This window comes from Amyelois transitella, chromosome 18 (assembly GCF_032362555.1).
Source record: "Amyelois transitella isolate CPQ chromosome 18, ilAmyTran1.1, whole genome shotgun sequence".
Taxonomy (NCBI): domain Eukaryota; kingdom Metazoa; phylum Arthropoda; class Insecta; order Lepidoptera; family Pyralidae; genus Amyelois; species Amyelois transitella.
In genome coordinates, this window is record NC_083521.1 from 9521704 (window position 1) to 9810061 (window position 288358).

General features: G+C 36.9%; 5 protein-coding genes and 1 pseudogene across 5 annotated transcripts; 2 read left to right on the forward strand and 4 right to left on the reverse strand.

Annotated features, from left to right (window-relative positions):
• Window positions 1-10912: 10912 nt before the first annotated feature.
• On the reverse strand, window positions 10913-13275 carry LOC132902797 (uncharacterized; annotated as a pseudogene).
• Window positions 13276-21370: 8095 nt separating this feature from the next.
• LOC132902798 (uncharacterized) lies at window positions 21371-23590 on the reverse strand. Its single transcript, XM_060949197.1, has one exon. The coding sequence runs from the start codon at window positions 23514-23516 to the stop codon at window positions 22608-22610; it is 909 nt and encodes a 302-aa protein (XP_060805180.1). The 5' UTR covers window positions 23517-23590; the 3' UTR covers window positions 21371-22607.
• Window positions 23591-68599: 45009 nt separating this feature from the next.
• Window positions 68600-206436, forward strand: LOC106136656 (MAM domain-containing glycosylphosphatidylinositol anchor protein 1). The gene is made up of 17 exons (XM_060949175.1): window positions 68600-68668; window positions 178937-179069; window positions 179762-179970; window positions 181325-181435; window positions 184837-185040; window positions 187067-187218; window positions 191034-191175; window positions 192874-193004; window positions 193865-194024; window positions 196124-196280; window positions 197360-197499; window positions 198215-198351; window positions 199295-199460; window positions 201959-202112; window positions 203388-203563; window positions 205128-205285; window positions 206123-206436. Exons 2-17 carry the CDS (start codon window positions 179026-179028, stop codon window positions 206267-206269), a joined length of 2388 nt encoding a protein of 795 aa, XP_060805158.1. The 5' UTR covers window positions 68600-68668; window positions 178937-179025; the 3' UTR covers window positions 206270-206436.
• Window positions 105701-108959, reverse strand: LOC106136655 (protein disulfide-isomerase-like). Its single transcript, XM_060949143.1, is given in 2 exon segments — window positions 105701-106525; window positions 107580-108959. Coding segments are annotated over 2 exon segments (1506 nt in total). The 5' UTR covers window positions 108867-108959; the 3' UTR covers window positions 105701-106306.
• A 29507-nt stretch (window positions 206437-235943) lies between the features above and the next one.
• Window positions 235944-236582, forward strand: LOC132902818 (uncharacterized). The gene has a single exon (XM_060949250.1). It carries the CDS (start codon window positions 235944-235946, stop codon window positions 236580-236582), a length of 639 nt encoding a protein of 212 aa, XP_060805233.1.
• Window positions 236583-243488: 6906 nt separating this feature from the next.
• LOC106136662 (lipase 3) lies at window positions 243489-244938 on the reverse strand. Its single transcript, XM_013337285.2, has one exon. It carries the CDS (start codon window positions 244890-244892, stop codon window positions 243624-243626), a length of 1269 nt encoding a protein of 422 aa, XP_013192739.2. The 5' UTR covers window positions 244893-244938; the 3' UTR covers window positions 243489-243623.
• Between the last annotated feature and the right edge of the window lie 43420 nt (window positions 244939-288358).

Here is a 288358-nt window from a genome sequence, read left to right on the forward strand (position 1 = left end):
GCCTATCCCTTAGTCGCCTTTTACGACATCCGTGGGGAAGAGATGGAGTGGTCCTATTCTTTTTTGTATTGGTGCCGGGAACCACACGGCACATTTTATTATTTTATGCGTTGATATGTCAGTTAATCAATCAAAATTGGAAAGAGTATGTTGAGATGGTTTAGACATGTCGAGAGAATGGATGAGGACAGACTAATGAAAGGACTTTATAAGGCAGAGCTGACTGATAAAGTGGGACAGGGCCGGCCTCGTGGAACTTTCAAGGACCAAATGTCGAATGTCTTGAAAAAGGGAGATGTTAGGAGTACCCGTAATCGCCGAATATGCATGAAAAGAGTAACGAGTGTGGAGGAAGCGGGAGAGGTCTGTGAGGATCGTAGCAAGTGGAAATCCATAGTCTCTACCTACCCCAATGGGACGCAGGCGTGATGGTTTGTATATATGTTTAAATGTTCTCCTAAGTGTAACAAACACTTTCCTAAAAACCGCATCGAAACCGGTTCATAGAAAGGCGAGATATCGCGGACAAACATACATACCTACATACTCGTACAGGTCACTCTGACAACCACCTTTTTTAAAAGCGGTTAAAAAAACATATAATATATAATCCATAGTCTCTGCCTACCCCAATGGAAAACAGGCGTGGTGGTATATACCTATGTATGTATCAATCAGTCAGTGTCATTTTATTATTTACAATATCTTGTTAATTATTTATGCATAGTTGTATGATTTTATTAAGAAGCTCCTCACTTGAAAACCTGTTGTGGTTGATGATTTGTAGAGAGGTGAACATAGTCGTTTATATTATTATTTAGTAGGTATAACGTATTTCGAGTAGCAGAATAATAATTTTAATTTTGGCAAAAGAATATTCAATTGGGCTTAATTCCCAGTTCCACGAAAAACTTTTGTCTTTAACCTAATTTTCAAATTACTTTTACTCGCTTTACTATTTTATCAAGGAGTTAGTAAAAGCTCCTTTTCGTACACAATAATCTTGTGAAACTGCTCGTTCTATCACTTCATCCGTCAATCCTTTAACTCCTTAATCAAATCCGATCTGAACAGTAACAATCCATAATTAAATTCAATTTGGCCCATAAACATCAAACTTAATAAACTACAAACGAACGCCCTTACAAAGTCACATCGCTCTTTTCACAACTTTGTGTGTCGAAGTTGCGCCGCGGGCGGCCGTACAACCTTTGTTCGGCGTCTGATTGCTTTGTTCCCGGGAGATTCGAGATTTGAATTTATCATTAGAGCGCTTCTTGTAGTTCGATGCGGTAAGGCCACTGAAATATTCAGCGGCAAGGGATGAATTCCATTTTTGAATTTGACTACGGTTTAACAAAACAATTCTTATTCCGTAAGCGGTTCGGGTGATTTTATCATAATTGGAATGTTGAGAATTGCCTTATAGTGCAGTGGCCAGTATCAATAATAAATAAATAAATATATACGGGACAAATTACCTACACAGATTGAGTTAGCCTCGAAGTATGTTTGAGACTTGTGTTACGAGATACTAACTCAACGCTACTATATTTTATAATAAATACTGATATAGATAAACATCCAAGACCCAGGCCAATCAGAAAAAGTTCTTGTCTCATCATGCCCTGGTCGGGATTCGAACCCGGGACTTCCGATGTCACAGACAAGCGTACTACCGCTGCGCCACAGAGGCCGTCAATACATGAGAGCATGTAACAAAATAAAGTAAGTTTAAAAAAAGTAATAAAATAAGTACCGAGTAGCGAGTGAGGTCTACCAAACTATTGGTTCTGTATGTGTGTATGTTTGTAACGCGATAATAGAAACTTAAGTCTAATTTTAATGAAAGTTAAAATCTGTTGATGCTTAAGATTGTAAGGCATCAAAATCGGTTAAGTATTTTTTTAGATATTCACAATCATGTGAACATTTTAACTGTTCGCTAGGTCTAAGTTCTCGGCGAACGACTAATACAGTTTAAGTAATGCTACACTGATCGATAAAAAAATTGTACTTATGAGTGAAAGTTTAATTTTAACAAATATTTGCCAAATGCAAATTTATGTATGTCAAACATACATACATGCATACATAAAATCACGCCTCTTTCCCGGAGGGGTAGGCAGAGTTTACATCTTTGCACTTGCCACGATCACTGCATACTTCCTTCGCTACATTAATTTAAACAAACAGTTGTCAAACAGTTTAAACTTTTCCAAATTTTAACTGTCCAATTGCAATTTAACTCCTTTTTTAAACATTTCACACTAAAATCTTACGTTTCAATTAAAATTGTTAATTTCCAATACGAATCAGGTTTGTTACCGATGTTATTCCGCCATTGGAATTTCAAATATGAAGCAAAGACTGAATATAGATTCATCTAATTAGAATATTGGGTATCCAAGATTATAATTTTGTCGATTAAAGGCGTCAAGCTGTTAGCCCACTGCAGGATATGCTATGAAAGTGTCTTCAATGTTAAAGAGATCAGTGTATTTGGTTGTGCTGATTGAAGACAAAATACGCTAGGCATCGAATGATGCAATTGACACATAGATTGGCTATAACTAATAAAGATGTGCTACTATTGTCCCTGGAAAATTCTAGTGCTGTTATGTGAAACGATACAACGAAACAGGTTTACGAGATGACTAACACAACCCCACAATTTGAATCCTTAAAAATTCTGATATGCATACTTATAATACATACATACATATAATCACGTCTATCTCCCTTGCGGGGTATACAGAGCCAACAGTCTTGAGAAGACTGACACGTCCAGCACTATTCGTCACAGGTTGCTAGCCTATCGCCCATAAGAAGAATCCCAAGTTGATAAGCCTATCCATTAGTCGCCTTTTACGATATCCATGGGAAATATATGGAGTGCTCCTTTTATTTTTTCTATTGGTGCCGGGAACCACACGGCACTTATAATACACTTCTTTCTAATAGAGTTCTCCCTCAGGTGATGAGCCTGTACCTGAGAGTATCACTCAATTTCAATTCCATCATCAACCATCAACCGTCCACTTATGGCCTAACTATCTTTTGACTATTGCCTCTATCTACCCCGTAAGAGTAAAGCACGTCATATATGTGTAATAGAAATTGATCATGAATTTACCTACTCTGTGAAAGACATAATGCACTTAGATGGCACCAACATAGCTTTGCGTAGCTATAGCATACACAGCAATGGAACACAGTCTTCATAATTGTTGATTATCTTAAATGACGTTTGAATCGTAATTAGTTTGGGAGAGATATTGTTTGTTGATTAGGATGGGTCGGCCGGCATTGGTTTGTGGCAATCTTGATGTAAATTAAAATGATGGCTGATATTGAAACGTTGAGGTTTTTGTGGAAACAAGTGTATAATTTACTTGGTATTAGACTACCTGCTTCATGCGAACAATTATATTTCTTTTTTAATATTTACCTATACTAATATTATAAAGCTGAAGAGTTTGTTTGTTTGAACGAGTTAATCCCAAAACTACTGGTTGGAATTGAGGAATTATTTTTCTGTTGAATAGATCATTTATCGATAAAGGCTTTAGGCTATATAACATCACGCTGCAACTATACCTATAGGAGCGAAGAAATAATGGAGAATGTGAAAAAAAAACGGGGAAAATTAGGTACCTATTCATCCTGGATGCATTCATTCAATTATGCCTAAAATAACTATTCCACGCGGACGAAGTTTCGGGCACAGCTAGTATAATATAAGGAATATATCTATGATTGGTTTCCTTCCACCCAAAGGTTGACTGGAAAAGATTGCATTAGCGATAAGTCCGCCTTTGTACCATCTCTGTCTCTTTTGTAGGTTTTACTCTTATGGTGCAATAAAGAGTTTTATCTATCTAACTATCTATATCGTGCCGTGTGGTTCCCGGCACCAGTACAAAAAAGAATAGGACCACTCCATCTCATTCCCATGGATGTCGTAAAAGGCGACTAAGGTCTTGACAAGACTGATAGGCCACGCTCAGCTATTTGGCTTAATGATAGAATTGAGATTCAAAAGTGACAGGTTGCTAGCCCATCGCCTACAATAATAATCCCAGGTTCATTTGCAAAGGCCTTAATTGACTATCTGACTAACCCATTCCTGCATTGAGAGTTATATTTTAATTTGTTACGTCGGCCAGTGGTAATGGTCAGTCGGATGACCGCTAGACCACATCCATCTATTTGCCAGTATTATCTTCTCTAAAACTATATGCCCATTATCGCATTGCAGTATTTTGGTTACATAATATTCAAATTGTATTTTGTAATTAATTAAAACATTGAACGCAGTTGTGACGCGATCCGACCACGATCCGATACGACTGAAAGCGATGCAACTAATTTATATTGTCACTAGGATTTCCCTGTAGCTATGTCTGCGTTAAAATTTTTATTGTTTGGTATTATCTCATAAAAATGTTTATCCAATATATCTATCCGTACAAAATGTCATCAAAATAAGTCAAACAGTTTCAATTTTCAAAGCGCAGCAGACCGACTTTTGCATTAATTGTTACTTAACTATTCGTTATATTAGTAGAGATTTAAAATATATTTGGGTTACTCTTTTATCAAAGTTGGTTAAGAATAAATACGAGTTATAACACCGCTTTAGAAGTTCGCAGACATGTCAAAAACAAATTTGAAATATCAGTGTCGTTCCTTTTCACGCAAAGTTCACCAATGACCGATTTAGGAACTGAGACGGTCACAGACATACATTAAGCTAGATACCGTCAGTTGACCTAATTAAGGACACCAGGAGGCATGAGAAAAAGGTTAGATTATATTATCCTGGTGTTCTTTTCATCCTGGCTTTAACCCTCAACAACTCCTCATCTCTTTACAGAAAAGTCCAGGACGCGCATTTTGACCATCTAAAAATTCACCCTGTAGGTACGACTATAAAAAGCTGGTCAAGAAAATCTGCAAAGTTTTCGCGGTAGCTAGGAGGTTGTAATCCCAGTTGCGTTATCATGTCATTGAATACGATTCGATATCTGGTGGCCAGGTCAGGAGGTCAGGTCACGCCAGTGGTCACCGTCCGGGAGTAAGTCAAGTTTTTCAAACGAAGTTACTGCCGCGTACTCTTTCCTATACAAGGGGGAACCCAACTCATATTGAATCATGGTTACACATCCAGTTTTTTGAATAACCGGTTTTCTCACGATATTTTCCCTCCATGTCGGAAGGGCGAAATAAGGAATAAAGTGTCATAGTTGAACCACCTTTTTGGTAGATCTTATAGACATAAATTCATACATCTGTCAACAATCTTTATATTTCGGTAAAGATATGATGTAAAAGTTTCGAAAAGAGGTCCGTTTATATACCAGTTTGCTTTGTGATACCAAAGTTCACTTGCAGGGTCTAGCTAGTCCTATGTCAGTGGAGACGGTCGTTATCAATAGATCAATTAAAAAGTTGTGTAAAGCGATGCCATTACGGGATATCCGATTTCCTAGTTCCTTCACTCGGACTTTTGTTATTTATAATTCGTCTTGTGTTACAAGTTATTGTATCAAAGAAATTATGTATGTTTGTATATCTAAAAATATTTCTTCATCCTCCAGGCTTTAGTCCCGGTTGCATCCTCACCGTGTGGTTCCCGGCACCAATAAAAAAAAAGAATAGGACCACTCCATCTCGTTCCCATGGATGTCATAGAAGTCGAATTCGGTTCTTCTTTTAGGCGATGGGCTACCCGTCAGTATTTGAATCTCAATTCTATCATTAAGCCAAACAGCTGAACGTGGCATATCAGTCTTTTCAAGACTGTTGGATCTGTCTGCCCCGCAAGGGATTTAGACGTCATTATATGTATGCATGTATATATAAAAAAGAGAGGAGTCTATCTCTGTCTGTATGTAAGCACTAATCTCGGATAGTTGTGGGCGGATTTTGTTTCTGTGTGTAATATAAGAAAGAGGGTTTTCCGAGGAAAGTTCGTATCCATAAATACCTACCCTTTCATAACCGGGGCGAGTAGCTAGATAGATATAAACCCAAGGCATAACCTAGTAATTAATATCCGTATACCGCTGTGTTTTATCCAAACACTGCTAGTTAAGGATATAATTAGTTATAGTTCGCAAGATAAACTGTAAGCTCGCCTTTTGCAGACTGGGTTCAAGTTTGTGTTAATAAATGTTTGCATTAGTCAGACGAGCTATTTTAAACGGGCCGTTATGAAACTGTTATTATGTACTTAATTAGTTGCTTTCGAGGTTTTTGTGGCGGTGACTAAAATGTATGATGTTAAATCATACGTGCCGTGCCGTATGGTTTCCGGCACTAATATAAAATAGATCCACTCCCATCACACCACGTAGACACTTAATTTCTTTTTACAAAATATAACATAAATCACTTAACCTATTAAGATGCTGCATGAATGTTAAAATGTAATTGACAGATACTATTTATATTATTTATTATACATCAAAAACACACATACATACATACATCCAAAAAAAAAAAAATTTTTTTCCCCAACTTGATTTTGGTATAAATCATACACATTATATAATTACATATTTACCTTACGGTGAAGACAGAGCCGACAGTCCTAAAAATACTGTAACGCTAAGTTCAGCCGTATGGCTTAGTGATTAAAAAAAAGCAAACAAAACTAACAAAATTAACGTTCACAATTACATTCTCATCCCCCACTGGTTTCAAATCACCAAACAAAAATAGGAATCCCCCCCATAAAACATTCTTCTAAAACAATTTATTTCCCCTCAGATAAGGCGGACAAAGTTGCGTCCTCGTAATGGCAACAATTTAATTTTTCCTATTCCAGACTCGGGTAATGCCTTGTTACAATGTCGTTTACTGCCTCACAAACCACGCAATACAGTGATTAGTGTTTCTTGGTGGCTATTATCGTGAAAGAAATCAATATTGAAGGCTAATTTGCTCACAAATTGATTTATTTTGCGGTATGATTCAGTTTCTTTATATATCCTTTAGAACGAATGTTTAACGTAACGTGCCGTGTGGTTCCCGGCACCAATACAAAAAAAATAGGACCACTCCATCTCTTTCCCATGGATGTCGTAAAAGGCGACTAAGGGATAGGCTTACAAACTTGGGATTCTTTTTTAAGGCGATGGGCTAGCAACCTGTCACTAGTTGAATCTCTATTCTATCGTTAAACCAAACAGCTGAACGTGGCCATTCAGTCTTTTCAAGACAGCTGCCCCTACAGGCTCTGTCTACCCCGCAAGGGATATAGACGTGACCACATGTATATGTATCCCTTAGAACGAACGTTTAGTACTCGATATATATATATATAGATATAAAAAAATATATATTACACATACCTAGAGACATCTTACAGGATATATCGTCACGTCACCATGGTTCCTGGATTGGATGAGTCAGGTTTGTTCACGAATAGTATCATCAACGTTGCATCCTCACCTTTCTAGAGAGGAACCCGGGGTATGCCTTTGACCATGGATCCTGGATTGGGTGAGTCAGGTTTCTACACGAAGCGACTCCCATCTGACTTCCGTAACCTTTGCAGGGGAACTTAACCCGTATTGGATCATATGGTTACACATCCAGTTGCCTGAATGTGCATGTTTCTTCACGTTGTTTTTCCTCACAGTAAGAGCATCGGCTAGTTATCAAACTAATGTACGTAACTTCGAAAACAGACATTGGTACATGGTCGCGGTGGGATTCGAACCGGTGCCTTTATCCGTTTTGACCAGGCACCTTACCTATTCTACCACCGACCCTCACTACGAGTATCATCAGTACTTAACAATTCTATCCTTTTATATTATTCCAAATACTGAGGAACAGTCTTATCGCAAAGTTCAACACAAACAGATACCAACATAACTAGTATACAACTGACTGCTCCAAACTTCGTCTGGGCCAATTACAGTTGGATGTGAAGTCTTCTCTCTATGGACCAACTACTGCTGTTTATAATGTTATATAGACGACCTTATTGAGCTGTCTGTATTTTATTTATAACTGATAGATTGAAATAGTGTGGATATCACGATGAGGATTCATTTGATTGTATGGATGTCCTGGCAAAGGGTCAGGTCAAGAGTACCCGAAACCGCCGAGCTTGCATGAAGAGAGTTATGAATGTGGATGAAGCGAAGGAAGTATGCAGAGATCGTGGCAAGTGGAAAGACGAGTCTCTGATTACCCCTCCAGGAAAAAGGCGTGATTTTATGTATGTATGTATTCATTACCCTACGGTTTATTACAAATACTCCTTCTACCCCGCAAGGGATAAAGATTAATCAATGAGCTACCTAAATTACTTAGCGATTATAAAGTCTTTATATCGGATCCATATCGACGTACCTCAGCTTTCTATAAAATCGAATTCTTCTGTCAAACAGCACTCGATTTCAAACCGCTACAGAATTTCAGAAACTATGATAGTGATGTATTGTTATAGGGTAATATCCGATGTGGTCTGCCGGTCTCGGTCAGACGTGGTCGGGCGGACGGTCCGGCGAACCACTTCCGCGAACAGACGCATTGTTACTTCGAAGTTAATTTCCAGTGTGATTCCTATCTATAGTTTTGGCTGGATTGTTATTGATATTTGTTTATTGGCCACAATTTTTTGTCTAAAGAAATATATATACGGGACAAATTAGGGAGTTAGCCTCGAAGTAAGTTCGAGACTTGTGTTACGAGATACTAATTCAACGATACTATATTCTATAATAATTACTTATATAGATACACATCCAAGATCCAGGTCAATCAGAAAAAGTTCTTTTCTCATCATGCCCTGGCCGGGATTCGAACTCGGGACCTCCGGTGTCACAGATAAGCGTACTACCGCTGCGCCACAGAGGCCGTCAATTAGGCGGTGCTAATTCAAACGACGAAACAAAAGCATCGCGTAGCGAGCGGGTGGTGTTCAAACATTGTGAGACTTTGCGCACTATTTTAATTATCTTTTAAACTAGTGAGTATTTCGTTGATTTTATATATTCGCAAGTTTATCGTGTTCATGATTTACTATATCTTTTAATATGTAACACAATTTACCAGACACCCTGTATATAATTCTTGCTTGAGAATACGAAATCTACATTGCAATCCAAAACCATTATCAAAATCTATTGAACAACAGAGTGGATGGATACCTTATTGTTAACATCCCCCGTTCATTAATGTTTGAAGCCTTTGGATTTGCTAAATAGACAGATCTATAGCCAGGATGAACAATACGGGTATATTTGTATACGTCTGTTGAGAGAGGCATTGATGTAGATTTACTTTGCATTAGCAGTGTAAATGAGAAATGATCTAGGATAATTGTTGATTACGAAATGCGCAAAGCAAATCTTATCTTGTAAGATAAAAATCTTATCTTGTAACATAATGTGAAATTAGTTAGTTAGCAACTATCAGTTTGTTACCGCTTCACCGTTATCTATTGAACTTATAGTTGTTCTTGAAATTTAACGTATATGTAAATAAGAGTCTGGAGAAAGACATAGGGAACTTTGAATTTACGTAAAAATTGTAGTTCTAAAGGTTTTTGGTGGCGTTAAATTCGCGCGTGTAGGTGAAGCTATATTGAATTTTCGGGAAATTGACAAGTTCACAGACAAAGGTAATGTTCTTTTGCTCCCAGTAAACCGAACCTTAAAAACAATTTGAAGATGTCCCCAAGTTTGTATTTCTAGATGATAAATAAATATATACGGGACAAATTAGAAAACATCCAAGACCCAGGCCAATGAGAAAAAGTTCTTTTCTCATCATGCCCTGGCTGGAATTCGAACCCGATGATCTACGAGTAGTAACACATAGCGAGCCTATATTTCATGTTTACACCCAAAACCCTAACTTTTGCGGTGTCCAATATAAATTTGCGTCACACCTGCCGCGTGGGTAAACCCTACGATAAAACTATCTGGTTTTATGGGCCCGTCGGCATTTTATTGTTTCTTCAATAATATGAATAATCCCGCTTCCCGGAGCTGTGATGTGGGGTGAAAATATGACGACTTAGATATGATTCTAACTATGATAAGGTTTTTTTTTCGTCGTTTCGCGCTTTATCTATAAAAGTAATATGTATACAAAGTATGAAGAATATACATATTATCTCATATGTTCAAAGTAAAAGGAAATAGCTAAAGCCATAAGTGGGTGTGTGATACTCTTTTTTCGCTTCATTACTTATGATTTCCAATCTCCACGTTGTTCAGTTTGAAAAAATAACGCCTACCATCGACTTTGTACACTTCTTCTTACTTCCAACTCTCGATTCAACGCTTTTCTCAGTCAGAAACTATTTTTAATTTACTTACTACCCCCGACTGCTCATAAAAATTTAAATCCTCATTCACAGACATCAAAAAACTAATCATTAAATAACCAACAAAGAAATGCAGGTTCAAATAACACGCTGAAGTAATTCCCATTTTTTATTCGCACTATGTGAATTACGCTCCTCGCATGATAAACTGCTCGAGTGCTCTGGGATTCAGCTATGAAATAGTACTGTTTACATGCGACGATAGATCGAGTTAAATGCGAGACGATACGATTTTTTTTAATTTCGTAAGACTATACGGACTTTATACTTAAAGTAATAACTACCTCTATTACTATCTGAGAAGACCTAAACGCACGTACCTTGATCAAATCGGTCAATAAGTGATACCTTGTATCCAATTTTGAAAATAAATCTATTCTGTTCTATTCATATTTTACTAGTGTGTGTGCAAGCTATTTCTTCTACAGCGGTATGGAATGGTAATTGGTTGACTGATTTAAAATTTTCACGTTGCATACCTATTTATAAATGAAACAGATATTAAACGCGTGTGTAACGTACTGTTACGGAGCGGGTCGGAATTTGGTTTTTAAAAAAAAACTATTTAATTAAACTGAAAAAAGAAAGTATATTGAATGATATAGAAATTATAGTGTTTGCCCGGCGGAAGTCCAATCCAAACTAAAGTAATATAATTAAAATATCTGCACTTCGGTTTCCTATTGCATTGACGTCAATGGAATAGGAAACTCAGCAGTTTTATTTTATATTTTTAATCATGTTAATTTCGATATAACAACCCCCCCGTTAAGATCGATCATCACATCTTAAAGTGATGAGAGATAACTTGAAAAGATTGGATTTTCGCTAGAACAAAGTTACATTATTAAAATAAAGAAATTACAAAACTAACAAATCAATAAAAGAAAGTAACTACCCTAAAAAGGACATTCATTAATAAAATTACATTTTATGGTCTTATGATTCATCCAAATATTAATAAACTAGGAATCGTGGCTTCTTGTAAAGTTGTGTATATTCCTCTTGGTAGGAGAAGGCGTCATGCGCACTTCCTCTTCTAAATTTTCAGTAACATCTCTATCTGAGGATTTGAGAGAGTATCTATGAAATGTAGTTTGCGTGGTTTGTGGAGTAGAGTTATTTTTACTATGGCATTGATTAAATATTTGGATGCAACATGGAGACTCCATAGATGTAGATAATCTTTTGCGACATTTATACAAAAGGTATATTAAAATTAAAGTGCTACTAAATAAACTCAGGGATAGATAATGCGTGCCATAAGTTTCAAAGTGAGATGGATTTTCAAGCTTATTAATTTCATCTTCGAAAGAGCTGAGATGGATGCTGGCATGTAGTAAGGAATCAAGATTATCTAAGTTATTAAGCTTAGAATACGGTAATCGTTCTAGTGTTTTATTTAATCTAGATCTTTCACAACAATCATCTTGTAAGATGTTAAAATTAGATATTGTATTAGTTACATTAGTGATGACTGTTTTGCCAACGGCTGTAAACTGTAAGGTTTTATAAAATGCTTTACATGACTTAGGTAGAGTTAAAATGCCAGTTCCAAATAAAATAATATCAGAGTTAACATTTTTATCATCGCAAGTTATGTGGCACTTCCCTGGTTCAGACTGTACAAAAATCCATCGATTAAAAGTTAACTTATGAAATAAATCTATTGACCCATATATTAGTTTCGTTACACATATGTCAGGAAGTTTACTGACCACATCACTCAAAAGAGTCGTCTCACACGTGGGATTCGCAATCACTGAAAACACATTCACTAATATGCACACGTGGCATTTCTCACTAATGACTTTGCACTTGTCGACGTCTCCTATCAGTGAGTAAAACATGCGATCAGCTGTTATTGCTACGTAAGAGCTCGTTGGCTCAACAAGGACGAATGTATCAGGTTTCGACATATCGTAAGCAACAGGTAACGGAATTATTTTATACAATTCATAAGCTCGTGGTAGTACAAGTGGAATCTTAATTACGAATATAATTTTGTTCATGTGATAAAAACATGTTAGTTTGGATATATCTATTAAATTATGTATATTTTGTAAAGTTAAAGGTGTCGGGAGCTCGTAATGGCTAGGAAGACTATTTCTGTGTTTATCTAATTCATTGTACAGCTGATGCGGGCTGAGTACCGTCGGGTGTAAAATGTTTAGCTTTGCAAAAAGGATAGCATTGTTTACATCTTCTATATCGAAGGACAAGGTCGTAATAATGGACTGTAATGAATTTAGTAGTGAGCTTAATTGAGATTTAATTTCTAGTTTATCGTTGTTATTTGATACAGTTTCTAAAATTTTATGGATAGTTTTTAGATTTTTTAATATATGGTTTTCGTTCTCATCTACTTTAGACATGGTATTATTAAAATATGAAATTGTTGACTTTATTACGTGTATATTGTCCTTCATAAGATGAGCGAGACGTTTTTCATCCGTTTGTACATCTTCAATAGCCCGTGAGAATTTAATTGCATCATCTGAATCTAATGTACCAAAAATAGTCTTTAGCAGGGAGCCACCGAAATCCATTAAACCTCTTTTAAAGCGCGTACCGGGATTTCAATCTATTACTAGATATGCTACAGAAGAGAATTTATTTACATTCAAAATATGTTGATTTTTAAGAGCGGATAGTGAATTAATGCAATCTGACTGTATTTTAGAAGAAGTCATTGAATTACAGAATACGTTAAGTTTTTCAAATAAAAACTCTACTTTGTCTAAGTTGGGTTGCACATGGCTTATATCTACGTAAGCTAAAATATTCCAATCACTATTGGTAAACTTAACATCTAAAAGCTTATCAAAATAAAGGCCAGGACTGTTGATTACGGGCGATACGTATTCGCAGGTGATAGTCACCGGCAACATCAACCTGAAATAAACAATATGTATCATTTCGTTATGCTACTTGATACTAAGACGTGACGTCACTAGCTAGTTTGATTTCGTCATAATGATGACGTACGTGTTTACGGTTTATGAGCAGCGTAACCGAATGATTTCCATTAAGTTTTATAATTTTGAATGGACCCTTCCACACTGGAGATAGGGCCTTATTTTGTTTATGATGACAACGGACATATACCATATCACCTGTTTTATAGGATAAAGGTTTTGTATGAGAATCATAGTAATTTTTTGACTTTTCTTTTGAAGATTGTATATTTTGAAGAGCTTTTTGACGACTGTAGTATAAACGGTGATTTAGAGCTCGGATATAATCTGTGTAAGTATTCGTATCGAGTGTGTCTATACTTGAGGGTAAGTATGGTTTATAGCCGAAAAGTAACTCTAGGGGTGAGTAACCTGTAGTACTATGTACATTTGAATTATAAGCTATCATGGCACTGGGGATGTAGAGGTCCCAAGTATGTTGGTTTTCACCAATGTATGACCTGAGATACTCCTTTAGAGTGGAGTGACTCCTTTCGAGGGCTCCACACGTTTGAGGGTGATATGGGGATGCAAAAACATGTTTGATACTAAATAATTTCTCAATTTGTTTAAAGAGGTCGGAGCAAAAGTTAGTACCTTGGTCTGAAATTATTAATTTAGGGATGCCCATATGGGAAATAAATAGAACTAGTAATTTGGCTGTTTCTTCAGCGGAACAGGATTGCATCGGGTATGCTTGAGAATATTTAGTTAAATCGTCTTGTAACGTTAGAAGGAATTTAAATTTATGTTCGTGAGTTTCAGGAAGTGGACCGACTAAATCAAGATATAGTTTTTCATTGGGGCGAGATGCCGAAGAAGTTATGATCATAGGGGCCCTGTTTGTATGTCTTAGGGGTTTATTAATTTGGCAAGAACGGCAATTTTTAACATAATCTTCTATGTCCTGGCGCATACTTTTCCACCAGAACTGAGTTTTAATTCTCTCGAGCATGCGTGATATGCCTGGGTGACCGGCGAGAGGAGAATCATGGTTATCTTTAAGAATGCGCTTGACTTCGTCAGGAGTCGGATATCGGATAGAGTTACGGTAAACATTAACTTTTATGTTTGTATTATGAAATAGGAATGATAAAATATTATAAATTTTATTATAAGATAATTTTGTAAAGGGATCTACGAAATCTGATATAGCGAATTCTTTTTCTTCTAGGTACCAGTATTTAATCATTTCTCTATATTGACGGAGAAGATTAAATATATCTTTATATGTCATCTCATCAAAGTGATTAACCTTAAGGAATAAATGGGTAAACACATGGTTATCATTGGATGTGGAGTAATAAGTATGTAACTCGCGTTCTATGTCACAGATACTCGGTTCACTTGTAGAGGCATTTATGATGTCCTGACAGTAAGGTACGGCTTCGTCTAAATCGATAGATGTTGGGTAAGCTATTAATTTACATTTAGTTTTAAGTAATGACTCATTGTGTTCTTGAATTATTGTGTCGAACTGAACCCCGTGTTGTCTGATTATTTGAAGAAATTGTTCATAAGTTTCTGATATAGATGGAAGGATATTTGAGTCATTTTCGTTATGTGATGGTAACGTAGGGTTACATATGATAGAGTCAGAGTAATTATCGTTATTTAGGACGTTAACCGGGAAACGAGATAGGGCATCAGCATTTGCATTTAATTTACCCTTCTTATAAACGATTTCATAGTCGTATTCTTCTAATTTCAGGCGCCATCGGATGAGCCTGGAGCCAGGGTCTTTGACATTGAAAAGCCATACAAGGGGTTTATGGTCCGTAATTATTTTGAACCTTCGACCGTATAGATAAGGGCGGAATGTTTTCACGCCGAATAAAATGGCTAAGAGCTCCTTTTCTATGGTGGAGTAGTTGCCCTCGGCTTTGTTAAGAGTTCGCGAGGCGTATGATATAGGCTTATCGTTACCGATTTCACCTTGAGATAATACGGCTCCTATCGCATAGTTTGAAGCATCCGTGGTTAATAGGAAAGCTTGATTGAAATTAGGATACTGAAGCAAAGGGGCTGTAGTTAATTTCTCCTTAAGGGTAGTAAAAGCTTGTTCTTGATTGTGAGACCACTGGAAAGTAGCGTCCTTTTTTAAGAGGGAGGTCAGTGGTTTTGTTATTTGTGAGAAATTATTAATGAAGCGGCGATAGTAACCGACTAGCCCTAGAAACGATTTAACATCTTTAGGATTTTTGGGAGTAGGAAATTGAGTTACAGCTTTAACTTTTTCAGGATTCGGACAGACACCTTTGTCTGTTATAATGTGACCAAGATAAGCGACCTCGCGTCGCAAGAACTCACATTTATCGGGCTGTAGTTTTAGGTTGAATTTTCGGAGGCGATCAAAGATTAATTTGATTTTAGATATGTGATCTGTCAAATTATGACTATAGATTATGACGTCATCAAGATAGACGTAGGCATGAAGACCTTGGAGACCAGAAAGAACTGTATTCATCAGTCTTTGGAAGGTAGAAGGGGCGTTCTTTAACCCGAATGGCATTCTAGTGAACTCATAGTGACCAGTGGTACTAGAATTTGTATTAATAGAGAAACCAGTCTTCGGTGCATCTTGGGGACTCATCTTGATCTGATGGAAGCTGCTGGAAAGGTCCAGGGTACTGAAATACTTTGAGTGACCTAGCTGGTCTAAGATGTCGGTGATAAGAGGTAGAGGATAACTCTCCGAGACAGTAACATCGTTGAGGCGACGGTAGTCTATTACTATCCGCCATTTCTTTTTTCCGGAGGCGTCTAACTTTTTGGGAACTACCCAAATTGGAGCACTCCAAGGCGACACAGAGGGACGTATTATGTTCTGATCGAGCATTTTGCGGATTTGAGAGTTTACTTCTTCCTTGTGACACTCGGGGAAGCGGTAAGACTTGACATGAATTGGAGGCGCATCTCCCGAGTCGATAGTGTGTTCTATCGCATTTGTGTGTGACAATGGTTCGCCTTCTAAATGGAAGATGTCAGCATAAATGGAACAGCATTCCAATAAGGACTCTTTTTCTTCAGAGTTGAAATGAGAACAGCGTATGAGATTAAGTACCTTTTGCACTCTTTCAGATTTAGAATAAGAAATGGAATTTACGCACTCGAATGAATCTGTAATAGAATGCTGTTCAAGAGGTGTTAACTGTACTTTATAGTCTTTTATTTTAATATCACGATTTGTAGTATTTAAAACAGTTATGTTGACTCGTTTATTTTGTTTAATAGAAACGAGACAGTTGGCAACATAAACACCTTCACTTATAGAATGATCTAATAATAAACCTTCATTATTTTGATAGTTTTCACGAGAGTAATTAGATACTGCGCATTCGATTACAGCTTCAGAGCGAGCGGGAATTATGTATATTGGTTGAATATAGTTTATATCTAGATTTTGTCCGCATATTTGGATAGAATGTGAAGTATAGTCTATATTAGCTTTAAAATGTTGTAAAAAGTCACTACCGATAATACCATCGTATTCCAGATTAATTTTATCATTAACTAGATGAAATTTATACTCGTTATGTTTATCATTTAAAATAAAATCAATGTAGCAAGTACCCAATGTTTCGGAATACGTGTCTATGTTATTAAATCCTTTTATTTTAACTATTTCTTGAGATAATTCTGGTAATTTAGTTAAGCTTGATCGTTTGATGAGACTTATACTTGCACCTGTATCTATGAGTAGGCGTAGCGGACTGGTGGAGAAAGATGTTTTTATATAAACATGAGGAAGACATATTTTCATTGAAGATGAGGATACCTCATAAACAGGGGTATTAAGGTGATTGTCAACCTTGGATTTAGGAAGTTGTGATATAGAAAACCTCTCAGGAGAGGGTGATTGGTGACTCAACGAAACGGGGGCCCTCAGAGGAGCAGGTTGAGATGTAGCAGAATGCTGACTCAGCGAAACAGAGACCCCTTTTGGAGCATGCTGAGATGAATTTGGTTTATGACTCAGCGAAACAGAGACTCCTTTTGGAGCATGCTGAGATGGATTTGATTTATGACTCAGCGAAACAGAGACTCCTTTTGGAGCATGCTGAGATGGATTTGATTTATGACTCAGCGAAACAGAGACCCCTTTTGGAGCATGCTGAGATGAATTTGGTTTATGACTCAGCGAAACAGAGACTCCTTTTGGAGCATGCTGAGATGAATTTGATTTATGACTCAGCGAAACAGAGACTCCTTTTGGAGCATGCTGAGATGGATTGGAGTTATGACTCAACGAAATAGAAACCCTCTTTGGAGCGTGTTGAGATGCAATATTTAAATTTTGGGACTTACGCGGGAAGGTGCGTGTGCCTAGATTATCCGGATGACGACGGCACGTTTTCGAAATTCGCGCAGTTAGTTTAAAGGGTTATCAGTGTCATCAGTATGGTCATGTTCACATGGTTCTAGGTAAGGTTCGGGTGACGGCGCCGGCGAATCGTATGTAATATGATGCATGTCCGCTGGCTTGTCGCGATTATTAGAATTACTTTGTAAATTACGCCGCTCATTGTTATATTTCCTTTTGCGGCATTGAGAAATATCATGACCCTTATTTTTACAATATTTGCAGAAAAGCTGGTTACTAAATGACCCTGAGTTATTGGATGTTGATGGTTGAGGGTCTGAAGAGTTACGTGGTGGACCCGTGCGTTTATATTTTTCACGACATTCGGATTCGGAATGACCCTGTTTACCACAGATTTTACATTTAGGTCTGTTGGTTTTATACATTAAATTTTGAATTTTCTCTTCTTCAAGAGCGATATTAATTGCATCGTTAAGGGATTTCGGGCTCCTGCATCTAACGTTATTACTGAGCTGGGGATGTAATCCTAGAGAAAAGGTAAATAAAGCCAGATCTTCGGTCATAGCTATGCGACCGGATAAATCCTTTTTTAAGGATTCTGAATTGTAAATTTCCGATTGTAAATCAGTGAGGCTAGTTTCGACACGGAGTGCGAATTGCGCAACAGTTTCATTTGATAATTGCCTGCACGACTGTAGATCTAACAACAGATGGTTGTAATGTTTTCTTTCACCGATGTTTTGTTTAAGAAAACATTTCAATTGGTTAAAATCATCAAAAACCTTGTTAGAACATACAATTTGAGCTTTATTTTTATTTTTATTTTATTTTATTTTCTTTGGAGAACAAACAGTCTTACATAACTAGATAAACAAAGAAATAAACAACAAATGACCATTAACATGTTCTCGCATATGAGTAACTAAGCAGCTTGTCTGAAAGAGAAGGAAAGAAAAATTTAGGGGGAAAAAACTAACATAAAAAAGAGAGAAATCAGAAAAAAAAGAGATATATCACACAAGGAGAACACCTAACTTGCAGAGAGAGAACCATTAAACCATGCCTGAGATAAAGTGTTTTTAAATTTATTGACACTAGAATTGAATAAATCAAGATCTGGGTGGGCAGCTATTTTATTTATCTCAATAGCAGATCTGACAAAGAAAGAGTTATGTCTATATTTACATGCACTATATGGAACATATAGAAATGTGGGCAACCTAACAGTTCTAGTAGGCACTTTCAAATAAATTTTATTTAATAAAGATGGAGTATCTAACTGGCTTTGAGCAATTTTTACTAAAAACATAATATCGGCAGTTTGTCTGCGAATATATAATGGCAGAAAATGGTACCTTGAACACATAGAATTATAGTAAGAATCAAAACACTTTGTTTTAAATTGCAAGTACCTTAAAAATTTTCTTTGGATTGATTCAAGCCTATCAATATATATATTGTACTGAGGATTCCAGACTTGGGAGCAATACTCGAGGGAGCTACGAACCAGGGCACAGTATAGTATTTTTATCAGTTTAACATTAGTGAACTGAGAGCACGACCTTTTAAGAAATCCTAAAGATCTAGAGGCCTTTTTAACTATGTGATCGATATGAATTTCGTATGTTAATTTTGAATCATGTATGATACCTAAGTCCCGAATCTCTTCGACTCTCTTTAGTTCATTGCCTAATAAACAATAATTGTAATGCGTCGGTTTTGTCTTTCTGGTAAATGAAATATAGTAGCATTTATTAATGTTTAAGTCCAATTTATTACTAGAGCAATATTCAGCAAATTTATTTAAATCCTCTTGAAGAAGTAAACAATCCGACACACTAGAAATGTTACTGAAAATTTTCATATCATCCGCATAAAGGAGAACCTGAGAGTTTGAGAAGCAGGAGCGCACATCATTTATGAAAATATTAAAAAGTAAGGGTCCTAATAATGAGCCTTGAGGTACCCCAGAAGGCACCACATTCCAAATAGATAGGGAGCCATTAATAGCTACGGCTTGGGATCGGTTTTCAATATAAGAGCTGAACCACCTAAATAGGTTTCCATGGATTCCGGCTAAGTAAAGTTTTTTTAGCAGGATTCCATGGTCGATACGATCGAATGCCTTGCTAAAATCCGTGAACACAGAGTCCACTTGTCCACCTGATTCCATATTAACTGTAACATAATCAATAAAACTAATAAGATTGGAGTTAGTCGACCTCTTTCTTAGAAAACCATGCTGCTCTTCGATAAATGATGAAGCCAAAGCATTGTACACTTGATCATGTATAATTTTCTCAAAAATTTTTACGAAAATGCATAATTTAGAAATTGGTCTATAATTTTTAATATTACTCTTGCTTCCATTTTTATGTACTGGAGTAATAAATGCTTGCTTCCATATTTTAGGCACAGTCCCTTCAACAATAGACCTTCTAAACAGAATCGATAAAGGATGACATAAACCAGCAGCACAGCCAGCAACAAATTTAGCATCAATCAGGTCAGGCCCTGCACCTTTAGAGATGTCAACAGTTGTTAACGATTTGAGAACAAAATCAGTGTCAATTTCAATATTCGAGATCGAATTAAATCCATGCAAATGACCAGCAGGAACAAAATTTGAAGAATCAGTGGAATTGTCTTGAAAATTAGAATGGAAATATGTAGCAAAAAGATTGGAAATATCATCACTAGTATCAGCTGATTGATCTTCAAGATACATGGTTGAAGGCAAAGAGTTCGAACCATGTCTATTAGATTTTATAAAAGACCAGAATAATTTAGGTTCCTCAATTATAGTATCTTCGCACCGTTTAATATACATATCATAGCATTCTTTTTCCAGTCTTTTCGCCCTCTCTCTCAAAAGATTAAAAGTTTCGCGGTCACTCAAATTTCTATACTTTTTAAACTTAATAAAGTATTTACGCTTTTCTTTAAGTAATTTTTTTAAAGAGGACGTGTACCAGACAGGAAATTTGCCTGAAGAAATTATTTTTCTAGGCACAAATAAATCTCGCAAGCGATATAGGTGATTATAGAAGGCATCCGTAGCATCATCTAAGGAGCAATTATATAACAACAATTTCCAATCGACTTCATTAAGTGAACTCACTATTGCCTCAAAGTCGGCTTTCTCGTACACAAATTTAATTCTAGGATTGCTCTTAAGTACAACATTTGTTAAGAAGGATAATTTGATCTCAAGCGATTTGTGATGTGGGTCCTCAGGAACCAGAGGATCCCCACAGTGTGAGACAACTACGGGCCCATTGGATAGTACATAGTCCAGGATACGATTACAGGAGGAATTTCTAATATAATTAAATTGGTTAAGGTTACATTCTGACAGAGTATCAAAAAATAACAATTGAGAAACCCCAGATACCCCACTAGGACGCAGATAGTTTCCTTCATCACACCATTCCACATTTTTTAAATTAAAATCCCCTAATATTAAAAACGAGTCATTCGGGCAAGTATCAAATATAGACGAAAGCTTTTCTGAAAAATTACTCAACTGCATGTTAAAAGAGTTACCAAGCGCTTCTTTGCAGAGGTATATTGTACAAACATGTAGTTTTATGTTTTCTTTAAGATTGTTATTTTTTAGCGTAATTGTCACCCAAATATCCTCTGCAGATGACCGCCACTCAGGTCGTTCAATGGCTGCGAAGTCCCTATGAACGGCGAGTAATGTTCCGCCGCCATATTTTTCGCCAGTCATTTCGTAATTTCTATCCCGTCTAAATACTACGTACCTATCATCAAACAACTCACTGTCTCCCAAACCCTCAAGCAACCACGTCTCTGTCAGCGAAACAATGTCAAAAGATGTTAATAAAAGATTACGTTTAAATATTTGTGTCTTTGTACGAAGCCCTCGAGTATTTTGGTAAAAAACTTTAATATTAGAATCCACAATTAATAATAATCAACATAAGTCTAAGTAGAAACTTTGTAAAGACTATAGTAGATAATATAATGAACCTCAGTACTAGATACCAGATAAAAATAATATTAATGTCAGCATTGTAACTAATCGATTTATACAGAAATCTGTATAAATAACATGTATTCAATACAAGTCTTCTAATCAATATCGATATTATCAAGAAATTGATAATAATATTACAGTGAACAATTGCAAAATATATAAGGAAATAATGTAAATAAACGAAAAACGACAATCTACTTTTACTTAACGTCACAATCTTACATAAAATAAAAATAGTACCGAATGCGTTAACGATAAAATAAAAATAATCAACTATAGCTATAATATTTATATATAACATAAGTAACTTATGCGAACTATATATAATAATATTATCAGTTCCGACACAAGGTACTGCATATAGCAAATAATTTATGTACGTTATCAGTTTAATACTTAAAATAAACAATGACATCAAAAACCTACAAATAAAAATATTACTGACAGATACTGCACTGGCACTAAGCAAATTATAACAAAGATAAATTAAACTAACGTTTGGCGATAAATGAGGATTTAAAATAGTCTGAGAGAAATATGCAAAATAAATATAACTATTTAGCCGAAAAAAGTGTCCTAGCATCCAGGTAAAACTAAATGCAAATAAGGAATTTAAGCCGAAGAATAAATTGCATAGAACGCAGGCGAGTGAATGGAGAGTTATAAGAAATACCGTAAGCTCAGCGTAAATAATGACATGCGATGTAAACAAACTGCGAAGTGCGCAGTCAAATCTCCAACATACAAATGTGTTTCTTGCAACGCGTGCGCACAGTCGAAGCTGCGGCGCGCACTGCCGTTGCCTACGAGCACTTACCTGCGGAAACAGGTAGCCCGCTCCACCGAGCCGACTCACATAAAAACACAAAGGAAGGAATGCACGCATGGTTCTCAATCTGCTTACAAGTTTATAACAAAATCTAAAAGACTGCAAATTCGGGAGTCTAACGCATTCAAGAAACAAAGTTAAACTATTTTTAAAAGGTCTTTTTCGTTTCTTATAATAAAAACAGGTGACGTGTCGGATTTTCTGGCCATTATTTTTGCATGCTTCACCCAAACATATCTGAAATCCGTCTCTCGAGCCAGTGATCTCGCCTTACTTAACAAGGTCTTATTCTTCTGGGTCAGATGGTCGTTTACGTAGAACGGACCAGTAGCAGAGAAACCCAAACCTGCGAGCGTAAGCTGCTTGCTTTTACGCGCGGACGCCACCAAATCTTCTTTAATATATCTATTATTAAACGATATTATTATAGGTTTCTCAGCATCAGGCACTCGAGTAGGTATCCTCGCAATGTAGCTTATAGATTCCCTTCTTATAGGGAAATTACTCAACTCCCCTATCCTTTCCGCAATCTCATATAGATTTTCTCCCTTCCTTAAGGGTACCCCACGGATCTCGACATTGTTCGCTCGAGCCCACTGATCCCTATCCTCAAGCTCTTGCCGCAGTCTGCATACTTCCTCCTGCAAATCAGGGATCTCTGTCAAAGCCTTTTCAACACTTTTGACGCGAGCATCCAAAGACGCAAAAGCCGAGTGAGCCATTTCAACAGAGGCTTTTAAATCTGACATTTCGGCCTTGATAACGGCAACATCTGCCGTGAGAGACTTCAACGGCTCCAGCTGGAAAGTGATCCGACTCAACTGCTCCTGTATACTGTCCAACTGGGAAGGCATTGGGGATGTTGCGGCAGGCGAAAGTGAAGATCCGGACTTACACCCAGGGCACCGCCAGTTATTTCTTCTTTCACCCAGTCTTCTAAACCCGGTTTCTGTGACGCCGGCACATGCGAAGTCGAACTGGTTCTTACAAACACAGCACACCGGCCCATCTGAGTGCTCCTTATTGCAACTGATACAGGTGAACATCGTAACCGAGGTTTGGGAAGCACTGGGAATTATAATTCTAACAGACAAGCGCGTGCGCTTACTACAGATGCCTCACGGCGAGTGACGGGCTTTACCTTCTAAGCGTGACAGAATGTACTTATTTATTAGGATCTTTTGACTATGCGACGCCAGATCTAGAGCGTTTTGGCAATTCGTGAGAAAAGCATTAAGAGTTTCACGTTCACCCTTGTAAGGGCTGATAAAGTTACATAACACGTTAATAGGAAACTGTTCGCTCAACGCTACTTCCACATTTTTCTTAGGTTCCGTAGACATTATGATTTAATATATTATTTACTATTAGAATATTAAATTATAGAATCCACAAGTACGTAAATTAGATATGATAAAATTATTAGATCCGTACGAAAAACGTAGCAATAACAGGTAATAATATGCTTTACTTACAGGAGTTGGAACAACGGGATATTGACTTGCATTTCTTGGCTTGGCTTGGCTTGATTAACACTTTACAGGATACGGTTAAGAGTACGAACACGTAGACACGTTAGCACGTTGTCGGCAGTAGGGACTTCGGGGGAAGCTGGTCAGGAACAGCGGGAGTTGTGGCGCACCAGCACGGTGCGGCGACCACGCGTTTGCACGTCGCGCAACGCGTTGTGATCAGGAGTGAGGCGATGACAAGAGTCTCCTAGACTCCTTATGGCAGCAGTTTATGAAGAACCCTCTGGATGAGGTAGACGATCGGCAGGCTTACAGAGAGTAAGACTTACTGTCGCGACTCGTCTTCGAGGGATGGTGACGGCTTTGACGAGGTGTAGTTTCACAGAGTTAGGACGAGAACACCCCGGAGATGGATTACGGACAGTTAAATAATATGACGCGGACTTAGAACAACTCACTTTTCAGTCTTTTTTAGTTTTTTAGTTTTTACGCGACCTGTTATGGAATACCAGTGGAATTTTTAAGGCGATATCAACACTGGTATCCCACTTCTGACACCACTGTTACGGAGCGGGTCGGAATTTGGTTTTTAAAAAAAAACTATTTAATTAAACTGAAAAAAGAAAGTATATTGAATGATATAGAAATTATAGTGTTTGCCCGGCGGAAGTCCAATCCAAACTAAAGTAATATAATTAAAATATCTGCACTTCGGTTTCCTATTGCATTGACGTCAATGGAATAGGAAACTCAGCAGTTTTATTTTATATTTTTAATCATGTTAATTTCGATATAACAGTACCTTTATTTTATTCGGACGTTTTGAATCATGTCACAATGATCCGTGGTCACCGATCGTCTGAACCAGCGGGCTTGCTCTTCTACCGCAGAATGTTCTACCGCCAAGTCGTACTTGGCAGTGGAAAAACATTTAAAGCACAGTGTGAAAACAGCCTTAGCAATATATCTCATACTCCCACCGTTCCACGCAACTTAAACGAAAATACGAATCGCAATAAAACTCAACCAACCCCAAATAAGTCAGGCCTTTCCTCCATCATTCAGACTATGACTTATGTAACTGTTACGTATATTATAAACTAGCTGTCGACAGCGACTTCGTTCGCCGTAATACGAAGAAAAGGTGCTGTATTAGTTTTCTTAGAGGGGTGAAGAAACATTTTTTTTTTAATTTAACTGATAATATTATATACATACATACATGTGGTCACGTCTATATCCCTTGTGAGGTAGACAGTAGTAGTGACATTTAGAACGCTCATATCAATTTTTTCGACAATATCTTTCTAGTACACTTACAATTCGGTCATGTGGAGAGGATTAATGAAAACAGGTTGACTAAGCAGATATACATGGAGGGTGTGGAGGGAAAGGTCGGAGTGGGAAGACCTAGACGAACGTATCTTGATCAAATTAAGGACGTCCTGGTAAAGGGTCAGGTCAAAAGTACCCGAAACCGCCGAGCTTGCATGAAGAGAGTTATGAATGTGGATGAAGCGAAGGAAATATGCAGAGATCGTGGCAAGTGGAAAGAGGTAGTCTCTGCTTACCCCTCCGGGAAAGAGGCGTGATTTTATGTATGTATGTACACTTACAATTTTATTATATGTACGGATGAGAAATACCCGATCACGAACTCAGACATCCAAGCAATATAAAAGCAAGATATGTATGTACTGTAATAAATAACGATTTATTGCCGGTTTCAGCAACGTATAAATTGGATAAAGATATTTGAAATTGGTGGGATGCGAGACCGAATTTACGTAACAAGTTAGATTGGAAACTATGCTTTTAGGATTTAGTGGGCACGGGTTGCTGTACCTACATGAACATTGTTTTGTAACGGTATTTTTTGATCAGACAGTTTCAATTGCCGTGTGGTTTCCGGCCCTCTAGATTTGGACCGCTCCATAACCTCGTTCCTATGGATGTCGTAAAAGGCGACTAAAGGATAGGCTTATTTTCGAATTCTTTGTTTAGGCGATGAGCTGGCAACCTGTCACTATTTGAATTTCGATTCCATCATCTGAACTCGGCCTGTCAGTCTTTTCGAGACTGTTGGCTCTGGCTACTCCGCAAGGGAAATAGACGTGACTATATGAATGAATAAATGATTTATGTTTATATATTCTTCTAAATATTAATAGGGAGTTAATTATCAAAATAATATCATCCAAATATAGTTTTAACTATGAATATTAATTAAAAGGTCCATAATTGAAAATCAAAGGTCAGACGAAGGTATCGAGGTTCAATTTTATGAGTGATTAAAACTAACATATTTAAATTTTAATTAATTACTTATTTGATAGAATATTTTTTTTTTCGTACAAACTCATCACAATTTAATTATATTATACAATTAATTAACAACTTCATGGATAGGCTGTTTGGCTTAATGATAGAATTGAGATTCAAATAGTGACAGGTCGCTAATGCATCGCCTAAAAAAGAATTCCAAGTTTGTAAGCCTATCCCTTTGTCGCCTTTTACGACATCCATGGGAAAGACATGGAGTGGTCCTATTCTTTATTGTAATGGTGCCGGGAACCACACGGCACAACTGTTTTATTATATGTATTTATAAATAGTATGTCAACGCGTACGTTCAAAATCAGTTAACTCCATTACCATTTACAAAGTAAGCTGTAAGGCTGGTGCACACTACTAAAAATATGATAGTACAAATCGATACTGCAATAAAGGTGCGGCTTAACTTAGAAATCTGGCCGGTAAAAGCGGACCTAAGTAGATTGCAACGAATAAAAGTAAATCTGATAAAGGTACGTCCACAATAAATACTGTGGCTTACAATAAAGCCGCGTTATAAAGCTTCCCGAGCGGGGATGAACCTTTTGGATTTTGGGAAGTTTACAGTTTGACATGTTAATGTTATTAGATGTAATATTATTGAATTACAAAGTTCTGGGTTCGATTGCAAGTTAAGTCGACATTTATACATAGACGTTATACGATTTTGTTCCTTACGAGATTGACAGAGCCAATAGTCGCAAGACTTGAAGATTACTTTTAGCTGGATGTCTGAGATTTAGAGAAAAAGACAGGTTACTAGCCTATCGCCTTAATGAAGTCTCATTATATATGTTTATCTTTAGTGTAGAACCACTGCAGATATTTCCCATGGATGTCGTATAAGGCGACTAAGGGATATTCTTATAAACTTGGGAGTCCTCTTGTAGGCGATGAGCTAGCAACCTGTCACTATTTGAATCTCAATTTCATCATAAAACCATACAGCTGAACATGACCTTTCAGTCTTTTTAAGATTGTTGGTCCTTTGTACCCCGCAAGGGAAATAGACGTGACTATATGTATATATGTACTTAATGTTTTTTTTATTGCTTCCAGACAGGCTTGCACTAGATAAATGTACTTGTTTCCTTAATCGCTTTCAACAAAATCCACGCGGTCAATATATGGTCATTTTTAAAGTTACACAGGCCAATAAATTTAATCACACTCACTTTTTAAATGAGACATTAACATAACATAGAAATAAAAACAAAACTAATCAATCATTAAATATAATAACAAGTTACCGTTATAAATCACGGAAAATAAATAAATGCCGATATACTTCACACCTTATCGATATCGAATAGAGATTATCGAGTTGATTCGTTTAATCGATGCCGCCATAACGATTATCGATTATCGAGTCGTGACTTGGACCACACACGCACGGAATATAGAGGCGGGTGTAATCTATGGTCCCAAAAATATCTCGTTCAAAGTAATATAGACTGTAAGTTATAGATATTTCTTACTAGAGTTTACGTGTAAATTTGATTATTCTGATTTATGAACTGTTATCTCTGTCTACATACATACATATAGTCACGTCTATATCCCATGCGGGGTACGTAGAGCCAAAACTTTTGAAAAGACAGTGACAGGTTGCTATGCCATCGCCTAAAAGCAGAATCCCAAGTTGATTAGCCTTCGCCTTAGTCACCTTTTACGTCATCCATGGGAAAGAGATGGAGTGGTCCTTTTCTTTTTTCTTTTCTGGGAACCACACGGCACGGCCGTGTATGAACTACTCGTACCTACCATTTCTTGTAACTGTGAAAATTTTTGCGCAATGAATACGCGAAGTTTTGTAGTATAAGGAATGCTTTTATGTACCTATGCTCTCGCTTCAAAACACTTCCAACTTATTACAGTCTTTTTACAACCAGTCCAAGATCTCAACATGCCAACATTGTTTCCGAAACCGCTCTTAAAACCGTCTTCACTCGAAACACATAAATTCCCAACGCACAATATCGTTGCAGTTCTTAAATTCTTTATTACTACCCTCCGTATAATGTTCCGCCAAGTGGCTCTCTTATTTTTTACACCCCTAGCGTTGGTGTCCATTGTTTTTTACGGCACGAGAAATTTTATTTTGCTATGTTGCGAAACGTAAATGTACGTTCAAGGTTTGTAATGATTTTAAATATTTCTAGTTAGGTCTTTTTATTTATATATTTACGTCTTTTTTCCTTGTGGGGTAGACGGAGTCAACATCTTTAAAAGACTGACAGGCCACGTTCAGCTGTATGGCTTTATGATCGAATTGAGATTAAAATTGTGACAGCTAGTGATGTAATTTAAGTCTATTTGGATCTCAATTAAATTGCTGCGAGGCTGCTGGCTCTGTCTACCCGTAAGGGATAAGGGTGTGATTGTATGTATGTTTGAAAATGAGGTCTTTAACTCTAATAGAGTAGATTTCATATACCAACCCTTAAAAACCCAGTTAAAAGAAGACTATGAAAACGTACCCAAAGCTTTTGTTTATTTTAACCACAGCCCGATGTTCTCTGTTTAAAAAATAAATAGACAACGGCCATTTTGTAAAGTTTGACTGAGCAGTCAACAAAATGGAGGAATAAACGAATCTTTATAAATACTTCAATCCATTGGTACGCAGGCTAGGCAGAATCTATACCCATATATTGTCTATATTTTTAATCTGTTCCTTTCTCTTTGATGTTTACTGGTAGTCTTCAGATTTTGGGTTCGTATATCCTGATATATCTTGCTATATTATACATACATATGGTATTCTTCTTTTAGGCGTTGGGCTAGCAACCTGTAACTATTTAAATCTCAATTCAATCATTAAGCTAGACAGCTGAACGTAGCCTATCAGTCTTTTCAAGACTGTTGGTTCTGTCTACCGCGTAAACGATAAAGAGATGATTTTATGTAGGTTTGTATGTAGATTTCATCATTTCATTTGTCAATTCCATCATCAAGCCTAACAGCTGAACGTGGCCTGTCAGTCTTTCAGAATGTTGGCTCTGTCTACCCCGCAAGGGTTATAGACGTGATTATATTACATATGTGAATTTAATATTTTTTTGTGGATTACCGAAGATACACGTGATAAAGCTTTATTTATCCTTATCCGTCGCAAAATAACTTCAACCCACTCCTTCTAAAAAAGGAAAGACTAAAATATCCTCCAGCGTTCAAAGAAGAAAAAAAAACTAATTAAATACTTCGTCACCAACTCATTTCCATTCCCTTGAAGAGACCGTGGGTTTCACTAAGATGAGAAATTTAAAAAAAATGTAGGGTTGCCATAAAATTTTGAAAAAAATAATTTTAAACAGACTTAGGTAAAATTTATTTCGTTTTTATGTATGTATATTATAATGATAATATTTTATTTTTTATTTTATGTAGGTATAAATATATTTATTTAGTTTGACCACACATAAAGTTCTTTGTCAGACCCAATGGTTGACCGGTAGATAAGCATTAAGTCCGCCAATTGTGCTATACATTTGTATTTTTTTGCAATGAAGTTATTATTAATTACTGGAAATGGAATTACTGGAAATTTGTTTCAAACAAGCAAGATAAATAATGTAGATTGGTAACCCTGACAAAATAAGGGCTCTTTGGCAAAATTTTGATAAGCGCCACCCGATTTTTGCGATAATCTCGTAAAGCGCTTTGAAGTTTTGTATATACATAAATACATTTGGTACCAATGGAAAATTGAGGCAAGAAATTAGTTTGTTCTTTTTTTATGAGAAATTTTTCTTGGTATGTTTTTGTTTACAACGACATCGTTTGATGTCGTATAAGAGTAATTTTATATCCAAGCTAGAGTTTCTCATTTCTCGACCATTTTTATTTCTCGGAGCACGAGAATTCCCGACAACTGTTTCCCGGGAATTCTCGGGTTGTCGAGAAATATGGATTTTTTTTAAATGTGTGGGATTTAACAATAAAACTACGCTTTTTACGCAATATTAAACACAACATTAGGTCTACAAACAATTAGGATTAAATAGTCTTTTTCTTTGGAAAAAACAAATAAAATATCTTCTAAAAACAATGTCATCCATTATGGCACCATAACAAAACTTAGTTAGTACCTAACATTACTAAATAATACACAACAGTACTAAATAATTTACTTTAGTCTCTGTCTGTACATACTACAAACTTTTCTTTTCAATTAGGTATAAAAAATAACAATCAGACTAACTTAACAATTACAAGTAAGGTACCTACCTTAATTTAGTCTTTGTATGAATCAACCATTAAATATTTGTTATAAATGGACAGTCTTATCAGTAAACATCAGTCAGAACCTAATTAATAATCCTATTCTAATCATGTCAATACAATAAAAACTTAGATCTTTACATACTAAATAATTTACTTTAGTCTGTGTACCACAAACTTTTTAATTATGTAACATAAAAGGATAATTTTTCAATTAGGTATTAAAATAATCAGACTAGCTTAATAGTGTACCTTAGTTAAGTCCTTGCAATAAATATGCCCACTAACTTGTCTATTTACTAAGGAAATAAGCCTTTAAAAACAAAAGAGCATTTATAGCATCATCTGACAATCGGTTTCGTATTTTTGTCACAAAGTTTCCAGACAAGGAGAAAACCCGTTCGTTTTCTGTCGACGTAGGCTTTGCTGTTATAACAGCTTTATACAAAATTTCAAGATTTGGTGTTCTTTTGCCAGTGGATTCATATAACTGAAACTCTTTTTTAATCAAGCTTTTCGTAAAAACATTTTCAATATTATTCGTAGTGTCTGTGGCTGCCTTTTCAATAGCTTGTTTTAGTTTCAGCTCAAAGGATGTGGCTTGCTCGAGTTGCTCGTTTTCTGATATCTGTATTAGAGTGTTATCTTCATCTTCGTATAAATTAGAGTTGCTAGGAAATAATCTATTGTACAATTCTACTGTAAATCGTATCAAACGGGGAGTGGGGCGGGGGCGCTGTCGGTCGCTTACGCACCGCGCGGTAGAGTCGTGTGCACGTGCAAGCGCGTTATTAAGTTTTTAATTATTATTACTGAATTTCTCGATTTCTCGACTTCTCGACCACTGTTTTCTCGTCTCGAATAAGGCAAAATTTCCCGGGAATTCTCGGTTCGAGAATTCTCGCAGAGAAACCCTAATCCAAGCACATATGGATAGGACCACCACATTTCTTTTCGTAGGTATCGTAAAAAGCGACTAACTGACAGGCTAATAAAATTAGTATTATTGTTTATTTGTAATATATTTACATACACACATACATACATATGGTCACGTCTATATCCCTTGCGGGGTAGACAGAGCCAACAGTCTTGAAAAGACTGAACGGCCACGTTCAGCTATTTGGCTTAATGATAGAATTGAGATTTAAATAGTGACAGGTTGCTAGCCCATCTCCTAGAAAAGAATCCCAAGTTTGTAAGCCTATCCCTTAGTCGCCTTTTACGACATCCATGGGAAAGAGATGGAGTGGTCCTATTCTTTTTTGTATTGGTGCCGGGAACCACACGGCACATATATGTGTAATAAATTAACACAGTAAAAAGAAATATTACATAGTTATAAAAGAAATAAATCACTTGCAATGGCGGACTTGTCCCATGCAGGATCTTCTGTTTATAATGTAGGTAGGCCGGGTTAGCTGTATTCTGTCATCAAGCCATACAGCTGAACGTGGCCTTTCCATCATTGCTAGTCTGTTTGCGGCTCTGTCTACCCCGTAAGGGATAAAAACGAGATTATATGTATTGTATTGTAAATCTATCATCAAGTTAAAAAGCTGAACGTGGCCTATCAGCCTTTTGAATACTGTTGGCTCTGTCTCCCTGCAAGGGATATAGACGTGACTACATGTGCATATGTAAATACCTATAAGTAGTCACTGTCACACAACTGTCCATTTAAAAAAGTAATGGCAGCGTGTGATGTGACCTCTTAAAAAATTCTTATATAATTTATCAGGATATGTACCAAGTATCGTTTAAAAATTTATTTCAGACCTTATGGTTTTATCAAATAATCTTCATACGGCGATGGAAGATTAGTATTTTCAGAACAACGCCATCTAGTGACTTGGACACTACTTAGCCTCTTATATAAAGCGAACATTTTTTTTATTTTATTATATCATTTATTTATTTATTTATATTTATTTATAACATTTGTATCGCGTCGTGTGATTCCCGGCACCTTAGAATAGCACCAATTCATATTTTTTCCATGGATGTAGTAAAGAGCCACTGAGGGATAGGTTAATAAACTTTACAATTAAGCTGGGCTAGCTATTATTTGAATCTAAATTCCATCGTAAGCCGAACAGCTGTTGTTACCTTTCAGTATTTTCAAGACTGTTAGCACTTTCTACCTCATAAGGGATACAGACGTGATTATATGTATGTATGTACATACATAATGGTCACGTCTATATCCCTTGCGGGGTAGACAGAGCTGACAGTCTTGAAAAGACTGAATGGCCACGTTCAGCTATTTGGCTTAATGATAGAATTGAGATTCAAATAGTGACAGGTTGCTAGCCCATCGCCTAAAAGAGGAATCCCAAGTTTATAAGCCTATCCCTTAGTCGCCTTGTACGACATCCATGGGAAAGAGATGGAGTGGTCCTATTTTTTTTGTAATGGTGCCGGGAACCACACGGTATGTATGTATTTACATAAATAGCGAAATATTTGTAAAATTGAAAAAAAAAATCACATTTTTTAAAAACAATACCACGCTTCACATCCGACCAAATAATGGGTTAAACTATCCACCACTTAAAAAAACCCCAGCTCCAACCATGAAATTAAACGTGCTTAACAAATGTAAAAGGTCTATTTTGACGAAAATCAGCGTCACAGCTCATTTAGTTAAAAGCTAGCGAAGTTACGCCAACGGGTTATAATGACCGGAGGAGGTACTATTGACGGGTTAAAACGTTATATGAATTACGTTATAGTTAGACAGTTGCTACTCGTATTACCAACAATCTAGTTGTTGATTTAATTAAAAACCGTGTGGTTCCCGGCACTAATACAAAAAAGAATAGGACCACTACATCTCTTTCCCATGGATGTCGTAAAAGGCGACTAAGGGATAGGCTTCCAAATTTTGGATTCTTTTTTAGGCGATTGGCTAGCAACCTGTCACTATTTGAATCTCAATTCTATCATTAAGACAAATAGCCGAACGTGGCCATTTAGTCTTAAAGACTGTTGGCTCTGTCTACCCCGCATATAGACCTGACCATATGTACGTATATAATTAAAAGCACGTGCTGTGTCTTATAGCTTAAGAAAGGTTCACCAGTAATATGTTTCGTCAAATAGCTATAGAAGTTTTTAGGAATTCATATTTCAGTTTCAGACACAAAGGCGAATTTAACGCCAGAACGTGGCGTTTCAGTCTTGTTGGCTCTGTCTACCCCGCAATGGATATAGACGTAACTATATGTATGTCTGTGGGTAGACCCCACATATGTTTGACCCCACATAAAGTTCTCTGTAGACCCAATGGTTGACTGGTATGCTTCTAGCATCAAGTCCGCTAATTGTGCTATACATTTGTATTTTGTGCAATGAAGTTTAAATAAATAAATAGAAATATATGGTGCCGTGTGGTTCCTGGCACCAATACAAAAAAGAATAGGACCACTCCATCTCTTTCCCATGGATGTCGTAAAAGCCGACCAAAGGGATAGGCTTACAAACTTGGGATTCTTTTTTAGGCAATGGGCTAGCAACCTATCACTATTTGAATCTCAATTCTATCATTAAGCGAAATAGCTGAAAGTGGCCATTCAGTCTTTTCAAGACTGTTGGCTTTGTCTAGCCCACAAGGGAAATAGACGTGACCATATGTATGAATGTAAGAAATATATGTAGGAAGAAGAAGACTAAAGTAAGTTAAGCCATACATACATATACACATATGTTTCCTAAAGGTTCCTGAATTATTCCTACATAAATTCAAGTAATAATGGCTCCAGAACGAAATACCACCCCGGGTCATTCGATTTCACCATATCAGTTACAAAATAAAATTAACACAGAGTTGACACCCCACACGATGCGGCTTGCTTGTTATATTTTTTTACACATACGTGGATTCACGTGTTTATTACGGCACAGCCAATAGTGAGAAGGGTCAAGGAGATTCTTATACTCGTATTGAGACAGGTTGCTAACGATCCACTAAAATCATTTAAGACTTGATCTAATTTTTTTCTTGTGAAATCTCATAGTAAGGTAATTTGGGTTTTAAAAAATTAAAAAAAAAATGGTCAAAAATTTTTACTGGAACTTACATGTCAAATTTCAAGTCTACATAGACCCAATAGCTTATCTGCTGTCAGTCGGTCATGGTTTATAAATATAGATAAATACAAACAAAAAAAAATATCAATTTATTAAATGTGATTCTTACGAACTTAGAATTAAGATAAGAATAACATTTGCGTACTAACAAGTTTATGGATTTGAACTGAAATTAAATTATATTATTATAAAAAAAATAATTCAAATGGAATCAATAAACGATCTGAACAAAAACAAGTTACTCATCTGTCTTCACATTACTTTGTTCAGTATTCGATTCGTATTTTTACCGATTTTTTCTCTTATCTTGTATTCGATTTTTTTTTTATTTTATGACAATGTGAATTGATCGCTAGATTTGGTGTTCACTGAAGATGTTTGTTCCTTTCATATTTTTTTGGGCGGTCGGATACTGTTTTACACTGGTTGGGATTTTCAACTCTTTAAGAATATAATTTACTTTTTTCGTTCGGGTTTTACCGGTAGTAGGTAGGAACAGGAAAAACTTATTATATATTAGATAAAGGCGGATGGATTTGCTGAAAAAGTGTAACTACATCCACATCCACACTTCCACACTAATAATAAAGAGGAAAGATTTGTATTTTTGTATGTTTGGCACAGATATAGAATAGACCTTCAAAAGTGACATAGGCATAAATTTGTTTTGAAATGAATTAGTTTTCAGGTAGAAAAATATGTCCACCCGTGCGAAGCCGGGGCGGGCCGCTAGTATATTATAAAGAGTAAATAACATTTTTGTTAGCTAAGTGAATTGCGCTTAAACAGATTAACAATTACGGGTACTCTTGACCATGAATGAGCTATATTGATACATACACACATACATATTATCACGTCTTTATCCCTTGCGGGGTAGGCAGAGATAACAGTCTTGAAAAGACCGAAATACCATACGTTCAGCTGTATGGCTTTATAATGGAGATTCAAACAGTGACAAGTTGCTAGCCTATCGCCTACAAGAAGAATCCCGAGTTATTTGCCTATCCCTTAGTCGCCTTTTACGATATACATGGAGAAAAGATGGAGTGGTTCCATTCTTTAGTGTCGGGAACCACACGGCACCATAGCTATATTACAAAGCCCCGGCCATAAATACAGTTTGCTATAAAAATTATTATTTCACTTTACAAGTAGATAAGTTCCTTTGATAAAATGTATAAATAGGCAGCTTTATGTAAAATCAGGTAAAATTAGTTCACCCTTTAATGTATAAATAAGATGTTAGGAAAGGTTCAAAGTGGAATTAGATGTGCTTAAATAGAAAGTTTAGATCGATGAAATAATTATACACAGACACACACCTACGCTGATTTACATTTTTTTTAACTAGAATTTATCTAAAAAATATTTTTATGGCTAAACAACATTTGCCGGGACAGCTAGTGTAATATATAATTTAGTCTGGAAAAGGACTTAGGGTACTTTCATCCTATCTCAAATTCAAATTTTTATATATACTATTATGGGACATTTCAACATCACTTAATATTTATCATATCTTGTGGTTTCACAACATTGATTGACGTCAAATGAATAACTTAAAACTAAATTCATTGCCGCTCCCAAACCGTCAGTGCAGAAGAAGCGGTAACAAACTGCACTGCAGCATTTTTACAATAACGTCAGATTCACAGTTATTCAAACTTGGAATAGAAATATGGACGAGATATTACTAATATATGGTAACAACTATAGTTCGCTTAGGGTGTTGCGAAAATCCTGTATTCTTTAGTATATACATACATACATAAAAATCACGCCTCTTTCCCGGAGGGGTAGGCAGAGACTACCTCATTCCACTTGCCACGATCTCTGCATGCTTCCTTCGCTTCATCCACATTCATAACTCTCTTCATGCAAGCTTTCGATTTCGGGTACTTTTGAGGTCAAAAGGAGGTTCAAATTAAGGACGTCCTGGTAAAGAGTCAGGTGACCCTTTACCAGGACGTCCTTAATTTGAACAAGATACGTTCGTCTAGGTCTTCCCACTCCGACCTTTTGTAGGTGGAGCTAAATTGACGTGGGTGGAGCTACGGGCAAAAGTTACTACTAAATAAAGGTTATTTTTTTATTTTCAACATACAAACATACATATGGTCACGTCTATATCCCTTGCGGGGTAGAGCCAACAGTCTTGAAAAGACTGAATGGCCACGTTCAACTATTTGGCCTAATGATAGAATTGAGATTCAAATAGTGACAGGTTGCTAGCCCACCGCCCTAAAAAGAATCCCAAGTTTGTAAGCCTATCCCTTAGTCGCCTTTTACGACATCCATATGAAAGAGATGGAGTGGTCCTATTCTTTTTTTGTATTTGTGCCGGGAACCACACGGCACTTATTTTCAAGACAAATCTTAAATCGTAATGAGCGACACGTTTCATATTCATAGAACCAAGTGTAATCCTTAACTCAAACAAAAGACGGTTTATGTCAAAAAAAAAAAAGAAAAAAAACTTCCCGCGCCAAACAGAAATTCAAGTGGTTGAGGCAACTTCTTTTTTTTTACGAAATGGCCAAAAAACTGGCCAAGTGCGAGTTTGATTTACTTAAGAAATATTTTCATAGAAATAAATTCTTTCCCCGACTGATGTTTCATTCGTTTGTGTCATATGGTTCCCTATGATGTGAATAAAGCTATTGTAAAAAAAAAATCCCCTCCAATCGATATCATCCTTTTTTGAAGTTGGTTAAATTTCCGAAACCTTCTCCTAAGTGTTCCTAAGAAGACCGCATCAAAATCGGTTTAGCGAATGCAAAATAATCGCGAACGCACATACACACATACAAGTTAAACTTATAAGGCGGTTATTAAAAATGGCGGTGACATTACAATATAAGGTTTGCGTTCCCGCCATTTATCTACGGTACCCCAAAAAAGGGGAAATTAAACAATGCCCTCGTATTTCTTCCCGGGAATAAAATTAATAATTCACGGATCGTAATACTTTCTTTATGGAAGGAAAAAATCCTTTTTTGTGTGAAGCGACTTCTTATAGAGTTTATGTTGGTTGTAAAAATATTATTTTACTTGTTACAGAATGCTCGGGTAATCTACGTTCAGAAATGTAAGTAGAATTAGTATGTACGTATGTCTGTTATATTGTGATAATTTTCAGTCTTGAAATGGACACATTATCGTATCGCAGTAAGATTATAACTGTGAGAATAACAAAATTTATGTTTAAAAATGCCTCCTAGCAGGCATTTATGATGGCGGCAGCATTTTCTTTACTATATCTCTCTCATCATCTCACGACGTCCTGGTAAAGGGTCAGGTCAAAAGTACCCGAAACCGCCGAGCTTGCATGAAGAGAGTTATGAATGTGGATGAAGCGAAGGAAGTATGCAGAGATAGTGGCGAGTGGAAAGAGCTAGTCTATGCCTACCCCTCCGGGAAAGAGGCGTGATTTTATGTATGTATGTATATCTCTCTCATCTCTGCGCGTTCCCGGCCGCACCCTCCACAGAAGTGTTTCGGGACCCTGGGTCCACCTTTCGACCTTTCCCTCTCCGGTTAGTCCTGTTTTTGACGTCCTCGGATAGCCGACTAAGGGCTTATAAACTTGGGATTCCTCTTGTAAGCGATGGGCTAGCAACCTGTCACTATTTGAATCTCAATTCCATCATAAAGCCATACAGCTGAACGTGACATTCCAGTCTTTTCAAGACTGTTGGCTCTTTCTTTCCCGCAAGGTATATGGACGTGACTGTATGTATGTAAAACGTTTAGCAAGATGGTCAGGTCGTGGAATTGAGAGAAAGTGACGTATTGCGAGACCATTGCCTGAAATAATAATAAAGACAATTTCACTAGCCTTTCCCTAAAGGGAACAACACTATTCTCCTACATCGCTACATTACTAAAATTAAAAACCATGTTTAACCTAAGCGAGTAATAAATTCCCCAAACCTACCACTATCTCAAAGCGGCCGGTGGCAACAAAACATAACAACGCATCCACTAAATTATTACTACCGGACCGATCTCCAGGGACAGCGCAAAACTCTCAATGTACATCAAACAAACTGTTTTATACATGCCACAACTAATATCGCTAATTAACTGCCCCCGGGCCGAGTATTTTGGCCAGTTTTTGCGGTCCAAATCCCTTTGTCAGGCTGTAATGTACTGTGAGATGGATTAAAACGTATGTAGGTCGTGTAATTGTATGTGGGTATGTTTGTGTTTGGGAATTTTAGCTATATCTATTGATGTAACATTACGATGTTATTTTCCAAATAAAAAATATATGTATGTAACTAGTTCTTTAACTCTTATTACTTTTGAAATTAAGACTCGTGGAGCCTGGTCTTCATACATACATACATATGGTCACGTCTATATACCTTGCGGGGTAGACAGAGCCAACAGTCTTGAAAAGACTGAATGGCCACGTTTAGCTATTTGGCTTGTTGTCGGAATTCAGAGTCTAACTGTCTAAGTCTTATTACACTATTCGTTTTAAGACTAAGACAGTCTCAACATCGAATAGTCTAATAGCGGCATTAGTGCTTTGTGTTTCGATAACCGGTCATGATGAAGAACTACATACATTTATATAATCACGTCTTTATCTCTTACGGGTAGACAGAGCCAACAGTCTTGAATAGACTAGGTCACGTTCAACTGTATGGCTTAATGATAGAGTTGAGATTTTTTAAGGCAGCAACCTGTCACGGTTTGAATCTTAATTCTGTCATGAAGCCGAACAGCTGAACGTGGCCTAACAGACTGTTGACTCTGTCTACCCCGCAAGGGATAAAGACGTGATTATATGTATGTATCTATTTATTTAATGCAACCATTTAATTTCAAATTCTTTGTATACCCAATCAAAACTGAACTGAAGTAAAAAAAAATATCAATTGAAATCACAAAGCAAAAACAAATTGTTTGAAAGGCAGGCTTCAGTATTCATTAGTACTTTTATTTGTTTTTAAAGCCAAGAGCTGACTTCAAAGAAGTTCTTGGGAAACGTTACGATGTTTTGAAATCGTTAACGGGAGTGAAATCCAAATTTCTTTGAACACCATTGTGATGACTGACCAGGGCATCATGGCTTTTGATGAGTAGTTCGTGTCCAGGGTTTTCTTGGATTTTGTTATTACATACATACACATACATACATAAAATCACGCCTCTTTAGGCAGAGACTACCTCTTTCCACTTGCCACGATCTCTGCATACTTCCTTCGCTTCATCCACATTCATAACTCTCTTCATACAAGCTCGGCGGTTTCGGGTACTTTTGACCTGACCCTTTACCAGGACGTCCTTAATTTGATCAAGATACTTGTTATTACTGATTTTATTTCTTTGTCCTTACCTTTTCCCGCTTTCTACGCGTGGTCGGCACAGTATGTTAGTTTTTTCCGATTACTTCTGTCAATTGCCATCTCACTGGTTACTCCCTTTCTACTTATACTATCCTTTACGCCGTCCATCCATCTCTTTTTCGATCTTCCCCTATTTCTTAAACTTTTTACTTCCATATTTAAGGCTCTTTTAGTAACATGACCAGGAATGTCATGTTACTCATCTCTCTCTTCTCTCTTCTCATGATGTGTCCAACCAATTATTACAGATTTATCTACAGTCGTTAAATAAAGATACAAGTTTTTTTTTCCTATCTACTATGGTATATAATAAACGCGGGAATTTACCTCCCCACCTATAAACTTTAGTCCTCCAGACTATTAATTAAGTATATATACGGACGGCCTCTGTGGCGCAGCGGTAGTACGCTTGTCTGTGACACCGGAGGTCCTGGGTTCGAATCCCGTCCAGGGCTTGATGGGAAAATAACTTTTTCTGATTGGCCTGGGTCTTGAATGTTTATCTATATAAGAATTTATTATAAAATACGGTATCGTTGAATTAGTATCTCGTAACACAAGTATCGAACTTACTTCGAGGCTAACTTAATCCGTGTAATTTGTCCCGTACGTATATTTATATATTATATTATATACCTATGCTAAATTACAAGAAAATTGGTCAACCAGACACAATTTGAATCTCCATTATATAATTAAACCAAACAGCTGAACGTGGCCTATAGTATTTTCAAGACTGTTGGCTCTTTCTACCCCGCATCCCTTGCGGGGTAGAAAGAGCCTAAAGACGTCATTACATGTACATATGTATATATGTTGGTTCGGTAGATAACGCGTGAAGAGAGAACAAACAAAGAATCGCATTCATAATTAGCATGAACTGTACTTTTACATTTTATTGAAAAATCCATATTTTTAAAAACATGGATTTTTGCTATAAATGCTATAAATCTAGACTTTTATAACACACATTTAGGAACTGGAATCGAGAACTGTCAGCAATAAATCACATCACTGCCAAACAGCCGGACTGCAGTAGAACTTAAAGTGGAAATGCATTACCCCTAAGTACTAATAATAGAAGTAGAAATGCTACAATAATAATTTTTATTCATAGGGAACTTCTAGCTCTCTCGCTCTCTCTTATGTTTTTTTTTTATAATAGATTGAATTATTTGCCGTGTGGTTCCCGGCACCAATACAAAAGAGAATAGGACCATTCCATCTCTTTCCCATGGATGTCGTAAAAGGCGACTAAGGGATAGGCTTACAATCTTGGGATTATTTTTTAGACGATGAGCTAGCAACCTGTCACTATTTGAATCTCAATTCTATTATTAAGCCAAATAGCTGAACGTGGCCATTCAGTCTTCTCAAGACTGTTGGCTATATCTACCCCGTAAGGGACGAAAGACGTAACTAAAAAGAGGCTGTTGAACAGGCAAATAAACATACGGCCTAAACCAATGGATTGAAGAATGAAATTAGAGAGTGTAGTGATAATAAAAAAAAAATATGTAAAGTGCGTGTACATAAACCAAAAATAACAAATAACACTAATTAATTCAGTTCAGGCTAGATTTGTGATATGAAAAAATTAGATTATTAAATTATTAATACTCACGCTGTATTATTCGTTTTTCGTAGAAATAATTATAATAATTATACATTACTGAATTTAGGGCATTACATTATTTTTATCACTTATTTTATCATTTACACGTTATATCAAGATTAAATTCATTCCAATGCCTTTCACGCAATTATAAATTACTAGCTCTTACCCGCGGCTTTGCTCCCGTTTTCATTGCCTTTATTTTAAGAAACATTATATTTTACTCTGATTTCTTTGATTCACATCATTCCCCTTATTACCAAATATTCATCAAATGTTATAGAAAATAGATCGTTGAGACTGATTTTATACATACATATAGTCACGTCTATATCCCTTGTGGGGTAGACAGAGCCAACAGTCTTGAGAGACCGATAAGCCACGTTCAGCTATTTGGCTTAATAGAGTTGACATTCAAATAGTGACAGGTTGCTAGCCCATCGCCTAAAAGAAGAATCCCAAGTTTATTAACCTATCCCTTAGTCTCCTTTTACGACATTCATGGGAACGAGATGGAGTGGTCCTATTCTTTTATGTATTAGTGTCGGGAACCACACGGCACGGCATTATATAATACTAATTTGAAATAATACAGGTATTAAACGCGTTCACAAAAAAGCGACCTCATTCTGCAATGTCAGATAAAAATTCACCGTAATACGTCCGTTATCCAGAATACGGATCTTGTTAGTGTGTATAATGACGGTAGTTGGCGTGTTATCAACTTGGCGGTAGAAGAACATTCTGCCGTGCAGATGAGGCAGTAGCCCGCTGGTTTTCAGTCGCTCGGTGACCTCAGACGGACGAAGACTAAAAAACGTACCATTACGTTAAATGCGTTCAATAAATAAATAAATATATACGGGACAAATTACACAGATTGAGTTAGCCTCGAAGTAAGTTCGAGACTTGTGTTACGAGATACTAACTCAACGATACTATAAAAACTTATATAGATAAACATCCAAGACCCAGGCCAATCAGAAAAAGTTCTTTTCTCATCATTCCCTGGCCAGGATTCGAACCCGGGACCTCCGGTGTCACAGACAAGCGCACTACCACTGCGCCACAGAGGCCGTCTAATACCTGTATTATTTAAAAACAGATCGCTTACAACCCGAATATTGAATACTCGAAAACGGTAACATTGAACGGGCACCTAACAATAATTGAATATTAATTATAGACATAATAAACCATCGTCAGTGAGAGCTAATATAAACCGGCACGTCTCCCAGCTGAGCGATCAGGACTATTGAATATTGAACAGTTGAATAAATTACCGGTAACACCGATTATTCGGAAAATCGTCGTGTCACACAAATTGGCAATTTACATTTGATATCACTGGGCTATGGAGCCAATGAGTTTGGAGAAATATGAAAATGGATGCAAAAAATAATACTGGATATTATAAATGCGGTGGTGAGTTTGTTACCTCTTCATAGTAAAAGAACTGAACCGGTCTGCATTAACCATACATATGTGGCGAAATCTATACGCCATAAATCACAAAAATAAAAAATAGCATCACGCGACGCTATCAGTCGTAAACAGCGAAAAACCTAAATCGCGCAAGCAAAGATTTCACAGATTGGAGCTATATATACAACCTCCGACACAACATCGTCGGAGCCGCGGTTCCCCAGGCATAACACCTAGCCTGGCAGAAGATCTTCCCTTTGGTGGCGGTCGAGCCGAATCATCGCTCCCGCTGCACATAAATATGGTCACGTCTATATCCCTTGCGGGGTAGACAAAGCCAACAGTCTTGAAAAGACTGATAGGCCACGCTCAGCTATTTGACTTAATAATAGAATTGAGACTGCTTTAAACATTGTATACCTATAGTATTTACTATGTGGTTCCCGGCACTAATAGAAAAAAGAATGGACTAGTCCATCTCTTTTCCATGGATGTCGTAAAAGGCAACTAAGGGATAGGCTTGTAAACTTGCGATTCTTCTTATAGGCGATGGGCTAGCAACCTGTCACTATTTGAATCTCAATTATATCATTAAGCCAAACAGCTGAACGTGGCCAATCAGTCTATTTAAAACTGTTGGCTATGTCTACCCCGCAAGGGATATAGACGTGATTATTATGAGATTAGTGGCAGGTTGCTAGCCTGTCGCCTAAAAGAAGAATCCCAAGTTTATAAGCCTAATGGTGCCGGGAACCACACGGCAAATGTAATTTGTCTCGTATATATTTATAAAAAGTATGATGCAATGCAAAAATTTAAAATCAGTTATTGTGAGAACTCTTAAAATCAAATAAAAATGAAAGCTCAAGTATTTGTTACATAAAAAAATGTTGTTCGGATAAACAGCGGAAGGAGTAATATCTTACTCGTGAGGCTGACCAAACCGGTAATGACATTCGCGTTTTTGTACGTCATTATATCAACTAATATTACATTTGATGTCACATCTCTACAAACAGATTCCCGCGTTCTACTTTTGTGTAATTATTTTTTTTGTTTCTTTGTAAAGACTTGTCACTCTTTAGTTGGTACTTAGAATTGATGAAAAACACAGTAGGTAACATTAATAAAAATTTAAATTTAATTTATTGAAATTTGACGTGAAAAAGTGCTTGCGAACGCCAATTTTCTGAATAAAATTTTGATTGATTTCACTCATTGATATAATTATAATCACGTCTATATCCCTTGGGGGTAGACAGAGCCGCAATCTTGAAAAACTGACCACGTTCAGCTGTTAGGCTTATTGATTGAATGCCGATTTAGGTAGTGATAGGTTGCTAGCCCATCGCCTAAAAGTAGAATGCCAAGTTTATAAGCCTGTTCCTTAGTCGCCCATGGATGGAGTGGTCCTATTTGTGAATGTGTGTGAAGTGAATTCACAAGGGCAACATTAAGGATTATATGTTATTGAAGTCACAAAATTAAAAAATAAATTCATGCGACGCTATCAGACAAAAACAGCGAAAAACCTAAATCGCGCAAGCTAAGATTTCACGGATTGGTGCTATATATACAACCTCCGACACAACATCGTCTGTCGCGCGGTTCTCCAGGCATAACACCTAGCCTAGCGGAAGATCTTCCCTTTGATGGCGGTCGAGCCGAATCATCACTCCCGCTACATTATAATTGATTATACACTATCACATTAGATTTAGTCTGTAATGGTAGATGTAAGAAAGTAAATTAAAAAAAAATATTCGTGCTAGGAACCACACGGCACATTTAAAATGCAATTGGATCAAAATTAAATAAGTATCTATCTGTACAAAGGAAGCGAGCTTTCTTCCTACAAATACCTACTGAACTCTAGAAAGCAATAAATAAACTACCGCCGGCCAAACAAACAAATAAAGCAAACTGCACAGTTAAATATTAATGCATACAGTATCTGCGAACATGACAAAGGGAGTACCCACGCTCATTTTTCTTATTAAATTTTCATGTTACCTTATAAATAACGAAGGAGTTTCTCGGACGCGGGCGGCGCGAGTAATTGCAAATGTCGCGGCGTTATTTTTGTTGGTATTTCCGTTTAAATGAGAGATTTTGAAGAGTTACACCATAGTGAATGGTGATTTTGAATTTGGTGCCGTGTGGTTCCAGGTGCCAAAAGGAAAAGAATAGGACTACTCCTACCATCTCTTTCCCATGGATGCCGTAAAAGGTGACTAAGAGATATAGGTACTAATATACTTGGGATTACAACTTTGAGGTGCTGGGCTAGCAAGCAACTTGTCACTATTCGAATCTCAATTTTATTATTAAGACGGGCAGCTGGGCGTGGCCTTTCAGTATTTTCAAGCCTGTTTTAACAAGATTCTGTCTGCCCCGCAAGGGATATAGACGTGATTATTTGTTATGTGATGAATTACCTATAATACGGGATACACAAATAGAATTTATTAAGATTTCCCACTTCATAATTTAAATGAACTGTTGTTCACCCTTCCTTTAATTTTGTATGCAATTCTCTTATTGTCAGGTTGGCCACCACTTAGGGATAAGCCCTCCTTTGTACTGTACTCCTTTAGTGAACAATAAAACATTTATTTACTTAAACTCTTGTTTCTCTGGCTTCAAAAAATCCAAATTCCAGGAAAGACTGAGCAAATTTGAAACAACGAAAATGAAAAATTAATTTCAAGAGACAAAATGTCTATTGTACCTATACCTGTGTTATCTCGCTCAATGTAAACTCGGTGAATTTTTTATCGGGGCCAGAATTCTCCCAAGCTGGTAAATTAGGGAGAATTTCCAATTTTTCTGATCCAATTCACCGTGAAACGCAAACACAAAATAATTTGTCACCGAATTTTCGGTGAGACCTTTTCTGTGAAATCCGGTCAACTATACAGTTATCTAGGTCGATAAAAATTTTGTGAAGTTTTGAAAAGAAATGTGTACAAAAGTTACCTAGCTTTTTTGACCTAAAAATGTATTTTTAAAAGTTATTGAAATTGGATTTGTTTTTTGTTTTGTTTAGAGTATTCTAGGCATGGGTGAACTAGTGGTAACATACATAAATTACGTATAGTCATGCCTTTATCCCTTGCGAGGTAGACAGAGCTTACTTGTCTAGAGTCTTGAAAAGACTGAAAGGCCTAGTTCAGCAGTATGCCTAAAAACTAAAGTTAAAGTTATGACTTAAATTGTGTATTTTCCAAAGGTTCTCATTTCAGACTATTGTATAAGTTATACCTTAATTTTAGGAAAAACGAGAAATATAAAAGATATTTCTCTCTTATAAAAGATTTTCCATTGTTTATCTTTGTTAAACTCCAACGTTTTATTACATTACCAAAATTCCGAGATCAATTGCCCCTTTTATCTGAAGTCTCAATCTGGTTTCTTTAGAAAGAAAGAGTTAGTTCAAAGTTAGCCTCGACTCACGGTTCAATGGTCAAAGAATTGGAGGTTTCGTGCTTTCAGATTAAATATTTTGATTAAATTTCCATGTTTTTCAAGTTTTATCTATCGTTAGTAATAAGCTTTCGTTTAAATTTAAACAATTTTTGGCTATAGTTATTTAAAAACTTCTAATTAATAGTGCACACACCAAACTGCTCCAATATTTATATCTCCTCTTTAGGAGAGGAGACTAAGAAATAGGCTTTTATACTTGGATTACTCCTTTGAGGCGTTGGGCTAGTAAGCAACATGTCACTATTTGAATCTCAATTCTACGAGTATCATTAAGCTGGGCAGCTTAATGTGGCCTTTCAGTCTCTTTACGACTGCTAGCTCTGTCTACCCCGCAAGGGATAAACACGTGATCATATGTATGTATTTGTATGTATGTCTACCCCGTAAAAAATAAAGACGTGATATCGTCTGTAATATGTTTGAGTCTGTTTTTTGCGTTTCACAACAGAAACCTAGTAAATTAAGGACTATAAAAATTTATATTCAAGGTTCTAAGATCACGATCTTAAAGATTTCCTTCAAAGAGTTCCAGCAAAATTACTGCGAACATAAAAGGTGCAAAGAAGCCTCGTAATATTCAACTAATAGAATATTAATAAAACATCCGTCGGCATCCCGGATCAAATAAAAAGTTAAGACGCCGCGCTGCAAAATAACAATTGATGAAAACCTGTTTCGATAATTAAACGGGGATGTAAAATAAAATACTGTGTTGGTAAAGAAAAACTATAGCTAATAAAAAACTTAAAACATAAAAACAATCTTAACTTATTGCATCTTAAATATCATTGTTATGAAAATTAACAATTTAAAGTTATTACTATTCTGTAAGCGGCCAGTGTGTAAATTACATTTTTAAACAAAACCATTTTGATAAAACGAACGGTGAACGGCAAAGCGTAGCGTCGCTATATTCTGTTACAAAGTATTGTGCAAACGGTATAGTTATGGTTACACATTTTGTGATAACACCTCGGTATCTATTTTATTGGAACATATAGAAAAAGAAACCTGTTTATTTTCAAATTAAAATGTTTATGTTTAGGTACGTTACGCACTGAAGAGTTTGTTTGTTTGTTTGCACGCGTTAATCTCAGGAACTACTGGTTCGAATTAAAAAAATATTTTTGCGTTGAATAGATTCAACGCAAAAATATTTTTTTAATTCATTAGACATATATATATCATATTTAGACCATTTATCGAGGAAAGCTTTAGGCTATATAACATCACGTTGCAACTATAAGAAGCAAATAAATTATGGAAAATGTGAAAAAAGGGGAAAATTTATTCATCCTTGAAAGCTTTAATGATGCCCAAAATAACTATTCCACGCGGACGAAGTTGCGGGCACAGCTAGTCTTTTATAAGGTAGACGGGAGCCATTTTACAAAAGACTTAATGGCCTTGTGCAGCTTGCAATTAAAATTGAGAAATAGCAGTCGCTAAAAAGATAAGTTCCAAGTTTATAACCTTTTCCCTTGATCGACTTTTACAATCTTCACGTGAACAGAAGCAGATGACATCATGTTTTTACCGCATCTACATAGATAAGCGTGAAATATTATTAATCGTACTTTAAAAACAGTTCAACGCGCTAAGTCTTAACTTTTTAATTCCAGTTTGTCTTGTAAAATATAATTTCAGTGGTTGTAAACAAAGTCTCCTGTTTCATCTCTTTTGTTTCGGGATTATGAGCGCCGACAGTAGTCATGTTCCCGGAGGAAGGGCGGGAATTTGCGACGGGAATGTTTGAAGTTCCGCCGTTCAAGGTGAATTGTGTTCTTATGTTCGTGCTTGTGTACTTATATGATGTTTATTAATTTTATATCCTGATTGCAACTTCGTGACTAATGTAACAAATTCCTGCCGTGTGGTTCCCGTTCCACCTTGGGAGTCTTAGGCACCAATACAAAAAAGAATAGGACCACTCCATCTTTATCCCATGGATGTCGTAAAAGATGACTAAGGGATATGCTTACAAACTTAGGATTCTTGTTTAGGCGATGGGCTTGCAACCTGTCACTGTTTGAATCTCGATTCCATCATTGAGCCATACAGCTGAACGTGGCCTTTCAGTTTTATCAATACAGTTGGCTCTGTCTAACCCGTAAGGGATAAAGACGAGATTATGTCTCAAGTTCTCAGTAACTACGCAACTGTAATTTTAGTCATCAAATTGGGATATTCTCATAGTGTTTCAAACTAATTCTTAGGACGTGTCTAATATTTTGATAGGATTTAACTTGTCAAAAGTTTTGTCAGATCGGATTGTGTGGTTGTAATAGCAGATTTGGACTCGTCAGGATTAATTGTGGGTTTAAATAGATGGATTTGTGGTGATCTACCAAGGCCATATAGATATTTATGCATTTATTTAATAGTTAATATTAAAAACACGTGTTGTTTGAATTAAGGAACATCTCGCCTACAAAAATTTGGACTGCGGGAGGAGAGACAACTTTAAAATGGTTGGTATATATGCCCGAACCAATTGGATGAGTAGGCCAAATGTCCACCTAATGAAAACTGTGATGATTTTCTCTGATGGAGAAAGTCCGCCGAGCGAACGGTTTGCCAACAAAGATAATCTGAAGAGTCTTCGTAAAATAAAAACCTTAAACCTTTCTCTGTGGCCGTTATTATAACAAACATACATACATAAACTCACGCCTTTTTCCCGGAGGTGTAAGCAAATATCTTATCTACATCTTTGCACTTGCCACGATCTTTGCATACTAGGCCTTCCCAACTCTTACCTTTCCCTCCACACTCTCCTTGTATATCTGCTTAGCCAACCTGCTTTCATTCATCCTCTCCACATTACCAAACCATCTTTACATATCTTCGTTCACATCACAGCATTCCCTTATCTCGCTGTTCCTTAAATCTATACTAATATTACAAAGCTGAAGAGTTTGTTTGTTTGAATGCGCTAATCTCAGGAACTACTGGTTCGAATTGAAAAATTCTTTTCGTATTGAATAGACCATTTATCAAGGAAGGCTTTAGGCTATATAACATAACGCTGCAATTTTTACAAGCGAAGAAATAATAGAAAATGTGAAAAAAAAATCGGAAAAAATTATTCATCCTTGAGGGCTTCAATGATGCCCAAAATAACTATTCCACACGGACGAAGTCGCGGGCACAGCAAGTTGTAACATAAATAAATTAAACTTGTTTTTCCAACTGAAAAATCGCCTCCATTGAAAATATTCGGGGCGATCCCGCAACAAAGGCGCCTAAAACAAAGGCTCTGCCACTACAATAAAGTACCCGGGCCTGGTTCCTTACCTTTTTATTGTTGCCTAACCTTTTCCCGCTGATCCACTCCGGTTTTAATAACCTTTTTATGTAAATGTAACATAAAATAGGATTTTACAATTCAACGAATACCAATATCTCAAAGGTTTGATACCGTTTGTTTATTGTTCGCTCGGTATTTTTTGGCTTGTGCCCGTTCGTCCTAAGTGATTTGCCCCTTGATAAATTAACGATTAAAAGATATACATAAATATATACATACATAAATCACGCCTCTTTTCCGGAGGCGTAGGCTGAGACCACATCTTTCCACTGGCCACGATTCCTGCACACTTCTGTTGCTTCATCCACATTCATAAATCTCTTCATGCAAGCTCGTCGGTTTCGGACATTAAAGATTCGGGTATTATTTTAAAAGATATAAGGACAAGTTATTCAGATTGAGCTAACCGTATGTAACACAGTTTGGTCGAAACGTGATAACGTGATTCATGATTGATTCTCATTCATTCTCGATTCTACGTCTTTTGTCTGTATCAGGAAAAGGTGTAAGTAGCAACATAAAGCCCCTAATACATAATCTATATCTCAAGCTGGTCTAGAATGAACTTGCGGAGTTTAGGTGGCTGTAGTTTTTTGTTAAAACCTTACTTACCCAGTTTCTAAAGAAAGGTAAGTTACTAAAACTAACGCCAGGAGAATGTTGATTATGATAGATTTTAAAAATGAAATGGGACCCAATTCACATAATTTACGTTCGCGGATTGTAAAGGTAGACTTTAGGTCCCCAAGAAAGGACATAATCTAAAATGTCAACGCTTAAAGAACAATGTTGAATATTTTCATACGAGTAATAATAGGACAGAAAGCTTACATCCATACTAGTTTGACCACTTTCACGTTTTTTTATTTTGAACATAGAAGTGGCATTGGACAATTTGGACATATGATTCTTGTCACGCGGGCGTAATTAATGTTACTGCTCAAATTTTGTCAGAGGGTCAAAACCTTTAGATCAATAGGACGCAAAACAAAATTTTGATACTGGATATAATATCAAACTGTACAATGAAATCTGAGTGCCCATTCAACTTAGACTGTCTTCTGTTATTCGTCGTTATCGAGATTTGTACTTTTGACATTTAAAAAAGTCATTTGAAAGTGAATTATTTATTGCTCCGTTTGTGTTTACGTCTGGACCTCAATTTACAAATGGTTGATTTACATACAGTTGCGATGAGTCCTTTCTTAAGCACTCGCGTAGAAATTTTAAATTCGAAATGTTGAAGTTTTTGCTAATATTATTTTATTGAAGGCATTGCGACTGGAAAGTTTGCGTGTTAAGATTGGTAAATGATATTATCTTTTTAATTTTGCGTACAGCTTGTCATCCTCTGTGGCGCAGCACTTAATACGCTTGTCTGTAACACGGGGGTCCCGGGTTCGAATCCCGGCCAGGGCATAATGAGAAACAAACTTTCTCTAATTGGTCTGGGTCTGGGTTGTTTATCTATATAAGTATTTATTATAAAATATAGGATCGTTGAGTTAGTATCACGTAACACAAGTTTCGAACTTACTTCAAGGTTAACTCAATCTGAGTAATCAGAAAAAAGGACCAATTAGGACACAGGACACCCTTATAATATTGTTCCCATAAAATTTTTGATGATTGAAAGCATGTTTTTGAGTAAAATCGCGAACCGCGAAAATAAGTTAGGAACAAAAATACTTTGACATCAATAGATTGCCGTGTGGGCACCAATAGAAAAAAGAATAGGACCACTCCATCTCTTTCCCATGGCGAATGTCGTAAAAAGCGACTAAGGGATAGGCTTAAAAACTTGGGATTCTTCTTTTAGGCGACGGGCTTGCAACCTGTCTTATTATATGAATCTCATATCTATGTATCAGTTAGCCAAACAGCTTTCAGTATTTTCAAGGCTGCTGGCTCTGTCTACCCCGCAAGGGATATAGACGTGATTATATGTATGTACATATGTCAATAGATTTTTAAAATTTACCATTTTCAGTGAAATCTGTCTGTTCTGTACTTTTAAATTAATCAAAATTAAAAATATTATGTCTCACAGTGAATGTGATAGGTACCATACAAGGTATGCATTTAAAAACGAGTATTAAAATAAATACGTACCTACTTGTCTTGTGCTGACAAGTTTTTTGTCACTACTTAAAAACCTTTTAAGACTTGTCAACATCACTTAACCAAAATCAATAAGAAACATGTTCTTAATCTCCTAAACTTCCGTCCTAACTGTTAGTTTGTTGAAATGATCGTTTAATTAACTAATAGACGTGCTTTGATTGGACCGCTCATTAATTGAGTTTTTATTAATTTCATTTGACAGGTCTATTTGATATTTTCTGGTATTTATGTCAGAAATAGGCTAGTAAAATTTAAAAAAATAAAAATAAAAATTAGCTTAACACTCGCTTGACTTCATTTTTAATACATTCAGCAAAAGGTTTTCCTTTTCAAAAAAGGGTTCCTAGCTGGGAAGAAAATACCTTTGTTATAGGAAAATTAAGATCTAATCTTAGTTATTAGTTTTTGCATACATTACATATTTATTTTACGAGATAAAGAGCGAACGGTCTTGAAAAGAAAGAAAAGAAAGGCCATGTTCAACTTGATGGCAGATAGTAACAAATTGCTTGCTTATAGCCTAAAAGAAAAATACATACATATAGTCACGTCTATATCCCTTGCGGGTTAGACAGAGCCAACAGTCTTGAAAAGACTGATAGGCCACGTTCAGCTATTTGGCTTTATGATAGAATTAAGAATTAAATAGTGACGGGTTGCTAGCCCATCGCCTAAAACAAGAATCCCATGCCTTACCCTTAGTCGCCTTTTACGATATCCTTGGGAAAGAGATGGAGTGATCTATTATTTTTTCCATTGATACCGGGAACCACACGGCACAATTATTGTTACAAATATGTGTCAAGAAATCCCAAAAACAAATTGACTACCATTTAAACACGAAAGTTTATCGTGAACCACGTCAAAACACTTCTCCATTTCCGTGTCCGCGCATAAATCTCAAAAATATGGCCGGTCGTCTCCAATAAAACTCGAGTTTTCTTCCTGTTACATATTTTTCCATCGGCGTAATTGCCTTGGCTCGATACCCCAGTAACTTTCCTTTTAGCAAAGATTAAACTCCAATGTAATAAATGTTACAGTAATTCGCACAGGTTTTAACGCGAACATTGCTTTTTTTTTTTTCAAGGAAAATTATTATAAATTTTGTAGTTTTTTTTTACATACATACCAACACGCCTGTCTCCCATTGGGGTAGGCAGAGACTATGGAATTCCACTTGCTACGATCCTTACAGACCTCTCCCGCTTCCGCCACACTCATTACTCTTTTCATGCATATTCGACGATTACGGGTACTACTAACATCTCCCTTTTTCAAGACATTCCAAATTTGGTCCTTGAAAGTTCCACGAGGCCGGCCCTGTCCCACTTTTACAGTTAGCTCTTTTTGTAAGCGTTAGCGTGTTTTTTTTTAGTATTATAGTCTCTTACTAGTGACTACTGATTGTTGTAACGCATCCTCAATGCTTTTAATCTGCGCTGCGTCTTTGACTATGGATTTTCCTTTTTATTTTGGTTCACTGGAAGAAATCCCGATTGGGATAAGTCCGCCATTGTACATATTCTTTTATATTCAATGACTGTTCTGATTTTGTTATATTTATTTTTATGTGCAATAAAGAGTTTACAAACAAACAAACAAACTAGTAATACTAGTGGTCTTACTAGTAAATACTCTTTCGGAGATTGTAAAAGTCGGGTCATTCCGGTCTGATCCTCAAAAATCTGATACCCAAGTGGATCCGTTTTATTTTATTTTCTATCCCAATCTGATCCCCAGTTCAGTGATGACGTGGGATCAAAATGGAATAGGTAATAATGAAAAGTAATGGCTAGCTATGTTCACTTACTATGTTATATAGATAACCATTACTTTCACTATCTATGAATCATTAGCTATTCTGCTAAATATGTCCTTAAGTAGACAGGCCAGTATTCAATAGTCTTAAACGTCAAATTTAGCTGGCAGACTTATTGATAAAGTGTTAATTCATCTACTTCATCGATACACTCTGGACAGAGTGGTCATGGTTGTCATGTAGTCGTGGAAGTGGAGGGGTCAGATGAGGCACCAATACAAAAAAGAATAGGATCGCTCCATTTCTTTCCCATGGATGTCGTAAAAGGCGGCTAAGGGATAGGCTTACAAACTTGGGATTCTTTTTTAGGCGATGGGTTAGCCACCTGTCACTATTTGCATCTCAATTCTATCATTTATTGAGCCAAATAGCTGAACGTGGCCATTCAGTCTTTTCAAGACTGTTGGCTCTGTCTACCCCTCAAGGGATATAGACGTGACCATATGTATGTATGTTAGGGAATCAATATCTATTATCTTAGAAACAAATATGGATCCCGTAAGATTTGCATTTAAACTACAAAGAAAAGGAGCAAAAGCTAGTATACACTCAACATCTTAAACTAGATGTAATAAATGTATCTCTAAATCAGACCTTATAAAGTCAGGAATCGCCCAGTAAAGACGAAATAATTCGGGACGCAGTAAAAACACAGTAAACCGTCCACATCTTTCGCCTCCTCCATTCACTGTCCAAGCATTAGTGTCCTAAATTTACGCCCCATTTTATGTCCCACTCGAATTTCAATGAAATGGCTCGGAGTATACGGCCGTCTCTTTCATTCGCCATAAACGGATTTTGTCTGTAAATCCTCGGTTTGACTACGGAACGGGCCAGTTTTCTAAACCCTTTTCGGGACGTGTTTTTTGGACTCATATTTTGGTGTTTAAGTTGATATTACGTACTTACAAACAACATGCCTTTACATATTCTCATACAGGACATGGAGAATCATCATTATCATAATTCTAATGGCCTTAGAATTATGATAATGATGATTTAGGTAGGTGAAAGACTAAATGATGAAACTAAGATTTAGTTAGTTGTGGGTTACTAGCCAACCGCCTAAAAGAACTTCCTAAATTGCTAAATCTAACCCAGGTCAAAAGTGTTTGGCTTCAAATGTTTGGTTACAAACTAGATTACATCTTTAAACATAAGTATTTGACAAACATTTGGGATATCAACAACTTTGTAACACGTTTTAAGAAATAAGATATATAATACGAATGGCAACCGTAAACGAAACATTATGGGTTAAATTCTTTTTTATTTATGTACACAAAAGTATATAAAGGAGTGATAAACATAGAAATTGTTCTACAAAAGTGCTACATCAATAGAAATATCTTCCAGTAAACCCGTGAGAATGTACTTCTTACAAAGTAAAAATATAATGCTTTAAAATAATTCAAGTAAGAACACACCGCACTAAATCAAACCCAATCCAATAAAAAAGGTTTTCTTGCAAAGGTTGCAGAAATCAGACAGGAGTTCCTTCTGACTTACTCAATCCAGAATCATGGTCAAATTCACAACCCGCGCTCCTCCAAAGAGGTGAGGATGTAACTAGAAATTACACCAGGAGCACAAAGAAGATGTAATGTTATCATAATCGATCAATTCTATTCCATAAGGAGCATATCAAGACGACATATGAAGTACAAATATTATTTCACAAAAATCAAGTCTCGAACGTACACCAATATTGATTCAGATCTCAAGGTCGGAAGCAATTCTGACGAACTTTTCACTGCCGCATCGGGTGAAAGTATTTGCTGTCAAATATTTGTACTGAACAAGAATTCTATTAACATATCATTATGGCATTGTACACACTTGTAATGGAATCCGGATGGATGTAATACGTCAATTAAGACAGCTTTGAAATCATTTGGGGTCACGATAAAGATACAATTGTGTCGTGTGGTTCCCGGAACTAATACTAAAAAAAATTGGACCACTCCATCCATGGGAAAGAGTCACATGGATGTCGTAAAAGCGACTAAGGGATAGGCTTATCAAGTTGGGTTTCATTTTTTAGGCGATTAGCTAACAATCTGTCACTATTTGAATATCAATTCTATCATTAAGCCAAGATTTAAATAGTGACAGGTTGCTAGCCCATCGCCTAAAAGAAGAATCCCAAGTTTACAGGCCTATCCCTTACTCGCCTTTTACGACACCCATGGAAAAGAGATGGACTGGTCCTATTCTTTTTTCTATTAGTGCCGAGAACCACATAATAAAACCATCCGTACTATAAGTATACAATGTTTAAAGCAGTCTCATTTCTATCACTGCCAAATAGCTGAACGTAGCTTATTAGCCTTTTCAAGACTGTTGGCTATGTCTTTAATTTTTTCTATTGGTGCCGGGACCTACTTTATTTCATAAAAATCGTCATTTCCGAATAATTTAACGCAATTATATTTTAGTACCATAACAGAGATTAATTTTCACCTCAAAAACATTTAGTATCGAATCCAAATATCGGTTCGTTGACAACAGCTTACACTTTCCTAAGATTAAAAAACTTTTTTTCTGGAAGAAAAATATTAATGAAACTTCGTGAAAGCCACCGCCGATGACCGAAAGGAGTTCGTCAAAGTATTTTTCTTTTCACGGATGGGCAATTAAGAAATTCAATTTCTTCTAATTCCTTCGGAGAATTGGCTATGTTAACTTTTTTCAATCTATGTATCTTTACCCATGGATGTCATAAAAGGGATATAGCCTTTAAACTTGGAATTCTTCTTTAAGCGATGGGCTAGCAACCTATCGTCATTTCAGTCTAAATTCTATTATTTAAGCCAAATAACTGAACGTGGCCTATCAGTCTTTTCAAGACTGTTGGCTTTGTCTTCCCCGCAAGTGATATAGACGTGATAATATGAATGTATATATTTCTTTTCTCTCAAATTAAAACTGTTTACAATACCTACCATTTTTTTGTAGCATTACTCGTTTAATCATTAGTAAGAATTTGTTTCAAGAACTTCACGTACAGTAAGGTCTGATCGTATACAATTCTTAGTATTCTCAAACCTTTGTGGTTTCGCTATTCTTAGTTTAATATCTCTTGTTTTTTCCATAATTTGGATGATTCAGCTGGTCTATAATGGTTCGACATCGACTGTTCCAGATTCTATATGTAGGTCAGGCATTAGAGCAATACAACAAAAAAGTTTCATACAAATCCGTTCAGTAGTTTCGGAGATTAGCGTGTACAAAGAAGCATATAAGCAGACAGACATTTTTTACGGTTAGTTAGTTCGGACGGTTAGGTTCTATTTCTTCATCATAATAAATTATTTTTTTTCAGAATATACTCAATGTACAGACAAATTATGTTTACTGTTTTATAATATGTATTGATATTGATGATTGATAAACGAAAAAAAAAGTGTTACATGATGAAACTTAAACTTTCAAAATAAAGAACCTTAAGACGTTTTCATACCTTCAAAAAGTTGACTTCGCGAATTCTGAGTATGTCTGCGGGGCGGATTATTCCGACTTCAAAAGAGACTTTTCGAACAATTGTAATTGCTTGTAATATGTGTACGTTATACGCAATTTCTTCTTGTTTCCAAGTAAGTGGGAGATTGAAATTGCAATTTACTAATGGTGTTTGAAATAAGTTGAAAATTATCATTTCTCTCTTATGTTAGCTTAGAGTTCCAAAAAATTAACATATTTACAAGCCTGTAGGTAGAAAATGGAGCGTCAATAATTTCAGATTTTTCATTTATCTTAACCATAAAATAATATGTTAGTCGTGGGAGATAAGCTTTCAAACTTGGGATTGTTCGTTTTAACAATGGGCTTGCAACCTATCACTAATAGCCAAACAGTCAAACGTGGCTTTGTCAAGATTGTTGGCTCTTTCTACCCCGCGAGAGATAAAGACGTGCCTATATATATGTATGTGTGTGAAAGTTAAACCTTCGAAAGTTCCATTTAATGATTACCACATAATGACATGACAGAAATGATGACGCTTGAATAGACTCAACGTCACATTGCAGCAGAAATTGATGAAAAATCCGTGTCCAAATCATGACAAGGTACGACCAAAAATAAAGATATTAAAACTATAAAACAAATAGAGTACAGATATTTCAGCACAAAAAAACAATGACGCAGAAAAAAATTTAAAAAAAAAAAAACAATTTTTAACAGCAATTGGACCCCAATTTTCAAAATCAGATAAAACTACACAGTTTTACGGGGACAACGTTAAATAAATAGCGTAATCTACCGTCAGCGGGCAAGGTCAGAGCTTTAACAAAGAAAAAAGAATTTTAACGGCCGTAATTCAGACCTCCAGTGAAACCCTTCCCGGTTCTTTTAGTCCAGGGATGGTATAAATCATGCTGTTTCAATTACGGACTATTTACCCATTTCGCGAGCTTTCACTGGATCTTAGACATAAATCATTTTAGCTATCGTATCGATGGCTCTTCTGCCTGTTTTATTTATGAGTTTAGCCGAAAAATTATTGAAATTATGTTTTAGACTAGAACTAAAATGTGACTTTGTGATCGTGTAGCATCAGTTTATCTTAGCTGTAAGCTTCTTGTAAGTCCAGTTTTTTACAAGAAGCGATTTTTGCAATTTTTGCAGTTTATTTAAACCCAACGAGCTTGTATGAAGAGAGTTATGAATGTGGATGAAGCGAAGGAAGTATGCAAAGATCGTGGCAAGTGGAAAGAGGTAGTCTCTGCCTAACCCTCCGGGAAAGAGGCGTGATTTTATGTATGTATGTATTTAAACCCATTACGTATGCTGGTCATACATCCAGTTGTTAACCTGAATGCTTGATTTGATGTTTATCCTCTTCAAAAATGAGACATCAGACAATAAGAAACTGTTCCCCTACAAACAGTAACAGTCAAAATTTTTAATACTTAGGTCCTAAATTCTACCCTTAGGTAATAATAAAACATTGTCTTTTCTTCTGACTGAGCAAACTCTTGAAAATCTAGCAAATCTCATCTAACTAAAGACTACCTTAAGTCGGCTAAAACAATCTATTTAATTAATAATATACCACATAAACTAATCAAAGTACCCGACAAACATGATAATATTAGTAACTATGGAATAACAATCGTGAATAATTAGGATTCAATAATGTATGAGGCCGAGCGTCGGTGGTCAAAACGGTAAGGTGACCCCGGTTAAAATGCGTGATGCGCAGAAAGGCACATGTTCGAATCCCTCCTCGGTCATGTACCAATGACTATTTTCGAAGTCATGTACATTAGTTTGAATACTAACCAATGCTCTTATGGGGAGGAAAACATCATAAGAAAACCTGCACATTCAGGCAACCTTATGTGTCAGAATGACCGATCCAATGCGGGTTAGGTTTCCCTGTAAAGGTTGCGGAGGTCAGATGGGAGTCGCTTCGAGTAATAACCTGACTCACTCAATCCAGGATTCATGGTTAAGAGCTTACCCCGGGCTCCTCTCCAAAGTGGTGAGGATGCAACTAGGACTTTAGCCTGGAGGACGAAGAATCTATGAGGTCGATAGGTTCCTCAGGGTTCTTCAAATGTTTCATGTAGAGAAACAGTACCTACTATGAACGTACTTACATACGTATAATCATACCTTACGGAGTGGTAAATTTAATCTCAATTCAAATTTATGAGTCTTTCAAGACTGCTGGCTTTATCCGCCGCAACGGATATAGACGTGATTATATGATTGAACTGAGTAGACAAATCCAACAATGCATTTCAAGTACACTATGAAAGTACCTATTTTCAAAAATATTTAATATAAAGTGCTAGCAAGGATGTCCATTATCGTTGAGTACCCGTGTAAAAGTATCCCTCAATTCAAAGTTTGAACTAACTATGGCCCAAACCCGGTCTTCTTCTTGTTCCGATTATTTGTTCTGTAGATTTACCTACAGAGCATTATATAAGAAACCTCATTTTTAGACATTGTTAATTTACACAATGGCGCGAATTATACAAAGAAAAAAAAAACCTTTACAATGCTAGTATTTGTAACCTGTCACTGCAATAATAAACAAACTATCAATATATGCCATTGCCGACCGCAGTCACGGCACCAAATTTTTTAATTTCTCCAAAATATTCGAGTAGCAACCGGTCCGAACCGGTTTAAGCTGGTTTGCAGCGGTTTAAACCGGATGCATAATGTTTACATCTGTTTGCATCTAATTTGGTCGCCGTATTTTACTGGATCTAATGAACTGTCTTTACGTTGATTTGATTGTGTATTCCCAATTCCGTTTTCGACGTTGAAAACCGGATTTTGGTTTATTTAGAGATTTTATTGCCTTTAATTGTGGCTAAACTGTTATAAATTCTATTATTTGTCTGTGAGACATGTGTATGGGTTTAGTGAATGGTGGCAACATTTATTGTTGCTTTTTTTATTATTACAAAAAAAGGGAAAAAGAATGTTTATCAAAACTTATTAAAAGTTTTCTTTATGAAGTTGACAAAAAATGTTCTTAATCAATATTATAAACTTAATCAAAATTTACTAATATTCGATATTATATGTCTCTTAATTCGTCGTTCAAGCATAGTTATTAGATAGTTTTTAAAGTTTAAAACCAGTTGAAAATAAATTAACTACATATATCCAATCTGCATTTTCAACATTTCAAAAGCCGTGATCCCATATTTAACGCTGAATTTCTTTGAAAATTTACTTTAAAATATTTTGATTGTCATCTTGTTTACGTGTTTCTGATACCTACTTCAGTTTATACAAACGTCGCTGTTGGGAAGTGGGTCAAACTCACTTCACACGTGTGATCAAAGAGAGCTATTTGCTGATTTTACAAACCCGAATAGATAAATATTATAAAGTATAATATATAAAGTATAGTATAATTTTTTTTTTCTGGTAGCAAAGAAAAAAAAACATGTCTGCCCGTGCAGATAGTAAAATTCATTCAAAGGAACGGTTAACAAACTTGGGATTCTTCCTTCCAACCTGTCGCTATTACTGGGTTGACTAGGTTGACTGGAAGAGATTCCGTCTGTTTTGTGCTGTTTTGTTTAATGGATAAAACTCTAACAGAGTAAAACATTTTACTGCATCAGAGTTTTATCCATTGTTACTATTTGAATCTCAATTCCATCATAAAGCCATTCAGCTGAATGTGGTCTACTAGATACTTAACATCTTACAGAGTTAAGTACAAAGTTACAGCAGAGTAGACATAGCCAATAATTTCGAAAAGAATAAAGGTCACTTTCTGCTGGTTTAATGAAAAATGCGATATTAAGTTTTCTTTGTTTGTTTGTATTGTTCACGCGTTATCTTGTGCACCAATCTTTTTGCTTTTCGTATATACATATAATTAAGAGTCTGGAGTAGGACATAGGTTACTTTTTATCCCAGTAAAAACTATAGTTCCCGTGGGATTTTCGAATCTTATGTTCCGGTTTTCATACATGTTGACCCTCTCTCCTTACAGTTACTTCAGTTAAATAAACAACAAGCTGAGAAACACATGTCTTCATCCAAGGCAGCTGTGTTTTGTTAAACTAATTACCATAACATAGGAGCCCTGTTCCGACTGAAATACGGTGACCAGATTGTCTACAAAGTGAGGATATAATAATGAAATAAGTAAATTTTATATATATAGCATATAATCCCGTCTATATCCCCTACGGGATAGAGAGAGCCAACAGTCATCAGAAGACTGTAACGCTACGCTCAGCTATTTGGCTTAATGATAGAATTGAGATTCAAATAGTGACAGATTGCTAGCCCACCGCCTAAAAGAGGTATCCCAACTATATAAGTTCGCCTTTTACGACATCCATGGGAAAGAGCTCGAGTGGCCCTTTTATTTTTTTATATTTGTGCTATGATGATTATAAACTTGGGATCCCTCATGTAGGTGATGGACTAGCAATCTGTCACTATTTGAATCTTAATTTCAATCTTTATTGAACCGAACAGCTTCAGTCTTTTAAGATTGTTGGCTCTGTCTACCTTGCAAGCGATATGGACGTGATAATGTTTTAAAGAAATGCAAGACACTAATAGATATGACTGAAAGGCCACTCTCTGCTATATGGTATGATGGAATTTAGATTCAAATAGTGACTGGTTGGAAGCCCATAATCAATAGGAAGAATCCAAGTTTATTTAGCATTTCCTTAAGGCGCCTCTTACGACATCCATGAAAGGGATATGGAGTTGTCGTATTCTTAAATGCTGGGAACCACACGGCCCTTAAGAATAGGGCCACTTTAGAATAGAAGAACTGGACACAATATTATATTTTTTTTTGAGGAATTAATTTATCAAAAACTAAACAAATCCCCATCATTCCAAACGTTTGGTAACACGAGTAAATAATGTTGTTGCTACAATGCAAGTGCGGCGCTGAATTAGGAGGTGAGAACTCGACTGTTAGGGAAACATACACACATACATATAATCATATCCCTTGCGGGGTAGACAGAGCCAACAGTCTTGAAAAGACTGATAGGCCACGTTCGGCTGGAAATGCAAATTACATACATACATATGGTCACGTCTATATCCCTTGTGGGGCAGAAAGAGCCATCAGTCTTGAAAAGACTAAATGGCCACGTTCAGCTATTTAGCTTAATGATATAATTGAGATTCCAATAGTGACAGGTCGCTAGCCCATCGCCTAAAAAAGAGTACCAAGTTTGTGAGCCTATCCCTTAGTCGCCTTTTACGACATCCATGGGTAAGAGATGGAGTGGTCCTATTCTTTTTTTGTATTGGTGCCGGGAACCACACGGAAATGCAAATTACTTAAATTATTTTTATACACGATGCGGATGAGCGCGAGTACTTAAAGTAAAAAAAAAACTGGTAATAAAGTTAGAAAAAGATGAGTCTCCAAGTTTCACGGAAGTTAGTTACCTGTAAAACTAGTTTCTGACTTCAGTTAAATATATAAAGTTTGTTAACAAGACTGCGCGTACTACGTCCAATCCCGTTTCATTTGAAAACTTTTTTATTACCTTCCCTTTTATATTAAAGTCTCCTGGTCATCCGACCTGGATTTGTAAGGAAATAAAGCTTATTGTTAAAACGAATTTATACATACATACATACATAACATCACGTCTATATCCCTTACGGGGTAGACAGAGCCAACAGTCTTGAAAAGACTGAAAGGCCACGTTCAGCTATTTGGCTTAATGATAGAATTGAGATTCAAATAGTGACAGGTTGCTAGCCTATCGCCTAAAAAAGAATCCCAAGTTTGTAAGCCTATCCCTTAGTCGCCTTTTACGACATCCATGGGAAAGAGTTGGAGTGGTCCTATTCTTTTTTTCTATTTGTGCTGGGAACCACACGGCTCAACTGATGTACGAATTTATAAGTAAAATAAAATCTCCCCGCCTCTTTCCCGGAGGGGTAGGCAGATACTAATATCTTTCCACTTGCTACATTCTGACTTCATTCGCTTCATACACATTCATACATATGTATGCGTTTCCAGCCATACCGTGTGATTCCCGACACTTTATTAATCCATATATTTCTCACGGATATCATAAAAGGCGACTGAGGACTTATAAACTTGGGATTACTCTTGCTCATCTTTAGTCGCCTTTTACAACATCCATGGGAAAGATGGAGTGGTCCTATTCCAAAGTGCCGAGCGCCACAGGGCGCCCTTTAAGACGACATAAACCTGTCCGCCGTTCTATATTATTTTAAAATTACTATGCCCAAGAGGGTTCATATTGTACCTATTTATAAGCAGTAACTGTAATTCAACTGATGTACGGTCGCGTTCATAATTGCAGTCATAGTTCGCAAAACTTTATAGCTTGCACCGCTGCTATCACTCACACATTCACACAAATAACACAATAAACAACAAGCGGTGAAACATTGGGTAACGCGCCATCAAGAAGAGGGTAGTGTAAAAAGTCGACCGCTAATCAACACAGCGACACGCCACACAGCGGAGATCCATGGTGGAACAGTACGAAAATAATGGCTTCATACCGACCACAATATTTGCGGAACAATTCGACACATCAGTGGTTACTGTTCGTCGAGTTTGCATCGTGAGGGACTACACCACAGACAGCCAGCAAGAAAGCCGTATTTATCCGAAATAAATAAGCAGACGTTTAGAATTTGCTCGGCAGTATTTGGATTTTGACTGGGAAAAAGCGATATTTACGGACGAAAAGTTCGTTTATGTCATCACAACACGGTAGGCTTCATTTATGGCGAAGAAATGCAACTCGGTATGAAGAAAAAAATATTGTGCCAAATATGGAGTCTGGACACATATCTGTAAATATGTGGGGCTGGATGAGTGCTGCTGGACCTGGGGAACAGGTGTGGATAGCAGGACGCGCTACAGCTGCTCATTATGTGCAAGTGCTGCAAGAAACCATGTTACCAACTGTGCGGTGTATTTATCCGATTGATGATATGCCAACAATATCATTTGTGCAAGACAACTGCCCTGTGCATCGAGTCCATATAGTGCGTGAAAGGTTCTGTCAATTTATATTAAAAGTACTAATTACTTGGATAGTATTTTAAGGACAGCTTCAATATCTTTTCTTTATGAAAACGAATAATTAAGCTGTAACCTTAATAACAGGAGATAAGTGGATAATACAATTAGTGTAATATACTAAATATGTATAGCTTTATATACTTAATCATCAATATGTAATTAAACTATAGGTCAACTGTTTCAATAAAATTTACTAATTTTAATTATTGAATGTTTTATTTTGCTCCCTCTTCTTTAATATTTCTTGCTGATTTCCGTGTTTGAAGACACGGGTATCGTAATTCTTAGATATCAGTTAGTTAGTTAGTCAGTCAGTTACTTAGTTCAAATGGCACCTTGAAACATTAAAAATTGTCAGTAAAAAAATAAAAAAAAAATCCTTGAATAACTTCGGAATCCAAGTAACGCTAGTAACTAGGAACAAGCGAGTGTGAGCAAGCGAGATTATCTAATATATCTTAGATCTCACTTGCTCACACAAAGTAATAAAATTGCTACCCAATAACTTTCAAAGGAACCACTACCTATGTTAGGGTTGTGTGCAGACAAACTTTCAACCTTATTGAAATGGCATAAGTCTTGCAGTCGCAGGCTTCCCTCTATAGGCAAATCTTATGCAAATAATGAGAGACGATGATATCTCGATCGACAATTATCGGGGCCCTGTTCGGCCATCGTTGATTACCGTCTCTTTCTGTTTTGTTATTTTATATGTCATAGAATAATAAACTGTTTTCCTTAGTAATCATTGGTATTAAAGACCGTATTCATTTGAAGGAATATTTATTCTTTTTAAATATGCATGTGTGTGTGTATCTAGTGGAACCACAGTGCACGCTATTTTAACCCGTAAGAATTTTAAAACTATGACTGCAGATATGAACGCGATCGTACATACATACATATAATCACGTCTATATCCCTTGCGGGGTAGACAGAGCCAACAGTCTTGAAAATACTGATAGGCCACGTTTAGCTGGGCTTACTGATAGAATTGAGATTCATATAAAGTGATAGGTTGCTAGCCCGTCGCCTTAAAGTAGAATCTCAAGTTTATAAGCCTATCTCTTAGTCGCTTTTTATGACATCCATGGGAAAGAGTTGGAGTGGTCCTATTCTTTTTTTCTATTTGTGCTGGGAACCACACGGCTCAACTGATGTACCTACTTAATGATATGCAATAAAGATTTTGAATTTGAATTCGAAATTAAGTGGCATAAAAATGATTCACAAACCCTCGAGTTTCGCCTGTCGCCGAAAATAAACATTCATCCCGGCACTACACAGCCAATTTCAGGCAAATCGTGACTCCGAAAGCCAGATGTCGGTCGGAATAAAGTGGCCGCCGCCCAACTATTTGTATTCCACGCCGCAGCGTGATCCGGGTGCGTCTGTCACGCTGCGGTCATACGTATCGTAAAATAATGATTTTACACAAGTTTCACCATTCCGAAAAAAAAAAACATAATTTTCAAAGTTTAAAAATAAAAATTGACGTGTGTTTTCTCGGTACCAAGAAAAAAAAAGAATATGACCACTACATTTCGATCCCGTGGATGTCGTATAAGGCGACTAAGGGATAGGTTTGTAAAACATGGGATGGAAGTCTTGTATAAATGTGTGTATAAATTGATCGGTGTTGGAAAAATGTTACGTTTTTTCGAACGGACTGAACGTTTAAATTATTTGTATGATATCTGTACTGCAGTGGCTTAAATGCTAGTCCGACATTCACAGATCCAATAAATTTAAAAAAGGGATGTCAATAAAATCATTTATATATATTTTAACCGATTCCAAAAATTCGAGGCAGTCACACAATTCGATCGTTATAACGTGCGACATAAAATCATTCACCGAGCGTACATATCGTTGTCAAAATGTTGTTTGAAAAATAACATCGTTTCGTTTTTTTTACTTGTCAACTCACTTTGGCACAGATATATAAAAGCCTTCCAGACTTGACGTTGACTTATTTTTTCTTGAACTGACTTGTAAATTTTTGTAGATAAGACTTTGTTCATAATTTGAGTGAATACTTCTGTATTCACTTTATTTTGCGATTGGATATAACGAACAACAGCATGTTACAATCCGAACCTTGAATGGTGCTTTATGATCTTCAAAATTACACCATAATTTTGGAAAATAACATTCATTTAATATTTAAAGTAACTAACTAAGGGATTGGCTTATAAACTTGGGATTCCTCTTTTAGGCGTTGGGCTAGCAACCTGTCACTATTTGAATCTCAATTCTATCATTAAGCCAAACAGTTGTTTTTGTCTATTCTGTCAACTGTTGATGTCTACCCCGTAAGGAATATAAACGTGATTGTATGTAAGTACATATATGTATATGTATTTTAAGTAAAATATAAAGAATCGGTTCAGGTTCAAATACTACATTCTCCGCGAATTAATAACTCTTTTTTTATTGAAGTAGGTACCTTAGTTTGATTGACAACATGATACAATATGGGTTTAGTTCATTTGCAAAGGTTATAACAGTCAAATTGGTTCAGGTATTTTCGTTTAAAACGTTTCAAATATTAAAAAAAAAACAAAATCCTAAATAAACTGAATAAATAATGAATAGTGCTTTATGAAAAATACGTGCATAACTCATTAAAATGGTCTTCCAATGAATATGTATACGGGGATATAGGAAATAAGGTTGGTTTTCCTCTAAACCGTTAAGATAAAAAACAAATTTACCTTGATGGGACTATTACATATAGCTGAACGTGGCCTTTCAGTTTTTCCAGTTGACTCTGTCTTCCCCTCAAGAGTAAAAGATGTGACTATATGTATATATAGGACTAGTAGAGTTAATATGAAGTATGATTTGCATCAGTTGTCGGCCTCTGTGCCGTTTTCCCAAGTTATATTTATTTATCATACTGTCAATACTGTTGATTGGTTATGATATTATTGCATTATATTATACATACATACACTAAGTAAGTGCCGTGTGGTTCCCGGCACCAATAAAAAAAAAGAATAGGACCACTCCATCTCTTTCCCATGGATGTCGAAAAAGGCGACTAAGGGATAGACTTACAAACTTGGGATTCTTTTTAGGGCGATGGGCTAGCAACCTGTCACTATTTGAATCTCAATTTTATCTGTCTACCCCGCAAGGGATATAGACGTGATTAGATTATATGTATGTATGTACATACTCTAAATCACACCTTTTTCCCGGAGGGTTAGGCAGAGACTACATCTTTTCACTGGCCTCGATCTCTGCATACTTCCTTCGCTTCATCCACATTCGCTTCGGCGGTTTCGGGTACTCTTGACCTGACCATACCTTATATACACGGGCGGCGGCGTGAAATTCGCGCTGACCCTTGAATAAGAATGAAGTTTTTGCACCTGAATTCATTAATGTCGGGCTAATATTATTCAGTTTCTGCTTTGCTGTGTTTTATAATACTTTCAGATAGTTGTTGTATCAGCGAGTAACGGAATGAATAATTAAGTTTGTTTATGTTTTTTGAAATCTGAACTTTCATATTAATATTTCATGAAATGAATGTTTTTTTTTTTCATTCATTCACTAATATGATCAAGTTTATTTAAAGCAGTCTTGAAAGACTGATATCCACGTTCGGCTGACAGGTTCATGATAGAATTTAGATTCAAATAGTGACAGGTTGCTAGTACATATCACATTCTTCCTCTCGGCGTTAAGTTGAAGGTTTTGTTTTGAAGCGTTGAAGTTGACGTTATTAAAGAAAATGCTGCCGTGTAGTTTGTTACTGCTTTTTCAGCACTGACGCTTTGGAAGCGGCAGTGAACTTAGTTTTAAGTATTTTATTTGAACGTCAACTAATGTTGTGAAACCAAAAGATATGACAATTATTAAGTGACAAGCACATTTTCCATTATTTCGTCGCTCCTAATAGTTGCAGCGTGATGTTATATAGCCTAAAGCCTACCTCGATAAATGGTCTATACAACACAAAAATAATTTTTAAATTCGAACCAGTAGTTCCTGACATTAGAGCGTTCAAACAAACAAACTCTTCACCTTAATAATATAAGTATAGATGAAGTATTCCATAATTCCAAATAATTTTTTGAATTTGAATTCTAATTCCACGCTGCCCACAAAAACACTGGCAACTATTAAGCATTCTTTTTTTTTTAAATTAAATTAAAATTTCACTAAACCAATTCTCCTTCTTGTCTGCAGGTAATCTCAAAAACAAGTGAAGTGTGTGCAGTGTAGTGAGAGTGAAGTGATGAAGTGAGTGATGATGGGCCGAGCTGTCAGCGGCGGCGCGCCCTGGGTCTGGCTGTCCGTCCTAGCCGCATTGGGGAGGACTACGGCTTATACCGAAACTGACGATTTCCTTAGCGATTTGGATAAGCCAGGTAAGATTTTAATCTACAAAGTTGATATTTTAAACAATACGAGTACCTCTTATCAGTAGGTATCACTTAATTTCTGTAAAATTTTCTCAGTGTCTTAGAATTCTAATAAAGCCTAATTCTATACATAATAAGTATCATACATACATACATATGATCACGTCTATAGTCCTTAAGGGGTAGACAGAGCCAATAGTCTTGTAACGAATGATAGGCCACGTTCAGCTGTTTGGCTTGATGATAGAATTAAGATTCAAATAGTGATAGGTTGCTAGCCCATCGCCTAAAAAGAATTCCAAGTTTGTAAGCGTATCCCTTAGTCGCCTTTTACGACATCCATTGGAAAGACATGGAGTGGTCCTATTCTTTTTTGTAGTGGTGCCGGGAACCACACGGCACAGATAAGATTACAAGGTAAGATTATTATCGTATATAAGTATATATTTTATAAAAAAGAAATTATATTAGGTTTGAGTGCGTTTGACCTCAATCTGCCTGATGGTAAGCAAGATGAGGCCGAAGGTGGTGCCCGCAAGCTCATATTGTGCCTTTACACTCTTGCCTTGAAAATCCCCAAGTTAAAATTTTATATATGATATACATATAAAATGTGCACGGGCCCATAGGGACCCGGTCATTTGGGAGGCGTTCATGGGGCCGAAGCCAACATGAAGAGGCCCTTTGGTACCTTTTGTTCTAAAGTGAGATGGCTGCAGCTGTGGAGATCTGTCCCTTGATGAACCATTGGGATGCACCAACGGACAGCCCTCCATAGCTGCCAAACTATTGCCAGGAAGGGATTTACTTAATTTGGGTCATGCGGATGGGATGCTAATGGATTGGATTTCTGGGCTATGGAGTGAGATACGGACATCTGCCTCGAAAATCTCTCACATAATTTTGATTAGGCAGATGGTGACTCGCTGCTCATTGGCTATACAGCAGCCTGTGGGCACCCTAAATAAGCCACCATGCGGCGGCCAGGGCGCAACACGTTAAAAGCAGCTATAGGATGCCGAGAGGTGCGGCCCCGGTTTCACGAGCACGAGGCATGACCCCGTGCTGGTTTCCCCGCTATTACGCCATTACGTGCAATACACTTCCATCCTGGAGCATAGGATCTGCTCTTGCGACTCCACTCTGGCCGGCCGGCCAAGGCAAGCCAGAGGCGGGGAAAGTGTCACTATGTGTATGTGTGTGTATGGCGCATGTCTGTATGTTCCCCAGGAGGTAGGGTCCGTGGTGTCGCCACTCACCAACGGCTTCGCCACAAGCCGCCCCGCGGAGACTGCCTGCACTGGGAAGGAAACCCTTCCACAGAGGGCGATGGGGTCGTCACGTCCCGACGCCTATATACATATATTATTATTATATTATTTCGAGTCGAAGTAATTCTACTTCCTCCTGGCTTTAGTCTCTGTTGCATCTTCATCACTCTGGAGAGGAGCCCAGGATGCTCTTCTCCAGAGTGATGCCTTTGAATATGAATCCTGGACAGGTTTTTACACGACGCGACTCCCATCTGACCTCCGCAACTATGGATCACGATTACATATCTAGTTGCTTGAATATGCACGTTTTCCCTCACCGTAAGAGCATCGGTTAGCACTAAAACTAATGTACATAACTCAAAAAGAGTCGTTGGTACATGGCCGAGGTAGGATTTGAACCGGTAGGCACCTTCACAAGCATTTTTGCGCATTTTAGCCGGGCACTTTAACCCTTTCAATCACCTTTACTTAATTATTAAATTAACTTTAGTCATTTAATCCTCTTTTTCTACCTAGAGGAAACAGATAGTTGTAATCTACAAAGTTGATATTGTAAACAATACAAACCTACCTATCACTTAATGAGTATTTATTCTGCAAAATTTTCTCAGCAGTCTTAGAATTCTAAGTCTAGTATTAAGACTGAAAACCTAATTAAATTATTCCGTCAGCAATCTTTACTTTCTTAGGTAATTATATCATCATTACCATTTTGCTAAGCCTAGCTATAAAATATAGAAAGGTGAGAAGAGTATTTTATTAAATAATAACAAAAATGAAATAATTTAGTCACTAGAATATTAACTGTAAAATATATGAAGATGAAATTATTTAATATTGGGTCATTGTAAAAGATGCACTCGAAAAATGTGCCCTTAGTCGTCTTTTATGACATCAAAAGTGATAGACTGGTCTTATTCTAAACAGCCGAGAATCATACGAGAAGATGTTACTAAGGCACTTACCACACACACACACACACACATGGTCACGTCTATATTCCTTGCGGGGTAGACAGAGCCAATAGTCTTGAAAAGACTGAATGGCCACGTTCAGCTATTGGCTTAATTATAGAATTGAGATTCAAATAGTGACAGGTTGCTAGCCCATCGCCTAAAAGAGGAATCCCAAGTTTATAAGCCTATCCCTTAGTCGCCTTTTACGACATCCATGGGAAAGAGATGGAGTGGTCCTATTCTTTTTTGTAATGGTGCCGGGAACCACACGGCACTTACCATGATGAAATTAAAAAGTCAATCTGGTTTTCAAACATCGATAAATTAATAACGCATTCAAGCATAACAGCTTATCTTATTGACAACAAAAAATAGATCCAAAAAATCAGTGAGCCCAAAAGAATTTTAATTATATCGACGACCGCACACCTTCCTACGGAATTTTATCGATAGATTTAAATTACTGCACATCACTAGTCCTCCTACGCTGATCGATCATTTAGTAATTGGATGCTTTTTGTTGATGTTGATTTGAATAAAATATATAAATTGAAAGTGAATCAAGATATACATTTTAAACTTTTTTTTTTATATTGAATTTGGAAACATACGTTTTTCACCAGATCAACAAGATCACATCTAAATATTAAGATAAATTGATTACATACACATCATTTTAATCATTTTTTATTGTTATTTATTATTATTATAATAATCACTTATAAATAAGTTTCCTTAAAATAATGACACTTTATGTGTTCTTAGTTTTACGGGTAAAAAATTGAGTAGGTATTAATATAAATTTGAGTTAATATGATATAATTTTTAGCAGAAAAATTAAATACCAAAATGATTTTTCAATAACCGTAATACTCTTTTATTGTGAATCAAAAAATTTAATAATTTATTCGATATTGACATATTTTTTCTTTTTCATATTTTTACACGCTGCTGGTTGAATACATTTAGAAATTATTTTAAAAAAATGCAAATACAATGTGTTCAAGACCAGACAAGAAAGTCCTATAAAAAAAAGAAAATACATTTCAAACAATAATTAACGGAGGACCTCATTAATTATACATTCATGAACTCATTATAAACAAAAGTTAACAAAAGAAAAGATAACTATTTAATTGTAAAATCAGAGCATAAATCACAAGAAACTATGTTGAAGACAACCTTACGATATTTATAATGAGTTATACTATAACTTAAGGTAATATTTAACATAAAGGTGGGCTCACATTTGTAAGTTGAGATGAATTGTTTTTGAATGAAAAATATTTGAAATTGATGTTTATAGAATTTCTTAAGTAATTTTATGTGATTTGTGCGTGTATTCAGACAATAACTTAAACGGTTGTAATTTAGAAACGTAATTAACATGTCATATTGACACTTTAATTTTGTTTAAATGATGTTATTTGTGAGCGTATTATATTAACCTCAATTTTAACTAAACAAAGTTGAAATTAACGTTCGAGTAACCTTTATGCTGCTAAAGTAATCAAATGACATTTTAATAATGAAATACTTCGTCGTTGTTACTAAATAAGCGGTTTGTTATTTTAAAAAAAAATGCCGCTGTCTCTAAATCGCACTTATTATTTTTTTCTATACATACATAAATTTCACGACTATCCTTTACGGGGTTTACAGAGCCAACTCGCAAATATTGAAAGGCCATATTCAGCTGTATTGCTACACGCTACACGACAAGTTGCTAGCTCATCGCCTACAAGAAGAATTCCATGTTTATTTTTTCCTTAGTCGCTTTTTACGACATCCATGGGAAAGGTATTCCTAAAGTCCTTTTTTGAAGTGCCGGGCAAGACACAGAGGGGCTGACGATATACGTTGTAGCGGGAGCGATGATTCATCTCAACCGCCATTAAAGCGAAGATCTTCCGCCAGGCTAGGTGTTATGCCTGGGGAACCGCAGCTCCGGCGATGTTGAGTCGGAGGTTGTATTTATGCTCCAATCCGTGAAATCTTTGAAATCGCGATTTAGATTCTACGCTGCTATTGGTTGAGCGCGTCAATTTCTTCGCGATGATTGACAGTTGTTGTGTGATTTTCTGTTATGGCGTGTGGTGTAGAGATGTCGCCACAACCTTATTTCCAGGCAATTGTGGACACACCTTTATCAGAGCACGTCCTTCGTTCCCGAGGATGGTACGAGTAAAAACGTCGCATACGGCTCTTTATGTCTTTTTGTCACGCGCACCGTACGAGTGAGTACCTTTTTGTTCAATGTGGGTTCTGTATAACGGTAATCCTACTTCCTACTATCCTACTACTATTATAAAGGCGAAAGTTTGTATGGATGTATGGATGTTTGTTACTCTTTCACGCAAAAACTACTGAACCGATTACCATGAAATTTGGTATGTAGGTAGTTGAAGACCCAGAATAACATATAGGCTACTTTTTATCCCAGAGTTCCCGCGGGATTGATAGGGTTTCCATGCGGACGAAGTCGCGGGCGGCCTCTAGTTATTTTAAATGTGAAAGTTTGTGAGTATGTCAGTATGGATGTTTGTTACTCTTTCACGGAAAAACTACTGAACCGATTACTATGAAATTTGGTATGTAGATAGCTGAAGACCCAGAATAACATATAGGCTACTTTTTATCGCGGAGTTCCCGCGGGATCGATTCCACGCGGGCGAAGTCGCGGGCGGCCTCTAGTATACTATAGACGCGAAAGTTTGTTAGGATATGTAGATATGTTTTTACTCTTTCACGAACAATCTACTGGGCAGTTTTTAATAAAATTTGGTACACGAGTAGTAAATATCCTGGAATAACATAATAAGTATCTAATTTTTTACTTCAAAATGCAAGGGGAGCAACTAATATAAACATATGAGTATAAAATCACTTTTCTTTGCTGGACGGGTAGACAGAGACTACATCTTGCCACTTCCTGGTAATCTTCTTTCGCTTTATTAACATTTATAACTAACTCTCTTCAATATTTATGCGAGCGCGCCGGTTTTGGGTACTCTTGACTTGACCTGACCTTTCGCCAAGACGTACCCGATTTGGTATTTACGTTTGTTCAGAACTCCCCCTTCTAACTTTTCCATTAATTTTATTTATTTATGTACACAAAATAATATCCAAGAGCAATACAGTAATTGTAGTACAAACGTGCTACTTATTTTAGTAGAATATTTCTTCCAAAAGACCCATGTGAGGGCCCATCCACTCTAGTTCAATAAAAATGCTTAAAATATTAAAAATATTGTTTTCAATGTATTTTTACATAGAATTGGCCATTTTCGGAGTAAACCTGGCTGGATTAAACGAAATATTTATCAATATTTCATAGTGTAGTCCACTTCGACTTTTCACACTAAAAACTAAAAGTCTCCAACAACGAAATACAAATATTTTTAAACCTGTAAAACAGAACTACATTAAACAGATTACTCGCATCGTAAAAAAAAAGTCGTCAAAATATACCCAAAAAAAAAAACCTCCGATCCCGGCATTAAAAAGCATTAAAAGGTCCCGTCCGAGCCCACAGAACCCTACCGAAATCGTTTCTCTATTTTATTCAAACCATCGATAATAATACGTCAAAGGTTTTAACGTATGGACGAGGAGATAATACGAGTCCATATTACGTCTGTTATTCACAAAACCGACATTTATTTGTAATAAACATGATATTTTGGAGTCGATGCCTGCCTACATGTGGTATTGATTTTAGGGTTCACTCGTGACATTTGTGTGATGACCTTGTTGTTAGATGATTACAATGGAAGTTTTTTTTTATTTCACAAAATAATACCGTTTTATTTCTATACTAGCTGTACCCGCGACTTCGTCCGCGTGGTATAGTTACTTTTGGGCATCATTGAAACCGTCAAGGATGAATAATTTTCCTCGTTTTTTTTTTTCACTATTTCCATTATTTCTTCGCTCCTAATAGTTGCAGCGTGATGTTATATAGCCTAAAACCTTTCTCGACAAATGGTCTATTCAACGCAAAAAAGATTTTTCAATTTGAACCAGTAGTTCCTGAGATTAGCGCGTTCAAACAAACAAACTCTTCAGCTTTATAATATTAGTATAGATTTTAACAACAACTTGGTTACATACATTCTTATGTATGAAGTTAGAGAGTGGCCTTTCAATCATTTCGAGATTGTTTAATTAAATTTTCGTGTTGCATTATACCGTTTATAAATAATACAGATATTAAACGCGCAAGTAACGTAATTTACTTTTTAAGTTACATTTAATTTATTTTATTTTTTAAGTTACAATTAATTTTTTATACGTGTATTATTTATTATTTTTAATTTTGCTTATTCCAAAATGGTAATATGTGGAAATAATTTAGGTTAAAAGTGGTACGAACGATAAGTTTAAATCGTTAAATTAAATATCCATGGAATTACTTTTTTTAGTAGTAGTCAGCATTGAAATCGTAAACATCTTTTTTTAAATTAATATTCCAATCTTAAAAAAATAAACATAATATATACAGAACCCCAATGATTTTTTTGTGATAGATTCATTTTAAAACGCATGTTTGTTTTTGGGAATCGATTTCACAGAGGGATAAATTCTATTAAAATTTAATAAAACAAGCGTGGTGTAGATTAAATATATTTGTTTAACCGGTTGTTTTGTAATCTGTCAAACTAATTCCGTAAAGTATAATAAAAAGCGATATTTAAATCGAATGTTTATGTTAATTGGGTTTTGTAAACTCTGGACTATCGCATAGAATAAGAAGAGATTATAACCTCTTTCATGTAATATATTTTCTACTTACATTTAAAAGTTTTGGACATATTTTACGATAGTTTGATTGTCTTTAAACATATAATGTTGAATCTATTGTAAATGGTTAAGGATTATAGCTGCAAATTTTACACTTTAATACCTACCATGTGTGGTTCCCGGTACCATTACAAAAAAGAATAGGACCACTCCATCTCTTTCCAACGGATGTCGTAAGGGATACGCTTATAAACTTGGGATACCTCTTTTAGGCGATGGGTTAGCAACCTGTCTTGAAAATACTGATAGGCCACACTCAGCTATTTGGCTTAATGATAGATTGGATTTATTTCCTTCTTTCCTATGGATGTCGTAAAAGGCGACTAAGGGATAGGCTTACAAACATGGGATATCTTCTTTTTGGCGACGGGCTAGCAACCTGTCACTATTTGAATCTCAATTCTATTTTAAAGCCAAATAGCTGAACGTGGCCTATCAATCTTTTCAAGACTGTCTACCCCGCAAGAGATATAGACGTGATTATATGTATGTATGTATAAAAAAACAGTCTCCCAAGAAAGAACTTCGACCTTTGCACAAAGAAAAAGGTACCTAGTTCAAACCATACCACTCGTTCACCCACGCAAGCTTTAAAAGATCACTGAAAAGTAATTACTTAATTTATTCGGTCATTCATTCATATAATCACGTCTATAACCCATGCGGGGTAGACAGTGCCAGCAGTCTTGAAAGACTGACAGGCCACGTTCAGCTGATAGGCTTAATGATGGAATTGAGATTCAAATAGTGACAGGTTGCTAGCCTATTGCCTAAAAGAAGAATCCCAAGTTTATGAGAATATCCATTAGTCGTCTTTTACGACATACATGGGAAAGAGATTTAGTAGGTCGTATTCTTTATTTTTTATATTGGTAATGGGAACCACACGGCCAATTAGTAAAGTAGTTTACCCATAAAAAAAAGTGTGCATTCATAATTAATTTCCTTTTTTTAGTGTCCTTATTTTATTCCTAAATTTAGTTCCCTAATTTTAGGGTTTTTTTTTTGTTAGAATTTTTATAGCTTCTACGGTAGTCAGAGTCAATATCTCGATAAAAAACTTGAAAGTCACGTTCAGCGATCAATCTGAATTGAGATTAAGATAGTGCATACATACATACATATAATCACGTCTATATCCCTTGCGGGGTAGACAGAGCCAACAGTCTTGTAAAGACTAACAGGCCACGTTTAGCTGTTTGGCTTTAAGATGGAATTGAGATTCAAATAGTGACAGGTTGCTAGCCCATCGCCTAAAAGAAGAATCCCAAATTTATAAGCCTACCCCTTAGTCGCCTTTTACGACATCCATGGGAAAGAGATGGAGTGGATTAAGATAGTGGCAGGTTGGTAGCCCATCGCCTAAAAGATAAATCCCAAGTTTATAAGCCTTAAAAGATATTTATTCTAATAACTTGTTATGTGAGCTGTGAGATTTAGATGTTTGATGAAACGCCAAAAATTTAAGGTAAATTATTATGCGCCACTTTAAAAATTAGGATATGTTAACAAACAGTCAGGACAATTAAGTGATTCTTAAAGTATCTGCTGGTATTATAGTTTTTGATTCCTTTTTTTTATTTTTTAAGAATATATCTTTTTAAAGAAAATCTCCTTAAAGATTTTAAATCATGTTGTGTATTTGTTTCCTCATTAAAACCAATGTGTATAGGATTACCAATTAAAAATAAAAACAGAAAAGAGGTCAGAATTAAAAAATATATATTGACGAACATTTTTTTTTTTTTTTTGTAAATTTAATTATTTTTATTTTTTTTTTCGGTAGATGTCTTTTTTCATTAAAAATTAAACGAATTATGTAAGTATTTAATTTAAAAAAAAAAACGTAACTAGCATTTAATATTTTTTGACTAACATTCAATTGATTAAAATGTATTTTATTCAAAAAAATTAAATAACTTCTACTAAAAAAGTGAGTCAACAAAAATCAAACCAAATTGAATTCGAATCACATTTTCCAAAAAAAAAAAAAAAAAAATTCGCGCTGAAAATGTACCTCTACGTTTGAATAGAATAATGCGAAGTCTGCTGTTCCCGATCCCAGAATTGGATTGATGTCAAAGAAATGGAACGGTAAATATGGACAAAAAGCGGAGCAGCGGCAGCGGAGGGTTAACGAAGCGAACGAGTTTTTTGAGGGGGCGTTTCGCTGAGTTATCTATAATGTTCCAATAAATACCTATATGGAAACGCCTTTATGTGATGGTGAATGAAGAAAACTATTCACGGAATATGATACTCCGTGAAAAATTTTCTTCATTCAGGCATAAAGTCGTAAAAGGCGACTAAGGGATAGGCTTGCAAACTTGGGATTATTTTTTTTAGGTATTCGAATCTCAATTCTATCATTAAGCCAAATAGCTGAACGTGGCCATTCAGTCTTTTCCAGACTGTTGGCTCTGTCTACCCCGCAAGGGATATAGACGTGACCATATGTATGTATGTATGAATATGATACTACTAGAAGCCGCCCGCGACTTTGTCCGCGTGGAATCATTCTCGCGGGGACTCCGGGATAAAAAGTAGCCTCTATGTTATTCTGGATCTTCAGCTGCATAGTAAATTTCATGGTAATCGGTTCAGTAGTTTTTGCGTGAAAGAGTAACACATCCATACTGGCATCCTGACATACTCACAAACTTTCGCATTTATAATATTAGAAGGATTATTTCAAACTCGCACACATACACTTACAAATCAAAAAAAGTTTAATTTTTATCACGCGAACCGCTTTGATTTGGAATTCCCTCCCCGCATCTCTCTGCCCCGATACAAACAACTTGGAGATTTTCAAGGCAAGAGTGGAATAGGCATTATTTGATCTTGCGTGCACCACCTAAGGCCTTGATTTGCTTACCACCAGGCAGATTGAGGTAAAGCGCACTCATATCTATTATTGTAAAAGTGTCACTCCATATCTATCCCAAGCTTATAGAATAGAATAGATTTATTTTCAAAATTGGATATAAGGTCGTCTTATTGACGTCACATAACTTAAATCTAATTATAACTACTACCGCTTCCAAAACGCATGTGTAGAAGAAGCGGCGGAACAAACTACACTGCAGCATTTTCATCGGACGTCAATTTACAAATATAGATCTCTTAAATCTAAATCGTGGACGAATGCACATTGTCTACATTAAAAAACATGAATGAATGTAGAACTAAAAGTTTTGGATTCCTCTTCTTCAGGGTAGGAAGGAACCTGTTACTTTTTGAATATGAATTCCACCATTAAGCCATACAGCTTAACGTGGCCTTTCAGTCTTATTAAGACTGTTGCTTCTGTCTACCCCGTATGGGGTATAGACGGTATGTATGTATGTATACTAATCCCAATTGAAAAACCTTACGGAAATCAAATGGCGGCTAGGCTTATCTGGTATTGCAATACAATACATACATACATACAGACAACCTTCTATGCCGTGTGGTTCCCGGCCCCAATAGAAAAACGAATAGGACCACTCCATCCCTTTCCCATGGATGTCGTAAAAGACGACTAAGGTATAGGCTTATATCGACTAAGGGATAGGATTCTTCTTGTAGGCGATGGACTAGCGTAGCTAGCTATTTGAATTTCAATTCTATCATAAAGCCAAACAGCTGAACGTGGCGTTCAAGTCTTTAGAAAACTGTTGGCTCTGTTTACCTCGCAAGGGATATAGACGTGATTATATGTATGTATGTAACCGTACTAACTTTTCTTTGTACTTTGCCGTTACGGATGAGATGTAAGAACCAAAATGAAACAATCGGTTTCCCTTATAAATTTCCCCGAGACTTTCAACCTTTTTGAATAGATTTTCTTTCTGAGACCATCGGGTGGCTTCAATGAGTCCGATAAATTTTTACGACCCCCACTTAAGGGTTGAAGTGGGTGGGGGATGAAAGTGAGCCAAATATAGCCGCATCTTCAATGTTGGGGTCCTTTTGTTGACTTTTAAGATGGTGATTGGAATTTTAAACATCGCTTAAATGCGGTATTTGTATAAAATATATTTATTTACATACATACATACATATGGTCGCGTCTATATCCATTGCGGGGTAGACAGAGCCAACAGTCTTGAAAAGACTGAATGGCCACGTTTAACTATTTGGCTTAATGATATAATTGAGATTCAAATAGTGACAGGTTGCTAGCCCATCGCCTAAAAAAGAATCCCAAGTTTGGAAGTCTATCCCTTAGTCGCCTTTTACGACATCCATGGGAAGAGATGGAGTGGTCCTATTCTTTTTTGTATTGGGAACCACACGGCACTATCAATTCCATACTTATTAATTCTTTATTGTAACAATTACAATTTGTAAAGTACCATAGGCGGACTTAATGCTAATAGCAGTATCTAACAGTCTACCTTTCAAATAATAGAATAGACTTATTTTCAAAATTGAATACTAGCTGTCATTGATTGACGTCACATCACTTAAATCTTTATCTACTACAGTTTCCGATGAAGCGACGAAACAAACTACATTACAGCATTTTCACTGGAAGACAAATAATTAATATAGATCTCTTAAGTACAATACAATTAATTGACTTCGTATATAACGACACAAATCATAGACATCGAAAGTGTTAAAATTTTAGAAATGAACCTATCCTATTAAAATTCACATTTCCATCCGCGTTGTGTTTGGAATGATAACTTACTTCCTGCAATTGTATGGCAATAGATAATATATTTGATATTAGAGATGCCATACAAAAGCTTTTGCAATATAATTTGATCATTATAGTATGACATTTTACCGCGACAACGACATTGTATAAAGTTCAGTGAACTTTTGAACGATATAATAAAGTCATTTGACGGCCTCTGTGGCGCAGCGGTAGTACGCTTGTCTGTAACACCGGAGGTCCTGGGTTCGAATCCTGGCCAGGGCATTATGAGAAAAGAACATTTTCAGATTGGCCTGGATCTTGGATGTTTATCTATATAAGTATTTATTATATAATATAGTATCTTTGAGTTAGTATCTCGTAACACAAGTCTCGAACTTACTTCGAGGCTAACTCAATTTGTGTAATTTGTCCTGTATATATTTATTTATTTATTGTCCTCACGGAGTTAGTTCTAATTGCCTCCACATCTTTTTGGAAAGTAGGCTTGGGTTTATTTTCACCACGTACTTGGATTGGGTAAGTCAGGTTATTACACGAAGCGACTCTCTCTTCGCAACCTTGCGGAACTACTAGTTCTTCGTAGTAAAAATATCATTGTCACTCAAATAAAAAGTTTAGAATTTTCTTTAAATCTTCCTCTTGGCTTTAGTCCCGGTTGCATCCTCACCACGCTGGAGGGAAGCCTGGGGTATGCCTTTGTCCATGGATCCTGGATTGGGTGAATCAGGTTTTTATATTTTAAATGTGAAAGTGTGTTTATTTGTGAGTCTTTTAAGTCAATGTATTTTTTGTATTTTAGTACTCAAACTATTAAACATAAAACCAGTTATAACAATGTTGAATCAAAACGGATTGATCCAAGTCAAGTTCGTCTTTCATTCCCTGTACCTTAATACATGTACCTGTTACGGGTACACTTACCTTTACCACTAGTCTAGGGGCAATCTCAACTCATTTCATAAAATAACTATTGTCCAAAGATAACCTTAAAAGTCAGACGAATAGCCTCATAAATATGCAAGCCCGATAATAATACATAAAATGGGACGGAGTTGGTCCACTACCCGCTCATACGCATTGCAAATTTAACCGACTTTCAAAGGATAGTGACAATATACAGGAGTTATGGCGGTAGACCCAAACTTTTGGCCGTGTCATTTCCTGTGATAAACGGCTGTTTCGTAAGTAGGTTCAAATAAAGATTTTATTTAATTTAATATAATATCATGTTCAAAATATTTTGGTGATTTTTTTTACTGAATTATGAAGATTTCCAAAACTGTTTGGTTGGCTATGTTTCCTATTCTCGTAAGGGATAAAGACGAGATTTTATTTAAGCAAATATAAAGAAATTATAATTTAATGGCTGAGACTAGAAAAGAATACTCTGAAAACGGTCTCTGGACACCAAAGCTGAGCCCACTTATTTTCACTACAATTATTTTGTCTTAATTTTTTATGGCATAAGGATTTTTGCGTACAATATTTCTTCTTCAGTTTGTAATCGTAAAACAGGCGTGCCTAATTATCATCCACATTGATTAAGCTTCAAAGGCAACTATGCCGGTTGAGAGTACGCTTGACCTGACCTTTTAAAAATCCACGATTCGATAAAGTATAATAAAATAACAAAACTACGCATTTTCAATAATTACATTTGGAAAATTTTCACATTTTAATATTATTATTCAAATGCATTCGTACATACATCAAAATGACCGTTATGACCCGTTGACATTATTATCATTTTCCAAAATTCAACAAGACTATAAATTTAATTGATTACACTGCATCTGACCTTATTGACCTATACTTAACGCCCACTCAAACGCATAAGATGACTTTTGCTTGTTTTTCTTCGGTATATGTTTTGGAGATAACGCTTATCAGGCACCAGGGCGGACTGCACTTTATATTGGATCACACACGAAGAATAGATTTAAGGTTTGTGCATACTTAAAGCTATACTATATTTTTATCCGACTTCTAACACTAGGTAATAAATATAAGGACAATACAGTCTGTGTGCCGCAGTGGTAGTGCGCTTGATTGTGTCATCGGACGTCCCGTGTTCGAATCCCGGTCAGGTCATGATGAAAAATGAACTTTTTCTGATTTGCCTGGGTCTTGGATAAATATAAATATTTATTATAAAATGTACATATGTTATTAAAGAAAATGTTGTAGTGCAGTTTGTTACCGCTTCGGCAATAAACACAGTTTTAAACTGTAATTTATGACAACCAATGTTGTGAAACTAAACTTTTGAATTTGTACTAATACAAACAGTCAACCATCGTATTAAGCCCAAATGCATAATTCGTTTTCACTTTTATTATATAAAATAGGAGTTTATATTTATTTATGTAATGGCAAAAATTTCAATTCAAGTATAACATTAATTGATGTTTTAATGTTATAATATATTCTTTAATTTTTTCGTTAAAATTCCACTAACAGCAAAAGATAAAAATCGAGCGTTAAAAAGGACGACAGGCGGTGGAACACAATCCTTATCTCGACGCGATAGTGTCGGGCAATCACGATAAGATCTTTATCGCATCACGATGCCCACGATATTTTACAATTATCGTGCAGTAGCCGAGATAACACGCGATAAGAGATGTTATGTTTAATATATTTTTTTTTGAGATGTGTTTGTTAATATTGTTGTTAATATTGTGAAGTTGACGTTGTTGAAGAAAATGCTGCAGTGCAGTTTGTTACCGCTTCTTCTGCACTGACGCCTTGGAAGCGGCAGTAAACTTAGTTTTTAAGTAATTTATTTGACGTCAACCAATGTTGTTAAACCATACGACAATTATTAAGCGATATATAGTATCCTATAATAATGAATAAAAATTTTGAATTTGAATTTGAATTTGAATTTGTATTGACTGATGTCAACGGTTTTATTTTATTTACATACATACTTACATATGGTCACGTCTATGTCTATGGGGTAGACAGAGCCAACAGTCTTGAAAAAACTGATCGGCCACACTCAGCTCAGCATTTGGCTTTATGATAGATTTGAGATTCAAATAGTGACAGGTTGCTAGCCCATCGCCTAAAAAAAGAATCCCAAGCTTGTAAGCCTCAAAATGCCTAGACGCGATCATATGTATGTATGTATGTAACTTATCTCTTTTTTTAATGTCAACTACAAAGCTAATGCCTTATCTGGAAAGCTAAACGTGCTATTCGAATCTTTTGAATATTGACTTTGACTACCCCGTAATGGATAGAGACGTGATAGGTTATGAAAATGCAAATAAATATGGTAAAGTATGATTTTAGATATTAAATTCTGACCATTGTTTAATTACCACTTTACATCATTCTAGTACAATAGTTTTTGAGCTTAACCCCAGACGAACGAACAAACAAACAGACGAAACGATAATATAAAAATGCCATGTCAGTAAAAACTAAGTACGGGACCCTAAAAAAAGCTGCGAGCTTTCGCCTTTTATGCGAAAACTTCCTGCCCTCAAAGCTTTGAAGATTTTATTTTGAACTACGCACTAAATGTGGGCCGAGCTTTCCATCAGACGAGTCAAGTAGGTACAGCCTTTGTAGGCTATAGCCAAAGCTCTGAAGGCCTTCAGTTAAAATGGAGCTTTAGATGCTGATAAATAAAATAACATATATGTATACCATCACGCCTGTTTCCCATTGGGGTAGGCAGAGACTATTAGTCTAGGCTATTTAGTCTCTGCCTAAATAAAGTAAACATACATACATACATATGGTCACGTCTATATCCCTTGCGGGGTAGACAGAGCCAAAAGCCTGAATGGCCACGTACAGCTATTTAGCTAAATGATAGAATTGAGATTCAAATAGTGACAGGTTGCTAACCCACTGCCTAAAAAGAACCCCAAGTTTGTAAGCCCATCCCTTAGTCGCCTTTTACGACATCCATGGGAAAGGAGTTGTCCTATTCTTTTTTGTAGGTATTGGTGGCGGGAACCACATGGCAATATAATAAAATAAATAATAATATATATACAAAAAAACATGTGTCCCCAATAGATAAAAGAATTGGATTACTCCTAAAAACATATACAACTGAATCCGCGGTCAGTAATTTATGGACAATTCTTGACCTACACTGATTTGTGATTTGACCTTGGTTCCGGCAAATCGTTATAAGCATGTCAAACTTATTTGAACACGAGTTCGTATGAAATATTATATTTTAGTACATTACTACAGTCGGCTACAAAAGTAGGTCTAACTGTGGTCTAAAACATACATATATACATACATATAATCACGTCCACATCCCTTACGGGGTAGACTGAGTCAACAGTTTGAAAAGACTGATTGACTACGTTTAGCTGTTTGACTTAATGATAGAAGTGACAGGTTGCTAGCCTTTCGCCTTTATAACGAAAACCAAGTTTATAAGCCTATCCCTTTAGTCGCCTTTTACGACATCCATGTGAACGAGATGGAGTGGTCCTATTGCCGGGAACCACACGGCACAATTTATAATTTTATTCATGTAAGTAGGTGTATCTAAAAAAATAAACCACTTAATCACCCAAACGACATTTGAACTCGACTGTATCTACATACATCTTTTTATCCGTATGTAAATTGTTATTTTTTTTTGCAGTTGCAATATAAATCACCCGCTTTCCATTGCTAGATTTACGATGGCCCGTTTTGGACACACACAGACAGATTTTAAACCACTTTGCAATGCTAATATGTAACAACTTTATTAGCTGCAATGATTTGCCTTTTAAATTCTTTTAGTATATAACTAGAAATCCTAATAATATTATGAATGCGAAAGTTTGCCTGTCAGGATGTCAGTATGGATGTTTGTTACTCTTTCACGCAAAAACCACTGAACCGATTACGATGAAAATTGGTATGTAGGTAGCTGAAGACCTAGATTAACATATAGGCTACTTCTTGTCCCGGAGTTCCCGCGGGATTGATAGGGTTTCCATGCGGACGAAGTCGCGGGCGGCCTCTAGTAGTATATACTTCCTTGTTGTTCTCAGCAATTTAGAATTGAACTACTCCTATCCAATGAATGTCGTGAAAGCCGACTAAAGGCTAATAAATTTGAGGTTTTTCTTGTAGGTAATGGGGTTAACAACCTATCACTATTTGAATGTCAATTCTATCACTAAGTCAAACAGTTGAACGTGGCCTTTCAGTCTTTTGATGACTGTTGGCTCTGTCTACACCGCAAGGGATAAAGACGTGATTATATGTTATGTTATTTTATTTATTATGAAAAATAGTGTCGTTGAGTTAGTATCTTGTAACTCAAGTCTCGAACTTACTTCGAGGCTAACTCAATCTCTCTATATTCTCTCTAATTTGTCCAGTATAAAAATTCCATCATTAAGCAATCCTCTGTCTACTCGGAAAAAAGATGTATATGATGTGTGCATATTTTGTAACCACATCGCTAATTTATTTTTAATATATTTTTTTAATCATAATCGTAACTGACCTCAAATAGAATATGCAAATGACCTTTACTGATTACGAAATGACGTTGACGAATCTCGTACTTAATGACGTTGGCCTGATTCGATGATGCCTCAATTTTAGGAATGACATAATACTCGAAGCAATGTTACTATAATTTGGCAATGATTGTATAGTTTGAGATTATACTTTTGTATGTTAATTTGTTCGTTACCTCTTTACGGGTTATCTATTGAACTAGCTGTGCCCGTGACTTCATCCGCGTGGAATAGTTGTTTCGGGCATCATTGAAGTCCTCAAGGATGTTAAATTTTCACCGTTTTTTCACATATTCCATTATTTCTTTGCTCCTCATAGTTGCAGCGTGATGTTATAATTAGCTTAAAGCCTTCCTCAATAAATGGTCTATTCAACGCTTAAAGAATTTTTCAATTCGAACCAGTACTTCCTGGGATTAGCGCGTTCAAACAAAGAAACTATTCAGCTTTATAATATTCGTATAGATTAATCTTCTTGAAATCTCACGTATATATAATAAAATGACTGGAAAAGGGAATAGGTTTATCTTTCATTCCCGTATGAACTATAGTTCCCGTGGGATTTGCGAAAAACCTGTATTCTCAGAAGGTGGCGCTGAATTGGTAATTTTTGTAAATTGTGCTAAATTCGTTGCTTTTGATAGGTAGTCCATATTAGGTCGTTTTTGTGTAGATAGCGTTAAATTTTTCGTTGAAGGCGCTAAAATCACGCGGGCAAACGCTGTCGCAAAAACTAGTATGATCTAGGCATCAAATTGATGCAATATATATGTTAATTGATGCTCTAAAACTATATTGTATGTAAATTTGTTAGTTACATTAATTTATTTGAATGCAGAGTAGCTAAAAATTAAATCGATTTGATATGACCTTATTATAATAGCTATGTTTAATAATGCTCTAGATTTGGAATTGTCCATAAAGTTAACTCGTAATTATGTGTAATTGAAAATAAATAAAAATAGCTTTCAATGACACCACACTATGAGTAAGATAAACATAAGATAATTGTTACAATATGTTACACAGCTAATAACTTAAAATGTCCAATTTGTAAGTGCCGTGTGGTTCCCGGCAGTGCCGTGTGATTCCCAGCACCAATAGAAAAAAGAATAGGACCACTCCACTCTATATCTTTCCAATGGATGTCGTAAAAGGCGACTAAGGAAAAAAACTTATAAACTTGGGATTCTTCTTTTAGGCGATTGGCTAGCAACCTGTCACTATTTGAATCTCAATTCTATCTTAAAGCCCAAAAGCTGAAAGAAGCAGTCTTTTCAAGACTTTTACTTCTGTCTACCCTGCAAGGGATAGGTATAGACGTGATTCTATGTATGTAAGTTTATTTGATATAGATTTTCCAACTTCTTTTTTGTTTGTTTTGCAAAATCCACCTACACTTATAATCTGTATATTTTTAGTTGCAAACGAAAAAGAATTGCAAGTTCGCAAACACAAACGCTGCAGTTTTGTTATTGGATAACGTTTGCTTCGTGGAATTTTCATGATGCACGTAATTTATTAGTTACTAAAATGCCACGTTTCTTAATAAAATACTAGTTAGAAATAGCAAAAGTGAGCAAGAAAATTAAGTTGGTTATTATTACATATTGACGTTCGACAAAATGCTGCAGTGTAGTTTGTTCCGCCGCTTCTTCGAAGCGGTAGTAGTTATAATTAGATTTAAGTGATGTGACTACAATAAGTGTTACCTTGTGTCCAAATTTGGAAATTAATCTATTCTATTCTATTCTATATTTTATGGTGTAGACAAACTAACTAAGGGATAGGCTTTTATGCTTGGAATTCTTCCTTTGGGCGATGGGCTAGCAACCTGTCACTATTTCACTTTCAATTCTATCATCACGCCAAAAAAACGTGGCCTATCAATATTTTCAAGACTGTTGGATCTGCCTACCCCGCAAGGGATCTAGACGTGACAATATGTATGTATGTACACAAACTAATCAAGATCCGAGGAATTCATACATAGTGAAAAGTTGCTAGCCTATCGTCTGAAAGAAGAATCTCAAGAGTAAAAGCCCTTGCTTGACTCTTACAATTTGCACGGGTAAAGAAGAAGCTGGTACTTTTTCAACCAAACGAAGAAGGTAAATATACAAAAAAAAGGTCAAATTTAAATAGAATTATTAGCGAAGGGTATGTTTGTGTACTTTAGGGTATATAACATTACACTGCAACTATTAGGAGCGAAGAAATAATGGAAAATGTGAAAAAAAAAACAACAATTCCACGCGAACGAAGTCGCGGGCACAGCTAGTACCCATTATCTCTGAAAGTCGTTCGCCGCATATTTGGACCCCGCATCGTCCTCAAAATCTCAAGTGGATCAGAATAACAAACTCTTTGTGACGTAAAGTTTGCATCGTGACGAAGTCATTTGTCCGCTGTTTAATAAAAAATAAAAAAAAAACACTTTTTAAAGCGCTTTTCAACGCAAAGGGTTTGCGCTAAAGTAATCGAGTGTCATTACTTGACTATGAATAAATTACGCGAGTTCTGTGTTGGCTGGCGTTTGGTGCAAGTTGCGAGCGAAATAGCTGAACGTGGCCATTCAGTCTTTTCAAGCCTGTTGGCTCTATCTACCCCGCAAGGGATATAGACGTGGCCATATGTATGTATGCGAGCCAATTGGTGAATCTTTGATTGAATTAACTCCTCTGAATAGTTAATTTAATTTAGTTTGGTTCATTTTAGACAATGGGCTAGCAACCTGTCACAATTTGAATCTCAATTCTATTTTATTTATTTATTTATTTATTTATTTATGTACACAAAGTTATATACAGGAGCACTTATTACAATAATTCTAGTACAAAGGTGCTACTTATTTCACAAGAAATCTCTTCCAGTAGACCCATGAGAGGAAAGATGAATTTTAGAGCGGTATGGCGTGTGCATAAATAACGTTTAACATATTTAACTAAACATACATGCTAGTACTTAAATAAATGACAGTAATAAACTACATAAACATACCAATATATATATAATATATATAAGTCTATTTAGAGAGATAATAGTCTTTAACTCGTCGTTTGAATGAAGAGAGAGTTTGGGAATCGCGAATATCATGCGGTAAGGAATTCCACAGTCGTACAGCATGAGTAGAGAAGGAGAAAGAGTAGAAGGAAGTCTTGTGGGTAGGAATAGTAAGAATGGTGCGCAAATGGGATCTGCAAGGAGAATTAGACGAATGACGGAAAGAGAAACGATCTTTAAGATAGGAAGGAAAGGCGGGATTAAATAAAATATTAAAAAGAAGACAGAGAATGCGAGTATTTCTACGAAAGCGAATGGGAAGCCATTTCAGCTTAGTACGGTAAATGGAAACATGATCGTATTTTCTTAAGCCAAAAATGAAACGGATACAGAGATTTTGTAACCGTTCCAATTTATCCAGTTGCTCCTCTGTGGCATCAAGATAGCACGCATCAGCATAGTCCAGAATAGGAAGAATCAGACTCTGCATGAGAGAGACCCTTGTTTGAAAAGGTAGGAAATATTGAAGGCATCTTAGAGTATGAAAAGAGTAGTAGATCTTACGACTAACCTCCTTAATATGGGCCGACCAGTTAAGGTTTGAATCTATAGTAAGACCAAGGTTCCTTGCAGATTTGGTGCATTCAATTGGAGACCCATTATAGTACAGGCTTGGCAGTATATCAATGTTGATTTGATTGCACATATAATAACTACCAATTATCATAGCCTTAGATTTGACAGGATTAACCAAGAGACCATAACACTTCGCCCATTCAGAAACCCGATCAAGTTCCGCATTCATCTCCGCAATGGCTGTCAAGGAGTCTTTCTCTTTAAAATGACAATATATTTGTAAATCATCAGCGAAAAGATGATAATTGCATGTCAGTAGTTTAGAGACTGATGTTATAAATACCGAAAATAGCAACGGCGAGAGTATACCGCCCTGGGGCACACCAGCACTAAGTTTACACCAATCAGAAACCGACTCACCAACACGGACAAGCTGTGATCGATCGCGAAGATATGAATCAAACCATGATAGGGAAGAGGGAGAGATATTACTTGACCGCAGCACGCCCAACAAAACGTCAAAGTCAATAGAATTAAATGCACTAGTGAAATCCAGTAACACAATCAAAGTGAGTGACTTATTTTCCATTGCCCAACGGATGTCGTCCGTTACATTAATTAGAGCGGTGGTTGTGCTATGTCCAGGTCTGAAACCAGATTGAAATGGGCTAATAAGATTATTTTTATAGAGAAATGAAGAAAACTGGTTGTGTGAAAGATGTTCAAGAACTTTAGAGAGGTATGGTAAAATAGATATAGGACGAAGGTCAGAGAAGGATGAAGGATTAGAAGTTTTTGGCAATGGTATAACATTAGCCCGCTTCCAAGCCAAAGGAAACGTACCCGATGAAAATGAATAATTAAAGATGTGAGTTAGTACTGGTAGTAGTATGGGTAAAAGTAAACTGATCATCTTGGAGCATACTAAGTCGTTTCCCACTGCATCAGAAGAAATATGTTGAATAGCTTTAGTAACGTCATCTTGAAGAACTGCAGAAAACTCAAAGGCAGGATAAGTGGGGGTGGGTATATCTAATAATTTGGAGAGAGTAGCAGATTTAATAGTTGGATCTAAACTTATAGGGGGATGTGAGAAATGTTTATTGAGGTCATTAAGGTTAAAATGAGAGAAAGTAGAAGAAGAGGATTTTCCCACACCAACAGACCTCAAAAATTTCCACGTCTCGGCAGGGCTTCGATTCACAAGCGATTCGTGGAAGTAACGTCTCTTGGCGTCACGACATGAACGACTACACCGGTTGCGAAGCATCTTGTAAAACTGCAAATTACGTTCAGACGGACATCTCTTATATCGCCGTTTTGCTTTATCCCTGCGTGCCATCCACTCCTTAATTTCCAAAGTAAGCCAAGGGGCAGGTTTATGTTTTACTTTGACACGACGCAATGGTGCATGGCTGTCAAATAATGTGAGAATCATGGTGTTGAGAATTTCAATTTTATTGTTTCTATCATTGAGCCGAACAGTTGAACGTGGACTATCAATTATACGGGGTATACCAATAGTCTTGTAAAGACAAGACTATTGGTATACCCCGCAAGGGATATAGACGTGACCGTATGTATGTATGTATGTACTCCTCTTATTGGACATAGATTTCGTAGATTACGTTATGTGATGTCATTGTGTAATGACTTTGTTATGAAATAAATCCTTTTTCTTCCCATGGTTGCCATAAAATGTGAGTAAGGAAATAAGCACTTTAGTGCGATGATTAAACTACACTAGGATACACTGTTATCAGGGTTAAGGAGATAAGACAGTAGTTGCTTCGAATTTTGGATTGCCTTGTATCTTATAGGCGCTGGGCTGGCATCCTGTCACTTTTTGAATAATAATTCCATCATTAAAGGATATTTAAGTGAACGTAGCCTTTCAGTTGTCTCAAGACCATTGGCTCTGTCTTCACCGCAAGGCACATAGACGTGATTATATGTGATGTGATGTGTGAATGATGATGGATTCGTGTTTGTCTAAATTATTCGACTTATACAATACTTTGTTATAGTGAACATTAAATCATACCTAATTATCAAAAGCAAGACTTGAGGTCTAACCTCTTCAAGACATATCGTCCCCTTACTGCAAAAACCAATTAAAGTCACTTTTTGTCAAAACTGAGTTAAGTGCACCTTCATAATCTCCTTTTTAAGCTCTATACGCTGGTAAAACCCGTTTTTTGATATGACGCTTCATTCCTGATTTAGCTTTTCGCTAAGATATCTTACAATGTAATTTTGAAAATAATGTACAGTAAAACAGTAATGTGTAGTGGTTAAATAAAATGTTTAAATAAAATTTACAGAAAAGATCAGTAATCGTATTTTCAATGGTTTTGGCATGTTAAATTTTGACAAAAAAAAATTATTCAATTACTGCAAAAATATACTTAACAATACTAGCAAGCTTTTAGCAGTTACTTGTTAGATAAAATTCTCTATGTTACCTACTTACGAAATATTTAATAATCTGTTAGTCCTTTTTACTGATTCATATTTCCCTCGTAAATAAATATTATCTACAAGAAAAATATAATAAAGTAGTTTTGTTGGTTTTACTTGTAAGCTGTAAACTTTGATTTCATTCAGCTCGTCAGCAAAAACCGTGTAAGTCGCGTTTCAACCGTCGCTCTTACTGTGCGTCTGCGTTGAATTTCGTTAAATTTGCTGTTTTGTTTGCGTTAAACCTTGTATGTGGAGAAAGTAATAATACGAAAAAAGCGGGTAAGTAAAATCATTATGTAATTAATTTTAGGTTAGATTTTTGTAGAAATGATTTTGTTACCTACTTAGTTGAAATTGGAAACTGAATGTATTATTATGATCTATATTTTGATTATATTACACCTAACTATAGCACAATATTATAATACGCATGTACTTTGCTGATGATTTCTGACGATAAATAATTTTTCATCTACTAAGATAAATACCTACTTACGTGCGACCTGGGGTGGCGGGAAGGCTTATTTTGTTTGTTTAATCATACTAATATTATAAAGCTGAAGAGATTGTTTCTTTGTTTGTTTGTTTGAACGCGCTAACCTCAGGAACTACCTAATCCTATTACGGTGCACACATTTGCACAGCTAGTTAACAATATTTAACAACAGTTTTTATATCTACTAACATAAGAATGTGCATGTGATGATGATCATTTATTTTTAGGTGACTATAATAATACCTACCCAGTCAGTGTTAATGCGAAAGAATCTAGCCCATCGGAGTTGACCGTAAGTGCTCGTATAAGTGCTTATTGCAAAAAATTACATATCTAGCTACCATTTGATATATGTTACTATGCTATTTATTTGCTAATTAAAGATATTTAAATGAATGTTTATAGTTGTTAGGTTTTGAAAGTGAATTTAAATGTGTACATCATTTTTAGGGTTCCGTACCCAAAGGGTAAAACGGGACCGTATTACTAAGCCTCCGGTGTCCGTCTGTCTGTCTATCCATCTGGGGTGACAGGAGAGATGATGCATCATCTCCCCTGTCACCCCCTTTCTACTTTACCTCTCCTTTTAGGCTTTCGAAGACTCCTAGTCTTTCCATATCTAAATCGGTTCATTCAATTTATGTATTGAATAGAATATTTGCAAGTTCTGAAAGTATTCTGGAAATCCGTAAGGTTAGCCCTAAGATAAACTAGAACCAGAGAGCTGACCAGGATCAGAAGCCAGGATGGTAGCGTTGTGAGAGGAGAAGAATGTGTGTTAAGATATGGAAGGAGTATTTTGAAAGTTTATTTGAAAAAAATGAAGGAAATATTAAAAATTTATGTTATAGCGAAGAAAAAGAGAATGAGATGGAAGGCGAAATTGAAATGTTCGAAATTGTGAAAGCATTTAAGAGCCGTGTGGTTCCCGGCACCAATAGAAAAAAGAATAGGACCACTCCATCTCTTTCCCATGGATGTCGTAAAAGGCGACTAAGGGATAGGCTTACAAACTTGGGATTCTTTTTTAGGCGACAGGCTAGCAACCTGTCACTATTTGAATCTCAATTCTATCATTAAGCCAAATAGCTGAACGTGGCCTTTCAGTCTTTTCAAGACTGTTGGCTCTGTCTACCCCGTAAGGGATATAGACGTGATGATATGTATGTATGTATGTATGTTTAAGAGTATGAAAGCTGGTAAGGCTGCTGGGTATGATAATGTCGGTCGAGATGCTAAAAAATTGTCCTGCGACAAGGCGTATTAGCTAGTCAGTTGTACTGCCTTTTCAATTTGTGTTGGAGAAGCGGCCGAGGACCTATTTATGGATAGTTGTTTGATAGATTTGAATGAGTCTGAAAGTGGATTAAGGATGAAAGAGTTACTCGTCAAATGTCTGCTCTATGCCGACGATCAGGTTATACTGGCGTCATCAGCGGAAAAGTTACAGGAGATGGTAAACTGTATGCATGAAGCTTTGAAAGAGAAAAGAATGAAAGTAACGTAAGTAAAACTAAAACACTGTTTTTTTGAAATGGAGAAAGAAATGACAGCATGTAATATTTTGATTGGAGGAGAAAAAGTTGAGCAAGTGAAAGAGTTTGTATATCTAGGATCAAAGTTTACATCAGATGGAAAGTGTGATAGTGATATTGAAAGGAGAGTGAACGCGGGGAACATGGTGAATGGAGCTTTGCATGCCTTTATGAGCAGTCAGAAACTATCCAAAAAGGCTCGACTGGCTGTGCACAAGGGCGTGTTGGTCCCGACATTGATGTATGGGAGTGAAAGTTGGGTATGGCAAAAGAAGCACGAAAGCAGAATAAATGCAGTGGAAATGAGAGCGTTAAGATGTATGATCGGTGTGAAATTGAGTGACCGGATAAGGAACAGCGTGATAAGTGAATGTTGTGATATGAAGATGAGAGATGTAGTTACAGGAATAGAAAAGGGTATGTTAAGATGGTTTGGTCATGTGGAGAGGATGAATGAAAGCAGGTTGACTAAGCAGATATACAAGGAGAGTGTGGAGGGTAAGGTCGGAGTGGGAAGACCTAGACGAACGTATCTTGATCAAATTAAGGACGTCCTGGTAAAGGTTCAGGTCAAGAGTACCCGAAACCGCCGAGCTTGCATGAAGAGAGTTATGAATGTGGATGAAGCGAAGGAAGTGTGCAGAGATCGTGGCAAGTGGAAAGGGATAGTCTCTGCTTACCCCTCCGGGAAAGAGGCGTGATTTTATGTATGTATGCATGTATGTATTTGCAAGTTAGAAGAGAACAACTACTTATGCACATTTTATATTTCAGATGATAACAGTAGAGGATCTACAAACTTAAACGAATCAGCCACTAAAACTGCAGACTTTTTGTATGACGTTTTTTATTTGATTTTGGTTATGTTAAATTAATAAAGTATTTTTATTTTAACAACATTGATGATGATGATTGTACTATTTGGTATTGTTTTTATACATAATAAAGTATTAAGGCCGTCCAAATTGTGTTTTAAACTTATTTTTAACATTTTAGTGAGTTATGGGATATTTTAATATTAAATTAAAAGCAACTAACTCAATATTAAGTAATATTTAGGGCACTTAAGTAGTTAAGTTAAAAAAATTTTACAGTAAAAACCATTTATTTGCTTTTATTGTACTAATTACCTTTAAAGCTTAATAAATAAGTATTAAAAATACATGAACAGATTCTTGAAAGGTTACAATCTTAATAGTGATTTGACAGTGCAAACCTTTAAACGTCAATTTCTCAAAACTTAATTTCATGCACTTAGTTGGTTTTTGCAGTAAGGGGACGATATTTTTTAAACATTTATATAGAATTCAGAGTAATTATTAGTATGTAGATTCAGACTCATTTAACTATGATCTGTCCATTCAATATTTTGTCCCTTGCTATCTTAACTTCTTTTAAAAAAATAAATAAGTCTCTTTTAACTTGCACCACAAACCAAGCAAGTCTTGACGCCGAAAGTGAGTGAAAACCGTGATTATGTCATTTATGTTCCGCCTCGCTAAAAATGTTCCACGATTTTTCTTTTATGCATGAGCAGGAAGATGAAAGGTCGCCCACCTGATTAAAATTGAGTTTGACCGTCTTCCACGGGAAACTTACCGTGAATTCAAGTTATTAAAGAGCATAATTTAATTCAGGATCATTTTTTTCATTTTCAAACATTATAACTATTAATTACTGAATGATTATTTACTTCTTCTTTTTGATGATTAAATAAAAAAAAATTTACGTTTTGGGAATGTATATCTGCCATTTAGGGTCTAATATATTTTTATCAAAGTCTCTTAATTTTTTTTTCAATAACCTTAACCGAGAGAACCTCTTACTGATAGGAACATCGTACCGAGGCAGCATACTTAAAAACGCCAGCCATTTTTTGCTTTATACTGAGGCATAGTTAAATGAGTTGAGTCTGATTTAACTAAAAACCACAAAAAAAAAAATATATTTGTACCGTGTGGTACCCAGCACCAATATAAAAATAATAGAACCACTCCATCTCTTTCCCATGGATGTCGTAAAAGGTAACTAGGTGATAGGCTTATAAACTTACTGTTCTTCTTTTAGGCGATCGCAACCTTTCACTATTTTAACATAAATTCTATCATTAAGCCTAACAGTCTTTCAAGACTGCTGGGTCTGTCTATCCCGCAAGGGATATAGATGTGATTATATGGAAATATTTTTAGCAAAAGCTTTATGGTCCCGCGGAAAGACAATCTCATTCCACTTAGAGTTCAATAAGAATAATTTCGAACATTTCTCAAAGGCGTCATCGCTTTGAAGTTGTATTGAAATTTGATCATTTCACTTCACGCTTGTCTCTTATCGCTTGCGCTCGAGTCTGTATAGTCAGAGCGGGCTCTGAGTGAAATTTGTTATTAAATTCCACTCGGAGCAATGGTGAAATTTTATGTGGAGTGAGTTGATGTATTAAGACTTCCTCGACACCTTTGAATTTTATGCTCGCCTTTTTAGGATTCTTTCGTTCGATGCGCAGCGTGTACACGCTGACGATTTTAAGAAGACTTGTAATAGTTCATAACATATATACATGTTTATCTGATAATTACTTACCCACTTAATTTATCTGCTTAACACAAAAGTTGACTTCTAGACAGTAAAGAGATTGCGTGCTCTCTTTCTGAAATGCCGGAATGCCTTTCCGAAATCTGAAACAAAAATATTATCTATAGGTACTGATATTATGAAGCTGAAGAGTTTGTTTATTTGTTTAAACGCGCTTATCTCAGGAACTACTGGTACGAATTGAAAAATTCTTTTTGTGTTCAATAGATCATTCATCGAGGAAGGCTTAAGGCTATATAACATCACGCTGCAACTATAAGGAGCAAAGAAATAATGGAAAATGTGAAAAAAAAAAACGGGGAAAATTATTCATCCTTGAGGGCTTCAATGATGCCCAAAATGACTATTCCGAGAAGGATATTAATTATATTATCTATAATAATTAAGCGGAGGAAGTATGCAGAGATCGTGGCAAGTGGAAAGAGCCAGTCTCTGCCTACCTCTCCGGGAAAGAAACGTGATTTTATGTATGTATGTCTATACCACGCGGACGAATTTGCGGGCACAGTTAGTTTTAAATACGGGTGATAGCCAATATTTTGTAACTTGCACCACACATTCAGAGTTCCGGGGCGAGAGCGCGCGAATTACGTTATCATAACCCATTTGGGTTCGGCCACGCTAAAATTGTGAGCGGCCGAGGCGCAAAATTTACTCTGCAAGGTGCCGGTTTGGTCCGAATTATAATCTAATGTAAGGGTTAACACGCCGCATTACCCTAACTGGGTTTGGCGAATTTTTTAAAGTAGGTAATTTTTTTTGTGAATTAGCGCAGTAACTGTGTTTGGAGGATTTTTTTTACATGAAACTAGATAGTAATATATATATTATATATGAATATATAATATCAGACCTGTCAGTGAGTGGTTCCCGACATTTATTAAATAGGACCACTCCATCTCATTTCCGTGGATGTCGTAATTGGCGACTAAGGGATAGGCTTATTAATTCATCTTTTAGGCGATGTGCTAGCAACCTGTCAGTATTTGAATCTAAATTCTGTCATTAAGCCAAACAGCTGAACGTAGCCTATCAGCCTTTTCAAGACTGTGGGCTCTGTCTATTCCGCAAGGGATATAGACGTGATTATATGTATATATGTATTTATGTCAGTGAGTGATTTGACTATTGTGCACTACTGTCAAAACATAAATCGAATTGTTTTATTAATATGCCTTCGAAGAGAAAGAATGTAAAGAGCTTTAGTAAAACGACATTAGCATTTTACTAAGAACCATAAACAATAGATAGTATATTACTTTGCACCGCAGCTAACCTAAATCATAATTTACAACAACAAAAATATTCTAAAATACCATCATTACTGAGAACAAAAGCAATTGTCAAAGAGAAAAAGCGGAAAAACCGCGTCATTTCCATGCGAGATCGAGGCGCAGACGCCATTTCCTAAGAATAAAAGGCCAAGTTGCCTCAGAAATGGATGTGAAATATTGTTATAAGCGATTCAGAGATACAGCGAGAAGTGGCAGAATGAGTGACAACGCAGCAGCGGTATTCTTTACAACATACATATATACATATTTGCCGTGTGGTTCCCGGAACCATTACAAAAAAGAATAGGACCACTCCATCTCTTTCCCACGGATGTCGTAAAAGGCGACTAAGGGATAGGCTTATAAACTTGGGATTCCTCTTTTAGACGATGGGCTAGCAACCTGTCACTATTTGAATCTCAATTCTATCACAAAGCCAAACAGCTGAGCGTGGCCTATCAGTATTTTCAAGACTGGTGGCCCTGTCTACCCCGCTAGGGATATAGACGTGATCATATGTATGTATACATATATATAATAATTCGAACCAGTAGTTCCTGAGATTAGCGCGTTCAAATAAACAAAGAAGCTCTTCAGCATTATAATATTAGTATAGATTTGACCCTTATAGTTGCAGCGTGATGTTATATAGCCTGAAGCCTTCCTCGATAAATGGACTATTCAACGCAAAAAGAATTTTTCAATTCGTAGCAGTAGTTCGTGAGATTAGCGCGTTCAAACAAACAAACTCTTTAGCTTTATAATATTAGTTAAGATAACCTCCTTATCCCTAACATGGTAGACAGAGACAGGGTTAATATACTGTCACTATTTGAAATATTATGATACTACTAGAGGCCGCCCGCGACTTCGTCCGCGTGGAATCATTCCCGCGGGAACTCCAGGATAAAAAGTAGCCTATATGTTATTTTGGGTCTTCAGCTACCTACACAACAAATTTAATCGTTATCGGTTTGGCAGTTTTTGCGTGAAAGAGTAACGAACATCCATACTGACATCCTGACATACTAACAAACTTTAGCATTTATAATGTTAGTTAGATAGACCTCCAACTTGGATGCAACGGAAGATCTATGAATAAATTCTTTTTACTTTTACTTTAAGTGACTATATGCGCATGAAATATATTTTTTTTCAACAAAAAGAGTTATTAAATATTGTTTACCTTTAATACACTACCTAAAGACATGGACTTAATTTTTATGAAAATTTTGTAAAAAAGAACAGTGTAAAATTAAAATGAAATCGGCCTCACCTTAAAAGCGGGGTGTATTTAATTTTTATAACACCACAAGGTGCTCATTAAAATTACATTTTCCGGCTAAACGTGAATATTTGATTACCTTGGAACACTGTTAATTTTCAAACAGTATAACGTCTCTTATTTTTTTTTAATTGTGTAAGAAATTTTTGCCTCTTTTTTATGACTACCTACTCTTTATTACTTGGATACGATCATTTCAGATTTTCAAGTCTTCAGAAGTAATTCCTCTACGGATAAGTCTGCTTTTATCTTATCCTACTTATATTATAAATGCGAAAGTTTGTGAGTATGTCAGGATGTCAGAGTCAACATTAATAACATCGCGTCGGTATCGTTCTGTCCCGCAGGGGTACACAAAGCCTTTTTATTTCTATTTACAGAGTATTCTAGTACAAAGTAGGTTGACTAAGCAGATATACAAGGAAAGTGTGGAGGGAAAGGTCGGAGTGGGAAGACAACGTATCTTGATCAAGGGTCAGGTCAAAAGTACCCGAAACCGCTGAGCTTGCATGAAGAGAGTTATGAATGTGGATAAAGCGAAGGAAGTATGCAGAGATCGTGGCAAGTGGAAAGAGGTAGTCTCTGTCTACCCCTCCGGGAAAGAGTGATTTTATGTTATGTTACAGAGTATTTTTATTATTCTTTTTATACATTCTCGACTTAAGTAGTAGGTAGACTTAAAAAAAAAATAATTGATCTACCTCATACTCTTCTTCTTCATCCTGGCTTTTATTCCCGGTTGCATCCTCACCTCTCTGGAGAGGAGCCCGGGGTATGCTTTTGACCATGGATCATAGAGTGAGTCAGGTTTAAACACGTAGCGACTTCCATCTGACCTCCGCAACCTTTGCAGGTAAACCTAACCTATATTGGATCCATGGTTACACATCCAGTTGCCTGAATGTGCAGGTTCCCTCACTATGTTTTCCCTCACCATAAAACCATCGGTTGGTATTTAAACTAATATACATAACTTTGAAAACAGTCATTGGTACATGGCCGAGGTTGGATTCGAACCTATAGGTACCGTCTGCGCATCACGCATTTTAAGCGGGCACATTACCGATTCAACCACCAACGCTCTCCTCTATCTCATACTATTCATACCTATATTCTTTGACCATCTTACATATATATAATCACGTCTATATCCCTTGCGGGGTAGACAGAGCCAACAGTCTTGTAAAGACCGATAGGCCACGTTCAGCGATTTGGCTTTCAGATAGAATTAAGATTCAAATAGTCACAGGTTGCTAGCCCATCGCCTGAAAAGAATCCCAAGTTTGCAAACCTATCTCTTAGTCTCCTTTTACGACATCCATGGGAAAGAGATGAAGTGGTCCTATTATTTTTTTGTATTGGTGCCGGGAACCACACGACACACGACGTTCCTATACTTACACTACTATATTATACTACTTCTAAATTCTCGAATGATGAGCAAAAACTCCTCTGTCGAGGAACGCTAAACATACAATTGTGTTCGTTGACAAAGTTGTGTTAAAACTTTTTGCGCACATCACACAGTCGTCAGTTTACGAGTTACCGTCTTAACTGTAATAAAATATTTACAGTTTTGGTGGGAAATGTATAGAAGGTATTTCAATTTTATGCTTGTTGTCTTGATAAATACATATAGTTATGTCTGTATCCGTTGCGGGGTAGACAGAGACAACAGTCTTGAAAAAAACTGTAAGGTCACGTTCAGCTGTCTTTATGATGGAATTGAGATTCAAATAGTAATCATCACTACAATAGTAATCCCAACTTTATAAACCTATCCCTTAGTCACCTTGTGCGACATCCACGGGATATGTATGAGTGGTTCTATTCTAAAGTGCCAATTAATTTAAATTTAGAAGCTGTGTCTAGATAATGCCGTGTCATTATCTAGACACAGCTTCTAAATTTAAATCTGATGAAATGAAACAGATATCTACTTCTTCCTGCGTTAGTCTCTGTTACATCCTCACTTCTCTGGAGGAACCCAGGGTACGAGTTTGGCTTTGTTCGTGGACTGGGTGGGTCAGGTTTTTAGACGAAGCGACTCCTATTTGACCTTCGCAACCTTTGCAGAGGCACCTAACCCATAAGTCATGGTTACACATCCAATTGCCTGAATGTGCAGGTTTCCTCATGATGTTTTACTCAGAATGTAAAACTTAAATCAAAGAGTACATTTTGTTACTGTGATCTCCTTTTAAGAAAATTCCTTGTTAGAAAATTTAAAAAAGACTACTGGCTCTGTCCACCCAGCAATGGGTTTAAACGTAATTATATGAATGAATGAAAAAAAAGCGTTTGTTTTTTTGTCTGAATGTGCAGGTTTCCTCAGGATGTTTTCTTAGAATGTAAAGATTTTTAATTAAAAAGACATTTTTTACTGTGATCTCTTTTAAAGAAAATTTCTTGTTAGAAAATTTAAAAAAGACTACTGGCTCTGTCTTCCCAGCAATGGATTCAGACGTAATAATATGAATGAAAGAATGAATGAAAAAAAAGCGTTTGTTTTTTTTTTGTTCTGAATAATCTCAAACACAAAAGTTATTTAGTATTTCTATTATCTCTTTGGACTACTGCTAGTGTTTTCATACACTCCTTTTTGAGTCAGGGGTTAAAAACGCTCATCCGTATTGTTGGCGCAACTCTGACTGAGTCAGGTTCTGTGTTATGAATAAATTAGAAAAGTTTGCCCTTGTGCGTGGGCCATAGAGTCGGCGATAATGTAGAACGATATTCTGTGAGTCTATAATTAGTTGTGTAAGTGGAGTACGTATCTTGATCAAATTAAGGACGTCCTGGTAAAGGGTCAGGTCAAAAGTACCCGAAACCGCCGAGCTTGTATGAAGAGAGTTATGAATGTGGATGAAGCGAAGGAAGTATGCAGAGATCGTGGCAAGTGGAAAGAGGTTGTCTCTGCCTACCCCTCTGGGAAAGAGGTGTGATTTTATGTATGTATGTATGTATGTGGAGTACACGCCTGTCACCCTTTACATCAAGTCTCCTATCTCGGGTCTGCTGGAAGAGATTTCTTTTGAAATAAGCAGAACATTTGTAATTTTGTTTCTTGTGTTAATCAGTCTAGATGTTTTCTGTGTACATAAATTAGTAAATAAATAAACGATCGCAGCTAGTATTTTGACATTATTGAAGAAAATGCTGCAGTGCAGTTTGTTACCGCTTCCTCTGCACTGACGCATTAGAAACGGCAGTAAGCTTGGTTGTAAGTAATTTATTCGACGTCAACCAATGTTGTGAAACCAAAAGATATTTATTAATTGATGTTTAAATGTCCAATAAAATGATGAATTTGAATTTGATGGGAAAGTAACTTGGTTTGTCTGTCTGTTTCAAGGGTTTTTGGTCTGCATAGCGCTGGTGAAAGGGAAATAAATGCGTTTTATCAAAACTTAAAATGGTTTAAAAGAAAACCCAGACCAGTAGATCTAATAATGAAATTTAATATGTCTAAGTCTGTTGTTCTGAAATTAATTTATTTTGTCATTACTGTATGATTCCTACTTACTGCTTATATAAATGACAATGTAACAATACACAAACAAAAGTCTCAAAAAGACTGGAAGGATTACGTTCAATATATTAAATAAAAAACAAAAAAAAAACAGATACCAAAAAAAATAAACGCACATTTCATGGCCACAGCTTCCTCGTAACCAAGCCTCGCGAGGTTACAATGTCTCCGATATAGCCGTAATGGTTATATCGCTCAATGTACTAACTTTACCGTTTGACTGTACTTTTATGGAGCGGACGTTTTCGCCCAAATTTGAAATTGGAACAACTTTGACGTACAGTCAAAAGGAGTTCGTGTTCGCGTTAATAGTCGCTTGTTTGTGAAATTTTGAAAATGGAACTTGGGCGGAACTCGATTTGTGACGTGAAGGATTGCTTTTTTGTCGATTTGTATTCCTTTCTTTTATGTAGCGTTTTAAATTTGAATTTCGATTCGAAAGGAATTATTCAAAGTTATGACGTGTACTTGAATTTAGCATTTTGCTAGGTACCTACATAAAATTAAGTAGTAGTTTAGTACACTGACTAAAGCATGACTATTAAATGTGCCGTGTGGTTCCCGGCACCAATAAATAAAAATAGGACCACTCCTTCTCATGGTTGTCGTGAAAGGCGACTAAGGGACTTATAAACTTGAGATTCTTCTTTTAGGCGATGGGCTAGTAGATAACCTGTCACAATCTCAGTTCTTTCATCAAGCCAAAAAGCTGAACGTGGCTTTTGAGTCTTGCAAAGACTGTTGGCTCTAAGTGTGACTATAAGTATGTATGTATAAAATGTGTTAACTGTAAACTAAAAGGCAGCGAGCATAGACGAAGTTAAAAGCTACTATATATTATTTTTTAAAGATTTTGTTGAATTCGGTCTTAAATTTTTACAACAAAACAATCTTCAAACTCGAATTAATATAATTCATTGAACAACAATACGAACGGCCGCTTGGAAATTTACAATCTGTAAAACAACAATGGATTTTGTCAAACGCAAATAACTAGCTAAAGAGTTTAATTGCCCAAAATCAATTCACCGAAGCAATAATTGTATCGTTCCTAACAATAAATCTGAGAGTGTTTAGAATTAAAACAATGGACCTTCGGATTTGTAGAATCGAGAATCGACCCCTATTGTCGAAGTTTCGCACGGTCGACTATTGTCGAATACTTTGAGAATCTTCGCTCCCGACTATTGTTTCTGTAAGCGAGTAGCTTTTGGTAGGGTTGAAATGATGTAGGATTTTTTTTAAGTCTTTAAATTTATACAGCACAAATTACGGAGATTGAGTAAGCCACGAAGTAAGTCCGAGACTTGTGTTACGAGATACTAAATTAACAATAGTAGGTATATTTTATAATACGAGAATAAATGGTAAATACTACTATACTCGTATTTATGAGTATACGATTATAGTAAATACTACTAAAATCGTATAATCGTAAATACTTATATAGATAAACATATGAGACCCAGGCCAATCAGAAAAGTTATTTTCTCATCATGCCCTGGCCGGGATTCGAACCCGGGGCCTCCAGTGACACAAACAAGCGTACTACCAATAAAGATTTGAAATAAAAAACAAAATTATATTATTTCTTTTTTAGATATCCCATACTACCAAAATAACAGTACATGTGTAAGTGTTACCTACGCCTACAAACGGCTAGACCGATTCTGATGAAATTTTAAATAAATTCTATTACAATATCACATACATACCTACATACAATCACGTCTTTATACCTTTACAGGGTAGGTAGAGCCAACAATCTTGAGAAATTATAGTCTCAAGTACAAACTGGAAATTTTAAAAAAAGATTGTATTTTTGTTAAAGATTCAGAAATGTCTTTTCTTTAAAAGAGGCAACGCCCATAGATTGAATCTGGTACCTACAGATTTGAAGTCATCCTAATCATGTTTCGGGTTCAGGATAAACTGAGCTCCATATTTGCATCCCGTTGCAAGACGCAATCAGCGCAAGATTAAATTGAGATTGCGCGATAACGTAGCTTAGTAATGCACCCTGGTTTCACATGCATTAGCTACGACAAATAAATAGAAAAATAAATAAAAATACTGCCTTGTGGTTCCCGGCACCAATACTAAAAAGAAAAGGACCACTCCATCTCTTTCCCATGGATGTCGTAAAAGGCGACTAAGGGATAGGCTTGCAAACTTGGGATTTTTTAGGCGATAAGCTAGTAACCTGTCACTATTTTAATCTCAATTCTATCATTAAGCCAAACAGCTGAACGTGGCTTTTCAGTCTCTCCAAGACTGTTGGCTCTGTCTACCCTGCGAGGGATATAAACTTGACTATATGTATTATGTAAACATATAAAGTAAATAAAAGGTATGATAATGACATCCATGGATGTCAGTATAATACCTACATACAAAGTAAAGGGTGTAATTCAAAACTGATTAAACTTAAAATGAACTAAGAATGAGAATTATATCGATGTAGATTCCAAATGAATCTTTTAGAGCCGTGCAACTGAACGTGTCTATGTACATACATATAATCACGTCTATATCCCTGACGGGGTAGACAGAGTCAACAATTTTGAAAAGACTGATTGGCCACGTTCAGCGTCCTTTACGATATCTGTGGGAAAGAGATGGAGAAGTCTATTTTTTTTTCTATTCGTCTCGGGAACCACACGGCACTTTTTGCTACCAAGTGTTTTATTTGAAATATCCAGTCACAACACAAGTGATTTACACGTACAAAAACGATGTCTAAATGAACCATGTCACACGGAAATAACATTCCCTTTTAATAAATATATATAATGCAGTAATAATCCCCAACTCGCCTAAGCGGATATGCTGAAACTCATTAAAATCGGAGACGGGTTTGTGATCCGTTTACAACGCACGACACGATCACGAAACGATTTATTTGAAAAAGCGAAATGAAATGAAAAAGTCGTCTGGGACTTTTTTTTGGGTTACGTATATACATACCTTCATATAATCACGTCTATATCCATTGCGGGGTACACAGAGCCAACAGTCTTAAGAAACACTGATATTCCTTGTTTAGCTGCTCGGCTTACTGACAGAATTGAGATTCATATAAAGTGACAAGTTATTTATCAATTTCTGCATCCACAATAGATACACAACGCAGGTTTGGCAATTCAATCAATATTTACACATTGACATTTATAAAAAAATATGGACTGAGATAAATTTTCATACAAATCAGTTACAGTTTTTAACACATTGAAATAAATTCTTAAAATTCTACGAAATTTAAATAAAAATATATCAATGACACCGCATTGGTTTAGTCTTAAATAGAATCTGTTTGTGATGAAAATATAATATTCACTTTTATTTAATTAACTTACAACAACATTGTTCGATGTAACACAACTTGTACTAAGGAATGTAAGGATATCCCATTATGATACAGAAATTATAAATACATTGTACACAAACTAAGTAATGCTGTTGTCCGTCCGTCAAATAAATTATGCGTTTACCGAATAAATAAATTGACGAGAAATGATGAAAAAAGACAGAGTATTAACTTGAAAATCAAAGACTTAACATAGTTGGTACAACCTCAACGTTTTAGAAATAACAGTCTAGCGAATGAAATGCAAACATTATAGTGTAGATTAAGTATAAAAGTAAATTATAATCTATACAGGCCTATGCTATGGAAGTGTCATAAGGGTTGATGAGCTTATAACTCGTCCCTCGCTGGGGCCTCCTCCTCCTCTTCGAATTCGCTCACGCTAGGTGTGGCCTCGGCGGCTTCTCCGTCAGTCTCCACGAACTTGGTGAGGCCGGCCAGCGTCCTCTCACCCTTGTACTCGCGCACCTGATTGTCCTTAGTGTACAGTTTGATGGTGGGGAACGACGTGATCTTGGTGTGCTCGAGTTCGTTGACCGTGGCGTCCATCTTATTTATTTATTTATTTATTTAAACTTCATGCACGTAAAATGTACAACAGGTGGACTTAATGCCACAAGGCATTCTCTGCCAGTCGAACCTTTGGACCAAACTGAGATGGAAGTACGGGTAGTGCGATAACGGTAAAAAAAAAATTATATAAATATAAATAATAATAGGTTACTTAATACACTTGCATATAATATAATACAAACATAAGTATGACTATATATATATATATACTCCATATAAAATAAACATACATATACTACATACATTGGATGATTGTGTAAAGTTTAAGGAAATCTACTGGTCAAAAAGAAGATCATGGACTTGCTCCCTGAATGCAAATCTATTAGGCGCCTTCCGAATAGATTCAGGAAGAGAATTCCATAATCTAATGGCTTGCACTTGGAATGAATTCGACATGAATCCCAGGCGGTGAGCAGGAGTGGCCAGAAGAAGGTTTTCAGAAGAGCGAAGAGATCGAGCGTGGGTAGCGCTTAAAAGTGGGAACTTCGATTTAAGATAATCTGGAGCACAAGGGTCGTTGAGAATTGTATACAGCATGGATAGGATTCTAGCTTTGCGACGAAGAGGAATAGGCAGCCAACCAAGCTGAGAACGAAAGGAGGAGACATGGTCATATTTTCGTAAACCAAATATGAAACGAATGCAATTGTTGGCTAGTCTATCCAGCTTTAAGACAAGTTGCTGGTTCAAGTCACAGTAACATACATCTGCATAGTCAATTAAAGATAGGATAAGAGATTGACAGAGTAATTTTTTGGTGTTCTGAGGGAGGAAATTTTTAAATCTGTAAAGAGAACGAAGCGTACCAGTTACTTTGCGACTTACTTCAGTAACTTGATTTACCCAGCTGAAAGTGGGGTCAATATGCAACCCAAGATCTTTGACGCTAGGGCAGAAAGGAATATTATTATGACCAAATTTAATAGGAGACACAGTTTCACAATTTAACTTGCTAAGTTGCCCAGAACTACCCACAATGATAGCCTGACACTTTTTCGGGTTCACAAAGATACCAAACTCTTTCGACCACTCAGCAATGTGATCAGATCTTGGCGATGATGACGTCATCGTCCTTCTCGAAATGCTCGCCCAGCTTGTCGTAGATGGGCGCGAGCTGTTTGCAGTGGCCGCACCAAGGTGCGTAGAACTCGACCAGCACCTTCTTGCCCTCGTCGAAGACCACTTCATCAAAGTTGGTGGCGACGAGCACTTTCACAGGCTTGGCGTTCCAGTCCGAAGGCAGGTCTTCGCTCAACAGGTGCTGTTTCAGGGTGCCGGCGAAGAAGGATTGCACGAACTCCTCGATGCTGTTGGCTGTGAGCTCGTCGGTGGGAGGCTTGTACTTGGCCATGTCTTGTTCCAGGGCGATGAGACGCGCTGATGGCACTTCGTCCTTCTTCATGCCGAAGAATTCCAGGATCCTCTGGTGGTCATCTTCGTCGGTGTCGATAGCCACAGTCATGATCCTGTCGCGGTAGGCCTTGGCAACGGGCTTCAGGTCTTCCAGGTACTTGTCGAAATCACCATTTTTCTTGGACAGGAACAGAAGGAGGTGGTATTTGATCTGTCCTCCGAAGATCTTGGAAGCGGTCTCGTGGGAGAACTCCACAATGGTGGGCATGCTGTTGACAAACACCCATGATTTGAACAGGTCCTCGTCGAACTTTTCCGCTTCGTACTTGACACGGGGCTCTTCGAAGTTCTTAAATAGAACAACATCTTCGTTTTCAGCCTCCAACTCCTTCACCAGTTTCTCATCTTGGACAATGGCAAAGATTTGGTCATCAACAATAGCAGCAATTCCAAGGAAAGCTTTAGCCTTAGCCGCTTCCTTGTCAGTGAAGAAACCAAAGACAATGACTGGGTTGGCAGCAATAAGCTCCTTGGCTTGCTCAGCAGATGTGACCTCAATGGCGGGCGGACCAGTCTTCTTCTTCAACCAGGCAACAATGTCATCAGCTTGCCGACCACCTGAATAGTCAACAGGACTGCCATTTCTGAAGAATTTGAGCGTTGGGTAGCCCCTAACTCCATAGTTCTCAGCGAGATCTTGCTCTTGCGTGGCGTCCACCTTAGCCAACTTGATCGGAGATTCTTCCTCCGCCAGTTTTGTTGCAGCCTTGGCGTATTCCGGCGCTAGAGACTTGCAATGGCCGCACCATGGTGCATAGAATTCCACCAAGATGAAATCTGTTGTAGAAACAATACTGTCGAAGTTGCTTTTCGTGAGAACTAATACATTGTCTTCTGTTTGAACCTCGTCTCCGAGCGCAACACCTATGAAGGCTATGGCTAGTGAAAATAGTATTACACGCATTTTGGATTGATTATTATAATATCCTGCACTAGCCTACTCGGAAGACGACACACAATAAAATGCCGAAATTGCTGCTTCATTCGCTTCGTGAGCGATTTTTTTTTGTTGCTAGACCGTCGCCTAAAAGAAGAATCCCAAGTTTATAAGCCTATTCCTTAGTCGACATCCATGGGAAAGAGATGCAGTGTTCCTATTCTTTTATGTTTTGGTGCCGGAAACCACACACCATGGTGCAGTGCAGTTTGTTGTTTGTTGGATATGCCAAAATTTCCGACAATTTAACGAGGATTTTTTCATTTCTATTCTAGTCTGTAAAATAACTTACGGAAGGAAATTTCCGCTTCACAACATTATCGTGACATGTAAATGAAATTAAAACGAATACGTATAGACCTTGCACCTTTCAATAATCTCTTTTTGTTTTATTTAATTTTAATTAAAACAGTTCACGGCAAATACGTGAAGGTTTAAATTTACATCTCTTTAGGAGAATAAACTTAATTTTGTTTAAATTTTGATTAACTTTGTTTCGTTCACTTTATAATAAAGTAATTTGCAGTATTATTATGTGCTCTTTATTAATAAAGTGAAATTTTTAAACAAATCTGGTCTAACGGTTGGAGGCATTAAAAATAAGTATATAAATAAATATATACGGGACAAATTACACAGAGTTAACTTCAATATAAGTTTTACGAGACTTGTGTTAAGATATACTCTACGCCAGTTAGAAAAAGGTCGTTACTCATCATGTGATTCAACAGTACTTACATACTGTTGTTAGCCCATCGCTTAAATAAAGAATCCCAAGTTCATAAGCCTATTACTTAGTCGCCTTTAACGAAATACATGGGAAAAAGATGGACTGGTCTCTTTATTTCGTATTGTTGCCGGTAACCACGCAGCAGATATGACTAAAAATTATTTTTCGGAAACTTTAAAGAATTTAGTGCCGTGTGGTTCCCGGCACCAATACAAAAAAGAATAGGACCACTCCATCTCTTTCCCATGGATGTCGTAAAAGCCGACTAAGGGGTAGGCTTATAAACTTGGGATTCTTCTTTTAGGCGATGGGCTGGCAACCTGTCACTATTTGAATCTCAATCCTATCTTAAAGCCAAAAGGCTGAACGTGGCCCATCAGTCTTTGTAAGACTGTAGGCCCTGTCTACCCCGCAAGGGATATAGATGTGATTAGGTATATGTATGTATGTTTAAAGAATTTATATTGCCATACAGAAGAGTGAAAACGTAGTACGAGCAGCTCTTCATATAGGTATAGAGACTGTAATGGTTCACTTAATAATTTACGTTACTGCAATTTCCAAGTATAATTTGGTTGGTTTGCAATTTACATTCCTATTCCGGTCATATTAACATGAAATGAGGAATGAGCAGAATAATATCTATTGAATTTAATTGTTCGTATCTCTGTTTTTAACCCCTGACAAAATTGACGGGATGTTGTAATTTTCACTTAGGAAAGTAAAACATAAAATCATCATCTCTGTATAACCCTTAAAGGATAAAGATGTGTTATGTATGTATGTCGATGTCCCGGAAAAATATCGCATAACTTGAATATTACATGCAGTTATCAGTGGGCCATGAAGAACATAATATCCCCATGGGAGTTTATATTCACAGCGTTTATTAAGCCATCGATCATTGCTATTAAAAGTTAATAGCTTGCAGGCTTCGCAAATGGGTTTCGGTGATATTTTCCAAGTAATTTTTTTTTTGTGAAATATGCTTGTATTGAAAAATCTGACAGAGAGATGAGAGTGGGAGAGCGGTGGAGAGAATCAGACATCTCTCATATGTCTATCCTCTTGTCACACTCCTGGAATGGAATCTCTTTGGAAAGGAGCCCAGGGTCAGCCCATGACCACCCATTGTAGTGGGTTAGTGACTGGAAGTCAGGTTTCATTCCATCCAAGTCGCGAAAACTTTCGCCGTTTCGCTTTTTATTATGACGACTAACAGGGACAGCGATAGTTTTTCGAGCGATAAAAACCACGTCGCGCGGTCATGGTGACACAAATAGTTGCCTGTATATGCAAATTTTAAAACTAATTGAAAAAAAAAATATTCAAATTTTTTGAACTTCACTCAATATTATTAATGTTTTCAACTTAGAATTTGAGTATGTGGTGTTTACCTTAAATGGTTTGCACATTTAGCAATTAAATTAACATATGTATTAGATTGTATATCATGTATCAATGTAGCAAATAATGGTAGACCAAATAAATAAAATAATAAAAATAAAATAAATTTTCTCAATTTTCGCAGGTAGGTATTGTAAAAAAATCTGTTAGTAATAAAACTAATGGTCGTCTAGCTAATATACTAAATGTAACGAATAGAGTCGTTAACCCCAATAGGATACGAATCTGTCAATTAAAATTTTTAGTTTATACCACTTTACCACACGAGTACCTACGAGTCAATACACAAAATCATTCAATCCGTAATTTCTACCTAGACTTAGCAACAGTTGAAGAAAATACTAGTAAATTACCTATCCTAACAATCTTAAAACAAAACGCCCTTTTTTCACAACCGTTTGATAAGCTCCAGTTCATGGGAAAAAAAAGGACAAGCAGAATTACGAAAACAGTGATAATGTTTGTAGGATTTATAAAAAAAAAAAACTCGCATCGAGCCAAAAATGGCCGGTCCGGGGAATTTACGAGAGATCGCCCCGCATCGGACGCGGATAAAGTATCCGCATGGACACTCGCGAACAGAAGTGTTAACGAACATTTCTCGGCAAGCGAGCAAAGCGAGCGAACTTTCTCATTCGAGACGCAGCTTGTATTAAAATTAATTTTTTTTATTCATTATTATAGGATACGTGACATCACTTAATAATTGTTTGTTTGTTTGTAATATCTTTATTGCATAGAAATTTACACAGTAACAAGAAAATAGTACATAGTTATAAAAGAAACAAATCACTTGCAATGGCGCGCTTATCCCATAAAGGGATCTCTTCCAGTCAACCGGCAAACAATAAAGGAACTAGATAATTCAGTAAAAAGCGGCATTGTCATATCTTTTGGTTTCACAACATTGGTTGACGTCTAATAAATTACTTAAAACTAAGTTTACTGCCGCTTCCAAAGCGTCAGTGCAGAAGAAGCGGTAACAAACTGCACTGCAGCATTTTCTTCAACTACGTCAACTATCCAAACTTAGAAATGTAATGTATTGTATGTATTTCGGTGACATAATAACTCTAGGATTCATGAATTGATTTAATTAATATAAGTGACGTTTGAAAAAAACTTAAAAACAATTTCAAAAAATATTTTTAAAACCAAATTTGTACACCAAAGTAATATAATGGAACGTTATGAGACGTTTACTTTAGTTGTGAAGGACTTGTTAAATTTCATAGAATACAGAAACCTATTTTAGCCAACCAAAATTTATGCATGCCCTCCTCCTCGGAATTTCAAATGCATTGTAAGCAAAACTGATTTCGGCTCTAGAACTTGTTTATTTTACTTTACTATGTAATTGAGATGGTACGAGAATAAGAAAGGCTATTATTGTTTAGGACATTATGACGTCATACTGCGTACATACTACGTCTGAAATGATTAGGAGAGCTTCTAGTCGCTCTGCGTTCAAACATGCTGTGAATGGGTTCTTTCTTTGGTAGATCAATAATGGGTTATCCTAACTTGATATTTTATGTATGTGTATGTATTTACAATGTATATTATGTATTTATGCATGTATTTTTCAGCATGCATGTGCACTTTATCGCACCACCAACTAAAAGTTTTTTCTGTTTGGTCAGCTAGTTGACGGGTAAAGAATGCCAAACGGCATTAAGTCCGCCTTTTGTACAATAATGTTTTAATAAATAAATAAATAGTATAGGACTAATGTAAAAGTAAATAGTATAATTTATTTCACCGTCTATATAATGAATATAATATAGACGGTGATATAATTTATATGCCCTTATATAATGCTTGTATTAATAAAACTAAATGCGCGATTACATAGTCATTTTTTGATATTGATAAAAAATTGAAAAAGCACAATAATTAAGGTTTTACTCTTTACTAGTTTTAATACAAAATGTTGTACATTCGCAAATTCCTAAATTGTAAAGCAGTTTCATGTTAATCAGAACTTAATTCCGCATTAATGACTAACAATTAAACACGAGGATATCACTGCAAATTTTATCCAATAATTGCAATTTTGAATTCAAAATTAGATAAGTATTTATTTATTTTAAATTACACTTTCATTTCTGTGACCGAGTGTACCGGCTAAATCCTACTGGTATTTTTATTTTAACTCATCTAGTAGCTGAGGGCGTGCCTCATACGTTATCCAGAAACGTATATAAATTGAAAACATTTTAACGTTATACAGTTCACGGATAGCTACGTAAATAACGGGTGTATTCGCGTTACGAATGCTCAATTAAGCGAGATGCTTTGCAGTCGGTTGGCTTTTGAATATTGATATTTAATGTTCGTACGCTTGACTTAAAAAGTACTATTTATTGCTCTTATAATGTATTATGAATGTCGTAAAAGGCGACTAAGGGATAGGGTTATAAACTTGGGATTTTCATTGTAAGCGATGGGCTAGCAACCTGTCACTGTTTGAATCTCAATTTTATCATTAAGCCAAACAGCTGAACGTGGCCTATCAGTCTTTTCAAGACTGTTGGCTCTGTCTGCTCCGCAAGGGATATAGACGTGATTATATGTATTTTTGATATATTTTTCATTTTAAAAGCTATAGTTTAAGAAAAGATACATATTAATCAATCTTTTACACGAAAGCTTCGAATTGGATGAAAGTTTACCTTCTTCTTCTTCCTGGATATAGACCCGGTTCCTCATGGAGTGGCATCCTCGGAGTGGCATCCTCGCCACTCTGGAGAGGAGCCCCAGGGTATGCCCTTGACCGTGGGTTGAGTCAGATTTTTACACAAAGCGACTCCCATCTGACCTCCGCAGCCTTAGCACAGGAACCTTACCCGTGTAACCATTGGATCATGGTTACACATCCAGTTGTCTGAATGTGTAGGTTTCCTCACGAAACTTTACCATTAAACATTGGGATCCCGTTCATTCGACAAATTTTTTTTTGTCCTATTTTAGTTTTTGCATAACGAGTTACGCATACTATTTTTTGTCATAATAGTTTTTTGGCATACTATTTCAAAAGGCATACCTAAATATAGTGTAATTTTATGCTAATAGATAGAGAACCTTAAACATTACTTTGTCCTGTTCACTTTCAAATTTATCCGTTTTATTTATGTTCTTAATACCCAAGTAACAGACACCATTTTTAATATAGGTAGGATATCAGGTTCCCTTAAAAGCAATACATCTAGGCGATAGCACTTACCGTCAGGTGTTCAGAATACGCAGTTATTTTTTGTAGCTAGGTAGTTTCCTGTGGGTAATTTTCGACACCCCCCACGCGAACGAAAAGCGGTGAAGATGATCGATGACGCAACAAAACAGGTATTGTGGGACAAAGCATAAGCGATAGCGGGCATTGCTTTTGATAAAAACGATTATGTAGTCTCGAAAAAAAAATTCTAAATTCAAACTGGGAGAATTATCATTGTGCTGTAAACGCTATATGTTTGCGTGTTGATTTGTACAATTTTGGGGAAGAGTGAAGAATCTGCGATAGCAATGGTGTCTTTGTATATTATTAATTAATAAATTAATAAACTTAAATGGTGCCGTTATAAGGTCCTCAAGTGACGATAAATGCCGTACTATCATGTGTGTGTGAGCTTAAACTAGCTTAAGCACGTGTCTTTTTCACAGCATTCACAGACAATGACAGTGGAAGTAGTGTCTCGACTGGACTCCAGATAAAAGATCATTTTATAGATAACTATCTTTTTCCCGAAGCTTAGCCCACGCGAGGTTAGCGCCATCTACAAAATAGCGACGAATGAAATGCCACTTATAAAAACAACGAATTTCGTGCCACTCACAAATAAAAACAGGTTTTTCGCAAAATCCCACGGGAATTATAGTTTTTACCGGGATGAAAGGTACCATTTGTCATAATCAAAACTTAATATGGTATACGTGATATTTCAAGAAGATTTATTCAGTAGATAATCCGTAATAGGAGGAAACAAACAAACATATAAACTCACTTTCGCATTTATCATATTAGTTGGAATTTAATATTTAAATCACTTTATTAGGTCATTGAATCACTGTAATGTAAAAATTGGATTTCACGTCAAAAATCTTATAACTTGGGCCACACTCCAAAGGCTGTCACGCGATGTTTACACCAAAATGTCGTGTTGAATATTGAATTTTGAGTTTGCTCGTGTTAAGTAAAGTTGTAGAACCGCGCTCAAACATTACTTATCTACTGTGTACCGGGTCTAGCTTGGAATTTTTTTATTTGTACTAATTACTACTATTTTTGTAATGGGAACATTTGAAGGGGTAGACCAAGATGAATGTTGTTTCATCGAATCGGGCAGGTCAGATCTAGAGTTACGAATGAGTTTGCCAGAAAACGTTGACGAATATGAATGAAGCATGCAGTGAAAAGGGAAATTAAATAATTAAGGCGTCAGTTAGTTCTTTAGTTTAGACTGTGGGCTCTGTCTACCCCACATGGCATGTATACGTGGCTATATGTATGTTTGTAAGGCATCCACTGGATAGCTGTCAAAGTATGTAGAACATAAAATGGACTTTTGGTTTCCAAGAAAAAGCTAAATGCCGATTTCAAGAGGTCAAGGTAGAGATATTTTTGGAATCATGCTTAGCAGTAAATTAAGTTAAGTACTCTTGTGCTTTGATGGACAATTTCCATCATCAAGCTATACAGCTGAGCGTGGCCTTTCGTTTTTTCGAGACTCTGGGCTCTGTCTACCCCACATGGGATGTAGATGTGTCTATATGTATGTTTTTAAGGCGTCAGTGGACAGCAGTCGTAGTATTTAGAACATAAAATCGACCTTTGGGTTCCAGGAAAAAGCTGATTAAATGCCGATTTCAAAAGGGTCAAGTTAGAGATATGTTTGGAATCATGCTTAGCATTTAATTTCTTGCGGTTTGAGTGATGGTGACGAAATGAGGAACACACTAGTGACGGATTTACCAGCAGGCTGAAGCCTAGACAAATTCAGACATAATTTTTTTTTGTTTTATAGAAATAAAAAATACCTAATTAAATATAACATTATACTGTCTACACCACATATCAGTTATTTTATCCTTCAGCTATTTTTTCCACGCTATTTTCACTGGCTTGAGACAAAAGAGAGTAATTTGGGATTTACGATACCCGCATCCGTATCGGAAAATGTACATATATTTGTATACGTGTAATAATGTTTACCTTTTTCCAATATTTAGGGTAAATATATAACAACTACCGCATACATTGACCCAGATAGAAAAGATATCGCGTAGTTATCACTAACACTACATTTTACAAAGTTTTACCTGTATATCTAGTCTGTATCAGTGCCGTGTGGTTCCCGGCACCAATAAAAATAAAGAATAGGACAGCTCCATCTCGTTCCGCGACTAAGGGATAGGCTTATAAACTTGAGATCTTTCTTTTAGGCGATGGGCTAGCAACCTATCAGTATTTGAATCTCAATTCTATCATTACCTTAACGTCGCCATTCAGTCTATTCAAGACTGTTGACTCTGTCTACCCCACAAGGTATAGAGATGTGATTAAATGTATGTATGTATGTACTGTCGCTTAAAAAAAGAATGCCAAGTTTATTTGCCTATCCCTTAGTCGGTCATTATGACATCCATGGGAAAGAGATGTTTTCTATTGATGCCGGAAACCACACGTCATGCCATTTGCATTATGTGTGTTGTTTCTGAAACGTAATCCAGCCAAAAAACATTATTTTCATCCATTTTTTTTTAATATTTAAACTTATAAATGACACACCATGACTTACTCACATACCCTACGTACAAGTCACCAAGTCGTATAGACTGTAAATGTGCCTTCATCTCTTACACACACGCATACATTTTTTACCCCTTCAAAACCGTAGCAACTTGGAGTTGCCATAAAAATAATGGGCGGCCGTATACCTTACCCAACATTACCACTTTGGATCCCTTAACAAAGAGGTAATGCGATGTTTTGACGCAGGCTCGTTAACTTTATATAAACATATTATTTTTACTAGCTGTGCCCGCGGCTTCGTCCGCGTGGAATTATTTTGGGCATCATTGAAGCCCTCAAGGATAAATAATTTTCCCCGTTTTTTTTTTCATACTTTTCATTGTTTCTTCGCTGTAAATAGTTGCAGCGTGATGTTATATAGGCTTAAGCCTTCTCGGTAAATGGTCTATTCAACACAAAAAGAATTATCAAACTTGTATCAACAACATCAAATGTTGTTGATACAAGTTTGGATAATTTGATTTAAGATTACAATATATAACAATTGTGCAAAAAAAAAAATTGTTTTTTTGCCGTCTAGTTCCCGGCATTCATTTAGTGGAGCCTTAGAGCGTGCTGGTCAGGTAGGGAATAAAAATCATGGTGTATGCCAGATGTTTCCCTTGCCGAGCAGATGGTAAAAGCTTATCAAGGGAAAGGCTAATGAACTTGGGATTTTCTATTAAATTTCAATTTCAATGCCTACATTGTGCCATACAGCTGAACATGGCCTTTCAGTCTTTACAAGAATGTTAGCTCTGTCTACCCCGTAACTTATCGTGACCTGACCTTTCATCAGAACGGATAAAGAGAGATTTTTTTAAACTTGCTATTAATCTTTATAACATTACACCTCATAATTAGCGTAAAAAAAAGCAAAGAGAAGTAAATTAAAAAAATCGCACTGTAATTGTGACGGAAATTCATTCACATTAAGAAGTCGTTTCAAAACTCGACCTTATTACTTGCATTTTAAAGACTAATATGGCTTGAAAAATGAACCCGCCAGCCAGCTGTTTCACCCTTTGCCGAAACAAATAAAAGAGTCCACATTACGTAGTGACCTTTGTAAATTCCACGGCGGCTAATAAAAGGGAGTTGGGAGTAAATAACGCGGGTAACATACGGTCTTCACACTTCAGAAGCATTTTTTTATTATATTCATTAACTAGCTATACCTGCGACTTCGTCCGCGTGGAATAGTTATTTTGGTCATCATTGAAGCCCTCAAGGTTGAATAATGTACCTCTTTTTTTTCACATTTTCCATTATTTCTTCGCTCCTAATAGTTGCAGCGTGATGTTATACAGCCTAAAGCCTTCTTCGATAAATGGTCTATTCAACACAAAAAGAATTTTTCAATTCGAACCATTAGTTCCTGAGATTAGCGCGTTCAAACAAGCAAACAAACAAACTCATCAGCTTTATAATATTAGTATAGATGAGGGCTTCAATGGTGCCCGTAATAACTATTCCACGCGGACGAACTCGCGGGCACAGTCATGTAAAATGTATGTCGTTCTCAGCTCGCGTGGGTAGAGACCCAATTGTCGGCGTTCCACTGCCGTGTCACAGCCGTGTACAACCTCGCTCAGAAATTAATAACACAGTGTGTGCCACACTCCTGTAATCACGCCACTTTTGCCGGCGACTGCCCTTTTTCAGTTTAATTAGATTTCGGGGGCGATTTAATTCGATTTTTAAGTTTCAGTAAGTTTTTCACACATACATACGTGTATACATATTGTAACGTCTTTATCCCTTGCGGGGTAGACAGACAGTCTTGAAAAGACTGATGGGCCACGTTCAGCTTTTGGGCTTGATGATAGAATTGAGATTTAAATAGTGACAGGTTGTTAACCCATCGCCTAAAATAGGAGTCCCAAATTTATAACCCTATCCCTTAGTCGCCTTTTACGATATCCGACATGGGCTTTTTGAATCTCTATTCCATCATGAAACCGTACAGCTGAACGTTGCCTATCAGTCTTTTCGGAAATGTTGGCTCTGTCTACCCTGTATAAAGACGTGACGTAGAAAAATGAGAGTACCTTAGCCTACATCGCAAGAAGACAATGGAAGTACTAAACGAGTTTCTTCAAACTGAAACACTTTTGACCGAAACCGATTAATTAGATGGTAAAAGTCGATGAATGGCACTCGGAAATTAGATTGGGTTATTACGAAATGCATTTATGCCAAATTCCGGATTATCAGGCGTTCATTGGAATTCATAATTAGCGGTGTTAATAGGTTTATGCGCTACGGAAAGTCCATTATAACAATTTCGACATTGCGTTTTACATACATACGTATAATCACGTCTATTTCCGTTACGGGGTAGACAGAGGCAAACAGTCTTGTAGAGACTGATAGGACACGTTCAGTTATTTGGCTTTAAGATAGAATTGAGATTCAAATAGTGACAGGTTGCTAGCCCATCGCCTAAAAAAAGAATCCCAAGTTTATAAGCCTACCACTTAGTCGCCTTTTACGACATCCATGGAAGAGAGATGGAGTGGTCCTATTCTTTTTTCTATTGGTGCCGGGAACCATACCTTTATAATATCAATAAATATAATAAGGCTGTAAATATTGAGTGTCTTCGTATTTTTCCAAAGAAGTGATAGCGGGCGATAAAGAGTGACAAAAACACTCGCTCTCTTTGCCATGGATGTCGTAAAACGTGACTAAGGGATAGGCTTACAAACTTGGGATTCTTTTTTAGGCGTTGGGCTAGCAACCTGTCACTATTTGAATCTCAATTTTAGCATTACATATGTCAAATAGCTGTACTTGGCGGATTAGTCTTTTTAAGACTGTCATCTCTGTCTACCCCACAAGGAATATCGACGTGACCATATGTATTTATGAAGGACTTCAAACCTCCTGCGACATCTTTCAAAAATAGAATCAGTATTACTTTAGTGCCTGGAACCACAAGGTACACCTACATTAGAAAAACTATAATATGTAACTAACTTTAGCAAAAAAGGCGTAAGAACCATCATATTTCTTCTTAATATTCCTCTGTTTCGCTTAATTATTACGTTTCCAAGTAACAATGAGAGACCTTAGTATTCTTTTGCTGTATGGAAACATAAAAACCGGTCAAGTGCGTGTCTGGCCACGCGCATTGTAGGGTTCCGTTGTTACGAATGCCAACTTCGATTTCACGGTCACATATATTTTTGTGCAGTAATTTATCTTATATAATTCAGTAGTAATGTTTTATATTCAGTGCAATAATATATATTCCTCCTGGCTATAGTCCCAGTTGCATCCTCACCTCTCTGGAGAGGAGCCTGGCGTAAGCCTTGACCATGGATTCTAGATTGGGTGAGTCAGGTAAGGTATTCAATAAACAATACAGTTTTTTATTTAAAAAAGTTATATACTTTATTGAATACCTTGTGCGTTGTGCGTTTGTTTGTGAAAAAAAATATGCATACATACATACATATGGTCACGTCTATATACCTTGCGGGGTAGACAGAGTCAACAGGCTTGAAAAGACTGAATGGCCACGTTCAGCTATTTGGCTTAATGATAGAATTGAGATTCAAATAGTGAAAGGTTGCTCGCCCATCGCCTAAAAAAGAATCCCAAGTTTGTAAGCCTATCCCTTAGTAGCCTTTTACGACATACATGGGAAAGAGATGGAGTGGTCCTATTCTTTTTTGGTTTAATGATAGAATTGAGAGTCTAATAGTGACAGTTTGCTAGCCCATCGCCCATAGAAAAATCACTAACAAAATAAACTTTAAGGGTTCCTCATTCACTAAGCAACCCTAAAAATGAACTTATATTTTCTTGTGGCACTGTGAAAGTTAGCGCGGGGTCTGCGTGGTACAAAGTTCTTTTGTTTTCAAAGTTCAGTAAACATTTTGTAGCTTTTTTTTTCTGTCTGCCTGAATGAACAGTTTATTAAAAGTAGTTATTATATCTTTTGTTATATGACAATGTATAATAATGTATAACTGAAAAGAAAAGAAAAGGATGATTGAAAAGAAAACTTTTTTTCACACATACATACAATCACGTCTACATGACATCTACGGGGTAGACAGAGCCAACGGCCTCACAAAAACTGAATGGCCACGCTCAGATGCACGGCTTAATGATGGAATTGAGATTCAAACCCCGACAGGTTGCCAGCCCATCGCCCAATAAAAGAATCCCAAGTTTATAAGCCTATACCTAAGTCGACTTTTACGACATCCGTATGAAAGATATAAAGTTATTCTATTTTAAAGTGTCGTAAACCTCACAGCACGTATTAACGAATTACTTACAGTAAATAATATAATTGAATTTAAGCATAGTACTAACATACAAAGTGAGATACGAAAATACTTATGATATACCACAGTCCCCTTAGCATGGACGCGCGACGCCGTTAACATCGCGCGATATATTATAGCTTAGACAGCAATAGTTTTTCGCGCGATAAAAACGGCGACGCGCGTGTCATGGCATGGAGGCACAGGTGACATCTGTAAAATTAATGACAGGTGAACTGAATGTGTATTCTTGTTTATATAAGTATATATATTTATATATATATGGTCACGTCTATATCCCTTGCGGGGTAGACAGAGCCAATAGTCTTGAAAAGACTGAACGGCCTCGTTCAGCTATTTGGCTTAATGATAGAATTGAGATTCAAATAGTGACAGGTTGCTAGCCCATCGCCTAAAAAGGAATCCCAAGTTTGTAAGCCTATCCCTTAGTCGCCTTTTATGACATCCATGGGAAAATATTAAATCTCATAAATATATAAATCTGAACAATGTATTCTCCCGTCCACATTCTATTCTAAGTATAATTTAATATTGTGAAGTTGACGTTGTTGAAGAAAATGCTGCAGTGCAGTTTGTTACCGCTTCTTCTGCACTGACGCCTTGGAAGCGGCAGTAAACTTAGTTTTTAAGTAATTTATTTGACGTCAACCAATGTTGTTAAACCATACGACAATTATTAAGCGATATATAGTATCCTATAATAATGAATAAAAATTTTGAATTTTGAATTTTTTTTGAATTTTGAAAGAGATGGAGTGGTTCTATTCTTTTTTGTATTGGTGCCGGGAACCACACGGTTGCTTCTTGTTGCTATAAGTCAAAATTAAACATCTGTTGAAATGCTAGTAAAGATGTTTAAACTTAACTGGTACAGTTAACTAAAACAGCTGAAACAAGTTACTTTGGTGGTCTTATTTGTATGTTATAATCGCCTTTGTGTGGTCTACTAACTAGAAGGTAGTGGGTTCGGATTCCAGTGGTAAATAAACTTTGTGAAGTCGCTTCCAATTCGGATTTATCAGATTGAATGCTTCTAACATTTGATTTTCAACAGAATATGTAGTTGACTTTTCATAGTTTAAATGATCACGACTCTCTCCCGAATGGTTAACAGAGACGTATTTTGCACAAGCTATCCATACTTCTTTTGCCTCATTCAAATTCATCAATCTTTAGCCGATTTAAGGTAACTTTCTTCAGACCCTCACATCAATTGACAAGCAAACTTCTAAAAGCATACATACATACATAAAATCACGCCTTTTTCCCGGAGGGTTAGGCAGAGACTACATCTTTCCACTTGCCACGATCTCTGCATACTTCCTTCGCTTCATACATACTTACATAAAATCATGTCTATATCCCTTGCGGGGTAGACAGAGCCAACAGCCATTAAGGTACTCTTAGGCCACGTTCAGCAGTTTGGCTTACTGATCTTCTTCCACATTCATAACTCTCTTCATGCAAGCTCGGCGGTTATGTCCTTAATTTGATACGCATAAAGATTGAAATCAATTTGTTCTTCCTACCTTTGGAAACTGACACAAAACCTTGGTACCAGTAAATGAAAACCAACCAATGAATCCATTTACCATTTCACTAGCAGCACAATACGCGCCCAACAATTCAAGTATATTAACTAAAATTGCTAACATCATTTTCCGGGGCATAAATAAATTAACTCGAAACAATTACTCCCCTCAACGGCTCTTTATGGCTCCCATGCAAATTTTAGCTGATGTCATCCCAATTGCACCGTGGCGGTCTATACGCTACAAGCCACAGAAATCCTACTCCTACTACTATTATAAAGGCGAAAGTTTGTATGGATGTATGGATGTTTGTTACTCTTTCACGCAAAAACTACTGAACCGATTACCATGAAATTTGGTATGTAGGTAGCTGAAGACCCAGAATAACACATAGGCTACTTTTTATCCCAGAGTTCCCGCGGGATTGATAGGGTTTCCATGCGGACGAAGTCGCGGGCGGCCTCTAGTAAAAAATAAAATCACGCGACGCTATCAATCAAAAACAGCGAAAAACCTAAATCGCGCAAGCAAAGATTTTACGGATTGGAGCATATACCTATACCTACACTCCCGCTACAATACCATACGTTACCTTGATCAAATCGAGGATATCCTGGTAAAAGGTCAGGTCCAATGCCCTAAGGATGAAGCGAATGATGAGTGGAGGGATCGTGGCAAGTGGAAAGATGTAGTCTCTGCCTCCCTCCAGGCAAGAGGCGTTATTTTTTCATTATCTACCTTTCGTTAGATCTTGTTATAAAGTCCTGCATATCCTCTCCATGGATGTCGTAATAGGCAACGAAGGGATAGGCTTGTAGTCATGGAATTCTTTTTTAGGCGATGGGCTAACAATCGGTCACTATTTGAATCTCAATTCCGTCATACAGCCGAACGTGGCCTTTCAGTATTTTCAAGACTGTTACCTCTGTCTACCCAGTAAGGGATATAGACGTGACTATATGTACGTATGTATAATAATGAAATACAAAAACATGATTTAAATTAGCTTTGCTCGTGATATAAACGCTCGTGATGTAAAACTGAATTGAAGCTGAAAATCAGAAGTCTCTGCCTACCCCTCCTATAAATAGGTGTGATCTATGTATGAATTGATATCTTCCTGAGTCGAATCGCAAGTACCAACAGGAACCTACCATATTTAACATGGCTGAAATACGGTATAATGGGGTAGGTCGGCCATTATATGCATAATCTTAGACACTGAACACCACTTATGATAAGATTCTACGTGGTTTGAATTAAGTACGCATATTTGTCAAACTATGTTAGCTATCCTGTACTATGTTATCCTATTACTATATTAACCGTGCGGTTCTCGGCACCAGTACAAAAAAAAATAATAGGACCACTCCATCTTTTTCCCATGGATGTCGTAAAAGGTGACTAAGGGATAGGCTTACAAACATGGGATTCTTTTTTTTTGGCGATGGGCTAGCAACCTGTCACTATTTGAATCTCAATTCTATCATTAAGCCAAATAGCTGAAAGTGGCCTTTCAGTCTTTTCAAAACTGTTGGCTCTGTCTACCCCACAAGGGATATAGACGTGACCATATGTATGTATGTATGTTAGCTATCAGCTTTTGACTCTGTGGTCTAATGAGTTAGGTAATTCCTGATGACCGGGAATTTTCGGTTTGAATTATAGAATTGCCGTGTGGTTCCAGGCATTGATAGATAAAAGAATAGGACCGCTCAATCTTGCCCGTGGATGGTCGTTTCGATTTTTTTTTTTGGCCAAATAGATGAGGCTTTATCAGTTTCAAAAATTCTTATCAATATCTGATCTGACAATCAAGGCGTAAAGAAAAAATCCTTATTTAAAAAAAATTCTATCATTAAGCCAAAGAGCTGAAGGTGGCCATTCAGTCTTTTCAAGACTGTTAGCTCTGTCTACCCCGCAAGGGATATAGATGTGACCATGTGTATGTATGTATGTTTAAAAAAAATCCTAAAAGTCGCATTACATGACGTACTACGTAACTCCATCAGATCAAATCCAACATAAATACGTTAACACGCGAGAGTGTTTGTTCGTATGTGGTGCTCTTACTCCGAAAACTTTATACGAGTTAGTGGAATTAAGTCGGCTAGGGCTTCGTTGTACACTAACTTTTGCCAGTTGTGTGTTTGTTAGTTTCATAACTAGTTCGAGATCAGATAGTTGGATTGTTTGGACGGATTCCCGACCGTTTATAGAATTCACTTGTATAATGAGTTTTACAACAATTTAAGACAGTTTCTTACCTTTTTTTGTACCTAGTATTTTCGCCCATATTCAAGATTTTCGTTAGCATCTATATCGTAACAGTGGATGTCGTAAAAGGCGACTAAAGAATAGGCTTAATAACTTGGCCGATGGGCTACTAGAGGCTACAAGATCCAGTCTCTCCAAGACTGTTGGGACTGTCTACCTCGCAAGAGATATACACGTGAGTATATGTAGTCGTATGTGCGGAGAAGCAAAGAGGGGTCATGACTTTGACCTGCATGGTCCAATGTTCATCTATTTCCCTCATAACTTCTAAAATAGTCATCATTTACTCTGTAAACATACATACATACATATAATCACGTCCATATCCCTTGCGGGGTAGACAGAGCCAACAGTCTTAAAAAGACTGATAGGTCACGTTGAGCTGTTTGGCTTAATGATAGAATTGAGATTCAAATAGTGACAGGTTGCTAGCCAATCGCCTAGGATCAATCAATCGCGCAGGAAGTATGCAGAGATCGTGGCAAGTGGAAAGAGGTAGTCTCTGCCTACCTCTTCGGGAAAGAGGCGTGATTTTATGTATGTATGTATGTATAAAAATTCGAAGCACGTTCAGGAGTACCTATAACGTTTATACCTGTCGGAGTGACCTACGGTGTACCATAAATTAGCCCGAGAAGTGATGTATTTATTCCGTAGAGAGAGTTTACCTGTGCGCCCTTGATAAATCTGTCCTTTACCTATGTCGTAACTGTCGGTTCGTTTTATAGAATTCACTTGTGTTATTCATTCAACGGGCTCTGTGGCGCAGCGGTGGTGGTACGCTTGTCTGTGACACCGGAGGTCCCGGGTACGAATCCCGGCCAGGGCATGATAAGAAAATAACTTTTTCTGATTGGCCTAGTTAGTATCTCGTTACACAATTGTCGATCTTACTTCGAGGCTAACTCAATCTATGTAATTTGTCCCGTATATATTTATTTATTTATAATGTGTTTTAATGCGCTATGTGGTTCCAGGCACCAATACAAAAAAGAATAGGACCACTCCATCTCTTTCCCATGGATATCCTGAAAGGCGACTGAGGGATGTGCTAATAAACTTGGGATTCCTCTTGTAGGCGATGGGCAAGCAACCTGGCACTATTTAAATCTCAATTCCAACTTGAAGCCATACAGGTGAACCAGGACTTTCAGTCTTTTCGAGTCTATTGGCTCTGTCTACCTCGCAAGGGATATAGATGCAACTATATGTATATGTAGATCGAATACCCGAAACCGACGAGCTTGCATGAAGAGAGTTATGAATGTGGATGAAGCGAAGGAAATGTGCAGAGATCGTGGCAAGTGGAAAGAGGTAGTCTCTGCCTACCCCTCCGGGAAAGAGGCGTGATTTTATGTATGTATGTAGATCTAAATCTAGTTTTCTGTAGGAACAGTAGATCGTGTTATCAGCCAGGCCAGAGAACGTAAGTAGAACAATTTTAGTTTAAGACTTACATTTCACTATTATACGGACAAAACACGAAGCGTTCACGTGCGTATTATGGGAAACTTAGTCTAGAAATATGGCCGTGGAATGATGGTGCAAGTTATGAGATAACGGAATGATCTGCTAGACTGATAGTTGGCTAGTTGGCAAATTCAAATTAACTCCTTAATTTCTGCATGCATATAGTCACGTCAGAATCCCTTGCGGGGTAGACAGAGCCCAAAGTCTTAAAAAGACCGAAAGACCACGTGCAGCTGTATGGTTTTATGATAGAATTGAGATTCGAATAGTGACAGGTTGCTAGTCCATCGCCTACCTGAAGAATCTTCAGTTTATCAAGCCTTTCCCTAAGTCCTTAGTGGAGTGGTTCTATTTAGAACTGTCGGGAATCACACGACACTTAATTTGTAAGCCGAAATGGAGAGTTTGTGAAGTTAGGCCTCATCAAGTTAGAACGCGGTTTTCTCAATTCCCGTTTGGTTCTGGGTTATTAATGGTTAAGGGGTAGGCTTATAAACTTGGGATTCTTCCTTAAGCCGATGGGCTAGCAACCTGTCACTATTTGAATCTCAATTCTATCATAAAACCATACAGCTGCACGTGGTCTTTCGGTCTTTTTAAGACTTTGGGCTCTGTCTACCCCGCAAGGGATTCTGACGTGACTATATGCATCCAGAAATTAAGGAGTTAATTTGAATTTGCCAACTATCAGTCTAGCTAGTCTATCTTACAGCTAAATAGCTGAACGTGGCCCATCAGTCTTTTCAAGACTGTTGGCTCTGTCTACCCCGCCAGGGATATAGACGTGATTATATGTATGTATGTATGTAAGTTAGAACGCATAGATTAAAATTAGTGTAGACCTCATAGTTTTAAAGCGCGTAGGATACATCAAAGCTAGGCTTTAAAAATGAAATCATTCAGATGATCAGGAAATGAGAATGAGTTGAAACAAATCCCTATTTTTTTTATAGTAACATTGTCTTAGGACCAGCCTCCATAGCACGGCACGCGGGGCGCCGTTTTTATCGCGCGACAAATTATAGCGTCCCCATTTCACGTCATTATACAAAGTTATAGTTTTTCTCGCGATAGAAACGGCGAGATTCAAATAGTGACAGGTTGCTAACCCATCGCCTAAACAAGAATCCCAATTTTGTAAGCCTATCCCTTAGTCGCGTTTTACGACATCCATGGGAAAGAGATGGAGTGGTCCTATTCTTTTTTTGTATTGGTGCCGGGGACCACACGGTACTTCTTCAAAAACTATATTGAAATCTGAATAAGTTGATAACTTGGACCACAAAAGACTAAACAATGGACACAAACATAGAGGGAATTCGCAGAAGCACGACAATACGAAGCACATGTATATCCTTAATAGTTGGTGCTTAGTGTTGAATCTGTGCTTTTCATGTCGCAGTTTAGAGCTTTGGTAGCTTTTTAGTGCTTTTGTTGAATATGTATACAAATTAAGGACGTCCTGGTAAAGGGTCAGGTCAAAAGTACCCGAAACCGCCGAGCTTGCATGAGGAGAGTTATGAATGTGGATGAAGCGAAGGAAGTATGCAGAGATCGTGGCAAGTGGAAAGAGGTAGTCTCTGCCTACCTCTCCGGGAAAGAGGCGTGATTTTATGTTATGTTTTTATGTATACAAGAGGGTAATGGAAATTGCTGGACGAGAACTATATACATACATACATATGGTCACGTCTATATCCCTTGCGGGGTAGACAGAGCCAATAGTCTTGAAAAAAAAACTGAATGGCCACGTTCAGCTATTTGGCTTAATGATAGAATTTAGATACAAGTACTGGCAGGTTGCTAGCCCATCGCCTAAAAAAGAATCCCAAGTTTGTAAGCCTATCCCTTAGTCGCCTTTTACGACATCCATGGGAAAGAGATGGTGTGGTCCTATTCTTTTTTTGTATTAGTGCCGGGAACCACACGGCACTATATGACTGTAATATAAATTTTTCATGGTGTCATGGGATCAAACCTGGGATAATGTGAAGACCATTTGTTTCGTCGGTCATAAACTCGAGCTTTGAAATCCTTTAGAAAAATGTTGAGATATGTATCCAAGTGCTGTGTGGTTTCTGGGACTTTAGGAAAGAATCACTCCATATCTTTCCCATAGATATCGTAAAAGTCGACTACGGGATATGGTATTGGACTTTGGATTTATCTTAAAGGCGATGGGCTAGCAACGTGTCACTCTTGAGTCTGAACTCCATTATAAAGCTGAACGTGGCCTTTCAGTCTTTTGCTAGATAGTTAACTCTGTCTACCCCACAAGAGATATAATTTTGTGGAATTAAAAGTAAGGATTTAAATAATAGCACAAAACAAAACTTCTCCCACAGTTATGTATATACCTTTGTATCTATTTTACCAACAATATATTACGTCTTTATTTTTTACTTGGAAGACAAAACAAACAGTCTCGAAAAGACTGAAAGGATGACTTCGTAATGGATTTCAGATCACACACGCGCGTCTAAAAACTGTATGATGAATGCCTTACTTAAGTACTATTTCGCGTGGTTTTTCCATAACATTTTACAAAAAAAAAAGATAACATTTTTACACACGTCAACTATTAAAATCATATTTCAACCGTTATCTCATAAATAAATGGGGTAGGCAGAATTCCCACAGAGCCATCGCCGACCCATTACACGTATCGGTGGTTGAAAAATAATTCTTTATATCTATGGCGCCGGGGTAAGGTCCGATGTAATTGAATACAAATGTTTTAGATACCTACATGTTTTTTCACCTTATTTGTGAAATTAAAACATTTGCTTTAATTTATACTAATATTATAAATGTGAAAGTATATTGTTTGTCCGTCTTTCAGTTTTTGCTAATAATACTTACATGCATACATATCATCACGTCTATATCTCTTGCGGGGTATGCAGAGGCAACAGTCTTGAACAGACTGACAGGCCACGTTCAGCTGTTTGGCTCAATGATAGAACTGAGATTCAGGTTGCTAGCTTATCGCCTAAAACAAGAATCGCAAGTTTGTAAGCCTATCCCTTAATCGCCTTTTACGACATCCATCGGAAAGAGATGGAGTGGTCCTACTTCTTTTTTGTATTGGTGCCGGGAACCACACTGCACGTATCGTTTTTTGCTAATAGTTCCACTTTTGTTGCCAATAAAAAGTACCCTATGTCCTTTGCGGTACTCTACACTATATCTATGGTAAATTTCATGAAGATCGGTTCAGTGGTTTTGACGTGAAAGACAAACAAACATTACTTCTCTTAAAAATATTAGTATAATATTGGATTATAAGTTTTTTATTAAATAATATTATTCCTTGGTACCGATTGCCGTATATATTTAGTAACTCGATTAGGTCGTATCTTAAATATCTTTTTTTTTTGTTACAGGTAAGCAATGATCGTGTTTGGGCGTTCATCACAGTGGGTAAAATAATAGAATGAAAGGTTGGACGTTTATTATGGGAGTATGGGTTCGAAATATTGATGTATGTATGTGTTGGTTTGATTATGGAAACCGTGTGGTTTTTAAGTGTAGAGAACTTATATATATCTTTTTGTGGATTTAGTTATAGGTGACTTGATGAAACAGCTGAGCCATCAAAACAGTATCTTTTTTAATATTCGGCTATTTTGACTATAAAAATAGATTTAAAAAAATACATATAGTATTTTATAGATCAGATTTTTTACATTCAGATTTACATATATGCCGTCGAATACCTATGCATGAAAAGAGTAGTGAGTGTTGAGGAAGCGGGAGAGGTCTGTGTGTAAGGATAGTAGCAAGTGGAAATCTATAGCCTCTGCCTACCCCGATGGGACAGGCATGATTGTATGTATGTATGTAAGATAAATGAAAGACAAAAATGTTTCCCATGAATCAATACATCGTCCAAATAAACGGAACTCTCGTTAGACGTTTTACTACTTCTCCTCCATTCCGAGACCTTCTGTTGAAATAAATCATACTTAAATTTTATTATCACTCAAATTTCCTGGCTACAGAGGAGTATTATAATGTTATGGGAGTTTCGACTCGTACATTATCTTTACGGCTTTGGTTTGAATGTAAGTCATAAGCTACAGCGGAAATGATGTGACGACCAGTAAAGGAATTATTTTCTTTGTAAAGGAATTAATTAATTTTATTTACTTAACGCGTTTTTTAATTATCATTATGATTCTCTGGCGTTAGTTTAAATACCTACTTCACTACCTCTAAGTTTTCGCACGAAGCGACTCCTATCCGCGTCCTTGTAAGGTAACCTTTTTTTTTGTTTTTAATTCAATCATGATTTTTAATAGCCAGTTGCTTTAATGGGTTATTGTTCGAATCCCGGCCAGGGCATGATGAGAAAAGAACTTTTTCTGATTGGCCTGGGTCTTGGATGATCTATATAAGTATTTATTATTAAATATAGTATCGTTGAGTTAGTATCTCGTAACACAAGTCTCGAACTTGCTTCGAGGCTACTTATCTCAATGTGAGTAATTTGTCCAAAAAAAAAATAAAAAATAAAAGTGCAGCTAATCTTAGGAGCTTAGGATGATTTCGTTTCTCGTAAAAGCATCAGCTAGTTGTAAAACTAATGTACTAACTGAATAAAATAATAGTCTAACTGGTCTCACTCTACCACACAAATTTAATTATCTGACTTTTGTTTTTTGTTGAAACTTGTCTTTTGTGGCAAGTGGAAAGATGTAGTCTCTGCCTACCTCTCCGGGAAAGAGGCGAGATTTAATGTATGTATGTTTTTTTGTTGTAATGATTAACGATTAACACGAAATTTGTTTAATTGTTACATTTTAAGCCAATCATCATGTTCTCTTAATCATACCAAATTAAGAATATTTATACCTATATCAAAATCGCATTTTCTCATAACTTGAACTAAACGCCACTCGTCATAAAGGGTGTGAGTGAAAAAGACATCAGGACGGGGTTCGGCTTAGGTGTGAAGTGTGATTGCTCGTTCATCATCAGTTTATGATCAGCTGATTTATATCACTATTATCATTCTAACATGGGTTTACGTTTGAATAAAAACCATCTGGTTATGATCGTGTGTGAGTTAAAGTAATTTCAATAAAATTAATAAATATCGTGTGGTTCCCGGCACCAATAAAAAAGAAGAATAGGACGACACGTTCTTTTTCTCATGGATGTCGTAAAAGGCGACTAAGGGACAGGCTTTTAAATATCTGATTCTTATAGGCGATGGGCTTGCAACCTGTCACTATTTGAATCTCAATTCTATCATCAAGCCGAAAAGCTAACTGTGGCCTATCAGTCTCTTCACTGTTGGCTCTGTCTACCCCGCAAGGGATGTAGATGATATTGTATGAATATTTGTATTAATTTCAAAAAATCTTCCGTCGCATTTCCGTCTTATGGGTTAAGAGCACAATCATGTAAACTCTAAAATAGGTTGCACAGTCCTCAGCTCAGACTCATGAAGTCTGAATGCCCAATACGCCTCCCAAAATGGTCTGAATTTCTAGACTACGTCAGTTGTCTGATGCCGACAACACAGGATTTACAACCATTGTAAATTACAGGCTATGCATCGACCATCCGCAATTAAACTTGTAATTGTTCCGACGTTACATTGTTAGAAGAACCAGAATCTAGATACCTGGCCGGAAATCGATTGTAATACTAGCTGTTCTTGAGGATATAAATAAAAAGTTAATAACTCGAAAAAAGGAAAAGGTCGGAGTGGGAAGACCTAGACGAACGTATCTTCATGAAATTAAGGACGTCCTGGTAAAGGGTCTGGTCAAGAGTACCCGAAACCGCCGAGCTTGCATGAAGAGGGTTATGAATGTGGATGAAGCGAAGAAAGTATGCAGAGATCGTGACAAGTGGAAAGAGGTAGTTTCTGCCTACCCCTCCGGGAAAGAGGCGTGATTTTATGTATGTATGTATGTTACATAGGATTTCATTCCCTCCATTTTTACCCCTAAAAAAATGAAACGTCATATGATAACCCGCACATTCAGACAACTGGACGTGGACGTCGAGAAGAATGAGATAGAAACTGATTTTCACAAATATAATACTAAAAAGTAAGCAATGAATACAAGAATAAACTCTTGGTAATTTGCTGAGAAACGGTTTACGGAGGAGTCGACGCAAGTTTTCATAACTCATTTAAGAGTACTGCCTTTTTATTGTCGGAACGAGTGGGCGGGATGAGAACTCAGACGCTACTATCTTGCATATTGCAATCGCAACTCAAAGCTCATAAAATTCATTATAAAACCCTTGCGGGGTAGATAGAGCCTACAATATTGAAAAGACTTTAGGCCACGTTCAGATTTTTGGTTTAATGATGGAATTGAGATTCATATAGTGACAGCTAGCCCTTTCGCCTTAAAGAGGAATCCCAAATTCATAAGCCTATCCATTAGTCGCCTTTAACGACATCCACGGGAACGAGATGGAGTGAGTGGAACCACACGGCGACAATAAAAAAGTTGACATTTTCAAGGACAACTTAATCCAGCTTTAATCATATTTGTCGCCTTAGGCGAATGTGCATAATCCATGTTAGTTCCTTTCACTACACAAGAGATGAGGTGTTTTTACTTTCATTAGCCAGAAACCTGACCAGTCTGACCTCCTTAACCTTTGCAGGGGAACGTTACTCATATTGGTTTGGATTTGTTACATTATCAAACGATTTTTTATCACCGCAAGAGCGTTGGTTAACAAAATGGGCATCTATATTTACGCTATATGAACTAGAATAGAAGCAGCAAACTAACACTAGCCAAGAGTTTAAAGCCTAAATACTTAATTCAGAAATAGGGCATAATACATTGAATGCTGACTGCGCATTTTATTTGCTCACGAACGGCATGCGATGTTCCCGGAACGCGCAGTGTAAAGCTTATTTCTTTCTTTTTTAAATAAGCACTTATTGTTTGCAATATGAATGTGGTGAATGAACGATTCTTGAGAATACTTGGTAGTTATGCGTTATGAAATCGCATTTGTTATAACTATACAAACAGTAGCTGTGCCCGCGACTTCGTCCGCGTAAAATAGTTATTTTGGGCATCATTAAAGCCCTCAAGGATGAATAATTTTCCCCGATTTTTAGTTTAGTTGCAGCGTGCCTAAAGCCTTCCTCGATAAATGGTCTGTTCAACACAAAAAGAATTTTTCGATTCGAACCAGTAGTTCCTGAAACTCTTCAGCTTTATAATATTAGTATACATATAACTTCGTCTATATCCCTTGCAGGATAGACGGAGTCAACTGTATTTTATAAGACTGAAAGGCCACGTTCAGCGGTATTTTCATCGTAATCGGCTCAGTAGTTTTTGCGTGAAAGAGTAACAAACATTCATACTGCCATCCTGACATACTCACAAACTTTCGCATTTATAATATTAGTAGGATTAAGAGTCTTAATAAGGCCATAGGTTACTTTACAATCCAGCCACTAAACAAAAGTTAACGTGGGATTTGAGAAAGAACTTTATTCTTTGGTAGGTGGAGTTAAATTCGCGTGTCTAAGTGACGCGGGCGAAGCTGAGGGTAAAAGTTAGTCTGTTTCTGATTTTAACACGTTTTGTTTTTTTTTTTTTACAAAACGAATGAACAAAAGCTTTTAATTTTATCGACATTCTTCAAAAGGAATTTTGTAATGGATCTGTTGACAGAGCGCAGTGTTTTTTTTTTTTTAAGAAAAGAATATTGGATTGTCACTTTTTTTTAGAATCAATTGAATACAAATTGATTTTCTTTGTGTGTAAAATCTTTGATGCAATTACTTGCTGTTAGATAGGATAGAATACTAATTTGTTTCATTGTTTGTAATGAAATGAAATATTTACTTGACTAGGCTTTCATTTTAGCTATAAATACAGTATTATACTAATGGTTGTTAATCTATTACAATCATATAATGTCTTATAGATCACTTTCATACAAATAACATAACATGTATAATCTCGTCTATATACCCTGCGGGGCAGACAGAGTCAACATTCTTGAAAAGACTGATAAGCCACGTTCAGCTTTTTAGCTTGATAATAGAATTGAGATTCAAATAGTCATTAAGCCTAACAGCTTAACGTGGCCTATCAGTCTTTTCAAGACCGTTGGCTCTGTCTACCCCATAAGTGATATAGACATGATTATATATGTGTATGTATGTATGCTAGCCCATCGCCTTAAAGAAGAATCACAAGTTTATAAGTCTACATATATCTTAGTCGCCTTTTAAATCATCTATGGGTAAGCGAATGAGTCTTATCCTTTTTCTATTGGTAATGAAAGTTTAAAAAAAAATAAACTGTTTGTTTTGTTTTCAATGTTTTGCAAATCGCCGTTCAAAAACGGCTATTACTCATCGTTTGTAATGTAAAACAAACAAGAAAGAGTGTTTGTTACAACAAGATAATGACTTCTGTAAACCGAATAAAAAAGTCATATCTCACAATTATCAACTTTGCCAAAACACGACGATGTTCGGAGTTCGAATTTGTTTGGTTCAATTTTTCTTTTTTCTTTTTAAAAAAGGTTTCGTTCCCTTTTTTTTTCTTTATGTCCTTTGAATGAATAATTATATTTTGATAGCATTGACTGATTGACCACGCTCAGCTTTTTGGCTTGATGATAGAATTCAAATAGCGACAGGTTGCTAGTCCATTATCTTAAAGAAGAATCCCTAGTTTATAAGCCTATCCCTTAGTCGCCTTGTATGATGTACGACGTCCATGGGAAAGAGAAAGATTGGTACTATTCTTTTTTTTAATTGGTGCCGGGAACCACACGGCACTATTGGTTCAGATCATGACAAAAATAGAAGTCCTCCGATGCATATGCTAACCATCTGCCAATGTATCAATTTAACGACCCCAAAAACTAGTGAATGCACAGAAATAGCGTACAAACAAACCGCTAGATTAGTCTTTATCTCTGATATCCCCGTTTCGTGCTAACTATATATAAATAAATACGTGCGACCGTTTGTCTTTCTAAGCTCACTGGCTTATAGGATTACGAGTATTTGTATCTGTTTTTATGCTTAATGCTTCGTGGAACTAAGATTTCGTATGGTTGTGATGTGTAATGAATCGGTGATGATACATCAATTCGTTATTTTTTTTCTAGCGTACTTTACTTAAAATAATGACGTGAAATATCTTCGATCGATAATGATCGATTCGAGTAGGCATATTAAATCAATAAATTTTATTCTAATAAAGGAAAAAAAATCAATTTTAAAAAACTTGTCTTCGTGGGGCTGTTTGTTGTGTAATATATTTTTTGTACATACGAAAAAAACAAAGTACAGTAAATTGATGAGACATAATAGGTATACAAAGGCGGACTTATCCCATATAGGGATCTCTTCCAGTCAACCATCGAATAATTACGAGGAGAGTAACTTGAATAAGGTTTTTGCACACAAAAAAAATTGAAGATTCTTCATTTTTGCTGCTATAACCCATTGTTTATTTGAGGTCAGTGTATTGAATTCAGTTACTTTAAATTTATCTTACCTATAACTTTTTCAATACTGCTATTACTTGTTTCATTCCTTAATATTCCTACACTCGAGTATTCCTTCTCGATTATAAATCAAAGATTGTTATCATTTCCAACTTCGTAAACCTTTGATTCCTTAAGATAATTTTAAAAACTGAAAACAAATAGTTATAACTCATTTAAGCGTCGAAAAAACCTCAAAAGTTCTCGAGAAAGCTTCGTTGTATAAATAGACACATTCCCATCCCTACAGATGCTGTGAACAATAAACAGATCCTAACAGGATACGGCTGAACAGCTGTTGCCATTGACGCCATTTTTTGTTTACCTTTTTTGTATCTAAATTTTTTGTTCAACCTTTTTTGTTACTTCATTTTTTTCCCCAACCTTTTTTTGTTACTTTGAGTGGGTGTGACATTATTTAAACGTTTACGGCGTGTCGCGTGCCATATAATTTGCTTAATTATTTCTTAAGTTTAAAAATGAATGCGATGGTATAAGACAGGAATAGATGGAATCTGTATCTTGATCTTAAATTGTCGCATGATTTATTATCAATTTTTAAAAAGGTAGACTAGCAGCGAATACACCGAGAATGTAATGAACAATGATTATAATAGAACGGAAATTTAGAATATGACTTCTCTATCTCTTTCCCATGGAGTTGGTAAGGCGACAAAAATTCAATTATTATGGGACACTTCAACATCACTTAATAATTGTCATATGTATTGGTTTCACAACATTGATTGACGTCAAATCAATTTCTTAAAACTAAGTTAACTGCCGCTTCCAAAACGTCAGTGCAGAAGAAGTGGTGGCAAACTGCAATGCAACATTTTCTTCTTATCGACCAAGGGAATACTGCACATTCATCTAGTGCAACCTTCCCAGCTAGTCTGGTAGTGAAGAAAAGATTGTAAAAGTCAATTAAGGGAAATACTAATAATCTTGACATCCTTCTTTTGAACCATGACCTTGCAAGCTAATTTTTGAATCTCAATTCCAAAAAGTCCGTGCAGCTGAACGTGGCCTTTCAGCCTTTTTTGTCACTGTTGACTCTTTCTACCCCGTAAGGGATAAATTCATAAAAACATATATGATTGCATGTACATATGTAGCTAACATTGTATTATAATATTTACCTAAATTAATCCGTGTGGTTCCCGGCACCAATACAAAAAATAATAGGACCACTCCATCTCTTTCCCATGGATGTCGTAAAAGGCGACTAAGGGATAGGCTTATAAACTTGGGATTCTTTTTAGGCGATGGGCTATAGCAACCTATAACTATTTCAATCTCAATTCTCTCATTATGCCAAATAGCTGAGCGTGGCCATTCAGTCTTTTCAAGATTGTTGGCTCTGTCTACCCCGCAAGGGATATAGACGTGACCATATGTATGTATGTAGGTATGTATTGATCCCGCTTAAAACATTTTCAACGTTGCGCAACCAAAATATCGTTTGTCAATAAATTACTTAGTCTAGTCAGCCATGCAACAGGTATTTAATCCGATTACTAAGAATATGCATGATAATGCGAGGTAATTGTTAGTGTCATGTTTGTAAACTATAAATAGTTATAATAATGAGTGTTAAGAATAAGTTATCATATCGTAAATTTAACTAACTTTTTGGTTTTTGTAACTGTGAATTACAATTATTTATTTCATAGTGGCCGCCCGCGACTTCTTCCGCGTGGAATTATTCCCGCGGGGACTCCGGGATAAAAAGCCCTTATGTTATTCTGGGTGTCAGCTACCTACATACCAAATTTCATCGTAATCGGTTCAGTAGTTTTTGCGTGAAAGAGTAACAAACATCCATACTGACATCTTGACATACTCACAAACTTTAGCATTTATAATAAGTATTAGTCGGATTTTGGAAGATCAACAACCGTTTACAAAAAATAGCGAGTAGGGTATATGTAACAAATGGTCAATTACAGGTCCTCAATGAAATACAAAACAATAATACAATAAAAAATGATTATTAGTCTCTAAACAAACATACATACATATAACCACGTCTATATCCCTTGCGGGGTAGACAGAGCCAACAGTCTCGAAAGGACTGATTGGCCACGTTCAGCTGTTTGGCTTAGTGATAGAATTGAGATTCAAATAGTGACGGGTTGCTAGCCGATCGCCTTAAACATGAATCCCCTAGGCTATCCCCTAGTCGCATTTCACAAAATCCATGGGAAAGAGATGGAGTGGTTCTTTAGTGCCGGGAACCACACGAGATTTATTAATGAAATCCAAAAAAATGTACATGGATATATAGATACATAGATAAAACTCTTTATTGCACCATAAGAGTAAAACATGCAAAGCAACATAAAACAGATAGAGATGGTGCAAAGGCGGACTTATCGCTAATGCAATCTCTTCCAGTCAACCTTTGGGTGGAAGGAAACCAAACAGGAGATTGGCGTTGGCGCAGACCAAGATACTTACCTACATACAAAAGTAACAATCAAAAAACCTTACAAAAATACGCTCGATAACCAAATGAAATGAACGTAGGCGGGGAATTTCTATACAAAATAGTAATTTCTCAAATCAATTTGTGTGATAGATGAGTCGGCCGTTCTGTCAGAGATGTAAGATAGTGATACCACCTACCGTGTTAGTAACTTGGTAGTTATTTGTATCCTATAAAAATCGTGCCGTGTGGTTCCGGGCACTAATAAAAAAAGAATAGGACCACTCCTTCGCACTTCCCCATGGATGTCGTAAAAGGCAACTAAGGGATGGGCTTATAAAAACTTGGGATTTACAACTTTTAGGCGATGTGTTAGCAACATTACACTATTTGAATCTTAATTCTATTATTAGACCGAGTAGCTGAGCGTGGCCATTCAGTCTTTTCGAGACTATTGGCTCTGTCTACCCCGTAAGGGATATGGACGTGACTATATGTATGTAGAGAATCCCAAGTTTGTAAGCTTATCGTTTAGTCGCCTTTTACGACATCCATGGGAAAGAGATGCTCTGTTTACCCCGTCGGGGATATAGACGTGATTATTAACATGCTTCGAGGCTTACTCGATCTTTGTAATTTGTCCCGTACCTATATATTTATTTATTTATCATAGATACCCATCAGTTGCCTGAATGTGCAGGATTTTTCACAATGTGAGATTAATGTAGGTACTCTAGTTTAACAAACATAGGTATATACATAATGTGTATACATACATATGTATATGTGCCGTGTGGTTCCCGGCACCAATACAAAAAAGAATAGCACCACTCCATCTCTTTCCCATGGATGTCGTAAAAGGCGACTAAGGGATAGGCTTATAAAATAGCGATCCTTTTTTTAGGCGATGGGCTAGCAACCTGTCACTATTTGGATCTCAATTCCATCATTAAGCCGAGCAGCTGAACGTGGCCATTCAGTCTTTTCGAGACTATTGGCTCTGTCTTCCCCGTAAGGGATATGGACTTGACTATATGTATGTAGAGAATCCCAAGTTTGTGAGCTTATCATTTAGTCGCCTTTTACGACATCCATGGGAAAGAGATGGTCCTATTCTTTTTTGTATTGGTTCTCTAGTTTAAACTAGGTTTACTTGGTAACGAGGCTTTTATGATCGCGGCAGGATTACAACCTGTGAATCACGCTCATTTAACCGCTCGACCACCGACGTTCAAATGTGTGATTAATGATGAATTTAATTTATCATCCGCGATGAAGTAACATACATTCCTATCATATTTCTTATAAAAACCACTGGGTCACGTTTAAAGGTTCTATCTTTGGTGTCGTAAATCAATATCAGATGTTCGACTTCGGATTATTTTTTTTTTCTCATAAAAATATAATTTATGGCTATATAATTGTGCCGGTTTTGTTAATGAGAATGTAACTGGTTGTGTTAACTTTATTTATGTATGGAGAATTTGAAAATTATAAAATCTAAGTTAATTATTATACAAGGCAAAAAGAAAAGATGTAAAAAATATTATTATTATTAGTGTTTTTTTCAATAGATAGAGTGATTCAATAGGAAGGTTTATATGTATAATTACATCCATTGAATAGTGGAGAAAGAAGATTATTTTTGAGGTTTCTAATGTGATGTCGTTAATTAGCAGAAAAAAATATGATTCTTTCTGCTTGCATTGCAAACGCAGGCTGAACCCTACGAGATTTATCAAAATAATGTACTAATTATTTGTACACATTGAAAAGGTCTACAGAAAACTCCGCGATGGTATATGTCTATCTCTCATGTAATATCCCACAATAACATGTTTTGTCATTTAGGTACTTTTTACGACAAATAATGGCAAATTTTGAAGCGATTTTAACCAATACAGCATAAATCCTTATCCAATTAAATAGCTTAAATACATTGCTGATTTAATATAGATCTATATGGCCCTCACAGCACAAGATTTAAATGTATATTTTCGAAGATATTACCGATTTCAAATTACAGGAAGTAGCGCTTGCGGCGGTACTGGCCGACTTCTGTAGTGTATTAAGTATCAGCATTGCACCCGTGCGAAGACGGGGCGGGTCGCTAGTTAACAATAAACAATAAAAAATGTATAGAAAATGACGCCGCGGGCATAAACTAACACGTTGTAACGTAACGTTATAAGTTACGTAGGTACTAGGTACTTACCCACTTAAGGCGAGATTTTGACAAATGGCCGCCGGACAGCTAAAAACTAATGATCTTGGCCAAGACTCGCGGCGTGGGCGAACTGGGGTCAGGCGCTCTGATAGATTGATAAAAAAAGAAACCTCTAATTGTTTTGTACTAGATAAGTTTTCACGGTTTTTAGTTCAAAATTTTTATTCATTATTATAGGATAGGTACTTCATATCGCTTAATAATTGTCAAAACATAACGTATGGTTTAACAACATTGGTTGACGTCAAATAAATTACTTAAAACTATGTTTACTGCCGCTTCTAAGGCGTCAGTGCAGCAGAAGCGGTAACAAACTGCACTGCAGCATTTTCTTCAACAACGTCAACTACACAATTATCCAAACTTAGAATAGAATGTGGACCATACCAGCTCTTATCCGCTAACTTCGCCCGCGTGAATTAATATCGCCATCAACAAAAATCGACGAATTTAGAATACAGGATTTTTGCAAATCCCACGGGAGTTATAGTTTTTACCGGGATGAAAGGTAACCTATGGCCTTCTTTCTTCTTCTTTCTCTTCGGAGTTCCTTACAGACCTACGTGATATTTCAAGAAGATTAGTTTAGTAGATAACCCGTGCAGGTGGACCCAGGGATGTCGTAAAAAGCGACTAAGGGATATGCTTACAAACCTGGGATTCTTTTTTAAGCGATGGGCTAGCAACCTGTCGCTATTTAAATCTCAACTCTATCATTAAGCCAAATACCTGAACGTGGCCATTCAGTCTTTTCAAGACTGTTGGCTCTGTCTACCCCGCAAGGGATATAGACGTGACCATATGTATGTATGTACTGTTTTAAGTGTAGATTTAGCCAAAGCCTTTGTAATAGTTCGAATGTAGTTTATGTAACCCTACGTTTAATATTAAACCGGATAATAGATTTTAATACACAAGTTTAATTTCTATCAGATTTATTCTATCATACTTATAGGCTTATAAACTTGGGACTCTTCTTGTAGGCGATGGGCTAGCAACCTGTCACTATTTGAATCTCAATTCTATCATTAAGCCGAGCAGATGAACGTGGCCTATCAGTATTTTCAAGACTGTGGGCTCTGTCAACCCCGCAAGGGATATAGACATCATTATATTAATGTATGTAGGTATGTATGACGATAATGTCATGAAGAAAGACATTCGAAGCACTGGTTTCTAGTGCTTTTGTCTTTTAGATGAAACTGAAAGTGATGAAGTATTTCGATTCCACTCCGTCAAAACCTATACCAGGTGTTATTTATCTTCAGCGATTTATAACTATAAAGCAAAAACTGTTCCGAAGATAAGACACCATCAACCTTTGTTCCAAACTCATTACTTAACTTTTATTCCCAAGATCGCCTCGTAAAGGCCAACCGTCGCCGAAGTTCGGACAGTGGAGACACCTGCCGCCGAGTTTAAGAACGTTTTACAAGATTTTGAATCACTTTAAAAGTTTTCCGCGTTTGATTTTTTTTTAAACTCTGATTTTTGTGGCCAGTGTTTTTGTTTTTCTTTTTTTTTTGTAAACAATTAGAGGCTTTATTTTTTTTTTGTTTCTAATGTTACTTTTAATTTATGCCAGTGCGTGGTGACGAATTTTTTGTGACGTTTTGTGTAATATATACACACACATACCTTGTCCTCGGAGACAAAGGGAGACTACATCTTGCCTCATCCCACGATTCCTGAAGACTTCTTTTAATATTTACATGCGAGCTCGACAATTAAAGGTACTCTTGATCATTCCTTTTATATTAAATATTTTGAAATATACCTTTTAAAATAAATCTTTAGTTTTGTCGGCCAAAACTAAATATTTGTGAAAAGAGTAAATTTTTATTAAGTAATTAAAATTGGGACAGGCTGGGAGAGGGCAGCATAAAGATGAAGCTAGCTGTTCGCCAAAAACTAATACCACAAAATTGAAATTCGAAATTCAAAATCTGTACGAACTTCGAACGATTCGGTTCGACGGCTCCCGCACAAAATAGGCCGGATTTGGCGGGGCCGTTTACAAACAACGCTAAAAAGTCTACAACACGCAAAAAAAGAACAGATGTATTCCGAATTCAAACAATGTCACTGGCCGAATCCAAAATGGCTGTGTGTTTTAGAAGTAAATATGATTGCATTGTTAAACGTGGAAACGTTCTATTTTTGAAAAATACTTTTTTTGTGTGCTATATAATAGAGAAATGATCAAATAAATATGGTAAAAATAACTGTGCATTTTGTGTCACGCGCATTCTTAACCGGACACTATACCGATTCGACCACCGACGCTCAGCTTATTATACGACGACCATTATTATTACATACATATAGTCACGTCTATATCCCTTACGGGGTAGACAGAGCCAACAGTCTTGAAAACACTGATAGGCCACGATCAGGCTTTTTGGCTTGATGATAGAATTGCGATTCAAATAGTGACAGGTTGCTAGCCCATCGCCTGAAAGAAGAATCCCAAGATTATAAGTCTTTCCCTTAGTGGCCTTTTACGACATCCATGTGAAACAGAAGGAGTGGTCCTATTCTTTTTTATTGTTGGTGCCGGAAACCACACGGCACTACTATAATTATTATAGGCACAATATCGCATTTTCATTGTTTAATATGTGTATTTTTCCGATTCATGTAGACGACGCCTTACCCTGGTACTTACAATTTAGTCACCACATACCATTGAACGTATGAAACTTTGTGCCGATGTAAAGTTGTCCTAAGTAGAGATGCCACGAATATTCGGCAATTATTCGGTATTCGGCCTATTCGGCCACTTTTTATGCTATTCGGTATTCGGCCGAATAATAGGTACTATTCGGCCGAATACCGAATACCAAATCATGTAAAAAAGACACGTATATTACTCAAAATTATGTATCTATTTCCAAATTAAAATACTTTAGTAATTAAAATTGACCAGTGGTAAGTTATCTATACATATAATAATCTGTAGAAGGGTCAATTCTGTGCATTGAAAATATTCAAAAAATAAATAGCAGAGGATGTTACTGGATCGATACCAAACCCAAATAAGTGATTAAAAAAAATTTTGTCTATCTATCTGTCTGTCTGTATGTTCAGGCATCACGTGAAAACTAACGGTTCGATTTCGATGAAACTTGGTATAATTATACCTTATTATCCTGGGCGTAAAATGGGATACATTTTATCCTTGATAAATACGTATAACCTTTCACTATACACGCTACTTCCAGGTGAAGAAAGATAAACTTTAGCAAACTTCGAAAGGTTTGGGAATTGTTTTTCGTTTGCGAACCACCACTTGTAAGGGTCGGCCTACCGATCTAAGCGAACTGTTTTCAAATAAAAATCCAACTGGTTTGCCACAGCACTCTTCTCCACGTTCACCTCATCATTAGCATTTCGCATATTATCTGTTGCGACTTCCTCAAAGCAGTTCCAGAAACTGTCATGTATTTCAATAGTCCGATCATTTTCTATCGTATCTTTTTTAAAAAAAAGTTTGTAAGTAGGTATATCTAGGATCAAAGTTTACATCAGATGGCAAGTGTAATATGATATTTAAAAGAGAGTGAACGCGGGGAACATGGTGAATGGAGCTTTGCATGCCTTTATGAGCAGTCAGAAACTATTCAAAAAGGCTCGACTGGCTGTGCATAAGGGCGTGTTGGTCCCGACATTAATGTATGGGAGTGAAATTTGGGTATGGCAAAAGAAGCACGAAAGCAGAATAAATGCAGTGGAAAGATTTTAGGGATGTATTTTGTGCCGAATATTCGTCGGCCGAATATTCGGCGCTTCGGCCGACCGCGTTGCCGAATATTCGGTATTCGGCCAATTCACTATTCGTGGCAACTCTAGTCCTAAGTTCTCGGAGTATATTCCCTGTTGCATCCTTAGTAATAACACTAGAATCTAGAGTCTACAATCGGCCATAATATAATTTGATAACGTTACTAGCTTTATGAAGCTTGCATGAAGAGAGTTATGAATGTGGATGAAGCGAAGGAAATGTGCAGAGATCGTGGCAAGTGGAAAGAGGTAGTCTCTGCCTACCCCTCCGGGAAAGAGGCGTGATTTTATGTAGGTATGTATGTATGTACGTACTGGCTTTATAGTCTCACTTTTGCACCGAACCTAGGTTAGGTTTAAAATAATCTTTAAAGAGATAGTAATCTGTAAATATCCTATAATTGCCGTGTGGTTCCCGGCACTAGTACAAAAAAAGAATAGGCACACTTCATCTCTTTCCCATGGCGTTAAAGGCGACTAAGGGGTAGGCTTACAAACTCGGGACCTAAATGAAGTATCCAAAGTTTAAAAGCCAATCCCTTAGTGGCCTTTTACGAAATCCATGCGAAAGAGAAGGAGTGTTCCTATTCTTCACACAAACTACATTGCCGTGTGGTTCCCGGCACCAATACTAAAAATAATAGGACCACTCCATCTCTTTCCCATGGATGTCGTAAAAGGCGACTAAGCGATAGGCTTGCAAACTTCAGATTATTTTTTTAGGCGATGAGCTAGCAACCTGTCAATATTTGAATCTGAATTCTATCATTTAGCCAAATAGCTGAACGTGGCCTATCAGTCTTTTTAAGACTGTTGGCTTTGGCTAACCCGCAAGGGATATAGACATGTATGTATGTATGTTTGTAACTAAATTCCATCAAGTAACAAGTGCAAATAAAACGGCTATTCACTAGTATCATTTCAATGCACTGTGAGTACGACTGAACAGCGGCTAGTCGGTATAAAAGGAACGGCGGCCTTTGTAGCTTTTTTTTTTCGTTTCCACCCTTTGTTACCGGCTTTCGAAGTACTAAATAAATAAAGTAGAAGTCAGATCATTAGTTGGGTAATTCAGAATAAGGTTTTCTTTAATTTGAGACAAGAATCAAATGTGAAGAAGTCTGTGTGTTCTCGGCATTAATATAAAAAGGAACGGGACTCCTCCATCTCGTTTCCATGGATGTCGTAAAAGGCGATTAAGGGATAGGCTTATAAATTTGGGATTCTTCTTTGAGGCGTTGGGCTAGCAACCTGTCACTATTTGAATCATTAAGCCTAACAGCTAAACGTGCTCTATTAGTCTTTCAAAACTGCTGTATGCATGTAGACGTGACTAATGTAAATAAACAATAAAGCCTACTTTCACATTCATAACTAATATGATAAATGCGAAAGTAAGTTTATTTGTTTGTTTGTTGTATCTTCACGCGTTTGCTTCTAAATCAATTTACTTGAAATTTTGTATATTTATAAATATGAGTCTGAAGAAGGACAATGGTTATTTTTATCCTGGTAAAAACTATAATTCCCGTGGAATTTGCGATAAACCTGCATTATTTTGTAGGTGGCGTAAATTCACGCGAGTAGGTGGCGCTAAATTTGCGCGAGCGAAGCTGGCGTAAAAGCTAGAAAGAGATGTTTTGTATCATACCTACATTATACATTAAATCACGTCTTTATCCCTTGCGGCGTAGACAGAGCCAACAGTCTTGAAAATACTCATATTACGTCTTTATCCCTTGCTGGGTAGACGGAGCCAACAGTCTTGAAAATACTCATAGGCCACGTTCAGCTGTTTGGGTTTGTTTGTTTCAATATTTTGTATCAACACGATATTTTCAGATAATGAAGCCAAGGGCATATAGAACCAAGGCTACAACCTACAGATGAAGTCTAATTATCACACTCCCAAATATACATAGTTTATAATCAGAGAATCCATTATTTTCGATAAGTGCCAGTCATTCCTTATTTGGATCAGTTCTAATGGATATCTTTAAGAGTGTGTTATTTGCCGTGTGGTTCCCGGCACAAATAAAAAAAGAGTAGGACCACTCCATCTCGTCCCCATGGATGTCGTAAAAGGCGATTAAGGGCTTATAAACTTGGGATTCTTCTATTAGGCGATGGGCTAGCTACCTGCCACTATTTGAATCTCAATTCCATCGTAAAGCCAAACAGCTGAACTTGGCCTATCAGTTTTTTCAAGACTGTTGGCTGTGTCTACCCCGCAAGGGATATAGACGTGATTATATGTACGTATGTATCTTTAAGAGAAGGTTACGAGTAATAATACATACATACATATATAAAATCAAGCCCCCCCACTCCTCTAAAGGTAATACAGGGGACCAGCATTTTCAATGAACTTTTACTGCGAACGAAGTCGCGGGCAAAAGTTATTTTTTTAGTAATAATTATTTTTTCATAAATACATATTTATGACAGCGAAAAATAGAGCAGAAAGCTCGTTCTTTAAGACGTTGGCGTGTGCTAATTAGCTTTTTCTTGCGAAGCTTCGAGCTTTCTACGAAATTGGGTTGTTTTTAATATAATTACACTGAATAGTTCATGACTTAAAGGAAATGTAAAATTAGATATTGTTGTTTTCAAAGAAATATGCTTTAAGTAACTACTTAACTATAACATTAGTATACTTGTATTACTATAATTTAGCGGCCTCTGAGGCGCAGCGATAGTACGCTTGTCTGTGACACCGGAGGTCCCGGGTTCGAATCCCGGCCAGGGCATGATGAGAAACGAACTTTCTCTGATTGACTTGGGTCTTGGATGTTTATCTATATAAGTATTTATTATAAGATATAATATCGTTGAGTTAGTATCTCGTAACACAAGTCTCGAACTTACTTTGAGGCTAACTCAATCTGTGTAATTTGTCTCGTATATATTTATTTATTTAATATTGATTCAAAAGAAATTTTATTTACATATTGGTCTGGAAAAATCATACTTCTTGTGGCGTCATTACTAATGTCACACACCAAATGTAAATCATAAGAAGCGAAAGAAAATAGCGAAGAATATGACGCGCTCAGCCAATAGCAGCGAAGATTCTGAATCGCGCAAACAAAGGTTTCACGGATCTTATTTTTTTGTGGCGATCGAGATTGAATCATCGCTCCCGCTACACTCCCAAGTTTACAAGCCTATCCTGTAGTCGCCTATTACGACATACATGGTAAAGATATAAAATGGTCCTATTCTTTTTTTTTCTTGGTGCCGGGAACCACACGGCACAAAGAAATATAATAAATAAATATATACGGGACAGATAACACATATTGAGTTAGCCTCTAAGTAAGTTTTAGACTTGTGTTACGAGATAGGTACTAACTAAACGATACTAAGTATATCTATAGATACTAATATTATAAAGCTGAAGAGTTTGTTTGTTTGTTTAAACGCGCTAATCTCAGGAACTACTGGTTCGAATTGAAAAATTATTTTTGTTTTGAATAGACCATTTATCGAGGAAGGCTTAAGGCTATATAACGTTACGCTGCAACTATTCGGAGCGAAGAAATAATGGAAAATGTGAAAAAAAAACAGGGCAAATGATTCACCATTGAGGGCTTCAATGATGCCCAAAATAACTATTCCACGCGGACGGAGTCGCGGGCACAGCTAGTTTTATTTTATAGATACTTATTTATAGATTAACATAAGACCTAAGTTATTTCTCATCTTGCCAGCATCCGAATACGGAATCTTTAGTCATAATAGACGCACTTATGTTTCATTACCTGCCAATAATTTTCGACATTGATGAATTGAGCGTATTATGTGTAGGTGCTATGGCGAAATTACATCCAATAGTTGTTGTAGAAAATTGTAGTAATCTGCTAAGTACAGGTCAGCCCGTAATAGTCTTGCCAACAAGTTTTATAGGTTCAATTTATTATACCTCGTTTCCTTGAACACATGTGAAATCTTACAAAAATATAAAATAGTTTGTAAAGAATAAGTATAAAACAAGTGCCGTGTGGTTCGCGGCACTATTAGAAAATTGATTAGGACCACTCCATCTCTTTCTCATGGATGTCGTAAAGCGACTAAGGGATATGCTTATAAATTTGAGACTTTTCGTTTAGATGATGGGCTAGCAACCTGTCACTATTTGAATCTCAATTCTACCAATAAGCCAAACAGCCGAACGCGGCCTGTCAGTCGGTTCAGGACTGTTGGCTGTGTCTACCCCGCAAGTGACATAGCCGTGACTATGCACTTTTGTACACACATACTGTATGTATGTAAAATGATGTAAAAAAGTGCATGCGCAGGCCTATTTTCTGAATAAAAATATTGATTTCAAAACATTATTATTTCTGAAAATTTACTTTGTAAGACTCAGAAAATCAAGATTTTTATTCATTTGAATGTAGACACCACTTTAATGTACTGTTCTATAAAATTAAAAAAGGTAAATTAGTACATTTGTATGTCCGTTTGTATATCTGTAATTCTATCAACCAATTTCTTTGATACCACAAATAGTAATATCCAGTTAAAACGCTTTAATTTTCGGTCATAGCTTCAAAATAAAATGTTATTCCACTGTTATTTCTCTCACTTATTTTTGGGTAAATATACTGAACATTTACATGTCGACCTGAATCCGTTAGCAAAAATGTCTGGCTATCTAGAATTCTTCGCGTTCAGAATTCTGCGTCAAAAATTTCGTACATTTGTATGAATATTCAACGCAACTATTATGTTAGGTGAGAATGTGACCTTTACAGAATAACGCGTGAGGGGAGCAATGCGTATACTAATAAGAAAATAACATTTCTAACTAAATTTCACCGTATGGCATTTTAGAAACGATGGATGGCGTAAAAGGCGACTTAGGCAACTTGCATATAGTCACGTCTATTTCCCTCGCGGGGTAGACGAGTCAATAGGAGAAACCCAAGTTTATTAGCCATTGCCTTAGTCGGCTCTTAAATGGATGGGCTAGCAACCTGCTGTTATGCCTGCCTGCAGTTCCATCATTTAGGAATGCAGTCAGCTGCAATATCGACTGACCGTATCCTTTCAGTTTCTTGATTATTTTTGGCTCTTTCTACCCCAAGGGATATAGACGTGACTTTATGTATGTATATAAGTAAATATATTATATAATTTTTCCAAAAATTTTTTTTTGCCGGAATGCACACGGTACCATTACAAAATTAAGTTCGCATATTGAAAGATTTTTAAACCCAATTTATTTTTTAATATGAAATCAGCTCGGCTTGCTCAAATTAAGCTATCTAATTAAAACAAGTGGAGACCGAGGGCTGACACCTGATATTAGGAGAGCTCCTAGTCGCTCTGCGTTCAAACATGCTGTGAAGGGGTTCTTTCTTCGGCAGATTAATGATGGGTCATCCTAATTATATATCCTATGTATATATATGTAATTATAGTGTATATTATGTATGTATATCTTGTATGTATTTACGCATTTTTTTTTTGTAATGTATGTATTTTGTCAGTATGCATGTGCACTTTATCGCACCACCAACCAAAAGTTTTTTTCTGTTAGGTCAGCTGGTTGACTGGTAGAGAATGCCAAACGGCATTAAGTCCGCCTTTTGTACATTTTTGTTTTTTGTGCAATAAAGTTTAAATAAATAAATAAATATCGCGGCAGACCATCGCAGCGCTGGGCGGACGAGATCCGACGGCACAGTGGCCAAGACTGGATAAGCAGGGCACATGATCGCCAAGTTTGAAAGAAGGGGGAAGACGGCTACATCCAAGACAGGATCCTCAGAAGGCCACCATGATGATGATGAACTAAAACAAGTAGATTTCCACAACATAACGTTCTTCAAATTCAATAGCAAACATCGGAAATCTATTAGAATCATATTTGCCGACAAAATCTTCGCGAACGACAAAAGGCGGAACTTTAATATACTTTATAGAGGTCCGGAAGAATTTTATTTGTTCGAAATGAAATTTTTAAGCGACCAAGAAAGTCGGGAATCTGAAACTCTTGCAAGAGTAAATTTCCAAGATCACTAGTATAAGATTCACAAGGGAATTAGAGAGAGCGAGCGAAAATTTTGCGGTCACACACGGTTTAAAAGAATTCACAATATTTGTGCAAACAATACATACATATGGTCACGTCTATATCCGTTGCGGGGTAGACAGAGCCAGCAGTCTTAGAACGCTGACAGGCCACGTTCAGCTGTTAGTTAGGCTGAAAGATAGAATTGAGATTCAAATAGTGACAGGTTGCTAGCCCATCGCCTAAAAGAAGAATCCCAAGTTTATAAGTCTAAATATCCCTTAGTCGCCTTTTACAACATCCATAAGAAAGAGATGGAGTGTTCCAACAATATTTTTGACTTAAAAATATTTTGGGAGAGAGAAAGTGATGCGGTAGATAGATTGTTTATCCATGCCAATAATAAAGAGTTAATAAGATTAAATTTTTGTATGTTTGTAACGGCTAAACTCACAAACTATTGGACTGATTTTTACGTAATTTGGCACAGATATAGAATAAACCTTTGGAAATGAAATTTTTTTCAGATATAACGTAGCTTAGAACTATTCATTGAAATTTGTTAGAGGTTTTTTGTTGCAAAGATGAAACATATCAGTTTTTGAGATACCACTCCATAAAATTTCATTCAGTTGTTTGCGATTTGCACCACAAATGAACTACAATAGAAGTACCTTCATAAAATCATACATAAATCTTTTATAATTTCTCTTCAGCAAACCTAACCTTAGTTCGTAAATCTTTACAGCAGTATGTCTCGTAGTTAATATGAACCTCTTCTTTGACTTCCAAAGACTGATTCTGCTAACGCGGTCTGTAATCAAAAAAACCGCGTCGTTATAAAGCAGATTACCCATGATTTACAAATTGATATGTCTAAGTCTTAAGAGCGTCGCTGGTCAGATGAGTAAGATGCCCGGTTAAAATCCGTGTACCACAAAAAGGCACAGGTTCGAATCCCACCCCGGCCATGTACCAATGACTGTTTTCGAAGTTATGTACATTAATTTGAATACTAACCGATGCTCTTACGGTGAGGGAAAACATCGTGAGGAAACCTGCATTTTCAGGCAACTGTATGTGTGATGATCCGATACGGTTTAAGTGTCCCTGCAAAGGTTACGTAGGTCAGACGGATGTCGCTTCGTGTAAAAAACTGACTCACCCAATCCAGGATCCATAGTCAACGGCTTACCCCGGGCTCCTCTCCAGAGTGGTGAGGATGCAACCGGAACTAAATCCAGGAGACATATATTAGTTAAGTTATCGTAATTTGTGTGGTACCCGGCACCAAAACAAAAAAGAATAGGACCACTCCATCTCTTTCCCATGGATTTCATAAAAGGCGACTAAGGAATAGGCTTACAAACTTGAGATTGAGCAATCTGTCTCTATTCGAATCTCAATTCTATCATTAAGCCAAATAGCTGAACGTGGCCTATTAGTCTTCTCAAGACTGTTAGCTCTGTCTACCCCACAAGAATATAGACGTGATTATATTATGTATGTGTGTTATTTATTATTTTGTATATTAAAATAAAAATAAAAAATAATATAAAAAATAGTTTTAAATAAACTGATATATATTACGACTATGTCCAAGATACTCACCAGCGGGTATTTGACAATTCTCATTAACTTTTGTGTGCCACGTCCAAGGAATTTCCTCTCTTTAGCCAGCTTCTAATCAGACGGCAGCGGCCCCGTCTGCTAGACTCTCGTTATATGCGACCAAGGAGCTGAGAACCTTATAGAGTTTGGTTTTATATAGGTATATAATTTAATAATGTAATTACGAAAATAATTTTTTCAATACTACTCTGTCAAGAAAGTATCGGGAATGGATTATTTATTTATGGTTCCAAATTCAAATTTTTGTTTTTTTTTGTTGTTGTTACATTGGCACAACTGTTTTCCATTTTGGCGCGGAGTTTGAGTTGCATCTGTTGTTTACATTAAATACAGTGCTATTTTTAGTTATATCATATCTAGTGGGTATTGCTTATTTCACAATGGATAAAAACATCGAACAAAGAGTTTGTCTTAAATTTTGCATTGCCAATGGAATATCGTGTTCGGAGTCACTGAAAATGTTACAGAAGGCTTACGGTGAATCGACTTTATCAAAAACTCGTGCTTATGAGTGGTACAAAGCGTTCAAAAGCGGTCGAGATGTGATGGAAGATTTGCCTCGCTCTGGTAGGCCATCAACGTCTGCAACTGAAGTTAACATCGCAAAAGTGAAGGAAATAGTGACTGAAAATCCTCATTCAACTTTGAGAGAGATAGCCACCGAACTTTCTGTATCTCACGAGTCGATCCGTACCATTTTAACTAATAATTTGGGTATGAAACATGTTGCCGCTCGGCTAGTCCCAAAAGACCTGAATTTTTTTCAAAAACTCAATCGCATGAGAGTCGCTGAGGACATGCTAGAACGAGTCAATTCCGACCCAACATTCATGAAACGCATTGTTACTGGTGACGAGACGTGGGTTTACGAGTTTGACATGCAAACTAGTCAACAAGCTTCGGAGTGGCGCCTTCCAACTGAACCGAAACCGAAAAAACCACGCCAAAGTCGTTCAAAAGTCAAAGTCATGTTGACTGTTTTCTTTGACTATCGCGGTGTTGTGCACTCGGAATTCTTGCCGGAAGGTCAAACGGTAAATAAGGAATATTATTTAAGTGTTATGCGGCGTTTAAGAGAGCAAATCTGACGAAAAAGGCCAGATTTGTGGAAAGAAAATTCGCACAAGGCCATCATTGTGAACGAATTTTTAACCAAACACTCAACAAATACCATCGAGCAACCACCATATTCACCAGATATGGCTCCAGCCGACTTTTTTCTTTTTCCTAAACTCAAATTACCACTTCGTGGCACCCGTTTTCAATCGGTAGAAGACATAAAAGAGAATTCGCGGCGAGAACTGACCTCAATTCCGGAAACAGCGTTTAAAAAATGTTTTGATGATTGGATTATTCGTTGGCGTAAGTGTATCGTTTCGAAAGGAGCATATTTTGAAGGTGATAAAATAAATTTGGATGAATAACAAACAGTTTGTGTATTATTGATCTTTTCCTGCTACTTTCTTGACAGAGTAGTAGGTACATTTTAAACTTTCGCGTTGCGTCTTACTATTTTTTTAATATAACTATTATTATTAAACGTTAAACGTTAATTCGAAACGTTAATAACGTTTTGAATCGAATCGAGTGGTTTTCGAGCGACGTGGTCGTTACGTTCGCGTTTAATATTAATAATTATTTTAATTATTATTTTTTAATAAATATAACAAGTTGTTTCGCCAAACTGTTTTTTTAAGCACAATTTACAACAAACACAAAATATAGAGAGATAAGTCCGTTATTGTGCTTGCAATATATACACAAACATTTCTCAAAGCTATCATAAAAGAACACAGCTGAACGTGGCCATTCAGTCTTTTCAAGACTGTTGGCTCTGTCTACTCCGCAAGGGATGAAAACGTAACTAAAATAAATCATTTTGATTCTTAACTCCTTGTTGTATGAGAGCCCGCAGGGTACGGCTAACATGATTGGTACTATAGGTGATTCAGAATCGATTTGTTCAATTGCTGGTTTTGCACTACGCCATGAGGAACTCTTAACATATTTCATAAATTTTATGTGATGGTTCTGATAAAATTACGAGTAGGTTTGCACCTTAAATAGACGTATTATATTTCGTTACCCGGTAAAGAGTAGATTAAACTAGTAAAGGTGGCTTATCTATACTAATATTATAAAGCTGAAGAGTTTGTTTGTTTGAACGCGCTAATCTCAGGAAATACTGGTTCGAATTAAAAAAATATTTTTGTGTTGAATAAAGTATATATCGAGAAAGGCTTTAGGCTATATAACATCGCGCTGCAACTATTACGACCGAACAAATAATGGAAAAAGTCGGGGAAAATTATTCATCCTTGAGGGCTTCAATGATGGCACAGCTAGTGTCTTATATTAATGATTTGGACATCATTGAAGCCCTCAAGGATGGATGTCCCTTTTATGACATTCATTGGAACAATATGGAGTGGTCTCTTTAAAAAAAAAGAATAGGACCAAATTCAATTTTTTTTTTAAATTAAATTTGGTCCTATTCTTTTTTTTATTGGTGCCAAGAACTACACGGTACTATTCAAAAGAAATTTATTTGAAACATGTAGGTACTTATACGAAAGATGTATAAGATCAAAAGTATTTTGATTATTGTTGATAAGTAACCGTTTTTTTTTTCATTCCAACTCATTACGGGCAAGTTGTATGATCTGCAAGCGTGCAATCAAAAATCTTTACATAATACATACATATAGTCACGTCGGATCCCTTGCGGGGTAGACAGAACCAACAGTCTTAAAAAGACTGAATGGCCACGTTCAGCTATTTGGCTTAATGATAGAATTGAGATTCAAATAGTGACAGGTTGCTAGCCCATCGCCTTAAAGAAAAAACCCAAGTTTTTAAGCCTATCCCTTAGTCGCCTTTTACGACATCCATGGGAAAGAGATGGAGTGGTCCTATTCATTTTTGTATTGGTGACGGGAACCTTGATTGATTTCTCGCTTGATAGATTAGTGTTAATGTTAATTCGTTATCCGACAATTAACAGACAGACGATTAGTGGTTCATGTTTTATATTCTGTTTGATTCTCAGACAGGTTCTTTGAAGTGTTGAGGTGAGATAAAGTGAGTGATAATAAACACGTGTAGCCGTGTGGTTCCCGGCACCAATAAAAAAAAGAATAGGACCACTCCATCTCGTTCCCTTGGATGTCGTAAGAGGCGACTAAGGTATAGGCTTATAAGCTTAGGATTCATATTTTAGGCGATGGGCTAGCAACCTGTCACTATTTGAATGTCAATTCTATCATCGAGCCAAAAAGCTGAACGGACCTGTCAGTCTTTTCAAGACTGTTGGCTCTGTCTACCCTGCAAGGGATATAGACGTGATTATATGAATGAGTCATCAGATTCCACTTTTGATTTGATACATTCCCTTTTCATTTTCTGTTTTTCTTTTTCTTATGGTGCAAGAAAGATCTATCTATCTATCCTTTTCAGAGCATGTAACACTTGACGATTTATCTAGTAAAAGTTTAGGCGAAACATCCGTGCCGCTTGTTATTTGAGCAGACAAGAGTGGATCCCGACACATGTTTACCCAGGTTGCACCTGTGACGGTGAAATTGTGAGTCGCGACGTCCTTTACTATGGAAACTCACTAGATTCTAGATTCCACTTTGTTTAATTTGGAATCTGGAACAGCTGATGTCGAATTATAACAACTCAGCTTAACTATAAGAAATATCGATATAAACGTCTTTAAAAAAAGTTGTTCAGCCTGATCAGCATTTTCTGTTGACGTATAAAAGTCGAAGATCTGGAACACCTGATGCAGAACATTTATAGACCAGCTAAATCATCCGAATTATGGAAAAGACGTCGAAACAAAAGTTATTCAACCTGATGAGCATTTTCTATTGGCGAAAAAAAATATAAGATTTGAATCATGTGATGCGGAAGCCAAAGCGATCTGTAATATGTACGGAAATTTGAGTAAATTTAATGACCTTAACCTTTGTATTCCCAATAATACGCAAACTGAGTTGTGGGCAACAACTAGTTTGAATATAAATTCCATAATGAAACCATTAAAATAGTCTAAGATACATACAAACATACATAAAATCACGCCTCTTTCCCGGAGGGGTAGGCAGAGACTATCACTTTCCACTTGCCACGATCTCTGCATATTTCCTTCGCTTCATCCACATTCATAACTCTCTATATGTAAGCTCGGCGGTTTCGGGTACTTTTGACCTGACCCTTTATAGTCTAAGATATGAGCAAGAAACAATGGGGATCAAGTGTCCCCAATCTCCCAGCTGAACGTGGCCCATTAGTCTTTTCGAGACTATTGGCTCTCTATCCCGCAAGGTATATAGACTATATGTATGTATTTCTCAATCATCACGATATAACTGTTCAGGATGTTTTACTCAGGGTATGAGCATCGGTTGGCAATCAATACCAATCACTAGGATAATAAGTAAAGATTACTTCGAACTTGATCAAAGAGAGATAACTACAATCACGATCTTTAGTCGCGTTCGGTCATAATTAGGTGTTTCGATTCGAGTTCAGTTCGAGAACCGATCGTAAGCGATGTTTGCGTCACTCAGTTTTTGAATAGCCCGTCTGCTTTTTGATTCCCAAATAAGATACGGTTTCAAATCTCATGTCTCGGTGTATTGAATGCTGTTTTTGTAAATCTACCCCCGGGACGTCAGTGAAACGGGACGTCCGGGACTCTCTGAACGATTTTCTTCGGGCAAACACTCGTGAAACAGGAGGCATCCGTGTGACGGATTTATTTTCATATTTCTGCAGGTAAAGGTTGACATTTTCTTTGAGTGAATGTTTGAGCGCTCGATTTAAAGTGAGATTTTTCTGTGTGTGTTGAATGTTTTAAAATAGTTTACCAAGTTAGTTTATTTAAGTATATAAGTTTTTTAAGTGTTACATTAAAAGCGTAAATTGTTATTTTACGCGATAAACAACGTTTTTGTCGGAAATGTGTTGTACCAGATTAAGTCATATTGTTAATTTTTTAAGAACGGCTGTTGTTGTTTCTAATAAATAAATCAATTAGGTTATGTGTATTATTTTTATTTATTTTCGTGTCTGTTTCTTGAATCTTATTACCAGCTTAAAAAAATACTTTTAAAATTATGCCTGACGTTTGCCAAACTGATTTTTACATTCATACATACGTTCATATAATCACGTATATTTCACACACACACAGAGCCAACAGTCTTGAGAAGACTGATAGGCCACGTTCATCTGTTTGGCTTAAGCCAAACTGCGCTATTTGAATAACTGAGATTCAAATAGCGACAGCTTGCTAGCCCATTACATTTCCTTAGTCGCCTTTTACGAATCTATCCAAGCTTGGATCATGGTGTTTGCAATGTAAGTTTTCCAATTAATATTATGTTAATGATTTTGTGTTATTTAAGTGTTTTGCGTCTCTCTCTTTCACCATATCCACAAGTGAGAGATCCAATTCTAAAGCCAAATTCACAATAGCCAAACGCATTACATTGTCAAATTGTACCTACGTCACGTCGTATGCTGTGCTCTGTGTTGACTGCCTGGACCGCTATCAATCCATTTAATCTACAAATTGGACATAACTCCTGTTCAGAACAGGTGTACAACGACTAATACCCTTCTGAAATACTGGAACGGGCTAATGGAATGCTGACATATAGCCTATCAGGCGAATCTTGTGATATAGACAGCTAGGTCTAGGGAGAATTCACTCAGTTTAGTTTAATAAGTAATTATTTTTGTTTCAAAAGATACATACATACATATAATTTCGTATATATCCCTTGCGGGGTAGACAGAGCCAGTTTAGTTTAATAAGTAATTATTTTTGTTTCAAAAGATACATACATACATATAATTACAGCTATATGCGGGGTAGACAGAGCCAACAGTCTTGGAAAGACTAATAGGCCACGTTACGCCGTTTGGCTTACTGATAGAATTGAGATTCATATAAAGTGACAGCTCGCCGCCTTAAAGAAGAATCCCAAGTTTATCAGCCTATCCGTTAGTAGTTTTTACGACATCCATGGGAATGAGATGGAGTGGTCCTATTCTTTCTTCTATTGGTGCCGGGAACCGCACGGCAGTTATAAGTAACTAGATAAAAACAGAACAAATAAAAAAATACTTATAGTGATACAACGAATATGTTTATATCACCATTCACAACATTGAGTCTGTATTTTATACAAATATCATTTGGTTTATTATTAGACAAAGTATATATGTATATAACATTCTCGAAAAACAAATGTTTAACTTAAATACATAACCTAAATAAACTGTAACATGAACGAGTATTATATTTGCTAAAACTTTTGTTTGTTTTTATTTCATCTATGAATACGAATTCGGTATGTTTTTATTAAGGTGAAATTCAGATATAATTTTGTACCAAAGGATTACGTATAGGCGCTGTCTCTCTGAAGATCATCAAAGGTTTCCTCTTTAAATCCTGAATTTCTTATTATTCCGCTGTTTTGCTCAATATATCTATACTAATATTATAAAGCTGAAGAGTTTGTTTGTTTGAACGCGCTAATGTCAGGAACTACTACTAACTACTAGTTCGAATTGAAAATATATTTTTGCGTTAAATAGACCATTTATCGAGGAAGGCTTTAGGCTATATAACATCACGCTGCAACTACAAGGAGCAAAGAAATAATGGAATATGTGAATAAAACGGTGAAAATTATATATCCTTGAGGGCTTCAATGATGCCCAAAATATCAATTCCACGCGGACGGAGTCGCGGGCACAGCTAGTATAGTATATAGATATCGCCAATTGAGTATTGGTTGTCGAATCGGTAAGGTGCCTAAAATGCGTGATTCGCAGAAAGACACAGGTTCAAATCCCACCTCGGCCATGTACCTATGATATTTTTCGGTTATGTACATTAGTTTGAATACTACATCGTAAGAAAACCAGCACATTCAGGAAAATGGATGTGTAATCTTAATTGATCCAATACGGGTTAGGTTTACCTGGAACGGTTGCGGAGGTCAGATGGGAGTCGCTTCGTGTAAAAACCTGACTCACCCAATCCAGGGTCCATGGTCAAAGACATACCCCGGGCTCCTCTCCAGAGTGGTGAGGATGCAACCGGTACTGAAACCCAGGAGGAAGAATAAGATAGATATGGCAAATACTTGGTCCTTCGATTTCTTAATCGATCAAATCAATTTCATAGTCTAAGACCTGAGTGTCATCTTATTTTCGTAATCAATTTGCTTTCAAATCCCAAGATACTGCTTCGTGAGGCAAAAAGATGTATAGATTATAACAACAATTTTTCTTGTGTAAAGCTGGAGGTAACAAAAACTAAAAATCATTCGAAACTCTCTAAACGAAGTGCAGACTTCGATTTTATCTTCAGTTTTGACGTTAAGCTAGAATTTCTTGAATCTAAGCCAAGATGGCCGCCGAAGCAGACTGCTCGCGCGAGTGTTGAATGCAGAATTTTTAAAACTGTTCGCAATATTGCAAGCGACGTAGTTTTCGAAACAAAGTGTAAATAAGGTGACGAGACTTCGGCAACTTGTTCTTGATAATGTTTCTAAAGTTTAAAGGTCGGCAACCTTAGCTGAGATGTTGATAAATATTGTTTTTTTGAAAATATTGTACCTTAGTTATTGATTTTTCTATGACGCTTTTATTTCGGAGATGATATTGTTAAGAGTCCTTTTGGTTTGACCACTAATAATGCCTCTGAGGTCTAAGCCTCTCAGGTTTAAGCCTCTGAGGTCTAAGCCTCTGAGGTTTAAGCCTCTCAGGTTTAAGCCTCTGAGGTTTAAGCATCTGAGATTAAAGCCTCTGAGGTTTAAGCCTCTGAGGTTTAAGCCTCTCAGGTTTAAGCCTCTGAGGTCTAAGCCTCTCAGGTTTAAACCTCTTAGGTTTAAGCCTCTGAGGTTTAAGCCTCTGAGGTTAAAGCCTCTCAGGTTAGAGCCTTTCAGGTTTAAGCCTCTGAGGATTAAGCCTCTGAGGTTAAAGCCTCTGAGGTTAAAGCCTCTCAGGTTAGAGCCTTTCAGGTTTAAGCCTCACAGGTTTACGCCTTGAGGTTTAAGCCTCTCAGGTTAGAGCCTTTCAGGTTTAAGCCTCTGAGGTTAAAGCCTCTGAGGTTAAAGCCTCTGAGGTTTAAGTCTCTGAGATTAAAACCTCTGAGGTTTAAGCCTCTCAGGTTTAAGCCTCTGAGATTTAAACCTCCATAAAACGTAAGTAAAGAAAAAGAAATCAGTTTTTTCCTATTACTAGATGAACATACGGTAGGTATCAACAAAAGACCTGACTCTCTTAAATTTCCCACGGCCTCCAATCCGAGAACAAGTAACGTGACATGAATTATTTTACTATAAACATCTCAAACTCATTTAAACAAACGTGCATTCAATTGAATATCATCATAAATAATGCCTGAACTGTATGGAGCCCATCGGGGGGGGCAGTCTCCGATGGCTGTGGGCTGAATTTCACAATAGGTGCTTTGAAAAATGACATTTTTATTGGAAACGCAGACGGTCAGGTCAAAATATTGAGGTTTTATGATCAGCAATGGGTTGTGAAGTGAAATTTATGATGTATTGATATGAATTGTTAGCGTTTATTGGATGAATCGGCTTGAAATGTTTATGAAGATTGTGTTCAAGTGTGTAGTTAATTTATTATACTGTCTTGTTTGTTTATTTTAATTTGATAAATAATAAATTGGTTTGTGGAATTATACGGTAGCATTTTAAAGTCATCAGTCTTGAAAGACTTCAGGCCACGTGCTTGTAAGTCTTTCTAGACTGTTGGCTCAGCTGTTTTAATTATTGATAGAATTGAAACCCAAATAGTGACAGGTTGCTAGCCCATCGCCTAAAAGAAGAATCCCAAGTTTATAAGCCTATCCCTTGGTCGCCTTTTACGACATCCATGGGAAGGAGATGGAGTGGTCCTAATATATTTTCATTGGTGCCGGGAACCACACGGCATTTTTTGACATATGCGGTAAAATGAATTAGTTGTACATACATACATAGTTGGTTTGGTTTTGAACCATTGAAAAATTACAAAGGAGTCATCTTACGAATATTGGATTGACTCATAAAAATCTTAGTAGCTTTCATTTGTTAAATTCGCAGATATAAATTGGGAGATCCTGCTCTAGTCCATTATTAAATTTGGTATAATGAATACAATAATTCTCTTATCAATTAAGGCATTTATTCATTCATTCATATAGTCACATCTATATCCCTTGCGGGGTAGACAGAGCCAACAGTGTTAAAAGACTTACAGGCCAAGTTTAGCTGTAAGGCTTATTGATAGAATTGAGATTGAAATAGAGACAGGTCGCCTAAATGAAAAATGCCAAGTTTATAAGCTTATCCCTTAGTCGCTTTTACTATCTAGTCTACTAAGTCGACATCCATGAGAAAGAAATGGATTGGTCCCATTCTTTTTTACATCGATGCCGGGAACCACACGGCAATCAATCAATCAAGACGAGGACACAAAAAGACTGAATGAACAAAGTCGCACAAAATCTTTTAAGTGCAAATTAAGAAAAAATTACGCAGATTCTAAGTGAAAATGACAGCTAACGCTTGCAAAACATTCAAACTGTCAAAAATGTTTTTAAACAACCGGAGAATATTTCTCGGCAACAAATTGTGAACACCAAGCTCTCGAAAGTAGGGGTTAATTAAGATACCCGATACCCCTTGACATAACAGAAATTAATTGTACACAGAAATTTATATGGAGCTATTCTTCTTAGTAAGTGACAGGCATTAGTCTTGCGCGGACGCAACGTATAAGAGTTGGCGGCAGCGTTAATGTCGAAGTATGTGAAAAAGCGTGTCTTGGCATTTCCTTAAGCCTTTTTTATTCCTAGGATAAGCTAACAAATTATCTAACTTTGCTATGTCTTCCCTGTAAGTAATATATACATACATATAATCACGTCTGTATCCCTTACGGGGTAGGCAGAACCAGCAGTCTTGAAAGACTGAAAGATCCCGTTCAGCTGTATGTCTAAATAAGAGAATTAAGATTCAAATAGTGACAGATTGCAAGCCCATCGCCTAAAAGAAGAATCCTAGGTTTAAAAGCCTATCCCTTAATCGCCTTTTACGAAAACCATGAATAAGAAATGGGGTGTTCTTTTTCTTATTGGTGCCGGGAACCATACGGCGCTGTTTCATATATAGACATGTATGTATGTATGTTCATTTTGCTAAATTTTATTTAAGAACAACTTTAATTACTCTCTTATCACTTATACAACATCCTAAGATATTGGATGCCAAAATCGTCTGTCAGCGTTACGATAAAGACAGGAGAATAATGGCGGATGAAACTAGGAAAGTCTGCCTGATATATTGCAAGGCAAGGCAAGAGTAGGCTATTTGACACGATAAATTTAGAATCCGAGGCTCTGTCCACCTCGTGATGAGAGACGACGGTGATAAATTTGTGAACTCATGAGTAGTTATGAAGGTTACCATAAGACCCAGAAAAAAATTAGAAGATTAGAGCCATTTTGCTACGTGCAAAACGTGTAGGTTCGTAACCAGTTACGGTAGAAGCATTAAAACTACTCGACCCATTTTGATGAAATTTGTCACATTTATCGTTATCCGTGGTTTCGGATTCTGTTCCTATAAAAAGCTATACCTACATCTGAACGCGGTCTTTCAATCTACTCATGACTGTTGGCTCTGTCAACCCCGCAAGGGATATAAAAGTGACTATATGTATGTGTGAAAGAAGTTGAATATTTATTTAGATACATTTCTTAGTTCAGAATCATCAGTAACTTTCCACATAGATTTCTCTGATTCCGCATTTTTTTAACATCAATCAAAAAGTATAATAAAATAGGTGCTTCCTTTTTCAAGTTTGACTTACACACTGCAGCTGAACGTGGCCTATCAGTTTTTCCAAGGGAGTTTTGGCTCTGTCTACCCCGCAAGAGATATAGACGTGATCGTATGTATGTATGTGTGTAACAAAAGCTTTTTCCATTCAAAATCGTCAACAAGATGAAGTTTGCTTACTGTAAAGTCGGGAATATAATACATATAGTTGGGAATAATTCCCGGGAACCGAGCTGGCAGTGAGAAATGTCTCGGGTCTCTGCACTCGGGACTGCGAGTGTAGTTCAAGCAAAACATTTGTTTGCGAACAAGTTTATAAAGCCGACTATTCAATTTTCTGTCTTTATAATGTAGGTACAGTAAAAAATTTCTTCTCACGCGTATAGATAGACCATCCTAATTTGATATTTTATATATGTACACACATACATACATACATATAATCATGTCTATATCCCTTGCGAGGTAGACAGAGCCAACAGTCTTGTAAAGACTAATAGGCCACGTTCAGCTGGTTGGCTTTAAAATGGAATTGAGATTCAAATAGTGACAGGTTGCTAGCCCATCGTCTAAAAGAAGAATCTCAAGTTTATAAGCCTACCCCTTAGTCACCTTTTACGACATCCATGGGAAAGAGATGGAGTGGTCCTATTCTTTTTTCTATTGGTGCTGGGAACCGTACGGCAAATATATGTATTTATATTTATAACGTATTTTGTATATATTTTATGTATCTTGTACATATGTTTTTGTGTATTTTGTTTGTAATGTATGTATTTTGCAGTAGGTATGCATAATTAATGCTTAAAGCTTTTTTAATTGATCTTCTGGTAGACTGGTAGAGAATGCCAAACGGCATTAAGTCCGCCTTTTGCAGTTCAGCTGCATTGAGATTCAAACAGTGACAGGTTGCTTGACCATCGTCTAAAAGAAGAATCCCAATATTATACGCCTATCCCTTAATCGCCTTTTACGACATCCATGGCAAAGAGATGGAGTGGTCCTATTCTTTTTTCTAACGGCGCCGGGAATCACACGGCACTTTACCAATAACTTTTTTAAATAACACAGATTGAGTTAACCTCGAAGTGAGTTCGAGACTTGTGTTACGAGATACTAACTCAAATATACTATATTTTACAATAAATACTTATACAGATAAACATCCAAGACCCAGGCCAATCAGAAAAAGTTCTTTTCTCATCACGCCCTGGCCGAGATTCGAACCCGGGACCTCCGGTGTCACAGACAAGTGTACTACCGCTGCGCCACAGAGGCCGTCAGTTATCATATTAATCACGGCTACCAGCGGAACGACATCCCACGTAATTATTCCATATAATCGTGCGCCGTGAAGCCCGTGGCCCTATTAAGCCATTCCCTATAAACCGTAGCGAAATCCTCATTACAAATTAAATTGTAGTTCCTGGAGCCACGCTAAATACAACGTAATCGTATTAAATTGATACCGAATCGTATCGATGTATTAGACGAAATTAGTGATGGGAGCGAGTTAACGATTTATTTGAAAAGAGAATTTTGTGAGCTCAGCAAAACGTTGTGCCGTGTGATTTCCGGCCCTTTAGATTGGAACTACACAATATCTTTTTTCAAATTCAAATTCGAAAATTCAAAATTTTTATTGATTATTATAGGATACTACATATCGATTAATAATTTTCATATCTTTTGGTTTCACAACATTAGTTATCTGATTACCCATCTCCGCAACCTTTGCAGGTAAACCTAACCCGTATTGGATCCATGGTTACACATCAAGTTGCCTTAATGTGGAGGTTTCCTCACTGTAAGGGCATCGATTAGTATTCAAAATTAATGTACATAACTTTGAGAAGAGTTGACTTTGCTTGGTACATGGTCGAGGTGGAATTTGACCGTGTACCTTAACGGCATCTTACCGGCATTTTACCGGCATCTTGCCGATTCGACCAACGACGCTCTTCAACGATGATATGTATGTATGGTTACTCTCAATGAAAGATCATCTGTTATTGTTTCATTCACTGTTGTATTTAACCAAAGGATCCTCCTATTATCGAATTGAAAATTGAACTTAAGACATCCTACGCTTAATACTATGTTCTAAAATTAAATTCGTTGACTTTTTAGTTAGAAGTTGTAGTTAGAAGTTGTATTTTGGTGTAATACGTAGTGGTTTTAATATTCTCATTATTCTTCCTTAGTGCCGTGCGGTTCCCGGCACCATTACAAAAAAAGAATAGGACCACTCCATCTCTTTCCCATGGATTTCGTAAAACGCGACTAAGGGATAGGCTTACAAACTTGGGATTCTTTTTAGGCGATGGGCCAGCAACCTGTCACTATTTGAATCTCAATTCTATCATTAACTGAACGTGGCCATTCAGTGTTTTCAAGACTGTTGGCTCTGTCTACCCCGCAAGGGATATAGACGTGACCATATGTATGTATTATTCTTCCTTATTATGTCATTGTAAAGTTTTAACGCACTCGCCGCTCTATCGATAAGCATTTCCCATCCCTATTTCATATCGCAATGAAGTAACAAGCGTGTAATTGATCAGCGAAGCATTATAATGCGGGCTATAAGCACGCTCAGTGATTTACTGGCTCCGCTCATTGTCTTGGATACACGGTCAGGTTCCTAAGTCCTGTCTATAATTGTCACATGTTCTTTGAGTCGATGTTAATGCGATTTATGTGTAAAAGGGCAATTGAGTTACGTTATCACCATCTTAATTGATTATCCGTGTGCCGTGTGGTTCCCGGCACCATTACAAAAAAGAATAAGACCATTCCATCTCTTTTTCATGGATGTCGTAAAAGTCGACTAAGGGATTGGCTTATAAACTTGGGATTCTCTTTTTAGGCGATGGGCTAGCAACCTGTCACTATTTGAACCTCAATTCTATCATTAAGCCAAACAGCTGAACATAGCCTATAAGTCTTTTCAACATTGTTGGTTCTGTCTACCCCACAAGGGATGTAGACGTGACCATATTTATGTATGTATGTATGTAGTTAACCTTCTACAATTAGCGATTTTTCTTCAAAATAATTATCATTGTAATGCATTACAAATGCATCAACTAATACAGCTCAGACTAGCTTTTCGCGTCGAAGTTCTTAAGCCCTCTTGAAGAGCATAATCTTCATCGCAAACTATGGTAAGTCCCATTTAGAGGGCGCACAATAACCTTTTGAAACTCTGTGACAATGAGGGATTCCCCCTCCTTGTCTTCATAAAGCCTTCATTATTCCATTACATCTCAGATGTTCAGTACATTCATGTTGAATGCATGATTCTTTTGAAAGCTGTTGAAGGATTTGTCCAATTGTGTTACTGTATTCAGAAAGCTTGTCTGATTTTTGAGTTTCATACATACATACATATCATCACGTCTTTAACCCTTGCGGGATAGACAGAGCCATAAGTTCCGCATTTTTTATATGCTTGACATAAAATTTGAAATATATTTCAATTTTCTAATAATGTTTTTCTTTTATTGCAGGTAAAAATGTCAAAAGAATATGTCAACTATAAGTAAGAAAAGGTAACAGAAAAAAATATTTGTAAGGGATCGATGATTCGCCACTACCATAGGAGGTACAATCACCAAAATATTTCTTATAAACTTGTCATCGTCCTTATGTATTTAGACGACGGGATGACAACCTGTCATTTATATGAACATACATAAATTTACACATTTTAACCGGAGGGGTAGGCAGATACTATATCTTTCCACTTTATTTTATGTATGGAATGTAGGCTTGTTGTAATGAAAATTGTTGTAACGAAAATCGTTGTAACGGAAATTGTTGTTACGAAAATTGTTGTAATGGAAATCGTTACAACGAAAATTGTTATAACAAAAAGTGTTATAACGAAAATTGTTATAATAAAAGTTGTTGTAAGAAAAGAACTGAATGCACGTGAACAGAAATCATTTCGGAACACCTGAACAGATTCCAAGGCATCACATTGCTAAAGGACAGTTTACATTCGCCAAAATGCAATTCCTATTCAGCAAGATTTCATGCATACGTATTTTCTTGTGTGTGTATGCAAGAATTTTCTCTGGAGAATTCCATTGTTACGATTCGTTCGTTTCAGAATCTTGGTGTTTTTGTACAGAATATTATCTTGTATTTTTTTCACGTCTTATCTCGTGCGGGGTAGACAGAGCCAACAGTCTTGGAAATACTTATGATACATACATATCATCACGTTTTATATCCCGATCGGGGTAGACAGAGCCAACAGTCATCAAAAGAGGCCACGTTCAGCTGCTTGACTTATCCATGTGCAAGAATTTTTGATAAAACTTTATGCACTTAAAATGTACAACTGGTGGTCTTAATACCACAAGGCATTCTCTGTCAGTCGAATTGGTTTAGTAGTCCTATTCTAAAGTGCCGGAAACCACACGGCATAATCAGTTTCCAAAAGATATAATATCTTCAGTTGCCAATAGATAAAGTAGACCGCTATATCTATACTACTATATCGTCGAGTACTAGCTATATCTAAGGTCACATTCTTCACCAAGATTATGACATCAACTCGATCGTGTAATGGATGGGTTCAATCATTCACTTGACACATAGCGATCAGAGCCCATTGTTGACGGATATGATGACTCCCACGCCATCTTGCATTGTCCTGACCTTCAGATTGTGTGTATAAATTATTATGATCACTTTATTATGGTCGTAGTTGGAACGGTGTGGTAGGGATGATAAACAGATTGCAAACTGTAACATACATATAGTCACGTCTTAATCCCTTGCGGGGTAGAAAGCTGCATCTGCAGCTGTTCAGTTGCATGGCCCATTGATGGAATTTATTTTTTTTTGACAAATTACACAGATTGAGTTAGCCTCGAAGTAAGTTCGAGACTTGTGTTATGAGATACTAACTCAACGATACTATATTTTATAATAAATACTTATGTAAATAAACATCCAAGACCCAGGCCAATAAGAAAAATGCCCTGACCGGGATTCGAACCCGGGACTTCCGGTGTCACAGACAAGCGTACTACCGCTGCGCCACAGAGGCCGTCAAATTAAGACTCAAGTACCTACCCCGTCGCCTACCAGAAGAATCCCAAGTTTATAAATTCCTTTAAGGAACTACTCCGTCTGTTTCCCATGGATTTCGTAAAAGCAGACTAAGGGAATATAAACAATACGATAATTTTGAAAAATGTCGGCCTGATTACCCCCGTGGTCATGTTCTGTGTGGTTCCCGGCACCAATACAAAAAAGAATAGGACCGCTTCATCCATTCCCATTGATGTCGTAAAAGGCGACTAAGGAATGGGCTTATAAACTTGAGATTCTTTTTTAGGCGATGGGCTAGCAACCTGTCACTATTTGAATCTCAATTCTATCATTAAGCCAAATAGCTGAGCGTGGCCTATCAGTCTTTTCAAGACTGTTGGCTCTGTCTACCCCACAAGGGATATAGATGTGACCATATGTATGTACATACATACATAATACATAAAATCACGCCTCTTTCCCGGAGGGGTAGGCAGAGACTACCTCTTTCCACTTGCAAATATATAAATAAATACATACATACATAATATCACGTCTCTATCCCTTACGGGATAGACAGAGCCAACTTGAGAAGACTAAGAGGCTACCTTCAGCTGTTCGGCTTAAAGTGGAGTTGAGATTCAAACAGTGACGACAGGTTGCTAACCCATCGGCTAAAAGAGAAACATACATACATACATAAAATCACGCCTCTTTTCCGGAGGGGTAGGCAGAGACTAAGTGTTTCCACTTGCCACGATCTCTGCATATTTCCTTCGCTTCATCCACATTCATAACTCTCTTCATGCAAGCTCGGCGGTTTCGGGTACTTTTGACCTGACCCTTTACCAGGACGTCCTTAATTTGATCCAGATACGTTCGACTATGTCTTCCCACTCCAACCTTTCCCTCCACACTCTCCTTGTATATCTGCTTAGTCAACCTTTTTTCATTCATCCTCATATGTATGTATGTTATAAACGTATGTATGTACAACTAATTAGTCTTATTGTTGCCGACAGCCGCGTCTTACGTAAAACAAGATGGATTATTTAATTCATTACTGTTTGTTGCTAGTCCTACACCGGCCGTTTGGGAAATCGATCATGACTCCCACTTCATAAGTTATGTAAAGAAACCTACGCTGTTATAGTAGAGACGCGGTCCAAGTTATGTTCTTTTAGCGATAATAAATATTCAGTGTTTTGGTAAGCTTTGAGATGTCTATTTTAATTAGGAAACATGTCATATATGTAGTCACGTATACATACATATATACATATGGTCACGTCTATATCCTTTGCGGGGTAGACAGAGCGAACAGTCTTGAAAAGACTGAATGGCCAGCTATTTGGCTTAATGATAGAATTGAGATTCAAATAGTGACAGGTTGCTAGCCCATCGCCTAAAAAGAATCTCAAGTTTGTAAGCCTATCTTTTAGTCGTCTTTTACGATATCCATGGGAAAGAGATGGAGTGGTCCTATTCTTTTTTGTATTTGTGCCGGGAACGACAGTCACGTATACGAGTATAAAATTCTCAACATGTATACCTACATGTAATCACGTCTATAATCCTTGCGATGTAGACAGAGCCGACAGTCTCGCAAAATCTGAAAGGCCACTTTTAGCTGTATGGCTTATAATTTCAATCCCATCGCCTACAAGACGAACCCCAAGTTTATTAGCTCTTCCCTTAGTCTCCTTTGACTACATCTATGGGAAGATATAATATGCCAGGAATCACACCACATTAGAAAACAAACAATATGATGTTCTTAGTTTTCCGCACCAGTTTATTATTTAAAAGCTTGATTTTAAAATGAGAAATAACGGAAAAAATAAACCTTTTTTTACTACTATGAATTTTCAAACGGCTCTTAGGCTATGTTCAGAAAAAGTCGCCAACCATTGTTTTTATTTTGACAGTTCACGCTATACGTCTCTATACATACATACATACATAAAATCACGCCTCTTTCCCGGAGGGGTAGGCAGAGACTACCTCTTTCCACTTGCCACGATCTCTGCATACTTCTTTCGCTTCGTCCACATTCATAACTCTCTTCATACAAGCTCGGCGGTTTCGGGTACTTTTGACCTGACCCTTTACCAGGACGTCCTTAATTTGATCAAGATACGTTCGTCTAGGTCTTCCCACTCCGACCTTTCCCTCCACACTCTCCTTGTATATCTGCTTAGTCAACCTGCTTTCATTCATCCTCTCCACATGACCGAACCATCTTAACATACCCTTTTCTATTCCTGTAACTACATCTTCTTTCACATCACAACATTCCCTTATCACGCTGTTCCTTATCCTGTCACTCAATTTCACACCCATCATACTCCTTAACGCTCTCATTTCCACTGCATTTATTCTGCTTTCATGCTTCTTTTGCCATACCCAACTTTCACTCCCATACATTAATGTCGGGACCAACACGCCCCTGTGCACAGCCAGTCGAGCCTTTTTGGATAGTTTCTGACTGCTCATAAAGGCATGCAAAGCTCCATTCACCATGTTCCCCGCGTTCACTCTCCTTTCAATATCACTATCATACGTCTCTATCAGTTCCAAAAAATCGATACTTAAACTATATATAATGATCAATTAATTTTCAACCTTTTAATACAAACAGATAAAATTCCCTTTCCTTTGTCAGATAAGTCGGCCGCCGGCGCTAAATCTTTAGAGAGTTATTTCAGATTTTATCTCTCATGACTTGTACCACAAACTATGCGTAAATTTTGTAACAACTATAATTACTGTTCGGCACAGTGGGTATTGTGTCCATAAGATTGACTCAGCCAAGGTTACTCCTCAAATTGACTTGGTAGATTGCGGACTAGCATTGACTAGATTTGACACTCATGATGTGAGAAGGCTTTGAAGTCATCCATCGATTACGTTACTTCATCCGATTTAATCATTACGATTAAATCAGATTTGTTACTTTTATTTATTAAGATTATTAAAGTAATCTTCTCTTATTGATTTTCTTCTTTATAAATAGAAAACTTAATTATACCTAATAATCTCAAATTAAAACTACTTATAAAAAAGAAAGAAAAAGAGATGATTACAAACTAAAATTTAATTAACAAATTGTACAGTCCCTGCGCAGCATCAACCTGCAGAAGTGTGCCCAGAAGGCTGGCAACATTACCATTTTAAATGGCAATGCTGATTCTCTGAGCCGGATAATTTCCAACCCTCCGGTCACGATAAGCAGATTGGCAGACAAGCCCCATGGATTTATTACAAGATATTGGTGCCGTGTGGTTCCCGGCACCAATCAAAAACAAAATAGGGCTTTATCTCTTACCAATGGATGCCGTAAAAGGCGACTGTGCTGAAGTGCTATAAACTTGGGGTTCTTATTTTAGGCAAAAGGCTGACATCCTATCACTATTTGAATCTGATTTCAATCAAACCTGGGACCTCCGGTGTCACAGACAGGCGTACTACCGCTGCGCCACAGAGGCCGAGTTAATAAAAACTGTGTGGATTGATTAAACTGTTAGGGCTTTTAAAAAATGGGATTTTTATAAATAAAGCAAATATCAGACGGACAAAAACGTATAAACGAATCTAGTGAAATGACCCGAATATAAATCTAGCATTTACCCCTAAGTGAAATGACCTTATAACCGTTCTAAAAGCCAATAGGTATTATAAATAAGCCGTTTTCTGCGTTTGTCGCGACACGATTATTTCTGTAAAGGGTCTATGTAACTCAAACGAAAAATTGCTATTTAAAGCGTTCTCGGATTGTTTGAAGTGTACAGTTAACAGCACATCAAGTTACCCCACATGCCACACTGTGACGTCATCTTCTTCCTGCTGGCTTTAGTTCCTGTTGGATGCTTACCACTCTGGAGAGGAATCCGGGCCGCCCGGGGTTAATCGCCGATTTTCTATTTTAGAAAAGGGTATATAACCATCTTAGGTTTGGTCATGTGGAGAGGATGAATGAAAGCAGGTTGACTAAGCAGATATACAAGGAGAGTGTGGAGGGAAAGGTCGGAGTGGGAAGACCTAGACGAACGTATCTTGATCAAATTAAGGACGTCCTGGTAAAGGGTCAGGTCAAGAGTACCCGAAACCACTGAGCTTGCATGAAGAGAGTTATGAATGTGGATGAAGCGAAGGAAGTATGCAGAGATCGTGGCAAGTGGAAAAAGGTAGTCTCTGCCTACCCCTCCGGGAAAGAGGCTTGATTTTATGTATGTATGTATGTTAAAATTGATACACAATACACTGTGATATAAATACTTAGATTAGCTAAATGAAATGGTCCAATCGTAAAATATAATTAACTATATTAACTTGAACAGAAATCAAACCCCAAACCCATAGTTCCTTCGTACGTACCTTCGAATGGTTATAATAATGATGTCATCATCGACAGGAAATACGAAATGATTAGAGCATGACTACACCCGGATCTGAGTCTGAGTTAGGTCATTTTGTCGGTTTGTCTCAATGATTTGAGATGATGTTTTTTTTTTATTTTGTTTTTTATTAGTTCTGGGTAGATGTTAAACGCGAATTTACCGTTCTATGTATGAATGGGTTATGATGAGTTAAGTGTATAAGTAAAGGTTTTTTTTCTCATACATATATATGATCACGTCTGTTGTCTCTGTCTACCCCGCGAGGGAAATAAACGTGTATGTATGTATGTATGAAAAAAAACCAAAATAACAACAAAATAAATGGCCCTCGAATGCCGTTAATCCGTTCGGAAATACCGCGCAGGATTATTGAAATTTTTGGCTCAAATGATTTATTATTATGGATCTTAATTACCGTTTTTCGGTATTGTTACAACGCCGGGTACATTGGCAATGAATTTATGAAGTTTTAAAATAAAGCAGCGCTGTATTACAGTATTTGGGACATTGGGATAATGTGTAATACTTTAAATTATTTAGTGGCTTTTGTTCGTGTTTTTACTCATTTAAATTATGAAATATACTCATTTATTCGTGTAGTCACGTCTATATCCCTTGCGGGGTAGACTGAGCCAGTCTTGAAAGACTGATAGGCCACGTTCAGTTAGGCTTAATGATAGAATTGAGATTCAAATACTGGCAGGTTGCTAGCCCGTCGCCAATAAGAGGAATCCTAAGTTTATAAGCCTGTCCTTTGGTTTTTAATTTTTATGCAAAGTAGCTTTGCTCGGTGTCCTATAATTTAATTCGTTAATCATAATCATTTATTCCTCGTAACAATGTTGGTCTTAGTAAAGTAAGTTCACTGCGACGTTGTTCAAATTGTTACATACCGTAGGTACTTTGTAGGCCGTAATCAGTTTCATAAAAAATTTGATAAATCCAATTCAAACTCTCATTAAAGTAATTGGATTGTTCTTAGATTTCTATTTTATATTTTAGAAAAAGTGAACTTAGTCAATTCGAAGGTAAAATTGTAAAGAATGGTGTGGAAGATTTTTTACGTCGCTATTCACATTGCGTTAGTTTAATCACCTTATCGAATAGGAGTGCTGTGTGGTTCCCGGCATCAATATAAAAAAGAATAGGGCCACTCCATCTCTTTCCCATGGATGTCGTAAAAGGCGACTAAGGGATAGGCTTACAAACTAGAGATTAGGCGATGGGCTAGCAACTTGTCACTATTTGAATCTCAATTCTATCATTAAGCTAAATAGCTGAACGTGGCTATTCAGTCTTTTCAAGTCTGAATGGCCACGTTCTCTTGTTCTGTTGTTGGCTCTGTCTACCCCGCAAGTGATATAGACGTGACCGTGTGTATGTATGTATCGAATAGGAGCCCGGGGTCCGCTTTTGACACGATCCTGGAGTGAGTAAGCCAGGTCAAAACCCGAAGTGTTACAACATGAAGCAATTCAGGTAATCTTCCCCCTTAAATATATATTTTTTGTCCTCATTAGAGTTAGCTAACAATTAAACACACTGCCTTAAACCGACTCCACATCCCTTAGTCGCCCTTTACGACTGGTAACTTAATAAATTATTACCCAAAAAAAAACTCATTTAAAACTTGTAGTTATTACGATTTATTTCTGATTTACAAAAAATAAACTTGTGTAGTACACTTAAAACCGATAAAGCTCGGATAAGCTTATCAGAGCGTACGTCAAGCATGTAGTCCCGAAATAAAAAAGCGGAATCGCGTGTGTTAGCCATTGTTGTAAACGGTTGGTTCCTTTTGGGGCTGTACGTTTAGTTCCTACAATAATACTACTTTTGATTTGCTCCATTACATATATACAAATAATCACGTCTATATCACTTGCGGGGTAGAGCCAACGGTCTTAGACTAAAATGCCACGCTCAGCTTAATGATAGAATTTACATACATACACATCATCACGTCTATTTCCCTTTTGGGGTAGACAGAGCCAACAGTTTAGAAAAAAATGAAAGGCCACGTTCAGCTGTTTGAATTAATGATAGAATTGAGATTGAAATAGTGACAGGTTGCTAGCTCATCGCCTAAAAATTCATCTTCGAGGGCTTCAATGATGCCCAAAATAACTTTTCCACACAAAGTCGCGGGCACAGCTTGTTGATATTATATCTACCTAAATAAAAATTGTGCGCGTGGTCCCAACAAGACTTCACTTTATGAGGTGGAATTATAAAGCGGGGCGATAAGAGGGCAAAGGCGATAAATCAGAACGCACCCTATGTCGAATTATATCGGAATAACGAAAATATCGGTGCTTGGCAATTTTCTACACCGGTCATTTTCTTCTGTGCCAGTCTAATAGCGAATAACTTTTGTTAAAAAGAACCGCCTTCAATCGTTATCATACTATTTTGAAGTGGGTTAAAAAAAAAGTCTAATTCCTCCTCCTAAGTGTAACAAACACTTCCCTGAAAACCACATCGAAATCGGTTCAGCGAAACTTGAGATAATCGCGGTCAAACGAACATACAGATAAAACTGAGAGACACCTTTTATTTTTAAAGCCTGTTAAAATAGTAGTGTTATACTAACTGCTAACTCTTCACGTGCCATTTTTTTAATATATACGGGACATTACACTGATTGAGTTAGCCTCGAAGTAAGTGCGAGACTTGTGTTACGAGATACTAACTCAACTATACTTTATTTTATAATAAATACTTTTATAGATAATAATAATTTAATAGTACTTCATCTTCGACTTCTTGACCTTCTTCTCCTTGTTCTGCATCTACTTATTCTTCTTTATCATCATCATCTTCCTTCTTCCTTGTCTAATCCCTATTTGGAGTCGCCCCTCCTCTTAATCCGGTGCCAAGACAGTAGATATTGGGATGTCCTTAATCTCCACATTTATCCGTACCAAATCTATTGCTACGGTCATCCACCACGTGGCCAGCGGTCGCCAAGTTGGTTTAAAAAGTAATCATAATAAGTTTATAAAAGCTACTGTATGACCTTTGACATTTACCAACATTAATGACAAGTTATATGATACAATTCAAACAAAGAACGATATCATTAAAAAATAAAATATCTGAATTGGCCACAGATAAAATATTCTGCCAATAATGAGCGACGGAAATTGGTAAACATTAAGCTGTTATGCCTGGACCGTTTTTCAATACAAACTTATTATTTTTTCACGTATTTTTTTTCTTAATAAACCTTTTTTATCATGACCAATGACCGGTTTTCCAATCCGGGATTACACGAAGGCAACTTTAATTATAAGAAAGATATACTATTTAAAGATAAAATTTACATTAAAAATGAAGATACAATTATTGCCCTAAACACCATTTATATTTGTCGCGTTTTATTAACGTCGCAGATAAGTGAAATGACAGAAAATTGATGTGAGTAAAAACAAACTTTATTTGAACTAGTTTTATAAGTTAAGAGAGGTCTTAGGTTTAGCTATAGACACAAGATCTAGCTAGTAACCACTAGAGGATAGCGAGCTTCTGAACTTGGCGAATGCTGGTAGTCCAAAAGTCCAAATTCCAAAGACCTGGGGCGCATGCGCACGTTTTAAGCCTCCCGAACTGCGAAGAGGGGGCCAGAAAGACCGAAGCGGCACGTCACATATTATACTATATTAGGAAGTTATCTAGAGCCTAAACTAAGTCAAACCAGTACCTACATCAGGACTCCAGGTCACAAAGTGCATACAGCTGAACGTGGCTTTTCAAGATCGTTGACTCTGTCTACCCCACAAGGGATACAGACGTTACTATATGTACCTATGTGTTTAAGAAGACACAAAACAATGCGTCGGTGCGCTTGCCAAACCTGATATGTGCATTTTTTCGATTTTTATTTTTTTCGCTGGATAGCTCTGATTGTCACTGGCATATCGATTGCAAAGACTGTCATGTGAAAATTCTAACTGGAACACAAAATGCCAAATCTTATATTTTATGGCTGTTATGAAAGAGTGCACAGTATAGGTATATCCTCTTAAATGAACTAGTTATAACCGCAAATTTGTAAGCGAGTCGCGCACAGGGGACTGACGGCTCAAATGTATTTGCCCTGACACTCTTGATTTAGGTAATTATTGGATCTTTTTCCGATGGTGCTTTTTTGATTCTATATTGACACGACCTACATAATGACGGAAATACTCAATGGGAGTAACAAATAGCGCCGGAGGTCGAATCGGAAAGGTTAAAATGCGTGATGCGCAGAAAAGCGCAGGTTTCGAATCCCACCTCGGTCATTTACCAATGACTATTTTCGAAGTTATGTCGATTAGTTTGAATACTTACCGTTGCTATTACTGTAAGAGAAAACGTCTTGAGTAATCCTGCACATTCAGGCAACTGGATGTGTAACCACGACCCTATACGGGTTTTGTTCCCGTGCAAAGTTTGCGGAGGTCAGACAGGAGTAGCTTCGTGTAAAAACCTAACTCATCCAATCCAGAATCCATGGTCAAGGGCTTACCCCGGGCTCCTCTCCAGAGTGGTGAGGATGCAACCGGGATTAAAGCCAGGAGGAAGAAGAATAACAAAGATTCTATACACTAATATATTGCACATATTATTACAAATGTGCCGTGTGGTTCCCGGCACCAATTCCAAAAATATTAGGACCACACCATCCCTTTCCCATGGATGTCGTAAAAAGCAACTAAGGGATAGGCTTACAAACTTGGGATTCTTTTTTAGGCGATGGGCTAGCAACCTGTCACTATTTGAATCTATCTTTAAGCCATATAGCTGAACGTGGCCATTCAGTCTTTTCAAGATTGGTGGCTCTGTGTACCCCGCAAGGGATAAAGACATGAAATATATATCGTGTATTATAATGAATGCCGTACAAATTACCGAATGTAGGTCAACACAGCCCCACTCGAAATATTCCTTGAAAGCTCAAAAGCTCCGGTGTCCCGACGCAAATGACCGCAAAATCAATATTTGTTCTTTTGTCCAATTAAACGACGAGTTTGAAGCTTTAAGCACTTCGACTTGACATGCTTCGGCTATTTATAGTGGGAAAAGAGGAAATGATTGCGTATTTAACATATAATTTTATGCCGTATTTACAAGAAATTTTGAGTGCAATATTGTTTGGAACAAAGTTATTTTGAACTACATACATACATATGGTCACGTCCATATCCCTTCCGGGGGAGACAGAGCCAACAGTCTTGAAAAGACTGAATGGCCACATTCAGCTATTTGGCTTAATGATAGAATTGAGATTCAAATAGTGACAGGTTGCTAGCCCATCGCCTAAAAAAGAATCCCAAGGTTGTAAGCCTATCCCTTAGTCGCCTTTTACGACATCCATGGGAAAGAGATGGAGTGGCCCTATTCTTTTTTGTATTGGTGCCGGAAACCACACGGCACTATATTATTTTGAACTATTTTGATTTATTTGAGCCTAGACGAACGTATCTTGATCAAATTAAGGACGTTCTGGCAAAGGGTCTGGACAAGAGTACCCGAAACCGCCAAGCTTGCATAAGCAGAGTTATGAATGTGGATGAAGCGAAGGAAGTATGCAGAGATCGTGGCAAGTGGAAAGATGTAGACTCCGCCTACCCCTCCGGGAAGGAGGCGTGATTTTATGTATGTATGTATATGTGTGTGTGTGTGTATGTATGTTATTTTGAACTAGATTTTATCCGCAGATCCGTCCGTATTAAACTATAATTCCTTCCTTTTCCCGCGTCTATAGTTTTCAGATCATGAACGGTATTCAGAATTAACGCCGGGACATAAAAGAAAAGACGCTATTTCTTTTACTACCCCTCAAACTAGTAAAACGTAGAGCAATATAAGCATACTAATATTACTGTTAGTTCAAAACCTGCCGTGTGGTTCCCGGCACATTAGAATAGAACCACTTCCTCTCTTTCCCATGGATATCGTAAGAGGCGACTAAAGGATAGGCTAATTATTTTCTTTTTAGGCGATAATTATCTGTCACTGTTTGAAACTCAATTCCACTGTCAAGTCATACAGCTGTACGTGGTCTTTCAATCTTTGTAATGCTGTTGGCTCTGTCTACCCCGTGTGGAATAAAGCCGTGATTATATGTACGTATGTTCTTAACCTCATTATGTCAAACGTATTTCATTTTAGCAAAATGGTTACATAATTACAGAAAATTAGTACTGCACAGAGTAATTAGTGTAAAAATCGCGCAAGAAAACTGACTTAGCGTGTAATGGCCGTGTTGTGGTTTTACCTTAATGAGAAGGTAACATCGTTTCTGCATTTATAAAAGAAAAAACATGACTCATTACTTTTATTTCCTAAAAAACATACATACATACATAAACATCCAAGATCCAGGCCAATCGGAGAAAGAACGTTTCTCGCCCTGGCCGGTGTTCGAACCCGGGACCTCCGGTGGCACAGACAAGCGCACTACAGCTGCGCCACAGAGGCCGTTAACTATACGTTACCTTTTGAAGACTATTGGCTCTATACATCTTGTGAAGGTTGAAGAAGAGATGGAGTCGTATATAAATGAACCTTAACAAGCCATCCCAATAATAATATATTTTCCTTACAGTACCAACTTCGGACGTGCAAGGAGTTCTGGGCAAGAAGGCGTCCCTTCCCTGCGATATCCAGCCCTTGAATGCGGAGGATGACGTCGTCATGGTGCTGTGGTTCAAAGACCTGGACGGAGAGCCGTTGTATAGGTGAGATGTGAACGTGGATAATTAGACGTCTTTAAAGTAGACTCGTGAAAACCTGACTCACCCAATTCAGGATTCATGGTCGAGGGGATACCCCGGGCTCTTCCCCAGAGAGCTGAGGATGCAATTGGGACTCAAGAAAGGAGGAAGAGAGTATATTCGTGATTAATTATATTTCCATGAAATATTGCGCAGAAAATGCACAAGTGCAAATCCCATCTTGGCCATAAACCAACGCTATTTTCGAAGTTATGTGCATTAGTTTGAATACTAATTGGTACTTTACGGTGAGGGAAAACATCGTGAGGAACCTGCACATTCAGGCAACTGGATGTGTTACCACGACCGATACAATAAGGGTTAGGTTCTCCTGCAACGGTTGTGGAGGTCAGGTGGGAGTCGCTTCTTGTAAAAACGTGTCTCATCCAATCTAGTATTCATGATCGAAGAGTCAGGGTGTGAATAAACGTGAATAATTAGACGTCTTTAGAGAAGACTCGTGAAAACCTGACTCACACAATCCAGGATTCATGGTCGAAGGCATACCCCGGGCTCTTCTCCAGAAAGAAGATGCAACCGGGACTAAAAGCCAGGAGAAAGAAGAAAAAAAAGACGTCTGTCGTTACAACATTCCAATCTTAAAAAAATATTATGAAATAACACCGGAATGTTTTACTTAAACTTTACCTCCACAGCTACGACATCAGAGGCCGCTCCATGGCTCAGCCGAAGCTCTGGTCTTCCCCCCTGGTCTTCGGGAACCGCGCCTTCTTCCGCGGCGGCGCGAACCCCGCTGTCCTCATGATAGACAACGTGGCTGCCGTTGACGCCGGCGTCTACAGATGCAGGGTCGATTTTAAGAATTCCCCAACTAGGAATTTGAAAGTTAATTTTACTGTTATAAGTAAGTATGTTACATATGTATCAGATTTAGTTTGACGTAGAACAAAAATTTAATTTAAATTATAATTTCCACCTGGTTCCCGGCTCTTTCGAATAGAACCACTCCATGGATGTCGTAAGAGGTGACTAAGAAAAGGTAAATAAATTTGAGATTCTTCTTATTAGCGATAGGCTAGCAACCTGTCACTATTTGAAACTCAATTTCATCATTGTGTTATACAGCTGAACATGGCCTTGCAGGCTTTTCAAGATTGCTGACACTGTCTACTCCGCAAGGGAATTAGACGTGACTGTACGGATGTATCATTAGGCGGACAAGTTCATCAGTAGTTTAAGAACGATTATGGTTCTTAAATTAATAAGCGTCATGCATACATAAAGCTCAATTACAAATTCTACCCCAGTGATACAACAATGAAAAAAACATCGTCTCTGGTTACCCCTTCGGGAATGAGGCATAATTTTATGTACCTATGTATATATACAGCAATGACTCTTTCCTGAGTTGTGTAAATTATCTTAAGTTCCAATGTTACCTGATGAACAATGACCGAAAAAGGACACTATAATAAAGACAATAGTCTTGCTATAAAATTGAAACGATACATTGAGAAGTAAATAAAATAGACATAATCAAGTCACCATTTATATGCGGTCATGTTTTCATGCCCCTCACTGTACACAACAAAAATATATCATACGAATAATCTATTTCCATGAACACGAAAATATGGTGAACTTCCGGCCCATTGTTCTACATTTCCTTGCATGCTATCTACATATATATATAAATATATGTATATAGTTATGTTTGTCCGTGTGTTACGCGCAATGGTGGCGTTCACTAATTAGTACTATTACGGCGATAATAACGTATGTTTGTTACGGATTCCGGTGTTTATAGTTGTGTTTATTTCTTAAGGAAGTTCGGATCAAATGACTGAAATATTGTCTCAATACTTATATAGGTATGAAACGAAATTGTGACGTTTAGGTTAAACGTAGGTAAGAATGATGAGAGATAGTTTAAACATTCATTGAATAACTACAACTTTTCTTAGGACTTTTCTTAGTGAGCGTTGAAGTAGACCAAAGGCGAAGAACAGGGAGGCGCGCTCAGTCGTCGACGTCACAAAATGAATGGAAGACGCTCCACTTAGCCTATTTACGAGATAGGAAATAAGAAGATGTTATTAAAGATGTTCTACATCTCAAAAAAGCGTGCGTAATGCCAGGTGAATTATGTTTGACGATTTTGAGTCGGATGACCCAACCCGTAGAAACTTGGCTTGCGCGATTTAGCGACCTTTATTATGCTATGATATTATATGCTTTAAAACTATGTTTTTTTACAGTTCCACCTAGCCGGCCGACGATATATGACTCGGACCGAAGGGACAGGACGAAACTGGTGGAGCCCTACAATGAGGGCTCCAATGTCATGCTTAGCTGCGAAGTAGAAGGAGGTAAGTAAATAAATAAATAAATATATACGGGACAACTTACACAGATTGAGTAAGCTTCGAAGTAAGTATTACGAGATACTAACTCAACGATATTATATTTTACTAGAGGCCGCCCGCGACTTCGTCCGCATGGAAACCCTATCAATCCCGCGGGAACTCTGGGATAAAAAGTAGCCTATGTGTTATTCTGGGTCTTCAGCTACCTACATACCAAATTTCATGGTAATCGGTTCAGTAGTTTTTGCGTGAAAGAGTAACAAACATCCATACGTCCATACAAACTTTCGCCTTTATAATAGTAGTAGGAAGGATAGGATAATAAACACTTATACATATAGATAAACATCCAATACCCAAGCCAATCAGAAAAGTAGTCATGTATAATTGAAATGATGTGTCTTGTATGTTGGATTCTATGTAGGCGACCGGTTAGCGACCTGTCACTATTTTAATAAATAAATAATTAATATAAATAGATATACCTATACGGGACAAATTACACTGATTGAGTTAGCCTCGAAGTAAGTTCGAGACTTGTCTTACGAGATACTAACTCAACGATACTATATTTTATAATAAATACTTATATAGATAAACATCCAAGACCCAGGCCAATCAGAGTTATACCAAGATAAGGCTTATTTTAAGTTTGGAATTCTTCTTTAAGGCTTCTATTTCGAAAAACAATTGATTTAATACCCCTACATCTATATGATGGTTACTGAAAATACGGTTAACGTTTTTCACCATGTTTAAAGACGTTCATTCACTCGCCAATCCGTCATGATGACAGGTCATCAAGATACACAAAAGATGAATTGTATTTAACAACATGATTACAATCATAACTGATATTTCGATCAGCTAGTTTTATTTTGCCGTGTGGTTCACGGCACCGTTAAAATATATAAGGATAGGACAACTCCTTGTATATCTGCTTAGTCAACCTGCTTTCACTCATCCTCTCCACATGACCAAACCATCTTAACATACCCTTTAATTAAGGACGTCCTGGTAAAGGGTCAGGTCAAGAGTACCCGAAACCGCCGAGCTTGCATGAAAAGAGTTATGAATGTGGATGAAGCGAAGAAAGTATGCAGAGATCGTGGCAAGTGGAAAGATGTAGTCTCTGCCTACCCCTCCGGGAAAGAGGCGTGATTTTATGTATGTATGTATAGGACAACTCAATCTCTTTCCAATGGATGTCGTAAAAGGCGACTTAGGGAAAAGCTTATAAACTTGGGATTCTTCTTTTAGGCGGTAGGCTAGCAACCTGTCACTATTTTTGTCTCAAATCTACTCGTATCAATAAGACTAACAGCTGAACGTGGCCTGTTAATCTTTCAAGATTGCTGGCTCTGTCTACCTCGCAAGGGATATAGACGTATTTTAAATAAATTGAGTATTCACGTCAGCAAGAACAATCTTCTATATTCGCAAACTGTAAAAATCCTTTATATTCTTACCATTCAGACAAGTAAAGTTGGAAAGTCCTTAGCTTATAGAAAATCCTAATGGAAACTCTTCTTATCCCACTACAAATTTACAACTTATGAAATACTCCACTAAAGTAATATTACTGTCATTCGATTCGGAATCCGACCATTGAACGTTCCACGAATATCGAATAGAATCGATTGAACGGAATCGTGCAATCGACACGTATAAAATCGATTGTGTTATCGTCCCGATCATAATCGAGTTGAATTGTCGAGTTCCTATCATTAAACACCTACGTTGTTTTTTGTTGATAGAAATTACGGTCGGTGTTGATTAAAAAGTTTGTATCTGAATTTTTTTAACGTTTAGTTGGGTCAATTAAGTAATTATATGTGAAGGGAGGTAAAGTGACAGGAATATATTCCAAGTGATCTCAAAAATTTTCTTTTTTTTTTTTTGCAAGTGGCCAGTTGCTACCTTTGTTAACGAAATGGAAGAATTTTAACCAATATTTATTTTAACACCCATTTGCACTTGATGGCTTAGTCAGGATTTACCGATAAGCACTTTCTCTTTTATATTTTCGATCCTATGTTAAAATGATTTTGAAATAAACATAAAGACGACGAACCCTCCTTTTATTATTAAAACCTAAATATCTAAGAAATTGCTTGGCATTTCTTCATTGACTATATAACATAGTATAGTCAAAACCGCCGAGCTTGCATGAAGAGAGTTATGAATGTGGATGAAGCGAAGGAAGTATGCAGAGATCGTGGCAAGTGGAAAGATGTAGTCTCTTCCTACACCTCCGGGAAAAAGGCGTGATTTTATGTAAGTATGTATGTATGTACAATTGAATAAAGTATTGGGTATCTTTTTGATATAGTTTTGTTTCGGCATTAATTATACCTGTGGTACCAGTAAGCATATGATGTCTTAATGTGAATCCATTATTATAGTCGTCAAAAGATAATGGATAGACAACATGAATGTTTTACGTTTCTATAAGTGACATTTTATTCTCATTGGATTTTAACTGAATACATATACCTATATATATATATATATATATATATATATATAGATATATGTATGTATGTATATATGTATATATATATATATATATATATATATATATATATACCACGATAGGCCACGTTCAGATGTATGGCTTAATGATATATATATATATATATATATATATATATATATATATATATATATATAGGTATATGTAGAGAGATTCATTATATATCTATATATATATATATATATATATATATATATATATCATTAAGCCATACATCTGAACGTGGCCTATCGTGGTATATATATATATATATATATATATATACATACATATAGGCCACGTTCAGATGTATGGCTTAATGATAGAATTGATAAATTGTGTGAATGGGACTCTTGGAGCGGGAAGACCTAGACGAACGTACAAAAGGTATGGTCAAGAGTACGAGTAAGATTACGTATTTATTACTTACGGGGCAGACAAAGCCAACTTGTGAAAAGAAAGGCCACGTGCCGCCTGTATGGTACATACATACATACATACATATTGTCACGTCTATATCCCTTGCGGGGTAGACAGAGCCAACAGTCTTGAAAAGACTAAATAGCCACGTTCAGCTATTTGGCTTTATGATAGAATTGAGATTCAAATAGTGACAGGTTGCTAGCCCATCGCCTAAAAAAAAAAGAATCCCAATTGTGTAAGCCTATCCCTTAGTCGCCTTTTACGACATCCATGGGAAAGATATGGAGTGGTCCTATTCTTTTTTCATTGGTGCCGGGAACCACACGGCAACAGTATGGTAAATGATGGAATTGAGATCCAGATAGTGACAGTTCCTAAGCCCAATGCCTAATAGAAGTTTCCAAGCGTATAAACCTTTTCTTTTAATTATTTTAACAATGAATATCTATAAAATCTTATTCCACAGGGAAACCACGGCCACGTGTGACGTGGTACCTCGAGAATGTCGTCATAGACGACTCGTACGAGCAACGGCCTGACGGCGTGACGGTCAACACGCTGACCTTCCCGAATGTTGGCCGCCAACACTTGAACGCCAGACTCGTCTGCCAAGCGTCCAACACTAACTTAGCGCCGCCTGAAACCAAAGTTTTGATACTTGATATTAATTGTGAGTATGTTTATGTAATTTTTTTTTATGGTTCATTTGAAAGATACAGACATAGTGGATAGAAACATGAAAAAATATATATCGACATCGACACGTCTAGATGTTAGGTACTTTCTGATGAAAATTACATTCGGTAAGTACAATAATATGGCCGGGAACGGGTTTTGACAGGAGAACAACATAACATCAACTTCTCCAAAGGGCCTCTACGTGTTGGATTTATATCCCCACGCAAGCCTCTTAAAAATCCGGGGTATATAGACCCGTGAAATCCAAGAGGAGAAACAAATAATAAAAGTAAGGACTTTTTTTTTTATTACTGTTCATTGCCTTAGTCTCTGTCGTTAGAGGCCAGACGGCGTGTCGGTCAACACCCCGACCTTCCCAAATGTTGGCCGCCAACACTTGAAAGCCAGGCTCTTACTAACTAACTACTAACTAACTTAGCACCGCCTAAAACCATACTTGATATTAATAGTGACTTTATTTTATTTAACGAATTCCAAAGAAAAGGAATAGCTGTGTGGTGACACAAAAGTTTTGGTCGCACAAAAAGAGAGATGAAGTTTTATGTCTGGGGAATCCCGGCTCCAACGATGTTGAAACCGAGGTGGTATTTATATTTCAATCCGTAGAAACTTTGATTTCGCATTTTTATAATATATTGTGTCGCCATATTTGTAGAGGAAATTAAGTTTAGTCTTATCTAAGTATAATTTAAAAATTCATTGCTTCACTCTTTCTTTAATCATTTTGAAACAAAATTAGAAATATTCATGTAACGTAAGTAGTATGTAAATGTTAAGATTGGTATATAATATTTTGGGTTGCTTTTGTTACTCTAAAGAGAATAATAAATATTCTTTGTTATCAACTTTTCGTTACCCAAATCTAGTTTTTTAATGTCATCAATATGCCACTGAAAGTTTTAAAAGCCTTTGCGATAGGAACTATCGACTGTAACTTTGTGTTTGATAAATTATTGAGTGGGCTATCCTTTGAATTATTTAGTCTGGAGTATTATGAAATTACAGTTTCAAGATGGGCGTACTTATTCGACAGTTTTCGATATTAATTTCAAAAGTTGTACACTTTGTACAGAGAAGATTTGTACTCGGAGATTATAGTTTTGAAATATGGAATTCTATAGTACCTATTCACTATTAATTTTCTTCATTCGTGAATAATCTTATTAGTAGCATGATAAATAATTAATCCAATCCAACCAATAGATAATTTTGTTTCGTTTTATTCTGCCCCAGGTTTTTTTTGTGTTGCGTTGCGACGCATTAGTTGTATACTTGTCTCTGAACTTAAGGTCCCAGGTGCCATTCCTGGTTAGATCACGAGGGAAAAGGGAAGAACCTTAATTTATTGGCCAATTGGCTTTGCCAAATTTCAAATATCTAGGTTCAGGCAGTTTGGATTCGGTCGTCTATAATATAGCCCGTATATATTTATGTGCATTAAAAAGGTAGAGTGGGAGAGTTTAGATGAACTTACATACATACATACATAAAATCACGCCTCTTTCCCGGAGGGGTAGGCAGAGACTACCTCTTTCCACTTGCCACGATCTCTGCATACTCCTTCGCTTCATCTCTCTTCATGCAAGCTCGGCGGTTTCGGGTACTTTTGCTGAGGTAACTTTGAATAAATTGGTAATATTCCGTGAGGCCAGGTCAAAAGTACTCTTTAAAATAAAAAAAATCTTTATTTGCTTTTGTTTAACCTGACGACTGAACAGCCGAGCTTGCATGAAGAGAATTATGAATGTGGATGAAGTGTAAAAGGTATGCAGGGCTGGCGGCAATAGGAAAGATGTAGTCTTTGCTTACCCCTCCGGCAAAAAAGATGAACGGTTAGATCCATCATGGAAACCATCACTGCTCATGATTCACTGTTTATTTACAAAATAAACAATTATTACTAAATATTACATAGGTACTCGATGACTTAATTTTGCCACGCGTATCGAACATCGGTGGGTAATTATGTGAAACTAAAATTATGTCTTTTGTTCCAGTAAAACCAATAACAGTGACGATACTGACCAAAGAGAAGCAGGTGTCTGCTGACAAGAGGTACGAGATCGAATGCAAGACCACAGGGTCCAGACCCGAGGCCTACGTGACCTGGTGGAAAAACAATAGGCAGTTAAAGAGGATGGCCAAGAATGTAAGAGATGATACACCAGTCGATGTTTTTTTAGTTCTAAGTATGTGTTCATCAGAAATATTTAACCCAAAATTGGTTTGGAGTGTTCTGATCAATGTTTTTTTTCATCTGTAAAACTAATTGTTTACTTGGCATTCTTCTTGTAGGTGATGGAGTACCAACCTGTCACTATTTGAGTCTTAATTCGATCATGAAGCTATAAAGCTGAACGTCGCCTTTCATTCTTTTCAAAACTGTTGGCTCTGTCTACCGCAAGGTATATAGACGTGACTAAATTATATATGTATGTTAAAATCAGTTGTCAGATTGTGACGTCATGCCGCTGCGGTCACCCTTCCTCAGCAAGTTAAATACAATACATTACATATGGTCACGTCTATATCCCTTGTGGGGTAGACAGAGCCAACAGTCTTGAAAAGACTGAATGTCCACGTTCAGCTATTTGGCTTAATTTAAATTCAAATAGTGACAGGTTGCTAGCCCATCGCCTAAAAAAAGAATCCCAAGTTTGTAAGCCTATCCCTTAGTCGCATTTTACGACATCCATGGGAAAGAGATGGAGTGGTCCTATTCTTTTTTGTACTGGTGCCGGGAACCACACGGCAAGTTGCTGGATCTCGTGTCCTATTAGCTTAACCCACGCTCTCTTAAATATTGTTACACTGAACAAATAAATATGTTCGGGATACTATATTTTATAATAAATACTTTTATAGATAAACATCCAACTAGTCCTCTAATAAAGGTTGTAGTTATTCTATGGATCTTTATATTATCTCTCATCTCTCTTACATGCGACATTTTACCTAAACTTTAAAAGATTTTTATACAAACAGAATATAACATGACAAATGTACACTTAATAAAGTTTTTTAATAAAAGCGTTTTCACTTTAGTCTCTCTAATAGTGTCTTCTTTGAAAATTTAGTTCTTTTCTTCAAATAACATCCTCAAACAATTCACGGCTTTATGAGTCTTTTGTCATATTTCTTCCTGCGGACAAAACTTCTTTCATTCCGCGAAGGCCCATTGTGTTTTAATTATTAGATTCGTCCAGTGTTTTTACTTACATTATGTTTGGTCATTGTTTTTAGAGTATGACTTTTTAAATATCTTAACTAATATTTTAAATGCAAAAGTAAGTTTGTTTGTTTGTTATCACTTCACGCGTTATCTACTGGACTAGTTGCAATTTCGCGTATACAAAATTTTAAAAAAAGAATAGAACCTCTCTTTCCCATGGATGTCATAAAAGGCGACTAACGGATAGGCTTACTTACTTGGGATTCTTCTTTTAGGCGATGGGCTAGCAACTTGTCACTATTTGAAGCTCAATTCTATCGTTTAGCCAAACAGCTGAACGTGGCCTTTCAGTCTTTTGATGACTGTTGGCTCTGTCCAACCCATAAAGGATATTGACGTGATTATATGTCAAAATTAAGAGTCTGGAGAAGTAACATACAGATAATCGTTCTCGGTAAAAACAATAGTTAACGTGGGATTAGCTAATAACCTGTAAGTATTCTTAAAATTCGTGGTAAATTCGCCCGGCCGAATCTGCGGGCGAAAGGCATTTTAAGACATGTTACAACATTTATTAAGAAAAGACATTATAAGTTGGATGTAAACAATTAAGAACAAAATTCTATAATCAACAGCTTTCATTATTCAGAATGTTAGACATTGATTTGATCTTTATAGTAAACACAATGAATTGAAGTGAATTAAGTTACGAATCGAAGTAAGGGAACATAAAAAACAAAGTATAATCAGAATATTATCATAATTTTTATTGGTTTGATCACATACATATAATCACGTTTGTATCTATTTTGGGGTAAACAGAGCCATCAGTCCCGAAAAGACACGGTTAACTGTTTGGCTTAAAGATATAATTGAAATTCAAATAGTGACGTGTTGTTAGCCCATTGCCTAAAACAAATCCCCAGTTTATAAGGCAATCCCTTAGTCGCATTTAACGACATCCATAGGAAATAGATGGAGTGGTGTTATTCTTTTTTCTATTGGTGCCGGGAACCACACGGCATTATATTGCTGCGCTCATCATCACGAAAACCTATCCCTTTTTTATCACGTAAAACGAAACAGCCATAATTTTTCGCACAATAAAAAACGGCGTTGATCATGCGATGCAGGGGGCGGGAATCGAATCTAGAACCTTATTTACAGTCGCAAGAACATTGCCACTACGCCACTAGGTATAAATAACAGCTGCCGTCTGTCCCTCTCACCCCAATCTCCCCTGTTTTTTTTTAAATGCCAAGTGGCTATTGTCATTGTGAAGATGGCTACATTGATTGATGACGGAGTGATGACAGTCGTTTTTTCCTTTAATTATGGCGGGAGGGTTTTTTTGTTAATAATATTAAATGCGCGGGCCAGATGGCACACGCTTTTGGTAATTATTCTTTCTGTAAAAGCGTCAGCAGCCGTGTGGTAAGGGTATCTCATGAATAACCGAAAGGTACACAAGTTCAAAATCTAGTACGGTCATGTAAGTACAGTCGTGGCCATGTGCCGTGTGGTTCCCGACACCAATAGAAAACAGAAAGGACCACTCCATCTCTTTTTATGGATATTGTAAAGGGCGACTAAGGGATAGGCTTATAAACTTGGGAGTCTTCTATAAGGCGACGGGCTAGCAATCTGTCAATATTTGAATCTCGATTCAATCATGAAGTCTAACAGCTGAACGTGACCAGACTTTTCGAAACTGTTGACTCTATCTACCCCGCAGAGATATAGACGTGATTATTTATGTATGTATGTATATACAGTCAACAAAATAAATGACTTTACAGAACCGATAATTTAATAATATTTTTCTCAAATTCCATTGTTGTAACATTACTGCGCTCGCGACTCCCGATTTCATGTCTAACTTTGTGTGCTAATTATCGTTCCAAGTGTAAATCCTCTCTTTATGGATCTTTAGACCACGAGTAACCAACACGGCCTATTACTAATCTCAGAACTCATTTGGGGTGTACGTCGATATATCAATAAATTCAATCTATATCCCTTGCGGGGTAGACATAGTCTTGAAAAGACTGAACGGCCACGTTCAGCTGTATAGCTTAATGATGGAATTGAGATTCAAATAGTTAATTGCTAGCCCATCGCCTACAAGAAGATTCACAAGTCCCTTAGTCGCCTTTTACAACATCCATGGGATAGAGATAGAGAGCTCCTATTCTTTTTTCCATTGGTCCCGGGAACCACACGGCACAACGTCGGTGAATAGTTTAAATTCAAATGGATTATTCTAACTAAAATACAAACGACTGATAAAATGGCCAATGATTCAGTTTATTTATTGCAGTGTCTCATGAATATACGATACTTTCGACGTGATAATGGTTTGAATTTAGTTTCAAAACGAAACTAAATAAATGCCCTTACATGTCAATTTTTTTAACCCCCTTAAAAAAAAAACAGTCTTGAAAAGGCTGATAGGTCAGGTTCAGCTTTTTGGCTTAATACAAAGGAAATAAAATAAACCACTTTTATTTAAACTCTGCCATGTTCCCGGCACTAATATAAAATAAAGAATAGGACCACTCCATCTCTTTCCTAGGCTAACAAACTTGGGATTCTTTTTTAGGCGATGGGCTAGCATCCTGTCACTATTTGAATCTCAATTTTATCATTAAGCCAAACAGCTGAACTTGTCCTATCAGTCTTTTCAATACTGTTGTCTCTGTCTACCCCACAAGGGAGATATATATAGCACCAACATTCAATTGTTTCTTGCATTATCTACCAGTCAATCAATCAATCAACATTGTCCACAGTTCTCGGAAAACAACGAGACACTAAGCGTGCTAAGCTTAGTGCCAAGCTTGGAGGACGACGGCAAGTTTCTGACGTGTAGAGCAGAAAACAAACACATAGCCGACTCCGCGATCGAGGATAAGTGGCGGCTCAATGTGCATTGTAAGTTTCTTTTTATAACATACATACATATGTGGGCCTGCTGGAAGAAATTTCTCTAGAAATAAGTAGTGCCCTTGTACTGAATTTCTCTTTATTTTAAGTTTTTTTTTTGCTTACTTTTCTTGTTGTACATAAATATATAAATAAATGGTCACGTCTATAGCCCTTGCGGGGTAGACAGAGCCAACAGTCTTGAAAAAACTGAATGGCCACGTTCAGCAATTTGGCTTAATGATAGAATTGAGATTCAAATAGTGACAGGTTGCTAGCCCATCGCCTATGCGACTATGAGATAGGCTAATTCACTTGGGAATCCTCATTTAGGTGATGAACTAGCAACCTGTCACTATTTGAATCTCAATTCTATCATTAAGCCAAACAGCTGAACGTGGCATTTCAGTCTTTTGATGATTGTTGGCTCTGTCTACCTACTAGGGATATACTTACTTCTGTCAAGTAAATATTACTAGGAATTTTCATTTAAGTACATCCGCCTTAAAGTCTGTTTCTAAAACCACAGTTTCATTACCTACATATATTGTTGGTAATTACTAGGAAACTACCAACCATTTCCTTAAATATGTACCAAAAGCAATAACAGAGAAGTAAAATGAACTACATTAACTTCCTACATAATTTCCATTCAATTACATAAAACAATTTGGTCTAAAATTATTATCTAGTGACGTGAAAAGTATCTGTTTTGAAACACTTATATTGAGACTTTTTGAAATTTAGAGTTCAAAACTAAAAAATAAACCATTAATTGGTGCGAAACGAGACTCCAACTTAAACATTTACCAGTAATTTTCAAAGTATAACGTTTTGTAAACTTCGGTTTTGTTTTTAGAGTAGGCTTTGTCATCACTATTTTTATACATATGTAAGTACAAGTCACGTCTATATCCCTTGTGACTAGACATAGCCAACAGTCTTGAAAAATCTAAAAGGCCACGTTCAGTTCTTCTTTAAAAACATATGTAAAACAAACAGCTCTTCTTATAAAACAAAAAATTATAAAATAAAGACTCAGACTCTAAATTTCTGAGACAAAACTATTATTGGACTCCACACAACACTATCAGAAACCTACACGACCACACGCCCAATCAAATGTAATAATTTTAAACTTGATGTACCATAGTCGATATTAATTATTTTAAGTCTCTGATTCAAAGATTACTTTAATTGTAACAAATTATTTTGATGTTACCGTAATCGTTTGTTTGATGTTCCGTCCGTTATCAGGAAAGTCATTTCTAGTTAAAAAAAAATGTTAAGAATGGACAAACCTAATGACTAATGAATGATGGGGTATGAATAATAGATGTTGGCCGATTATCAGACCTACAATATGCTCACAAAATTTTATGAGAATCTGTCAAGCCGTTTCGGAAGAGTACGGAAAGAACATAGTGACACGAGAATTTTATATATAAGATAAGATAAAACACACACACTTCAATTCTATCATTAAGCCAAACAGCTGAACGTGGCTTATCAGTCTTTTCTAGACTGTTTGCTCTGCCTACCCTGCAAGGGATATAGACGTGATTATATGTATGTATATATCTTAAAATTAATACCTCCTTCCTTATAGTCAAAACAAAATGTCAAAATGTAAAAATATACCTACAGTGCTTGATTTACTACACTATCTTTCGCCTCCTTAAAATAATATCATAATTTTGTCTTCAGATGTTCCAGTAGTGGACCTCAGAATGGGTTCCAAGCTGAACCCAGATGAAATCAAGGAGGGGGACGACGTTTACTTCGAATGTACAGTTAAGGCCAATCCAAAAACCCACAGACTCGCCTGGTTTCATGGGGTAAGTCATAATTTTGTCATTAAACAACTTGTTATAATAAATATAAATATATACCTACGCGACAAATTACACAGATCGAGTTAGCCTCGAAGTAAGTTCGAGACTTGTGTTCCGAGATACTAACTCAACGATACTATATTTTATAATAAATACTTATATAGATAAACATCCAAGACCCAGACCAATCAGAGAAAGTTCGTTTCTCATCATGCCCTGACCGGGATTCGAACCCAGGACCTCGGGTGTTGCAGACAAGCGTACTACCGCTGCGCCACAGAGGCCGTTATGTAATGATCAGTATCCGTGTGGTTTCCCCCACTTCTCTCCCGTTTATATCTTTATTTCTCTATAGATAAGAACAAGATGCGCCTCTTGACTGTCATGATTAAGTCCGGTTTTTATACGAAGCGATGTCCGTCTGACCTCCGCAATATTAAGCAGGGGTACCAAATTTGATTGATGATTGTTGAAACCAATTATGATAGGATAATTCCCTTGGTCACCTGAATTCAGCCTTGTCTATGATGTGTATAAGCATCAAAGCCGTGTGGTTCCCGGCACCAATACTAAAGAGAATAGAACCACTCCATCTCTTTCCCATGGATGTCGTAAAAGGCGACTAAGGGATTGGCTTATAAACATATGACTCGTTTTTAGGCGATAAGCTAGTAACCTGTCGCAATTTGAATCTCAATTCTAACATTAAGCCAAATAGCTGAACGTGGCCATTCAGTTATTTCAAGACTGTTGGCTCTGTCTACCCCGTAAGGGATGTAGACGTGACCATATGTATGCAAAAGCATGAAATGTTGCCATTACCTCTTAACCAGGAGAACTAATCTTCTGTCCTCTCTGGCCAGAACAACGAGATCTACCACAACGAAGCAGCTGGCATCATCCTCAGTGCCCAAAGCCTGGTACTCCAGAGCGTGACGAGGAACGCCGCGGGAGACTACACGTGCATGGCTGCCAACAGTGAGGGGAAAGGCACCAGCAATCCTGTCTCATTGCTCGTTAGATGTAAGTATATTGGTCAATGTTTCTGGGGCCTTGCGTGGATAAATACTTCGTCCGCGTGGAATAGTTATTTTGGGCATCATTGAAGAACTCAAAGATGAATAATATTCCCCGTTTTTTTTTTTCACATTTTCCATTCTTTCTTCGCTCCTAATAGTTGCAGCGTGATGTTATATGGCCTTAAATCTTCCTCGATAAATGGTCTATTCAACACAAAAAGAAAGTAGTGTAAAAAGGCGGCTTTATCGTATTATGCAATTACTTTCGGGCAACCGGAAGAACACCATTATTAAAAGTGAGACAAGACAAAAAATCTTACGGCTATGCGTTTGACCCTATTCTGTATGGTGGCAAGCAAGATGGGATATGAGGTGGTACATATTATAATTGGTACATTAATACGTGCATAAAGCCTCTCGGAAATATCCAGGTTTTAAGTATCGGGAACCAGAGATGCAGAAAAGTTTACAAAGAAAGCTGAAATCATAGTAAAGTAAAAAGAATTTATTCATAAAACACCATAACAAAAAGACAAAAAAGGAAACATAGTATTCGTTTGAATTTTATTATTCCGATTTCCGTGGTTAAAATTTGTATTTTTTTACCCAAATAAACAGTTTTTTATGTCATAACTCACAAGACGACATAAGGTAACATTAAAAATAACCAGAAACTTTAACGAAAATTTCCATATTTTTGCGGCAATCCTTAAAGTTTCGTGTAAACGGGTGTCAGGATTTCAAGACCCGTGTCGTCGGGTAACATTATATAACAAAGGAAATGTCCGCTTTCCACGAATAATATTCTACAGTTTGAGAACATTTGGGATTTTAAAAATGGCGTATATTTTACCGGGTGACGTAGATGTTGGTATATTTCAGACAGTTCTGTGATTGAACAGTTTAAAGACGTAACGGTTAAATGTCATGCCATTTCTATTAAGTACTATTCACTTTAATTCTTAGTATGTATAATTTTCTCAGATAATTACAAATAAGTAATAAAATTAGATGTTGTAAATAAGGTAAGGTCAATGTAAAATTTAAAAAAGTAAATGTAAAATCTAACAGATTCGTACCCATCCGTTTAATCTCATAACAATTTGATGTCAGGTTTTTACGGTTAAAGAAATATTTATTCTCATAAAACAATCTGCAATAATTCACTTACAATGTGAACTTAAAATATATTACGTTAGGTAACATTAACATTCAGTGGACGCATACAAATACATAGTTAAACAATAAAATATGTATTTGCTCTGTGCTGGCTGCGCGCGCGGAACTATAACTCTGTTCGCCGAATGAAACAAGCACCGAGATTCGGCGCTTCAATGTGATTGGTTGCAGATAAGACTCTTAGGGCGCATTCACAATCTGAATCAAAATTAGTCTGTCGTTGCTCTCGTACCGTCTAGACGTCTCAGCGTAACTCCTGTATTCTGCATTGTGACTTTCTATACCTTTGACCTGGCTTGTTTTTAGGACATTGTTTTGTGCTCATTGTGTAACTAATTTTATTTTATAAGATATATAGATAATCATCAATTATATTTATATATAATATAAATTATTTCATTTCAGAAAATCCCCATACATCAGTTATTTTTAGTGTATATACAAACCCTTATTCGAGGTTTTTGCCCGTCATTTTAAGAAAGTAATTTGAAGGATTTCGAAAATTTCGCAACATACTAATAATACTGTGTACATATCATTTCTCACCAATGCGTTCGCAATATAAACGAGCCCTAATATTTTTTACAGGGCGCAAGCGCCTCTGGGTGGAGCTATATAGTTTTCTGTCCTTGTCTGTTTGTATACAAATGCCAGACAGAGAAAGTGCTTTGCTTGGTTCATTCGATGAATAGAGTTATAGTTAGGATCTTCGTTTCGATTTTCTTTTTAGCTACATGTGCACAGTGCCGTGTGGTTCCCGGCACTATTACAGTGCCGTGTGGTTCCCGGCATCATTACAAAAAAGAATAGGACCACTCCATCTCTTTCCCACGGATGTCGTAAAAGGCGGCACTGGCGGGAACCACACGGCACATTCTTTTCTACTTTTTTTAATCAACATTTAATTCAATTTTTTCATTTTAGACGCACCAGTCTGTGCCGAGAGGCGGGACGGCGAGCTTTTCGGAGCTTTGAAGCACGAGACTGTGTCGCTGCACTGCTCTGTGGACGCCAACCCAGCTCTGGTGTCCTTCCATTGGACGTTCAATAACTCCGGTGAACAGACCGAAATACCACCAAAGTAAGACACATACAAACATATAGTCCAGTCTTTATCCCTTACAGGGTAGGATATCTCGTCTCCAGCAGTCTCGGAAAGAGTGAAAGGCCTTTTGATGGAATTGAGATTCGAATAGTGACAGGTTGTTAGCTCATCTTCTTCTTTTGTCCTGGCTTTAGTCTCAGTTGCATCCTCACCTCTCTGGAGAGGAGCCTGTGGTATGCCTTTGGCCATCGATCCTGAATTGGATGAGTCAGGTTTTTACACGAAGCGACTCCCATCTGACCTCCGCAACCTTTGCAGGTAAACCTAACCCGTATTGGATCGATCATGGTACCAAACGTCCAGTTGCCTGATTGTGCAGGTTTCCTCACCATATTTTCCCTCACCGTAAGAGCATCGGTTAGTATTCAAACTAATGTACATAACTTCGAAAATAGTCATTGATATCTACATGACCGAGGTGGGATTGGAACTTGTGCCTTTCTGCGCATCACGCATTTTAACCAGGCATCTTACCAATCAAATCAGAGACGTTCTTGCAAAAGGTTAGGTCAAGAGTACCCGAAACCGACGAGCTTGCATGAAGAGAGTTATGAATGTTGATGAAGCGAAAGAAGTGTGCAGGGATCGTGGCAAGTGGAAAGATGTAGTCTCTGCCTACCCCTCCGGGAAAGAGGCGTGATTTATGTATGTTCCTTACCGATTCGACCACCAACGCTCCTTTGAATGTTGATGACATATTGAATTGATGGGATCCATATCTCCTATTATTCTCCTACATACATACATACGGTCACGTCTTTATCGCTTGCGGGGTAGACAGAGTCAACAGTCTTGAAAAGACTGAATGGCCACGTTCAGCTATTTGGCTGAACGATAGAATTGAGATTCAACTAGTGCTAGCCCATCGCCTAAAAAATAATCCCAAGTTTGTAAGCCTATCCCTTAGTCGCCTTTTACGAGATCCATGGGAAAGAGATGGAGTGGTCCTATTCTTTTTTGTATTGGTGCCGGGAACCACACGGGACTCTACGATTATTCTCCTTTAGCATATACTTTCTGACAAATATTTTAACTGCTTATTCCTTCGTGTCCAGGTACTACAGCAGCCACGGTCACACCTCAACCCTGAACTATACTCCGACTACTGACATGGAGTACGGAACCCTCGCGTGCTATGGAGAAAACTCAGTAGGTCAGCAGAAGGTGCCCTGCGTTTTCCAATTGGTTGCTGCTGGTAAGAATTTAATCGTATATTTTACCAAACTAATTTATTTGTTTAAAACGTAAAATATCTTCAATATCGGCATGATAAAAACTAATGTAATAACTAAAGGCAGAAGGTCCTTTAAGTAGAGACTAAATAGATTAACCGACTTGGTATTACATGGATCTCACAACTTTTTACGATAGAAAGACTGAGCTGCGAGACTTGGGTTTTTTTACAGGATATTTTTGATGGCATCTTTATCTTTCTTTATTCTATTAATTTGTACTGTTTTTCGCTTTTAATTAACTGATCTCTAAATCTGTCTTCATTCTATTGATTTTTACATTCGTCTGTCAGTTGTCATTCATTAGACGGCCTCTGTGGCAGTATGCTTGTGTGTGGACACTGCACGTCCCGGGTTCGAATCCCGGCCAGGGCATGATGAGAAACGATTTTTACCTAATTGGCCTGGGTCTTGGATGTTTAGCTTTTTATCATAAAATATAGTATCACTGAGTTAGTATCTCGTAACACGAGTCTCGAACTTACTTCAAGGCTAGCTCAATCTGTGTAATTTGTCCCGTAGATATTTATTTATTTTTGAGTTATCAACTTTAGAGTTTTGGCCAAAAGATTTTTACGACAAAATACCTTTCTTTGTTTATTATTTTATTGTTACATTTACAATTTGTTAAGTACAATAGGCGGACTTATAATAATATATAAAATATATTCTGTTCAGGGAGACCATTCCACCTCCAAAACTGCACCGTGGCTAACCAGAGCATTGACTCCTTGTACGTGGAGTGCGTGGAGAACTTCGACGGTGGTCTACCACAGACATTCCTCATGGAGCTATTGGAACTGCCTTCTCTCATCGTGAGTAAACTTAGTAATTTGATATTCCTAAAAGCAATTGGTGAACGTTACTCATACATACATACATTTCTATGCAATAAAGATATTACAAACAAACATACATATAGTCACGTCTTTATTCCTTGCGGGGTAGACAGAGCCAACAGTTTTGAAAACTGAAAAGCCATGTTCAGCTGTTTACCATTACTCAATTTGAGATAAATCACCCGAACATATTTATTCTATGTAGCCCTTTCTTGATTATCGTTCTGACTACTTTAACTAACTAACCAGCACAGATTAGGCTAACAGTCAATACATCTGCCCATTGAAACTCAGTAATAGGACATTTCGATTCTTTAAGTATATCATCGTTCGTGCCGTGTGGTTCCCGGCACCAACATAAAAAAGAATAGGATCATTCCATCTCTTTCCCATGGATATATTATAAGGGATAGGCTTATATACTTGGGATTCTTCTATTAGGCGATGGACTAGCGACCTGTCACTATTTGAATTTCAATTCTATCATTAAGCCTATCAGCTGAACGTGGCCTATCAATCTATCAAGACTGCTGGCTTTGTCTATCCCGCAAGGGTTATAGACGTGTTTATTTGAATGAATGAATGAAAGACGTCATTCTCCTGGCGTTTGTTCTTATTACATTTTTCCTACATTTTCGATCTAAGTCATCAAGGTTATTACATGAAGCGACCCCCGTCTGACCTCCATTGGAACCAATGGAAATTCTTCTACACATGCGCTCTGGAAGCGGTAGTAGTTATAATTAGATTTAAGTTATGTGACGTCAATAAGTGATACCTTGTATCCAATTTTGAAAATAAATCTATTCTATTCTAATGCCAATTTGGACCACGATCGCTGCGTGGTAAATTTCAAGTCAAATTTTAAACATATAGTGATTGTCATATTTTTCTTTAAAAATGTTTATTTCTCCTACAGGTCCGTTACAACGTATCAACAAATCGGACCCCACCATACTTCGAGATCAAGGGTCTGCCTCCAGGTGTGAGGTACAGGATCGACTTGTACGCTGTCAACGCCAAGGGAAGGAGTGACGTGTCCACCATAGAAACTGTCACGCTGAAAGGACAGGCCAAGTTTACTGGTAAGCCAAAAAAATTTGAACTCCCATACTGGTTTGGTGTGGAAGAGCTTCGATGGTCGAATCGCTAAGGTGCCCGGTTAAAATGCGTAATGCGCAGAAAGGCACAAGTTCAAATCCTACCTCGGCCATTAACCAATGACTATTTTCAAAATTATGTACAAATTTTTATTAGTCTTACAACAAACACAACAACAGTAACCTTAAGTACAAGTACAAATTTTTAGTATTTTAATTAGTTTTAATACTAACCGATGCTCCTTCGGTGAGGGAAAATATCTTGAGGAAACCTGCACATTCAGATAACTAGATGTGTAACCATGGATCCAATATGCGTTAGGTTCACCTGCAAAGGTTGAGGAGGTCAGACGGGAGTATGGTTCCCGGCACCAATAGAAAAAAGAATAGGACCACTCCAGCTCTTTCCCGTGGCTGTCGTAAAAGGCGAATAAGAGATAGGCTTACAAACTTGGGATTCCTTTTTAGGCGATGAGCTAGCAACCTGTCACTATTTGAATCTCAATTCTTTCATTAAGCCAAATAGCTGAACGTGGCCATTCAGTCTTTTCAAGACAGTTGGCTCTGTCTACCCCGCAAGGGATATAGACGTGACCATATGTATGTATGTATACACTATGTAAATGTTCTTGGTGTCACGTAGTTCATGACACTGTGTCACCTTATATCTTGGATCAGATATAACCGAGCCTTTCGAAACGATATTATCAGCCAATAATTTCAAACCGTGACACAAAGTGTGAGCAATAATAGTTATCTGATGTAACAAAGCCTTATCCGATTTTAAAATGCGCATTAAAGTAACTAATATTGCAATATTTATGGATGCAAATAACATAAATGGCTAAAGCATAGTAAGAACTTTCTGAATGTAGTAATTTTTTAATGTATACTTTGTACATACATACATATGGCCACGTCTATTCCCTTGTGGGGTAGACAGAGCCAACAGTCTGAAAAGATTGAATGGCCACGTCCAGCTATTTGGCTTAATGATAGAATTGAGATTCAAATAGTGACATAGGTTGCTAGCCCATCGCCTAGAAAAGAATCCCAAGTTTGTAAGCCTATCCCTTAGTCGCCGTTTACGACATCCATGGGAAAGAGATGGAGTGGTCCTATTCTTTTTTGTATTGGTGCCGGGAACCACACGGCCCAATATGTATGAACGCGCGTTTATTTTGTGAGTGCAATTACGAGTTACTGTATAATTTAAACTTTATTACAAATATTTTAAGCCAAAAAAATTGCCGATCACTCAAAATTCGTAACTCCATTTCTCGCCATTCCTAAACACAGGAATCAGTTGGAAAATGAAGTCATTCGCGTGACTCAGACGGTTATTACAGAACGTTTTCGTAATAAGCAACCCAGGAGGTATGTTGGGTAGATTGTACGTAATTGAGTATGGTTCTGATTTGAAACGATTTAGTTTGCTGTTATTTAGTGTTAGATCAGAGTTCCCCAAACTTTTCTGTGTCATAGACCCCTTGCCAATTTTTTTACGTATTGGGTAGACCCCCGTACTTACCTGATATTGATTTCCTGTATCCTATTACTTACACAATTTTATAAACATATACGTATAATATTTTATTTACTTCAAAGGTACTTTTATGAAAAAACTTTGGAAATCTAACCTCACAGACTCACTTTTAGGCGATGGGCTAGCAACCTATCACTATTTGAATCTCAATTCTATCTTCAAGACTGTTGGCCCTGTTTACCCCGCAACTGACATAGACGTGATTATATGTATATACCTATGTAAAAAAAATAATTTAATAAAAAAGAGAGTGTTGACTATGAGAAAAAAAACGTTATTTCATTGACAAACATCTACTTGGAAACGTGCAAATGAGATTATTCAAATTTTCATAATCGGCAAAACAAAAGCTGATCGCGTGCGCCCGTTTGTAACAAGGGTTTTATACAATTTAACGTTTTTATGCAGTTATTGCCCCGTAATCGGATAACGGTTATTGCGTCTGCTATTGATGCTATTAAAAAAAGCTTTATGTTAAAAATTTAACTGTTGAAGTGTTATGATGTTATATTTTTTTTTGTGGCCTAAGATGTTATAAGTAGTGTTTTTTTTTATATAACGTAACAGCTACAATGTCGCATAAGATTGACAATTCAGCTGGCGGTGTTCTTAACAAAATGTTCATCCTATAAAATGACCATACATACATATAATCACGTCTATATCCCTTGCGGGGTAGACAGCGCCAACAGTCTTGAAAAGACTAATAGACCACGTTCAGCTATTTGGCTTTAAGATAGAATTGAGATTCAAATAGTAACAGGTTGCTAGCCCATCGCCCAAAAAAAGAATCCCAAGTTCGTAAGCCTATCCCTTAGTCGCTTTTTACGACATCCATGGGAAAGAGATGGGGTAGTAGATACCTACTATTCTTTTTTGTATTGGTGCCGGGAACCGCACGGCATGTGTGTTTATTTTGAACAATTTCTTCCACCAGGAGAAAGCAGCACCCTGGGTATATCTCCGGTGTTGGCGTCTATAGCAGCCATGTCAGCTTTATTAGCAGCGGCCGTATGCGGTGTTTTGGCGGTACTGTACAAAAGACATACATCCAGTCACAGGAATTTGCCAGCGAAGCACGCTCCTCTAAGGTTAGTCTTCAATTTGCTGGATAGAGTAAAAGAGATCTTAAAAAGAGTGTGTTAGTCACGGTGGTCGAATTGGTATGGTTCAAATCTTACTTTGGCCATGTACCAATGACTAGTTTCAAAGTTATGTACCTACATTGATTTGAATACTAACCGATCATCTTACGGTGAGGGAAAACAGCATGTATTGTGCTGTTTTGTATGTTTTACTCTTATGGTGCAATAAAGTTTTATCTATCTATAAATAAATAATAAATAAATATATACGGGACAAATTACACTGATTGTGTTAGCCTCGAAGTAAGTTCGAGAATTGTGTTACGAGATACTAACTCAACGATACAATACTCGTATTTTATAATAAATATTTATACAGATAAACATTGAAGACCCAGACAAATCAGAAAAAGTTCTTTCCTCATCATGCCCTGGCCGGGATTCGAACCTGGGTCGTTCGGTGTCACAGACAAGCGTACTACCGCTGCGCCACAGAGGCTGTCAATCTACTTATCAAGTACCTACCCAAAATCCCAGAGTAAAAGAAATACACAGAAAGCGAACCTTTGTCAATACATACATATGGTCACGTCTATATCCCTTGCGGGGTAGACAGAGCCAACAGTCTTGAAAAGACTAAATAGCCACGTTCAGCTATTTGGTTTAATGATAGAATTGAGATTCAAATAGTGACAGGTTGCTAGCCCATCGCCTCAAAAAAGAATCCCAAGTTTGTAAGCCTATACCTTAGTATAGCCTTTTACGATATCCATGGGAAAGACATGAAGTGGTCCTATTCTTTTTTGTATCGGTGCCGGGAACCACACGGCACCTTTGTCAAAAACGATACTAATAAATCATGGACATAACATCCATTGATATTCCCGGGAACGGGTTTTGGCAGGAGAACAACATAACATCAACTTCTCCAAAGGGCCTCTGCGTGTTGAATTTATATCCCCACGCAAGCCTCTCAAAAATCCGGGGTGTATAGACCCGTGAAATCTAAAAGGAGATACTAATAATAATGTCACTCTTAACAGTGAGGCAGTATACGTAGAACGAGCTGGTCACTGCTTCCAGTGAAACAAGAGGTGGAGTCCAGAGCCGGCAGTGCTGAGCCAAGAGACAGGATGGGAGCCCGGGGCCTATCCCTTAGTCGCCTTTTACGATATCCATGGGAAAGACATGAAGTGGTCCTATTCTTCTATGTATTGGTGCCGGGAACCACACGATAACCTTTACCAATAACAATACTAATAATAATGTCATTGTTACCAGTGAGGCAGTATATGTAGAACGAGCTGGCCACTGCCCCACTCCAGTGAAACAAGAGGTGGAGTCCAGAGCCGGCAGTGCTGAGCCCAGGGACAGGATGGGAGCCCGGGGTGCGTTACTGCATGCCCAGGACCCTAGGGAAGACGATGCGGATCCGGACATTATACCTTGTTTGTATGGTGAGTTATGAGTTCATGTATAACTACGGTCGGTATATCCCTTGCGAGGTAGACAGAGCTTGCAGTCTTGAATGGCTGACAGGCCACGTTCAGCTTTATGGCAGAATTGAGATTCAAATAGTGACAGGTTGCTAGCCCATCGTCTATAAGGAGAATCGCAAGTTTGTAACCCTATTCCTTCGCCTTTTAAGATATCCATGGGAAAGAGATGGAGTGGTCCTATTATTTTTGTATTGGTGCCGGGAACCACACGGCACAGGCAGACTTCATTATATTTATAAATAGTTTAACACAACGCGAAAGTTTAAAATCAGTTAAATTGTCGATTTCTAATTTTAATAGACCTACTAGTTGTCCCGGCTAACATTGTTTTGCCATATAAATAATTTTCAAGTAATTTCTAGTTAAAAAAAAAATGTTAACGGTGGACAACCCTTACCACTAAGGGGTATGAAAAATAGATGTTGGCCGATTCTCTGACCTACTCAATATGCTCACAAAATTTCATGAGAATCGGTGAAGCCGTTTCGGAGGAGTACGGGAACGAAAATTGCGACAGGAGAATACATACATATGGTCACGTCTATATCCCTTGCGGGGTAGACAGAGCCGACAGTCTTGAAAAGACTGAATGGCCACGTTCAGCTATTTGGCTCAATGATAGAATTGAGATTCAACTAGTGACAGGTTGCTAGCCCATCGCCCAAAAAAAGAATCCCAACTTCGCCAGCCCATCCCTTAGTCGCCCTCTACGACATCCACGGGAAAGAGATGGAGTGGTCTTATTCTTTTTTGTATTGGTGCCGGGAACCACACGGCACAGGAGAATTTAATGTATGTATATATATATGTATAGATGAAACTTATTTATACACAATGAGATTCATAATGAGATTTGGCGTCTTAGTGTGACAGGACCTATCTCAGTACCAAGTGGACGTCACTTTTCACATATTCCGCTTTTCTATAAGCGTTAACGACGACAGTTTTTATGTATCAGGAATATGCTAATGAGTGACAAAAGCATATCCGACAGGAGATGTCGTGTGGTTCCTGTTAAATAGTACTTCATATATTTTCAATGGATGTTGATTAATGTTTCTATGCTTATCTGGTTGCTAAAGGCGTGTCGTGAAAGGTGACGAAAGTAATTTCTAGGTAAAAAAAAATGTTAAGGGTGGACAACCCTTATCACTAAGAGTAATGAAAAATAGATGTTGGCCGATTCTCAGACCTACTCAATATGCTCACAAAATTTCATGAGAATCGGTCAAGCCGTTGCGGAGGTGTACTTACGGGAACGAACATTGTGTCACGAGAATTTTATATGTAGCGGGAGCGATGATTCGGCTCGACCGCCACCAAAGGGAAGATCTTCCGCCAGGCTAAGTGTTATGCCTGGGGAACCGCGGCTCCGACGATGTTGAGTCGAAGGTTGTATATTTAACTCCAATCTGTGAAATCTTGGCTTGCGCGATTTAGGTCGCGTGATTCTATTTTTTACTTTTATGACTTGTGGCGTATAGATTTCGCCACATATATATTTTATTTTTTCTTCCACCAGAACGAAGACCGGTCTCCAATGGCTACATGAGCTTACAGCGGCCGCCGTCCACGACAAAAATGACGAAGTCAAGCGGTGATGACGTCCGCTCAGAGCCGGATGGGGGCTCCTACTATAATGATTATAGGAAGAAGGAATATAAAATACCTTTAACTAGTGTGAGTATTATATGATTTCAAATCAAATCAAATCATCTTTATTGTGGTACACATGTTTTACATACATAGATCTTAAATATATAATAATAAATGTTTCAATGTGTCCTATTCTTAACAGATCGTACAATATAGGTATAGCTGTTATTGTGGATCTAATTCATAAATTAATATTAGAAATTAAAATTATAATAAGTTTTTCAAATAATCCATAATAATAGCATTAAGATTCATTAAGTATTAAATTAAATTAGTCAACATTTAAGTGAAGTTTATAAAATAAAAAATAATAATAAAAAATTGGTCAAAGAAAATTATTCATATTAAAAAAAAAAATTTTATCTGTCAAAAATTCTTCTATACTACCTATAATAACATTTGTCAATCAGGATTTAGTAGATTACGAACCAGAAGACTAGTATCTATTACAGACAATCTCCTTAAATTTTATTATAGTTCTAAGTATAGCAGTCTTGTAAGCTATTTTGACTGTCTCTGTGGCACTGAAGTAGGATGCTTGTCTGTGACACTGTAGGTCCCGGGTTCGAATCCCGGCCAGGGCATGATGAAAAACGAACATTCTCTGTTTGGTCTGGGTCTTGGATATTTATCAAAATATATATTTATTATAAAATATCATAATAATATAGTATCATTGGGTTAGTATCTCGTAACACAAGTCTAGAGCTCACTTCGAGGGTAACTTAATATATGTAATCTGTCCCGTAAATATATATTTATTTATTATTTTTGTTATATATTTCTTCACATCTTACTACATCAATTTCTCTACTCATTCATCTTTCTATTTATTTATCTATCTATTTTTTTTTGTTTCAGTCATACCATAGTTTAGGTCGCGCCAACAAAGGTGTTAATGCGTGCAGTCCAAGCTCTGCGACAGGAGTGACGTCATCGCTGACCGCGCATAGACTACGGCCAGAGGTCGTTACCACTTCCCATAGAGTTCAAGAGTCCTGTATATAAACCCTCCGATGTATATATACCCTAAGTATTGACTGTGTTCCTTTAATAGTGTTAACATTTGTAAATTCGTCTTAATGTATGTGATACGCTCGGGTTACGTACTTACGTCCAATGCTCTGGTAGTGTGATCATGACATTAGATTTTGTAAATGGAATTGTTTAATTTTCTTTTTTCAAGTAAGCAGAATTTACTTTCTTATTTTTTTTTTTTTTTTTTGAGAAATTGTTATCTGCATAATCCTTATGTCAAAGCAAACAAACTTAATACAAGTAATAACTGTAGGCAACCTTCTTTATATACGCCATAGCAACGGTTGCCATGATTTTGTTTAGTTAGAGGAATGTCAAAATAATTTCTATTGTCAAATTTTTATATTTTGTGTTCAATAATATAGTAATTTTAAAGTAATTATTTCTCTCCTCTTTTCTCCTTCTATCTTCTGTAGGAATAACTAACTTTGTGACTACACTTCCTACAATAACATTTTTATGGCAAATATGTATATCATGGCTATATCTCTTGCAGGGTGACAAAGCAAAGGGTCAAAAACCACGTTTTAAAAATCTTGTCTTTCATTGACATTTCCAAGATACTAATATAAATCCAATGTCATGATTATTCCAAATAATAAGGCCTATATTGGTTTGAATAACGGTTTTTCTAATAATGCCACAGAAATTTAAAAATTAACATATTCAGATTTCTGTGAAATTGCAGAGAAATATTTGGTTACAATTGCAAGTGTAAATATTATGTTATAATTGTAATTCAACAATAAAACAAAGTTATTTATATCAGTTCTGAATGATTGAAGCTTTAATTTTATAATTTAATTATATTTTAAGTGCAATTTGATGTAAAGTAAAACAATGGAATACAATCTCATTTCCAAAATTTACAAATTAATTAATTTAAAATGTCTACGTCCCTCAGATAAAATAAAAATATAAGTAACAATTGTAATGACCAAAAAAATCTGAATATTATATTATGGGACAAATAAATATGGCATAATTTACTTGAAACACCATTCTAATTCAAATTCAATTTTTTATGGGACATTTGAATCATCACTTAACATTGGTTGACGTCAAATAAATTCCTTAAAACTAAGTTTACTGCCGCTACCAAGGCGTCAGTGCAAAAGAAGCGTTAACAAACTGCATTGCAGCATTTTCTTCTTCATTTTCTTCGTTACAGCATACCTACATATAAACAAATTAAAAGAGATGAATGGAGGACGCTCCTCTTAACTCCACCAACAAGAGTTAGCTCTTTAAGAAGTAGATAAAACCTTTAAAGTTACTGATAGTCTTGTTTCCAATCAGAAGTAGCACACATTCACCAATACTTACTTCTAATAGACTAACATTAATTCGGTTTGGTAATGAGATGATATTGTTAAATATATTCAACACATTCGTCGACATAAACCTGCCCGCTGTTACATATTATTTTATAATTGCGATGCCCAACAGGGTTCATATTGTACCTATTTATAAGCAGAATTGTAATTTAACTGATGTACTTTATGATATGCAATAAAGAATTTGAAATTGAAATTGAGCTACATACTTTGAACAAACTATTTTACACTTGTGCGTTAAATGTATCATGAACTCGTGAAAAGTAACAAAAGCATTTGTTACAATAATGCAGTCGGGAGTATATTTTAGGAGTATGAAGAACAAATGTTGGACATCAATCTTTGATTGATACTAGGAACTAGAAGAAAGGAATGGGATCGCTTTTGTGTTTCGTGTGTGGCCGTGAAAATGGCGGGTATTTTTATACATATGTGCATACATATAATCACGTATATATATCCCTTGCCGGTTAGACAGAGCCAGCAGTCTGCAAAAGACTGATAGGCCACGTTCAGCCTTTTGGCTAAATGATTGCCCATGGCCTACGAAAAGAATTCCGAGTTTATTATTTAATTATTAGTTTAGTCTATCCCTTAGTCGCCGTTTACGACATCCATGGGAAAGAGGTAGAGTGGTCCTATTCTTTAGTACAGGGAACCGTTATAAAAGGTTAAAGGTTATTTTTTTAAATTACGCCTATACTACAACGGTTGTAGTACACCTCTTAAAGTATTCGGCAAATAATTCTTATATAGCAAAATATAATCTTGACAGTCTCCATTTCAAAAACCTACAAAGGAAAAAGAAAAAAAAAACTGGTTATCTGTTCAGTAATGTTAACACGCCATTTTCGTGGCCCGCTTCCGACATCGCGGCCACACGCGAAGTGTCGTTAACTCGAACGACAGCATTTATCTACAGTTAGAGCGGAGATAGCGACGGATTGTTGTCTATCGTTGGTAAAGGCTATGACACATTGGGTGTTCAAATATTTGGGAATTCTTAATAGAAAAATTGATTTTTGTTATAAAATTAAAACCTTGAAATTTTATTACAGAAACAGTTTTAGAATATATATATATATATACATAATAGAATATATATATATATATATATATATATATATATATATATATATATATATATATATATATATACATATATATTTATATAAAGATTCTGCCGTCGGTTCCCGGCATCAAAAGAACAAAAATATATAGGACTACTCCATCTCTTTCCCCTGGTTGTCCTAAAAGGCGACTAAGGAATAGGCTTATAAAGTCACCTGTCACTTTATATGAATCTCATTTCTATTAGTAACCAAACAGCTGAACGTGGCCTATATAGACGTGATTAAAAATGCGTTTTCTATACTGATTTGCTTGCGCGTAATTTGTTCCGTCGCTTGCGTGCGTACACATGCGTCTTGGAAGCGGTAGTAGTTATAATTAGATTTAAGTGATGTGACGTCAATAAGTGATACCTTATATCCAATTTTGAAAATAAATCTATTCTATTTTATTCTTGACAATAGCATTGTTTAACAGAACTTGGTCCTTTTAATCTCTTTAAAATAGAGAATAATAACGGTATTTCTGAGTTTGTAGTAGGAAAAAAAAATAATAAAACAAAAACTGATAATTTTATCTTGACTTATGTTAAACTAGAAAAATATATAAAATTATGCTTAGTGTGACATGGCCCTTACGTGTAATGTATGTTATTCTTTGACAATTTAACACCTAAATTGGTCATTACAGTCATTCAAGTCAGGTAATAGTGTAAACGACACCTTAACATAACACTAAATTTTTGAGAATATTTAAAAGCTTTTGTTATCCACAATACTGTGTTTATTGTTTAAAATTTGGAATGAAGTATTTAAATTTATTTGTAGCTATTGTTATAAAACTTATTTTTTTTATATAAATATTTATAAGATACCTACTTGGTCTAATTTTTTTTTTATTAAAAATTTATTCGACATAGCTATCAAAATTTATAATGTATTAAAAAACAAATTGGATATTTTATGGACTAAATCCGGTGTAATTATACAAATAGAAAATTCTGTTTTATGTCTTCTAATTAACTGAAGGAATCGCTCAAATTATTTGAATTGTAAAATAGTTCGTACTTATAATGTCGACGTCAAAGACTAAATAAAGATTAAATATACTAAATTAACAAAAAAAAAAATTACAAGAAATTGTATGTATCTGACTAATTTATTTTAATAATATGTATGTTATTAACTATGAAAACAGAAATATCACACCGTAATGTTTTAATTTTTATTTTGTCGCAAACTTTACGATTTATTATGTTGTCTGAAATATACTTAGTTAAATCTTAATCTAAAATAAGTATTTTTTTTTTCATACATGCATACATTCATACGTTGTACGATATTCATGGGAACGATATGGAGTGGACCTATTCTAAAGTCCCATTTAAAATGTCAATTCCATCTTTTAGCCATACAATTGAACATGACTTTTCATTCTTTTCATAATTGTTGGCTCTGTTTATCCCGCAAGATGTGTGTTTACATACATACATACATATGATCACGTCTATATCCCTTGTGGGGTAGATAGAGCCAACAGTCTTGAAAAGACTGAAGAGCCACGTTCAGTTGAGGTATGGCATTATGATCGAATTTAGATTCAAATAGCGACAGGTTGCTAGCTTATCGCCTATAAGAGGAATCAGATTTATAAACCTTTCCCTTAATCACCATTTACGATATCCATGTGAAAGATATGGAGTGGTTCCGTTCTAAAGTGTCGGAAACCACACGGCAACTATTTTTATTCAATTCATACAATCAACTCTAACGGTACATATATACAATTTTCGCTAATTAGTGTTAAATTTTAATGATAATTTAATAACCAATTTATTGCTCATTAAAGCCGAACCTCCCAAAGCCAAAAACGTTGTCAAAACGACCACAACAAAGAGCGTCAAATTTATTCATAACCAAAATAATATATTAATTAATTAATACATATATTTATATTTTATTCATACCATCATTTCAGTGGAAAATAAGTGGTCGTAATAATGGAGTGACATGGAAATCTGTTTTATCAGCTCAATCGCTTGGACATCATTAATTTTGCATTTTCCAATTCTCACACACATTTGATTGTCAGCCTGCTTACATATGGTATCCAATTTCGCATTTAAATGTGCATACACGGATGAAATTGTTAGTTGTCATTATCCAATTTGAAGGTAATTGATTGATGTTATCAAATACATTAATCTCATTTCGGTGTGTAATAAAATTTTAAATGATAAATTGTTTATTTTAAACTTTATTTGTTTAGGATTATATGTTATTTGCGATATATTACACTGAAACTCATGTATTTAAAGTTTTGTTTTATCAGTATTTGTGTTTATAAATTTAATTAATAAATATTGATGTTCATGAATTAACAATTAATTCAAATTAACATTATGAGATTGATCATTTTTTTTATTCTGATATGATAGTAAAAAAATGTAACTGACATTTTATTAATAACAATGAATACTTGGATGATTTTTAGGTGTATTAATAATTACTAAAACATTTCAGCATGTAAATGAAAGTGATATGAAGAAGTTTTTTACAATTTTATTTTACACTAGCTGTGCCCGCGACTTCGTCCGCGTGGAATAGTTTTTTTGGGCATCATTGAAGCCCTCAAGGATAAATAATTTTTGCCGTTTTTTTTTTACATTTTCCATTATTTCTTCGCTCCTAATAGTTGCAGCGATAAATGGTCTATACAACACAAAAATAATTTTTCAATTCGAACCAGTAGTTCCTGCGATTAGCGCGTTCAAACAGGTTTTGAAATCAAAGTATTATTTGGGGATTTTAAACTATCAACTCAATTCTTTATGTCATTTAGTCTTTGATGTCAGTTTGTATGTATGTAAATTGTATATATGAATTCTATGTATCGAAATTAAAAAAAAATCTAGTCTAATTTAGGTCTAACGGTGCTAAGTACTGTATATTAAAACTAGTTTACTGTCAATTGCCGGCGACCCCATACTAAGTATGGGACTTAACTATTGTTAATAATGTTTCTTGTAAATGTTTCCTAATACAATGTCAAGCGTTTATGAAACTATTTTGTTTTATTGATCTCCCTTTTGTTAAATTTATTATCATCATTATCTATAACTCAATGTTGGGTTATTTATATCGATCCTTGTGATTTAAATGGTAAAACTGAACACTATCTAAATATTAGTTTCCAACGAAATTTCAAATTTCATTCATTCATTCATTATTACGTCTATATCCTATGCGGGGTAGACAGAGCCAGCAGTCTTGAAAAGTCATATAGGTCTTGTTTAGCCATTAGGCTTAATGATAGAATTGGGATTCAAATAGTAACAGTTCGCTAGCCCATTGCCTAAAAGGAGAATCCCAAATTTATAAGCCAATCCCTTAGTCGCCTTTTACGACATCACCGAGAACCACACGGCAAATAAATGTACATATCTATGAAACAGTACAGTCTGAACGAAAAACAAACGAAGAACACGATGCTTTGTTTATCCCCCTTGTAATTGGAAGTAACGAACTCATCGCGGCGACACTGCCTAATTGATTTACACCGGACCCGGTTCGGATACGGCATTGTAATTGTATATACGGCACGGACTTCTAAGGAAGCTAGATGAAATAGAAAAAGTTTTTTTTTAATACTATAAGTATTTACTTGATATAGCCAAATGACGAAAATACATTGTTGATGGATTACAGAACAAATAAATAATTGTATTGTTTATTGTTATTCGTATCTATTTTTTTCTAAAATGTCTCACCACAACTGCACACTATAAAAAAATTTAATTAAAAAAATTATACTATATACGAGTAACTAAAAAAAGGGACAATTTAAATACACATTTATGAATAAGCTAAATAAACAAAAATATTATTGTGAGTGTAATATTATATTTTTATTTACCTTACGTAACAAATAAAACGGATAAATTGACACAAGAACACAAAATGCAAAGGTTGTTTGTTTTTTTGCGCACAAAAAAAAATTAAATCCATTTCTAAAATATTATATTATGTCTACGAACTGATCCAACAAATTTAATTTTGTAGGTGGCAAATTTTGTAATTTACCCGCATTCACGGTATCCGGTGTCGAATGAAAAATTGATGAGAGGACGCTTATGTTACCAATCTTCTAGAATTTGATGGAAGGTTTTGTTACGGTTATTTTAGAACCCGGTCCAAATTAATACAAATCCAATTACATTTCTAAATTAAAAAAATAATTTTATACATTCAAATTTGTATAAAATTATTTTTTTAATTTAGAAAGAACTTGAATTAATCATTTACAATCATATTTTTAATAAACATTAATATTAGTTGTTAAATAAGAATATTTCATTCATTTATTACACTAATCACGTGAATGACTTACATAATTAATTCATATTTTTATACATTTAATTGTCATAAGTTTATGTCAAGTTTAATTGTAATGGCTTGTTTTTGTAAGTGGTTTTGCTCGCGTATTTTTATCGCAAACTTTAGCTTTTTTTTCATAAAAAAATTAAGTCGCTCTATGTTCTTTTCAGTATTTATTACAATGTATGTGCTTAATTTAAAAAATATTGGTATATAAGGCGTGAAAAGTTTATATACACACAGATTTAAAATATCCATTTGCATTTTCTAATATTAGTTGAAATTCCTATAACAGATATCCATGAAATAAAACCCCGCCTACAAAACAACGATAGATCATTTGGATACATTAGTGTTGCCATAACATTTTATTCCAAAATTTCTAATAAACCATTCTGATTAACGTTCTGGCATAACAAATAAGTATCCATTGTAAAACAAAATATCAAAACACGAAACGGAAAAGACGATTACATTTCAATCTGAAATTTAAATAAATCGAATCGAATTTATGTTGCCGACTGTACTTATATTAACAAAAACAATTTCGTATTAAGGAAGCATTATTACGTGGTACATAAAGTTGAATTTGGAGTGATTCGTGGTTGTTCGCAACTTTGTTACTTACATCAATTGTGTGGTTTTAAGATTAGTGTTTTAGACTCTAGTAAATTGATTATAAAGTTGAAATTAAGTTGGTGTACTTGAAGTTATGTGGACGATATCTGTCGTATATTTTGGATGCACAGAATTTTACAATGCCCCCCGCTGTCCCGATGGCCAGTATGTGTGTTTTTATGACGAGCGGGATTTACTATGATTTTTATATATCTCAACTTTAGTGCCGTCGTTAAAATTGATAAAAAAACGTACGTCTTTATTTTAATTTAACAGGGTGTCGTAAAGTTTATCGTTAAAATTGGTATGCGGTAAGTAAACATGCTGTAACTCATTAGCGTCGGTTATTAAATAGAAGTCACATTTTTATACATACATACATATAGTCACGTCTATATCCCTAGCGGGGTTGACAGAGCCAATAGGCTCAAAAAGATTGAAAGGTCACGTTTAGCTGCCTGGTGATGGAACTGAGATTCAAATCCATCATTACGCCAGGCAGCTGAGCGTGGCCTGTTGGGTCTTTCAACCCCGCAAGGGACATAGACGTGATTATATGTATGTTAAAAATATCTATAAAGACGCCTTGGAATATTCAAAAACAATACAAAAGTAATTAGCCACCATTTGAGCGGGTCACATTACAAGTTAATTGGTCTTTAATGAAATTTCTTGCTTCCTAGTTAATTAACTAAATGAAAAGTTATTATCGGTACATGCATTGTTTCACAATTAACATTTCATATTTCTGAATTCTATTTTTACTATTTGCCGTGTGGTTCTTCTCTTTCCCATGGATGTCGTAAAAGGCGACTAAGGGATAGGCTTGCAAACTTGAGATAATTTTTTTAGGCCATCGCCTCGCCAAAGCTAGCAGGCTAGCAACCTGTCACTATTTGAATCTCAATTCTATCATTTAGCCAAATAGCTGAACGTGGCCTATCAGTCTTTAAGACTGTTGGCTCTGTCTAACCCGCAAGGGATATAGACGTGATTATATGTATGTATTTTTACAAGCTAGGCATGTTAATAGCGGAGTGTCGGTGTCTGATAAATGCCTGATTCAAAGGAGACACACGTTCAAATTGTCGACTATCCTACATCTATTAAATGACTATTCATTCATACATACATGTAATCACGTCTATATCATTTACGGGGGAGACAGAGCCAACAGTATTGGAAAGACTGAATATGTATAAGAATGCCAACGACCATATTACCAGATGATAAGAGAAACGATAACAACGCTGTTAGCACTAAGAAGAAGCCTTGATGAAAGAAAGGTTTGAAGACGTGTTATAATACATACATACATATGGTCACATCTATATCTCTTGCGGGGTAGACGGAGCCAACAGTCTTGAAAAGACTAATAGGCCACGTTCAGCTGTTTGGCTTTATAATAGAATTGAGATTCAAATAGTGACAGATTGCTAGGCAATCGCCTAAAAATAGTGACAGGTTGCTAGCCCATCGCCGAATCCCAAGTCTGTAAGCCTATCCCTTAGTCGCCTTTTACGACATCCATGGGAATGAGACGGAGTTGTCATATTCTTTCTTTTTTATTGGTGCCGAGAACCACACGGCTCAATATGTATGTATGTGATTATAATATGTATGTATATATACAAATATAAACTTTCTGAACGCGCGTTTATTTTGTGAGTACAATTACGAGCGAGATGACTTGCATCATTTGGAGGCGTCAAGATACGTGTATCATCAATATTATGACACTTTTGTGGTGTTGGGTTGCAAGGATACGAGATAATTAACATACATACATACATACATATAGTCACAGCTATGCAGGGTAGACAGAGCCAACAGTCTTGAAAAGACTGATGGGCCACGTTCAGCTGTTTGGCTCAATAATGGAATTGAGATTTTAACACAATCGACATATTCCGACAGGCACCAATTTAAAAAATAATAGGATCAGACCATCTCATTTCCCATGAATGTCGTAAGAAGCGACTAAGGGGTAGGCTTATAAACTTGGGATAGTTATTTTAGGCGATGGGCTAGCAACCTGTCACTATATGAATCTCAATTCTATCATAAAGTCAAACAGCTGAACGTGGCCTTTCAGTCTCTTCAAGACTGTTGGCTCTGTCTACCCTGCAAGGGATATAAACGTGACTATATGTATTATGTTAACATTTAATGGATTTATTTTTAGCCTTAATCTTTAAGTGTAATTTTTTACATAGTCATGTCCAATTGATAGTAAAAAAATCTTGTAATAAATAAACGTTATCAACTTCTTCGCTTTTTGGTTTCGAAAACTCTCTAATCACTACTACAATGACTAAACTTATGTTAAATCATCAATTAACCTTAACTTAATAATAGAAACGTCATGTTATGAGGAATTAATCAAAGCGTTAGTGTTTAGTGTGAGCGGTCTCGTCAAAAAGGCATGTAGGGCCATGAAATGAAAGTTTTGTTGCGCTTACATATACATATACATACATACATATAATCACGTCTTTATCCCTGGCGGTGTAGACAGCGCCATCAGTGTTATAAAGACTAATAGGCCACGTTTAGCTGTTTGGCTTAGTGATAGAATATTAAAAATTTAAATTGTTAAATAAAAGTTGATGGGTGCTGAGGGAAATTTGTGAGTTAAATGATATATTTAGTAATTTTGTGTAATATGGAATCTGAAATAGGAAACTTATCTTTTTATTCTTCTTTGTCGTTACCTTTTCCCATTTTCTTTTTTATTATTCAATTACTTTTGCCTGCCTGAATGTGCAGGTTTCCTCACGATGTTTTCCCTCACCGTAAGAGTATCCGTCAGTATTCAAACTAATGCACATAACTTTGAAAATATTCATATTAATATTTACCTAATTCTTGGCCTTTTTTTCTCTTAAATCTCAAATTTAGTGGCCCAACTTAAGATGACGATGTAATTTATATGTCCGGCATCTGTTAAGTGCTCAATATATTAAAAATAAGTTAGTTCGACACAAATTAATGAGTGTTCCCCTATATAATTAACGCCAACTCGAAATTACGGACAAATTATCGTAATTTTTGTTTAATGAATGGGCGGTCATATTGGTGTTACATACAGTCATTAAATAAGTTTAACATCGTGGTTTGGAAAGGAAACAAATCCATGCTAATGTTTGGAGGGTCGTGTGGTTCCCAGCACTTAAGAATATAAACGTACCGTGTGGCTACCGGCACTTATACAAAAAAGAATAGGACCACTCCATCTCTTTCTCATGGATGTCGTAAAAGGCGACTAAGGGATAGGCTTACAAACTTGGGATTCTTTTTTAGGCGATGGGCTAGCAACCTGTCACTAAATGAATCTCAATTCTATCATTTAGCCAAATAGCTGAACGTGGCCATTCAGTCTTTTCAAGACTGTTGGCTCTGTCTACCCCGCAAGGGATATAAACGTGACCATATGTATGTATGTATGTAAGAATATAACCACTCTATTATCTTCTGATGGATATCGTAAAAAAGGCTAATAAACTTGGGATTCTTCTTGTAGGCCATGGGCTAGCAACCTTCCATCATTAAGTTATACAGCTTGTTTATATATATATATATATATAACAACATATACAAAAAAAAGGAGATAAGTATATATATATATATATACTTATCTCCGTATGTCCGTGATGCCTACCCCTACCCCCGGAAGATCAGCGTTGGCTGTGTAGCATATTGTTTACAGCCAGCATTATGCTGAGGGGGTGCCCTTTCGGGAGCACCATACTACATGTCTATTTTTGTACATATACATACATACATATATACATATATATAGTCACATCTATATCCCTTGCGGGGTAGGCAGACCCAACAGTCTCGAATAGACTGAATGGCCACGTTCAGCTATTTGGATTAATGATAGAATTGAGATTCAAATAGTGATAGGTTGCTAGCCCATCGCCTAAAAAAGAATCCCAAGTTTATAAGCCTATCCCTAAGTCATAAGTTTTGTACATATTCTTGTTTATTTTTTGTCTTTTTGTTATGCTGTTTTACGAATAGATTCTTTTTGATGACAGCCTCTGTGGCGCAGCGGTAATACGCTTGTCTGTCACATCGGAGGTCCCGAGTTCGAATCCCGGTCAGGGCTTGATGAGAAACGAGCTTTCTCTGTTTGGTCTGGGTCTTGGATATTTATCTAAGTATTATATATTATAAAATATAGTATCATTAAGTTAGTATCTCGTAACACAAGTCTCGAACTTACTTCGAGGCTAACTCAATCTGTGTAATTTGTCCCATATATATTAATTTATTATTTATTTATTTATTTTACTTTACTATATATCAGTGAAGCAGTGTCTTTTTACGGATAAAAACAGATTTAATCATGTCATAATGAAATTTTATACAAATTTGAATTGAAAACTGCTCAATTACAAACGTGTCATGTTAATTTTTCAGTTAACAGCCGCATCTCGCTTTTATGAAGTTAGCAGACTATTAAAAAAGCAATTCTCCGCGTTGTCATGTTGAAAACATCCCTTTGTAACGATGACATTTGGTGCAAATAAAAATATATAGCGGATTAAACGAGATTGTAAAATTTGTTTATTTATTTTTTGTGAGTTTAAAGATCCGAATACAATCGTTTTATGGCGTTTTACAGCGGCCTCTATGGCGCAGCGGTAGTGCGCTTGTCTGTGTCACCGGAGGTCCCGGGTTCGAATCCCGGCCAGGCCATGATGAGAAACGAACTTTCTCTGATTGGCCTGGGCCTTGGATGTTTATCTATATAAGTAACACAAGTCTCGAACTTACTTCGAGGCTAACTCAATCTGTGTAATTTGTCTCGTATATATATATATATTTATATTTAATGGTATTTTTAAGAGTGTGGAGGAATCGGGAGAGGTCTGTAAGGATCGTGGAAAGTGGAAATCCATAGTCTCTGCCTGCCCCAATGGGAAATGGGCGTGATGGTATGTATGTATTGTCAAATACCATCTCTTGATCAAATTTGGGACGTCCTGGTAAAGGGTCAGGTCAAGAGTACCCGAAACCGCCGAGCTTGCATGAAGAGAGTTATGAATGTGGATGAAGCGAAGGAAGTGTGCAGGGATCGTTGCAAGTGGAAATCTATAGTCTCTGCCTGCCCCAATGAGAAATGAGCGTGATGGTATGTATGTATGTATATGATGATCGTATTGTCAAATGTTATGTACGAGTATGTAATACTAACTTTTTCCCGCAACTCCTTCCGCGTTAAAGTAACAATTTTAGAATGGCTGACTGACTAAGAACACACAGCCCGAACGACTGAGGTTTGAAACTTTTAATTTGGAATGTAGGTTCTTCTTCATATGGTATAAGTGTGCATCAAGAGTATTACACGAAATTCCCGCGGGAACGGGAATTAACAGAACTCTTTCTTTATACTAGCGGTGCTGTGTGGTTCCAGGCGCCAATATAAAAAAATAGGACAACTTCATCTCTTTCCCATGGATATCGTAAAAGGGAACTAAGGGATAGGCTTATAAACTTGGAATGTTACTTTCAGGCGATAGGCTAGCAACATGTCACTATTTGAATCTCAATTCTATAATTAAGCCTAACAGCTGAACGTGGCCTATCAGTCTTTCAAGACTGCTTGCTCTGTCTACCCCGCAAGCGATATGAACGTGATAATATGAATGAATCAATGAATACGAGTGGAGCCGCAAATATATTTTAATTGATAAATTTATTTTTAGTATAATCTTATAACCGCTTCAACTCCCAATTTAGACACCATTACAAAATAAACTTCATACGTGCGTTTGTAACGCATTTGTTTATTTACAACACTTTTTTATAGTTCGCTAACACAACGCTAATTACGACCATGTGGAAACATTAAGAACATAAAATGAATGTTACCAGATACAAAAAATATTCAGGATTCCGTTTATTTTTAATCTTTAAAAGGATTTGATTAATATATAAATGTAGGTGTGAAAACAAACAGTTTTAGAAATTTAATGATGGATGTTTTATTTATACATTCAAATTGAAAACTTTTCTTTATTATTAGCTGTCCGGGCAAACGTTGTTTTGCCATATAAATAATTTTTAAGAAATTACTAGTTAAAAAAAATATTAAGGGTGGACAACCCTTATCACTAAGGGGTATGAAAAATTGATGTTGGCCGATTCTCAGACCTACTCAATATGCACACAAAATTTCATGAGATTCGGTCGTTCCGGAGGAATACGGGAACGAACATTGTGACACGAGAATTTTATATATAAGATTATGGGACAATTCAATATCACTTAATATTGTCATATCTTTTGGTTTCACAACATTGGTTGACGTCAAATAAATGACTTTGAACTAAGTTTACTGCCGCTTCCAAAGCGTCAGTGCAGTAGAAGCGGTAACAAACTGCACTGCAGCATTTTCTTCAACAACGGCAACTTTACAATTATCCAAACTTAGGAAAGAAATGTGAACGAGAGAATACATATTGGTCCGTTAGTATAAGAATACTAACGGACCGTAAAAGATTACGACATCTGTGCATCTTCATCCTTTTAGAAGTGTATAGATAACTTCGTTATGAGTCCGATATCGGAATTGAGATTCAGAAATAGTGACAGGTTAACCCATTGCCTAGAAAATATATTCAAGCCTTCCCCTTGACCCTATGACTGACTTTTATGTTTTAGTACCGTGTGGTTCCCGGCACCAAACCAAAAAATAATACGACCACTCCATCTCTTTCCCATGGATGTCGTAAAAGGCGACTAAGGATTAGACTTAGGATTACAAACTTGGGATTTTTCTAAGCGATTGCCTAGCAACCTGTAACTATTTTAATCTCAATTAAGCCAAATAGCTGAACGTGGCCGATCAGTCTTTTCAAGTCTGTTGGCTCTGTCTACCCCACAAGGGATATAGACGTGACCATATGACTTGTATTTTTTTATTGGCATAAGTTGAAAGTAAAAAGCTTTGGCTTCTTTTGGAAAAGAATCTTTTCCAATATGCAGAAAATGAAGCATATAGTATTTAAACAAGACCTTAAAATTTTCACTGTAGAACATTTTAATTATGAATTATATGTTTGCTTAATTCAAAAGCGCAGAAACAGTAGTTTTAATTTGATAAAGTTGTTGTGAGTTTTCGTCAAAAGTATTCGATTAAATACCACAGTTTTGGTTATTATACTTTTATGACGAGGAATTAAGATACACGTCTTCACTCCGTGCGGCTAAGACAAAGCCTTAAATAGACTGAAGCCCCAGACGTTTAGCTGAAGGAGCTGTATGGCTTAATGATGGAATCGTGATTCAAATTGCTAACCCTATCGCCATAGAAATTCGAATAATTTCAAAATTATTTCTGCAAAGAATAAGAAAAACTGGTTAAGAATTGATTCGAGAACACCTTGACGTTTAACAGGGTGTAACAAAAGGAAGATGTCACGGTTCCCACGGGAGCAAAACCCCGGGTCATGGCTAGTAAATTGTAGTTGAAACAGCGGGGCAGCCTAATGAGGTGTCAATTACTGGACGATAGCCACCCGCCTCATCCGGGGCAGAGTGCGTGTACGCAGAGCGGGCAGCGAAATTATAGCATTGTTTTTTTATGTAACACTATCCATCATTTTCTTACAGCTGACATTTATTTATTTATTTGGAAGACCAACAACCGTTTACAAAAAATAGCGCCACATATGTAAAACAAATGGTCAATTATAGGTCCTCACAGATACAAAACACTAATACAATAAAAAAAAGTAACATAAATCTCTAAACAATCAACAATAAAAAATTATAAGTTAACGTCTAGTTACTAAATTTAAAAGAACTTAATTCTATCAACAGTTGAATATATATATATTATTGTGATATCATCTCCGGTCAGCCATCAACCACATCGCTTGGAAAGAAGAATTGTATAAGAGTCCGTCTCAATTATCAAAATAAATAAAATCAAATTATATTTATTTCTTTAACTAAATGGTACATAATTTCACTGTGGTTTTGGCCTCCTATTAAGTGAAATACACCTGTATCAGGAGGTCTGTATCAGGATTATCAGTGGAAGTTCTCGCTATCTCAAATATTCAATCCAATTCATATTTTGATAACTATTAAAATCTATTAGGCGATGGGCTAGCAACCTGTCACTAGTTGAATCTCAATTCTATCGTTAAGCCGAATAGCTGAACGTGGCCATTCAGTCTTTTCAAGACTGTTGGCTCTGTCTACCCCGCAAGGGATATAGACGTGACCATATGTATGTATGTATGTATGTATTAAAATCTATTTGTATAGTAACCTGCCTTGTGGTCCTCGGCGCCAATAAAAAAATAATAGGAGCACTCCTCCTCTCATTCCTGTGGATGTGGTAAAAGGCGACTGAGTGATAGGCTTATGAACCTGAGATTCTTCTTTCAGGCGATGGGCAAGCAACCTGTCACTATTTGAATCTCAATTCTAACATTAAGCCAAACAGCTGAACGTTGCCAATCAGCCTTTTTAAGACTGTTGGCTCTGTGTACCCCGCATGGGATATAGACGTGAATATATTTATGTAAGTATGTAGAATGTAGGGTAAGTAACAGCGAACCTCGTGACAGTATTTTTCTTATACATTCACAGCTATACCGCTTGTCCAATTTCAATGATATTTTCAGAAAAAGTCAAGTAGATTTATGATGTAAAAATAAGGGACAGTTTTAGGGAGATACACCAGGAGATTAGTAGTCAGCGAGCCACAAAGAAAAATAAGAGAATATATGAAAATTTAATATAATCGTTGCGGCCGTTCTGCCTCCACGGACAGACATACTCTCTGACTTGACATTAAGACGAATATATATATAAACTGACTGACAGATTAGGAAAAAGAGGACAATCGATCGGGCTGGGAAGACTACGACAGCCAAGACACGCCTTGAACTGAAATCTGAAATTCTGGTGATTTTATTGTGACTGACCCACCAGACCCTCGACCCATTCAATAACTTACGACCGAACTTCCTTTATTTCAACATACGTACATATAGTCACGTCACGGGGTAGACAGAGCCAACAGTCTTAAAAAGACTAATAGGCTACGCACAGCTGTGTGGCTTTATTTCAAAAGACTAAAAAAAAATCGCAAATTGTAAATTAGATTTTGTCGTTTCAAAAACATCGTACAGCGAGATCTGCCCGACATTGATCTGCGCCAATCCAATCGATAAAACAGTCGGCACTCTCAATAATGCAGGGGAAATGTTTAAAAAGCGCCTCGAGACTCGACAGGGCTCTCGGAGACTGCTCCACTTTCGTTTAACGAGTGCCCTGTGTTGAGATAAGAGCAAGAAAATGTTCAATGCTGTGTTTTTATTTAGTTTAGACTAAGGGAAAGTTATACATACATACATATATTCACGTCTATGACTGTAAGGAGAAGACAGAGCTAACAGTCTCGAAAAGACTGGAAGGCCTGTCTGGCATCATGATGGAATTGAGATTTAAATAGCGACAGGTTGCTAGCCAATCGCCTACAACAGTAATGCCAAGTTATAAATCTACCCCTTAGTCGCTTTTTACGGCATCCATGGGACAGATATGGAGTGGTTTTATTCTAAAGTGCCGGAAACCATACGGCACTGAAGTAAGTTTATCGAGTGTCCTGTCTTAAGAGCGGAAAAATGTGCAATGCTATGTTTTTATTTAGTTAAGACTATAGGAAAGTTATTTTAAGAAATAAACCTTAGATTCTGTGTAATCTAGTACGTACTCTAGTATAAGCATATATACATATTATCTCATCTATTTCACATGCGGAGTAAACAGAGCCAACAGTCTTGAAAAGACTAAAAGGCCAAGTTCGGCTGTTCAGCTAAAGATGGAATTGAGATTAATATTTATAACAAGCATTAAAGTTGAATTTAGTTGTGTACTCGCGAAGATCTGTTTGCTAATAAAAATTTACGGCAATAAATTGAAAAAAACAATTTAAAATTCAGGTTATCACACATCCATGACACCGCTGAAACAATGCCAATAAGCCCAGATTTCATTGTATCGTTTTATTTTTTAGTGGAACTTTTTAAATAAGCTCGTAACATTGATATAATATTCTGTAGATAAGGCAGAAAGAATTCAACGTAAATATTTCGTTAATATCGTAAAATCTATTGAGTAAAAGCACTCAATCCATTAAAAAGAAATGATTAATTTTTGAGTAGTTATTTAAACTGCATAATAGTTACCCTGCAAAACAAGGGAATAGAAAGACAACCTTTACGTGCCGTGTGGGAGACAATAAGACAATCTTTACGTGCCGAGTGGGAGACAATAAGACAATCTTTACGTGCCGTGTGGGAGACAATAAGACAATATGTATTTATTTATTTATTTAAACATAAAATACAAATGTATAGCACAATTGGCGGACTTAACGCTAGAAGCATTATCTACCAACCAACCATTGGGTCTTATCATGTCATCCCGGTTGCAAATGTAAGGCTTCTACTTCGGGAAAGGCGCCACACAGATTATGCACTGAAATGCCTCGGTTTTGTTTCAAAACCGCTGACGTATCTAGCGCCATGAACATCAATGTACATGGTTCGACTAAAAAAGTATGAAATTTTAGTTCCTGGAACTATTGTAATTGCAAAGTTGTATGTGTCTGTCAGATGCACGTGCAGTTATGTTATTTTCTGTTTCTGTAAATGTCTTGCATATGCAGTGTGGTTCCCGGCACCTATAGAAAAACGGTATAGGGCCACTCCATCTCTTCCCTATGGATGTCGTTAAAGGTGACCAAGGGAAAGGCTCATAAACTTGGCATTCTTTTTTAAGGCGACGTAGCTAGCAACCTGTCATTATTTCAATCTTAATTCTATCACTAAGCCAAACAGCTGAACGAGGCCTATCAGTATTTTCAAGACTGTTGGCTCTGTCTACCCCACAATGGACATAGACGTGATAATATATATGTCTCACATTCATTCGTGGGCAAGATAATCCTACATCCTACTACTATTATAAAGGCGAAAGTTTGTATGGATGTATGGATGTTTGTTACTCTTTCACGCAAAAACTACTGAACCGATTACCATGAAATTTGGTATGTAGGTAGCTGAAGACCCAGAATAACACATAGGCTACTTTTTATCCCAGAGTTCCCGCGGGATTGATAGGGTTTCCATGCGGACGAAGTCGCGGGCGGCCTCTAGTATATTATAAATGCGAATGTTTGTGAGTATGTCAGGATGTCAGTATGGATGTTTGTTACTCTTTCACGCAAAAACTACTGAACCGATTACGATGAAATTTGGTATGTAGGTAGCTGAAGACCCAGAATAACATATAGGCTGCTTTTTATCCCGGAGTTCCTGCGGGATTGATAGGGTTTCCATGCGGACGTAGTCGCGGGCGGCCTCTAGTTATAAATAAAATTAATCCCACCTCCAGTACATTCGTATTGATTTTTACCGTTTAGTGAGGTCAAATATTTACGACAAAATAAACAGTAGCAAATTCCTCTAGAGAAAACTGTACACGTTGTAAATTTCCAACAAACTAAAAAAGATTTATTGTAAAATCATAAATTACTAGGCCACACTAGCGAACGATGTGACCATAGACATCGGAATAATGTAAGGCTATAGAAGTGGCAAATACTGATGAATTTTACAATTAAATGTTATCTCGTGTGGTGGTACCAATGGTTTTGATATTATAAAATGTTGAATGAATTAAAATTTATTCAACAACCAAACATACAACAAAATGTACATAACTTTATGAGAAGATTAGTTCCTAAAATAAGCCTCCAAGATACGCTGTAGTATAGGTGACTAGAGGGAGGTGCCCTTGATATTGTTGTTGCTTGTATTGTACTCATTTTTCTTATGCTGTCATTGTTCATTCATTCATATAGTCACGTCTTTATCCCTTACGGGGTAGACAGAGCCAACAGTTTTTTAGAAACTGATAGGCTACGTTCAGCTGAACGTAGCCTATCCCAGCCAGCTAAACAGCTGTTTAGCTCTGATATAATTGAGATGCAAACAGTGATAGGTTGCTATCATTGTATTATTTAAATTCTATTTTTACTTATACATTTATTTACTACACACATAAAAAATAAGAGATAACTATACAATGATTTTGAATGCCGTGTTCCCGACACCAATAACGAACCCGGACGCTTAATCCACACAGAAGGTATCAAACAGAGTAGGCAACAATTCTATATTAACTTTCACCTATAGTGTGGAATAGACTCTATTCAACTGTATAACTAAATGATGGAATTGATATTCAAATAGTGACAGGTTGCTAGTCCATTGCGTAAAAGTAGAATGCCAAGTTTTTTCTTAAGAATTAAAGTTAATTCTGAAATATATTTTATAGCTTTACAACTGCATTGAAGACTGTCAACAATGCAAGATTGAAAATCATTCCTATAGTTTCAAGTACAATAGCCATTTCTATTGTCTTATATTATTCTGAATTGTATGGTTGTGTCTGAATTTATTGCATTTCTTAACAAGACGGTCTGTTTTACTATGGGAACTATAATTAATGATGGACACACGGCTTGAACTAGCTTCTCTTTGGTGATTTGCTCTCATGGGAATATACAAATCTTCTTCATCCTGGCTTTAGTCCCGGTTACTTTCTGTGGAGGAGATTCTCTCATTACTCTGGAGGAGAACGGGGTATGTCTTTGTCCACGGAACCAAAATGGGGTGAATAAAGTTTTTTGTCCAGGAGCGACTATCATCTGACCTCCGCAACCTTTGCAGGTTAACCCAACCCGTGTTGGATCGACCATGGTTACACATCCAGTTGCCTGAATGTGCAAAGTTCTCATTTTAAAAGCATCTAAGTATTAGTATTCAAACTAATTTGCATAACTTTGAAATAAGTCACTGATTCGTGGCCAAGATGGGATTCGAACCTGTGCCTTTCTGCGCATCACTTAATTTAACAGGGCACCACACCGATTGAACCATAGACGCTCATGTCACTCACTATGGTAATATATTACATACATACATACATACAAATGGTCAGAGTCAGCCTTGAAAAGACTGACAGGCCACGCTCAGCTTGTTGGCTTGATGATAGAATTGAGATTCAAATAGTGACAGGTTGCTAGCCCATCGCCTAAAGAAGAATCCCAAGTTTGTAAGCCTATCCCTTAGTCGCCTTTTACGACATCCATGGGAAAGAGATGAAGTGTAATATATCATGAATTAAAAATTCTGTTACTGACTCGAAAATATCCTTTCTGAACTATTGACTACGGACACATACCTAATATGAATACGATACTGAATTTATCAATTAAAATGTATATAAATATAAAATAAATATGTACGGGACAAATTACACTGATTGAGTTGGCCTCGAAGTAACTTCGAAACTTGTGTTACGAGATACTAACTCAACGATACTAAATTTATAATAAATACTTATATAGATAAACATCCAAGATCCAGGCCAATCAGAGAAAGTTCTTTTCTCATCATGCCCTGACCGGGATTCGAACCCGGGACCTCCGGTGTCACAGACAAGCGCACTACCGCTGCGCCACAGAGGCCTTCAAAAGATACTCGTATGTATTATGTCCAACCCCAAACACCGAACAGCCTCTAAAGGCCTTCCTTTCGCTGTCAAAACCATTTCACGATGCCCGCATAAATGGGTGACGAGTGAGTATATGTCCGTCGTGTCAATAAAGTCTGACGCAGTACAAATACCAAAAATGGGTTTGTAGAATTTAGCACAAAGTTAACACAAGTACTACTATCAACTAAATTTTTAGTACTTACTGTGTGATTTTGGAGGATAATTCTGTATTAATTATTCACGGCAGTGTGGTCCCCGGTACCAATAGTAAAAAGAATAGACCACTCCATCTATTTCCCCGTCGATGTCGTAAAAGGCGACTAAGGGATAGGCTTATAAACTTGGGATTCTTCCTTTAGGCGACAGGCTAGCAACCTGGCACTATTTGAATCTCAATTCTATCATTAAGCCAATGAACGTGGCCTATCAGTCGCTTTAAGACTGTAGGCTCTGTCTACCCCGCAAGGAATATAGACGTGATTATATATATGTATGTAATTCTGTATTAACGCGATGAAACCATAGTGTTTAAGCTAGTAAAGAATTATAGAGCGAAATGAAACACTTGAATTTGTAATAAGACATGTGATACGTTGGACGACTGAATTTAGTCAATTATAATACGCAACATTGTAGTTTAATTTGAACCTAAATCAATTCAGTACACTCTGTACATAAATCCATTTTAAATTGGCAATCAATAAAAAATATAAAAATATTTTTTTTATTTATTATTAAAATCTCATATAAATAAATTAATCTGAATAATATAATTATTCTCTCGTCCACATTTCTATTCTAAGTTTGGATAGTTATGAAGTTGACTTTGTTGAAAAAAATGCTGCAGTGCAGTTTGTTACCGCTTCTTCTGCACTGACGCCTTGGAAGTGGCAGTAAACTTAATTTTAAGTAATTTATTTGACGTCAACCAATGTTTGATGAAACCAAAAGATTTGACAATTATAAAGCGATATGAAGTATCATAAAATAAGAAATAAAAATTTGGAATTTTTTAAAAACACGCTTCAATAAGAAAGTGCCTTTACAGCCTTGCCTAGTACAATAGGCACAAAAAAAAGAATTCTCACCGAAAAATCCGGAAAGCATAAAAAGTTCGTGAATAAAAAAAAAACAAATTAAATCAATGCCCCCAGATCAAAGCGGCCTCAAAGTTTGCGGAACTCGCAAAATGGCCACGCATCCGATACAATCCTCTTTTCACAATAAAAACTTTAAAATGGCCTGTAAAATACAGTCATAAAAACAAGGGGATGTTTTTACGGCCTTATTGCAGAGTGCTGTGGCGTCTTTTTTTGAGAAACGACTGAAACATAATAATAATCATCTGAGTAAGCTCTTGCGAGTGCCGTGTGGTTCCCGGCACCAATACATAAAAGAATAGGACCACTCCATCTCTTTCAAAAAGTTGAGGTTGTAACCGGGACTGAAGCCAGGAGGAAGAAGAAGTTACAGAGGTCAGGTGGGAGTCGCTTCGTGTAATAACCTGACTTACCCATCAAGGGTCTATGGTCAAAGCCACATCCTGGGCGTCTCTTCACATAAGTAAGGATTCATACATACATACATCAAATCACGCCTCGTTATACGTAATCGTATCATTTATGTAAGGATTCAACCGGGACAGAAGCCAGGAGGAAGAAAAAGAAGTCTGCCATAACTGGATCTAACAGCATTTCTTGCAAACTAAACCGCCGAGCTTGCATGAAGAGAGTTATGAATGTGGATGAAGCGAAGGAAGTATGCAGAGATCGTGGCAAGTGGATAGATATAGTCTTTGCCTACCCCTCCGGGAAAGAGGCGTGGTTTTATGTATGTATGTAAACTTTAAGGTTAATATACCGGCCCTTTCAATATTAGTAGCCCTTAACTTTTAATACCAGGAATTGAACATAAAGAACACCTGCATACGCCGTTTCGGTTCCTTTTAAATCCAGCTGTTTTGAACTCTTTACGAGGTAACTTTGACGGTTCATGAAGTAACTTCAGATATTGGAGTAGATATTTTTAAAGTTGTCTTATATTGTTTATAAATATTGGTAGTATAAAGATTTTAAGCATTGTCCTACATCCTACTATCCTACTAATATTATAAATGTGAAAGTTTGAGTATAGATGTCAGTATGGATGTTTGTTACTCTTTCACGCAAAAACTAATGAACCGATTACGATGAAATTTGGTATGTAGGTAGCTGAAGACAGAATAACATATACGCTTTTTATCCCGGAGTTCCCGCGAGATTGATTCCACACGGACGAAGTCGCGGGTGGTCTCTAGTATATACATATAGTCACGTCTACATTTCTTGTGGGGTAGACAGAGCCAGCCTTGAAAAGACTGACAGGCCACGCTCAGCTTTTTGGCTTGATGATAGAATTGAGATTCAAATAATGATAGGTTGCTAGCCCGTCGCCTAAAAGAGTAATTCCAATTTTTTTTAGCTTAGGCGTCTTTTACGACATGCATGGGAAAGAGAAGAAATGGTCCTATTCTTATTTTTATTAGTGCCGGGAACTACACGGCATTGTCCACATAAAAAAATCTCCCATGTTATTATAAGTAGTCCACACTAATAATAAAGAGGAAAGATTTGTATTTTTGTATGTTTTGTGTGGAATAAACTCAAAAACTACTGGTCCGATTTTGATAAAATTTGGCACAGATATAGAATAGACCTTCAAAAGTGACATAGGCATAAATTTGTTTTAAATTAAATTTATTTCAAAGCATAAAACACAAAAATATGTCCACCCGTGCGAAGCCGGGGCGGGCCGCTATAAGTTATATGCCGAAGTTTTGCAAAATTCAAATCATTTTTAACTCATGTATTACATAAGATAATTATGCTTTTCATCGGTAACCGCTTTCTTGTTAATTTTAAACTTCTATTTTTTAAAGGAGTTTATGTCTGTGTCAGTTTTTATGAAAAATTGTCGGGAAGTTTTTTAGCTTACCGATATGGAAATAATGACAATAATACAATTTGTTTGTTCTTTTTAATATTATTTATGAATATAATCTGTCTCTAATAATTCTTTTCGCCTATACTTTGAGGTCGCAGAATAGGGTTCTGCATGATACTATATACTTATTCAAACTCTATGATAAATAGGTAATGTTATGCATATAACATTACCTTTTTTATAATACGCTATGATAAAAAAGGTAATGTTATATGCATAACATTACCTATTTATCATAGAGTTTGAATAAGTATCTTAAATCTTTTCTAAAATAGGGACATATAAGGATCAATGTGATCGGCAAAAATCAATGAAAAAGAACATGTAAAGTAAAAATCTCCAAGATTGATGAAAGTTTTATAGATAGTCTCTGCCTATCACCATGAAAGTCCGTCTCGGTAAAGGCAGAGTCGATTCTTAAAAAGGCGGAAATACCACATTAACTGTAAAGCTTAATGATGAAATTAAGCTAGCTCATCGCCTTATTATGCTTGGGTATGTTAATTGTATTTGTAAGTATACATACATACATAAAATCTCGCCTCTTTCCCGGAGGTGTAGGCAGAGACTACACCTTTCCACTTGCCACGATCTCTGCATACTTCCTTCGCTTCATCCACATTCATAACTCTCTTCATGCAAGCTCGGCGGTTTCGGGTACTCTTGACCTGACCCTTTGCCAGGACTTGCTTAATTAAATAATTAATCCGTAAGTATATCTATTTCAAAATCAATAAAAGACCGATAAAGTCTCAAATTAATGCTGCAAATTGTAAAAAAATTATTGTCATGTCAAATGATCGTACATTTTTTTTTTACTTATATATTTTTTATCAAACATCACAATTTTTCATTGAATCGAATTGTGGGTCACAATTCAAAGCAATTCAATTGTTCTGTAGATGTATCAAACGTTGTGTGAGGTTGTTAGTACGTACCGATAGCAGAAAAAGAATTATTTATCTTTATTATTATTAAAAGAAAAAGAATAAAATCACTCCATTTCTTGCTCAAGTATGTCGTAAGAGGTGACTGACGGATAGGCTTATAAACTTGGGATTCCTCTTATAGGGCGGTTTCGGGTACTCTTGACCTGACCCTTTGCCAGGACGTCCTTAATTTGATCAAGATACGTTAATTGTTACAATAAAGAATAATTTAATACTTCCATAATAGAGAACGTGTATGAATAACATATTCACACACTATGTGCCGTGTGGTTTTCGGCACTTAAGAATAGAACCACTCCATATCTTGCCCACGGATAGCAAAAGGTGACTAAGGTATAGGCTTATAAATTAGGGATTCCTCTTATAGTCTTTTGATATTATCGAGTGTTACTTATGTCTAGGATAAAGACGTGATAATTTTATTTGAATCATCCAATTTATAAAACAATTTAAAATTAATTATATAATTTTGCTAACGCTACACAAAAACCGTATGATAACCTACTCGAAATTGAATGAGAGATGCAAGTTTGCTGGTGTCATGAGGACATCGGTCATTGAATATTTATGTTTGTCAGGGACCCACGCGTGGGCGTGACCCATAACATTCACATACGCAATGCCATTATCAGAGTTATCACGTAGGTGTGAAGGAATCCATCAATTTGGTCTGTAATATATGTTGCAGGAAAATGAAGTTACCAGAGATTTCGCGAAATCCCTAAGGATATCACGAAATCACAGCATAAACGGACACCTCCGAGCAAAAATCGTCCGATGTATCTCTCTCCCTCTCTCTACCCATGGATACAAATGGGAGCGGAAGGAAGCCGCCGTGGAAGCGGCCGCCGCGTCACGAATATGAGCGAGGGCAGCTCATGCTTCTGGCAACAAAGCGATAGGCGATGGCACCGTGTGGTTTTAGTGGGTTCAAGCTCCACATATTTTTTTTGTAAGAAGATGTATTAAATAGGAATATTCACCATCTTCCGTGATTTCGTGGTATACCTAGGGATTTCGTGAAATCTCTGATATCCTCATTTCTCTGCGACATATATATTACTAGCTGTCTCGGCAAACGTTGTTTTGCCATATAAATATTTTTAAGTAATTTGAAGTTAAAAATAAATGTAAAGGGTGGACAACCCTTATCACTAAGGGGTTCATCGTGAGAATCTGTAAAACCGGTTCAGACCACGCCCACTTTTGAATATGTTTTACGAAATACCAAAAGAATCACTTCCTAATTCTAATTCAAATGAAATAAACCATGATAAATTATTTACATGAGGTAATTCGGCGTGCTCGGCATTAGTATGAAACGATTTGTTAAATGCTACGGATGTAAAACATTTAAAGTACAGAAATAGAATAAGAGCTAATATTATAAATGCGAATGTAAGTTTTTTTTTTTTGATTCAAAAGTACCCGAAACCGCCGAGCTTGCATGAAGAGAGTTATGAATGTGGATGAAGTGAAAGAAGTATGCAGATATCGTGGCAAGTGAAACGATGTAGGGACACTCCATTGGTGTAGCCTCTGTATCCTGGAAAAAGGCGTGATTTTATGTATTTATTTTGTTTGTTTGTTACCTCTTCAAGAGTTAATATCTACTGAATAAATCTTCTTGAAGTATCACGTATATGTAATTAAGAGTGCGATAAAGAAAACCATTGTTCTCGTAGTCATTGAGAAAAAACCTGTATTCTTGAAAAGATCATTAGATCCTTACATACATAGTTATTGTACCTTTCTAAAGATGTATTCAATATATTTTTAGGAAAAACCAAACTTATGGAACAAAATGTTGAAAAAAAAAAATATAGGGAAACCATATGTACCATACATGACCATACTCGTATTGTTCGTCTTTATTTCTGTAGGCTTTATATTTTGTTGTATCCGGAACGATTTGTCTGACCGCTAATGGAATTAGATTTCATTGATTGGATACCGCCATTTGTTTACTTTGATTTTTTATTGTATTGTAATAAATAGTACATATATACATACATTTAGCCACGTCTATTTCCCTTGCGAGGTAGACACAGCTAATTATCTCAAAAATACTGAAATGCCAGGTTTCTAGATCATCGCCTAAAAGGAGAATCCCAAGTTTATAAGCCTATCCTTAAGTCACTTTTTACGAAATCCTTGGGAACGAGACGGAGTGGTCCTATTCAGCTGCTGAATGATGGAATTGAGATTCAAATAGTGACAGCTTGCTGGCCCATCGCCTGAAAGTGAAACCCAAGTTTATAAACCTATCCCTTAATCGCCTTTTACGACACCCGTGCGAAAGAGATGGATATAGTCCTATACTTTATGTATCGGTGCCGGGAACCACACGGCACTAAGATTATTATAGATAAATAAATAAAGTTGCGCAGTGTGAACCGATCCTAAACAAATCCGAAAATTGTCATTTCGCATGCCCACCTGGATCAGGAGTAACTGAGAAAGTAATCAATCAAATGTTACCGTGTCAATAAGTTTGTGTCGGCCCCGTAGTATGACGTGGATTAATGTTGTTGCTGATTCATTTTACAGCTAAACTTTTTTTGATAAAACACCTAAAATAAATAAGTAGATGTTTTTGTACATACATACATACGTATAATCACGTCTTTATCCCTTGCGGGGTAGACAGAGACAACAGCCTTGAAGAGACTGATAGGCCACGTTCAGCTGTATAGAATTGAGATTCATATAAAGTGACAGGATGCTAGACCTAAACAGTTTATAAGTCTATTCCTTAGTCGTCTTTTACGGCATCTATGGGAAAAAAATAGAGCTATTCTTTTTTCTATTGGTGCCGGCAACCACACGGCATATACATATACATACATATATTAAAGCTTAATTTATTTCATACAAATTTTTTGTTTAATTTAATTTCCTGAAACAGTTCAGAAATGAAGAATGACAAGATAAGAGCATAATCATACCAACCTTTGATGTTCCGAGTCTCTGACATCCGCCATAGAAGTCGTTCTATGCTTATTTACAAGTGAGGGCTAACTCATAGAACGGACAATAAATATTCAATTTGATAAAAAGTAAAATGTATTAACGAGTTTGGTGTTTTGTAAAATGTTTTTATATCTAAATTCAATTAATTATTTTGAATTTAGGAGACTCCAAAATATAGAAAGATATAAAATAATTTATATCTCTACAAAATATTCTATTCAGTTAGGACACCATTAAATAAAAATGGTACACTCCTCATCTCTTTCCCATGTATGTCGTAAAAGGACGAATAAGGGATAGGCTTATACAGGTATACCGCTGCGCCACAGAGGCCGTGAAATCATACAGTTCAAAGTGGCCTTTCAGTCTTTTCAAGAATGTTGCCTCTGTCTACCCCGCAATGGATATAGACGTGATAATATAAATTTATATGCTTCACAAGAAAACGCATCCACAATTACTATTATGTAAGACACGCCTCATAATAAGCCTTCTCTAAAACAATATAACTCAATGTGTTTAATAACGTTCTTTTGTATCGCCTGCGCAGATTACCAAACTTCTTTATAAAGGGGAATTTATTAACATCCGACTGAAATTCAAGGATTTTCCGTGACGAGGGTCCAAGAATGGAACCCACCAGTGTAATTGAATGTGGTACGTTTATGGTACATTAATAATACGAATATAATTTTATTCCACGCACACAGATGTCGGGTAATGGCCGCGGAACGGGTTTCAATAGATATTAATATGAAACGTTATCATTCGGTACATACGGTTACCGAATTGTGAAGAGGTCGGCGCGTAATGGCGGATGATCGTGGGTTTCCAAGGGTTCTGCATTTATACTAATATTATAAAGCTGAAGAGTTTGTTTGTTTGTTTGTTTGAACGCGCTTATCTCAGGAACTGATGGTTCGATTTGAAAAATTCTTTTTGCGTTGAATTGAAGGCTGTATAACATCATGCTGCAACTATTAAAGGCAAAGAAATAATGGAAAATGTGAAAAAAAAACGGGGAATTTTATTACAAACAGCTAAACGTGGCCTATCAGTGTTTCAAGACTTTTGTCTCTGTCTATGATATAAAATGGGTTATTCGAGATATATCTTTTTAATTTTCATAGACCTGATATAATTCAAATAAAAGTATGGATAAAAATAATGTAGCTTTTTGAAATGGCGTTGTTCATTTTCTAGTAAGTACATTACATTATAAAAGTTAATGAAGAACTCAGTGACGAGGGATAGCGATTTCGTTTTTTTTATCTGTATTGCCATATTTCTGATTTTATGACGAAAAAAAATGGATTGACGTGATCCGAGAGACATTAGAGACATACATACATATGGTCACGTCTATGTCCCTTGCGCGGTAGATAGAGCCAACAGTCTTGAAAAGACTGATAGGCCACGTTCAGCTATTTGGCTTAATGATAGAATTGAGATTCAAATAGTGACATGTTGCTAGCCCATCGCCTAAAAATGAATCCCAAGTTTGTAGGCCTATCCGTTAGTGGCCTTTTACGACATCCATGGGAAAGAAATGGAGTGGTCCTATTCTTTTTTGTATTGGTGCCGAGAACCACACGGCTTATTATCTGTTATATCTGAGACCATGGGCTTAAAACCAGCATTCTCACAATGGAAGTAACATCCTCACCTCTCTGGAGAGGATTCTTAGGTTCGTGCGCCTTTGACCAAGATTCTGGATAGGTTAAGTCAGGTCTTTATGAGAAACCTCCTGGCGTCCAAATTGAAGGAGGTCCTGGATCCTCAGGTAGCAGAGGTATCCAGGCCTCTAAAGAGTGTGGATGTGCGCGTGCTGGAGCTGTGCGACTCCGCCACACCAGCCTTGGTATGTAGCGCAATCGCTCGTGCGGGTCAATGCCCCGAATCGGAAATCCGAGTCGGGGACATTCGGGAGGACCGCTCGGGCGTTCGCACGGCCTGGGTAAGGTGTCCCATCGCGGCGGCCAAACGGCTGACCGCCAACGGCACCAGACTCCTAGTCGGATGGGTTTCGGCGCAGGTAAAACTGCTGCCGGCTAGGCCCATGCAGTGCTTCCGCTGCCTAGAGACGGGTCATGTCTCGCAGCGGTGCACTGCCGAGTCCGACAGGAGCCTGCTGTGCTACAGGTGCGGCGAGCCGGGTCACAAGGCCGCGGCGTGCAACGCCGCCCCCAAGTGCATCTTGTGCGCGGGGGCAGGCAAGCCGACGGGGCACCGCGTGGGGAGCAAGGCGTGCTCCAGCACGCGCCAAAATAAAAAAAGGAGAGGTGGGAAGCGGGGTGCGTCCGCGGCTACGGCCCAGACGCAGCCTGCTCGTGCGGCTCAGAGCGCCGAGGCGATGGAAACGGGGGCCTCTTAATAATTATGGCCCTCAAAGTTCTCCAGGCGAATATAAACCACTGCACCAGTGCACAGGACCTGTTGTGTCAGAGCATGGCGCAGTGGTTGATAGACGTGGCGGTGGTCTCTGAGCCGTACTTCGTCCCGCCCCGGGATAACTGGGTGCGGGACGAAGACAGTGCGGTGGCGATCGTGTCTTCGGCGAGCTCTTCGCCTCCTACATGTGTCGTGCGAGGTCATGGAATGGTCTCGGCTCGTCTGGGTGACTTGGTTGTGGTTGGAGTTTATTTCTCGCCCAACCGTCCGCTCAACGAGTTCGAGTCATTCCTGACCCAGGTCGAGGCGCTGGTCCTGAGGAGTCACCCTCTCCCCGTGCTGGTTGCTGGAGATCTCAATGCCAAATCAACGGCATGGGGATCCCCCACAACAGATGCGCGGGGTGCACTTATCGAGGAGTGGCTCATCACTAACGGGCTAGCGGTAGTGAATCGGGGGACGGCACCCACGTGCGTGCGATGGAACGGTAGCTCGCGACCGGACGTTACGTTCGCGAGCCCAGACCTAGCGCGCCGTGTCGAGGGCTGGAGCGTGTTGGAGGACGTGGAGACGCTCTCTGATCACCGTTACATACGGTTTGATCTCTCCGCGTCCTCGGTCGCTCCGAGCGGCCCAAGCCGAACTCCGAACGAGGCTGGCCCGAGGTGGCAGCTGAAGCGCCTCGACAAGGAGTTTCTCCGCGAGGCGGCCATTGTAAAAGGTTGGTCCCGTGCGCCGGCGAATGTGGTGGTAGAGGACGAGACCGAGTGGTTCCGGGGCGCGTTAGCAGAAATCTGCGACGCCTCGATGCCCCGGGCCAGTACTCGTCCTCCCAGAAGGTGGGTGTACTGGTGGTCGCCCGAGCTCTCGCGTCTGCGAGAAGCCTGTTTCAGGGCTAGACGCCAGTACGCCCGATACCGGAGGAGAAGGCGCAGGGACGAGTCCGAAGAGGCCGCCTTGTGCGCGACACTAGTGGAGGCGAAGAGATCGCTGAGGACCGCGATAGCGTCTGCCAAGGAGGCAGCACGCGAGGAGCTGCTGGGTACCTTGGACCGCGATCCTTGGGGGCGCCCGTATCGGCTGGTCCGGAATAAGCTCCGGCCGTATGCGGCCCCCCTGACGCGGACCTTGGATCCGCAGTTCCTCGGTGAGGTGGTGGCCGCTCTGTTCCCGCAGGGAGCGGCCTTTCAGCCCCCCAGTATGGCACCGCCACTGGCGGAAAGAAGCGAGGGCGTGGAGGCGATCCCGGAGGTGACCCGGGATGAGTTTGCTGCAGCCGTTACACGGCTGCGTGCGAAGAACGTCGCCCCGGGTCCTGATGGAGTTCCGGGTCGTGCCCTCGTCCTCGCTCTGGACGTTCTGGGGGAACGGCTGAGGGGGCTGTTCACAGCCTGTTTCGAGCAGGGAAGGTTTCCCGCGGCGTGGAAAGTGGGCCGACTAGTCCTACTGCAGAAGGAGGGACGTCCGGCGGATTCTCCGACCGGGTTCCGTCCCCTCGTCGTGCTCGATGAGGCCGGCAAATTGCTGGAAAGGGTCATTGCTGACCGCCTCGTCGAGCACCTGGAGAGAGTCGGACCGGACCTGGCGGATCGCCAATACGGGTTCCGCCGGAGGCGGTCGACGATTCACGCCGTGCTGAGGGTGAAGTCCTTGGCGCAGGATGCGGTTGCCCAGGGTGAGGTGGTCGTGGCGGTGTCTTTGGACATCGCCAACGCCTTTAACTCCCTCCCCTGGTCTTGCATTGTGGAGGCACTCCGATACCATGGGGTGCCGACCTACCTGCGTCGGGTCATCCAGGACTACCTCTCAGAGAGATGGATAATCTTCCCTGACCGAAACGGTTGGACGAAGAGTTCAATGACGCGCGGTGTTCCACAGGGTTCTGTCTTAGGACCGCTCCTGTGGAACATCGGTTACGATTGGGTGCTGCGGACGGTCACTCTGCCCTGGGTGGAGGTCGTCTGCTACGCGGACGACACACTCGTGACCGCCCGCGGCGCCACATATAGGGAGGCGTCATTGCTCGCCACTGCGGGAGTCGCTGAAGTGGTGCGCCGGATCCGTCGACTGGGTCTGGAGGTGGCTCTCCACAAATCCGAGGCGCTGTGCTTCCATGGCCCTCGGAGGAAGCCGCCTGCAGACGCCAGTCTGACGGTTGGAGGTGTTTCAATTGCCATCAAGCAATCGATGCGCTACCTGGGCATCGTTCTTGATGGCAGATGGAACTTCGGCGCCCACTTCGCGGAATTAGCGCCGCGCGTGACGACGGCGGCCGGAGCGCTGACTCGGCTCATGCCGAATCTGGGAGGTCCAGAAGCGTCCTGCAGGCGCTTGTACATGGGGGTCGTGCGATCGATAGCCCTTTACGGGGCCCCCGTATGGGCGGATGCGCTCTCTCGCCAAAACCTCGCTTCCCTGCGGAGGCCACAGAGGCTGATGGCGACGAGAGCCGCAAGGGGATATCGCACGATCTCCTTTGAGGCAGCGTCTGTGCTGGCCGGTTCCATTCCCTGGGACCTAGAGGCGAAAACCCTCGCGTCGCTGTTCTTCTGGCGCGAGGAGGCCGTGGCCCAGGGTCACCGGTTGGCACCGAGGGAGATCGCAGGACGCCGCAATGAGCTGTGTCAGCGCTCCATTGAAGAGTGGTCCCAAAGGCTGGAGCAGCCGACTGCTGGGCGTAGAACCGTCGAGGCGGTCCGTCCGGTGTTGGGACAGTGGTTGGCGAGGCAGCACGGTAGCCTGACTTACCGTCTGACCCAGATGCTCTCCGGACATGGTTGTTTCGGAGGGTATCTGTGTCTGATCGGTCGGGAGCCGTCTGCTGTCTGCCACCACTGTGACGGATGTGCTGACGAGGACGCCCAGCACACCTTGGAGGTTTGCCCAGCCTGGGACCAAGACCGCGCGGAGCTTCGCGCGGTCGTGGGGGACGACCTTTCTCTGCCGGCTGTCGTGAGACAGATGGTCGACAGCGAGAGGTCGTGGACAGCAGTGCAGACCTTTGCGGAGAGCGTCATGCTCCGCAAAGAGGCGGCGGAAAGGGTGAGAGAGGACACGTCCGACCTCCCCATACGCCGCCGGCGCACTGGGCGCAGGAGGCGGGCATACGCCCTGCACCTGCTGCCCCCACAATAAGGGCCGGTCGGGCGGCGGAAACGGGATTCCGCTGCCTGGCGAAACGGCCCTGGGTCGAAGGCGCGCTTGTGCCAGGCGCGCCCTCCCCTAGCGGGTAGAATTGAAGGCCGACGGGTCACCCCGCTGGCCGCTCCGTGGAGAGCGGCCGAGCCGAGGCCGCCGTGGAAGCGGCCGCCGCGTCAGGAGTATGAGCGAGGGCAGCTCACACTCCTGGCAACGAAGCGGTAGGCGATGGCACCGTGTGGTTTTAGTGGGTTCAAGCCCCACATAACCCGTCCGACTTCCCGTAGCCGGCCGGGTAGACGAAGGTCTTTCCACACGTTAAAAAAAAAAAAAAAAAAAAAAAAAAAAAAAAAAAGGTCTTTATGAGAAGCTCCCGACTGGCCGCAACCTTTGTAATGGAACTTAACCCGTAATGGGTCACGTAAACGTTCCCTTGCGGGGTAGACAGAGCCAAAAGTCTTCAAAAACTGATAGGTCACGTTCAGCTCTTTGGCTTGATGATATAATTGAGATTCAAATAGTGACAGGTTGCTAGCCCATCGCCTAAATGAAGAATCCCTATTTTATAAGCCTATCTCTTAGTCCCCTTTTACGACATCCATTAGAAAGACAAGGAGTGGTCCTATTCTTGTTTTTTATTGATGCCGGGAACCACACGGGATACATGCGTTTCGTGCATACGCCAATCTCTTAGTCACCTTTTATGATACTTATTGGAAAGGGATTATTCCTATTCTAAAGCGCGGGGAACCACACGACTCCAAAGCTTAAGAAGGTTGCTTCTTCTTCTTCCTCCTGGCTTTAATCCCGGTCACATCCTGGAGAGGAGTAAGGAGTGCGCCTTTATGACCATGATCATCTTTCTGGACCTATTATACAAATTCCAATTTTTTTTTCATTATGTTGGTAAATTACAAACCTCACTTAATAATTATATCCTTTGGTCTCAAAACATTGGTTGACGTATGACGAATAAATTACTTAAAACTAAATTTACCCACCGCTTCCAAAGCGTCAGTGCAGAAAAGCGGTAGCAAACTGCACTGCAGCATATTCTACAATAACGTCAACTTCACAACTATCCAAACTTAGAATAGAAACGTGGACGAGAGAATATCTATACGTGGCCTATCAGTGTTCAAGACTGTTGGCTCTGTGTACCCCGCAAGGGATATAGACGTAATTATATGTATGTACGAGAGAATACATTGTTTACACCAATCAAGTTTTGAAAGGCTAACGATCGCTACCTCCCGCCACTATGCTCTCAGCCTAATCGTGCACGCATAGCGTCAATTTGTATAGTCTGTGCGTGCAATACCAGTAATTGTTAGTATTAATTCGGAACCATGTTGTGGCGGACTCACGCGATATGTTTCAGCGACCGTTTTTGTTGACCGTATACGAGGTACCTTTGGTCTAATTGGACAGCCACCAAAAAAATCTATACGAATCCAATAAACCAGAACGGTATTTGGGATTTTGGTACAACAAGGCAATAAGGTTGAGTGCCGTTTAATTTCTTGCACTTAAGAAAACATCTACTCTATATTTTTATCATGGATGTCGTGAAATGCGATTAAATGTAGGCTAATAAACTTTAGATTCCTCTTGTAGGCGATGGGCTACCAACCTGTCACTATTTGAATCTCAATTCCATCATAAAGCTAAACAGCTGAACGTGGCCCATCAGTCTTTTCAAAACTGTTGGCTCTGCCTACCCCGCAAGTTATATAGACGTGACTATATGTATGTATGGTATAGAATTGTAAGCACATGTCAGTAAATCTGTATAGTAAACTTATATATCTGTTTTTTTTTTGTATATAGATTGATAGAATGATGAATGGTAATAAGCTGGGTTGGTACGGACACATCATGAGAACAGAGGAAGGTCATGTTACTAAAAGAGCCTTAAATATTGAAGTGAAAGGTTTAAGAAATAGTGTAAATGATGGTATGAGGAGAAAGGGAGTGACCAGTGAGATGTTAATGGACAGAAGTACCTTATTGGAAAAAACATAATAACATACTGTGCCGACCCGCGTAGAAAGCGGGAAAAGGTAACGACAAAGAAGAAGATTGAACTAGCTGTGCCCGCGACTTCCTCCGTTTGGAAAAGTTATTTTGGGCATCATTGAGGCCTCAAGGCCCTCAAGGATGAATAATTTTCCCCGTTTTTTTTCACATTTTCCATTATTTCTTCGCTCCTAATAGTGGCAGCGTGATGTAACATAGCCTAAAGCTTTCCTCGATAAATGTTTTATTTAACACAAAAATAATTTTTCAATTTGAACCAGTAGTTCCTGAGATTAGCGCGTTCAAACAAACAAACTCTTCAGCTTTATAATATTAGTAAAGATATGCATTACATTCAACATCCCTAGCCAATAAAATAACTTAGTCAGCATAAAAGCTCAAGTTGCTTACAAATGAATGCATAAGTTCCTGGGTGCATAACTTATTTGGCTCAATGCCATTATTTCCAATTGGCTTGCTAATAAAGAGTCTTTCTATAAACGTAGTTATTATATACTATTAGCTTTGGTGCCGTGTGGTTCTCGGCCCCAATAGAAAAAGAATAGGACCTCTCCATCTCTTCCCCACGGATGTCGTAAAAGGCGACTAAGGGATTGGTTTATAAACATGGGATTCTTCTTTTTGGCCATGGGCTAGCGACCTGTCACTATTTGAATCTTAATTCTATCATTAAGCCAAATAGCTGAAGTGGCCATTTAGTCCTTTCAAGACTGTTGGCTCTGTCTACCCCGCGAGGTATATAGACGTGATTGTATGTATGAATGAATGATATAATAATAGTCAGGACCTGATCAAGATAACACACGTGTAAGATAAGAAATAAGTGAGACATAATATATATATTATTGTTTTACAACCAAGATTACAAAATACTTGTTTACGTAATATTTATGGACGTTTAATTAATATAACAATAATTTATGGATTACTTTAAAAATTGTGCTATAAAGTAAAGTCAACACTTAAATTGCTAAGAGGAGGGAGGGAGGCGAGGAAAACAACAAACATTAGTAGTACAATTGTTTATTCATATTAATCAATAAAATTAAGATAATTATCTATATTATGTACCTATATTTTTATTATTTTTACACAAACAGTTAATTAAATTATGAGAAACATCCGAACTATATATTATAAATGCAGAGTAAGTTTGTTTATTCTGTGTGGTTTCCGGCACCAATAGAAAAACATACATATGGTCACGTCTATATCCCTTGCGGGGTAGACAGAGCCAACAGTCCTGAAAAGTCTGAATGGCCACGTTCAGCTATTTGGCTTAATGATAGAATTGAGATTCAAATAGTGACAGGTTGCTAGCCTGTCGCCTAAAGGAAGAATCCCAAGTTTGAAAGCCTATCCCTAAGTCGCCTTTTACGACATCCATGGGAAAGAGATGGAGTGGTCCTATTCTTTTTTGTACTGGTGCTGGCAACCACACGGCACTGCAATAGAAAAAGGATATCGTAAAAGGCGACTAAGGGATATGCTTATATACTTGAGATTCCTCTTTAAGGCGACGACGCGCTGACAAACTGTCACTATATGAATATCAATTCTATCATTAAGCCAAACAGCTGAACGTAGTCTTCGTTACGTACTAAAAATAGGTCTAACCAGAGGCATGATCAGGGTTTAATGAAATCAATATCCTATAATTATTAAACATAACCTATTTGTATCAGTAACGATTACGGGCGGGGGTAGAATTTTTATGTTTTTATTATCTAACAAATTGTACATTTCATTCGATTGTTTTCAATTTTGATAAAATTAATTTAGCTTCGTAATCAAAATGCCTTCTTACCGAGATAGCGGTGAATGAAATTTTTATCACCAACTAATTTTAATTAATTTTCAAAATCGAACTCAGCTTATCATAGACTAAAGTTTTGATATCTTTGGAATACAAAAAGTCCATATGGTTGAATGATTTCCACGGAACAACGAACAATTCTTTAAAATTAGGCAGCTTGTCTATCAAAATTTCCACATCTGTTATGTTTGAAAACCAGTCATTTTGTCCATGCAATATATATACAGGGGCATCTATATTACTGACGTCGTAATCAGAAGGTTTAGATGAACCATATTTTGCCAAATTGAGAACTATTCCATAGTCATACGGTCTGAAATAACCCGAAGTGATAATTTGTGCATAATGGAGAAGTTGTTTTAAAGAACACCCAGCTGGGAAATGTTGAAATATCGTTGCTATAACTTCGAAATTGATTTGACTATTATCAAAGCCACAGAACAGAGAAATTATTGTGTTGCAAACTACAGCGGCTGATTCTGGAGTACCACACGCGGCTGTTGTTATAACATTCATAATTTCGTTTCTTGGCAAGAACTCGTGTATGTTGAGTAAGGTTGCTAGTGGTGCGATAGGAGAAATAAGTTTCACTATAGGACTCCTAACGTGACTCGACCAAGCGACAGCTGACAGTGCAATCATTTTTTTGATTTTTCCATTATACTCTGACAACTCCGAACACATGACAAAGAACGATGTTGTACCTTGCGAATGACCAATAAATTGTAATTGTGTTCTTCCTGTTACTTCGAGCACATAGTCTATCATCGCTGGTAAATCGTACCGGCCGATTTCGTCCCAGCTGAATTCCCAGAATTCGTCGCTTTCTGGAGACAAATGTTCATGATGACGACTGTGGACATTGCCTCTTGCGTTACCCATCCACACGTCGTATCCATCATTGGCAAGTAAAAAGGCAAGTCCTCGCTCTTTTTGTGGTGTAACCCAGTCATCTGAACTCAATAACAATCCGTGCATCAAAAATATGGGCTCTCCTTTACCTGGGATTCTATGAACACCAAGAATATATCCATCTTTTGTTGTCACGTTATGTTTTTCAGCTTCATAACCGTTGTTTTCAATAATTTCTATTATATCCGCATGAAGATCGGAAATATTTTCTACGGCTGTCTCTAAGCCGTTACTTAGATCTTTATATGATGGTAAATCATTGTTAATTATCATCAAAGCATCTGAAACTAAGGATGATACGGAATTATTACTATCTCCACATAATATTGTATTACTTAAATAAACCACTACTAAAATTAATTTTGTCACAATTGTATTGTGGGACATTTTGAAGTGAAATGAAATTAAGAATACTCTTGACTATCTATTACAGTTGTTTTTCACGTTATAAAGATAACATATGTTTAAATAAATTGTGTTTTGATAAGTACCATACTTGTTAAATTAGTTTCATTATTTTTCCACGTTTTTTCACGTCGTATACAGGATGATTTTTGATTCATTAGCGTTCTCTTAATATAAGGCTACAGCAATAATTTTGGGTTATTCAAACCTATCATTACGATAACTAAACATCATGATTTCTACATAATGGAAAAACTATAATACGTCACGCACTTATTAAAAGTGAAGCAAATAGAGGAAGAATATTAATTAAAACACCTGTCTATACATATTTTTTATTATTTAATGAAGACTATTTTCTCATACACACAGTGACGTTTGTGTGTTATGCAACTTTACTTGGATCATGTTTGCACTTCCATTTGACTGGATATGCAGACAATATTTTTCTTATTATATAGTGAATTGTTTTTTGGATTGGATTCAAAGTCAACCTGTTTATATGAAAACTCAATCATATAATACTAAAAAAATGTTAAATTTTTAACTGAAATAAATTAATGAAATATTTAAACAGAGCGAAATAAAAATGGATTGGCAATTTTTGAACTTGCCGGTATGAATTTATCCTTAAAGCGTATATTTCGGTCAGGTCAAGAGTACTTTAAACGGACGATCTTGTACAAAAGATTAATGGAATTGGATAAAGCAGATGAAATTTGTTGAGCGGGATCTTGGGAAATTAAATGTATTCTCCACATTCTTCTATTTAATTTAAATTCTAAATTTGGATTATTGTAAAGTTGACGTTATTGAAGAAAATTCTGCCGTTTAGTTTGTTACCGCTTCTTCTGCACTGACGCTTTGTAAGCGGCACTAAACTTAGAGTTAAGTAATTTATTCGAAGTCAACCAATGTTGTGAAACCAAGAGATATTTCAATTATTAATGTTCGTGATGTCACATAATAATGAATAAAAATTCCGAATATGAACATTCTGAATTGAATACTGAATTGTAAGATGTAGTCTCTGCCAACCACTTCAAGAAAAAGGCATGATGTACATACATCAATACAATGTATATTATGTAATTTTACATAACGATTGGAAATAGTGCCGTGTGATTCCCGGCAGAGCCGTGTGGTTCCCGGCACCAATACAATAAAGAATAGGACCACTCCATCTCTTTCCCATGGGTGTCGTAAAAGGCGACTAAGGAATAGGCTTACAAACTTGGGATTCTTTTTTAGGCGACGGGCTAGCAACCTGTCACTATTTGAATCTCAATTCTATCATTAAGCCAAATAGCTGAACGTGGCCATTCAGTCAAGACTGTTAGCTTTGTCTACCCCGCAAGGGATATGACGTGACCATATGTATGTATGGTTGTATTAGAAATAGTGTAAATGTATTGTTGTATAAATAATTATATTCTTAAGATAACGACAAAACCGGTGGCAATTAGTTAGTCATAAAGTAACAAAAGACAATAACATAAAATTTTAACAAATTTTCTCTAAAATTCTATCCAATCAATTCGATTTATTACGCTACGTAACCTCTAGAAGATATTAACGCACACTTAATCATTACTATTTTAGGGATCTTTAACAAATAATAAATATATACGGGACAAATTACACAGATTGAGTTAGCCTCGAAGTAAGTTCGAAACTTGTGTTACGAAATACCAACTCAACGATACTATATTTTTTAATAAATACTGATATAGATATACGTCCAAGACCCAGGTCAATCAGAGAAAGTTCGTTTCTCATCATGCCCTGGCTGGGATTCAAACCCGAGACCTCCGGTGTCACAGACAAGCGCACTACCGATGCGCCTCAGAGGCCGTCAAAAAAGATTAAAAAAAAATATAAACAATCTTATCAATTGGCATGGAAATGAAAATTCGACTTAACATATCCAGGATCACGCGCGCCCAACGATTCCCTCCAGAAAGGTGGGGAAGTAACCGGAACTAAACCAAGAAGATCTAGAAACCAGGTATACTAAATGTACTGAACCAATTACATGAAACCTACGCATTTCAAAATTATAGTCAAACTAGCTGTGCCCGCTACTGCGTCCGCGTGGAATAGTTATTTTGGGCATCATTGAAGCCCTCAAAGATGATTAATAATCCCCGTTTTTTTCACATATTCCATTATTCCTTTGCTCCTTATAGTTGCAACGTGATGTTTTAGTCTAAAGCCTTCCTCGATAAATGGTCTATTCAACACAAAAATATTTTTTTTAAATCGAACCAGTACTTCCTGAGATTAGCGCGTTCTAACAAACAAACAAACTCTTCAGCTTTATAATATTAGTATAGATTATTGCGATGTAATTAATATCAGTTGTATAAATAGTTTCCATTCTATTTTAACATTGTTTTATAAGTTATACATAAACCGTAGAAAAGGTGTGACAAATAAAGGTATAATTATGTTACTGACGTACTTACTTCCGTTTTTTTATTTGTAGGTATCTAAATAAGTCCTTTTTCCTCCTGTCTTAAGTCCTGGTTGCATCCTCACCACTCTGGAGAGGAGCCTGGGGTATGCCTTTGACCATGGACCCTGGATTGGGTGAGTCAGGTTTGTACACGAAGCGACTCCCGTCTGACCTCCGCAACCTTTGCAGGGGAATCTAACATTGGATCTATCATGGTTACACATTCGGTTGCCTGAATGTGCAGGTTTCCTCTAGATGTTTTCCCTCACTGTAAGAGCATCGGCTAGTATTCAAACTAATGTACATAACTTCGAAAATAGTCTGTGGTACATGGCCGAAGTGGGATTCGAACCTGTGTCTTTATACGCATTTTAACCGGGCACCTTACCGACTCGACCATCGCTCTAACCTAAAAGTTTCTACAAAGTTGCCTTGAGTTAATTATATTTTTTTATCCCCGACGGAAAAAAAAGGTGTTAGCTTGACGTATCTGTCTGTCTGTGTGTCTATGATTTTATATCTCATAAAGGGATGAACGATTGCGATTTTCTTACTTTTTAAAGGGAACTTAAATTTGTGTCGGGGGTTTAATGTAATTTTTCATTTCATAGTTGTAAATATCCTATTTTACATACAGTTCCTGTATTTCATTCATTCGATGTGTGTGTGTATTTATGACTCTTTAACGCAAAAATTACTGAACGGCGACCTACGCCGCCGCAGGCGTATTAATTAGTATATACATACATATGGTCACGTCTATATCCCTTGCGGGGTAGACAGAGCCAACAGTCTTGAAAAGACTGATAGGCCACGTTCAGCTGTTTGGCTTAATGATAGAATTGAGATTCAAATAGTGACAGGTTGTTAGCCCATCGCCTAAAAGAAGAAGCCTGATATTAAGGGTGAAAAAAATCACGGGCAACAGCTAGTAGTTATATATAATTCCGAATTCTATGAAGACACAGTAATTTAGATAGCAGTTCTCAGGTCTTAAGCGTCTCACGCGACTTTCACGAAATTGCTTAACAGGCAGAATAATTATATTGCACGGCTTGTTAAACGCAATATGCTGCTAAACTGACTATGTTACTGACTTAATTAAAATTTAATACGAGCTTTAAATAGAGTGGTATCTGAATAGAGTTGCTGCGCTTATATTTACATACACATAGTCACGTTTACATCCCATGCGGTGTAGACAGAGCGAACAGACTTGAAAAGACTGAATGGCCACGTTCAACTATATGGCTTAATGATGGAATTGAGATTCAAATAGTGACAGGTTGCTAACCCAACGCCTGAAAAAGAATCCCAAGTTTGAAAGCCTATCCCTTAGTCGCCTTTTACGACATCCATGGGAAAGACATGGAGTGGTCCTATCCTTTTTTGTATTGGTGCCGGGAACCACACATCACTGAGAGTTGCTGCCCATATATACATACATATAGTCACGTTAAAATCCCTTGCGGTGTAGGTAGAGACAACAGTCTCGAAAACACTGAAAGTTGACATTAAGTTTGAAATAAATGTGAAAAGGATGATTTTACAGAATTATTCAAACATACAAAGAAAACCCACGTTCAGCTGTATGGCTTCATGATGGAATTGAGATTCAAATAGGATGCTAGCTTACAACGCTTACAAGGGGAATCTCAATATGAGCGTATCCCTTAGTCGCCATTTACGACATACATGGTAAAGATACGCCCACTACATTTTTTTTAACTGCCGTAAACCAAATGCTTTAGAAATACGTTGACAATAAGAATGGCCAACAAATCTGCATCGGATTCCTCCGTTCCGAACCAAATTAAACCAGATCGCTCCGGTTTGCACCGGTTTAATCCAGTTTGTTTTGCTTGTTACAGTTGAAATGATCCGGATTTTTGAACGCCGCCGCTGATTGGCGGACGCGTTCGTCGAATTAATTAATTTGCGGTTTCGCTTTTCAATTTGTCAAATGATAATTTTAATAAGCCATAGTTTCAATGTTTCTCGTTACGTTATTATTTATTATGGCAAACCGTAACTATTTGATAATATTTTTGCATGTACATATGTACTTACGGTGCGGTTTGTTTTAATTATAACGCTTTTTGTTTAACCGCTTAATTTTGCAGTGGAATTTTCAATACAAATTCAAATTTAAAAAAAATATTTGTTACTACTAAGGGATACATCAATCATATTGCTTAATAATTGTCATATCTTTTGGTTTCACAGTGCAGTGCAGAAGAAGCGGTAACAAACTACACTACAGCATTTTCTTCAACAACGTCAACTTCACAACTTTCCAAACTTAATAGAAACACTAGGGTACTTTGTTCAAATATTATTTTATAGATTGGTCAACCTGCCAGAATCAAATCAATCATACCATTAATGAAAATTTAAACATACATATAATCACGGCTTTATCCCTTACGGGGTAGACAGAGCCAACAGTCTTGAAAAGACTGAAATATATAATGTAATATAATATAAGTAATATTACATACAGGATGTTTCGTGTTCGACATTCGTTCGTAATGTCACAAATTAGTGAAGCCCCGTTCGCGTAAATATTTAAAGAAACGTCATTATTCAAGTTTTACAATAAGTACACAAAAAAAAATTATTCCTGCTGTCAACAAGATCCAATTATTTTAAAAAAAACATACTACAGACATGTCAAATCGAAATAAAAGTTTGCCATGATCCCGAGAACTACTCGATTCTTACATTTCCAGTTCATTCTGTGACCAGCGCCCGTACCACGACACGCGCGACGCCGTTTACATCGCGCGACAAACTATCGCCGTCCCGTTTCAAGTCACAATGAGAAACGAAACAGCGGGAGTTTTCCGCGCGACAAAAACGGCTTCGCGCGTGTCACGGTACACGGGATTCAATACAAACTTTTAATGAGCATTTGCTCTGTGAACATAACTGTTATTCGGTAAGTTTGTGATTTCGTACGAAGGTATTTTGAGTTAAGATGAAGATGTAATATACGTACGTAGTTGTAAAAAATATTTTTATTTCAAATTCAGATAATAGGTGTTGTGTTAAAAATATTGAAAAGTTAAATTTGAAGACATCTCGTTCCCATGGTTGTCGTAAAAAGCGAGTAAAAGATAGGCTTATTCGCTTGGGATTCTTTTAGAAGATAGGCTAGCAACCTGTCGCTATTTGAATCTTAATTCTATCACTAAGCCAAACAGCTGAACGCTATCAGTCTTTTCAAGATTGTTGGCTTTGTCTACCCCGCAAAGGATAAAGACGTGATTATATGTATGATACCAGGTTTTTACACGAAGCGACACCCATCTGACCTCACACCCTTTGCAGGTAAACCTTACCCGTATTGGATCGATCATGGTTACACATCCAGTTGTTTTCCCTCGCCGTAAAAGCATCGGTTAGTATTCAAACTAATGTACATAACTTGGAAAATAGTTATCAATACATGGCCGAGGTGGGATTCGAACCTGTGCCTCTATGCGCATCAAGCATTTTAACCGGGCACCTTAACTATTCGACCACCACATAATAAATAAATTATAAATATATACGGGACAAATTACACTGATTGAGTTAGCCTCGAAGTAAGTTCGACACTTGTGTTACGAGATACTAACTCAACGATACTATATTTTATAACAAATACTTATATAGATAAACATCCAAGACCCAGGCCAATCAGAAAAAGTTCTTTTCTCATCGTGCCCTGGCCGGGATTCGAATCTGGGACCTCCGGTGTCACAGAGAAGCGCACTACCGCTGCGCCACAGAGGCCGTTAAGGTATACATCAGTAAAGTGCCACTTACTGTGTTATACCGCCCTTAATTGCTATCGCCGCATTGAATTCCACTGGGGATGGTAGGCACGCGACCACTGTTACCACGTTTTATGTCCACACAGAGATTTTTCTCCGAGCGAGCGAAGCGGGTTAGCTCAATCTCTTTCCCGTGGATGACGTAAAAGGCGACTAAGGGATAGGCTTATGAACTTGGGATGTTCCTTTTAGGGGATGGTATAGCAACCTGTCAGTATTTTAATCTCAATTCTATCGTCAAGCCAAAAAGCTGAACGTGGCCATTCAGTCTTTTCGGGACTATTGGCTCTGTGTACCCCGTAAGGGATATAGACGTGATAATATGTATGTATCTAAATAAGTCCTTCCTCCTGGCTTAAGTCCGGCCAGGGCATAATGAGAAAAGAACTTTGGCGTGGGTCTTGGATGTTTATCTATCTAAGTATTTATTATAAAAGATAATAACTTGAGTTAGTATCTCGTTACACAAGTCTCGAACTTACTTTGAGCCTTACTCTATCAGTGTAATCAGTCCCCTATATATAATTTATATTTATTTATAGAATTGAGATTGATAAAGTGACAGGTTGCTAGCCAATCGTATAAAATAAGAATCTCAAGTTTAAAAGCCTATCCCTTAGTCGCCTTTTACGACATACATGGAAAATGTACCTTGAGTTAGTTATCTCGTTATAAGTCTCAAACTAACTCTGAGGCTAACTCAATCTGTGTAAATTATCCCATATGTGTTTTTCATTTTGGTCACACCACACGCATATCACGGAGTGCCCATTAAATTTAGTTAAGCACTGTATAAAAATATGCCTTTTTGTAAATGTCATGACACTTAGTTTGGCGTTGGTGATACAAATTCACTTAGGAATTAAATGAAGTGTCGTGTGGTTCCCGGCACCAATACAAAAAAGAATAGGACCACTCCATCTCTTTCCCATGGATGTCGTAAAAGGTGACTAAGGGATAGGCTTATTAAATTGCGATCCTTTTTTTAGGCGATGGGCTAGCAACCTGTCACTATTTGGATCTCAATTCCATCATTTAGTCGAGCAACTGAACGTGGCCATTCAGTCTTTTCGGGACTATTGGCTCTGTCTACCCTATATGTATGTATGTATTAAATGAATTAATTTATATTATTCATAAACTACGCTTTTGCCCAGCGATTTGTTTCCATTCAAATTTTGTAGAAAATAAGTCTTTACAACGGTTGACTGTTAGAAAATGCTATGCGGATTAAATGCTATTTAATCCGCCTATTGTAATTTACAAACTGTAAATGTGTGGTTCTTGGCACCAATTAAAAATTATAGGACCACTTCATCTTTTTCCCATGGATGTCATAAAAGGCGACTAAGGGATAGGCTTAAAAACTTGGGTTTCTTCTTTAAGGCAATGGGCTAGCAACCTGTCACTATTTTTAGACTCTGTCTACCCCGCAAGGTATATAAATGTGATCATATGTATGTGTGTATTAATGTAAAAAAAAAAAAAAAACAACTTACTCTTCTGTGTCTATTGGATAACCCTGACAATTTTTAATTTTAATGATTGATGTGAATGATTCGATTTGTATCGAGTATCATATAGTACATCAGTTAAATAACAGTTACTGCTTATAAGTAGACTAGCTCTGCCCGCGACTTCTTCCGCGTGGAAAAGTTATTTTCTCCGTTTTTTTCACATTTTCCATTATTTCTGCGCTCCTAAAAGTTGCAATGTGATGTTATATAGCCTAAAGCCTTCCTCGATAAATGATCTATTTAACATAAAAAGAATTTTTCAATTCGAACCAGTAGTTCCTGAGATTAGCGCGTTCAAACAAACAAGCAAACAAACTCTTCAGCTTTATAATATCATTATGGATACATTATTAACCCTCTTGGGCATCGCAATTTTAAAATAATATGGAACAGCTTCTGACCTCTGCAATTTTGACCATAGGCAGAACCCCGGGCTCCGAAATGTGAGGTCACGACCGGGACAAAATTCTACAGGGTCACAGGACATTTGATTAGATTATGAAAGGATAATACAATTTTACATCGAGAATCCTATCTTATCCCGTGACGATGAAAATTGAAAATTCCATAAAATTAAACTCCAAAAATAAATCGGTGATACCATTCTGTCATTACTTTTTAATCTTCATAATTTCAGAGTGAAATTACTTTTCGCGCTACATAAAGGATACCATTTTTCATCCTATTTTAATCCGGTTAGTGTTAGGAACAGACCATTAAGAAAATTAGTAAACTTTTTGGCAAAAAAAACAAATTAAAGTTTTTTGTTGTAATGTGAAATTGTCTTTATTAACGTTAGCTGACACAGTAGCATGACACGCGCTACGCCGTTTTTATCGCGCGACAAACTATCGATGTTTCGCAGGTGTGCCGTGTGGTTCCTGACACCAATAGAAAAAAACAATAGGACCACTTCATCTCTCTCCCATGTCGTAAAAGGCGACTAACGGGTAGGCTTATAAACTTGGGATTCTTCTTTTAGGCGATGGGCTAGCAACGTGTCACTATTTGAATGTTAATCCTATCTTAAAGCCAAATAGCTGAACGTGGCCTATCAGTCTTTACAAGTCTGTAGGCTCTGTCTACCCCGCAAGGAATATAGACGTGATTATATGTATGTATGTATGCTTCATAATTATTGGGGGTACCCTAGGCTCCGTTTCCGAGAGGCGTGAGGTAGCAAATGGGATTAAAAGCTAAGATGATGATTTTGCAATAACCTACCTATCGCACTTCGATGCATTTTACAGCATCTAGTAAAAGCGACGACGATATATTATTTCCGTTCACAAAAAAAAATTCTCAGCTGCATCGCTAAATGATTCAAATAGGTTGGTAGAGCATTGCCCACAAGAGGAATCCCAAGTGTATTAGCCTTTTCCTTAGTCGCCTTTCACATCCATGGGAATTGCATGAAGTGGTTCTATTCTAAAGTGTCGGTAACCGTACGGCAATATTGTTTTATACCTATTATTTGCGTTAAAACATTAATATTAGCAGTTAAAACAACCCGATTACAATTTCCCTAACTGAGACCCTAAAATTCAACCTGAAAATTTAAAAGCGCCGTAAATAACCAGCTAAATGCTGAGGATGTAAGTTGAGAGTAAAAAAAAGAGAATTACAACTAAAACGAAACTGGACTACTATGAAAGTGTTCGAGTCGGTTTGGGATAATGAAAAAAGTTGCTCAAATGATCACCCCGCCTTCCGCCCAACTAGGGCGCGTATTTACTAACTACTTTTGAGTTTCGTATGATTTTGATTGGTTGCTCTGGGTGGATGTAGGGTTAAGAACGATCAAATTAGGGTTTATTTTATGATTTAAAATTAAATGCACACCATCAAAGGCATAATATACTCCTACAGACGAATCTTAAGGGGGTTATCTTAGACAAAAATATGAAGTGAAAAGTAACATAAGTTTAATCTATTAATTTCTTAAGCATAATACAGATGTTGTATGAGTTAGATTATTTTTAATTTTACTTGTCATTTGTTATTTAGATATGACCCTTTTTATCATGCTATTATCATACATTAATAAAACCCCTCTTCGATCTACCTAATTTTTTATTACATATCTAACCTAATTAATTATATTCCTACTAAATGCATTTTGTAAATACGCGACTCACCATCCCCATTCTCAATTCTTTACAACTTTGTGAGATAATTACTTCCTAGATGTAAAACTGTGTCTTTATGCCCCAGACAGTTTTTCTACCCCGTAATAAGGCCGAAACTGAAAACTACTGGACCTCGTTAAGATAATGTTCTGTTGTTTTAAGGTTATGCTTAAAGTTTTTAAGCACTCCACTGTTAATGTTAATTGTGAATTTCTTAATTACAGGAATCGAAATAATATCTTGATTTCGAGTTCAGAAGTTGTCGAGTGAAAATATTCGTCTGTATAGTTCTTGATAGAGAAGAATATGAAACTTTCCTAAGCGTTATGTAGGAGAAAAAAAATTATTTGCTATTTTGTAAAAGTAGACTGGTAGAGAATGCTATAAATTATCATTAATTTTACCTTTTGTATATTTATAAGCTCAATAAAGTGTTGAATAAATAAATGAAGAGCAAAAGAATTAAAACCTGCACATTTAGCCAACTGGATGTGTAACCATGGATCAAATACGGGTAAAGTTTTCCTGCAAAGTTTATAAAGGTCAGATGTGTATAAAAGCCAGGCTCACTGAATCCTGGATCCATGATCAAAGGCATACAGGGCTTCTCTCCAGAGAGAGAGAGACTAAAGCCGGGAGGAAGAAGATCCGTAGTTTGCACCCACGACATCGAGACCATGATTAGGTAAGTCAGGTTTTTACACAAAGCGACTCACATCTGACCTCCGCAACCTTTGCAGGTTAACCTTACCCGTATTGGATCCATGGTTACCTACACTTGTAACCATGGATCCAATACGGAATCCAATAATGGACGTACATCCAGTTGCCTGAATGTGCAGGTGCAGATTCACGATGTAATCTCTTCACCGTAAGAGCATCGTAGATGCAAACTAGCATTATTTAATATTACATACATATGGTCACGTCTATATCCCTTGCGGGGTAGACAGAGCCAACAGCCTTGAAAAGACTAAATGGTTCAGCTATTTGGCTTAATGATAGAATTGTGATTCAAATAGTGACAGGTTCCTAGCCCATCGCCTAAAAAAGTATCCCAAGTTTGTAAGCCTATCCCTTAGTCGCCTTTTACGACATCCATGGAAAAGAGATGGAGCGGTCTTATTCTTTTTTGTATTGGTGCCGGGAACGACACGGCACATTATTTATTATTATTATTTAATTTTAAAAAGACAATATACCTAAATACAATTCAAACCATTCATCAAATGAAGGAGCGTAACGAGGCCTACGAGCCGACCTCACGACCCCCATTAGTTAGCCGTAATTTGATTCTAATCGTAACACGTATTTTGCATATTTGTATTTCTGTTCTACATGTTTTGAGAGTTCCGATTCAAATGGCACTTAGGTATTCTAAGCTCTATTCTGGTACAAATTAGAATGGGATAATCGATTTATAAATAAATCAGAGCGGTGGTGGTCGAATCGATAATGGTCGTATTAAACACGTGCGTGATGCATAACGAATGAAAGCAGGTTGACTAAGCAGATATGCAAAGAGAGTATTGACGGCCTCTGTGGCTCAGCGGTAGTACGCTTGTCTGTGACACCGGAGGTCCCGGGTTCGAATCCCGGCCAGGGCATGATGAGAAAAGAACTTTTTCTGATTGGCCTGGGTCTTGGATGTTTATCTATATAAGTATTTATTATAAAATATAGTATCGTTGAGTTAGTATCTCGTAACACAAGTCTCGAACTTACTTCGAGGCTAACTCAATCAGTGTAATTTGTCCCGTATATATTTATTTATATTTATTTATATTTATTTAGAGTGTGGAGGGAAAGGTCGGAGTGGGAAGACCTAGACGAAGGTATCTTGATCAAATTAAAGACGTCCTGGCAAAGGGTCAGGTCAAGAGTACCCGAAACCGCCGAGCTTGCTTGAAGAGAGTTATGAATGTGGATGAAGCGAAGGAAGTGTGCAGAGATAGCAAGTGGAAAGATGTAGTCTTTGCGTACCCCTCCGGGAAAAATGCGTGATTTTATGTATGTATGTGATGCGCATAGAGGCTGAATGGTTTAATTCCTTCCTTGGCCATGTAACAATTACTCTTTTCTGAGTTCTGTACTGAGTATGATTCTCTAACGGTAAAAGGAAATCTGCACGTGCAAGCAATTGGATGCGATACCATGATCGATCCAATACGGGTTAGGTTCACTTGCTAAGGTTACGGAGGTCAGACGGGAGTCGCTTCGTTTACACAATCCAAGATTATGGTCAAAGGAGCATCCGGGATCCAGGATAGGTAAAATAAATGATTACTTCATATACATTTTGGAGAAAGGTTAAGAATGTAACTAGGTAATATTGAAAAGGCCTAGACGAACATACCTTAATCAAATTGAGGACGGTCTGGTAAAAGGTCAATCAAGATAACTCAAAATAAATGAGTATTCCCTATTCCTCAGAATAGTGACATGTGATTTCCAGAACTGAAATAGAAATATGACTATTTAATATCTTTTCTATGAATGTCGTAAAAGGCAACAACTAAGGGACATGATATTCATGTAGTGCAGCGTTAAACGAAATTATATAGTTGTACATTATCCCGAATTCTATGCTTTAGTTCCTATTTGCCCCGCGATGGATCAGGACGTGATAGGTATATGTATTTTCTCTTTATTGTTTCATTGTGCCAAAAATATCTTTTTGTGAAAGAAAATCAAGCAATTCGGCACCGGCGCCGGGCCGGTCCGGTTAATCGGCCGGAAAATCGACGACAGCTATTGGACGGGCCCGAATTAAGTTGATTGTTTGGTATCCCCTATATTTAAGGCAATATTTGATTTTTAATCTTTCATCAATAGATAACCTAGTGCCGTGTGGTTCCCGGCACCAGTGCAAAAAAAGAATAGGATCACTCCATCTATTTCATATGGATGTCGTAAAAGGCGACTAAGGGATAGGCTTACAAACTTGGCATTCTTTTTTTAGGCGATGGGCTAGCAACCTGTCGCTATTTGTATCTCAATTTTATCATTAAGCGAAATAGCTGAGCGTGGCCTATCAGTCTTTTCAAGACTGTTGGCTCTGTCTTCCCGACAAGAGATATAGACGTGACCATATGTATGTATGTATGGAATTAAGATTAATATAGTGACAGTTTGCTAGCCCATAGCCTACAAAAAAAGTCTATTTATTTGCCTTTCCATTAGTCACCTTTCACGACGGCGAAAGATATGCAGTGTCAATATTCCAAAGTGCCCGGAACCACACGGCACTGTTCTATTATAAAAATAACAGACACACAGACAAGCACAACTTAAACATGCCATTTATCGCGTTGGCCGCTAAAAATAACTCCAGCTAAGTATGAACTAAATAAAAGGAGATTAACTAAATAAAAAGAGTTTGTAACGAGCCGTTAGCCTTTTTGCAATCCGACACCTTTTTGCTTACAAGTATGGTAATCATGCTTGTTATCTTGTTAGCTGGAGTAATGGTGGGGTTTATTGACGTGAATAGCCATCTTTTTTAAAAATATTAACTGTTTAAGAGTTAAAAGGCGTTTCTTATTTTCGCACGCAGTTCTACGATTGGATATGATACATACATACATACATATCATCACGTCTATATCCCTTGCGGGCTTGACAGAGACAACAGTCTTGAAAAGACTGATAGGTCACGTTTAGCTATTTGGATTTAAGATAGAATTGAGATTCAAATAGTGACAGGTTGCTAGCCCATCGCCTAAGAGAAGAATCCCAAGTTTATATAGGCCTATCTCTTAGTCGCCTTTTTGACATTCATGAGAAAGAGATGGAGTGTTCCTATTCTTTTTTCTATAGGTGCCGGAAACCACACGGCAATGGATGAAATAATGGAATAAAAACGCCTACGTTAACGTACGTTGGCAAAAGTGGTCTATTCTAAAGAAAATTCAGGAAAAAGAGTACCCTAAATTTAAGAGCTTGCATTAAGAGACATAAACATGTTAATGAAGTATAATAATTATTCAAAGATTATGATGTAGTTTTTGTCTGCCAGTATAAAAAAGTTTATCCTAGACTTGGTTCTCGAAATCCACATGTAAGAATTACCTACTTAATTTTAAAAATACAATGTTCCTACCAACGAATTGAGAATTTTGGATTTTAAAATTTCCTAATACAAAAAGAAGAACAAAGTATATACCAGTGAAAAGAAAATTCCAAATTAAATTATACAAGATATATCAGGGATATATCTTATCTTATATTATATATCCGTATATAGGCACCAGAAAGGATAGTTCTTTCTTCTGACATTTTGCTTGGTTACAGAGAGGTCAACATAGCTCTCTGGAGAGAATCCAGGGTTGAACCTTTAAACATGATCCTGGATTTTCAAATTCACGTCAGACTAATCATTTTTCTAAAATACAAAGCACAATTGCTAATAACTGGCATGTATTGTGCAAACAATACACATTCCCGTTGTGAAACCCATTCGGCCCCGCTCATTTCTCCCGGTTGGCCCCTATACGCCATTCCGTATATAATTATAAGGCACAAGAAAGGATGCCCTAATGCAGCGGCTTATCGTTTCTTTTGTGAGTTTCACTTAACAGTAACTAAGTAGAGGCACGCGAGAGACCGCTTGTGATGTGATGCCCGATTTACACGAGGCAATAGATTCATTGCCGATTGTTTTTTTTTTTTTTCAGTGAGTTTGCCGTGTGGTTCCCGGCACGAATACAAAAAAAGAATAGGACCACTCCATCTCTTTCAAATGGATGTTGTAGAGGGCGACTAAGGGATAGCTTATAATTTGAAACTTTTTTTTTAGGCGATTGGCTAGTGACCTGTCTCTATTTGAATGTCAATTCTATCATTAAGCCAAATCGCTGAACGTGGCCATTCAATCTTTTCAAGACTGTTGGCTCTGTCCGCCCCACCAGGGATATAGACGTGACTATGTGTGTGTGTGTGTGCTTTTTTTTTGGAAGAAAAATATTGGATTAGGCATTTGTCTTCCATCTTTTTTGTGTTTTTGTTTTGCTGATTTGTATCATAAAAATGTTTTTATTTTACAAAAATCGTCTTTGTATGGAAGGTCTAGAATAACTTAGCTTGATAAAGTTGCATGAAAATTTTTTATTATAGTTAAAGTAAGGGAAAAATTCAGATATTGTAGTAAGAAGAATGATAGGTCTCTGTCCTGTTTCTCTAAAATGAGGTGTTATCATCTTACGTAATAGTATGGTCAGTTTGACCTATTTGTATGTATGTATGTATCAATTCTATCATAAAGACAAACAGCTGAACGAGACAAGACTTTTGACTCTGTCTACCCCGAAAGGGATATAGATGTGACTATATGAATGAATAAATGACGTATGTGTGTCCGCGATTATCTCGCGTTTCGCTGAACCGTTTTCGATGCGGTTTTCACAATTTGGTGTTTATTACGATTTGGTGAAGATTTAAGAAATTAAATTGAATTAAAAACAGGAGGATGATTCTCTTTTTACAAAATTAGATTTCTTAGATAATTATTTAAAGAAGCCAAATTAAATAACTCTCTCAAGGTATTCTTTGGTAGCGACACAAAATCGCTCACTCTACACCGACCATTAGAGGCACTGACGCGGGTCGCCGACGGTTTCGCGGTGCTAAGTAAACTTCCGCCGAAGCCTCCTTCCGCCGGATGTGGATTCTCCCATTTGCCGGCCGGAGCACATCCGCAATTATTCCTATCGTTTTGTCTCATTTTCGTGCGGTATTTCGGTGTGAGAGATCCCTTAATTGCTTTTTGCATTTTGGTTTTACGGCGAAAATTTTTGTTGAAGATTATATATAACGATTAAGAATAAAAAAAGGAAAATTACTGTAGAATTTATGTATAATAAAAAATCTCTCCATTCGAAACATACTTATCTCATTGTGGGAAGAAGTGCTGTATGGTTCCCGGCACATACAACAGAAAAAGAACACACAGAACAATAGAAAAAGAATAGGACCACTACATTTCTTTCCCATGGATGTCGTAAAAGGCGAATAAGGGCTTATAAACTTGGTATTCTTATTTAAGGCGACGGGCTCGCAACCTGTTTCTTTATATGAATGTCAGTTCAATCAGTAAGCCAAACAGCTGAACGTGGCCTATCATTTTTTTAAAGACTGTTGGCTCTGTCTACCCCGCAAGGGATATAGATGTTATTATATATACGTATGTATGTATGTACATTTCTTTTTTATGCCGTATTACGATTTCTCTATTAGACAACTTATTGGAAACTAGCTATAAATAACTTAAAACGAAGGCAATTCAATAATAATCTTCAACATCAATAAGGCTACGTTTGACCTGCCGTTCACTGTACAGTAAGTAGGTACGTGAGCCGGCGCTGCGGTCGTGAGCAATCGGCTTAATTCGAGTCGGCCGTCCAATAGCTGTCGTCGATTTTCTACTCGATTTGCCGAACGACGGCTGCGCCGAGTGAGAACCGATTCGATTCTATCTTTAGGATTTATAAAATACATAACCTTATATGTTACATACATACATATGTTCACGTCTATATCCCCTGCGGGGTAGACAGAGCCAACAGTCATGAAAGGACTGAATGGCCACGTTCAGCTATTTGGCTTAATGATAGAATTGAGATTCAAATAGTGACAGGCTGCTAGCCCATCGCCTAAAAAATAATCGCAAGTTTGTAAGCCTATCCTATAGTCGCCTTTTACGACATCCATGGGAAAGAGATGGACTGGTCCTATTCTTTTTTGTAGGTATTGGTGCCGGGAACCACACGGCACCTTATATGTTTAAGCAAATAAATACATACATCAAATCACTCCTTTTTCCCGGAGGGGAAGGCGGAGACTACATCATTCCACTTGCCACGATCTCTGCGTTATGAAGCGAAGGAAGTACCTATTACTTCCTTCGCTTCATAACTCTCTTCATGCAAGCTCGGCGGTTTCGAGTACACTTGACCTGACCCGTTGCCAGGAAGCATTTAAGCATTTATTGCCAGAATTAAGCAAATATACAAGAATAATATAAATGACACCGTTAGGTCAGGTCTGCAGCATCTTCTGTTTTAAATGTCAACTAATAAGGGTGCCGTGTGGTTCCTGATACATAAGAATAGGAGGACTAAGGGATAGGCAAATGAAGTTGCGATTCCTCTTTTAGGCGCCGGGCAAGCAACCTGTCACTATTTGAGTCTCAATTCTCAGCTGCTGAGCCTTTCAGTCTTTTCGGGACTCTGCCAACAGGAATAAAGACGTGATTTTATTTACATATGTTTGTAATAGAGAATAATTAATTAATCCACATCGTTCTTAAAATTAGACACTTAAAAATTTAAAAGCATTCCTTGAATCTGATCAATTATTTCTAAGTTCGCTTCGCGTAAATACGAGTAGGTATGAAAAAACGTTTATGAAAAATGCAAAGTTGCTTTGCAATGCTCGGAGAATTTGAGCAGAAAATACAAGGTTAATTTTATTTTTAGCACCGACGAGGTTCTTTGAAATAAAATTAAAATACGATGGACAATTATTTCGAAACTTAATTTAGTCTAACCGATTAGAAAATTAATTTATTCATTTACTTTCTAACATCTACCATTGCAGACTAAATCTAATGTGATAGTGTATAATCAATGCCATCAAAAACAACCTGTAAAAAAACCCAAGTCTCGCAGCTCAGTCTTTCTACCGTAAAAAGTTGTGAGATCCATGTAATACCAAGTCGGTAAATCTATTTAGTCTTTACTTAAAGGACCTCCTGTCTTAAGTTACGACATTTGTTATTGTAATGCGAATATTAACAATATTTTACGTTTTAAACAACATACATACAAACATATGGTCACGTTTACATCCCTTGCGGGGTAGACAGTGCCAACAGTCTTTAAAAGACTGAATGGCCACGTTCAGCTATTTGGCTTAATGATAGAATTGTGGTTCAGATAGTGACAGGTTGCTAGCCCATCGCCGAAAAGAGAATGCCATGTTTGTAAGCCTATCTCTTAGTCGCCTTTTACGACATCCCTGGGAAAGAGATGGAGTGGTCCTATTCTTTTTTGTATTGGTGCTGGGAACCACACGGCACGTTTTATAGATATGTAAAAACCTGTCTCAGGAGGATCCATGGTCAAAGGCATACCCCGGGCTCTTTTCCTAGGTTTACCATGGTAAGCTTGCCTATATAATTAAGTACAATTGCGATCATAACTTACTTCAAGAAAAGCAGAGAAGTCGAAAGGCATAGGGGTGCATAAAATGATGCTCCCAATGAAAGGAACGCGGATAAATCGAAGATACGATGAATTTTTATGTTGCTTTTATGATATACGGGAGTTTGGGTCGCTCTCTTTGTAAGGTAATAACGGTGGAGTCTGATGTGCGTTCGTGGAGTTGTAGAATTCATATTTATTTACTAGCTGTGCCCGCGACTTCATCCGCGTGGAAAAGTTATTTTGGGCATCATTGAAACCCTCAAGGATGAATAATTTTCCCCGTTTTTGTTTCACATTTTCCATTATTTCTTCGCTCCAAAAAGTTACAGCGTGGTGTTTATAGTGCCTAAAGCCTTCCTCGATAAATGGTCTACTCAACACAAAAAGAATTTTTCAATTCGAACCAGAAGTTCCTGAGATTAGCGCGTTCAAACAAACAAACTAAAGCCTAAGCCAAGCCTAAAAGAGGAATCCCAAGTTTATAAGCCTATATCCGCTAGTAGTAAAACGAAGTGTTAACTTGAATGGTAAAATTGAGTATTTTAAATGTTTTTTTTTTTGCATGAATAAGAAATTGATGCGCGTGACACGCTTTTACACAAAAATACAAGTTCCGTGTGGTTCCCGGCACCAATACAAAAAGAATAGGACCACTCCATTTCTTTCTTTTTTCATGGATGTCGTAAATGGCGACTAAGGGATAGGCTTACAAACCTGGGATTCTTATTTAGGCGATTGTTTAGCAACCTGTCAGTATTTGAATCTCAAATCTATCATTAAGCCAAATAGCTGAACGTGGCCATTCAGTATTTTCAAGACTTGGCTCTGTCTACCCCGCAAGGGATATAGACGTGACCATATTTATGTATGTATGTAAAAAATAATTACTTCACAATGTTATAACGATCGCGTGTACACTTCTCAATTAATTTCTGCAATTCTACTTCAATCACTCGAATGGCGTGAAGCACTGAATGGTACGGATCAATTTTACACCACACTGTCGATTTGCATACATAATCTCACGTCTGAAAAGGTTACAGAGTGGACAGAGCCATACCCTGGTACAGATGGGTAGTAAACATGATATCGTTAGGTCAAGCTATACATACATACATACATATAATCACATCTACATCCCTTGCGGGGTAGACAGAGCCAACAGTCTTGAAAATACTGATAGGCCACGTTTAGCTTTCTCAGAATTAGGTCAAGCTATCTCAGAATTTGTTTTCCTTGTGAGTTTAGATAAGATTTCTTAAGTGTTGAGAACTAGTGTGTTAACTTAATACTGTTTTGCACCGAAAAAAGTGACGCTATATTTGAGGATGGATTGGAGTTAATCAAAAACGTCATGAGACACAAAAAGTGGACTAAGGTAGCGAAGAAGATACAATATCTATAACATTTTTTTTTAAATTATTTTTTATTTGTCCATCCACCGACCGCTCCAGGTAAGAATACTGGGTGATGTAGGTATATTTTAAGACTTAAGTTAGGATGAAATAGTTAAAAATCGTTATTAAAAATACATCAACTTATAACTCCTTAAACCATCGACAATATTGTCCACTTAAAAGAGTTTTACGGTTAGCAAAGAAAATGAAACTAGTCATTACCTCAATATTGACTTTTAATGACCCCACGTTTTACGGCTAAAGTTACATGATCCGGAACTTATTTCATGCCCTTGTTCAGAAGTAGTTTGCGAGTGATTACTTCGTTTGATATCTTATGCCGTGTAAGGGTAGAGAGCTAGTGTTTTTTTTATTCTGTGACGTTTTACGTCCACTCATTGAATTGCACGTGAATATAATTTAATAAAATATCTATACTAATATTATAAAGCTGAAGAGTTTGTTTGTTTGAACGCGCTAATCTCAGGAACTAATGATTCGAATTGATAAATTGTTTTTATGTTGAATAGACCATTTATCGAGGAAGGCTTTAGGCTGTATAATATCACGCTACAACTATTAGGAGCGAAGAAATAACTATTTCACGCGGACGAAGTCGCGGGCACGGCTAGTTTGAAATAAAAGGTACGGTTAATATAGTAGTAAAGTAGTAAGTATAGTTAATAAAGATAATATTGTACATTGTTTTGTTAACGATAAAAGATTAAAGATAAAACGACACCAAAAAACAAACAGAGACTGTTTAAAAACATCAAAACATTGTAATTCAACAGAATCTTAGACGGGCAAACTTCGCTCGTGAAATATTTACCCTTTAGAAACTTAAGTGATACAATTTTAATTCAAGTTATAACCAGATAGAACTGGTTTTATCTGGAGGTCCGGCGGACCAATCAGAGAAGTTTGCGGTGCCCACTCAAAGGAAACCGACAATCAAAAGAAAATTAGCGTGAACTACGTTCTTACAATTTGAAATGGAAAAATTTCGTCTACGGAACCAATTTGCCACTCAGGGGACACACTAGGGTTAATTAAAAGTAAGTCAAACTGGAACCCTTGTGCCTCTGGGATATTTCATTAATTATCTACCTCTGATTAGATAGTGTTTTTTTTTTCACGTACATACATATAGTCAAGTCTATATCTCATGCGGGATAGACAGAGCCAATAGTCTTGAAAAGATTGAAGGGCGACGTACAGCTGTTTCTGACATCATATTTGATCAACTTATTCAAAAGTAATGAACAAATTACAAATTCATTGGCTTCCGTTGTATTTTATTGTTATTTCGAAATCTTACTACATTTTCTAATAAGTAAATCACCCGAACACAGATGTTGGTCACCTTTTTGGTCAAACAAACGCCTGTAAAATTTTACTCTCAAAACGAAAATACATACATACATATCGTCACGTCTATATCCATTGTGGGGTAGACAGAGCCAACAGTCTTGAAAAGACTGATCGGCCACGTTCAGCTATTTGGCTTTATAATTGAATTGAGATCTAAATAGTGACAGGTTGCTAGCCCATCGCCTAAAAAAGGAATCCCAAGTTTGTAAGCCTATCCCTTAGTCGCCTTTTACGACATCCATGGGAAAGAGGTGGAGTGATCCTATTCTTTTTTGTATTGGTGCCGGGAACCACACGGCACTATATACCTCAATGAATCGCGTCCAAAAATGCACTCCATCATCACGACCGAATTAAATCAACTCGTTATTGCAATCATCCTTTCAAAAAAAACGAGTGAAAAAGCCAACGGCACAAAGTGTAAAAACGCCGTGGGGTGCTATTATACCGGTATCTGAGTACCGGTAATTTCGTATAAACCGCTTAACACATTCATCAGACACGTGAAATATTTTTACGCGATATTAACTCGAGCGCGGACTTATTATAATACATAACACCAAATTTTGTTCAATCGATTTTAGTGATGGGAAAATTGTAGGTGAAATTTTGAGAGAGAGTTATTTGTATGTCTTAAACATACATGTTGTCACGTCTTTATCTCTTGTGGGGTAGACAGTGCCAGCAGTCTGAAAGGCCACGTTCAGCTGTATGGCTTTATCATCTAATTGAGATTCAAATATTGACAGTAGTATTCTTTAAATTTTATTATTCTTTATATTTAAAAATGTTGTTGAAGAATAAGATTTGTAATAAAATGTATTTAGGTGGATATGAAATACAGTCATTCTTTTTTGTATTGGTGCCGGGAACCACACGGCACACAAAAAGAATAAGACCACTCCATCTTTTTCCCACAGATGTCGTGAAAGGCGACTAGGGATAGGCTTACAAACTCGGGATTCTTTTTTTTAGGCGATGGGCTAGCAACCTGTCACTATTTGAATCTCAATTCTATCACTAAGACAAATAGCTGAACGTGGCCTATCAGTCTTTTCGAGACTGTTGGCTCTGTCTACCCCACAAGCGATATAGACGCGACGGTATGTATGTATGTAAATCTGTATTTACTCACGTCATGTCTATTAATCTGTATTTATTAGACAGGACGATATGTATGTATGTATGTATGTATGTATGTATGTATCTCTCCCCGTTCACTCTCCCCGCTGTTCCCGTCACTGATGTCAGGATAATCCCCTGTAAACATACGGGATATTTCCGCGTAATTACATTTTGTAATTTCTGCCAAACATCCATGGGGAATATTAAGAGGTGAGAGGAGTATTGTGCCAAGCAAGCTATGTTGCCGATTATATAATTTGTATAGTATATCCATCCAAATTTAATGTTTTTTCTAACGGCCTCTGTGGCGCAGCGGTAGTACGCTTGTCTGTGACACCGGAGGTCCCGGGTTCGAATCCCGGTCAGGGCATGATGAGAAAAGAACTTTTTCTGATGTACTTGGATGTTTATATATATATAAGTATTTTCATAAAAAATTATATCGTTGAGTAAGTATCTCGTAACACAAGTCTCGAACTTACTTCGAGGCTAACTCAATTTGTATAATTTGTCCCGTTTAGAAACATACATAAAATTGATAATAAATATGTGATATGTATGTTTCTAAAGACAGTTTTATGAACTTTAAAAGATTAGGTTATGTCAATGGAATCTTTAAGTTTGTGGGGCATCTAAATCGGTAAGTCGTTTTTGAGATACTCAAAATTTTAAGTGTAAACTAGAACTCAGGTCGCGGTGAATAACCAATATTAAAAATTTTAGCTCTCTAACTATCACGGTTTATGAGATACAGCCTGATGACAGTCAGACGGACAGACAGCGAAAGCTTAGTATTAGGGTCTCGTTTTTAACTTTTACATACGAAACCCTAAAAACTAACGCATCCATAGTTTTTCCGGCTTTCATGCTAATAAAAACAAATATAGTACAAAGCTTCTGTCTTTTTCCAAGGGTGTGCCCCGGAAACCCCCCTCCAGACAAACTTCCGGTACGAGCGCCGACCGGAAACCGGATCTTGTCCGCCATGAGGAAGAACTGTGCAAAGAATATCGACTATGTTCGTGGTAAAAATAAGGCATGAGTATTAGATTATGTGTCTAGGATTTACTATTTTCTACTACAAAGTCTAAAATCCTATATTATAGAAAAATAAAGTTTAATATTTAAAAATTATTCTATCATCAAGCCGAACGTGGCCTTTCATTCTTTTTAAGACTGTTGGCTCTGTCTACCTCGCTAGGGATATAGACGCGACTATATTTATGTAAGTATGTTATACAAAAAAAAAACTGGCTTTTCAATTACATTATCAGTTAAGATTTTTAGAGTTTGAAAAAAGAAATACATTCAGTCAGAAAAGTATCGGGAATGGATTATTTATTTATGGTTCCAAATTCAAATTTTTGTTTTTTTTGTTGTTGTTAGATTGGCACAACTGTTTTCCATTTTGGCGCGGAGTTTGAGTTGCATCTGTTGTTTACATTAAATACAGTGCTATTTTTAGTTATATCATATCTAGTGTGTATTGCTAATTTCATAATGGATAAAAACATCGAACAAAGAGTTTGTCTTAAATTTTGCATTGCCAATGGAATATCGTGTTCGGAGTCACTGAAAATGTTACAGAAGGCTTACGGTGAATCGACTTTATCAAAAACTCGTGCTTATGAGTGGTACAAAGCGTTCAAAAGCGGTCGAGATGTGATGGAAGATTTGTCTCGCTCTGGTAGGCCATCAACGTCTGCAACTGAAGTTAACATCGCAAAAGTGAAGGAAATAGTGACTGAAAATCCTCATTCAACTTTGAGAGAGATAGCCACCGAACTTTCTGTATCTCACGAGTCGATCCGTACCATTTTAACTAATAATTTGGGTATGAAACATGTTGCCGCTCGGCTAGTCCCAAAAGACCTGAATTTTTTTCAAAAACTCAATCGCATGAGAGTCGCTGAGGACATGCTAGAACGAGTCAATTCCGACCCAACATTCATGAAACGCATTGTTACTGGTGACGAGACGTGGGTTTACGAGTTTGACATGCAAACTAGTCAACAAGTTTCGGAGTGGCGCCTTCCAACTGAACCGAAACCGAAAAAACCACGCCAAAGTCGTTCAAAAGTCAAAGTCATGTTGACTGTTTTCTTTGACTATCGCGGTGTTGTGCACTCGGAATTCTTGCCGGAAGGTCAAACGGTAAATAAGGAATATTATTTGAGTGTTATGCGGCGTTTAAGAGAGCAAATCCGACGAAAAAGGCCAGATTTGTGGAAAGAAAATTCTTGGATTTTGCACCATGATAATGCACCTTCGCACAAGGCCATCATTGTGAACGAATTTTTAACCAAACACTCAACAAATACCATCGAGCAACCACCATATTCACCAGATATGGCTCCAGCCGACTTTTTTCTTTTTCCTAAACTCAAATTACCACTTCGTGGCACCCGTTTTCAATCGGTAGAAGACATAAAAGAGAATTCGCGGCGAGAACTGACCTCAATTCCGGAAACAGCGTTTAAAAAATGTTTTGATGATTGGATTATTCGTTGGCGTAAGTGTATCGTTTCTAAAGGAGCATATTTTGAAGGTGATAAAATAAATTTGGATGAATAACAAACAGTTTGTGTATTATTGATCTTTTCCCGCTACTTTCTTGACAGAGTAGTATTAAGTTAATCTCAGTATGAAAATATGAAAAAAAAAATTAACGAGATAAAAATAAAATAACGGTTGCCATCTTTAAACAAAATGTTCCGAATTCAAAATCTTCATCCCTCACCAGCGGTCACCATAGAAACATTTGTGAGTTATGAAAAGGGAAATGTGAATTGAACGAATTGAACAAAAAAAGACACAATTTGTCACTGTCAACGTGTCAAATTAGTAGTGGGACCCGCTCGTATTGATTGGCACAATCATTCATCATAAAATAATCGTTCATTTCATTCGTTCATTGTTGAGTGCGAATGCAGCTCTGTTTTTTAACAAGTTATTCTTATTGTTCCGTTGACGTAAATAGATTGGTTGCGAATTCAATTTGCGAATTGATTTTTGTTTAATATCGGTACTAGGAGAGGAAATTACGTTTCATGCTATTCAATCAGGCCGAAGATGGAGGGGAGATGATAGGAAACCATTGTAAAAAATAAAAAAAGAATATGATTCGAACAATCAGCGCATTTTGTCAACAACAAAGTAATGCTGACAGTTTTCTTTTGAGTCACAAATAAAAGAACTGAAATTAACAAGAATATTTACGAGAATTCCGCTGCGTTACGTTATGACAAGCTTGAACTTGTCCAGACTTGATATAATGTTTTACATACTTAGGTAACATATTTTTTTTGAGAAAAGGTGAGTGGGCCAATATCGTTAAGCAGTCTTTTAATTATAGATACGTACATAAAATCGCGTCTTTTTCCTTGTAGGGTAGACAGAGCCAACAGTCTTGAAAAGACTGATAGGCTACGTTCAGCTGTTTGGCTTAATGATAGAATTGATATTCAAATAGTGACAGGTTGCTAGCCCATCGTCTAAAAGAAGAATTACAAGTTTCTCCCTTAATTGCCTTTTACGACATCCATGGGAACGAGAAGAAGTGGTCCTAGTCTTTTTTCTTATTCGGGCCTTGAACCACACGGCACTACTTTTCTAATTATGCTATATGAAATACTTCTTAATAGTAACTTGAAAATATTTTGTTTTTATAGTGATTATTTCGTTTAGACAAAGTTGTAGCTCAACCAACTAAAATCGATAAAATCAATAATTACAATACTAGTTCCATAACCAGTCTTTACAATTTAAGATCTCCGGCTGAGCGACGTGTAATCCCCGTATGGAACGAAGACGTGATTTTTGTACATGAATTTGTGCAAAAATAATTGTTCCCAAGGGGCACAGTGATTAATTAGTACTGTAGCAATAATCCTTGCGCTTGTTACTACACTCTTGACGGGGCCCATTTAGCACAGAGTAAATTGTTCGTAGAGGCCAAGCTTCCTGTAATACAATCAAATTTCAGTAGAAATTTTGAACACAATATTTCATTCATTTCCATTCCAACCAATGTATTGGAATAAGTCTCTCTATAGAGAGTATCGGTGGTCGAACGGTTAAGATGTCCGACATGTAGCAACAACTCTTTTCTGAGTTATGTATAATAGTTTGAGTGCTAACTGATACTCTTATAAGGTAAGGAAAAACATCGTGAGGAAACCTGCAAATTTAGGCATCTGAATGTGTTAGTTACACATTTAGCTGCCTGAAAGGCTTCATGGGATCCGATTCGAGTTAGGTTCCCCTGCAAAGGTTCCGGAAGTCAGACAGGAGTCGTTTCGTATAAAAACCTTAATCATCCTAATCTGGATAATGGTCGTAGTTCCCCAGACTCCTCTCAAAAAATGCGAAGACGTAACCTAGATTAACAGGAGAAAGTCTCTGTATGACAATTTACTCCGCACCATTAGCCCGTCCCTTCGTTCATCCCATTCACTCATTCGTTCACTGGGCCAACGATCACCTGGGGAGGGCCGAGGATAATCGCCACGAATTATTTCGTTTCCTTGTACCTTTTTCTGGGTTATTTACTTATTACGTTTGCTCAAAGAATCGTAATTACGTATGGGCTCTGCCTTTTATATGTATGTTCAAAAAAGGTTTATTTATATTCTGGTATTTTGTGTTAGTGAAGTTTTTAACGTCTTATTCAGCCGCAGTGTAGTATGTTCCGCCGCTTCTTCTACACATGCGCTTTGGAAGCGGTAGTAGTTATAATTAGATTTAAGTGATGTGGCGTCAATATGTGATACCTTGTATCCAATTTTGAAAACAAATCTATTCTATTCTATTCTATTCTATTCTATTCTATTCTATTCTATTCTATTCTATTCTATTCTATTCTATTCTATTCTATTCTATTCTATTCTATTCTATTCTATTCTATTCTATTCTATTCTATTCTATTCTATTCTATTCTATTCTATTCTATTCTATTCTATTCTATTCTATTCTATTCTATTCTATTCTATTCTATTCTATTCTATTCTATTCTATTCTATTCTATTCTATTCTATTCTATTCTATTCTATTCTATTCTATTCTATTCTATTCTATTCTATTCTATTCTATTCTATTCTATTCTATTCTATTCTATTCTATTCTATTCTATTCTATTCTATTCAACGTGCCGTGAAGTTCCCGTCAGTAATAAAAAAAGAATAGGACCACTTCATCTTGCTTCCATGGATGTCGTAAAAGGCGACTAAGATAGACTTGTAAACTTGGGATTCTTCTTTAAGGCGATAGGCTAGCAACCTGTCGCTATTTAAATCTCAATTCAAAATTTTTATTCATTATTATAGGATAGGTTTCACAACATTGGTTGATGTAGCGGCCGTTCAGCCTTCATGGACAAAGTCTTTGACTTGACAATTTAGATGACCAAAACTGACTGACAGACTATGAAAAAAAGGACAATCGACATCGACACTAAGACCATAAGACGACAAGACGTATCTTGAACGGGAAAAATTCTTTTTTATTCAGACACAGACAGACAGACAATAGACCCGTTCAGTTGACGTCAAATAAATTACTTAAAACGGTGTCATAGCCTCTGTCGTTTTGGACTGGCTCATGCTGACTAAACCATGACATGGAAGATGATCATGAGAAAGAGAGATGTACAAGCCATGATAATTAACAAAAACCAGATTCCCAGATCACAAATTAATATTGCCCAATCTTATCTGGATTCGTAAACCTGAATGCCAAATGATTAGAGACCGGTGATCAAAATATGGAGACTACAGAGAAATATACTTTAGAATATAATACATACATATGGTCACGTCTATATCCCTTGTGGGGTAAACAGAGCCAACAGTCTTGAAACTACTGATAGGCCACGCTCAGCTAGTTGGCTTAATGATAGAATTGAGATTCAAATAGGGACAGGTTGCTAGCCCATCCTTAGTCCCCTTTTACGACATCCATAGGAAAGAGATGGAGTGGTCCTATTCTTTTTTGTACTGGTGCCGGGAACCACCAATAATAAGTTAACATTTTTATTTTAATGACTAGAGGCCGCCCGCGACTTCGTCCGCATGGAAACCCTATCAATCCCGCGGGAACTCTGGGATAAAAAGTAGCCTATGTGTTATTCTGGATCTTCAGCTACCTACATACCAAATTTCATGGTAATCGGTTCAGTAGTTTTTGCGTGAAAGAGTAACAAACATCCATACAAACTTTCGCCTTTATAATAGTAGTAGGATTATGCTTCATCCATTTGATAGGAAAATATATATGTACTAGAGGCCGCCCGCGACTTCGTCCGCATGGAAACCCTATCAATCCCGCGGGAACTCTGGGATAAAAAGTAGCCTATGTGTTATTCTGGGTCTTCAGCTACCTACATACCAAATTTCATGGTAATCGGTTCAGTAGTTTTTGCGTGAAAGAGTAACAAACATCCATACATCCATACAAACTTTCGCCTTTATAATAGTAGTAGGATATATCCTAAAGTATAATCGAAAATATATAAGTTAGTGATTTTTTTTATAATTCTGTACGACCGTCTGCACTTACGGATAGAAAACTTTTTGTAATTGTTTTTAGGATATTACCCTTACATTATCTATTCATCATGTTTATTTAAGTAATCCGAAAAGGTTAGCTTTATGAAAATGAAAAATTTCAGTAGCGTTTTTTCCGATATCCGGTAAAATTTGATCGAAATCTTTGAAAAATGTCTTTTAAACATTTTAAAACAACATCATATTGCTTTGCTGAAATTAATTTTATAATTTCGAAATTCAAGAAAAAAAGTAACTAATGTCACTACCGAATTTTTACTCTATATCTGTGGCAACTCATTCCAGAAGTTTTTTTAATTTCCACCTTACAAACTTACAAATCTTTTCTATATACATATAAACACGTCTATATCCCTTGCGAGGTAGACAGAGCCAACAGTCTTAAAGACTGATGTGTAATAATAAAGATAAAGACTTGTGATGACTGAGGCCACGTTTTTTACTTTAAACACTATTTGGCTTTTAGTAACAATTGAGATTCAAATGGTGACAGGTTGCTAGCCCATAGTTACATACATACATACATACAATCACGTCTATATCCCTTGCGGGGAAGACAGAGCCTACAGTCTTGTAAAGACTGATAGGCCACGTTCAGCTATTTGGCTTTAAGATAGGATTGAGATTCAAATAGTGACAGGTTGCTAGCCCATCGCCTAAAAGAAGAATCCCAAGTTTATAAGCCTACCCCTTAGTCGGCTTTTACGACATCCATGGGAAAGAGATGGATGCAATATAAGAGATGCTAGCCCATAGTTTCTGTTTATAATTAGTGTGTATTTACATTCACTTTCTATATTCTCTTTAATTTGTAACGGGAGTTAATCAAGAAATGTGCCAGATGGCGCCCATTGGCACATTACGCTGTATTTTACAATTTATAATTTGCTAATTGGTGTAATCAGCGGATTGGATAATGACGGTAGATGGTGGCGCCGCCTGTAAAATATATTTCCATAATTAGCTCTCTTCTGTAGCGCAAGTCATTTTTAAACATCGTTTTTATTTGTATGCCGAGCGGTTTCCGGCAATGCCGTGTGGTTCCCGGCACCAATAAAATAAGAATAGGACCAGTCTATCTTGTTCCCATGAATGTTGTGAAAGGCGACTGAGGGTTAGGTTAGGCTTATAAACTTGAGATTCTTGTTTTAGGCGATGGGCTAGCAACCTGTCACTATTTGTATCTCAATTACATTGTAAAGTCATACAGCTGAACGTGGCCTTTCGGTCTTTTCAAGACTGTTGGCTCTGTCTTACTCGCTAGGGATATAGACGTGTTAATATGTATGTATGTTTGTACATACAAAATAATAACTTACAATAAGGAAAACTTTATATAGGATCACTGCTTATTTCTAAAGAACATACATACATAAAATCACATCTCTGTCCGAAAGGGTAGGCAGAGACTACATAATTCCACTTGCCACGATCTCTGCATACTTCTTTCGCTTCATCCACATTCAAAACTCTCTTTATGCAAGCTCGGTGTGTACATATATATGTATATCTCGATTCAAAATATAACTAAGGTGCTACCTCTCACTTACAAACTATAATTCAATCTATTAGAAGCCAAACTTGTGAATTGTGGGAGAGATGGATAGTCCCACTGCGCCCATCGGTGTGATAATGATACAAGTTAATTATGTCTTTTTTACATCATCATCATTATCGATAATTCATTAATTTGTCAAGTGAATGTATCGTTTTTTGTCCATTTTATAAATTAAATAAATAAAAACGGGACAAATTACACACATTGCGTTAGAATTCTATCATTAAGCCTAACAGCTGAACGTGGCCTTTCGTTTTCAAGACTATTGGCTCTGTCTACCTCGCAAGAGATGTAGACGTGATAATATGTATCTATGTTTGTACATAAAATAATAATAACTTAGAATAAGGAATATTTTGTACACGACACTGCTTATTTCTAAAGAAATTTCTTTCAGCAGAAAGGCATTGGTGTGTACTTTAGGCTTGTAGTCTTTTCAAGACTACTTGGCTCTGTGTACCCCGCAAAGTGATATATAAACATGACTATATGAATGAATTGAGTATGATTCGAAGTAAGTTTGAAATTTGGTAACAGTTTTGAAAAGACTGAAATGCCACGTTCAGCTGTTTGGCTTAATGATAGAATTGAGATTCATATAGTGACAGGTTGCTAGCCCAACGACTACAAGAGGAATCCTAAGTTTATAAGCAATATACGTTAGTCGCCATTTACGACCTCAATGGAAATGAGATTGAGTGATCGTTTTGTTTAGTGCCGAGAACCATATACTCGATGTTCATAAAATATAGGAATAAATAAATATACTCGTATAATAAGACTCCATACCACGTAGCTTCCAAGAATGTTGACTCTGTCTTCCCAGCAAGGTATATAAACGTGATTATTTATATGTACGTTCCCTTTTCCAAGTAATTTCCTATACATAATCCATTCCATTCACCGGCGACTTTCAAATTTATACATTACTGCGTCTGAGACGTAAAACGTCATCCATTACCTGCCAAATATGGCTCGACGATTAACGCGGCCCGTTTCGCCGTATCGATCATGTCATCTTTAGTAATCATTTACGGCTTTATAAATTCCTCGAGTTGATTATGGATGCATAGGTACTCAGACGCAGTTTTCTCGCACGTAATAACATCTATTAAAAGAGAAAATGACTTCTATTTGTATATATACCTATACATATGTAGGTACCTATATAATAAACCTTTATATACCTTTACAAAATTACGTAAATTTGCCGTGTGGTTCCCAGCACTTCCGAATAGGACCACTCCATCATTTCCCATGGATGTCGTATAAGGCGACTAAGGGACAAGATAATAAACTTCTTCCTCTTAAAGGCGATGGGCTAGCAACCTGTCACTGTTTGAATTCCATCATAGAGCCATACAGCTGAACGTGGCATTTCAGTCTTTTTCGGTCCTCAGACATGCTCTGTCTACCCCGCAAGGGTTATAGGCGTGACTGTATGTATGGTCACTTAACAATCTTGTCTGGAGATTCATAAATAACAGGTTAAGTCGGCTGCCAATTTGTGTCTTGTAATCGATGGCAAATTGCAATGTTCCCAGAACAAGTCTTTTAAAGATCGATCGGTTAAATATTGTGCGATTTTTATGGCGTATCATTAAAGTTTGAAAGACAAATTGGTCATAAGAGATAATGACACATACGTGTATATCCCTTGCGGGGTAGATAGAGCCAACAGTCTTGAAAAGATTGAATGGCCACGTTCAGCTATTTGGCGTAATGATAGAATTTAGATTCAAATAGTGACAGGTTGATAACCCAACGCCTAAAAAAGAATCCCAAGTTTGTAAGCCTATCCCTTAGTCGCTATTTACGACATCCATTGGAAAGAGATGGAGTAGTCCTATTATTTTTTGTATTGGTGCCGGGAACCACACGGCACTATAATGATACACCAATTTAAATTTTTATATCAGATTTTACGGAAGAAATTTAGTTAATAAAAAAGGGAAATAAGAAACGGCTGAACGTGGCCTATCAATTTTTTTAACACTGTTGGCTCTGTCTATTCCGAAAGGGATATGGACGTGACTATATATATATATATATATGTATATGTAATAAATTTATTTATTTATTTATGTACATCCAGGAAAAAAAAATAAGAATAGAACTTAAACTAAAGAGACATTAAGTACACTTAATTCTAGAGAAATTTCTTAATACTGGAAGGAAAATGTAAAGGAAATAATAAATACAAAAATTAATATAATTTACTTGAATCTCGCCTTATTTTCTATCGTATGCCCTTTATAATTCATAGATCTTAACACTGCTATTAAATATGCGAGGTGTAAACAGGCTCGTTAATGCCATCATACAGGACATGACACCCTCTTAGCAAGCCGGTTAAAACCAGATAATAACATCAATTGATTAAGCTTTTAGATACATACATACATATAATCAAGTCTATATCCCTTGCGGGGTAGACAGAGCCAACAGTCTTGAAAATACTGACAGGCCACATTCAGCTGTTTGGCTTACTGATAGAATTGAGATTCATATAAAGTGACAGGTTGCTTGCCCGTCGCCTCGAAAAGAATCTCAAGTTTATAAGCCTATCCCTTAAATGCCTTTTACGTCATTTCAAGCCTAAGGAATATATGTATGTAGGTATGTATGTATGGTTATTACAAAGAGAAGCTCTTCAATAACAATTTAAGAATACTTATTTTAAACCGTAGTCAAAGCTTAATTCCATCTTTAAGCTTAACGCCTATCAATCTTTTCGGTACCGTTGACTCTGTCTACCTCGTAAGGTCTATACTCCTAATGGGGTAGACCGGACTGGGTTTTTATTTATGTAACGTATACATACAATGATGAAAGTATTACAAATAAAAGCTATTATTGAAAAGGATTATAACCAACCGATAATATGAAAACCGAATAGCTGAAGGTGGCCTTACAGTCTTTTCAAGACTTGGCTCTGTCTACCCCCAAATGGGATATAAACGTGATTATATGTATGTATATATGATAGCCTATCACAGTAAAGAAGAAATCCGAGTTGGAACCCCCTTTCCTTGATTGACTTTTACGTTTACACTGGAAGCGAAGCAGATGACACACGCATCAAAAGCAAACTAATATTACCTACATTTGGTATCACGCTATATAAAAATTTAATACAAATACTGTGCCCGTGAAAGTTTAGACTGTAAATAAGTTTCGAACAACATACAATTCAAACTACCGAGTTTTATGGACCCGGGAAAGGGATGGGTCAGCCATGTGCCATGTTAGTAATAATTGGCTACAACTTACTTAGATACGAAGTACTTGTTTTTGAAAGTGATTATATTGTTTGATACTGCCGTGTGGTACCCGGCACCAAAAGAATAAGACCACTCCATGTGTTTCCCATGGATGTCGTAAACGGCAACTAAGGGATAGGCTTATACGCTTGGGATACATATAATCACGTGTAAATCCCTTGCGGGGTAGACAGAGCCAACAGTCTTGTAAAGACTGATAGGCCACGTTCAGCCTTTTTGACTTTAAGATAGAATTGAGATTAAAATAGTGACAGGTTGCTAGCCCGTCGCCTAAAAAAGTTGGCTCTGTCTACCCCGCAAGGGATATAGACGTGACCATATGTATGTATGTATGTTTATGAGAAGGGTATCACAAGACGCAGCTGCCTACAAACCATCAAAGTGGGATCGCATTACAAAGGGAACTCCCAACTAGTTAACACAAAGTATCTTTTCAGTTAACTTTATTCGCATCGATCGTTTGGCAATCGACTAGTGATGGACCATTGATATAAAATGTTGTAGATACGTGCTGTGCTCGAATACATACATTTGGTCACGTCTATATTCCTTGCGGGGTAGACGAAAACAATCTTAAAAATATTAAATGGCCACGTTCAGCTATTTGGCTTAATGATAGAATTGAGATTCGAATAGTGACAGGTTGCTAGCCTATCGCCTAAAATAGAATCCCAAGTTTGTAAGCCTATCCCTTAGTCGCCTTTTACGACATCCATGGGAAAGATATGGAGTGGTCCTATTCTTTATTGTACTGGTGCCGGGAACCACACGGCAACTGTGCTGGAAATATTTAGAATTTTGACGGTATATATCTTTAAAGGCTGTATTTTCGAAGAAAACGTTCAACGTTAGACGTTGAAAGTGAAATATTTTAATAGTATAGTTTAATTTTGATGTTATCTTTCTTATTCAGTGTATTAGATTAAAAAAAAATTATATTTCCAAATTTATATTGTTAATGAATAACAATACATCATCATATCTTTATTACCCAAAATAAACTAGTAACATCAATTACAAAACCATAATAAGAACAAATTACCCAATTAAATCAGAAAGGAAATTCTTTAGTAGTATTTAAAGTTAAGTAGAAAATTTAGTATTGTTTCAAAGTTAATATATCAGGGCGCCGCCGGTGCGTTCAGATATAGATCTGGAAAAAATTACATTTCCTTTTTTATATTAAGGAGTAAAAAAAGGCACACGAAATAATACTTTATCGTTTTATTTTTCACACAAATTAAAAATACTTTTAAAAAGTATTTAAAACGTAATTTTAATTCAATACTAGTTCCTATATCGGTTGGTCCTTCGACGAAGACGATGTGCTAGCAAGCTGTCACTATTTGAATCTTACCATTCATACATACATATAGTCACGTCTATATCCCTTGCGGGGTAGACAGAGCCAACAGTCTTGAAAAACTGAATGGCCACGTTCAGCTATTTGGCTTAATGATAGAATTGAGATTCAAATAGTGACAGGTTGCTAACCCATCGCCTAAAAAAGAATCCCAAGTTTGTAAGCCTATCCCTTTGTCGCCTTTTACGACATCCATGGGAAAGAGATGGAGTGGAATCTCAATTCTATCATTGAGCCAAACTGCTTAAGCTTTCAGTCTATTGAAGACTTTTGACTCTGTCAACCACGCAAGGGGTATAGACGTGATCAAATGTATATGTTGTTTACATTGAAATACAATGTACATACATTTGTAACTGAAATACATTGTAATCTCATTTCATTTGGAACCAACCAACCACAGAACACAAGTTAGCCATTGCGATTAAAACAACGAAGAGCAATCTTCTCGAGCGACAATGATCACGAAAATGTTATAGATACGTGCTGAGGTCGAAATATTTAGAATGTTTTTTGGGACGCTTAGATACGTTTAGAAGAATTAAGACGTTTTGTAGTTTTTTGGAGGTAAACATTTGTATATAATTGATTTATATTAAAAATCTTTGGCCGTAGCTGTCGTAAATGGCGACTAAGGAATAAGCTTATAAACTTGATTGCCTTTGTAGGCGATGGGCTAGCAACCTGTCAACTTTGAATCTCAACTCTATCATAAAGATAATTATATAGCTGAACGTCGCCTTTCAGTCTTTTCAAGACTGTGAGCTCAGGTTACCCCGCAAGAGACGTTACTATGAACGATTAATCTTTTGGACAATGACTTAATAGTGTGATTTGCAAATGTTATATCAAACACACAAGTAAAATAATGCATCTACAAGCATTAAAATTAAAATATTGAACTCTTTTATTGTATAAATTTATTACAGGTGTACGAATAAGTTTTCATTACATTTTGTCGGACGAGAGAATTTGTCCAATATAAGACTGCGGTATTAATAGCACGTTTAAATTTATTTATAACAAAATATATTTTTTTTAGTCCAAGCAGTTAACTCAATTTTGAAACAACGTATCTACACAATTAACATCATTGGTGCAGCCAGTTATCTTAATTCAAATAGATTCATTTACATTTGATCTCGTTTCTTTATTTACATCCACAGTGTAGTGCCTTTGTGTCGGCGACTAAAGGAAATTTACTCGGGATTTAAAATTGTAAATTTAACATTTGTATGGTAAAACAAACACGGTTTTTTGTCGTGATCTATTGTCGTGCCGTGTGGTTCCCGGCACCAATACAAAAAAGCATAGGATCACTCCCTCTCTTTTCCATGGATGTCGTAAAAGGCGACTAAGAGATAGGCTTATAAAATAAAACGTAGTAGGAGAGGTTGATAAGAGATAATATAAAAATTCATGGAATCACGCCAATATTTTTTATTTTGTTATATAAGAATTCCTTGCCAAATACTTTAAGAGGTGTACTACTACTGTTGTATAAATGGCGTAAAAAAAAAAAACTTTATTCGACTAGTTTTACAATTTTTAAAAAAGCGTGGTTTAAGCTGTAGACATAAGATCCAGCAAGAAGCCGACTGAGGACAGCAAGCTACTTAACTTGGTGAGCGTCAGAGTAGACCAAAGGAACACAAAGCACCGGCGCACGCGCCCGTGCTTATAAAGGGTCCGCGGGGGAGAATAGGGGCAGACAATTTACAGACTTTACGATTTTTACATCTTTTTATTCATATACAAGCATATTTTATTCATGTATAGGGTATATCGAACTTAGGGATTTCAAAGTTGGTAGACAAGGTTTTATCGAGCCAAAGCAGCTTAAATGAAACTCACGACTCCCGGAACGAAGACATTAATTCAAATATCACATTTCTATTTATATTTGTATGAGATCAAAACCATATCGCGTTTCAAAACGGGATAACGCCATCTATTATTATAAAACTAAACTAAACTTATACATATATTAAAACCAAAATTAGACATTTGGTTCATTGCCTTGGTGGGATACGAACTCAAATACTGACCACAGACCTTCAGAGCTTGTATCTAGGTCAAGGGCTCCGCTATCGGTTTCTAAAAACAAATACATGCGTATGTAAGACCCTCGCCTGCTCCTATCCGACTAACTTACGAGCGACGCAGATGGAATACACAACTTGGGACGTTATATAGTGCTGCGATATAGGAATGGCACGAAATCTCTGTTTGAAAAAAAATGAACAGGCTCGCTCACACGTATTTTCGCTAGTAGAGTAACAATAGTCAATGGCCATTTTATGCTGGAGTTGAAAGTAAGATGGAAATGAGATTCTGAGACCATGATAAGTTACTACATAAAAACCAACAAAAAGGATCTTAAGTTTATAACCTTACTTACGTTTACTATCTTGTGCCGTGTGGTTCCTGGCACCAATAGAAAAAAAAGAATCCCAAGTTAAGTTAAAGAGCCGAGCAGATTAACATGGCCATTCAGTCTTTTAAAGATATAAAAACAATCGCAATTTTATAAGCCAATCCCACAGTCGCCTTTTACAACATCCATGGGAAAGAGATGGAGTAGTCCTATTCTTATTCTATTGGTGCCGGGAACGACAGGGCACTCATGTTTTTAATATTTTAATAAAAAAAATAATACATTTTTATGCCAATTCAATATGGTCGCACTTTATCAGGCATCTTAAAAGGTCACTCAGCGGCGATAACTTACGCAAAGGGTTGCAAGTTTCAAATTTAATTATTCCTACGACTCATATGGAATTTCTAACAGTAGGTACAATTGAACATTAAGTTCTTAGATAACTGACTGATGCCGTGTGGTTCCCGGCACCAATACAAAAAAGAATAGGACCACTCCATCTCTTTCCCATGAATGTCGTTAAAGGCGATTAAGAGATAGGCTTATAAAATTGCGATTCTTTTTTTTTTAAAAAAGACTGAATGGCCATGTTAAGCTGCTCGGCTCAATGATGGAATTGAGATTCAAATAGTGACAGGTTGCTAGCCCGTCGCCTAAAAGAAGAATCCCAAGTTTCAAAGCCTACCCCTTAGTCGCCTTTTCCAACCATGGGAACGAGATGGAGTGGTCCTATTCTTTTTTTATTGGTGCCGGGAACCACACGGCACACAGATAACGTCATTACAATATAATTACGTTCGGCGCGCCGTAATCCGGGTGTATGTCTGTCTGCAACAAAAAGAGCACGAACATCGATACCAGTCTTGAATTAATTCTCCCGCCCGCATATCGCTTTGATTTAGCACGTTTTGAGCCGCTACTATATGTTATAGCATTAGAGAATACGGCTATGTTACAGTGTAATATGTATAAAGATAGTTTTACTCATAAAACTATATTCCAAATTAGTTTACACGTACTTATTTTTTATTAAACATAGAGTGAAGTCGTTTATACATTCTTGTTTTTATAAAAAATAGAGTGAAGTAGGTTCAAGTTTAGACCCGTCATCTGCTGTTATTAATAACTTTTTTTTAATGTAGTTTAAAAATATATATATGTTTAATTTTAATTATTTGACGGCCTCTGTGGCGCAACGGTAGTAAGCTTATCTGTGACACAGGAGGTCCCGGGTTCGAATACCGATCACGGCATGATGAGAAACGAACTTTTTCTGATTGGCCTGAGTCTTGGATGTTTATCTATATAAGTATTTGTTATAAAATATAGTATCGTTGAATTAGTATCTCGTAACACAAGTCTCGAACTTACTTCGAGGCTAACTCAATCTATGTAATTTGTCTCCAATATTTTTATTTATTTATGATTCCTTACATACGAGTAAGGTAAAAGCTCCTAATACGGCGGTAGTCAAAATCGCTTCCAATTACGGTGGTATTTATATTTCTTAGTTTTATTCCTGTTCTATTCAGTGTAAGTACATCATAACGCAAATGTGTTATTCTAAATTTATTACGGCACGACTTAACTGACATTTGCAACTACAACACATTGGCAACACAACAAAATCAATCAGTCTGTGTCACGGCATCGACGGGACAGGTGTTTTCATACAAACGCGGAACAACAAAATTAAGTACACTAATATTTACAAAGGCAATTTTTCGTATTAATAAGCCGTTCAAGTTTGTTTATGAATAACTTATAGCATTTCCCTACTTTTAAATTTTTAAATTAAATAGCTTGTTTCACGTTTGTAACTCAGTTTTTACCCAAAAAATAAGAAATAAAATACCGCCGTAATAGGATACGAATTTTATAGACTAATCCTAACTCGGTGGTATAACTCCGTAATAGGAAAAATACTGATAAAATTTAATTGTTTATAACTTTCAAATTATTAAGTTTTTGAATCAGTTACAAGTTCAATTGAAATAATTATTAATCTCATAAATTAATAACCATATTCTGAGGTATGTGTTCTCAATTAGAAATCTAGTTAAATAATAAAACTGTTGAGTACAAAATGTTAGTTTCTTAGGAGGGGTAAAAATTGAGAGGTGTGTTTTAATTTATCACAAATAATATCCTGTGTATAACTGTTACTTCAGTTTTACACATCTTAGCCACAAAATAGTTGTCGTTTGATTAAAAATTTACACTCTTTTGTTAATCGGAATTTTGATGGGTCAGAATTAGGATTATTAAAAACACGAGTAGTTTTCCTAAAACGGTGGTAGTTATTTCCAGGTAACTCTGTATTAGGTAATATGGTTTCCTATTATGGCTTTATTAATTAAACAGAAAATCACAAGATTTAAGGGTTTCGTAAATAAATAAAAAAATCGTCTTTTTTCTGATTCTTATTTTTTATAAATGTTTTTTTTTTTTGTAAAATCAAAAACATTGAAAAAATTAAATATTTTAATATCAATTAATGCAATCTACGTAATTGTTCTTTTCATTTTTTCATAGCTCAATTCAGGCAGCAGTGGCAGCGGGCAGCATTGACGCAAGTTTTAAAAGAGTTTTAAACTTTATTTTCATTATTTTATAGACCAGTAATCGCTCGAAAAAATAAAACTGTTGGTGACTGATGCGGCGTCGGTTGCTGACGACAGCCAGCAGTTTTGAAGCGAGCTAGTCTAGTAGCGAACGTTTAAGATTCTTCCGAAGCTGTAAATGCTCTTAGGGCTGCTGTCGACCACTGTAACTGCAGCCTGAATTGACCCTAAACTTTACTTGGGTATCTTATATTAAGTTCACTTACCATTACTAAAGTGATTATTTTTTAATATGTAAAAATTTTAGTTACAGTTTACTATCCTCTGCGGAGTGTTAGTTTTTGAAAGACTGATGTTATAAATATTTCATTATTGTTACTTTTTGTTCCTCTACGAAGTGTTGATTTTTGAAAGATTTTAGATGATTGTTATTGTTCGTCATTATTTCTTAGCCAAAGTAACTAATTGTAATAAAAAATAAAACTTAATTCCTAAATGAACCTGCATTTTTAATATTGTTAAATCCGTGAAAGCTGTACACACGCGTGTAGAAAACACTAAATAATAATATATACATATATATACTTTAAATAAATAATATACTTTAAATTCAAAGTGGTCTTTAATTTCATTAAAGTGAAATAATGTAATTAAATAGTCAATGAACGAAAAACTTACAATAAAGGTACTTACACATTTCTATTATTGTTATACATATTATTTTTACGGAACCTAAATTAATGTACTTTCTGACCCTCCGTATTAGGAGCCGTCTACCGCAGTAATAGGCTCTGACTAAAATCATACCTCCGTATTAGGGAAAATCGACCTGCCTTTTTAAATATTTTTTTTAAATAAGAAATCGCATGAAAGGATACTTAGACTCAACAGCAATACAAAATTTAAATTCCATTTTAGATAATAATTTTGTTTGGAACCTTTAAAAATACTTACTTATGCTTATTTTTGCTTCTTACTTTCAAATGTTGCGAAATACCTCCGTAATAGGTGCTTTTACCTTACATAAGTAAAGTCTCATTTTATAAAAATTATGCAAATAAACAAATACGGGATATATTGCACAGAAGACGACGACATATAATACTAACTCAACGATACTATATAATATTATAAATACTTTTATAGATAAACAGCTAACACCCAGACTAAGCAAGAAAACTCATTTTTCTAATTATTAAGATTCGAACCCGGGACCTAATGTGTCACAGCCGAGCACACTACCATTACGCCATAGCTCCCCGAGAGAGGAAATACGACCCGTTTCTTGTTTCGTGACGACAAAAGAGTACTTTATACCTTTCATCCAGCAAAAAGACTGTTAACGCAGGATTTGCGCAATACAACAATGTGCGTCAGCGCAGCCGCGGACAACAACTAGTCTTATAAAAAAAAATCAGGTTGTATGATCAAATTAAAAAAAATCGTGTGCTTATTCCTGCCGTGTGGTTCTCGGCATTTTGGAATAAGACCACTCCATATCTTCCCACGGATCTCGTAAAAGGTGACAGAGGTAAATACTAATAAATTTTGGATTCTTCTTGAAGGCGACGGCTAGCAAAGTGGCACTATTAGAATCATAACTCCATTATTTATATACAGCTGAACGTGGTCTTTCAGTCTATCGAGACTGTTGGTTCTGACTACCCCGCAAGGGGTATGTGACTATATACATGCATACATACATATGACCACGTCTATATCCCTTGCGGGGTAGACAAAGCCAACAGTCTTGAAAAGACTGAATGGCCACGTTCAGCTATTTGGCTTAATAATAGAATTGAGATTCAAATAGTGACAGGTTGCTAGCCCATCGCCTAGACAAGAATCCCAAGTTTGTAAGCCTATCCCTTAGTCGCCTTTTACGACATCCATGGGAAAGAGATGGAGTGGTCCTATTCTTTTTTGTATTGGTGCCGGGAACCACACGGCACATGACTATATACATATATATGTAGATTCTTATCTCAGAAGCAGACAGAGCCAATAGTCACTAGATTTGAAGCTTCAATTAGCTAAACAGTAATAGTTCTTAGATCATTTTAAAATAAAATTAATTTTTATTCTTTTTCGTTTTCTTTTTTTTATAACGAAAACAAAATATTGTTATTTCTATTCTATTTACGAGTTACCATGGTAACGCTCGACCACACGGCCACCCACGTGGTGATGCACGGCACGATAAATTGTCTCTCAATAAATTCGCGAGCGCCATTATTTGACGTCACGACGGAACCGCCCCTTAAGTGGAACCCGGCATTAGCTATGACTTATTGTTACCGCTTGTTTATTTTTGTTATTCTCCGTTAACATAATGTTTGGATATTGTGGTTATTTGTTACTTTCGTGTTTGGGTTAGTCTTCCATTAGTATGGTTTTGCTAAAAATAGTTTGTTTAGACTCTTCTGCACTCGTTAAGGTCATGTTTTACCTACGTGTTACTACGTACATTTATAATTTTTAATGTAGGCAATGTGCATTCCTTCACGCTTTAGATTTAAGAGATCTATATTTGTAAATTGACATACATACATATGGTCACGTCTATATCCCTTGCGGGGTAAACAGAGCCAACAGTCTTGAGTAGACCAAATGGCCATGTTCAGCTATTTGGCTTAATGATAGAATTGAGATTCAAATAGTGACAGGTTGCTAGCACGTCGCCTAAAACAGGTTGCTAGGACATATAAACCCAAGTTTGTAAGTCCATCCCTTAGTCGCCTTTTACGACATCCAAAGGGGAAAAGAGATGGAGTGGTCCTATTCTATTTTTGTATTTGTGCCGGGAACCACACGGCATTCACAAATGAAAAACATTAAAATATACAGCGTGACACGGCATTTAATCCGGGCACACATAAAGGTGTATTAATGTGATTAACTCGATCCATGGGAGCGCTTATATAGGGTTCATCAATATTAATATGAAAACTGGATTATCAGCTGGAATTCTGTAATATGAGTTTTTCATTCGAAAAGAGTTTTAACATCGTTATCTGTTCGAATATGTGTCAGGGAATTGGAGCATGCACAAATTCCCTATCTGAAAATGTATGTACAAATTTGAATTAACTAAACTACTCGTAGTTTAGGTGATGTTCTTACATTGATTTGCCATCTTGTATGAGTATGCGTTCATTTACTTTTTTATGCATTTCATTCAGATAGTCAATATCGTCTGCTGTTAGTCTTGGGAATAAGTAAGGCTACATTACTTTTGTATATCTTAGGTATACATCAAACATTAGGTATTGTATTTTCGAGCAATTATGAAAAGAACCACTATATTTCTTTCCCATGGATGTCGTAAAAGGCGACTAAGGGATATGCTTTAAAAATAAGGATTCCTCTTGTAGGGGAGGGCTAGCAACCAGTCACTATTTGAATCTGAATTCCATTATCACGCCATACAGCTGAACGTGTTATTACAGTCTTTTCGGGACAGTTGGCTATGTCTACTCCGAAAAGGATAAAAACACGACTACATGTATGTACGTATTTGTATTTAAATCTCAATTCTATCATTAAGCCAAATAGCTGATCGTGGCCCTTCAGTCTTTTCAAGTCTCTTAGCTCTGTCTACCCCGAAAGGGATATAGACGTGACCATATGTATGTATGTATGTATTTAAGTCCGTGTGTACATGATCTGCATTGATTATTATCGTAGTTAATAGGCTAGATGTCATGCGAT

Coding starts and splice junctions, on each gene's coding strand:
- LOC132902798 (XM_060949197.1), bottom strand. CDS start 23,516: ATGTTCACCTGTATCAGTTGCAATAAGGAGCACTCAGATGGGCCGGTG.
- LOC106136656 (XM_060949175.1), top strand. CDS start 179,026: ATGGTGCTGTGGTTCAAAGACCTGGACGGAGAGCCGTTGTATAG. Junction 181,436..184,836: donor TAGCTGCGAAGTAGAAGGAG/GTAAGTAAATAA, acceptor CTTATTCCACAG/GGAAACCACGGCCACGTGTG. Junction 194,025..196,123: donor TGTCTCATTGCTCGTTAGAT/GTAAGTATATTG, acceptor TTTTCATTTTAG/ACGCACCAGTCTGTGCCGAG.
- LOC132902818 (XM_060949250.1), top strand. CDS start 235,944: ATGAGAAACCTCCTGGCGTCCAAATTGAAGGAGGTCCTGGATCCTCAG.
- LOC106136662 (XM_013337285.2), bottom strand. CDS start 244,892: ATGTCCCACAATACAATTGTGACAAAATTAATTTTAGTAGTGGTTTAT.